Here is a 288,358-nt window from a genome sequence, read left to right as displayed (position 1 = left end):
ATCAAGAAAGGCCCATGGCGGACCTTCTGCTCCTCAGAATGGCCTGCTTTTAATGTAGGATGGCCAGCAGAAGGTACCTTTAATCTATCTGTCATTCTTGCTGTTAAAGAGATTGTTTTTCAGAAGGAATCTGGAGACCATCCGAATCAGCAGCCTTACATCGTGGTCTGGCAGGATCTGGTGCAAAATCCCCTCCCTGGATTCGACCTTGGGTGGCAAACCCAAGCCCCGGCCAGCCGCACAGATCCTAGCCACCCAATCTCTCAGTTCTGGGGGGAAATCCAGTCACTCAGAACCCCCAAGAAGATTTATCCCGAAATCCAGGCTGACCACCTTCTCTTTGACTCACCTCCCCCTACCTCCTGGCCTCGGTCCCCGGAGGGGGGTCAGGAAGAGCCAGAAGAACAGCCGGCCCCTGCAGTCGCCCCCTCTGCTCCCCTTAACGAGTCTCTGCCGGGGCCCACTCAGGGCGCCACGGGGCCTGCACGGGGGTACCAGGAGCCGCCGCGGAGTAAACTCCCGACACCACCGTTGCCCGTTCCCTTAAGGGCTTATGGGCCCCCGCCGGTGGCAACGGATGGTGGGACCGGCTCCTCTTCAGCCCCTCCAGTACTGGCCTTTCTCCTTCGCAGACTTGTATAACTGGAAAACTGATCATCCTCTCTTTTTCAGAGGACCCCAAGCACTTAACCAGGCTGGTGGAGTCTTTAATGTTCTCTCATCAGCCCACATGGGATGATTGCCAGCAGCTACTGCAGACCCTTTTCCACTACTGAGGAGAGGGAGAGGATTTTATTGGAGGCAAGGAAGAATGTTACCAGGAGCAGATGGACGACCCACCCCAGCTCCCCAACATCATAGAGACTGCCTTCCCCCTCTCCAGGCCTGACTGGGATACCAACATGGCAGAAGGTAGGGAGCAACTGACAGTCTCTCGCCAGACTCTAGTGGCTGGCCTCCGGTGGGGCAGCGAGAACGCCCCCACCTAATTTGGCTAAGGTAAGAGAGGTTATCCAGGGGGCCACAGAACCCCGTCAGTATTTCTCGAGCGCCTAATGGAAAGCTTTCAGGCGCTACACCCCCATTTGACCCTACCTCTGAGGGGCAAAGGGCTTTCCATGGCCATGGCTTTTATAGGGCAGTCAGCAATAGATATTAAGAGAAAGTTGCAGAGAATAGAAGGGTTATAAGATTATACCCTACAGGATTTAGTTAAGGAGGCAGAGAAAGTGTATCATAAGAGGGAAACTGAGGAAGAGAAGGAGCAAAGAAAAGAAAAGGAGAGAGAGGAAAGAGAAAACCAAGGATCGTAAGCAGGAGAAGAACCTAACAATGGATTTTTGGCCACAGTAGTAGGTGAGAGAGGGGACAGGAACAAAACACAAGGCAGGGCTAAAAAAAGGGTCAGGCAGCCTGGGCAAACCGCACTCCATTAGACAAGGATCAGTGTGCCTACTGCAAGGAGAGAGGTCACTGGGCTTAGAGAGTGTCCTAAGAAGAAGACCAGGCCCTCCAAGAAAAGTATTAGCCCTAGAAGAAGAAGATTAGCGGGGATGGGGTTCGGAACCCCTCCCCAAGCCTAGGGTAACACTAGAGGTGGAGGGGAAGCCAGTTGAGTTCTTAGTGGATACTGGGGCTCAACACTCGGTCCCCTGCTCGAACCGTCCTGGCCCCATCTCCCACAAAGAAAACCGTGGATCATGGGAGCTACAGGGCACCGGCAGTACTCATGGACTACCCGAAGAACAGTAGACTTAGGAATGGGACGGGTAACCCACTCATTTCTAGTCATCCCCAAGTGCCCTGCGCCTCTACTTGGGAGAGACCTCCTAACCAAAATGGGAGCTCAGATTACCTTCACCCCTGATGGCCCAGAAGTGAACCCGAAGCAAGGAGAATAACTACTGCCCTGGACTATGCGCCTGGATGATGAAACACAGACTTTTTGAGAGACAGGGAGCAAAAATATGTCACATAAATAACTAGTTGAACAGGTATCCAGGGGTGTGGGCCCGAAACGGCTAGAACAGGACTAGCCGCAGAAAGACCACCCATAGTCATAGAGCTTAAGGCCACATCTACTCCTGTGGCTGTACGTCAATACCCTATGACTAAAGAGGCCCGGGAAGGAATTAGGCCCCATATCCAGCGCCTCCTTCAACAAGGTATCCTAGTGAAGTGTCAGTCACCGTGGAACACTCCCTTGTTACCTGTTAAAAAGCCTGGCACGGGAGACTATTGCCCGGTACAGGACTTAAGAGAAGTAAACAAGCGAGTGCAAGACATCCACCCCACTGTACCTAACCCTTACAACTTGCTGAGCTCTCTTCCCCCGGATCATATTTGGTATACTGTGTTGGACTTAAAGGACGCTTTCTTCTGCCTGTGACTACACCCTTCCAGCCAAAACATCTTCGCATTCGAGTGGAGGGACCCTGACTCTGGGACAACAGGGACAATTGACTTGGACCCGACTACCCCAGGTGGTTCAAGAATTCCCCGACCCTCTTCGATGGAGCTCTCCACCAAGATTTAGCCCACTTCCATGCCAGCCATCCCAGGTACACTTCTGCAGTATGTAGATTGACTTACTACTGGGCCAGGGCAACAGAGGATAATGCCACGGGGCACGGGACTACTGCTAGAAGAATTGCCCGCTTAGGATATCGGGCCTCTGCCAAGAAGGCCCAGATCTGCCAAAAGGAGGTAACGTACCTGGGGTACGCCCTCAAGGGGGGCAGAGATGGCTAACGGGGGCCAGAAAACAAACTGTGACTCAGATACCCGTTCCTCGCTCACCTCGCCAGGTGCGAGAATTTTTAGGGACTGGCGGGGTTTTGCCGCCTGTGGATCCCTGGGTTTTGCTACCCTGGCAGCTTCCCCTCTATCCTCTGACTAGAGAAGGTACCTCATTTGAGTGAGTAACGACCAGCAGCAGGCCTTTGATGACATCAAGAAGGCACTACTGTCTGCCCCAGCCCTGGCATTGCCAGATATGTAGCAAAGCCCTTTGTCCTATTTGTGGATGAGAGGAAGGGGGTAGCCGGAGGGGTGCTAACCCAGCCTCTAGGGCCATGGAAGAGGCCGGTAGCCTACCTCTCCAAGAGCTAGACCCTGTTTGCTAGTGTCTGGCCTGCCTGTCTGAGGTCGTGGCAGCAGTGGCAGTATTGGTGAAAGATGCTGACAAATTAAACTATGGGACAAAAGCTAACGGTCATTGCCCCTCACTCCCTGGAGAGCATCATCAGACAGCCCCCTGACCGGTGGCTTGTCCAACGCCCGCATGACGCATTACCAGAGTCTCCTACTGAATGGAGACAGGATCCAGTTCAGGCCGCCTGCCATCCTCAACCCAGCTACCCTACTACCTGACACGTCCACCCAGAGAGTGTTGCTGCATACCTGCCAAGAGATACTGGCAGAAGAAACGGGGACCCGAAGGGACTTCCAAGACCAGCCCTTACCAGACGCTCAGCTGACCTGGTTCACTGATGGAAGCAGCTACATAATAGAAGGTAAAAGGGTAGCCGGGGCGGGCGGTAGTGGATGATGAACAACTATCTGGGCAAGCAGCCTACCCGAGGGGAACGTCGGCTCAGTAGGCCGAGTTACTAGCTCTGACTCAGGATCTGCGGTTGGCAGAAGGGAGAAAAAATTAACATCTACACTGACAGCAGGAATGCCTTCGCTACTGCCCATGTCCACGGGGCCATCCACCGGCAAGCGGGGGGCTACTGACCTCGGCAGGGAAGGAAATCAAAAATAAAGAAGAAATTCTAAGCCGGTTAGAGGCCATTCACCTTCCTAAGAAAGTAGCGATTATTCACTGCCCCGGACACCAAAAAGTGGGGTCAAAAGTTGCCAGAGGGAACCAAAGGGCTGACAGGGAAGCCAAAGCGGGCAGCTCAAGGACTTAATATCCTATCCTTGTTGGGGGAAAAAACTGATGTCTCACCCTAAGAAGGCGGTATACTCCTCTATTAGGAACTTTGAATATTCAGAACTAGACCTTGAGGAAATGGACAGATTAGGATTTCGCCTGGAGACTCCAGAGGGGATCCGGGGAAACTTCAGAAGGAAAAGAATTCTCCCTGAAACACAGGCGATCATATTTTCTCAGACACCTTCACAAGTTAACTCATCTAGGCCCAAAACATTTAAAAACTCTTGTCCAGTCTTCACCGTATTACATCATGAAGCTCGGGGAGCTTGCAGATACAACTGTAAAAGAATGCAAGTCTTGCCATATGGTAAATGCCCAGCCCAGCAAGCTACCTCACGGCAAACGGCTCCGAGGAGACCGTCCTGGGAGTTTCTGGGAAGTGGACTTTACTGAGGTAAAACCAGCCAGGTATGGATATAGATACTTATTAGTATTCATAGATACATTTTCAGGATGGGTTGAAGCCTTTCCTACCAAGAAGGAGACTGCTCAGGTGGTGGCCAAAACAATACTAGAAGACATCTTCCCGAGGTTCGGGGTGCCCAAGGTAATCGGGTCAGACAACGGCCCTGCGTTTGTTGCCCAGGTAAGTCAGGGACTGGCCAAAATCCTGGGGCTTAATTGGAAATTACATTATGCTTATAGGCCCCCAAAGCTCAGGGCAGGTAGAAAGAATGAATAGAACTTTAAAAGAGGTCATGACTAAATTATCCTTAGAGACTGGCATAACAGACTGGACAGTCCTCCTTCCATTTGTTTGTTTCGGGTGCGCAATACCCCTGGCTCCCTCAAGCTAACTCCTTTTGAAATCCTTTATGGAACTCACCCCCCCACTCATTACCATACAACACCTTCCTTCCCCAGAATCTTACCCCTCTCAATCTCTGTACAACCAGATTAAAAGCCCTTGAGACTGTGCAGAGGGAGGTGTGGAATCGGTTGGCTGAGGCCTACAAGCCTGGAGACCTTCAGGTACCTCATCAGTTCCAGGTCGGAGACTCAGTGTACATCTGGCGTCACCGTGTGGCCAGTCTGGAACCAAGGGTGGAAAGGACCATACATAGTGCTGCTTACTACTCCAACTGCAGTAAAGGTCGATGGCATTGCCCCTGGATTCACGCTTCGCATGTCAAGCCTGCACCACCACCAGACCCAACGTGGAAAGTGGAAAAATTGGACAAACCCCTTCAAGCTCCGCATCCACCGTGTTCCTGCTACTATTGACGCACTTCCCGCCGATAAGTAGCCCCAACCCTCATGCCCCCCAACGACTAACATGGCAAGTCCTCTCCCAGACTGGAGATATAATATGGAGCACCACCAGGGAAAAACCCCTTTGGGCTTGGTGACCGTCCCTAACCCCAGACACCTGCGCCTTAGTAGCTGGGTTAGATAATTGGGACATCCCTACCCTGACTTCTGAGGAGGCCTGTAGACATTGGCCAACATCACCCAGGCCTTTCGGGGGAGCAGAATACCGCCTAGTTGAAGGGTACGACCCAGGATGTAGCTACCCACGTTCCCGTGACAATCTAAAACAGACCCCTTTCTATGTCTGCCCCCGGGATGGGAGGTCACGGAATATGGCAAGGACTTGCGGAGGCATAGACCATTATTATTGTGCCGCATGGGGGTGTGAGACTACTGGCAACACTTATTGGCACCCCACCTCCTCCTGGGATTTAATAACCGTACAGCAAAATCTCACAGCAGTCAAATGTTACAACCAAGGGTGGTGTAACCCTCTGAACATCTCCTTCACGGAAAAGGAAGGCTATCGCGTGAATGGATAAAGGGAGAACGTGGGGATTCCGTTTCTATATGTCAGGGTGGGACAATGGATTTACCTTCTCTATCAAGCTTAAGATTGAAACCCCAACTACCGTCCAGGTAGGGCCTAACCTAGTATTATCTGAACAGCGGTCATCACCCGCCCATATCAGGCCGCCTGTTTTCCGAGCCCCAACAAATAAGCCAGTTACAACCCCCTTAGCCCCCAACCTAGCAAATACACCCGAGATACTGAACACAGGGCAGTGACTCCTTAATTTGATACAGGGAGCTTTCAGCGTCCTCAACGCTTCCAACCCCTAATCTGACTGAGTCTTGCTGGTTATGTCTGGTATCAAGTCCTCCGTATTATGAAGACATCGCCTTCTCGGGGACCTTTAATAACACCACCTCCCATGACTCCTGTAGCTGGGGGTCAAACAGAAAGCTCACTCTTACAGAAGTCTCTGGGCAAGGCACTTGCTTAGGTACAGTTCCTGCAAACCGTAGACATCTGTGCAACCGGACAATAGAAAGCCCTCAAACAACTACCAACTACTATCTGGTTCCCCCCGTAGGCGGATGGTGGGCCTGCAGTACAGGACCGACCCCATGTGTATCCTCATCAGTGTTCAACACCACCAAAGACTATTGTGTCCTCGTACAACTGGTACCTAGAGTTATCTACCACGAGGCAGGCTCTTTTGAGGCTGAGTTCGACCTTCAGCCCCGTAGACAGAAGAGGGAACCGGTCTCACTCACTTTAGCTGTCCTGCTGGGCCTAGGAGTAGCGGCCGGAGTAGGGACAGGGACCACTGCACTTGTTCAGACTCCCCAGTACATTGAAGAATTACAGGCAGCTGTAGATGAGGATCTGAAGGCTATAGAGCAATCCATCACAAAACTAGAGGAGTCACTGACCCTCTCTATTCCAGGTGGTACTACAGAATAGGCGAGGCTTAGATCTCCTATTCCTTAAGGATGGTGGATTATGTGCTTCACTAAAAGAAGAATGTTGTTTTTACATAGATCACTCTGGTGTAATAAAAGATTCCATGTCCAAACTTAGAGAAAGACTGGAAACCAAGACAACGAGATGGAGAAGCACATCAAGGGTGGTTTGAAAGTTGGTACAACCAGTCCCCCCTGGTTCACCACCCTCACGTCCACCCTGATGGGTCCCCTTGTTATACTGCTTTTACTCCTCACTTTTGGGCCTTGCATCCTAAATCGCCTAGTTACCTTCATCAGGGAAAGAGTAAGTGCTGTACAGGTACTAATGCTCAGGCAACAATACCAGTCCCCTCCGCCAAGGAAATAGCTTTGGAGAAGAGTATATAGAGACAGAAGTTCCATGATTAGAACTTGCCAGAAAAGAAAATGGGGAAATGAAAGAATGGACATTTTTTAAGCTGTTTTATCTCAACTCCCTAAGGTCTCCCTCCCATTGTCTCACCTCCCTAAGGTCTCCTTCCCAGTAATGGGAACAAAAGCCCCCTAAAGCTGTTCCAAGAAACAGCCCCAAACAGAGAGTAAAAGAGTAAATTGAGCCTGATAGCTAGATAGTGCTCAAACAGTACGATTACCAGAAACTATTGACCAGAATCTACGCCCTGTTGTTAAACATTGTAAAACATGTTGTATGTTATCAGACAACTCAGACCCCCTTTTGGAATTTCCCGGCAGCTTTGTTCCCCCATTTTTTCTTTTTTTTCCCTTTTTCTCCCTTTCATGTGCGACCCCTCCCGATGTGTGGTTTTCTGCCTTTATAAACTTGTAAGATTTTCTGCTAGGGACTCGACTCCTGGACTCCTGCGTGAGTCACGAGTCGGGGTCCCAGCGCGCTGGAAATAAACACCTCTTGCGGTTTGCATCAAGTGACGCCTCCTGCGGTTGATTGGGGTTTGCCGGTCGATCTGAGGGATAGAGTTGGGGTCTCCTTTTTGGGGGCCTTCACTAGAACAGTGAGATGGTTTTATGAAGACTGTTACCATGCCATGCTGGAAGATCTCTGCATCAGTGTCCAAAGTATTGTGCTATTTCTCTCATAGCCAGAGTCGCAGCTGTAGAAATCTAAGGGTGAAAACCAGAAGTGTCACCACGCACAATTACCCGTAGTCACTCACTGGAAAAAAAAAAAATCCTTATTCCTATCCTCACCACCATATATTCTGTTGACCTAAAGGTGTTAGATCAGAGCAAGGAATACTTCCACCAGGAGACAGGACAATGATTCCTTTGAACCGGAAGCCAAAGGTGACACCTACCCCTTCAGGCTCCTCATGCCTCTAGATGAACAGGTAGAAAAGGGAGTTGCTATGCTGACCGAGGCAATTGACCCCCACTACCCAGGGTAAGTTGGGTTGTCGCTGCATAATGGGAGTAAGGAAGAGTGTGTCTGGAATGTAGGAGATTTTGTGAGGTGTCTCTTAATATTACCATGGCTTGTTATTGGTCAGCGGAAGCTGGTGTCTGTGTGGCTCACGCCTGGAGTTCCAGCTTACTCAAGGGACTGAGGCAAGAGAATCCGCTGGTAATAGAGACTCTGTTTCAAAAACAAAGTCAATGGAAAAGATCCTGATCAAGTGGAGCTACAAATGGCTCAAAACCTTCAGGAATGAAGGGTTATTATACCAATTAAAAAATCTATGGCTAGTCAGGTGCAGTGATGCAGTCCTGTAATCCCAGCAACTTGGGAGGCTGAGGAAGGAGGATCAGAAGTTCTGTCTAGCCTCAGCAACTTAGCAAGGACCTGTCTCAAAATGTAAATACACAGGTGCGTGCACACACAAACACACACACATACACACACACACATTTAGTACTGGGATGTAGCTCAGTGATAAAGTCTGCCTGGGTTCAGTTTCCAGTTTAAAAAAAAAAAAAAAAAGCTCTTCTGAGGAAGAAGGAACTACTAAATGTGCAGTAGAAGGTGGTGATATGCACCAGCTACAAACACATAATGAATTACATAAATGAGCACGTCTGCTTGTATGTGTGTGTATCTTGTGTCTATTAAGCAAAAGTCTGCTTTCTTCCTTCTTTTATCCCTTTGCAATGTAACAGGACATATTGACTTTATATCCTAGCATTTAGGTATTGTCAACTTCACTTCAAATATCTATGTTATCAAGAAGATAGCAAAGATATCAAGGAGAAGAGCTAATATCACCCAAGGATTTTACCTACTCTTCCGGGAAGAGGGTCAGTGCACACCATTGTGTCATATTAGGTAGAAATGTGACCTTGTTATGTCTTTATCTGGAAACCAGGCACAGTTTAAGGAGATGTGTATGGGGGCCAAGTTGACAGGGAATGAACGTGTGATGGTTTATTTTATGTGCTAACCTGTCTAGACCAAAGTAACCAGATATTTGATCAAACATTATTCTAGATATTTCTGTGCAGGTATTTTTACAAGTGAGAGTAACAGTTAAATCAGTAGACTGTGTGAATTTGACTCCTCTCCATAATGTGGGTGGGCCTCAGCCATCAGTCAAAGGCAACCTGATTGACCTCTTCAAGAAGAAGGAATTCTGTCAGGCAGCTGCCTTTGAACTCTAACTGAAACTTTTCCTTGCGAGCCTATTTGGCATACTTTGGATGTGCCAAACCTCCACAATTCATGAGTGATTTCCTCGTGAACCAAATCCTATTGGTCTTGTTTCTTTGGAATACCCTGACAACCACAGTTCCCTATATTTCTGTGTAATGAAAACTCTTAGGTTTATTATACGAAAATCATCTTGAACTGGATCATTTACTACCTTTTCTCTTTTATCTGATATGTCTGTCAGATAGGACTACTTTATTAAGCTTTGCAAAATGTTGTATATCTTTAAGTGAGTTAGTGTACTGATTTTTAACTTGTTCCCTATTTCATTAAATTTTGCTTTTATATATATTATCTCCAGGGTTGATATGTAGTATTCTCATGCCTATTAATTTCTCAAGTCATTTATAATTTTCATTTTCTTTCCTCTTGTGCCCAGGAATTATCCTTTTGCTATTAATGGCATTACATTTTAGTTGATTACTGGTCCATAGGAATCTAAATTTTTAGGGATTTCTTGCAATTTTATATGTAGCCTAACTTAGTCTGCTTTTTAGTGTTCTGAAAAGAATATTTCTTCTATATTGACTCTAAATTCTATTTAGATCTAAAAAAGCAATCTTGTTAATTGTTATCCTGTCATTTCTTGAAATAAATGACATTTTCCAATCATAATTGTAGATGTGTCTTTTTTTTATCTATTTTTATTTTACTTCTCTTAGTGATGTCTGGTTAGTTACATATTTATTGTAGCTATGTATGTGGCTGGTTTTCCACCCACTAAAAAAATCAGCTGGCAGGATTTTTGTGTCCCCTAAAAAAAACACTTTACACTGAACCCTGCGTATTACTGCTGTTATTACTGCTACCCTGGCGTTCCTTTTGTTAATGCTTATCTTAAATAGTTTATTCACCCCTTTACTTCCTATCTTTTTTGGTCATTTTTCAGGTCTTTTGTAAACAACCAATAACCAGATTCTAATTATATACCAAACCAGTCTATATTGTATTAGGGAAACGATCAATTAATACTATTGTTATTATTCATATTCTTAGAGTTATTAAAGTCATTTTGTATGTTTTCTTTTTCCATGCTTTCTGGTTGTCTCTTTTTGTTTCCATTTCTATCTTTGCTAGACTGAGAATTATGATTTGTTCTATTTTTTTCTCCTCTTGCTGGGACGTTGTTCATCCTAAATCCCTACATTTCTAGCATTTGTATTTTTCTAATGTAGATCCTGTTTTCTAAATTTACAGTATTTTTGTCATTTCCATATACAGGACAAGAACCTTTGCACGCGTCTACCTCTGTCCAGGTGTGGCTTGTTTTCTGAGTGAAGGGTCCTAGCACTCTCATATGTGGGCATGTTTCTGAGGCCCTGCCTCTGGCGTGAGCTCAGCCCTCAACCCTGAAGCATTAGGCTGTGGGCAAATGACTCTCTTGTCTGTGGTTCAGGAGGGTAAAAGACCCATCAACCTCGATGCTTAAGATGCAGTTGCTCTGAAACCTACCCTGACACGCCTTCCATTTCCTGGGACTTCATGTCTCTGGGGCCACAGCTCTTGAGCCTGTCCTACCTGGACAGCGTGGCTGAAGACCTGTGGTTTCTTCCAGTTACATTTCTTCATAGACTTGATTCTGACCAATTTTATATTGAAGGTTCTTCACAATTTCTGTGCATCGATTAGACTCCTTTTGTTTTCCCACGGTATTGTGGATTTTTGTTCATATTTGACATGATGTTTTCCTTAGGTGACTGTTGTGATAGGAGGAAAGGAGACTGCCATTTTGACAACTATCATTTCTCTCCAGGTTCCCTCTAGGTATAGGTACATATACTTCACTCAACCTCACTAATTCAAGTGAGATTCTTGCTTACATATTTGTTTGATAATTTCTTGGTACATCTTGAGGGCATGCTTTTCCTTAAAGTCTTAATCTTATCCTCATATCCAAATGTGAATATTTTCCTCCAGAATCATTATGGTCCTTAACCTGAATCTCCAATGAATAAATTGTAGCAAAAATCAGAATTTAATGCCTCTGAACTTACTACTCTTTGAGGACAGGGTAGAGTATTTCATTATCTTTGTATTCTCATTGCACCTAAAATGCCTTCCCCATCGTAGACACTAACACTTGTGACCAGAATTGAATTAATCAAATGTGTGACCAGTTCCTGTTAACAGCAGAAAACTCATCTGTAAAGTGTGTTGGGCCTGACAAGTCTATGATAATTGCTTATATACTTCATTATGCAGTTTTTTTCAGAATATCAAATATTCGTTGAGAAGCATAATAAAATAAATTATACTTAGTATTGACTTTTGAAAAAAAGTCTTAACTTTTGTCCTAAAATCAGATTGCAGTCTTTTTCACATCCCACAGTTTTATATTAAGAAAACCAAAGAGAATATTAAAAACATTTCTGACTTGCTCGTCACTTATAGACATCAGCCGATATCAGATATTTTCTTGAACAATGCTATCTACACTACACACACACACACTTAATCTCTTGCAGAGAACGCTGCGCTGACACGCATCCTTATTTATCACAACACTGCCCCTAATCATTCACGCTGCTCAACCTCATCAGAGGTCTTTCCATCAAAGTGTGTCTCCATGGCAACACAAGCCAGATTTGGCCATTTGGTTACTGTTTGGAACACAAAGGTCACTTGAAGGTTTATGACATTTGGATTTTGGAGCACATTTCCAAAACCACAAATTCTGCAAGATTTTTGACATTTGGATGTACTCTTTCTTAATAGCACTTTTCCCTTGGTGTACATACATGTTTCAATTTGGATTATGTTTGTTTATTGGAAATGAAAGCAGTCAATGTAACCAATTTTAATAAGATTCATTTTTTTTCTTCATTACATTTATTTCCAGAAAGCAATATTTTGGGTTCAAAAGAGTGCTACATACGTAAGGAAATCATTATGAAATGTAAATTGCTAAGACTGCTAAAAATATCTCAGTGCCAAAACTAGAAAATTGATTATTGATTATTTTGTAATGTTTTCTTTTACCTCAAAACACAATTACATTTTGAAATTTTACTGAAATGAAATAACAGAAGTATTCAATTTGTCAACCTACATTATCTTTTTATGTCCAAAAATTATTTAACTGGAAAGATAGAAAGAACAAATGTGTTTTCATTGAAATATGATCATTTACAAAAAAAAAAAAAACCCTGAAGATCATTTAAGTAGAGAAGCTTTAAGTCTTTTTGTTTTTTAATTTTTTTTCTCATTTTTGATGAACACAATACCTTTATTTTATTTTTTTATGTGGTGCTGAGGATCAAACCCCAGTGCCTTGCACATGGTAGGTGAGTGCTCTACCACTGAGCCACAACCTAGACCCAGTCTTCTGGTGCTGGGGATTGAACCCAGGGTGTTGTGCTTGGGAGGCAAGCACTCTACCAACTGAGCTATCTCCCCAGCCCCAAAGCTTTAAGTCTTTAAGAAAATGTTTAAAGCTCTAAGGTCTTACAAAGGAAAATTTTTGTAAATTTGATTTTTGGTTTTTTTTTTTTTTTTTTTGCTTTTGTAGTGCCAGGGATCAAATCCAGGGTCCTGTACATGCTAGGCATGTACCACTGAGCTACGTTCACAGACCCCAAAAGGAAGGTTAAATAAAATAAAAAGTGCAGTCAATTGTGGATAGTAAGACCTGGTTTCATGGATTTAACACTTTTTAAATACATCTATTTAAAATAACCATAGCTAATACTTTCTAAGCATTTTCTAAGTGCCTATTCTCTTCTACCCTGTTTTTTGTACACATTAACCATTTAATACTCACAGCAACCCTAAGAAGTAGGTGCACAGGAACTGATGCACGGAATAACTGGCCCAAAAGTATCCAGCTTCCAGGGGGATCCGGTGAGTCCCTGAGCCATCCTACACCGAGGCTCAGATCTCGAGCTTGCCCCTTCATGATTACAAAGACTGTGGCATGTGAAGCATCACTTTTGGATCCAGTGAGCAAGAAGGGGACAAGTAGGAGTAAAAAAGAAACATGGGCCTCTTTCAAGGAGCTTTTTCCAAAACCTCTCACAGTGATTGCAGATATTGCAATTATATGAAACTGTCATATGACCCCATCTAGTTGCAAGGAAGGCTGAGAAAAAAATAAATTTTGACTGAACACATGGTCACCCTGATCAAAATCAACATCTAATAGTAAAGAAGCAAGATGGAGGCAGTTTAGAATAACCTTTACTCTGGAGCTTCCTTGGTCTTACTATTGAGGCATGGACTTCGTGTACAAGCACTGTTCAACAATGTGAGCTGCTCACCCTGGCTTACCAGCACTCAGCCAGTTAGAAATATTCTGTTTTCAGCTCCTTGGTAGCTCTTGGTTTGATCTATAGGGTTTCGCTCACATAGAGATTATTTTTCTATGCAGCTCCCTCTTCTCCAGTACTCTTTCTGGAAAATTCTAGCTGCTTCAGCCTCCAAATCTGCAGGAAACCCTGTGTACTAGAACTGGCCTCAAAAAGTGTAACATGCCAGGAGCGGTGGCGCACGCCTGTAATCCCGGTGGCTCGGGAGGCTGAGGCAGGAGTATTGGGAGTTCAAAGTCAGCCTCAGCAAAAGTGAGGCGCAAAGCAATTCAGTGAGACCCTGTCTCTAAATTAAACATGAAATAGGACTGGAGAAGTGGCTCAGGGGTCGAGTGCCCCTGAGTTAATCTGGTCCCTCCACTCAAAAAAAAATATAACATGCCATGAGACAATAAAAAAAAAAAAAAAAAAAAAAAAGGCTGAAAATTTGGGAATACACAAAAATGTAATTTATTAGGGATGTAAGGACAGAATCATACCTTGAGCAGCAGCAAGACAGGAGGGCCCCGGTGTCCTAAGGCCTGATGAAATGATTTACATGTTAAGCTAGATAAAAGTGACCAGCAGCCAACCAGAATGTACCTGAGTTTTCTTCAAAACTAACATTCCAAGCTTTAGTTAGGTGGCAGTGCTCAGCACAGAACCATCAACTATCCTAATGACTGACGTGCAGGATTTGGAATGTGTGCCAGGGTCACCTAATGGGAAAGATGGCAGTTATAACCAAGGCAGCTGTTACAGACAAGATGGCTAAAGTCATGTTAGGCTGGATCCCTAAACTCTGTGTACTCAATAATTACTCTGATGGCCCAACTCAGGAGACTCTTGGGTCCCTCTTAGCTTTCCCTATTTTAGGATATAGTTCTGGGGCAACTAGGAGCTCTTCTAACTTCTTTCCTCAAACCAAGTATCACGGTTTTCAGCTGTCTGTTAACCGACATCTAAATATATGAGGTCCAGATTTCCAGTTGTTCTCTGAGAGTGAACAAGCTACTCTATCATGTAAGATTCAAAAGCAGAAGTCCTCTCTCATTGTCTTTTTCACTGGGTACGTCTTGCTACATGAAACTAAAAGAAGCAGTTTCCCACTGGCCAGTTATATGTAATACTTTCTTCATAAATCAGTTGTTTGAAAAATGGGACTTTTTTTGTGTTTCTTGGTGGTGCTAAGGATTGAACGACGGCCTCATGCATGCTAAGCAAGGCTCTACCTGTGAACCACACACTCCTAGTCCAAAATATATTCCTTATAGAAAGCTCATTATTATCAAATTTACCAAAGATTTTAATCAGAATTTATGGTATAGAGTTGATAGGGAAATGATCAAAGAATTACAAATAACACCCAATATCATAATGATTTGTATGTCTTTAATCTTTTGGTATAATAGAAATTCATTCCAAATCTTTGGGAAATTATATTAATTACAACTTTAAAGTTACAAATACATGATGGTATAAATTCCATAATAAACATGCTATTGCATATTTGTTTTCAGCTCAAAGGAAGTTTAGTTTACTATTTTTGAGAGCTTTAAAGACAATTTCACAATAGCTCTAAAAGTGGATGCCCTATGACTAGGATTTGCAAATCATGTCATAAGTACTGCTATTTCATGCCAGCTACACTATGGAGACTTTTATAATTATAGTAAATGTATTTTAATAATAGATACAATTACGGAACTTAGGGTAAATTATAATTCAATATTTTGTTGTTTTATATTGTGCTTTTTTTTTTGTTTGTGCTTCATTTGCTTACTGTTCCCTCTAGTTATACCTAGCTCAAGGAACTGAAGATGCTGGCTCTCCTGTAGAAGAAATAACTCCCTGCGTAGAATAATTTGGTCGGTAGCAAAAAGACTGGCCAGCACAACACTCCCTCCTATCTTGGGATCCTAGCTCCAGTCCTCTTACCTTGTCTTATCTTATCCTTCCCTCTTATCTTGGGATTAAAGTTTAGAAAGATGAGTTAACTATAGTGGGTAAACACAGGTTGGAAGGTGCTAATTTCTGGACATGATTTTTTGCACTGGACAAGCATAACAGAAACAGGTTCTAGAAGGGAGGTCACTCAAGCAGAAACAGCCTTTTGAAATACACATGAGGCACCCTGTGTGTAGGTGACATGGTGTCAGAGAAGGGGTTTTCTCAACAGGCACATAAGAAGGAAGCAAATTCTAAAGTGGGTGGCATTCTGAATTGGGTGAGCAAAGAGAGCTAGCATCAAGGAAAGTCTCTCAGAGTATAGCAGGAAACTCACAGGAATGGTAGGATTCAGAGCAATGAGGCTAGACTCTGGAAGCAAGACTAGAAAGAAAAATTCAAAGTTTTTTCTCCCAGAAGGACAACAGGGACTAAGACCAGAGGTAAGGCAGAAAATCTAAGATATGAAATGAACTGGCCACAAAAGAGTCCATTCATTCATTCTGGAGTTTCTTAAGGAAAGCGTCCTCTAATCCATCCAGTCCCCTGCATAGTTTGATCTTGTAGACTCAAGGAGGGAATCAGGAGACAGAGCTTTGAAGGAAAGGATGACATTGGATGAACCCTTGTAGGACCTGAAATCACTGGCTGCCTGCAGGTGTTTAGGTGGCTCATCTTTAAGATCATTGTTTGAGTATGCTAGAGAATTTGGTAAGATGAAAATCATTAACAGGGGTAACACCCGAAGCCCTAAGAGACCAGCCATTAGCATCGTCTATCATATTAACTATTAGTTTCAAACAGAGTGAGTCTAGTCCTGAGGGAATGAAATTCAAAGTTTTAGATTTCAAGGACTTTTGAAGAATATAGAGTTCCAGAGCAAATAATTTTATATATATTGACAATCAGGGAGATGTTTTGTCTTTCATGCCCCTCGTTTGCATTTCCCCCAGCTAACAGGCATTGAGAATTCACATGTACCAGGCACTGCTGAAGCATTTAAAATATATTATTTCATTTAGTACTCCAACCCTACAGGGATGTTTTAACATTTCTATCTTAGAAGTAAGAAAACCAAGGGCCAAGACTACATAGCTGGTTAGTGGCTGATCAGTATTTGAACTCATCTGGGTTTGATCACACAAACATGCCTGGAGGAGGGTCTTTGAAAATCCAAGTGACAAGTTTTTATGGTTTCATTACAGCAGGTGTCGTGGAGGATGGTGGGATGGGGGTTGGGCAAAAATTAAATACCGTGCGGAACGGATTGCTAATTGGTATTTGTTGAATGCCAGTCACCATCAGAGCTTATGCTGGGTCCTAGGGGTACCATAACTAAACCAGATGAAGGAGTTAGGGATTCGCCATCTCAAAATATGGCAAGTTGGAATATTGATTATTTCACACAGAAATCACTTGAGGAACTGTAACTTCAAAAAGAACCATTGAAAGAATGGACATTTTTTTAAGCTGTCTGTTTTATCTCAACTCCCTAAGGTCTCCCTCCCAGTAATGGGAACAAAGCCCTTAAAGCTGTTCCAGGAAACAGCCCCAAACAGAGAGTAAAAGAGTAAATTGAGCCAGATAGCCAGATAGTGCTCAGACAGTAAGATTACCAGAAACTATTGACCAGAATCTACGCCCTGTTGTAAAACATTGTGAAACGTGTTGTATGTTATCAGCCAACTCAGACCCCCTTTGGAATTTCCTGGCAGCTTTGTTCCCCTTTTTTTCCTTTTTTTCCCCCTTTTTTTTCCCTTTCATGTGCAACCCCTCCCGATGTGTGGTTTCTGCCTTTATAAACTTGTAAGATTTTCTGCTAGGGACTCGACTCCTCGACTCCTGCGTGAGTCACGAGTTGGGTCCCAGCGCGCTGGAATAAAAGCCTCTTGCGGTTTGCATCAAGTGACGCCTCCTGCCGTTGATTGGGGTGGCCTTCGATCTGTGGGACAGAGTTGGGGGGTCTCCTTTTTGGGGGTCCTACACCATTTGGCCTGTCCTTTCTGACACGCAGCAAGTCATGAAGATTCTTTTGGGAGAGATGTCCTTCTCATGCCAATGCTAGAAAGGAACTTGTTAATTGGGGCTGCAGTGAACCTAAAAAAATGAACTCCATGTAACCTGTATCTTCCACTCAGTTCCACATCCCCTCCCCATTTATCTCTTAGTTACATCCCTAGAATTTTCTAGCCTGGCTCATAGATACATTTATCCTGTTATCCCTTCAAACTTCACTGTCTTATAAAGATGCCCACATATTTGTAAAATTAATTTAACCTTTATGCCTTTTTCCTGTCAATCAGCTCTTCTATTAATTAGGTTCCTAGTTTCAGCCAAAAATCTCACCTAAGAATGAAGGCAGAACTATGGGGATTTGTCTCTCCCATGCACAGTCATGATTCATACTTTACGGGCTTATAGTCTAGCAGGAAATAGGCCTTTTACTAATAATGGTTTTTTTTAAAAATTGGAAATAAGAACAAACTTAGAAAAATGTTGAAAATATAGGCACCATGTGGGGGCTAACATGAAGGGAACTAACATTTCTGTATGGTTAGCTGTCGTAATTTAAGCCAAAGGAGGCAATCAAACATAATTCTAATGGTGATAGAAAAATCAGGAAGAAAAGCAGTTGGAAGGGGAGTGTGTCTGTGCGCAGGCACCAGCGGTGAGAGGAATTCACAAGAGGAAAAGGAGTTGATTGGAGGAAGAAATGTTAGGAGGGGGTGGGTGTAAGACAAAGGCATTTGCCTGCAGACTGGGCTGGTTTTTTGCTAGAAGCCGATTGTGCTAAAGGAGAAGTGACTGACGACCTGTGCCTTGCCCATGATGCCTATTGCGCATGTGCCGAAAGCCCATTCTGGGTGTTCCTTTTAGATGTCTGACATGACCATAATCTGTCTGAGGTCTTAAGTAGGAGATTCTCCCTTTAGGTTACTATAGGTCAAACTTGGAGGTCTATGTGCATGCTGTTTGGAATGGTTGGACAATCTTTTGTAAAACGGGATCTTGCTGTTCACACTCTGGGGAAGTGAGGTCTTCCAGTAACTGCAACCCTGAGGATGAAAGGTGGTCCTTAAACCAAAGTCAGCTCTGCTGATCCAGGTGAGGTGGGGCGTGGGACAAGGGTCCCTCATCTCTCCTGCCTGGGAGAGGAAAATGTAGTGAGTTTCTGACATGGTGAGTTGAGAATAAGAATTGTCCATTAAACGATTGGAAATATGGTTCAGATGCAATAGTGAGGGTAAGAGACCCTGTCGTGAGCCCTGGAGAACCACTTTGTGCACAACCAATGTGCACACAATGAAGAAAGGGGTTTGGGATTCTCCTACGCTTGATATTCAGTCTGTATTCAAGTCAGTCTGCCTGTGGTGTAGAGGGGAAGGGGTCCTGAGAGGCAAACAAACACAATTGGTAGCAGTATCTGGTGAGTGAAACAAGGATGGCTTGAAAGTTCCCCTTTTTAAATAATAATAGCTAACATCACTTTGGACTGTTATCATTATCATCCTCAGTGAAGACAATGAGGGTCCAGGGACAATAAGGAAATTCCCTGAGTGCCATCACTTCAGAGCTGATTTCCAAGATTTGAACTCAGGCCAGGGCTTTTACCACAAGCACAGATTGAAAGCCAAAGTAACGAAAACCCGGGCAGACCTCAGTGATGCCTTTTGTTAAGTGGCGGAGTTAAGCATTGCAGGGGCACAGTTTCAGGAAAGAAAATGGCAAGTGGTTACAAGAGAAGTCTGATTTTTATAAGTAAGACTTGCATCATAGCAGAATGTGTTGGTTGGAGAGTCAGGGGGAGCAGTTGTGCAAGTTCGAAGTCATTATTGGCCTTCTCCCTGGGGACTCATTGTCCTCCTTTCTCCCTGGGGGTTGTTGTTCTCCTTTGCCCTGGGTCTCATTTTACATATCCATCACAGATCAAGGAAAGAAAGAACCAAAAGAGTGTCCTTTCTTCAAGTCCTGGAGCAAAGCAGAAGGATGAAGTTGTTCATTTTCTCTAGAAAAGACAAAATGTGTAACTTTATACCACAAAGCTATTTGACAGGACGTGATATTAGCCTGTATCTTCCAGGGTTCAAAATATTTAAAATACATTTTGTCAGACCCTGATATCCTGAATTTTATCTTATCTTCTCATCCTTCTGACTAACAAGGGTGCTCTATCTACAAGTTCATATTAAGCTCTTTTTCTCTGATTGCTCTCAGAAGAGGTTTAAAGATGGGAAAGAAATAGGTTAGGACACTGAAGCAGGCATCAGAAGATATCTAATACTGGAAAAATCCTCTTATCATAAAACTCTCCAGAGTGTCCTCTGAAGTTCATGGGAAGCCATGCCAGGATGAACTCTTTAGAAGGAAGAGCTGGTTCTTTCCTTAGCATGTGCTGGAAGTGGAGTGAAGTCATGGGGAAGCTAACTTTAACCTCTGTCCTCTCATCTAGGTGACACAGTCAATCTGAAAAGTCATCCTTGATAGCACTTGTAAGGATTTGGTGAGATGACACTTATGAGCTGTGTGTGCAGAGTGTGATGCTGAACAGACTTCAACAAATTCTTACCTTTTTAAAGAATTTGTTGAGGTAATATATATGAAAGCATTCTTTAAGCCTGAAGTGTTATACAAATGTATTTTGAATGCAGAAAAGAGCAAATAAAGATGGTGTGTTGCACCTACAAAGATCTCTTTTTAACTGAAATGTCAATATGAGTCTTTCCCTCCAAGTGCTTTTCTATTGCCATGCTTAATGTAACAGTATCTAAAAGCCACTTAGTATTTTCTGTGTAATGGTACCATTGCAGAGCTGAATAATAAAAGTTGCACCTTTGAAAACAATATGAAACATTTAAGCATCAATGGCCCAGCATTCTCATCTGGCTTTGTGACTTCTTATCCTCCAACATCAATGTTTCCATTGTCACTCTGCTGTTTCAGAGAACAATGCTTTCTGGACCCTTGCCTGCTGGCCATTTAAGAGATTAGGGGTATTTTTTTTTTTCTCTCTCCCTTAGTCTACCACTGTGTTGATTCCCAGCTATACAGTTACCATTTGTAAATCAGTGGAGCAAGAAATTAAGGACACACTGGCAGCCCTGCCTGTGGAATACCAATAAGAACAAAAGTATAGGATTGCCCAGCTGCCTTGCTACTGCCTACACACATCCACCTAAACCCAAATAAGCATAATTATCTTAATCACCGACAAAACTAAATGAAGCACAGTAATAACCAGATTGGGAAAGATGAAATAAATTTCCTCGATTTTATCATGCAAAAATGAAGACCTGTCTTTAATGCCTTGTTTTCACGCTTTCATTCTTCGGTTAATTTAGATTTTTACTTTTGTACTATTTATGGTGGTCTGCTTTGCTTTGAAGTAAAATATCCTTCTGCCCAATGACACCTGATAATTAGGAAACAAAAGAGAGCGTTAAAATAGTTGTTCATAGCATTGTACCTGTAACTTAGTTTTTCTCTTCATTTGGAAGGACCAACATTTGGCTTCCCTGTTAGTTATTGTTCTGTTTTTGTGGGACTGGGTATCGAACCCAGGGCCTCATACATTTCCATTTCCCAGTTGTTGTACATAGCCCTGTGGATGCTCTGGTGAACTGTCCAGTTGTAAGGAGCCACTGACATGCCTGAATTCTGCCAGTGTATTATAGATGGCACCAATTTTCACCTCTCAGGAATCCAGGGCAAGCGAAGAAAGTAGTTATATGTGGGGACATGACACAAAGTCCTCAAACTCCAAATAGTTCCCTCCGTCTTTTGAGAGTGTTTCTGAATGTTCTGGAAGCAGCAAAATATTAATCATCGAAGTCTAAGATTTCCAGGGTCAGGAAATTGCCCTAACAAACTCTAAAATAGGACCGAAGACTACAACAATGAAAATCAGAGGCTGTGTTCTGTGGGGCTGCCAAGACTCCTACATATTGTTTACTGATCCCAGAGAAAGAACTTGGAGAACTTGATAGAGTTTGGACATTTTATTTCTTACACACTCCTTTGTGGTAGCTGGCAGGGACAGTGTGCAGGACAGCACCGTGCCTAGGAGAGGCGGGCATGCATACGACTCCTTCAGATGTTTGGTGAGTACATTCCTTTCCTCCATAGCCAAGGTCATTCTGCCTCCCTCCCCACCTAGAGACTGGAGACTGGAGCGGTGGTCAGTTTCCTTCCTCCTTATCCACGATAACACTTCCTTTAAGTTTTTCTTGGTTCACTGTCAGGAACTAGCATTTTCAGGCACTGGCAGGTATTTAGCCCCAACTCTATGATGAAAGAATCAACATGCAGAATGAAACCCTCGCATTTGAATTCATTAAAATTCCCTAGTATTAGAATTTATTTGAAGATAGAAGGTAAATGGGAAAGAGTGTTATTCCATAAGTTGGCTTAATTACTGGAAATAACAAGCAAGGATGAATTTCAGCTTATAACATTCTCCATATAAATTCCAAATGAGGAACTAAATATAAAGACACTCTACAGAAAACTCAAGAAAATGTAACGTAATTGGTGACAAGGAGTTTCTAACATAATGCAAAACTCTAAATTTTTAAATAGTCATAGGTTGTAGGAAGATATAAAAACCCTGATGCTTCTAAAATGAAGAAATCATTTTAGAAATAAATACAAATGTAAAGGTGCATGTATGGAAGATTCCCCCGCTATTTCTGTTCACTGAGAGGTCCTGTGAGCACTGGTACCACAAAAGCAACGAGGGCAGCCAGCACCCACATCTGCTTTCCAAATACTGGTCTCCACCAAAGCGACCAGGACTCTGGAGAAATATCTGACTCCAGGATTTAAATGAGAAATTACTAGAAGAACCTGGAACATATTTTTGTGCCAGAAAGTAAGAAAGTACTGAAAGAATATTGGGGATAAGTCAAAAAGACACAGGAACGCCCTGTAGTGTGTTTCGTTTAGTCAGTCTTTTTTTTTTTTTTTTTTTTTTTTTTTTTTTTTTAACTGCGGTGGTCAAAAGACCTGAAGGAATAATTAAAGGAAAAAGTTTTATTTGGGGGCTCAGGGATTTAGAGGTCTGAGTCTATAGAAAGTCAACTCCATTCTTTAGAGCCCAAGGTGTGGCAAAACCTCATGGTGGAAGAGTGTGACAGAAGAAAGCAGCTGGGGACATGGCACCAGGAAGGAGAGAGAGAGAGAGAAAGAGAGCGAGGGAGAGAGAGAGAGAGAGAGAGAGAGAGAGTGCCCTCAACTCAAGGAAAGCAAAATGTAGACCCCAGAGGCATGCCCCCAGGGACCCACCTCCTCCAGCCACACCCTACCTGCCTACTTGAACTTCCAGTTAATCCCTAGGGAGATTAATGCACTGAATAGGTTAAGGCTCTCTAACCCAATCATTTCATCTCTAAATCCTCTTGCATTGTATCACACATGAGTTTTGGGGGGATACCTCATATCTAAACCATAAAATGTCTCAATTTCCTACAATGATTATTTGTATTAATAATATAAAATTGAAATCATAATAGTAATTAATATAAAATGATTGGGGAGAAACAAGATTAAAGAGGAACTCTGAGGATGCAAAACTCCACTGGATATTAAAGAAGTCATAGTGGTAAAAAAGTCCTTAGGGATCCATTAGTCAGGGTTCTCTAGAGGAACAGAATCAATTGGAAGTATGATGATAAAAAGGGAATTTATTAGATTGGCTTATATGACCAGTAACTGGATAGTTTACAATGACAATCTAGAGGCTGGAGAACTGGAGGAACCAGTAGCTGCATAGTCCAAGAGACCGAAGCCTCAGAACAAGAGGGATCATGGTGCTATCCCAGTCTGAAACCAAAGGCTTCTGGAAACTCCCTAGAGAATCACTTGCAGAGTCTGCTTTGGAAGAGTGAAGAAGTGAGAATCTGATGTCCTCAGGCGATTGCAACAGCAATTAAGAACCTGTTCAAGAACAATCAAGCTTTGTATCTGCTACTGCTTCTTTGTTCTTCCAACATTTATTCCATCCAAGTCACCTTAGGAAGGGTCTCCACTTCAGTTCCCTACCCCACATGCCAATCATGCTTAGACACACCCTCACTGACACACTCCATCTCTTAATCCAATCAGGCTGATAATTCAAATTAATCATCACAGGGATAGACTGAAAAACCAAGCATTTTGCCCAAAGAAGAGACCCTCAACTATGATTCTGCCACATTTTTTCATTGGTTCTTTTTATACATAACATTAGAATTCATTTTGACATAATTATAAAAGCTTGAAATATAATTTGTACAAATTCAGTCTCCAAAACATCCCCTTTCTCTCCTCTCCTCCTTCCCTTCTTCCTTCTCCTTCTTCTCTTCTCTCTATTCTATTGATCTTTGTACTATTTGCTTATAGTTTTTTTTTTAATTAATTTAGTGTCTTGTGGATATACATGATGGTGAGATTCATTGTGCTATATTCATTTATGTAAATAGGAAAGTTAGGTCAGATTTATTCCACTGGTTCTCCTTATCCAATTCCTCCTTTCTTCCCTTCATTTCCCTTTGTGTGCTCCACTGATCTTTCTTCTATTTTCTTATCCCCTCCCCCTTATTTTGAATTACCTTCCACATATTAGAGAAAGCATTCAACCTTTGACTTTTGGGGACTGGCCGATTTCACTTAGCATGATAGCCTCCAGTTCCATTCATTTGCCAGCAAATGCCATGTCATGCTTCTTTATGGCTGAGTAATATTTCATTGTGTATATATATCACATTTTCTTAATCCTTTCATCTATTGAAGGGCATCTCAGTTGGCTCTATATCTTGGCTATTGTGAATTGCCCTGCTATAAACATTGATGTGGCTGTATCCCTGTAGTATGCTTGACTTAAAATCTTCTGGATATATCAAGTGGGATAGCTAGGTCATATGGTGGATCCATTCCTACATTTTTGAAGAATCTCCATACTGCTTTCCAGAGTGGTTGCACTAATTTACAGTGCCACCGACAATGTATGAGTGTACCTTTTCCCCCACATCCTCACCAACATTTATCATTGTTTGTATTCTTGATAATTGCCATTCTGACTGGAGGGAGGTGAAATCTCAGTGTAGTTTGAATTTGCATTTCCCTAATTGCTAGAGATGTTGAACATTTTTTCATATATTTGTTGACCACTTGTATTTCTTCTTTTAAGAAGCATCTGTTTAGTTCTTTTGCTGATTTTTCAATTAGGTTATTTGCTATTTTTTGCTCTTAGGTTTTTTGAGTTCTTTGTATATCCCGGATATTAATGCCCTATCTGAGGAGCAGGTGTCTGCCTCATTTTTGCAACTTCGTTGAAGTGCAACTGAATTCCTTGAGTACCCTAAGGATAAAGTCAGAAGAATGGTGGAGCTGGAGTGGGCACTGGTTATGGGCCTGTTTCTTGCTCTGCAGTTTGGTATGGAGTTCAGAGCCCGTATGTGAAGCCCTCAGCACAGTGACTGGTCCGCCTGCTTGTTGACCCACATTCTGAGACCACGCCTCTGTTTGTGCAGGGAACTCTGGGGCCTGGAAGTACCCAAAGAAGCTATAATTGGAAGGTAGTCCCCACCCACTATGCTGATATACACAATAGACCTCCTTCATGACCTTCCCCAGGTGGCCAGAGGCAGACTGGAGTAAACAGGGGTAACAGACATTATCAGTATTTTACCAAATCCAAATAATCAATTTCCTGGTAGACATATAATCTTTCCTGTTTCCAAATCAAAAGGGTCTGTTCACCATCAGAGAAAATCTGTATATCTAACTGCCTGTTAGATGAATAGAAACTGGAAATCTTCTAGAAAAACACTGGATTTGACAATCCATCATGCTCTTTATTTTAGGCTCAGCTTCAGCATACTTGAAATTGAAGCTAGGAAGCTTCAATTGATACAAAATATTTGCAGGCTTTGATCCACTGATGCTAAATTAGACATGTGGCAGATGGTGAAGAAGCATGAATTGAAACTACCATATGACAATATGGAGGAAATACATTTCTCTTTAGAAAAATATTTGAATGTGTCATAAAAACAGTGAAAAAAAATTGGCATCACAAAATGCCTCAATTCAGTGTATAGAAATACTGGGTCAGCTTTGGAGTCGGGTTGCTTGTGCTCAAATCCTAACAAACAGGTAATAGTCAAGTAGATACTGAATGCGACCTCAACTCTGTAGGTTTTAGTTTCTTCATATAAAAAATGAAGTTGGCTTTCTGGAGATATATTGAGGATTCAATAAGATAATGTATATACAACACTTTAGAAGGTTCCGGGTCTCTATGGAAAATGCTTAATAAAAAGGTATCATCATCATTTTTATATTATTAATGCATGTGTTGTGTTACACCTAATTAACATGTATTTGCTATAAAAATATGCATAAGCTGTCTGGAGCCAGCAGGTCACGCGCCCTGCCTTGCCTCAAGGTCACGCACCTTGGCTCATGGTCAGGCGCTTTGACTCATGGTCACGCCCCCTGCTTCACCTCATGCTGAGCTAAGATGGCGCCTGCCAGATGCTGGCAGGGTGTGCCATTACCTGTTTACACACCTGTCAGACTATACCAGGTGCATCAGACTAGATTGTGTGGTGCTTCATGATTGGACAACTACACTTCCTTATTGGAGTTCTGGTGCGAGACTAGTCTTGCCTTCGCGCGCTTTACTCTGATTGGTTTCTGTACTTTATATTAACTGTGTTTATTCCTCTAATAAACGAGACTTGATCAGGCTTTTGTCTTGTCTCCATTTCTCGTGTCTCTTGTCCCTTTCAATCCCAGCACCTCCCTCCAGGTACCCGTTGATGTCCTGCGGGCTGGGGCAATAAGCATGTAGATGAAGAAGGTGAGAAAAAGAGAATCAGAAAATACATACTTGATTCACTCCCTCATCTCTGCTACACTCAATTTGTTCTTTTTTTTTTTTTTAATCCCATCTTCTCCATCTTGGTAAATGGAATACAATTCACCCAGGTAAGGCAAATATTTCAGAGTCCCCCTTGATAGCTCCCTTTCTCTTGCTCACTGGACACCTTCTGTCTGACTCTAGTTATTATAATTCCACCACCACCCCTCCGAGGATGTCAGTAAGAGCTTCCTAAATCTTCTCCCTTCTCTCACTTCGAAACAATCCCCTCTAGTCCATTGTCCACACAAAACCAAGATCATCTTCTTAAAATGTAAATTGGGTCATCTCTCTTCCCATCTGGAATCCTTCAATGACTTCTCATTATACTTCAAATAACATGCAAACCCCCTCGTGAGGATGTCCAAGACCTTGAATGATCTGACTCCTGATATCTCCTCAACTTCACTTCCTCACTACATTTCAGTCTCTTGAAGAAGCCAAACTCCTTTCCACTTCACAAGCTTTACACATATTGTTCTCTCTGCCTGGGACACACTTCCATTTTTACCTGACTCTCTGCTTCCTCCCTGACCTTCACGCCACAACTTCAATGTCATCTCCTCAAAGGCGGTCTCCCAGTACTCCAAATACAGCAGCCTACCCCTTCACCTCAGTTATTTTCTAAATCAACACTCTGACTCCTTAATAACATATAAAATTACTTCTAAGCATTTTAGCTTCTTCCCAAGTTTGTAATTACTAGAAGGCTAAGACCATATTTATCTTTCTCATAGAGATGTTCAGTAGATATTTGTCGAAAAACAGGGGGAATTGAGTAATTTAATACTGTCAAATTCCATGGTTAAGCTATCTTCAAGGTATAATAATTTATTTTCATTCTTTATTGAAAGGTCAGAGAGAAAGACAAGTGAGAGAACATATTTTTCATACATTTGTAGGCATACTTAAAAGGTCAGAAATACATGACTTTATATGAACCCACTGTTTTAAGAATTCTCTGTTATCTAGAAAGAGGTCATGTCAAAGAGGTAAATATAAATTCAGGAATGCTGTTCTTTGCAGTTAATTGGCACTTTCAGAGCCATTGGATCATGAGTCATTTTTTTTTTTTTAAATCTCTTTCCAACTTTGGAGGATATACTGGTTTGAAACTAATATTGCAATCACATGTTTCATAGGATTCATCCCCCCTTTGATCAAGGGCAAAGATTAATTTCTTTTCAAGTGGGCATTTGTCATCTTAGGACTTTTCACCTTCTCATGGAGCCCCAACTGATTTTGGGGGGATGGTTTGTCCACTATATAAAGGTGACTGCATTGAATATTGTACTGTGTCACTTGGGCAAACCCTAACCACCTCCCACCACCACCTTTGGGTCTGAGGCCCTCATCTCCCAGCAGTTAGGATATTGTCAAAGAGAGGTGCCTGACTCAAGGTCATATCTCAGCCCAGGGGACTGTCCCCATGCAGTCACTGAACCTGGGCACATGTGTGGATGAGGGAGATTCAGCCTTCCCGCTTAGTGGGGTGAGGTTGGACAACTTTGAGGAGGTCTTTCAGCTCCAGAGCTTATGGAATAGCCAAGGCCTTCATTGGAGTTACAGTGATTGCACCAAGTTCAGCTCCTCCCTCTGCTCAGTCCTACATTCCTTACTGCCCCACAGTTACTGATCCTGAGAGCATTCCCCAGTAAACTTCCCACACTCAAATCTCAATGTCAAGTTGGGGAGAGGGTTTCTTTAAGACAATGACCAAACTCATTTGATGACTATTATTCTATTTTCTCACTACTCTCCTTTTTCTTTATTTGAAAGAATTCCTCCAGGGAAAGACAATAAATACAATACACTGGACAGCTCTCTCCCTACAATAGGCAGCTTCTGATGGCTGGTTTGGAAATGGTAATGGCACAGACTCCTATTTTTCCATTCCCCAAGCCTAAACTACCAGCCAACTCCTTTCCCCACTCCATGGTGTCTTTCCAGAGAAAAATGTAAAAGGGACCACTTCCTTACTAATTAATTCACAAGAGTATAACTATCAGTGGTGGATATGGAAAATGACAAACCCCAAAATCATGAGGCCAGGGAAGAGGAAGTGAAAAAGAAAGGCATACATTGATAACATTGATCCTCTTCCCATACTTCTTTCCCAGTGACAAAACAAGCCCTAGGGAGGAGATGACCATCAAGCCTAGAATAACAGTCTCTGGGAAGAAACCTAAGCATTGATCTCTCCCAAAATAGATCCTTTCCACATGCTGACCACTGACCCCTGATCCTCCATTGCTCAGTAAAAACAAATCTCAAATTCCTGAGTGACACATTCTGTCATTAATTAAAGTCACCTCCCAAACTGACATGTTCTGACAATGTAACCTATATAAGCAGAGACACCCCTTTGGCAGGTGGCTCATTTTCCACCAGGAGGGGATCCATCGGAGGCATGACTACGTTCCTGAAAAATGGCTTTTGCTGATCTGTGAAGTTTGCGTCCAGCCCGATCCTTTTGTGCTAACAATCAGTATATACTTGGATGTAATCATTTTTAAAACATGAATTATGAGCTGAATTATATGTTCTTCACTCACCAAATTCATATATTCATATAACACCCTGTTTTTGTATTGGACTGTATTTGGAGACAGGGTCTTTAAACAGGTGGTTAAGTTGAAATGAAGTCATCTAAGGAGACCTTCACTGGTGTCTACAAGAAGAGGAGGTTAGGTGATGGACATACACAAAGGGAAACCCACAGGAAGACACAAGGAAAAGACAGTCCTCCACAAGCCAAGGAGAGAGACTCAGAAGAAACTAACTTTCCCAACACCATGACCTTGGATTGCCAGCTCCTGAATTGTGAGAAGATGAATTTCTGTTGTTAAAACTATTTCTGTTGTTAAAATCTGTAGGATTGCTTCATGATCTTCAAACGCCTTGAGCACGCCTAAGATGAGGCAGAGGAAGAGGCAGAGGAGCCTACAGGAAGGCTCCAGAATGTCTCTAGGTTGTGAATTCTTCACTTCTTGCCCTGGTTTCTCTGCCCTGTCTTTGTTTCCTCATCTGTTTTTCGGCTCAGTGTGGGTACCTTGAGTCGATCCTTTGGTTTTAGAGTGTTTGCTCCAGACCCAACCTTGCACTCCTGTACCTGCCTTATTTGGCTTTTATGGCTTTGTTAGGCTGATTCTTTATCCTATACCCTCAGCCCCAAGCTTCCAGGAAGCTATCTCCAAGCCATTCCATTAATCAAGCCCTCCCTGAAAGAGTAGATGGACTGTAAAACGCAAGAGCTGTGTGGTAGTGATACCAGTGATGAGAATCGATCAGGACCGAGTTCCGTTTGTTAGCACAAAAAAAAAAATCTCACAGTCATCTCAGCTCTTTATTCAGAGGAATGAAATGGTGCCTGGGAACCCACTCTCCTGGTGGAAAATGAACCACTGAACAAAGAAAGGGACGGGGTTTATATAGATTATTTTGAGGGGTGGGTGGCCTAGTGAACATATCCGCTTCCTTAGGCACTCAGGAATTGAGCTTTTTTGGTCAAGGTCTGTGGGAAGTGTCTGAAGAGGATTTACTTTGGAGGAGATTAACACCTCCCAGAGACTGTTTCTTTTAGGGGTGATAAAACGCCTCCTCCCTATCTGCAGCTGACTGGCGCCTGGGAAACATTTGTCCTGGGAGATGAAATCTGTCAGTGCATGGCCTTCATTTTTATACCCTTTTTCTCAGGTCTCATTCTCTTGGGATTTTTTATTCTCCATATCCATTTCCATTTCCCAAGATATGAAGATTGAACACCCAAAAAAACGCCGAGGCAAGCCTAGAAAGCAAGTTTTATTTAAAGGATAGAACAGAGATAGACATCTCTGCAGAGAAGAGGCCCAAAACTGGGTGTCAAGGAAGTGAGGGTGTCCTGCCCTTTTATACTTTTTAAATTTCCTCTGTTCTCATGCCCTCTCCTCCCCGCATCCTGCATTTGTGATAAGTGACCATAAGTGACCTTCCAGGGGTGCCAAGTCTGCCCAAACTGGCAGGAAAGGAGCCACCCAGGAGGAACTTCATTAACAGCTTCTACAACTCCCTACAGGGAGGAGCAATGCCCTGGAGGTAGGTAACTTTGGCAACAGGTTGGAGGAGGAGGGGGAAGGTTTTGGAGATATTAGCGTTTTGTTTTCTTTCCTCTTGAATCAGCCCCCAATTTTCTGATTGGACCCAATCATTTATTACCTACATTGACTGTCTCTTTGTCCCTCAGCCTCATTAGCATGGAGGGCCTGAGTTACTTATTAACTGGGGATTAATCAAGTTGATTTTGTTCCAATTCCCCACCTAGAAATAAAATCTAGTAAACAGGTCCTACTGGACAACCTATTTATATAGATAATAAGCATTTGACTAAAATGTATCAAAAATATTTAATATGGGAAATAAAATATTTAAATTGTGACGGGTTGACATATTTCACTCCATAGAACTTATAGGCCAGGCTACATGGGCAATGACTAAACAGGACTACACAGACTCCATTTTACCTTGAGACTCCATGTTATGTAGGAAATGCTTCTCCCATGGGAACACCCTGCCTCTGTACCCATCAATAGTTGCTTAGCATGATTTTTTTGGCAATACGAAATGACAAAATGGCAATTCTTGTATAATGAAAAATTGTTCTCTTTCTGATTCCTAGTTTCCTAAACAATGTACCATGTTAACGGTGATGTCAACAGTGATTGTTCAGATGTTAGTAACCGTTCTTTAGTTTGTACCTAAGTAAGGTCATTTTGACCCACTTCCCCCTCTGCTAATGATTTCGGATGTTAGTTTGTAATTTTGAATCATAGCAACAGACACTTATGATTGATGTACTGATTGATGGTATAAAAACCCCTACCAACCCCTGTGGTCGGGGCTGTTCTCCCAATAGCCATTTTTGGGGCATTGTGTGAGACAGTTGGCTGGCCGGCTTAATAAAGACTCAAATTTGGACTTCTCAGTGGTGATCTGTCTGTTCTTAAGTTGCGCCCCAAAACATTTGGAGGCCCCAGCGAGATCCTTGCTGCCTGGTAGGTAGCCACTGCTCACCACTGACCTGGGAACTCCTGTGGAGGGGAGAGGCCACAGCATTGCTCCTAGGGGAAGACCTCTGAGAGACGTTCCTCAGCCCCAGGCTGCACGGTCTGTGGAGCCCCGCCCCAGGACTGAACTAAATTCTCTGAGAGAGTCACCTGTTGGGCCCCACAACAAAATATACATGTATTTTAAAAATGAATTTAAATATATATATTTAAATAAATGTACATTTTTTTTCCAGGTGAGAAATCACTGTAAATGACAATTCATGTTGTCCCAGGAACCCTTCAAGTGCCATGTACAGCCTCTGTCCTCTCTTCCCCAGGTCCTCTGACAACCAAATCATTTCTGCAGCATTCTGATGCCTCTTGGCACCACCATGCAGCTGCCGTCCCGTACCTGGACCACCACAGATGTTGAAGACCTCCTGAGGCATCCAGGATTGCGTCGTAAGCTGTGGCAGAACAGGCATCTCAGTCTCCTTTCATGAACACAGCGGACAGCTTGAAACCTGTGCTGCCCAGTTGAAAGCACTGAGCTCCTGCTGTGACAGCAATTTACCCGCTTCCCTTACAGTTTCCTCTCCTGTCCTTGGATTCGTCAAGATCCAGGGACGTATCTGAGTGACAAGCTCTGCTCTGTACTCTGCTCTGATGACTAAGGCTTTGTTTCTGGGTCAGGCTCATCACGACTCCTTTTTTCCCTTGAGGAAAGCTCTCTCCCAGTACACTCCTCAGTTCCTCATGCAGAGAATCTTCTGTAGGCTCTCCTGCCAATTCTCCAAATCTGCTCAGAGAACTGGAGAGCAGCTTGAGGACAAGCCAGGGGCTTCCTGCCCCCAGCCCCGTGCCCATCGCCTCCTTCACGGATGTGCATAGAGAATGAGCCACAAATAGAAAGTAAAGAAAATGCAGTACTCCTTCAGGGAGAAGCTGAGAACACTAGCTTTGTCTTCCTTTAGATATTCTATGTTGTTTTTATTCCTGTTGTCAGATCTGATTTAGGATAGCCAACTTCTGCATTATTATTATCACAGATGATGCTGTTGTGTTACTTTACCAAAGAGTGGCCATGATACACCCCAGTTCTGTCACTTAAATGCTGTGTGCTTGGAGATGCCTGCCAGCTGAGTCTGCCTTGGAAAATCTGGATTTCTCTCTTCAGAAGGACTCTTGCATTCACCCCGTGCACCTTGAGGTTGGAGGAGTTTGTAAGCCTCGATGGTAACACCAGTCTCTTCCTGCTCAGAGCCTGAATAAAAGGTGGATGCTGCTGAATGTTTTTATGTCTTATCTCAGGTGGAAATCGATGAAATAAAAATACATAGATAATGATATTTTATTTTGGACTGAAGAGAGAATAATCTCATATAGAGTTATTCATACTCCAAGTATGTTACTTTGGATCATCTACTGTCCAGGGCTACTTGCAAAATAAAATCTTCCTTGCAATAAACAATACTTTCTGTATTTCTATTCTTTACTTGCATGTCAATCAAAAGTGCTGCTGTTATTAAAACAGGAGGTTAGAGCTTAAGTGTAGTGGGAGTTTTGTTTGTTCATTTCTTGGCAATTTTTTTTCTGTATGGAAAAGAATATGTAAACTGAGTTTTCATAAAGATAGGAATAGCAGAAAATAAGAGAACAGGCAGAAAAGAGTTATTTCTTTTATTGATGTAAAGCAAAATCCCTTCACTTTGCATTGTGTCTTCCTCCCACTGAGATGCACATGTGACCTGGTAGAGGCAGTGACAATCTGTGTTTCTTTGGGGTCTATTTTTTCTGTAGTGCACTAATCATGAATACTAACCCCTACAAGGAATCAAAGTTAGATGGGAGGCCCAAAGGTAGAGCCAGAGGACATAGAACCACCAAACCTGACGAAGTACTAGAAGAGTCTCCTATGTGCCCCAAAAAACAACCACTTTGTGACTTCAAAATTTGTATATCAGTAATACTATGAAAAGGACTTTACATACGTGTAAATAACAAACTGGTAGCTCAGAACAATATAACCAACTGGGGAAAAATCCTAGCTCATTCAGTTGAATTGTCTATATTCCTAACTCTGCTTTTATTCTGCTAAGTTCATATTTCTCATTTTAATTCTCCTTTTCATGATTATGATTCTTGTTGCGAGGGCACTTTAAGAAGAAATCACTGTGTGAGAGTGTGTATGGTTGCAATTTACACACTCAAAAAGTTGCCTCAAAAAAAAAGTTGTGCAAGTATATTGAATTTTCAGTAGCCTATGTTGATGAGTCATTTAGATTGAATATTTTCCATGTCCTTGCCCATATAATCTCCTCTGCTTCTTATATGGAGCAAGAATCACATCATTTCCAATTGCCAAGTCTTTCCATTGCAATCTGTTCTGCTAAGGCTGACTCTGTTTCAAAGAAGACTCCCTGTTGTCATGCTGCCCATAAGATTTTTCCCAGCGGAGGAACTGGCCACAATGTGAGAGATGACTTCCATTTTCTGTATAGCAGAAGACTGCAGTCAGGCTCCGAGTTAGATGTCCAGTTCAAATACAAGATAGATGTCCAGACAGTAGCTAGATAGAAAAGAGGGACTGGTGGTAGAGGCTTTGTACAAGCAAATCTCCTGGATACCAAAGGAATTTAAGTTGGACAGAGTGGCAGTTTCAAAACATGCCAAACAATGGAGGCGTGTTTCCAAAAACAGATTGCTTAGCTTCTTATGATTAAAGCTATAGTAAGATGTAAATGAAAACACCTGAGGTTGTAGAAAGTGTGTAGAATACAGGAGACCAATGTTCTTTTGCCCAAAGATTTTTATGGAGAGGAGGCCTAGCCTAATGGTTAAACAAGTTATTCTGTGTTTGAATCCCAGCTCAGCTGTTTGCAAATTGTATAATCTATCAGAGTTTTTAAACATGGTTGAGATGTAAAAGAGATAATTCATGCAAAATACCTAGAATTGTACTTGCTACATAGTAATTATGGAAGGCCCTAATTGAGAGTAACTTGGTATTCAAAAAAACTTTCATGTTTAGCGCACTTAAAATTAGGGCCAAAAACTCTATGAAAAATGATATTTACTACTGGCTGATAAATTGGTGATTGAGACTTTATCTTGAAATATAAAAAACTATTAAAATAACATTTTATAGACAACCAGACTTAGCGTATAATTGCTACCAAGTCCTAACTCTAATCCTCTCTGTAGATGGCTCAGCACTGGGGACAGAAAGCAGATAGAAGCAGCAGATTCCCTGGGGTTAGTAACCAAGGCAAACTCACCCAGGGTGTACCAAGTGGATTTCCACATTTCCCATTCAGTGTGCCTTCAAGCAGGAATTCTAACAAGTAGAACAGGGTATGGATATGCATGAACCTGATTTGACACCTACTCTGACTTAATTCAAAGACCTATGAAAGAGGCAACACTCCAGCATTCCTAGAAACTCCCGCAAATTCTTCCCCCCATGACCTCAGTCTTCACGAATATCACAAATCTGTCTCCAATCACTCCTCAGAGCTTCCTCTAAGATGGAACTGAGCAGATTGTACAAAGCTCTGCCTCCAGTAACTTCTTACTTCCTTTTCATGTGATTTTTCTAATTTTAATGTAATTAGCATTGAGAAGAAGCCCCCTCACCTGAGCAGCTAGGCTGGGGTGTGCACAGCTGAGCCTTGGTTAAACCTTTACCCTTTGGTCAGTCTTCAGTTGTGTTTTTAAAGATCCTGAACTTTCAGTGTCGATCAAGGTGGAATGGATGAACTTATGCGGGAATGGAAGGTAAAACTTGAATAGTGATGCGTAATAGGGCTGTTTTCTTCTTTGTTTTCCCATTCTTTGTATCCCAGCTTTGATCTGAGATGGTGTCAGATGGAGGAAACATGCCACAAAAACTCAAGGAGAAGCCCCCTCAATCTAACCACAGGACTGGAAGAGAGGGGCTCCAGCATGCTAGTATCTGGAGGGAATCTTGAGGATTTTTCCCTTGTTTTTCTCCTCTCCTCTTCTCTCTCCCAGCCCTGCCTTGGGCCAGCCCCAACTGGGGAACAGCTTTTCTGCAGCAACTTTGACATTTAAAACCCAGAGAAAGGAGAGAAAACCTGACTTTCTAGCCAGAGAATGAGGGGAAAAACCAGTTCCTCTGGGAACTGGGTATCAGGCAGACCGAAACAACACAGCAAAGGTAAAAACAGAACTTTTATCAGAACCACTGCTCTGCAAATGAGAGACAACTTATGGCCTGAAGCTGGGTACACAAGTGCCCATGAACACGTACACTTAAATTATTATTACGGCCAAGCAGCAACATCATTATTACAAAGATTCAAACATGCTACTGAGAAAAAAAAAATCTATTGTTCATGGGGGATTTCTTCTGACCATAGTTAAGACTTGTGCCATGGGTAAATGGATACTTCTTAAATATCTGAGATCTGCGGAAAGAAATAATTTGTCAGGTTTTAGCATTAAAAATTAGTGTATAATTGCACTTGACAAAAAAAAGGGTCTGCTGTGTAAAATCAACTTGAGACCAGAAACATCAATAATTTCACAGAATTCTCTATAGGAGGACATAAATGAAAATCTATAATACCTCAGAACAGAAAGATTGCAAGTTCATTGGGGAAAAACACAGAAGATAGTTTCCACTTAAAGATGTGGAGAAGGCATGGACCTATCTCCTTCTCAGGGCATATCTTCTTTTTTTTGGAGGGGGGGATAATAGTTCTTTCTAAATTAATTTTTTTATTTGTTCTTTTTAGATATACATGACAGTAGGATTTTTTTTGATATATTATACATACATGAAAGCATAACTTATTCTAATTAGATCCCATTCTTGTGGTTAAACATGATGTGGTCATGTATTCATATATAAACATAGGCAAATTATGTCCGATTTGTTCTTCTTTCTTTCATATAGGACATATCTTTCGTTATGTACAATTTATAAGTCTTGATTGATAAGAACTTCTCAGCAATTATTGTAGATCAAACTGTTACACTATCCACCTGAAAGAAAATCTAAGTGCTCTATAAGCAGAACCTAATTATAAACTGTTTACATCAATGAAAAATTTAGACAATAATTAATGAGGACTTGTATTTTCAGATGAAAACCGTTTTGCTGATAGTTAACAATGTACCTCTCATTTAAAAGTTCAAGTCACTATTTGGTAAGCTAATATGTGGGGTGGGGTCTTATAAAATATTTTGGAAACTTGGTCCTTAATAAAGCAGAACTGAGACATATAAAGATTCCTATTTCTTCAGAGTAGTTAGAAAATGAATCACTCTGGCTATTTGTATGTAAAAGTAGACTGATATGGTAGAATAATAGTTCTGAAAATTTAAAAGTTTCTAAACATGTGTGGTGTTAATTTTATAGCAAAATAATATGCTTGTAATTATATTTTAAAAAATTATTTACTTCTATTATTTCTTTTGCCTGGTGATATTTCCTCACTAAGGCATTAGTTAAAGTGTTCAGGGCTCTTTCTCATAGAGAAAATGAGGAACCTGAGTGGACAAGGGTGGATAGCAGAAATCCCGCATAGGTTTGGGAATTCAGACGGACAGGTACCTCTCTGTCCTGGATAAATGGGATTTAGGAAGAACAAGGATTACTTGACAACGCCTTAGAATTCCTCCATGCCCTAGGGTCAAGAGAGGCAGCACTGTGAACTCAAGGGAGGCATGGGAGTTAGTTAGAAAATAAGAAAGATTAAAACGTTAAGGTCAGCAATGAGGATCAGCTCAGCAACAGCTGTGTGGTGCAGTGGACACCATTATTAAGCAATGACTGAGGCTGAGTAGCCAAGACCAGGCAAATAGTAAACAGGACAGCCGGGATTTATGCTCAAGTAGATATTGCATTGGCACATGGACAAAGAATAAACTAATGGAACAAAATAGCAAGCCAAGAAATAAATCTATACATTTACAAACTTTATTTATGACATTTTATACCAGTAAGAATAGACTATTTACAAAAGTTAACCTGGGCAATTTTTCATCAAAATGAAAGTGAAACTAGTCACCTTCCCCAAATCATACATACTCATCAATTCTATTCAATTCTAAAATTATAAAGCTTTTAGAGCATGTAGATTATCTTTTTGACTGCAGTATACAGGATTTCTTAAGATATACAAATAATAGCCCATAAGATATTAAATTATTTATTGACAAAACTAAAATTATAATTTCCAACTTAAAAGACTTTATAAATAATGCAGGGGCGGGGGGGGGGGGGCGGTCCACAAACTGGAAGGTCCTTCAAGTTTTTATTTTAATCTTGGTTCTTAAAAAAAAAAAAACAACAACTTTCAGTTTCCCCTCTATATAAAAACAAGAACATTATGGTCTATAATAATGTTTCACATTTATATCATGACTTAGAGACAAGTTTCATAAATGCCATTTTATTGAGTTTTCAAAAATCTCCTGCAAAACAAAAGTTAGGCGTGGGCTTACTGTTCTTGATTTTTAGGTAAAGAAACTAGATTGTTGTGTCCCATCCAAGCCAGTGAGTGTTAAATCCAGAGGAGAAGCTGGGTCTTGAAATTCTTGTAATACAAAGCTGCTCCCACCCTTTCCAATGCATCACAGCCTAGCTTGTCAGTCTGAAAGCTGCTCTCCCACCCTTTCCGGCGCAGCCATTTTCCCTGCCTCCCAACTACTTGTCAGTCTGTGAACATCCTAGCTAGCTATTGGTTCATCAGTCAGCTTGCAAGTATCCTTCTCCGTTATTGGTCTCCTGGAATTCAACTGCTTAAGGGTAGCTACCCGCCATCTTTTCTCATGCTTTCTCTCCCCCTGACTCACTTTCTTTCTCCTCCTCGCTTTTCCACTCTCTCTAGGCGTGAGCCCTTTCTCTTTCTTTTCTCTTTTCCTCTCTTACCCTGCAGGGAGACACTCTGTTTGCTTAATAAACTCTCTTATGTGATTTCCCGTGTCCAGTGTGGTTTTCATGGGTTTTCTTACAGTTCTATCAGTTTGTTTTTAAACAATAAATGCCGTACCAAAAAGATTAAAGGATTTAGAATCCAACTAACTGCATTTGAACCCTCATTCCACCAGGAACCTCTCCACAGGATAGTTAGAAGAAAAAAGATAAGAAAATGTTTAAGAAAACACTTATCTATAAATCACAATAAAGGGCAGCTATTACATTTTTCCATGATGCTGTTGAATTTGACAGATAGATATTTAGCACTTGAAGGTAGTAATCTTATCCACTTCTTTATTCCTCATAGACCCTCACACAGAGCTGAACATATATGGGTAATATTAATAGGGGAAAGTAGATAGATGCTTGCTCGTGGAAAATAATCATGATACTAATGAGATGGCAACACATTTTAAAGAAAAATCTGAATAACAATTAAGAAAAGAAAAAGAAATGAGCCTTTGAAGGTTGTGCAGGGGGAACTGCTAATGGAAAATGTCTGCCTTCAGATCAGATTCACTTTGCCTTTCTCAGAGCTTCTTCACTCTCTGAGTAGTGGCATCAGGCATCCTGGAGACAGGTAGCTGCTGGCACAGTGGTGGTTTTGTAAAGGTGGGCTGTGATATCGATACTGCCTGTTATTGGTGACGAGTTCTTCCTCAAATGTTGAAGCATAGCACCAAACAAGGACACCGAGGCCAGCATATGAAGCAGGTTTCATTTGAAAGTAGTAACACAGACTTCTCCCGGGAGGGAAAAGAGGGCCATGACCGGTGTATTGGTATCCCAAGAAGTAAAAGCACCCTACCCCTTTTATAGACTAAAGTTTCCTTTGTTTTGCTCTCTCCCCACTTATCTCTCTCCTTCCGGCCTATGTGACTAGACCCAGGAGATGCCAGTGAGACGGCAAAAAGGTGAGAAGCAGATGGACAGGGGGAAGGGCCAAATGGAGTGAGTGATTCAGGCAGATAGGAGCCCAGGGGGCATTAGTTAGCAATTCCCTGCCTGCAGCCTTTTGGGAGGGGTAGTATGGTCACATAAACATGGTGACAAAGGCTCTGGACACACTGACATTCCCATCTCCCAGGGGTGGTCTCCAACTTCCAGGATCCAAATCAGACTCCATTTCCTTGATTCAACTGATCACCTATAATTCTGGCTTCAATGTCCTGGATCAAAGTATCAAATGAGGTAGTTTCTTCCACACATTTACTTCCAGAAAGATTCAATTAGATGTTAAATGTGCAAAGTATTTGAGAATTAGGAAAGTAGTAGTGATCACAGACATGGAAGAAATAATATGCCACCCCAGACAAACATTTATTCCATCTTAATGGCAATAGAGGGAGAGATCATTTTGACTTACATTGGATGACCAAGATCTCCCATACTCTCTGCACAGATGTATGGATGCAGTAATGCACGAATGGCAGTTCACACTCCAGTGGGAGCGATAAGAGATTCAGCTGAGCAGTCTTACTTGAACTTTACGTTTGTTATTTTGTGTGTGTCATTCACTCTACAGGGAGGCCAGAAATTTTCTCAATGTAATATTTTCCTAATTCACACAAAAGGAAACCTGGGGATCGCAGATCAATCACAAGAGCAAGGTGACTGTGATTTGATGAGGAGGACAGTGCTTGGCTGCACACATCCTGTGAGTCAGCCTCACTCTTGCTGCTAGATTTGTTCTGTCTCCGTGAGGCCTGTGGTTTGAGTTAAGGACAGCCATTTCTGTGATCAAAGCCAACTCCTTAGGACAAAACACCTCTAAAAATTAATCAGCTAGTGTTTGAGGAAGCTCTGGCCACTTCTAGAAAAGAACACAAGACCAGGAGTTTTATGGTTTAAATATGAGGTGTCCCCCAAAAGCTCAGGAGACAATATAGCAGAGCTCAGAGGTGAAACGATTATATTATGAGATCTGTTACTAATCAACGGACTACGTCATTTGATGGGATAATGATTCAAATGGACCAATTAGGTGAGAACTATAGGCAGGTAGGGTGTGGCTGGAGGAAGTAGGTCATTGGGGTTTATGTTTTGTCCCTTTTGTCTCTCTGCCTCCTGACTGCCATGAAATGAGCAGCTTTCCTCCTCCAGACCCATCTGCCATGATGTTTTGCCTCACCTCAGGCCCAGAACCATGGCAGTGGTCAATTGTGGACTGATTTTCTAAAACTGTGAGCCCAAAATAAACTTTTTCTCCTCTAAGTTGCACTTGTCAGGAATTTTGATCATAGCAATGGCAAATAGATTAACACAGGGTATTAAAAACACACACTACTGCCATGTATATCTAAAAAGAACAACAATAACAAAAAAAAAAAAAAAAAAAACTACGGGAAGATAAGGGTTACTTTAACAAGTTTGCTTCTTCAAGTTAATTTCAGCCCTAATAACCAGTCTTTGATAAACAATTTTATTTTTAAGCTTTGATATGGGAAAGACACACCTTCCAAAAGAATCTTTATGACTTGCTGCATGTAGGAAAAGGAAAAGAGCCCAATTTCCCTTTCTGAAGTTACATTTCAATTCGAATTAACACATCATTTTGGCAAGTTTTGAGATGGTGCCTCCTTTTTTTTTTTTTTTAGCTTATTTTTTTTTAATCGTAAACAAATGGGATACATGTTGTTTCTCTGTTTGTACATGGCGCAAAGGCATATCATTTGCGTAATCATAAATTTACATAGGGTATTGTAGTTTGATTGATTCTGTTATTTTTTCCCTTCCCTCCACCCCTCTTTTCCCTCTATACAGACCTTCCTTCCTCCATTCTTGCCCCCCTCCCTAACCCTAACTCTAACCCTAACACTAACCCCTCCCTCCCGCCATTATGTGTCCTCATCCACTTATTAGTGATATCATGCGACCTTTGGTTTTTTGAGATTGACTTATCTCACTTAGCATGATATTCTCCAATTTCATCCATTTGCCTGCAAATGCCATAATTTTATCATTCTTCATGGCTGAGTAATATTCCATTGTATATATATACCACATTTTTATCCATTCATCAATTGAAGGACATCTAGGTTGGTTCCACAATCTGGCTATTGTGAATTGAGCAGCTATGAACATTGATGTGGCTGTATCTCTGTAGTGTGCTGATTTTAAGTCCTTTGGGTATAGGCCAAGGAGTGGGATAGCTGGGTCAAATGGTGGTTCCATTCCAAGTTTTCTAAGGAATCTCCACACTGCTTTCCAGAGTGGCTGCACTAATTTGCAGCCCCACCAGAAATGTATGAGTGTACCTTTCTCCCCACATCCTCGCCAACACCTGTTGTTGCTTGTGTTCTTGATAATCGCCATTCTAATTGGGGTGAGATGGAATCTTAGGGTGGCTTTGACTTGCATTTCTCTTATTACTAGAGATGTTGAACATTTTTCCATATGTTTGTTGATTGCTTGTAGATCTTCTGTGAAGTGTCTATTCATTTCCTTAGCCATTTGTCGATTGGATTATTTGCATTCTTGGTGTAGAGTTTTTTGAGTTCTTTATAGATTCTGGAGATTAGTGCTCTATCTGAAGTATGAGTGGCAAAAATTTTCTCCCACTCTGTAGGCTCTTTCTTCCCATTGCTGATAGTTTCCTTTGCTGAGAGAAAGCTTTTTAGTTTGAATCTTTCCCAGTTATTGATTCTTGCTTTTATTTCTTGTGCTATGGGAGTCCTGTTGAGGAAGTCTGATCCTAAGCCGACATGTTGAAGATCTGGACCTACTTTTTCTTCTATAAGATGCAGGGTCTCTGGTCTGATTCCGAGGTCCTTAATCCATTTTGAGTTTAGTTTCGTGCATGGTGAGAGATATGGGTTTAGTTTCATTCTGTTGCATATGGATTTCCAATTCTCCCAGCACCATTTGTTGAAGAGGCTATCTTTTCTCCATTGCATATTTTTGGCACCTTTGTCTAGTATAAGAAAATTGTATTTATTTGTGTTTGTGTCTGTGTCCTCTATTCTGTACCATTGATCTACCTTTCTATTTTGGTACCAATACCATGCCATTTTTGTTAATATTGCTTTGTAGTAGAGTTGAAGATCTGGTATTGCGATACCCCCTGCTTCACTCTTCCTGCTAAGGATTGCTTTAGCTATTCTGGGTTTCTTATTCTTCCAGATGAATTTCATAATTGCTTGCTCTATTTCTGTAAGGTACGTCATTGGGATTTTAATTGGAATTGCATTGAATCTGTATAGCACTTTTGGTAGTATGGCCATTTTGACAATATTAATTCTTCCTATCCAAGAACATGGGAGATCTTTCCGTCTTCTAAGGTTTTCTTTAATTTCTTTCTTTAGTGTTCTGTAGTTCTCATTGTAGAGGGCTTTCACCTCTTTTGTGAGATTGATTCCCAAGTATTTTATTTTTTTCGAGGCTATTGTGAATGGGGTAGTTTTCCTGAATGTTCTTTCCAAAGATTCATCACTTATGTATAAAAATGCATTAGATTTATGTGCATTGATCTTATATCCCCCTACTTTACTGAATTCACTTATGAGTTCTAAAAGTTTTCTGGTGGAATTTCCTGGATCCTCTAAGTATATAATCATATCATCAGCAAATAGGGATAGTTTGAGTTCTTCTTTTCCTATTCGTATCCCTTTAATTTCTTTGGTCTGTCTAATTGCTCTGGCTTGAGTTTCAAGGACAATATTGAATAAAAGTGGTGAAAGAGGGCATCCCTGCCTTGTTCCAGTTTTTAGGGGGAATGCTTTCAGTTTTTCACCATTTAGAATGATATTAGCCATGGGCTTAGCATAAATGGCCTTTACAATGTTAAGGAATGTTCCCACTATCCCTATTTTTTTCTAGTGTTTTGAGCATGAAGGGGTGCTGTATTTTATTGAATGCTTTTTCTGCATCTATTGAAATAATCATGTGATTCTTGACTTTAAGTCTATTGATATGGTGAATGACATTTATTGGTTTCCTGATGTTGAACCAACCTTGCATCCCTGGGATGAAACCCACTTGATCATGGTGCACTAATTTTTTAATATGTTTTTGTATGCGATTTGCTAAAATTTTGTTGAGAATTTTTGTGTCAATGTTCATTAAGGATATTGGTCTGAAATTTTCTTTCTTTGATGTGTCTCTGTCTGGTTTAGGTATCAGTGTGATATTGGCTTCATAGAATGAGTTTGGGAGGGTTCCCTCCTCTTCTATTTTATGGAATACTTTGAGAAGTATTGGAATGAGCTCTTCTTTAAAGGTTTTGTAGAACTCGGCTGAGAACACATCTGGTCCCAGACTTTTCTTTGTTGGTAGGCTTTTGATGACCTCTTCTATTTCATTACTTGAAATTGGTCTATTTAAATTGTGTATGTCCTCCTCGTTCAGTTTAGGCAATTCATACGTCTCTAGAAACCTGTTGATGTCTTCGAAATTTTCTATTTTGTTGGAATATAGATTTTCAAAATAGCTTCTAATTATGGTTTGTATTTCACTCGTGTCCATTGTGATATTTCCTTGTTTATTCCGAATTTTAGTGATTTGGGTTTTCTCTCGTCTTCTCTTTGTTAGTGTGGCTAAAGGTTTATCAATTTTGTTTATTTTTTCAAAGAACCAACTATTTATTTTGTCAATTTTTTGTATTGTTTCTTTTGTTTCAATTTCATTGATTTCAGCTCTGAGTTTAACTATTTCTCGTCTTCTACTACTTTTGGTGCTGTTCTGTTCTTCTTTTTCTAGGGCCTTGAGCTGTAGTGTTAGGTCGTTTATTTGTTGAGTTTTACTTCTTTTAGTAAATGCGCTCCATGAAATAAATTTCCCTCTAAGTACTGCTTTCATAGTGTCCCAGAGATTTTGATATGATGTTTCTTTGTTCTCATTTACCTCTAAGAATTTTTTTAATTTCCTTCCTAATATCTTCTGTTATCCATTCATCACATAATAGCATATTGTTTAATCTCCAGGTGTTGGAGTAGTTTCTGTTTTTTACTCTTTCTTTTATTTCTAACTTCAATCCATTATGATCTGATAGAATACAAGGTAGTGTCTCTGTCTTCTTGTATTTGCTAACATTAGCTTTGTGGTATAATATATGGTCTATTTTAGACAAGGATCCATGTGCTGCTAAGAAAGTGTATTCGCTCTTAGTTGGATGGTATATTCTATAAATGTCCATTAAGTCTAAATTATTGATTGTGTTATTGAGATCTACGGTTTCTTTTTTCAATTTTTGTTTGGAAGATCTGTCCAGTGGTGAGAGAGGCGTGTTAAAATCACCTAGTATTATTGTGTTATGGTCTATTTGGTTTCTGAAATTGAGAAGGATTTGTTTGACATACATGGATGAGCCACTGTTTGGGGCATAGATGTTTATGATTGTTATGTCTTGCTGATTTATGCTTCCCTTAAGCAGTATGAAATGTCCTTCTTTATCCCTTCTGACTAGTTGTGGCTTGAAGTCCACATTATCTGAAATGAGGATGGATACTTCAGCTTTTTTGCTGAGTCCATGTGCATGGTATGTTTTTCCCCATCCTTTCACCTTTAGTCTATGAGTATCTTTTTCTTTGAGGTGAGTCTCTTGCAGGTAACATATTATTGGATCTTTCTTTTTAATCCAATCTGCCAGTCTATGTCTTTTGATTGGTGAATTCAGGCCATTAACATTCAGGGTTATTATTGAGATATGATTTGGTTTCCTGGTCATTTGGTTCATTTTTTAAATTTTATTTATTTATTTATTTATTTATTTATTTGACACGACTTGGTTCCTCCTTTATTTGACAATTCCTTTAGGATAATTCCTCCCTTTGCTGATTTGCTTCTTTGTTTTTCATCTCTTCCTCATGGAATATTTGGCTGAGAATGTTCTGTAATGCTGGCTTTATTTTTGTAAATTCTTTTAGCTTTTGTTTATCATGGAAGGATTTTATTTCATCGTCAAATTTGAAGGTAAGTTTTGCTGGGTATAAGATTCTTGGTTGGCATTCATTTTCTTTCAGAGCTTGAAATATGTTGTTCCAGGCCCTTCTAGCTTTTAGTGTCTGGATTGATTAATCTGCTGATATCCGTATTGGTTCCCCTCCCCCTGAGTGTAATTTGGTTCTTTTCTCTCAGAGAGTTTAAAATTCTGTCTTTATTCTGTATGTTAGGTATTTTCATTATAATGTGCCTTGGTGTGGGTCTGTTGTAATTTTGTGTATTTGGAGTCCTATAAGCCTCTTGAACTTGATTTTCCATTTCATTCTTCAGATTTGGGAAATTTTCTGATATTATTTCATTGAACAGATTGTTCATTCCTTTGGCTTGTTTCTCTAGGCCTTCCTCAATCCCAATAATTCTTAAATTTGGCCTTTTCATGATATCCCATAGTTCTTGGAGATTCTGTTCATGATTTCTTACCATCTTCTCTGTTTGTTCAACTTTGTTTTCAAGGTTAAATATTTTGTCTTCAATGTCTGAGGTTCTGTCTTCCAGGTCTTGTATCCTATTGGATATGCTTTCTATGGAGTTCTTAATTTGGTTTATTGTTTCCTTCATTTCAAGGATTTCTGTTTGGTTTTTTTCAATATCTCTACCTCTTTATTGAAATGATCTTTTGCTTCTTGTATTTGCTCTTTTAACTGTCGATTGGTGCGATCATTCAGTGCCTGCATTTGCTCTTTCATCTCATCATTCAGTGCGTGCATTTGCTCTTTCATCTCATCATTTGCTTCCTTGATCATTTTAATTATGTACGTTCTGAACTCCTTTTCTGTCATTTCTTCTGCCATGCTGTCATTGGGTTTTATTGATGTAACGTCTAGATTTGTTTGGGGCATTTTCTTCCCTTGTTTTCTCATGTTGTTCAGGTATCAGTGGACTGCTGAGATATTGCACATTTCCTCTATTGACTTATAATGTCCCTGAAGATTTCTAGTATATCCCCTCTTAGCCTTCAGTAGGCTGAAGTCTTGGAGGAAGTTGATAATGCGGTGCTCCACAAGGAATCTGCCTCTCTAGGAGTGGTGGCCTTCAGGTGGGGTATATTCCCTGCTAGTGGGCAGAGGTGCCTCCACTTGTTGACCAATGGTCATCCAAAGGGGAACTAGGCTGCAGGCTGAGGCAAGGCCTGTTTGGGCCTGTGTCTCTGGTTTTACCGTCCTTGTGGGGAAACCTCACTCGGCAGGGAAGACTCACCTGGTGGGGAGGTCTTGCAGGTCAGTTCCCCTCAATTTACAGCTACTGCCTGGGCTGGGCTGCCTTCCTCTGCAACATTCCCAGGGGCCTGGCCCTACCTCCCGGGCCTGGGAGCCTCACCCTTCGCAGACAAGTGTCCTTAGGCTGCCTCTCCTCAGAGAACCTGCCTGCAGTCCTGGAACCTTTGCTCCGCCCCTAAGCATGTCTCTGTGCGGCTCTTCCACCAGGAAGCCTCCTAGATCCTGGGACCCTGCTCTGCACCTAATCGCCTGGCTATGCGGCCCCTCCTCTGAGCAGCCACCTGGGGCCCCGTACAATCGCTCTGAGTCCCAAAGACCTGCCACAAGCCTCTTCCTCCAGACAGCCACCTGGTATTCCGGTGCAGTCGCTAGGAGTCGAAGCAATTCACTGCGTGCCTCCTCCTCCCGCCAACCGCCCGTAGCCCTGGGCAGTCACTCCCAGTCCAAGAGACCTGCCCCGTTACTCCTCCTCCTCCAGGTAGCCTCAGGGTGTTCAGGAGCGATCACTCTGAGTCGCTCTGAGTTACTCTGAGTCCATGTGACCCGCTGCACTCCTCCTCCGGGCAGCCGCCTGGAGCTCTGGTGTGGCCACTCAAGACCAAGCGACCCTCCACACTCCTCCTCCAGGCAGCCCCCCAGTGTTCGGGAGCAGTTGCTTTGAGTCCAAACCACTCACCACTCGCCTCCTCCTCTGAGCAGCCGCCTGGAGCTCGAAAGCAGTCACTGCGAGTCCAAGCAACCCACCGCGCTACTCCTCCTCCTCCGGGCAGGCCCTGGTGTTCAGGAACAGTCGCTTTGAGTCCAGACAGCTCGCCACGCAGCTCCTCCTCTGGCAACCGCCTGTAGCTCTGGTGCAGTTGCTCCCAGTCCAAGCGCCTCGCCGCGCTGCTCCTCCTCCTCCTCCTCCTCCTCCGGGCAGGCCCTGGTGTTGAGGGGTGGTTGCTCTGAGTCCAAACAGCTCTTCTCACAGTCCCCAGTGGTTGCTCCGAGTCCCAGCGCTGTGCTGAGCAGCCTCCTCTACGTCGCTCCCAATTGTTTGAGTTCACTGCTCCAGCAGGGGGAGGGGTGTCTTGCCGGGCAGCTCTACTTCACAAAGTTCCCTGCGTTCTGGGATGACCGCCCCATCCGGGATGCCTCCCCAACAGGAGAGACTCACCTGGCTGCTTTGAGTTGGTCCCAAGTCTCTCAATATCTCCTTTTTTGAATCCTGAGTCCCTAATGAAAGATGTTGACCTGTCTGGCTGTGGAATCGACCAAAAGCAGAGACTCTTTCTCAGCCATGGATGTTGGACTTGCTGAAGCAATCCGGCCTGGTTCTGAAGAGTTTTCCTGGACACTAGTTCAGTGGTCTCTGTGACTTCCAGATTTGTCAATTTTGTTGGCTTAAAAGTTTCACTGATGAAAATGATCTTTGTCCTGCAGGTACAAACTTATGTCCAGAAGATCCAGGAGTTTGCAAACCACTCTCCCAGGAAGAACCTCTTTTTCTTCCAAAGGTCTTCTCTCTTGAATTTGAAGACCTCAATCCGCCGCGAGAATAAGCATTCGTTGACGATCAAGCAGACCACGAGCACATCCACGACGGACCTCCCGGTAGGTATTCTTCCTCCAAATGAGATGGTGCCTCCTTAACTCCTTCACTGTCAACTAAGAAAAGCTTTGAAATGGATAAGGTACTGTGAGTAAAATATTTATGATTATATCAAATCCTTCTAAAATTTATTTCTATGCTCTTTCTTAAGTTTCCCTTCTGAATTTCATGTATTACTATTTCCTTCTAAATCATTGAATTAACGAAATTGGAGGGCTACTAAGCAGTTGTTCATATTTATTTAAAAGTTTTCATTTTTCAGAGTCAGATCAAGCAAGTAAAATATAGGAAGCATTTTTGTTTGTGACGCTTAGAAAATGTTATAGATCTCTCCTGGGAAGAAGATAGTAATCTCCATTTTTCAGGTGTAAAATCGAGAGGGAAATAGTCTTACCTAGTGTTTACATCAGTTTTCTGTCACTGTAACAAATACCTGATATAAATCAACTTTAAAAAATAAGAAGGTTTCTTTTGGATCCTCATTTTGGAGGTTTCATGGTTTTGGGCCAATGGAGAGTCAGAACATGGAGAAAAAAAGGTGCTCACCTTATGGCATTTAAGAGAGAGAGAGAGAGAGAGAGAGAGAGAGAGAGAGAGAGAGGAGGTGCTGGATGGCAATATCCCCTCAAGGGCTCACCACAGTGACCTAACTTATTCTAAATAGGCCCCACCTCCTTTAGGTTCCACTATAGGTGGGGAACTAAACCTTTTCACACATGGACCTATGGGGAGACATTTCAGATACAAACTGTAACACCCAGTGTATCTAGATTTGTGAGTAGCAAATTCCCAAGAAGGCAAAGGACACGACCAGCAAAATAAGGACCTGGCTCATATTTGTGTCTAATTGTCCCTCACTGCTATTTCTTCTCTTTTGAAATCTTCCAAATGTCTAGATCCAAGGATCTGTCACTTGACTTCAGCTTTATTGCTGGCATTCACATTTCAACCTCTTTTACTCCCAACACTACCATCAAAACTAGGCAGTGCTGTGTCCTGTATTCTCTCAGGATCTACTCTACACTAATCAATCATTTTTAACCAGTAGAAAAAGCTTCCTCTTTTAATATTTTTCCCAACTGCCACTGGTCCCTATGGGACAATCCAGCATTTGGAGCCTGAAGACCTGAATTTGAATAGTCTAATTCTTCAATAATCCAATTTTCAGTTCCCTCGTGTGTAAACATGGGGATAATACTTCTGCTGTAATAGAGATGTTGTGAGGCTTAAGCATATGTGACAAGAATTGCACACATGCTATTAATTACTGGTAATTAATATGCATTTTCTTGAGGACTTTGAATGACTCGTGTTAGAGGGAATTTCAGATTTGGTGATAAGGAAATGGGAAGGTATTTTTAAATATCTACAAAGTTTCCTATGTCTCTATGCAGAAGAAAGCCTGTGTATTAAAAGTCAATCAACCCCTTTGCATATCCATGAGAATGGCTGCTATAAAAATAAAATTAAAAATAACATGTTGAGGTGAGACAAAATCTTAGAATAGTTTTGATTTGCATTTCTCTAATTGCTAAAGATGTTCAACATTTTTTCATACATTTGTTGATTGATTATTTCTTCTTCTGTGAAGTGTCTGTTCAGTTCCTTAGCCCATTTATCGACTAGGTTATTTGTTTTTCTGGTGTTAAGTTCTTTGAGTTCTTTATATATCCTGGAGATTAGTTCTCTATCTGAAGTGCGTGTGGTACAGATTTTCTCCTAATCTGTAGGCTCCCTCTTCATGTTATTGATTGTTTCCTTGGCTGAGAAGAAGCTTTTTAGTTTGAATCCATCCCGTTTACTGATTCTTGATTTTACTTCTTGACTTTAGGGGTCTTTTTAAGGAAGTCAGATCCTAGGCTGATATGGTGAAGATTTGGGCCTACTTTTTCTTCTTTAGGCAGAGTCTCTGGTCTTCTGCCTAAGTCTGATCCACTTTGAGTTGAGTTTTGTGAGAGAGAGGTGTTTACTTTCATTTTGTTATATGTGGATTTCCAATTTTCCCAGCACCATTTATTGAATAGGCTATCTTTTCTCCATTGAATGTTTTTGGCGCCTTTGTCTAGTATGTCAGGATGGCAATCATCAAACAACAATAAATGTTGGCGAGAATGTAGGGAAAAAGGCACACTCATACATTGCTATTGGGACTGCAGATTGGTACAACCACTATGGAAAGCAGTATGGAGATTCCTCAGAAAATTTGGAATGGAGCTATCATTTGACCCAGTTATCCTACTTTTTGGTTTATGCCCAGAGGACTTAAAATCAGCATATTACAGTGATGCAGTCATATCAATGTTTACAGCAGCTCAATTCACAATAGCTGAACTATGGAACCAACCTAGTGCCCTTCAACTGATGAATGGGTAAAGAAACTGTGATATATATACACAATGGAATATTACTCAGCCTTCAGGAAGAATGAAATTATGGCATTTGCTGGTAAATGGATGGAGCTAAAGAATACCATGCTAAGCGAAATAAGCCTATCCCAAAAAAACAAAAGCTGAATATTTTCTCTGATATGTGGATGCTAATTCACAATTGTGGGGGAGGGGGCTAGGGAAGAATAGAGTTACTTTAGATTAGGTAGAGGAGAGTGAATGGAGGGGAGGGGGTACAGGAATAGGAATGATAGTAGGATGAATCAGATGTTATTTCCCCATGTACATATATAACTATATGACTGGTGGCATTCTACATTATGTATGACCAGAAGAATGAGAAATTATACTCTATTATATATGATATATCAAAGTACATTCTACTGTCATGTATAACTAATTAAAACAAATTAAAAAATTTAAAAAATAATGTGTTGGTGAAGATGTGGTGAAATTGGAATCCTTGTGAACTGTTGCTGGGAATGTAAAATAATTCAGTGCTATGGAAAATAGTACAGGGACTAGAAGACTTACTGGTACATCTGGATTTTTAGCAGCATTACTCACAATAGTCAAAATGCGGAAGCCACCCAGGTGTCTATGGATGGGTGAATGCATAAACAAAATGCAGAGCTTGCTTCTGCCTTTGGATGCATACATACAATGAAATGTTACTCAACTTTAAAGAGGAAGAAAGTCTAACATAGGCTACGACATGGATGAACCTTGAGGACATTGTGCTAAATGAAATAAGCCAGTCACAAAAGAACAAATCCAGTATGATTCTACTTGGGGTACATAGAGTGGTCAAATTCATAGACCCAGAAAATAGAATGCGGTTTCCAGGAGTTGGACAAGAGAATGAGAGTTACTCTCTAATGAGTACAGAATTTTAGCTTTGTAAGAGGAAAAGAGTTCTCTGGATGGAGGTTGACGTCGGTGGCACAATAGTTTGATTGTGCTTAATAACCCTGAAGAATAAACTTAAAAATTATTCAAATGGTTTTTTTAAGTTATAGGTATTTTCCCACAATTTTTTAAAGGCAATCAACCAATCTGCTATATCAGCATCTTCCATTTCTTATCTGAATAATCATACATTTAAAAAAGAAGTATCTAAAAAAGCAAAGTAATGCCTTTATAATGTATTACTTTAGGTAACTTTCATAATAAAGCCAGTCTTCCACACATTCCTTACTAGTATACTGCATATAAATTACTGCTTAATACCTTGTGCAACATTGATAAATGGTACTGCCTTTAATTAGTTACTTATCTTAACCTTGTTTTACCCCCTTTGTTAAATAAAAGTGCAAATTTCCACCTAGTAGGGCTCTCATGATTAAATAATGTATGCAAAGAACCTAGTAGGCATATGGCACAGATTCAGTCATTATGTTTGTTTTCTTCTACCGGTAAACTCATTGAAATAGTAATGACTATTTCTGATCTATTTTGAATAGGAATCAAAATGAATCAGAAGTACAGCTATATATGAAATAGAGTAGGGTGCTTCATTACTTTTCTTGAGGATGAGTTTTTTTTTTTTCCAGCTTTGTAGAACATAGATGTAGATTTTGACATCAACTTCTTGTTGGTGCTACAAGAAGCTATGGTTCTCAACACTGACCCCTCAAATCTATCCCCCCTCTATTTGGGTTCTGCCTGAACTAACAATGGGGAAAGCCCTTACAGTGAAGCCCTAAAATTATTTGCTGATTTGCTCTGCTTGAAATATATCTCTGCATATAATTTTAAGCACTGTACTCCAAAAGCTCAAGAGTATAAAACTACATTCTTAATAGGCTTAGGTGGGAAAAAATGTAACTCTGAAAAGATTTTCTAACTTCTCTACCAAAGTGTATGTTGTTCTTCATTTATTAAATTGACTTAGCTGGTTTCCCTGCTTTTCAAAGCTATCTTGTGCAGAATCTACTGCCCCATTACACTAATTAACAATGTAAATATTTTAACAAACTCAGTGGGGTTAGTTTACCTTAGCTTTAGTTAAATGTATAATTTAACACTACCAAGACAACCTACATCACCCCATCATTTGATGCCTCTCAGCATCCAATGAATTAATTACACAGCAAAGAATTTCACAAAATTTTAAAATCAGAAATTCATTGTAATATAGAAGTCAAGGCTTTATCTTCACCTCAATCCCTTGAACCCTCAGATGAATGTGTCCTGGAATTTTTGTCGATATTTGCTTAAATCAAAGGGAATGGAATTATTTCTATAGATATGCATATTCTAACGTCTTGGTCTATTAATTAACTATTATGATCATAGAGAAGGCTAATTATATTACTAATCTGGAGAAGTTCACCCTGACCCTTGTTTGCCCCTAAAAACTCTATTTCATGGTCATTAAGTGACCCTTGTACAAGTTTTCCACACCTTTCCCATGGTAATGAAGGACACTACCTTTGAAGCGGAATATGCAAAAATTGTTTTCTCTGTTGATTTTTCATTTTCTTTTCCTTTCCTTCTCTTCTTCCTCCTATTTCTTCAGCCCCCAAAGTACAGTAGTCATGAAAGTCTCTGAGCAGCAATGAGCTTAACCAGAAAACAAGAAAATGTATGTTTTTGTTTCCAAAAAAATGGTTGCTTTTATGTGTTCTGTGATTCACCAACAACTGGCCAAACATTCCTCAGGAGAACCAATAAATCAGGTTTGAAATATGGACCTGTTTGCGGGTTTCCAGCTGCCTTTGATTTTGATGGTTTCCATTTTAGAAATGTGATGCAAGTGACCCAGATCATGCCCAAATAGAGGTATCCTGACCTCCTGTGCTAGAACTTGAGTCCAAGACACCCTCCAGTGACAGAGAACCAGCCCCCTTGGTTAGCACTGAACAGGAACCAGGCAATTGCTACATTGGTTATGTATTTATTTGGGTATATTTGATCATCTACCCCAGGAAGATAGGATTCATTTACCCAATTCAGAACCTCATTCAAGGAAAGAATACAGTTAGCATAAAACATTAGGTTCTCAGAAACCATAGACATATCTTTATTTTAATTTGTATGGAATACTTAGTATTGGACAATTAAAGCAAGAAACTTTTTATTTTTTTCATTACATATCATTGGCAAAGTTCATTATCAAGAAACTTTGGTAGTAGGTTTTTTAAAAAATGTTTTTCTTTCAGAATACTGAAAGATGACAATCAATATATAAAACAATAATTAAAATACTAATTACTATCTAAATTAAAGGACCATAATTCATATTGCTAATTATCATCTTTGTGTCTTGGTAGAAGAAGTGACTATAGTTCTTCATGAAATTCACCCACCTTCTCAGGAAGACTATAAAGTGTGACCACCAAGTAACTATTTAAAGTAACATAAAATTGTCAGTGCTGAGTTTTTTGCACTTGTAAGTAGGCACTATCACAGAAAACACAAAATCCTATTGACGGATTTTTAGTGCTCTTCATAATGTATCTCGAGCATCTTTTGAATTGCAAGTTACAAATTAGATGTGGTTTTAAGGAAAAAAAAAACTTTTTTTTTGAAATGGCTTTCCAATACTGCCAGGAGTGGCTGTACAACTAACCAAGGGTAAACAGCATTACACTGCTAACCCTGGTTCAGTGTGGCAATCCCCTCCCTGGTACTGAGTTCTTAGCTCTTGTCGTAATAGCAGCTGAACTTGTGCTCACTCTGTTGCTTTGGATGCAAGACTTTAGTTTTTTTTTTTTTTGTATTTGTCAGAAATAATCTGATAGTCATGGGCCTTGTCTGCGATAGTGAGAGGTCCTGTGGTAGAAATCCTAGGATTACTTCCAGTCTGTGCTGGTGTGCCCAAGGTTTTGATTAGTGGTGTGAAGGCTGATGATAGGGATGAGGAGGCACATCTTTCAGGCAAATGCCTGATTAGAAATCCAGGCAAGAACTGGGCATTAATTCCTGGCTTTGGAGACCTGGGTGAATTCAGTATCCTTGGTTCAGATCCCAATGTGGGAGCCTCAAGTTTCCATGCAAAGGCAGCCATCATGGGGACAACAACTACACTTATCTTGGGACCTTCCCAATTTAACATTCCATTTTTAAGTGGTACCTCTGTGAAACACTTTCTATCAGTCTTGGGTTTGGCTGCCCGTGTGTGCAGAAGCACATCATTATAGTATTAGTATTTTCAGAAAAGGGAATAATAACTAAAAACAACTGTTACCATTTATGAAGTCTACAAAATGCCAGGATCTTATATATGATCTTATTTATATCCATAATATCCCTGAATTTGAGTAGTACCAGCTCTATGAAGAGATGAAGAACACCTATCTTGCTGTACAAACAGAGAAAAATTAAAGTTAAGGGAAATTTAAAGAACTGTACAGAAGTTATACTCCATTTATGTATGAGGTATCAAAATGCATTCTACTGTCCTGTATAATTAATCAGAGCAAATAAAAAATTTTTAAAAAAGAACTGTGCAAAATTTATATAGCTAGTAGCAGAATGAATCTTAATGATGATAAAGGTCACTCTCTTCCCACAAGGCTATTGGTTTTCTGGATTGAAATAACTGGCATATTGGAAACAAGGGAAAGAGTTTTGTAATAAGAGCCCTGAAATCCTTTTGTGAGAGAATGATGATAATTATAATAATATAACTTAACAGTAATAATTATAACTAATATATACTAATTATATGCCATGTAATGTCCTGAGCCTTTATAATGATAATTTTAATAAGGATGATAATTTTACTTAATCCTCAAAATAACTCCATGATATAAACAATATTCTTGTTATTCACCATTTTCTGGAGGAATAAATGGAGGCACAGAGTTTTAAACGTATACTCATTGTAACATAGCTAGGAAGTAGTAGAAATGGAAGGTCAACTGACATAAATTAACTATACATAGTTAATCCAATTTTTCTTGTTACTGCATATTTAAATTAAGAGCCGAATTTTTTGTGGTGGTTAGTTTTTAATGTGTTAACTTAATTGGGCTAAGGGATGCCCAGATAGCTGATGTAACTATTTCTAGGTGTGTCCTTGGGGATGTAACTGGAGCAGATTCATACTTAAGTTAGCAGACACAAAAGAATTTTCCCCATCAATATAATCATGCATCATCCAATCCACTGAGGAAACAAATAGAACAAAAAGATGGAGGAGAGGTGAATCCCATCTTTCTGTTTAAGCTGGGACATTCATCTTCTCTTGCCTCCAGACTACAGATCTCCTGGTTCTTGGGCCTTTGGGCTTGGACTGGAACTTATACCATTGACATCTCTTATTCTCAGGTCTTTGTGCTTGGCTGGAACTACCCCAGAGGTTTTCCTGGGCCTCCCGCTTAAAGACGGCAGATTGGAAACTTAGCAGCCTCTGAAACTTCATGCACCAATCCCTCATAATACACACTCTTCTACATATCTCTACACATCCCAATGGTTCTGTGTGTCTGAACAACTGTAAACAAGTTTCATAGGAGAAAAATAAGCCCAACTAAACTAAACTCTATTGACTGTAAATGATGCAGAAGGAACTAAAGAAAATGCAGTGGGCACTGTAGCACAAAGAGCAGTTTTGAAGTATCCTCTTAAATTTGCAGCACTTTCAATCTATTTTTATTCTATCTTACTCTGTCTCAGATTTACTTTCTTCCAAGGTGTACTTTGGCCAGAAAATTCCTCTTACTCTGGTATCTGGTCGTTCCAAGTTTGTGAACGCTTTGTTACTTTTATAATATAAAAGCCATGCATAAGGTTTTTAAAAACTGCTGGTATCTGAATAGAAAATAGGAACTTTACAGTGTGTTGCCAGATCATGCCTTTTCAAAATTGCTCCTATTTTCAACCTCACTTCAACTCTACCATACTGTGCCTCTATCCAGGAGCATCCAAATCAGCACTACTTTAATGAATTTGCCATTAAAATTCCTGAGTGGTAACATTCTACGTGATACTGGTCAATTAAGAATATTCCCAGGGTTGCTACTGGATCAGAGCAGAACCCAGTGGTTGGTTGACATTCTTTCTTCCTTGCCAGTCAACTCCAGGAAGAAAGGACTTCCACTATAGGACTAATTCCCAAGTGACTTCTGGAACTCTCCAGCCATGGAGGGGAGTCATTCCCAGTCATCCACGAGAAGTTACACTACATTTGACTTCTCTCCTCTCCCAACATTGTGCCTGTGCATATGACTGAAAAGTGATTAAAATAAACATTGAAGAGAAATTTTGATTTATAGAACTCAGGAAGTAAACACTAGGAATCTCAGTGTAGAAACAGAGCTTGGAGCAAATATCACAAATAGCCCCAGGGAGTTCTAAAGGGATTCTGTGAGGAGGGGTCATCTAGGCGAACACGTTGGATTCTGATGGTTAACTGGGTTTTACAAGTTTAGAATCACTGTCAGTGAGCTCCCAGCACTTGCCTTCTTGCTCCTAGGCTTCTTACATTTTTTACAATGCTCACATTTTAGACTCCTAAACTCTTGGGACATTTTTGGGCAGAAAATAAACCCGTTCACACTAGTCATACTTTCACTGGCAGAAGTGAAGAAAGGAAGGAATCCCTGGTGATCAGGATGCTACTGGGGAGATTCCTCCAAGGGAGGTTATATCTCCAAGGTGTCAAAGGATCTAGTGCTTGATGTCCTCCAGCCACTAGCTGAAGCCCAAGCCTCTGATCCCCTAATCGTTAGGGCCTAATTGTTACCTCTTAGCTAGCCCTTTCCTTCCTAGCCTACTCAAAACTGTAGATTTCCTTTCTCTCCTTAATCTCCCTTCTCTCTATTTATTTCCATATGTATCACATCTGAAATGCAATATGATTTACTTATTTGTTTACTTAATTATTAATAAGGGCAGGGATTTGGGGTCATTTCTTGGGTTGCTGTTTTCTACTGCATTTAGAACAATACCTGGCACACAGGAATCTCCCAATCCACATGAAAAAAGAAATGAGTTATTTTCTTAATTCTTTTTCTGTGTACTGATATTTTACCAATAGAATTTCATATCATCAACATAAGGATACCTAACAGTCTGGACCTGGTTTTCCAAGGAAACTGAGTTGGGGGCTCCATGAATATGAACTTAACTAGAAAGACTAGAACAATTTGCATCCAAGGGTAAAGTGCCATGGCTAACTTCCTAATTGAGTTCTCAGAAGCCCAAAACTTATCCTAAAATAAAATAAGCAGTGAGTGGAATATCCTGGCAAGGACATGGGCACAAAGAAAGAAGGACAGTGTTCTACCCGTGGCTGCCCAACAGACTTCATATATGACCCCGGGCAAGTGAATTAACTCCAAACATCCTATTCCAGGGAACATGGAGTTGAAATGAATGACGTTTAAACAAACTGCACCTATCACTCTTTCCATCCTTCAACCCATTATGTCCCACTAAGGAAAACATACAATTATAAATGTAGACTGAATACAATACAGAAAAGGCTTAAAAAACAGAAACAAGAAAACCTCACAATATATTTCAAATTTTAAGACAGTTAGATGAGCTGTAAATATTTCAAAGGAAAGATATCAAATACCTTCCTGCACTTTTCTAAAGAGGTTTTACATGCTACTGCATGTTTTCAATTCTTGTCCCTTCTCTCTGTTCCTAAAACATGCATATTTTAAACTTATCTTTGATTGGCTTGATTAAATTTTCTTAGAAAATACAGTTGTTAGAATGAAAATTTTTAGGTCATAGTTTTATTTCCAAACAAGACTCCAAATCAAACATTCTTATTCTGATAGTGATTATTTGAAATGTCATTTTCCAATTATGAGAATTAGTGGAAGTATCTGATGTTAAATGAATTTTAGATCCAGGTAAGAAATAAGTAGTCAATAAAAATCATCCCTCAACAAATAAAACATTTTTCCTTTCTACTCATTCTGTTACTTCCTTAAAAATGAAGGACAGGAGACCCATAAAAGCCTACACTGCAAGTATTATATGAAGCCATTTACATACACTTTGCAGAAAATGTGTGTAAAACTACAGAGCAGATTTATACAGTTCCTTTTTCCTGCACAGTATAAAGGCAAAGGATGATAGAAGTTCAAAATTCAAAGGGAAACATAAAGTGGATAACAACAATGAGATTTTGAATGTAGACTATTTAACAAATAACTGTAAGTCAACTCCTGACTCCCTCTGCCTAAATAGGTATAATTAAGAAATAATTTTGGTGTACTTGAACCATGATGTAAATGTTACAGGTTTGTAGAGCTGGGAAACCCACCTTAAGGAAGGAATCAGAACAAAATGCCCAAAACAATGATCAAGAAAACACTTGGACCACCTGTTTTAACAAGCTGAGAATCCAGACAATAAGTTAGATCATTTAGAAAGGATTAGAGGTTGGTCTCAACTATTTGAGTATCATTTGCATTGATTATTTTTCACCTTGGAGTATCAGCTCATATCAAGAAGGCAAATCTGCATTTTATACTCATATACGTCAAAGATGGTTTTCAAGTTTAAGCAGGGAACAGTTCTAGCATTAAAATAGTAAGTGCTTGTGGTGTGATGAATAAGAGAGGGAGAGATGGAATTCCTAAAAAAAAATGGCTAATATATTCAACCATGCTGATTCTGGCAAATGCTTTTCCTTAGGAAAGGAACAAACAAGTGTATCACAACTGAGAGTATAACAGTTTGGTTAAGTATAGAAGATTCTATAAGTATTCTGTATGGAAGAAGGAAGGAGAAAAAGATCTTAAGCAGGTCCTCTGAGCAGAGCAAAGCCCAAGCCCATTCTTCCTGGGCTTGGGAAACTTGTAAATGGTGTCTAGGCCATTTGAAGCAACACAATTTCATTCTTGATACCTCTGTGAGGATCAAACTATAATCTGGACATTTTTTGAGTTTATTATCTTAAAGACATTGCAAAGATTATGACCTTTGAGAACTAATTTTATTCTGTGCTTCGGTTTCCTTATTAGTAAAGATATCTACCTTACAGATATTTTCTTTAGAGAGGAATAGTTTGCTTATAAAATACGGTAATGCATGAGAAGAAAGTTTGCACATTTAAAATCTTGTGTTCTCACTCATGGAACTTATATCTTTCCAATTAATAAAATCTTATAAATAATTTCTCAATTTTTTTCTCAATAATTTTCTCAATAATTTCTCATTTTCCCTATATTTTTCCTACATTTTTCATTTTTTTATCTTTCTTGGATATTTCATTGTGAATTGAATCAATTTTTTCTACTTGTATTTTGAATTTAGTTTGCCTATGTTAAAACCACTGCTTTATTATGGGTATGGACACTATTGTGTGTATAACTGTTTTCTTGTTAATTCTTAAGTTTTCTTATATACATCCCTAACAGTCAGAAATGTTTAAAGATGTATATGTTGTGATATTTTTCTAAAGAAATAACTTGAAGTTTTGAAGCTGTTGATACATTAGGCCATATTACAAATTCACTGTTCAGTGTCTCAATTTTAAGCTATTTTACAAAATAAGGTAGTGCATGTGCTGAATCACCTTTTGACATCCATGCAAATAATCACATATATATCATACACACACACATACATATGCACATACACACAGTAAATCAGCAGTTTTAAATAGACAAACAATATTCAAAATACAATAGAAAAACTAAGCCCATTCTCCATTGTAACAAAGAACATGAAATATTCAGGAATGATAAAAAGAAATGAAAACTGTAGTAGTTATGTGCGAAAAATAAGAAAATGCAGGCTTATTGAGAAATTTCAAATGGATGTAATATTTATATAGCGAAATTACATATTGATAAATTATATGTAAAGAAATTATATGATATATATGAATATATATAATATATTTAAAGAAATTATGTATGATATATATTTTCCCTCTTTGAGACAGATGCAGACTCCGACTAGATGACCTCTTTTTGGTCTCTTTTATGATTCTCCTTTTGATATAATCCATTTAGATTATTAACAGAATCAAAGAACATTTTTGATTGTGATCTTCACCTTTTGAAAGGAACAAGGCTTAACCCAACGTCCCTTGAGGCTTTTCAAGGAATCTGGCCAGCTTGGACCTCATCCCCTCTCCCCCTCCCACCTGGGATCCCAATGTGGAGACTGTAAGCCCACTGGACTCAGCAGATCAGAGGGGCCTGGCGATTTACAGGCTCCCTCCCCAAGGCCCAAGTTCCTGCCTTGGCCTTCAGTGGAGCCCCAACTTCCTTAGCAGGCTGCTAAAGTGAACTGGTGCCTGGGGCGATCTTATTTACCACTCGCCCTCTCAGGAATGAAACCAGTGCTCTTTATCAGGGTCGGAGCCTGACTGCCAGGAGATCGCATCCCAGTGGTCAGAGTTCCCACGTGTTTGGGGCAAGTTCCTTGGGGTTGGACACTTGCAGCGCGCAGGGAAGAGACTTTGCTCTCAAGGCACAAGGCCTGTCCAGGGAGCATCCTGGGATCCGGGGGGCGCTCCAGGGTCGATGCCTGCCAGGCTCCCTTCGCTCTGAACGCCAAGTCAGACGGGGCCGGGAAGCCCCGAGGTGTCCAGCTCAGAGCCCTGCGAGGAGCCGCGGTTGGGTTGGTTCGGCCTGAGCTCGCGTCTGTTAACCCAAGGCTGGGGCGCGCGCGGCCGGAGGAAGAATCGACCCGGCACGGGATGAGGGCCAAGGGCCAGAGACCTGCCAAGCGCCCTTCGCGTAAGTGACTCGGATCTGCTCTTCCCGCCCATCTCCCGCCCGCCCGCCCCCGGCAGGCGGCCGTGTCCCATCCCAGGCGCGGCCACCGCCCCTCGGGTTACCCCGCCTCCTGCCACCGTGGAGAGCCTGCAGCCAGCGCGCAGGGAGGGGACTAAGGAGTGCCCCGCTTCGTGCCCAGGTAGGGGTCGGGGCAGAGCCTGGAACTCGCTCGGGGCCGCGGCAGGGACAAGGCCCTGGACCTGGGGCGCTGGGGGGCGTGTGGGGCGCACCCTGGTCTCGGAGAGCGCCAGGCGGCCCAGCCGCTCACTCTGCGTAGACGCCGAGAACGTTTTTAGGGTACGGAGGGGCATGAGAGCTGACTTTAAGGAGAGAATAAGAGGGAGCAATTGGAGGGGAGAACTGGAGAGCTAAGGCGCCCCGGGTCTGTCCCCGCGGTGGGCACCTGTGGCACGCACTGCGCGGGCGCCGCCACCTACAGTTCACCCGGAGTCCTCAAACCTGGAACTTGGGGTCCCCGCCCCATCAAAGGCATCCGTAAAGGAGTTTTCCTTTTAAGGATAGAGAAAGCAGAGAAGTGCGATCCTTATTAAGAAACAGAGAAATCTTGCCTGAAAAGGGTACCATCTCCACCTGCTTACTAGCTGCCCTGTTCTCTTCTCCAGTACTTTGTATTTGCACCTTGCTAAAATTCCCCTTTGAGAATTTTTCCAGCAGTTGTTATTGTTATTACGATAGAAATGGGCCTGTAAACCTTGAAATAGCTATTGTAATGGCACTAACTTTAAAGGGTGGGGGGAGGTGGTGTGAAAATCCAAAGTATCTTCATAGATTTTCTTGTGGCTTCTGTAGTCCCTTACTAACTGATTGATTGTCCATGAGTCCAAACTCTCAAGAATTTTTTTAACTCAACATTAGCCCAGTAGCTTTAGAGTTATTTTAGGTGAATTAAGAGCTTTGTGTTCCTTGTAATGTGAAAGTGAGGAATGAGTTAGTCTTGCTATTCTTACCTAAAATATTTAAGTTCAGATCCTGAATATTTATCCTTATAATGACATTTTTGGTTGTTGTTTTTGTTGTTGTTACAGCCCAGGACCTCCAGCTGCAGCCTTAGATGTGTATTCTGTGTCTTGATATCTGAGCATTATATTTTCAAGTTTTGATAAAGGTAGGTTGATAAAGTTAACAGATTTTCTGGATTTGGCAGAGCCTAAGTGCTAAGTTTTCACAGATGAATGAAGGTGTATGTTATTCATGCTATGTTGACTTTTATTACATTATAAAGACAGTTGTTTTAAAATGGGAAGATTAAGTAATGTATAAGCTTTCAAAGATAACATTCTTTATGAATATATTGATGTGATGTCTAGCGTGTGAAAAATTACTCTCATCTCTCTTGGTCCCTTTTTATTATTATTCTTGGGGACAAAAATGCAAAGTAAAAGATTCAATTTGGTGATCTTTAATATGAGCTTAGTACATAGATCTGTTGGAGAGATTTTGGTCAAAACACATAATGTAACAGCCTAATATTTTGGTGCTTACATTCATCTATTAAAACTAAAATATTTGAAGGTCCATAAGTTGCTACTAATAGTTTTATCAAACAAATATTTGCAAGCTCAAATATACTTTAGAATATATAGTCCTTTATGTAACTTATAAAGGTTTGATGTAAAATGTTTGTCATTTTAAGAATTTCTACATTGTCTTTTCTAACTTGTCTGTTTTTTACAGTGATCCCTTAATTAGTTTTTATGAATTGATTATTTGAAAGATGATTCTAGAAAATTCCCTTCCCTGGTAATAGAAAATATTTTTCTATTAGGCTTTTAAACTAAGTCACATAAGACCAGTTACCAATTTGGGGATAGATAGAGAATCAGGAACCTCAGAATGGGAAACATTACTCATTTAAACTAAACTGAAATCATCTATTACTGAACATCTAATATTGACTGTGAACTTTGACCTGGTTTGTTTCTTGACTCATTTACAGTATTACAGCCTTAAGTACCTTCTAATCCTCTCTTCTTTCTGAAATGAAGGGCTACGGTAATAACCTCTTTAAAAAAATTCTTATAAGCATTAACTGGCATAATGAATATAAAAGTATAAGCACACTGGGTCCCTGGAATACAGTAAGCAGACAGAACAATGCTGGCTACTGTTATTATCCATTGTTCCTACATCTGAGGATATAGATAAGTTTATTTATTTATTTTTTTTTTGGATATTATTTGATAAGGACACAAAGCTTCATGTAGAAGTCATAGGTTCACAGTTTAAAAGCTGAATTTGACCTTCAAACATGTTTACTTGGGTTAGCTAAGTACTTTAAAATAATTAATTTACTTATCAACATTTTCAAATTAGTAAAATTTGCATAAATTCCCAGAGTTCAAGCTTTTCCTGAAAAAAAGCAGGATGGGTTGCCCACTTTGCATGGGGCATACTCTCTCCACTTTGCCACAAGGCTGCCACTCCCTGGATTCTTTCATCAAGGCCTATTTCACTCATGTGTTTCACCTCCCTTGTCCCTGCAGGTATTTGCATTTGGATTTTTTTTTTTACTCTGGAAATGTCCCTTACTAAATTGAACAGTTAATTATGTGGTTCAAACTATAAGCCAACTTTCATCCTGTAAAACCAGGAGGAAAGTAATCCTATATTACAATTTACAAAGCATTTCCTCATAAAATCCAGGTGATACTTACACCAATCAACTCTGAAAATTTGTTCTTGGGCATGCCTTATTATCCCATTTTGCAACTGTAAACATTGACTTCTACTTTTATACTAGCACTGAAAATACTGATCTATTTTTGAATTAATAGTGCCATGTTTTAAAGATGGAGAAATTTTCTATGAACTGATAACCTCCTCAGAGAGGAGGAACACAAATTCAAGTCCTGTAGCTCCAGGTCCAGCATCTGGAGCACATGGCTTCATGACGATCTCTCCAAATGGCTTGCGTAGCTTCTCCCCTATGGCTTTTCTGATTGCCTCCCACATGGCCTCTCTCTTGGCTTGTCTCTGCTAGATTCCTGCAGCTTTCCTAGGCAGATGTTCCATGTTACTGACATCTCTTAATCTTGGGGGTCTCTACTGCAGCTTTGGTTTCCATCTCACATCTCCACACATTGCCCTCTCAGGGGTGACACATAGGGACCTTGACCCTGCTGCAATTTGCTGGCCTCTAAGGCCTTCCTTTGACATCCCAGTGGAAGCCTCCACAACCCCTTAACTCGAGCATCCTATGTTCCTGCAGAACCAGTACCACATGGTTGACACCAAGGTCTGCCACCATCTTGAGCATGGCTGCAACATGCCTCTGAGTGCCTGGATGGCTGAGCATGGTGTAACAAATTCCTAGATCCTCCCTGTGTAAGCCAGGTGCTCCCATGGCCTCTTCTCAAAGAACTTTTTACTTTTACCCCTTAAGCATGAGATGCCCTCAAGCCATCTTTCCAGTTGTTTCTGGGTGAAGTAATTAGCATATTTTCAGTGTCTATAATCCCTTTAACAACCACAGTCCCTTTAGCAACCATACCTCCTTAGCTCCAGTTTTACTCTCAGTTTTCTGGCCAAACTGCAAGTTTTTCAAATCTTTCTGCTCTGCTTTCTGCTCCTGATTATTACAATAAACTTGACTAAAAGTTGCCAGCAATATCCATGCCACCACCTGAATGATGTGTTGCCTTGAAAGTTCCTCTGTCAGGTCAATTAGTACATCACCTTTAAATTCACCCTCACATAAAGTCAGGACATGAGCCAAATGTAAACAACTTCGAGCCAGAATATAAAATGAATGGCCTCTATTCCAATTTCCAAGAGTCCTTCTTTTCCCCTGAAACTGCTTGTGACCAGTTTTTACTATCCACATTTTTACTGACATTCTGTTCTTCAGAACTCCCACTAGAATTGCCTATTAAGCTCCACTTACAATAATCTAAAACTTTTCCAGCCTGCATCCCTATGCTTTTCAAAATTTCCCCAACAAATTCCAAAAGGCTCCAAAGTCTTTTGGAACCACGTGGTCACTTTAGTCACAGCAATGGCCCCACTCCTGGTACCAATTTCTGTTTTAGTGAGCTTTTTCACTGCTGTAACCAAAAGACCTGACAAAAACAATTTTAGAAGAGGAAAAGTTTATTTGATGCTCATGGTTTTCTCAGTTGATAGATAGTCCACCTCATTGTTCAGTGTCTGAGGTGAGATAGAACATCAGAGAGAGATGGAGGAAAACTGCTCAGGACGTGACATTCAGAAAGTAGAGAGGGGTCTGGGAGGGAAAGAAGAGGGAGAGAGAGAGTGCTTCACTCACTAGAGGAAAAATATATACCCTAAATGTATGCCCTCAGTAACTTATTTCCTTTTGCCATGCCCTATGCACCTACTGTTAATCCATTCTAATGGATTAATGCACTGATGAGGTTAAGGTTCTCATAAACCAATCATTTCTCCTCTGCACTTCCTTGCATTGTCTAACACATGAGCTTTTGGGGGATGCCTCATATCTAAACCATAACACTTGGTTTTCAGTAAAGCCTTCTGTTTCTTTCTTATATGTCTCAATTAGTGAAGCAACTTGGAATTTTCATTGAGAAATGGTGTTCTCTGCATGTTTTTGGAAAAGTTAACAACTAAGTTGTTTGATATTTGCATTAGATTAAGAAGGAAAATTTGCTTATGTTTATTTATGAAATAATTGTCTCTCAACTGGGTTTCTAGGCCCTTCCATTGATAAAGTTTTGGTCATTATATGGAAAGTATTATGAGATACTTGGAAAAAGTTATTTTGGGGAATTAATTTATATATTCTCCTTAGAGATTATATAGCTATGAATTAATTGATGTTATAGTATCAAAACACATTAATACAAAAATTTCAAGAAAAAAATGCCTTTTATTTTTCTGTTTTTCTCTATAATATTTTATGATATTTTCCACTTATTCTGTTTTTAAGTATTTGTCAGTAAGATATAGAAGTATCTTTTTAGCCTCTGCTCTAATTTTCTGGTCTTTTCCTCCTCAGTATTACTCATCTCTACCCTCTCTCTTAATTATTCTTTTCTCGATTAATCTTTAATGAGATTTGTCTAGAATTTTTTCTTGATTAATCTTTAATGGGATTTGTCTAAAATTTTTTCTTTGAAGAATTTTTGTATTTATCAGTCTTATAATCTTATACTTTCTCTGTGATGTCTTTCTTTAATTTCTATTCTTCCTTTTTTCTACTCTCCTTGACTTTGTCTGGTGGCTATAGAGTGTTTTTCTTTCCTTTCTAATATAAATTTGGAGGCTATATATTTTCCTCTGTGTATTGCTTTGGCTGCATGCCATAAATTTTGATTAGTAGCCTCTTGTTATTATTAAGTTTAAACTCTATTCTTAAATATTCATTGTTTTCTTTCTTCAGTTCTTGAATTGTTTAGTAATGTCTTTTTATAGTATCTGATTTATAGTTTTTAAAAATTTGTCTTTTAGTTCTTGATTTATGATGTAATTGCATTACAGTCATATGTGCTCATAAACAATATCTCTTTTTTAATATAAGGTTCAAAATATATTGCAGTTTATCCATTTATCCATTAAAGCATCTCTGTTAATTATGTAGTTTAAATTCATTTATTTTTTAAAAAACTTTGTCAGTTTAAAAAATAATCACTGAGGAGGTATATTAAAATCATCCAATAAAAGTGAATTTCTCCATTTTACCATTTATTTCTTTCATTTTTTCTTTTACATAGTTTGAAACTCTGTTTTGGACTTTGGATTTTTACATTTTCTTAATGTATTAAGTCATTATTATGTAATAATTCTTTTTACTGCTAATAAGTACTTCTGCTGTAAAATATATCTTGTCCAATATTGATGTAGCACACCACTTTCTTTTGTTAGTATTTAGATGTTACCATTATTTTACTTCCAATATTTCTCTGTAGATTTTATGTGGATCTCTTGCCAATTGCCTCAGCCATTACTGATGGCCGTTCTCCATTTTCTATTCTCTCTCCTCTCAAACTTAGATTAGTTGTGTGTTTGATAGGAAAATAGAGTTAATGCCAGGTAGTTTGACAGAGGGAGTACAATAGAGGGAATTAGTTACAAATGTTTTGGTTCATCTAAAGCCAAACAGGAGATAATGAGGCCATTTAAAATTAGAAATAGCAAAAAACGTTTGTCTTTCCTAGGGCTATAGAAATAACAATAAGAAGATAGCCTTACCAGAACTTAGAAGTGGAGGATATCTAAAAACACCACGTTTCTGTCCTATAGAAGAGATATGATGGAGGAGACACAGCTATTGATGGAGACACTACCACAAAACTCCAAGAAAACAGAAGAGAAATATTCTGGTGTCTCCCTTTCTCCTACCATCTAGTTTCTTGTTTGGGACTCTCATTTGCAGAACTTTGCATAGAAAGACAGTAGGGCAATGAATATGGGAAATATAGTTTTGAGATATCAGCCCCAAAGATTTAGGACATAATCATGACTCATTCTGTGAGCAAGCTGGCCATTTCATTCTCTTCATGTCTTTTAACTTGGCTTCTATGTTTTCTATTGTTTTGTACCCTTTTACTGCCTTCTGGGTAATTTTTGGTTTTGTTAAAATAAATACAATAAAATCTATCCTTTTAACCATTTTGTGTGTGCAGTTCATCCATAATTAAATTCACTGAACCCATAAAACAATAATTTCATCCCCTTCCCCCCAAAAATTTTACTCTCTATCTTTGAATTTGACTATTCTGGACACCTCATTTCTCTTTTGTAACTGGCTTATTTCACTTAGCATGTTTTATAGGCTCATCCATGCTGTAGTATGTATCAAAAATTCCTTTTTTCCCATTTTTTTATTAAAAACAAATTTACATAGGGCAATGTTCTTTGATTCATTCTGTTATTTTTTCCCTTCCCCCCACCCCTCCAACCCCCCCTTTTCCCTCTATACAGTCCTTCCTTCCTCCATTCTTACCACCCTCCTTATCCCTAACCCTAAACCTAACCCTAATCCTAATGCTAACCCCTCCTAACCCCTATTATATGTCCTCATCCGCTTATCAGCGAGATCATTCATTCTTTAGTTTTTTGAGATTGGCTTATCTCACTTAGCATGATATCCTCCAATTTCATCCATTTGCCTGCAAATGCCATAATTTTATCATTCTTCATGGCAGAGTAATATTCCATTGTATATATATGCCACAGTTTCTTTATCCATTCATCAACTGAAGGGCATCTAGGTTGGTTCCACAATCTGGCTATTGTGAATTGAGCAGCTATGAACATTGATGTGGCTGTATCTCTGTAGTATGCTGGTTTTAAGTCCTTTGGGTATAGGCCAAGGAGTGGGATAGCTGGGTCAAATGGTGGTTCCATTCCAAGCTTTCTGAGTAATCTCCATACTGCTTTCCAGAGTGGCTGCACTAATTTGCAACCCCACTGGCAATGGATGAGTGTGCCTTTTTCCCCACATCCTCTCCAACACCTATTGTTGCTTATGTTCTTGATAATCGCCATTCTTATTGGGGTGAGATGGAATCTTAGGGTAGTTTTGATTTGCATTTCTCTTATTACTAGAGATGTTGAACATTTTTTCATGTATCTGTTGATTGCTTGTACATCTTCTTCTGTGAAGTGTCTGTTCATTTCCTTAGCCCATTTGTCGACTGGATTATTTGTATTCTTGGTGTAGAGTTTTTGGAGTTCTTTATAGATTCTGGAAATTAGCGCTCTATCTGAAGTATGAGTGGCAAAGATATTCTCCCACTCTGTAGGCTCTCTCTTCACATTACTGATAGTTTCCTTTGCTGAGAGAAAGCTTTTTAGTTTGAATCTATCCCAGTTGTTGATTCTAGCTTTTATTTCTTGTGCTATGGGAGTCCTGTTAAGGAAGTCTGATCCTAAGCCAACAAGTTGAAGGTTTGGACCTCCTTTTTCTTCTATAAGATGCAGGGTCTCTGGTCTGATTCTGAGGTCCTTGATCCATTTTGAGTTGAGAGTTTTGTGCAGGGTGAGAGATAGGGGTTTAATTTCATTCTGTTGCATATGGTTTTCCAGTTTTCCCAGCACCATTTGTTGAAGAGGCTACCTTTTCTCCATTGCATATTTTTGGCACCTTTGTCTAGTATGAGAAAATTGTATTTATTTGGGTTTGTGTCCGTGTCCTCTATTCTGTACCATTGATCTACTATCTATTTTGGTACCAATACCATGCCGTTTTTGTTACTATTGCTTTGTAATAGAGTTGAAGATCTGGTATTGCGATACCCCCTGCTTCGCTCTTTCTACTGAGGACTTTTTTTTTTTTTTTTTTTTTGCAGTGCTGCGGATTGAACACAGGGCCTTGTGCTTGCAAGACAAGCACTCTACCAACTGAGCTATATCCCCAGCCCCCTTCCTTTTTTAAGGTTGAAGAATATTCCATTGTACACATATAACACATTCTGTTCATCTCTTTATCCATCAGTGGACACATATGTTACTTCACTGCTATAAACATGGAGTACAAGTATCTGTTTGAGCCCTTGCTTTTAATTCTTTGGAGGTATTTTGGAGAAATAGGATTGCTGGGAAATATGATAATTCTGTTTAATTGTTTATGGAACTGCCATGCCAGTTTCCACACATAACCCAAGTATTCTAGTCTCAGTATTTATGCAAAAGAATTAAAATCAGCATACTGTATTGATATAACCACATCAATGTTTATAAAAACACAACTCATGATAGCCAAGTTATGGAAACAGCCCAGGTGCCCACTGACAGATCAATGGATAAAGAAAATGTAGTATATATACACAATGGAGTTTGACTCAGCCATTAACAAGAATGAAATTATGGCATTTGCTGGTAAATGGATGGAACTGAAGAACATAGTACTAAATGAAATAATCCAGACTCAGTAAATCAAGGGTTGGATGTTTTCTCTCACATGCAGAAGCTAGACCAGAATAAGGAAAAAAGAGGGGAGGGGAATTCCATGAAAATAGAAGAGAGATTAGTGGGGTATAGGACGGGAGTAGAGGAAGGGGCTAGAGTGGAGGGAAAAGGGATGAGGAAAGGGAGGAATGGTGGAATGTTTGCTATGCTATGTACATATGTGAATACACCATAGTGAATTTCACCTTTATACATATCTATAAATCATTAATTTAAAAAACTATAAATAAATAGAAAGACAACCAGTAAAGTAAAGAATAAGCAATGGGGGAGGGAGGAGAGGAGGGCAAGAAGTAAGAGGGATGGAAATTACATTCCATTCTCATATGATTATATCAAAACGAATCCCAATATTATGTTTAACTATAATGTACTAATAAAAAATGTTGAAGTGTTGATAGCAATTGCATTGAATTTCTAGATCACTTTGGGTAATATTTACATCTTACCAGTATTAAATCCTTCAAATTATGAACATGGGATATTTTTCCACTTACTTGTGTGTTCTTTAATTTCAATTATATTTTATAGTTTTCAGTGTATAAGTCTCTCTCCTCCCTAATTTACTTAGTTTATAATCCAAGGATTTTGTTCTCTTTGTTGTTATTGTATATAGAATTCTTTTCTTAATTTCTTGTTTTCTTTTAAAGATTGTTCATTGTTAGTGTATAGAAATGCAACTGATTTTTGCATGCTGATTTTATATCCTGTAACTTAGCTGAATTCATTGATTAATTCTGACAGGTTTTTTTTTTTTTTTCCTACGTTTTGGTGGTGGGGATGGAATAGTTATGTGTGTGTGTGTGTGTTTGTGTGTGTGTCCTTTAGGGTTTTCTACATATAAAATCAAGTTATACGTGAACAGTGGTAATTTTACTTCTTTCCAATTGAAAAGCCTTTTGTTTCTTTTTCTTGTCTAATTGCTCTGTCCAGGATTCCCAGTACTATGTTAAATAGAAGTGGTGAAAGCGGTCATCTTTGTCTTCCTCCTTGTGTTAGAGGAGATGTTTTCAGTATTTCCCAAGTATGATGTAAGCTATGGGCTTTTCACATAGCCTTTATTATGTTGATGTAATTTTCATCTGTGTATAGTCTGTTGAGTGTTTTTTTTATCTGAAGACAGCATTGAACTTTGTCAAATACTTTTTCTGCATCAATTTTTAAAATATTAGTTACACATAATAGAAGAGTTCATTTTGACAAATTCACACATACATATAATTGACACCATTTCTATCCTTACTATTTCCCTTTCTTTCCCCTCCTTCCTCTACCAACCCCTTCCTCTACTTTATTGATATTCCTTCTCTTAATTTATTGTTTTTAATTGAAGCATTATAGATGTACATATAATAGAATTAATTATGATATATTCATACATGCATACAACATATTTTGATCAATTTTATTCTACAGTTCCTCCCTTTACCCATCCCTCTTTCCTCCCCCTCAATTTCCTTCCTCTATCCTACTGTTCTCCCTTTTATTTCCATGGGATTCCATTTTCTTTTTTAATTGCTTATTTCACTTTAGCTTCTGCATGTAAGAGAAAACGCATTTGACACTTGACTTTCTGAGTCTGGCTTATTTCATTTCACATGATGTTCTCTGGTTCCATACATTTACCAGCAAATGACTCAATTTCCTTCTTCTTTATGACTTTATGACTGAGTCAAATACCATTGAGTCAAATACCATTAATTTAAGTGATCAAGTAATTTTTTTCTCTTTATTTGGTTAATATGATGTTTTTCATTGGTTGAAAAAACAATTGGTTAAACTATCCTTGAATTCCAGGAGCATATCACTTGGCCATGCATATGATCATTTTAATAAACTATTCAAAATCAGTTTGTTACTATTTCACTGAGGATTTCTGCATCAGTGTCCACAGATATTGGTGTGCAGTTTTCTTCCTTTCTCTTCCTTTCTCTCTCTCTCTTTCTTTCTTTCTCTTTTATTCCTTATTTGATCGTATTTGGCTTTTATATCATGGTAATAGTAATGCAGTCTTCACAAATGAGTTAGTAAGTGCTCCTTCTTGTTAAAAATTTTAGAAGAATTTGAGAAGGATTGGTGTTAATTCTTTAAATTCTTGGTAGTAATTCATCAGTGAAGTGATCTGGTCCAGAAGTTTTTTGTTGAGAGATTTTTGATGACTGATTCACATCCTTACTGTTTTAGGTCTATTCAGATCTTTCTGCTTCTTCATGATTCAGTCTTTTTAATTGGTACATTTCTATATATTTGTCCATTTCACCTAGTTTATCCAATTTGTTGTCTTATGAATGTTTACGGTACTCTTATAAACCACCTTATTTCTCTGAAATCAATAATGATTTCTCATTTTTTTCTTTCTAGTTTTAGTTATTTGTGTTTTCTATCTTTCTCTCAGTAAATTTACCTAAAGATTTGTTAATTTTTTTAATCTATTTTTTCCAAGACTTGACTCTTGGTTACTGATTTCTTTTTCTTTTTTTGTTCTATATTTTATTTATTTCCACTTTCATTTTTTTTCCTTTTGCTGCCTTTGTTTGAATTTATGTTTCTCTTCCAATTCCTTAGGTTCTTCATTTACTATTTTTCTTCCTTTTAAAAATTTGCTGTTTATAGCTACAAGTTTCTCTCAAAACTCTTTTCACTTCATTCTGTAAGTTTTGCTATATTGTACTTTTATTGTCCCAAGACATTTTCTACTTTCTGTTGTGATTTTTTTTGTCTATGATTTACTGGTGGTTAATCGTGTACTATTAATTTCTACATTTTTATAGATTTATAGTATTTTTCTAATGTTGATTCCTAGTTTCATTCCATATTGATCAGGAAAGATACTTTCCATGTTTTCAGTCTTTAATTTTTTTTTTTTTTATTTTGCAACCTAACATATGGTCTTCCCTGGGGAATGTTCCTTATGCAATTAAGAAAAATGTATACTCTGTTTCTTTGGTTATTACTGTATCTTATTGATAGTTTTTTCTTTAAAGTCTGTTTTTTCTGATATTAGTATAGCTATCCTTACTCCATATTTGTTGTTATTTTTGTGGAATATATTTTTCTGTTCTTTCTCTTTAACCTATTCCTGTCCTGCTGGGGGCCCAGCCCTAGCAGCAGTCGGGGGTCCTAGGTGGATGGGAGGTGTCGGCCCGGTGGAGAAACAGCCCACAGAGACACCAAGTGTTCTGAGACTCAATCTGAATCTTTATTGCTCACAGAGTCTTTTGTATGTTTTTTCTTTGGTATTGATTACATCATTTCATGGTTAATACAAGGAAATGGTAAGTAAAAAATCCTCAGGAGTGTAATTAGTGATCTTATTCAAGAAACGTTCTTACTGTAATGATAGCTTAAATAAAAAAAAAAAAAAATCCCAGTTCCCAGCAAGGTGCAGGGCACCATGCTCTGATTAGTTTTAATTTCCCTGAAAGAATACGACATTAAGTTTCTATAGAAGTCACCCCTTCCAAGAACTCCGAATGTTAGTTATTAACAATGGAATGTTTTTGTTATTACTAAAAGAGAATAGAGGAATCAGCTTATAGTTAATATTTATTCTATTTCATGTACTCAAGGGCGGACTAAAACTCTATTTTGATCTTTAAAGAACTAGACATAGGACAAATACAAATTGTACTTATGATTAACCAAATTAGTTTTTATTAAGTGGAGAAAATATCCTTAAACTTAATCATAAACACTAAGAAAGCAATGAAGACCAAACACCACATCAAAGTTCAGAGGAATACACTGCCATATAACTATCTATAACTTTCAGAGAATTTGTATACTAAAAAATCACAGGCTCCTTACAAATTTGAGCAAATCATAATTGCTTATTTATGATTTCATCTAAGTATTAATATTAAACTTTATTGTATGTTATTTTGTGTCCCAGCACCATGAAATGTCCCCAGTATTCTCTATAAATCTAAATCTAAGGATATAATATTTATAAGTATTAAAAGCAATTGCACATGGAGACATGCCACACCTATGACCCCCAAGAGGGAGGATGATCTTTCAACAGAACCATGTCAAGTGTTGAATCCTCTACTCCAACAGAACCGTGTCAAGTGTTGGAGTGATAGGAAATAGATGTGGCACTGTCCTTAAATCTAAAGTATGTCTCACATAGACAGCATACATTTGGATCAAGTTTTTTTCCCCCCATCCTGCCAATCTCTGTCTTTATATTGGAGAATTTAATCCATTTACATTTAAAATATTGATAAGGAAGGACTTATTATTGCCTTTTTAAAAAATGTTCTTTTCTGTTATGACCTTTTTTTAATCACTCTTTTCTTCCACTTCTGCTGTCCTTTGTGGTTAGTGGATTTTTTTTGCAGTGACATGTTTGGGTTCCATTCTTATTTCCTTTTGTGTATATTTTATAGATATTTTCTTTGCAGATACCATGTTATTAAATATACCATTCTTAAAATTGCTAATTATTTTAAACTGGTACCAACTTAATTGCACATAAAACTTGGATTTTCTAGCTTTGTTCCCAAACTTTACATTACAGGTGTCACAAATTACATCTTTATATACCTATTAAGATAGATTTATAACTATTCTAATGCATTTTGTGTTTCAAATCCTGTAGAAGATTTTAAAAAGTGGAGTTACAAACTAAAATAACAAAAATTACTGATTTTTATATTTGTCCATGCAATTACTTTTAGGACAACTTTACATTTTTATTTTAAGTTTATGTATAGAACCCTTTCATTTCTACTTAAAGGGCTTCTTTTATCATTTCTTATAGGAAAGATAAAATGATAATGAATTCCCTCCACTTTTGTATCTCTGTCAATGTCTCAGTTTCTTCTTCATTTTTGAAAGATAGTTTTGCCAGGTACAGAATTCTCAGTTGACAGTTTTTCTTCCTGTACATCAAATATATTATCTCATTGTCTCTGACTTGGAAGATTTCTTATTATTAGAGAAATCCACTGATAAACTTATTAGGATTCCTTTTTATGTTGTGAGTTGCTTTTTTTTTTTTTTTTTTTTGCTCCTTTGGGAATGCCCTCTTTGTCTTTTGACGTTTTGATAATAATGTGTCTTAATATGAGTTTCTTAGGGTTTAACATGCAGTTTACTGAGCCTATTGGATTTATGGGGTCATGTCTTTCCTTAAATTTGTGAAGGTTTTAGCCAATATTTCTTCTTCTTACTGTCTCTTCTTCTCGAATGCTTATAATGCATACAGTAACCTGGTTGATGGTGTTTCATAAGTCCCTTATGCACTCTGTTCAGTTTTTTTCATTCTTTTTTCTTTTTGCTCCTCAGATGATAATATAAAATGACTTTTCTTTAAGTTTGTTGATTCTTCTGCTGCTCAAGTTTGCTCTCAAACCCAATGAAAATTTCAGTTTGGGTATTTAATTATTCGTTTCCTGAAAAAATTACATTAAGATTACATTATTTCTTTCTTAAATATTTTATGGAATGTATTGATGAGACCTTTGAAATTTTTATGTTTACTTTTTTCTGTTAATCTATTCACTATCCAACAATTTTTATGGAGCATGTTCTTTGTGTTAAGGATAGTTTTAAAGTCTTTGGTTTATTAGTGAAGAAACTGGACAAAAATTCCACCATTTATGGTACTTACATTCCAGTAGTGAAGAAAAATAGTAAATAAAACATAGTAACAGGAAGTTAGGTTGTGTTAAGAGATTTAAGTGCTGTCAAAATAAAGCGGTGTTAGGAGGATCAGGAGATGGGAGGCTGGACTGAGTAGAGAAGAAGGGCAGGTGGAGATTGTCAATAGGATGGTCAGGGTAGGACTTATTGAGATGGTGATAACTGATATTAGACTTGAAAGAACTGAAGGAGTGAACTGTGGATATCTGGAGAAAGAGCATACCAGGCAGAGGAAGGAGATAACCCAATGGAGGATCAGCTTGGCCTCATTTTAAAACAAGCAGGAAGGCAATTTGGTTCTTTTATTAAGGAAGAATTAAGTGCTGATTTATAAATGCAAGCAGAACAGTTGTCAAGATGAACGTTAGGATTCTATAATAAGATACTTTTTTGGTTGTTTTATGGTCTTTTTTCTATCTTGGGGAAAAAACTTAATAACAACGTATAATAAATTTAAAAAGATGAATCTCATTTTTAAAATGTGCCTTTTTAAGTAGCTTTTTCAAAATATGGTAAATACATACATCAAAATAAATATATATGTTAAAATAATTCTTTGGCTTACATGATCATATAATTAGTAGTTTAATTATATGTTTTTAATTTTATGGGCAAGAGAATTATTTTTTATTCCACGAGTACTAAATGACTAGACAAAATACATGAACACTCATTGTTATGTAGAATGCAACTTGCTATAGTATTTAAGCAATTAGTTGTTCACCGACTGTGATCTTTTATTTAGAACTTCTAAATTAAAGACTTCTAAATTGAAGAAATTCAATAGTTAGAATTTCTTTAACGTATGATTTGGAAGAAATTTCAAGTGACTTCATTTAACTTACTTGTTGAGAGTTGTTTTAAATGTTATTTGATTGGGTGTATTCTGTTTCCAAAATGCCTGTGTTTTTTGTCATTCTATGATCATTGTTTTATAATATAGAGACACACTGCTTTGAGTATTTGTGTGATTGAACACTTTTGAGATAATTACATTTTAGACATAGTCCTGGCAATTTTTAATGTCCAGAGCTCCATAACTGTTTCTGATCACTGATCACTTCAGAACTAATAACTTCTTTTTTAAAAATACTTCTATTTCATTCATTTATTTTTATGCAGTGCTGAGGATTGAATCACACGTGAAAGGCAAGCTCTCTGCCTTTGAGCTGCAGCCCCAACCCCAGAATTATTTATTTGTTCACCTACCATGGCAGTTTATGCATATTTCTGTGATCACTTTTCATAATATGTTTTACCTACATGTTTATTAGCCTGTCTACGAGTTGCCTATCTTTGTATCCCCACAACTTACTGAAATACTGACCTGGCTCCTGCAGCCTCACAGCAAGGCCTACTGGTTCCTGCCGAGAAGCGGCAGTGGAGCCATGGAGTGGCCAAGGGGCAGCCTGGGTGGGTTCCAATGCTGGTGGCAAGTACGTGGAATCTGCCAAGCAGGCGCAGTAGGCCTGAGGCGCCTCGGTGCCAGCTCCAGGGTGAACTGGGTCAAGGGGATCTGTCACTCCGCAGCAGCTTGGCCTGCATACAATGGGGATCCCCATTGCAGAAGTGCACTCCTGCACTGCAGCGCCAGGCACCAGACTGAGCATGAGCAATTCAATGACTTCAACCTCCCACTTCCTGAACTGGAGAGCAAATGGAAGTAAGGCAAACCTGAATGGGATTCAGGCTAACCAACAGCCTTATTAGTTTTCCAAACACTAGTTATCATAAGTTTGGATCAATAGCAGTGATCCAAGTGCTATATAACCCCCTAGGCTAGCACACTTGAATGGAGAAAAACGTTCTATGGGGTCCCCTCTTGTAGAGTTCTGTTCCTCTTTATATTTTTCAATACATCTTACTCTCACACTTACTCATCCTGGTCTGTGGATTTCATTTTTTAAATTCATGAGAAAAGAACCCTGAAAGGAGAAGAAATTGCTGGTGAGCTGCTGGGCTCTGCTGCAACACTGGAGGACATGGCCTGCCATTAGGAGCTGCGACACTGTGTGCAGACGCCTGCAACTTGTGCAGACCCCACCTGCCAGCCTAAGCAGCAAATCGAGTTTCCATCACAAAACTCCGGTTTCAATACTTTGTGCACATTTGATGTGCAGTCATTTTCTTGTTGAATTTTTATGCCTGGATATTAAAAAGCCAATAGTTAATTCCTAATAGTTAATGTCTCAAAAATGAAAGTTGTGTTCAATGACACTACTCCTTGAAAGGCAGTATTCCATGTAATGAATGTTTCTCCTGGTTGAAAACTTGTATTTCAGAAACTTAACAAGATGATTGATCTCTTGGTCTAAAATTCATATTTTATAGATAGCATAAATGCTTATTTGCATGACTCAAGCAGATAGATGTAAGAAGTAGTTATTTTGTCTCTGATTATGAAATCATTAAAGAGGATGATTATTCCTGATTACCTCTTTGCATTTTGGATCAAAAGCACAAATTTCATAAGGATGAAGTGTTCTGAGAACCATTCAGAAGTGTCTCTTTATGTAGTGATATGATTTTTAGCAGGCATTCATAGCCATTTACTAGATGATGTGCCCTTAAGTATAATTAATCATAATATGATCCTTTTTTTATTTTGGATTTTCATATTCTTTATAGTTGTCCCTAATCCTCATTTTCCCCCTTACTTTAACAAATGCTTTTTGAAGACCAGTATTTATTCATTTATTCAACAGCTATAAATTTATTATCTACTCTCTACCAGGCATAGAGTTAGGCATTATCAGACTTGAAAGTGAACAAGATACATAAGGTCTCTGCTATTAGAATTAATTGATAAATAAACATTTGCTTATTTAACTAATATTTACGGGTTGCCTGCTATGTGCTAGCCATTATTGTGGAGATTGTGGATATATGTCAGCAAAATAATGAAGTTCATGTTCCCATGTAGATTACATTCTAATGGAAGAATACCAGAGTAAGTGTAAGGCTAACTATGAAGGTTGGTCGGAAAAGGTCTTCCTAAGAAAGTCATATTTGAACTGAGAATTAAAAGATGAATGGAATTAAATAAAAAGATGAATTGAGGCCAAACCATTATTAAGGATAGGAATGAACTCAGTATGTTTCGTGGACATTGGTTTATACTTTTTTAGGTGAGAAGATTGAGGAATTTATTACTGCTTCAATTTTTTTTTCCAATTAATAGCGAAGTGAGAATGTCCCTGGTGAAGTTTTGTGGGAGGAGGTAGACAGCAAAGAAGGAACAATTGGAGGAGAGAAAAATTTGAGGACAGATACTGTGAAGTAGTAAACTTCATCTAAAAAGAAATATACAAGCTGGACCAGTGAAGCAGGATTGCGAGGCAGTGTTGTGGGGCTCCATGTAGGGTTGTCAGTCAACAGGGTTGTATGGATCATCTTCATCTACGGGCACAGGGGTGAAGAAGATGCAGGGTTCAACCAGAGGTGTTTTCTGTAATGTTTTTATTAGTACACTCTGGTTATACATAACTATAATGTAATATATCTGTAATGTTTTTATGAGTACTCTATAGTTATACATAAGAATGGGGTTCATTTTGATATAATCATACATACATGGAATATAATTTACTGCATTTCAGGCTCCTGTTCTTGTTCTTTTCATTCTTTCCTCCTGCTTACCTTTACCCTTCCTCTACGATTCTGGTCTTCCTTCTATTTAGTCATTGCTTTTAATTGATGATATATATATTGATGATATAATATATATATATATATATATATATATATATGCAATTCACTGTTGTATAGTTATATATGTAAGTAACATGATTTGGTCAGTTTCAATTACTCTTTCCTCCCCTTCTAACTTCTTCTTCTATTCCACTGATCTCTCTTCTATTTTCATGTGATCCTTCCCACTTCATTATTATTAATTTTTGCTATATTTTTCTCTGGCTTCCAAAAATGAGAAAAATTGACCATTGATTTTCTGGGCCTCTCCTATTTCACTTAGCATGAAGTTATTTAGTTCTCCCATATGTCACCAAATTCCATTCTTTTTTTATTGCTGAGTAAAACTCCATTGTGCTTGCATACCACATTTTCTTTATCCATTTATCTGTTGACAGGCATCTGGACCATTTTCATAACTTGACTCTTGTGAATCACATAGCTATAAACATTGATGTGCCTGTATCACTAGAGTATGCTTATTTTAGTTATTTTGGGTAAGTACCAAGGAATTGGATAGTTGGGATGGTGGTTCTATTCCTATTCTTTTAAGGAATCTCCATACTGCTTTCCAAACTGGTGGTACCCACCAACAATGTATGAATGTATCTTTTTCTCCACATTATCAGCATCATTTATTATTATTTATAGTGAGGATTGCCATCATCACTGGAGTGAGATGAAATCTCAAATGTAGGTTTGATTTGCATGTCCCTGATTGCTACAGATGTTGAACATTTTTTTTCATCGATTTGTTGACTTTTTGTATCCTTTTCTTTGAGAAATGCCTGTTCAGTTCTTTTCCTGTTTTTCTTTGAGAAGTGTCTGTTTCTTTTGCCTATTTATTGATTAGTTCTTTTTTTTTTTTTGGTGTTCTTTTTAAGTTCTTTCCATATTCTGGGTTAATAAAGATAGAAAAATTAATGTTACATTATATAGGGATTAAAAAGGTGAGAACAATGGGCAAAGGGGAAGAAAAGAAAGGGAAAAGATAGGAAAAAATACAAGCTAAGATTTCAATTCTTTTCCTCTGTCAGAAGAGTAGCTGACAAAAAGTATCTCCCATTATGAAGACTCTATATTCAGTCTCTTAATTGTTTCCTTTGCTGTGCCATCCCATTTATTGATTCTTGGTTTTCTTTCTTGAGATTTAGGAGTCGTGTTAAGGAAGTCAGTACTGGCCTGTGCCCATATGTTGGAGTGTTGGACTTGTCTTTTCTTCTGGCAGGTGCAAAGTATCTGGTCTAATTCCTAAGTTTTTGACCCACTTTGAGTAGATTTTATGCTGGGTAAAACATAGGGATCTGGTTTTATTCTTCTACAAATCCAGTTTTCCTAGCACCATTTTGTTAAAAAGCCTATCTTTTCTCCAATGTGGTTTTGGTACCTTTATTGAGTATCAGATGATGTCTCTGTGTGGATTTGTCTCTGCATCCTCTATTCTGTTCCATTGGTCTTCATGTTTATTTTGATGTTAGTACCATGCTGTTTCTTTTACTATAGTTCTGCAGTATGATTTTGAGGTTAGGTATTATGATACCTCAATATCACTCTTTTCCTTAGAATTGCTTTGGCTGTTCTGGATCTTTTGTCCTACCACATGAACTTTAGTAGTTTTTTTTTTTTTTTTTTTTTTCTCTAATTCTGTGAAGAATGTCATTGGTATTTTGATAGGGTAGCATTTAATCTGCATAATACTTTTGGTAGTATGACTATTTTGACAATATTAATTCTGCCTATCCAAGGTCTTCCTTTCATCTAAAGTCATCTTTTATTTTGTTCATCAGTGTTGTGTGATTTTTGTTTATAGAATTTTTTTTTTCACCTCCTTGGTTAGATTATTTCCCAAGGTATTTTTTTTGTTTGTTTTTGAGGTTATAGTGAATGAGATGGTTTTCCTGATTTCTTTTTCTGAAGAATCACTGTTAGTGTATAGGAAAACTATTGATTTGTGAATGTTGATCTTGAATCCTGATACAAGATCATCCTCTATTAGCTTTAGAAGTCTTCTTGTCGAGTTTTTTTTTTGGGGGGGGAGGGGGAGGGGAGTGCCTTTTAGATATAGGATCATGTCATCAGCAAGTGGAGATAGTTCGACTTCTTGTTTTTCTGTTTGTATCCCTTTTAATTTTCTTCTCTTGCTTGATTGCTCTGACTAGAGTTTGAAGAACTATATTGAATAGGAATGATGAGGGAGGACATCCTTGTCTTGTTCCTGATTTTAGAGGAAATACTTTCCATTTTTCTCCATTTAGTATGATTTGGGCCCTGGATTTGTCATGTATAGCCTTTACAGCATTGAGGCAAGTTCCTTCTACCCCTAGTTTCTCCAGCATTTTTAACATGAATGGGGGATGGAGTTTGTCAAAGTCCTTTTCTGCATCTATTGAGAGGATCATGTGATTCTTGTCCTTAGTTCTATTTAAGTGGTGAATTACATTTATTGATTTGCGCATTTTGAACCAACCTGTACTGTCTTCTTAGTGCGTGTTTAAATGTTGTTTTCCACTATTTTATGAAGGATTTTTGCATCTGTATTCATCAGGGATGTTGGTCTTAATTTTATTCTTCCTGGATATACCTTTGATTTTGGTATCATGGTGATATTAGCTTCGCAAGAGGAATTTGGGAGTTTTCCCTCCCTTTTTGTTTCGTGGAATAATTTGAGGAGAACTGGTGTTATGTCTTTTTTAAAAAGGGTCTGGTAGAGCCAGGGGTGGTGGCACACACCTGTAATCCCAGCAGCTGAGGAGACTGAGGCAGGAGGATGGTGAGTTCAAATCCAGCAACACTGAGGCGCTAAGCAACTCAGTGAGACCCTGTCTCTAAATAAAGTAAAAAAAAAAAAAAGGCTGGGAATGTGCTCAGTGGTCAAGTGCCCCTGAGTTCAACCCCAGGTAACCCCCTCCACAAGAAAAAAAGTCTGGTCGAACTCAGTTGAGAATCTGTCTGGTCTTGGGTTTTTCTTTGTTGAAAGGTTCTTAATTGCTGTTTCAATTTCATTACTTAATGTTGGTCTATTTAAGTTTGTGCTCCAATTTGGGCAGGTCATATGTGTCTGAAAATGCATCAGTGTCTTCCAGCTTTTCCAGTTTACTGGAGTATACATTTCAAAATTGTTTATAATGATCTCTGGATTTCAGAATTGTCTATGGTGATAACTCTTTTTTCATCTCTAATTTTGTTGATTTGGGTCTTCTCTTTCTTTTGGTTAGTTTGGCTAAAAGTTTATCCATGTTTATCTTTTCAAAGAATAAAGTCTTTGTTGCCTTGATCCTTTGTATTTTTTTTTTTAATTCTCAGTTTTGCTAACTTCATCCCTGGTCTTATTTTTCTCTTGTCTTCTTCTAATTTTGGAATTCGTTTTTCCTTTCTAAGCCTGTAACACTGGGTTATTTATCTGGCTTTTTTTTTTTTTTTAAATACAAGCATTCAATGCTATAAATTTTCCTCTTAGAACTGTTTTCATCCTGTCTCACAGATTTTGATATATCTGTTTTCATTTGTTTCTAAGAATTTTTTTAATCCTCCCTTATTTATTCTATGATCCATTTCTCATTCAAAAATGTATTAATCTCCAGGTGTTAAAGTGGTTTCTGTTTTTTATCTTGATGATGGTTTCTAATAGATGTCCTATCTATTGGTGAAGAAGTGTGTTGAAATCACCCAGAATTATTGCATTTAAGTCTATTTGAATCTTTATATCAAGTAGAGTTTTTATCATGTACATAGCTACACCAAAATTGAAGCATAAATATTTGTAATTATTCTTTCTTGTTGTTGAATGATTCCCTCAATCAGTATGAAGTGACTTTTCTGGCTCTTCCAGCTAATTTTGACCTGAAGTTTACTTTGTCTAATATAAAAGTAACTACACATGCTTGCTTTCATTCATTTGCATGGTATATCTTTTTTCATCCTTTCACCTTCAGCCTGTGGATATCTTTACCTGTAAGATGAGTCTCTTGCAAACAGCATATGATTGGATCTTGGTTTTCAGTCCATTTTGCCAATCTATGTCATTTGATTGGGGAGTTTAGACCCTTTACATTCATTGTTATTATAGGGAGGTTTTGTTTTCTGCCATTTTGATTTATTTCTAATGCTTTATTCATACTTGATTCTCCTTTAATTAACTATCCTTCTAGTAAGATTCACCCATATGCTGACTCTAATATTTATTTTTAATTTCTTCTCTGTGAAATATTTTGTTGAGTTTGTTTTGTAGTGCTGGCTTAGTGGTTATGAATTCTTTTAGCTTCTTATCATGGAAGGTTTGTTTATTTCATCTTCAATTCCTGAAGGATAGTTTTGCTGAATAAAGCAATCTTGATTGGCGCCTTTTATCTTTCAGGATTTGGTAAATATTACTCCAAGCCCTCCTGACTTTTAGGGTATGGATGGAGAAATCAGTGGAATTGTAATTGACTTACCTCTAAATGTGACTTGCTGTTTTTCTTTTGTGGTTTTTAAAATTCTATCTTTACTCTGTATATTATGCATTTTTTTAAAAAAAATTAAGTTTCTTGGATTTTTTTTTTATGTTGCCTGTTTGGGGTCCTAGATGTGTCTTATATTTGAATTTCCATCTCTTTACTAATGTTTGGAAAATTTTCTGATATTTCATTGAAATTCGTTCATTCCTTCAGCTTGTATTTTGGTGCTTTCTTCTACTTCAGTGATTCTTAGGTTTGGTCTCTTACTATTATCCTAGATTCCTTAAATAATCTGGTCATTGTCTCTTACCATCTTTTCTTTATTGTTGACTTCATTTTCAAGATTATGTACTTTGTCTCTGAGGACTAAAAAATCTGTCTTCTTTGTCATCTAATCTACTGGTGATCCTTTTAACTGAAAATTTAATTTTTTCTATTGAGTCTTTTATTTCCAGGATTTCTGTTTCATTCTTTTTTAGAATCTCTTTTTATTGAAATTATCTTTCACTTACTCTCTTTTTCTCTTAATTCATTTCTTACATCTTCTTTAACTCATTTAACATTTTAACTTGAACTTCCTAAATTTTTTCTCTGACTTTGTCTTCATTGTTGTGTCAACAGGATCAGTTGTTGGAGTATTGTGGGCTTTGGGGAGCTTGTTTCCATAATCTTATCTTTTCTACTTTTATGCAAGGGAGTATTTAGTGAACTTCTTTCTATTAAGTGCTTCAGGATGGATTAATATTCAGGTATCATACTCACTCAACATGTATCCTCTGCTGTTCCCAATATCAGTATCACTGAGAGAAGCTACTATTAGCTGCAATCACTTTAGAGCAAAGCAATGTACTTATAAATCTTAGGGCAAAAAAACATAGTAAAAATATTCTTCCCAGTTCCTCTAATCTAGATATAAAACTGTAGTAATTATCTTGAAGAGGTTGAGAAATTAGTTATTAAAAATAGCAAAATTATTGTTACACTATATGGGGGTTAAAAAGGTGAGAACAATGGACAAAGGGGAAGAAAAGAAAGATAAAAGATAGGAAAAAATACAAACTAAGATTTAAAAAAAAGAAAAACTGGGGTGGGGTTTCAGGCAGGAGCAGGAAATGTAAGATGGAAGAGGAGAGATTATGAAGAACAAGTGTAAACCTGAGGTCAAGAAACAAAGAATGATTCCAGTTAACATTTTAAGACATCAGGAGCAATACAATCAAGTGAATTGAGGGCTTCAGTGTTGAATAAGAGGGGCACATCGATTCAATATGAAAAGTAATATCTGTAAGATCAAAATTGACTTTAGAGCTATTTATATAATGCATGCGGAAGTGGGGAGTGTTATTGAGTCTTCCTGGTTTGAATTTCATCAGTATTTTGGACCTTTAGAAGATGCCCACCATTCCTCAACTCTTCCTCTAAGTTCCCCTAGGTGGAGAGATATCAATCACATCAGCTCACCTTTGATACAATTCTAGGAGGCCTCTTTGATCTTTGGTATGTCCAGGTACCTACTAGCTTTTTTTTACATCAGAGGAAATGGTCCCTAGTTGTCTGTGACTTAGCAGCCAGATTATTTCCTGTTAGTGGATGCAGTCTTGTGTGCCCTCCTATAGAAATGCTTTGTATTTCTAGCACTGTCAAATCCAATATGGGCTCTCCTGGGTATATTTCAGAGCATGGGGGTGTTATGGTCTAAGGTAGAGAGAGGTATTATAATCTCTTGGATGTGGTTCTGGGTGGTCCTGTGAGGGGGTGTAGGGCTGATAACCCCTTTGGAGTATGCAGTTTGTAGATAAATGGGCTTGTGTCTGCAAACACTTACTGGTGGCTGGTGGCTGTAGGGTGTTACTCTGTAAGCCCCTTTGTGGGATTTACTGCCGTTGTGTATGTAGAGTTCTTCATTGACTGCTTGGGGTTATCCTCAGATAATGGCTTCCATGGGTCCATGTGTGTGAATGAGAATTGACACTCTGGGACTCACAACTCTGTACCTTCCTACAGGAAACTGGGGCACAGCAGCTACTTCCCTGGCTGCTGTGGTTTTCTTACTAGCTGGTTCTTCAGCCTAGACACCCAAGTCTGCATGCTTGGTAATGCTGCATCTTCTGGCTGCTTATATTAGGAGTGGGAGTGTAGTGTTCAGGGTTTAGGGCTATCACTGACTGCTGGGGATGCTGAGTACCTTTTCCTTTCCCAGGGACTTCTTTATATAGCAGCACAGAGCTTGGTGGCTGTCTGTAACTGTAGGATCTGTGAATGCAGGCTCTCTGTGGGTGGCCTATGGCATAGAAGCCTCCACTCATGCTGATGTAGATCACCTGGGTACCATTTCATGACTGGAGTAGAGTGTCAGTTAGCCCACCCTTTTCTGAGTTCCTATGACTGATGACTGGTAGTTGTGAACTGCTGGGTGCCAGCTCGCCTCTGCTGGGTGCCAGCTCGCCTCTGCTGGGGCTTCTTTGGAGCATTGCACTTAGTGGCTGTCTGCAACTGTGGGGTCTGTAGGTGCAGGTTCTCTGTAGGCAGTCTGTGGCACACAAACCTCCTCCCTGTCTGCTGGGTTTTACTGGTCCCAGTGATATGCATAGGGTATCAGTTGGCCCATCTTCATCTTTGATGCTGGGGAGGTTATTGGGGAGCACTGGGTTGGGGTTAGCACTTCCAGGAGTGATTAGATATTGGGAAAGATCCTCCCCATTTCCCTGTCCACAGTGAGGGGAGAGGGTTTCGGTGACCTTCAGCTAGCTATGATTCCTCAGCAGGTTCCTTCTAGACAGATTATTAAGATAACACATTTCACAGGTATTTGTTACTATCTAAAGGTGGAGAGAAGCTGTATTGATTAAGTACAGTTAGGGATGCTGGCTAACAGTGACCTCTACAAAATGGCTGCCCTGCTGGGCATGGCTTCCAGCCCACGATTTGAGCTACACTACATGATCTCCTTCGCTGTCTTGGCTGCTTCTGTCCTGTTTTAACCTGGTCTGCTTTTCTCCCCACTCCTGTTAAGGAAGTAAGCTATGGGCTTTCCCCCTCACTCTTTCTTTCTTTGTTATCTTTCTCTCTGACCCCTCCCTGGTCAGCATTCAGAGTCAAGGAGTTCTGTCTTATTCTCCACTTCAGTAATCAAATTCTAAATCCCTCCAAGTCTCAAACAGCCCAGTATTTAGAGTATTACCTGTCACCTACATCTCTGGGCTGCTCTTCTTTTTCTGCTTCTTTTGGTCTGGGCTGTGGAGAAGTAGAGAGTTGTGGCCTGGATCTGCTCTGCAATCATCTTCTCTTCCCATGCCATACTTTTTCCCCCCTGGGAGATTGTGGTAGAGAAAAAAGAGAGTGTTGAGGGCATTTCCAATAGTATAAGCCATAGGCTCTATTCTGGGAGAGGAGAAAATGAGGGAGCGAAGACTTAAGAGGGTCAACAAGGCTGAAGGAAGGGGGAGTCAGTGGAGTGGTGACGTGGATGAAGTCATCACACAAGTGAATATCATGGCTTAATATTATATCAATACATGTCTACCAACAGATGTTTCAATCTACATGCAAATTAATACAGACAACTGTGATCAAATTTCTAACATTGAAAGAGTATGTATGCTTTTGTATAGGTGATGGAGAAAATGTGAGGGTTACCGAAAATGCTAAGAGCACTTTCCTTTTTCTTTAACTGCCCCTTTTCCTGTAGTTTTATAGAAATAGTTGAGTGTAATACAGGAAGAATGGGGAAGGTTAAGAACTTTACTTAGTCAAGAAACTTGGAATCTGGGGGCTGGGGAAGTAGCTCAGTTGGTAGAGTGCTTGCCTTGTAAGTACAAGGCCTGGATTTGATATCCAGCACCCCCCCAAAAAAAGAAAGCTGGGATCTGATCTTAGGTTATCTGTAAAATCTCTTTTACATAATCACTTAACCTCATTGATCATATTTCTTTAATTCATTGACTAATTAATTATTTCAACACTGTACCAGGTGCTAGGCATACAGTGATAGTATCAGATATCATTTATACCAATAATATCTGCTATCCTAAATGGCACATTTTATTTTTGTACATTAAAGTGTACTATATTTATATTCATGATGTACAAATACAGTAAGGATATCAGACGTTGATATTATTGACAATTATGTTAATAAGTGACCTCACTGACCATGTTATTTTACTTAATTAGTTAATTAATTAATGATCATTTTAGCACTCTGCCAGGTGCCAGGCATATGGTAATGATGTCAGCAGTACAGAGTGCTATTGGAATGCAAAGGTAGGGCATGAAGCTCAAGTGGATGGAGAGAGGTTGCATTTGAAGGAAATGATATCTAAGCTGAGACCTTTAAGATAAGTAGGTATTAGAATTTAGCGAAGAAGCCACAGGCAGAGGTGGGAGGGGTTGGTGTATATTAAGACCCTCAGGCAAGAATGAAATGACCTGATGGATCCAGAATAGCTGGATCATGTATGAGAGATAAGGAATCAAGAGATGAGGCTGAAAAATTAAGCAGTGGCCATATTTTAAAGGACCTGATAGGTTATATTAATAAACTTTCATCCTAAAAGCAATGAGAGAACCCATTATTAGGTATTACATAGAAAAGTGACATAAAATGTTATCACTTATAATGTATAGGATTTTCCCAGTGAATTAGATAAAGGGGAATGAAGGGAATGGGGGAGGGGAACAGGAAGGACAGTAGAATTAATCAAACATAACTTTCCTATTGTTATATTCGAATACACGACCTGGGTAACTCCGCATCATGTACAACCGCAAGAATGGGATTCTAAGTAGAATAAGTTATACTCTATGTGTGTATAATTTGCCAAAATACATTCTACTGTCACGTATAACTGAAAAGAACAAATTAAAAAAAAAACATTAAAAATTAAAAAGAGGAAATTGAATTTTATCATCTGTAAAGTTATTTCTGAAGTTCTTTGATTCATTATAATATCTGAATATAAATAAGTAAATCAAAATGATATGTGTCTCTTTAATCTGAAAAGATTTAATAGCAGTTAATATGAGGCCATATTAAATATAGAAATAAAGCTCTGCTTGCAAAGCATTATTAAGCTCATATTAATCTGTTTTCAAAGAAGAAATTAGATTTTTCTTTGTGAAGAACATTTGGTTACTCTTGTATATTTTCTATCACATCAGTAGATTATTAGATAATTTCCCAAGAGCTTATGTGCCATTTAATATATCCAAATACAAATGAAACTGTACTTTTTCTCTCCAGTGATTTAAACCTTTGAGATGTTTCCATTAATTGGAAAAACAATCATCTTTGATAACTTTCCTGATCCTTCTGATACATGGGAAATCACTGAAACTATTGGCAAAGGAACTTATGGGAAAGTTTTTAAAGTACTGAATAAGAAAAATGGCCAAAAAGCAGCAGTCAAAATTCTGGATCCAATTCACGTAAGTAAATTTGGGTTTTTCCCCCTAATTAACTTTAATCTTATCTGTTTTAAACATTTGAAAAGTCTCCAAGTAGCTATTCATCACAATGTCATCCTAAAACAGGTTACAATTTGAAAAAGTATGTGAAAGTTTACTTGTTTGATTTTCCTGATTTATGTGCTTCACCTATATAAGAAACTATAAGTACTTGATAAAGAACAATTGCATAAGCAAGTAAATGCCACTCTCAACAGCTCAGCAGTTAGTTTAATATTGTTTTGGATTTCAAAATCTTATAAAAAGTTGTGTCTAAAAGTAACCCCAAAACATCTTTTAACCAGAGCTTCTTTTCTTTCTGCATTCAATTAGGCTTCAGACAGAATTTCTTCCAAACCAAACTGAAGAGAATTTAAAAAGAAATTAAATATCTTTTAGAGAAGGGAAATAAATTTTCATATTTGCTTAAATATTTCAAGAGTAGAAATGGTGTTGGTCTGTAATCAGGGTGAGGTTTCTGATTCTGAGGAATTGAATTTCCTGTTTAGCCCTGCCATTCTGTGCTGTAAAATTCATCAACGAAGTCCCCTCGTTGTTTTGGGGGCAAAATAGCTGTGATAAGGAAAAAATACCGTCTTTTCCCTGTTGTGAATAGTGCGAGAAGATTGTAGAGGTTCTGTTTTCTGGAAATGAGAGCTGGAGGTTTTGGAGTATCTTTAGGCTGCCCAGAGTTACCTAGTTGTCCCATGGCACAGGTGAACCACAAGGAGCTTAGTAATCACATGCTTCTGAAACTTTTCTTGAGAACAGTTTCTCCAGTTAGGAGATTTGCACACATTGTGGGAGCAAGGCCTGATAGAAATGAGGAAAAAGTATGTGAGAAGAATGGAGTCCTGGGTCCTTGTCACAGCTCATTCGCTAACAGACCTATAACACTGCAAAAGGTCTCTGGTCCTTTATTTGTTTGTCCTAGGGTTTTGTTTTGGTTATTTTTGTTGTTGTTGTTTTGATAGTTTTTTTTTTCCTGCTAAGTCCATTATAACTGGATGCTTCCATATTATTTTAATCTGAGGAAAGGAAAAAGGAGTTTATTATTTTAAAGTAATAAATTAGACACCAGAAGAAAAATGTGGGAAGCACTATGCTCAGGCTTAAATGAACTATCTTCATATTTCTCTGTTGGTCATTTTTGCCATTAAAGAGTAAAGAGAGGCACAAGTTCTGTTGCATCGAAGTGACTTTACCTCTTTAGTTTCTCTGTCCTGTGCTGTCAGGGATTGGATTCTGGCAGCAAGATGTCTGGCCCCATAATTAATTTGTTTCTCTCTTTCCTTTTTGATTAGGAAGAATCAGTGGCTTATAATACATGCAAACTTTGTGATCATCATTTACTCCTGTATACTTACATACCTTTTAAATCATCTTTCTACTAGTTTAATGAAAAGTTAACTAACAACATTATTATACATTAAATGTTAATTACATTGTTCTTTTGTTGCTTTTTAAACATTTTTTTAGTTGTAGATGGACACAATATCTTTATTTTATTTATTTATTTTTATGTGGTGGAACCCAGTGCTTTACAAATGCTAGGCAAGCACTCTACCACTGAGCCACAACCCTCTTTTGCTGCTTTTATTCTTGTCACAGTACCTATATGTTTTCCTAAGAATTATTTACTCTTCATCCATCATGTCACAAGTCAAATAAAAAGATTTATAGCTGAAAGGTCATCATATTAAATACATTTAAATGCATTCATATATTGTATAAAAGTTGGATTTCTTTAAAATAAGGGAGTATTACTACTAGGTATATTTAATTAGTAATTTTCTTTGCAAGAAAACAATTGAATGGGCAGAACTGGAAGTTAGTGGGCTTAGAGTCCAGATCTGGACTTTACAATAACTGGCTGACTGACTTCTCTGAACTTGACTTTCTTCCTTAATTACAGCTCAGGTGTAAGTTTCTTTCTACTTCTACGATTCCATGATTCTGTAGTAAAACAACATAGGTGTTAAATGTCACTGGAAGAGCAATATTAGTGAGGTTTATTCCTATTTATTACTCTGAGGGTTGCTTCATGAATATGTGATTGGCTGTGTTGCATTAAGATAACAAACTGAACCTGGTGGGTTGGCACAAACCTATAATCCCAGTGTCTTGGGAGGCTGAGTGAGGCAGGAGGATCAAGAGTACAAAGCCAACCTCAGCAACTTAGTGAGACTTTGTCTCTAAATAAAATACAGAAAAGTGTTGGGGTTGGGGCTCAGTGGTTAAGCATCCCTAGGTTTAATCCCCATGCCAAAAAAAAAAAAAAAAAAAAAAAAAAGCAAACTGTTCTACTTCTGGCAAATGAACCTTTAGTTAGCTCACAATTATTTCCATCTTTTATAATTTAACTCTATTTCACTATTATGGAAACATAAGAATTTATTGCTTGTATGATTGGTCTTAAATAGCTCATTTTGGGGGGGTGGGGACTGGGGTTGTAGCTCAGTGGTAGAGTGCTTGCCTAGCATGTGTTAGGCACTGGGTTCGATCCTCAGCAACACATGAAAATAAATAGATAAAATAAAGATATTGTGTCCATCTACAACTAAAATATTTTTTAAAAATAGCTCATGTTATTTAAAATTTTTAAAATTTGTTTTAATGAGTTATACATGTAAATATCTTCTAAATATCCTAAATATCCCACATTGCAAAGAAACAAAATAAGCCCACTTTCTGTTCCTAAAAGTTTTTATTTCAAAGTAATGGTTTTGTCATGGTAACCTAGTGACTGATTAAATGAAACCACAACCACCCGGACTAGTCCTTCTACTACATTTAAAAGTAGGCTTTTATTTAATCCTTTTAAAATCAATTAAATTAATATAATTTGAGATGCATTTGATTAGCATAAAAGTCACAATCTTTCCTCTTAATGTAAGAGAAATTTCAACATACACTACTAAGCACAGTATAAACTATTATGATTTTTCATTAACAAAATTAAATTCTGTATCTGGTAGTTTAGTGTGTTTCTTTGACATTATTCATGTTTTTCTCACAGTTCTCTTCTTATCCTTTTTTGAAACTAGGATATTGATGAAGAGATTGAAGCGGAATATAATATTTTAAAATCACTTTCTGACCATCCTAATGTGGTCAAATTCTATGGGATTTATTTTAAGAAGGATAAAATAAATGGAGATAAGCTATGGCTGGTTCTTGAGGTAAGTGTTTCAGCATCACTAATGTGGGTGAGAATTCGAGGTGTGGTCTTGGAGTGACTTCATGTACACATAACATTGACACCATCAAATGCTTCAACTGCTTCTTCTTGTGTTCCTGACTGCTCATGTCCCCAGTTGAATGCTGTTCCCAGGTCTGGCCTTATCATCTTAAGTTACATATCAGGAAATTAAATGTCTACAGAGATTACTAAAGATTAAAAGGAAATGAGCCCACAATAAAAAGGTGAAGAAATCAATCTTATTTTCCTGCAGAAAAACAAGTGAAAAGGGATTTTGTTACAATATACATTGATTCATCTACATTTGTTCAGATAACATATGACTGAGTCTCTGTGTCAGATAGTAGGGCCTAAGAGAAAGTTAGTGTTAAGTGAGACTTCATTTGTCAAAAATAACTGAAATTTTCTTTTTCTGTCTTTATTGAATGCTAATGGCTTATACTACAGTATTTGCATTTATGGGAAAGTAAACTTACTGTCAGTGGTGTTGACATTGAATAAGACTTCCAAAATGTAATATAATATTTTCAACACCCTCGTCACCATCTGAATCTATGTATTGTATTATTTTATAAATTTTAAAAATCTTAAATACCATTCGTGCCCTTTAAAATTTGACTATGATTTCAAAATTATTTTATATTTCTGTAGTTTAAGGTAGCATATTTTTAGTGAAATCACATGTGAAACAAAGCTAAACTTACTCATCTAAATTTATTTATTCAAGTAATAGAACATAAATTATGAACTTAAACCACTTTGCCTTACATTAGTGGAGAATTTTAAAGATTTTATTTCTTGTTTGTGTATTTGAGATGTAATGCTGTGTAAACCCTTAATGTAGTCTTGAATAAAATTTTGTGTATCCTTTCAAAGCATTTTTAATAATGCATTTTTAATTTTTTTCCATGTAGACTAATGAACAGATTAGCATTTAAATAGACTCAGGTACTCGGGCTAATATAGGCCTAATTGGGCAAGGAAATAGGTATGAATCTTTGCCCAGAGCTTAAAAATATTGAATGAGATCAGTCATTGTCTTTTAGCCTATCAAATTCCTGTTTAGTTACATTGGCATTTCTCAGTATTAGCATTTGGAATTAGGTGAGAGTTGAATATTGAACTCAATCATAGTTGAATATTGTTTTGAGAGAGCAGAAAAGATTGATTAAAAAGGTTTTAGAACATTTTGTACAAGAAAAGTGGCATCCTGATACAGTGAATCAGTAGAGACTTAACATAAAGTCTTGGAACTTTGTCCTTACATTTTATTATCAGATGGAAATATCCTTACATGGCTTAAGAAAAAATGATAGATGTAGTTTAATAAGATGATATTTTAGAAATCTGATCTAGCTGAACTTAGGAAATGGGTGGGAGGGCATGAAAAAAGCAAGAAGTTGGCAAACTGTAAATAAGACCATTAATCTGCATATGTAAATTAGAGTAATTACATATACACATAAGTGGCTAGATGTACAATTACCTGATTTATAAACATGAATGGTGCAGGTGCTGTGTTAGAGGCACTTTCAGAAAACTGGCTTGTGGCATCAATAGTTTGTGCTACAAAATGACTGCTAATTATACCTCTTATCATAATAAAGCCCAAATAAATTATTTTGCATGAGTATATCCAAAAAGTGGTCAAAGAGGGGTTGGTGTTAGCCAGAGGGTCATGCTAACAACACTAGACTTCAAATGTGAATCTGCGTATGGAACCCAGTAGAGGGGGTGTATCAGAGCAGTGAATGACATCCCTCATTGTAAGCCTGGCATGTGCAGAAGGCTGTACCAGCCTACGCAAACTCCTGCACAGTGACTTTTCACCAAGAAAAATCATTTCACTTATATTTCAAACCAGAAGTGAAATCCTAGGAATAATGTTGTCCCAGACTTTTCTGGACAGTCTATTTTTAGTTGTGATTTCCAAAATGGTTTTTTAAAACTTTTGGATACAATTTTTCTCTTTCCTTTTTCCTTCATTTTGTTATCCTATAAATATTCAAGCATGACCAGCATACAAAATTCGGTTTAGGAATTATCCCCTTCTTAATTCTCTGTATGTTCATTTTTAGACTAAATATTGTCCAGGTTTAGTAAAGGAGTGTGAATTGCTGACCCTCCATCTACACATTTGAATGGAACTACCTAGTAAGAGAAGGGGTAGAAAGTTTTTTTTTTTTTTTAATTTTTTTAGATGATGATAGACCTTTATTTTATTCATGTATTTATTTGTGGCACAGAGAGTCAAACCCAATGCCTCACACATGCTTTAGGCAATTGCTCTACCACTGAGCCACAATCCCAGCCCAGACAGATTTTTTTGCTGTGTTTTCTCATTTGCTTTTTTACAGAGCATCTGTGGGGATTTTTATTGTTGCATAATATTTGAGATTTTTCTAATGATGGAGGCATAGAGTAAGAGCTCATTTTAGAGATCTCTTTAGCTTATTTAGAGCTCATTTTGAGATCTCTTATATTCCTTTCTGCCTATCGCCACCCTATTGACTGACCTGTTTAGTCAAATGTAGGTACCACTTCTGACTGGTACTTCCTTTACTTCCCAATGTCTACTCTTGGGGGTCCAGATCAAGAAAGGGGTTGGGGGAAGGCTGGGAAGATGAAGATTAAAGTAGGTGTCTGAACCAGGAGACCAAAAAGAGCCCAAATCGAGTTAAGTTACTCTGATAAAGGGAAGAAGAGGTTTAACTGTCATTATTCCCTTCCCGGTTGATAGAACAACCACATTTTAACTACGTAAGGAAATCCAGACTTCTCTCTCAGGAGCTATTTGGCTAGGTTGTCTTCCACCAGAATTCAGAGTTGGGACATCTTTCTGTTAAAAGACCCTTTCCCTCATAATCCAATCTTAGCTTTAATTGCTCCTTTCGCGGTGGTGATACAGAATGCATTCTATTATTCCTCTGAATTGGTCCTGATTTGTTCATTCTTAATAGTGACATTACTTTCTCTCATTGCTTCTCAATTATAGCAATTTTTCTCTTTGAAATTATATCCCTTTCAGAAGATCAAAGACTGGCAATTACAGGTGGTATCTGAAAGCACAAAAATTCAGTAATCAGAAAGCCTCTCAACCACACATTTTAGGACACCAAAGTGGTTTTCACAGACATAAATACTACTTTCGTAGGTCACGTGTTATTGATTATTCTGTTTTTTATGCTTACATCCATAATGTAATAGAAGGATTGTCCTGAGGAAAGGAAACATAAGATGTCAGAAAGATGAATTAGAACGAGTGAGTGGTTTCTGTTTGTTCAGCTGTTAACTCTTGAATGTTATGTACACAGAAGGGATAGAAAGCCATCACCATTTGCGAATGTGCGAAGGGTCAGGGGAAGCAGGCAGGAGTGGGAAGCTAGGCTTTTGCTTCCTCTGATTGCACACCATTGTTCCTTCCTGCCTTTGGCAGTTCACAATTGCAGTGGGGGAGCAGACTGACTGTGGGATTCTTTTCATGTTCTTAGGGCTGGAACGGCCATTCCCTGTTCTCATATAAAAGGCTATTATTTGCTGTGCTTACAACAGAATAGACAGCCAATTAACTAGAGTCATTTCATTTTAGGTTTCGTTAAAGCAAAATATGAGGAAAAGGTCTAAATATGCTTCTTTATACTCTTTATCCTAGAATATAATACATATTTACATATATGTACATTTATATGTATATGTATGTATAATATAAACTCTTATGTGTCTTTCTGCCCTAGCAGTACTCCAGAACTGCAAAAGAATCTACTTCTCTGAATAGAAGTGCAAGTTTATGGTGTTACTTCAAGGGGAAAAGATGTGGGGATGACCAGAGAAGTCTTGCTATTTAAAAAAGTAATAGGTTTTTATTGTACTCATTAAAGTATTTCTTATGATGTTATTGTCTCTTACTATAGATTTCTTGTTGCTAGTATTACCTATGTGTGATGGTGATTTAAAAAACATTTTAGGGTGAGGAAACTGTTCTGTATTTTGACTTAATGGTTACATGTTATATAAACTTACCAAGATATGCCCAATTGCATGTCATATTTTATGTCAAAGTAACTATGAAATAATGCTTCTAGCTTACACATCAGAAGAGTGATGTGAAATTTTTTCACATTGCAAAAGTATACATTAGAAAATGTCTGTAAGGTGAATGGTTCCTGCTTTCACGAATATTTCATCAGAATTTTATTGGACTCTAGAATTAGTTACTTTCGTGTATTTTATTGAACTTAAATCAAACATGCTACACATTGAAGAGGTACCTTTCATATCATACGAAGAGTTGACCTTCTTTATTTTGAATGTGTGTTTCACACATTTGCATTTGAATGTGTTTGATCTGTGAAATAAGCTCACAGAATTTAAATTCAGTCATTTATCTGTTCCATAATAGTGATCTCTTACTTTGAACTAGTCATTTTGATACATCATAGGTGCTTAATAAGGGACAAGATAAATTCCATCATCAATCTAGTAGTTGGGAAAGAATTTAAAAATAAAACAAATTAAGTCATTGTATATTTGTGTTAGTGCTATGGGATCTTAAATGGATATGTTAACAGAGAATAAAAGACAAGACTTAATGAATAGTGGTCAAGGAAGGCCTATCATTTTAATCTGGTGCGAGAAAACAAAAAAAAAGGAGGGCTGGTCTTAGTGCCTTTATTCTTTGACGTACCCTCCAGAGTACTCTGATGGTAAGAATTTGACCTCACCTTGAACCCACTGAATTAAAAACTCCAAGAATGGAGGCTTGAAATGTATTTAAAAAAACAAAAAACATGTACTAATGTGATTCTTATCAAAGGGAAGTATGTAAAACACTACCAGGTCCTCACATTTCAGTATACCTATAAATATTCGGGTGCATCTGCTTCTGGTGATGATAATGTGGGCATTGACATGCTATTGTCCCTATAAACCTGGACAAAACTGGACAGAAACAACATTTTCAAACACTGGAAAAGACAGTTTAGGAGTGTGACATATAGAAAAGGAGACAGATGAGGTGGGCACAGTAATCGCCTCCTCTTCATTATTGGAGGCAATTTCCAGACCCCAGGCCCCAGGAGGATATTCCCAAGGAGATCAGAGCAGTCCTGCTGAACTGAAAAATTGCAAGGGCCCAGTTGGCTGGAATTTTCAGAGAAGAGGGCATTATGCAGAAAAAAGGTTTGTAGAAATCTACACATAGGTCATCTGTTTAATCTAAATGAAGATATGAAAGTCCTTGAAATCTAAGGTGGATATGTGTAGAGCTTGATTTCAGGCATTGTGTAAAGTATAATAACCACAGCAAAAGTTACTCGAGGGCTGTGATCCACGCAGTCAGTGGAGTTTTTGCAGGGTTGAGATATGTTTGAGTTTTGACCAGCCAAACTGGGGAAACTTCATTGAGTACCTTGAGGCCCTTAGTAGACAACCTGGACGGTTTGTCTGTTAGAAGAAGGACTAAAAATGTGAGTTTCTTGAAAGGTTCAGGTTGATCCATAACTGCCTGCCAGAACAAAATTCAACAGGCATTAATGGAAGACAGGAAAATTCAGACATTCCATAATATGACATTACCCAAGTCCAGCTCCAATATTAAATTCCCAGACCTGTGAAGAAGCAGGAAGATGTGAACCAACCTCAGATAAAAATTTGGTCAATAAAAAAAGACCCAGAAAAAAACAGATATTGGAATGAGCAGATTAGGACTTTAAAACAGTTATAAATATGCTCAAGTATTTAAAGGAAGACGTTCACATAATGTTGAAAAAAGTGAAAAGTATAAAATAGAACTGAAGGTAATTTCTAGAACACAAAATATAATATATATGTGAAGAAAACAATAATTAAATTTAATAGCAGATTAGACAAGTAGGAGAAAAGATTATAGACTTGAAGACAGGAACATCAGAGCTGTCCAAACTGAAACAAAGTTATATAAAACTGGATGGAGGATGGAGGGGTGGAGGGGACCCTCTGTGACCCCTGAGACAGTAAATGTGTAATTGCTGTCTTAGAATGGTGGAGGGTGGGAGGTGAAGGATACAAGATTTAAATAAATAATGGGCAAGTTTGTCTAAATATGAAGAACACTAAAAATGCTACTGCAGATGTCAGAAGCTCAAACAATCTCCCAAAGAGACAAAAAAATCACTAAGACATGTCATAATCAAAATGCTAAAAAGTAATAATGAGAAGTATAAGGAACACAAAAAGACATTATTAAGTAATGTAGGGGTCATAGATAAAAGTGACCACTGATTTATAATCAATGGTATTACAATGACATCTTTGAAGTACTGAAAATAAAATGCTCTCAACTTGGAATTCTTTATCTGGTGAAAATATTATTCATCAATGAAACCAAAATCAGGACAGAAATTTTTATTGAGTGAAAAAAATTTTACCACCAGAAACCTGCTCTATAAAAATGTCCAAAGAGAGCTGGGGTTGTGGCTCAGTGGTAAAGTGCTTGCCTAGCATCTGTGAGGCGCTGGGTTTGATTCTCAGCACCATAAATATATAAATAAATGTCCATCAACAACTAAAAAAATATTTTAAGAACATATCAAAGAGCATTTTTCGGGCTAAATGAAAATGATTCCTGACTTAAGGAAGAAATAGAGAATAGCATCAGTGGGAAGCATAAGGATAAATTCAAAATGTTTTATTTATTTATTTATTTTTTTGTCTCTTAAAATATTAGAACTAAGATATATGACAATTATAGCAAAGGTACAGAAGATGTAAATTGGAAATATACATTTTCCAGTGTCTTATGTTAGATGTGAAGTGACACAATTATTAGTTTAGATTGTGGCAAGTTCAAGGTGCATATTATAAGCCCTAATACAATGGATAAAAAATAAAGTGAGGTATAGTGAATAAGCTAGTAGAGGACAAAATTGAGCACTAAAAATATTCAGACAGAAAGAAAAGTAGGAAGATAGGAACAAAGACTAGATAAGCAAATAGTAAATAGCAAGATGGTAGACTTAAACCCAATCATTTATAATTAGATTTATAACACGGTAGAAATTGCCAGACTCAATGAAAAATAAGTATGAACATGCTTTAAATTTACAGACATGGATAGATAAATTGAAATTAAAAAAATGGGAAAAGATATACCATGGAAACATTAAGAAAACTGGAGTGACTATTTTAATTTAAGACAAAGTAACTTCCAGACAAACAGTAGTCAGAAACAAAGGACACGTCATAATAACAAGCAGGTAAATTCATCAAGAGGATACAACACCCCAAAGTTTGTGCCTATTTAATAACAAAGTTTTAAAATATGTAAGGCAAAAACTGACAGAACAAAAAAAAAAAAAAAGAGAGAGAGAGAGAAATATTCACAATATTAAATGGTGTGATAGTTAACTTTTTCTTTCTGTAACCAAATACCTGAAATGAATAACTTATGGAGGAAGGGTTTACTTGGGTTCCTGGTTTCAGTGATTTCAGTCCATGATCAGCTAACTGGTTCCATCACTTTGGTCCTGAGATGAGGCAGAACGCTATGGCAGAAGAATGGTGGAGGAGGAAAGCTGCTCAGTTCATGGCAGCCAGGAAGCAGAAAGGGGGACCAGAGCTAGGGACAAGAAAAACCCTTTCAGAACAGGGATCTCCCAGGGACCTACTCCTCTACTCATGCCCCACTTCGTATAATTTCCACCCCCCCACACACACACCATTGTCCATTCACCTATTCTAATGGGTTAAACATGAAGTGTCCCTCAAAGGCTTATGTATGAAAGAACCCGACAATGTTCAGAGGTGAAATGAGTAGATAATGAGAACTGCAACCTCATTGGTGGACTGATGTGCATTAATTGGGTGTAACTGTTGGCAGGTAGGGTGTAGCTGAAGGAAGTAGCTCATGGGAGGAGTGCTTTTGGTGAGTGGAGCTCTTTCTCTGCTTCCTGGTTGTGATGTCCTGAGCTGTTTTGCTCTGACGTGCCCTTGCTTCATGATCTGCTGCTCACCTCAGGGCCATTGCTGTGGAGTCTGCCAGCCATGGACTGAACCTCTGAAACCAGAAACCAAAATAAACTTTCCCTCTTCTAAATTGTTTTATCAATGCGTTGTTTCACTAGTGAGATAGGGCCCTTATGACCAATTGTTTCCCAAATGTCTTCTTCCTGACATTTGCTGCACTTGGGACCAAGCCTTCAACAGGTGAGACTTTGGGAAACGTTCCAGATTGAAGCCATAACAAATGGCAATTTTGAAATTGTTTCCTTAATAATTTAATAACAATTTCCTTTACTCTTTAATAATTTAAAGAGTAAGTAGAAAGGTACTAGAAATACAGAAGGCTTGAATATTCTAGACCTTAAAACAAGTCTGCTAAGGTGGGTTTGCTAGCAATGAGTTCTTTGAGATTTGTTTACTAAGGGATGTCTTTATTTCCTTTTCCTTTTTGAAAGATAGTTTTGCTGGGTGAAAGAGTCTTAGTGGTTAGTGTCTTTGCTCTTGGCACATCGAACATGCCATCCTTCTATCTTTTGGCCTGCATTGTTTCTGATGAGGAGTCACTGTTAACCTTATTGTATGTGATAATTTATTTTATTCCCATTACCTTAAAGATTTTCCTTTTGTCTTGAGCTGTCAACAGTCTTACTATAATACAACTAACCATGGATTTCTGCTCTTATCCTGCTTGAGTTCATTGAACTTTTTGGATGTTTGGATTAATGTTTCATCAAATTTGTGAAATTTCAGCCATTTTGTGTTCTTAATGGCTGCTCATTTTCTCTCCTTTCTTCTTTCTACCATTGCATGTATGCTAGTATGCTTACATTTCTCTGAGACTTTCATTTATTTTCATTCTTTTGTCTTGTCTTCTTATTTTATAATCTTTGTCAATCTGTCTTCAAATTTGCTAATTCTTTCTTATGCCAGTTCAAAATTACTACTAAGTCCCTCTAATGAACTTTTTATTTCCATTTTTGTACTTTTCAACTCCATAATTGACATTTCTGTCACAGAGGGTTCCAGCCCTGTTGATATTCTCTAAGATATTCCCATCAAACCTTTCTTTACTTCTTTAAGCTTCATTTCCTTTAGTATTTGAATATATTTATAATTCCTGCTTTGAAATCTTAGTTAACTCCAATATCTGGGCCCTTTCACATGCAATTTATTTCATCTACTTTTTATTTTTCCATTTTTATGAATGACATTTTCTTATTTCTTTCTATGTCTCATTTGTCGGTGGGTGAGAACTGGACATTTTAGGTAATCCTCTTGTCAGAATTCTGGATACTAATCCTTTCTGGGGAGTAGATGGAGGACTTGTTTGCTTATTTATTTGTTTAATAATTTGGACTATTTTAGTGAAATTTGTACCTCCTACAGGATGAAACCTCTCATGTCACTCAGAGGACACAACCTAGGGAGTGGAGTATGCATAGTCATCCTGGAACCACAGTGATTTTCACGGGGCTTTCCTTATGTCTTTCCTTGGTCTTTCTATTAAGCTAGTCTGCCTTTGTTGGAATTATAATTAGCAACTAGACTCCACTACATGCTTGCTGGTTCCTTTACTGTGTTCAGCAATGTCCTAGGGCACAAATCATTTCACAATCCGATCCAATTAAGTGCACACCTTCTTTCAAGAGTAATTTTTGTGCCTGGTCTTTGAGGTTGGTTCTGACCTCAGGAGAGTCTTAGCTATTTCTTTCTTTGAGTCAGTCTCCTGATATAGCTGATCTGTGGTTAACTTGTTGCCCCCATAGAGTTATCATCCCCCTTGTAGTTACTAAAATCTCTACTGTTTTCAAGAGTCTTCCCGGGCTTGAACTTTCCCCAATCCCTCTCAAATAAAATCAGGAATGTTGGCGTGTACTTTGGAGTTCTCTGTTGTTATGTCCCTCTCCCCCTAGACAAAATCTCCGAGCCACTGTTCTGGATTGGCAGCATCCCTTGTAGAGATGCCCTACATCATGAGCAGAACTCTGCCCCAGGAAGGTAACTGCTGATCTCTTCAACTTGCCTGTTCTCCCATGGAACCTATGACTAATGAGCAAACTGGGGTACTTGTGATTTGAATTTCATTATTCTCAGACAGGTGCACCTAAGTTAAACCTGTACGCCATAAATGGGGGACTGAGTGCAAGAAGGAAATCCTTGCATTTTCCTGGAATTTAGCCTCTGCAATTTGTCGACATTGTGTGAAAAATGCTCATTTTTTGCTCCTCTGGAGAATACAGTAGACCTTGATGAGAACTGTAGGAAAAGGAAGCCAATCTTCTTGGCAGCATCCATCTAGTGTGGGGGTCACACTGAGCTGGTTGGGGATGTGAGGAGAGGTTGGTTGCTAGTGCTGCAGACTCTTACTATTTTTATTGAGATTGAGTTATGACCTTGAATGTGTCTTCATTTGCTATATGCCCTTTATGATAATTTCCAAAGTCTTGCAGGCCATATAGCTCATCTCATAGTGCCTGCCTTGCATGCTGGAGGCCTGGGTTCGAGTCCCCAGCACTGAGGGATTGTGGAAATAAAATATCTGTGTGAATGGACATTAATTCTATGAAAAAAAAAATTCCAAAGTCTTTAAATAGTTTTTTTTTTTTTTTTTAATTCTCACTGTTTATGATTGTTTGACTGGAGAATGAGTTCTTTACCATTTTGGAAACAAGAAGCCTGTAAAATACTGAAGAAACAAATAATTAGTTTTGTTTCCTCATTTTAAGAGGTCAACATTGCGCTGAAGAAAAGAAGACCAAGATTTTAAAAGAAAATTTGAGTCCATTGGAAGTCAAGGGTCAAATGTTTTCTCTCATATGTGGAAGACAGAAAAAAAAAAAGGATAAAAATGGATCTCATGAAAATAAAAGGGAGACCAATAGTGTACAGTAAAAGAATTGAGAGGGAGGGAGGAAGGAAAGGTGTGGGGAAGCCCTGGGAAATGAAATCTAACAAATTATGTAATGTCCATGTATGACTATACCACAATGAATATGCATAATCATATATACACTTTTAATGCACTAAAAATAACAATAGAAAGGAGATCAGTAGAGTAGAGCAAGTGGATCGGGAGGAGGGAGGAGAAGAGAGAAAGGGAAGGTACTGGGACATTACGTGGTCAAATTATGTTTTGTGCCTGCATGAATATGGCATAATGAATCCCACTGTTATGTGTGATTATGATGCACCAATAAAAAAAGAAAACTTGAGTATAACATTCCGCATCAACATATATGCAAAAATCCTTCAAAAAATTGAAACAAATTAAATCTACAAGTATAGAAAAAATGTTATTGCATCGTGATGAAACAGGGTTTATTCCAGGAATGCAAGTTGTTAAAACACTAGGTTTTTTAGAATATGAAAAATTGACTGCACCATGATTACATTGACATAATCAAAGTGAAAAAAATCTTGGAAAGTATATGCCAAAATTCAACACCCATATGTGATAAACACTTTCAGCACACTTGGAATAGTGGAATTTTCACCTGATAATAAAGTGTAACCACCCAATTTAAAAATAAGTGAGCAAAATATTTAGGCACTTTACAAAGGCATATGCGTGTGTGTGTATGTATAAAAATCTTATGTATATAAGATTTTCATACATATATAAACCTTATATATTATATAATATATTTGATTAAACAATAATACACATTATATATAAAAGTAAATGCATATTATTATATATATAATGCCCAATATCTTCAGTCTTTCTGGAAATTTAAATTAAAACCACAATGAGATACCATCAGACACCTATGACAATGCCTAAAATTAAAAAGTCTAATAATACCAAATGGTGGGGTTGTGGAACAAACTGAACTCTTACACATTACTTCTGGTGGTGTAAAATGGAGCAATTACTTTGGAAATGTACAGCAGTGTCCTACATTACACACACATATACCTAACTTATGGCCATGAAGAGTCACTTGTAGGTTTTTGCTAAATGTTAGTATCTATAAAAAGACTCAAACTTGAATGTTGATAGCACTTTTATAAAACGAACATTATAAAAACTAGAATGAGTATTAGAAAATAAGAGTTTTTGCTTTTGTGACTTCATCCTGAACACAGACTAAGCAAAGGACCTTAGGACATTCTTTGAATAAACAAAACACAGTTGAAAAAATAGCAAAAGTGAAAAACAGCAAAAGTAAGAAATGCTAACTGCGGAAATTAGCTGTTCTGTTTTAGAAATTTGAGTGACATTCTCATAGTTTGTTCTAACACAGTAAAGACAGAATACATTCAGAGAACTTAGTAGAGGCTGGCTTTGGAAGTTAGTTGCAGTGATTTGTTGATGGAACATTATTTTTCTTGACTGCGGGTGAGTTTTTTTTTTTTTTTTTTTTTTTTTTTTTTTTTTTTTTTTAATGCTTGCCTGCTGCCAGAGTAGAGAACTCATTTTTAGTGCTGCTATTATTTAATTAGTACAGCTCCGACTTAGGAAAATTGTACTTCAATTTTGTTTGATTAAAGAACATTATGTGTCTATTTGAGCACTGTATTGCAAAGCTATACTTACGGTTTTGGGTCTCCTATTATAAATTCCCCTTTCAGTCTATCTCAGTGGTTTCGAAATTGCATAGGTTTTGACATAATCCATTCACCTAGATGCCATTATTTTGAAAGGGAAACATCAGATCATTTTTGTCATTGTGATCTATTGCCTAATTAAAGAATATTTGTGTTTTGTTTTATGTATTTTAATCTTTCATGTTCATGAAGAACAAATCTATATTTCGGTTTTAAGGATACCCTAAAACTTTTGTTACTTTTCTTTGTTACACACGGGAAAGGCATTTTATGCTAGTTGAGCACAAGTGAATTTTATCTAAGGTCATATTTTAAATTTTACTAATCCTTAACGAGGAATTGGGGAATTCAGGATAGAATCACAGTTAAAGGTTCTTTAGGAAGATCTTCAGCCACAAAGTAATTTGTAATGTATTGATTTTTGTACTCCTCATCAATTTAATAATCTCCATTTTGCTGTTTTCACCCTCTCCTCCTATTTGTCTTCCATTTTAGTCCAACTGTTGAAGTTTCATTCATAAAACCTCATTGTATTCTGAGTCCTGCTTAGGCAACAGTCAGAAATAAATTCCCTGCAGGGAAAGGGTATAGGAGGGGATGGGCAGGAACCAAAAGGAGGGAATTATTTAGAACTTAGATTTTTGCCAGTCAGGGTCCATGTAAAGCCTGGCCAATTTTTCCCCTAATGGTAAAAATGACGATAGCCAAGCAAACTAATATACAGAAGGAAAAAAATGAAGAAAATAATTGACTTAAAATTTTGTCATTTGTGATTTTCTTTGTCGCTAATCTAAAAAATTAAAACAATTGTGGAGAATTTCTTTTTTCAGTATCTTAACAAATAAAGTGAATGAATGAATGAATGAATGAATGAATGAATGAGTGAATAAAACCCATGAGTCTGAGGCCCTACAAAGTAGGAGTTATGTGCCTTTGAAGGACAAGAGGCTAGGTTTACACTGACTAGCATACGTACAAAGCTATCAATACAAGTGTTAAAAATCCTAGTGTTTGTTCTTTACAAAATAGATGCACAAAAGAGAAAGGAATTTGTTCTTAATTATTTGTTTATTTGTTTATTTATTGTGTGTGTGTGTGAGAGAGAGAGAGAGAGGAGAGAGAGAGAGGAGAGGGGAGAGAGAGAGAGAGAGAGAGAAGAGAAGAGAAGAGAAGAGAAGAGAAGAGAAGAGAAGAGAAGAGAAGAGAAGAGAAGAGAAGAGAAGAGAAGAGAAGAGAAGAGAAGAGAAGGGGAGTGGAGGGGAGGGGAGGGTCTCACCTTCTTGCCCAGGCTGACCTGGAATGCCTGGGCTCTACAAATACACTTTTATATATGAAACTCAGAATATGATTTTGTTTTAAAAGTAACTTTTATTGCAAAAAATATAAGTGATTTTGTTTTTGGGGAATGGGAGTGAGATCATGTAGCTCTTCAGACTGTTCTTTATTATTTATAAGAAATACTTACCTAATGTAAATTAGAATATAAATTTATTATAGATCATATGTATAAAATTATTATCTTAATTGAATTGCTTAGGTAATACATAGGGAATTTATCAGGTGAAATTTAAGGGAAGTTTTAAGGAATTTACCAGGTGAAAGTTAAGAAACAAAATTTAAATTTGAGGAAAGATTGCTCATTTGCTTTAAATTTCTGTATATGTATTTTCAGATAGGTTGGTACATTTATGCTATGGTAAGGAGGTATTTTTGATGTGTGGTTAGTATTTTTAATGTATGCAAACTACTATTGTGGTCTCTTTTTAACTTATTGACTGGAAATGTTTTTAATTTTTTTCCATGTTGCTTACTCAGCTCTAGAAATAGGACATTATGAAATTATTGGTTTTTTTTTTCTTTTTCTATCATCACTGACTTTTCATAGACGCTTTAGAGAATTGGTATTCATGTCTTTCACTTCACATTCTAGGTTGACTTTGACTGCTCTTTCTTCTGAAGAGAGCTACTCACATCTCAGAATTACTGGAAACTGCATTAGTGTGAATTGTGAGGTTCTGTCCCCTGTTCTACAAACTAGCTCAGTATGCTTCTCAGGGTTACAGTGTTCATCATTACAAGGTCTTTTTTCTTTTCTGCCACTGAAAGTTTCTTGTGTTGATTCAAGTATACATAACTTTCTCTTAAAAATTTTGTTTGCTTAAGTAAAGTCATAAGAAAATGATTCCGTTACCACGTTGTTAGGGTCACAAAATATCTGTTTGGAGAAAAGCCTTTCTTTTCAGTATTATCATAAAAGAACCAAGAAAACAGTGAATATAAAATAATAATAATAAAACGGAACCATTCATTCTCCAAAGTATAATTCTATACTCTAGAAAACATAATAAACAAAGTAATTAGGCCAAAATAACCTGGAGGAAACTGTTGGCAACCTATGTGATAGGACATTCCATCTGCTCTTTAAAACCTTTTCTTTTTCCCCTTTTGAAGGAATGTCATCAAGTCTCTTTGACAGTACTTTGCACACAAGTCTTTTATCCACATAACTATAATTCAAGACTGAACATATAATCTTGGTAACTGTTTATCATCCCTTTAATTAAATTTTTTTTTTTTTTTTTTTACTCTGGCACTATTGACATTTTGGTTTGGATGGTTCTTTTTTGTGGAGGGCTGTCCTGTGCATTTGGGGGGATGTTTGGCAGCTTCCCTGGCCTGTGGATGCCAGAAGCATCTCCCCAGCCCTGATGATAAAAAGAACTATCCAAACATTGTGAAATGCCCCTGAGAGCAAAATCTCCTCTGGTTGAAAACCAGTGTTCCGATTATATTTTTAGACTTGAAGCTGAAGCTATATGATCACCTTTGATCTACTCCTACTTCAGGGCCTTGCTTATATTAACAGTTCAACACGTATTTGTTGGGTATATAGAAATAAATTGTGATTCTTCTAAAAATCATTATTAAATGAAAGTACTGTTATGATGAAAATTTATATATGTATAAATATAGACACATATGTGTATGTATGTATATGTGTATGTGTGTGTATATCTCCAAGAATTTTTTCTGAATCAGTACCTTACCTTGCTTCTTTACAAAGGTATTGGATATAAAATTCAACCATGAATAAACAGGATAGTTTCTGAGAAGACACTGTAAGGGGACCTTATTGGTGTAGAACTTGGATTAATTTTGTTTGGTCCTTCATTATTTCAGGTCCCTTTTACATATTCCTGGTGTTAGCAACTAAGGCGCATTTTTTAAAATATGAATGGACTTAATTTTTTCGGCAGTTTTAGGTTCGCAGCAAAATTAAACAGTAACTACAAAGAGCTCCAATAAGCCCCTCCTCACTCCTCCACATTATTAACATCTTGCATTAGTGCAGTAGGTTTGCTAAAATGTAGGAGCCAATATTAATAACTAACTAGACTTCATAGTTTACATTAGGGTTTACTCTGTGTTGTACAGTTTATGGAAACTGATAAACATGTAATGACCTGTATTCACCATTATAACATCACACAAATTCATTTCACTGCCCTAAAAATTCTTTGCTTTGCCTATTCATCCCCCTCTGAACCCCTAACAACCACTGATTTTTGTTATTGTTTTCAGTTTTGTCATTTCCAGAATATAATATACTTGGAATCATACAAAAACTAGTCTTTTCAGATTGCCTTTTTTCACTTAGCAGTATGAATTTAATATTTGCCTTTTCTTGGTGATGGCAACTAGATATTAAACTCAATTTGGAGTTCTATCTTCTGTTTTTTCTTGGACTCTTTAAACTAACATAAAAAATGTACTGTAATAATTGCACATCCGTATACAACCTACCCGTCATACCATATATAAAAATTAAGTTAAAACGAATTCAAGACCTACTTTATGTGAACTAAAAACTGTAAAACGTCCTGAAGAAATTATAGGAGAAAAGTTTTGTGACCTTGAATTAGACCAACATTTCTTAGATATGACTCCAAACGCATATTCCATAAAGTTTTTCCAAATGATAGATTTAGAAATTATGCTCTTCAAAAGGCATTTTAAATACAAGTGACAGACTAGAAAAAAATGTTCAAAAATACCTGCCTGATAAAGGATTTGTATTCAGAATATATAAAGAATTCTAAAAAATCAATAATAAGAAAGCAAATAATGAATAAAATTGAACAAAAAATTTGAATGCTTTCCAAAGAAAATATTTGGACAGCAAATAAATAGAAGAAAAGATGGTCAACATCTTAGTTATTAGGACAGCCCATATTAAAATCACAGAGAAATACTAATATCATTCAAAATGGCTTTAAGAAACCACCTCACAATATCAAGTACTGGTAAGAATGTGGAGCCATTAGAAATCTTGTATACTGCTTGTGGGGATGCTGAATGGTACAACCAGTTTGATAGTTCAGCAATGTAGAGACAATTAAACAAATGACCTTCAGCAATTCCCTCTCAGGTACTTACCCAAGAGAAATGAAACTTTCATACTAACATCAAAACCTATACATGGGGTCTGGGGCTGTAGCTCAGTGGTACAGCGCTTGCCTTGCCCATGTGAGGCACTAGTTTTGATACTCAGCACCACATAAAAAAATAAATAAAGATATTGTGTCCACCTACAACTAAAAAAAGTTTTCTTTAAAAAAAACCTATACATGAATAGTCACAGAAGTTTTACTCATAGTTGCCAAAAACTGGAAACAATTCAGATGTCTTTGATTGAGTAAATGCATGAACAGTGGCTTGCCCAGTCAATGCAACACTCAGCATGGAAAAAAGAATCAGCATTAAAACAGTATTTAAGAAAAAATGCACAACTATATAGATGAATCTGAAATTCATTATGCTAAGTCAAATTAAGCCAAAAAATAGTGTCAACCTAAATAAAACAGTCAGGGAAAGATTTTTTTCCCCCAAAAAATACTGATCTTTATTTAGGAATAGCAGAGCGTTGCAATGGGAATACACATGCCTTAGTAAACTATGTGCATATTCACAGAGCGTGAGGCAAGGGGAAGGTTTTGTTTTTTGTTTTTTGTTTTTTTTTTTTTTTAATACACAAAATGAGGAGGATTACATCAAATATTTTGAAACAATAATCCCTGGCAGTATGATCAATAACAAGAGTGGTGCCAGTCTGAGGTTGAATAAACATCACTTGATAGATGACCTTGTAGAAAGTCTTTTTGTATAGCGTGACCTCTGTGTAAGTTTGTGATCCTGACAGAGTTTTTTGTGATAGTTACTCTCTGGCATCCACGTATAAGAACTCTTTCTTCATAAGCTCCAGGCTTTGTGTATTTGTTTATTTTATTCAGTAGGGTTGGCGTAAGTGACTCCATTTTTTTCTGATAGCTTTCATATTTCTTCCACAAAAATCAACTGCAAGAGATGCAATCAAAGAGAGGCTATGCTTTGGAGAAATGGAACAAAATTTTAGTCTTCCCTCAGTGACTTTTAAGAATTTTTAAACTAGTTCTAAAACATCAGTCCTTTTAAATAAGTGGCTTGCAATTGTAAAGGACTCAATTTCTTTTCACTCAGTTGTAATTTTGTGAACCAGTATCACTGGCCCACAGTGGAAGCAGTCTTACCCTGTACTTTGTTTCCAGGGTAACAATGCTCTTTTACTTATCCAGTTACAACAGTATTCTCCCTCCTGATACAGAACAAAACACAGATCTTGAGATGCTGGGCTGCACATGTTTCTATATTAACTGAAAGAAGTTATTTTTGAGTGTAGAAAGACACTAATTATGAATGTGCTTCCATTTCTTTGTCTTTAGTATGAAGATGATAATACCTGCTTCAGAGAGTTGGTGAGGTTTAGAGATAATTCATGTAAATGACTTAGAAATGTGCTTGGCATCAAGTTAAGTGCTCAGTGCATCTTAGCTATTACTATCTAATCCATAATGTACCAGAAGTTTTGAGGCATCCAGTAAAATTTAATTACCATATTAGAAAAAGGTTTTGAGAAAATGTATTCAGTTATTTCAAATCAGGATGCTAAAAATATTCTTGCTCTCACCTCCTTTCTCTGCCTGCACTTAAATTAGAAGAGAATCAGGGAAATTATTGCTCTTTTAGTTCCCAGGCCCTGGTGGACACCAAAGGCAGTTGAAAAAGGTCCAGTAGATCAGAATGGGAAGCCATGAGACACCCACAGGAGTCCTGAGCAGAGGAGCAAGGTCAAAGACAAAGGCTAAAGAATCAGACATTGAGGATCAAGGACCTGTGGGACCAAAACATCCTTGGGACCTTTTCTTGGTTTGGGACCTTTTGCCAAATTACTTCCCCTCTCCTGTTCACTGCTAATATCAGTGTTAATCTGTTTAGTATAGCTTCTTTGAAAGTTGCCTGTGGGGTTTAATGTTATCTAAGTTTGTAGACCCCAGATGTGAAAATTTCCTCAATCTTGTTTATTCTTCTTGTTTTCTATTTAGATTCTTTCTATTTTTTGTGGGTGGTTGGGTATTTAGGGGATGCCAAATAATATAGGAAATATTATATTTAAATAGTTTTCTAAAATATTATTTTAATCATTGCTTCAATGCACTGTGGAATTTTACCAAAAGGATGCATTTTTTTTTTTAAAATTAAAGCACCTATAAAATAGTATTTAGCTGTGGGTTGAGACCATGGAGTCTATTGCACTACTACTTAAACTATCAGAAATTAATACTGCTTTTAAACTCTGAATCATTAAATCTGGGAATAATTTGTGGAATCAGAATTCTTGCCATTAATTTTAAAAACCATGTCCAGTGCTTCTTTAGCTTCTCTTCTGAAAATTAATTTATATGAAAATAGTGTTCTAAAAATCAGTTGTACACAAGTTCAAGTTTATATGCTCATTTCATTTGTGAGTCCATAAAAATAATGAGAGTAATCATTTAAAACAGAAGATTGGGACAATTTCAAAAAAATGTTTTAGAAAAACTTTTTATAGCATCTTTAAATACTCTTTTTTAGCTGTGCAATGGAGGATCAGTGACTGATCTTGTGAAAGGATTTCTGAAGAGGGGCGAAAGAATGAGTGAGCCTATAATTGCCTATATTTTACATGAAGCACTAATGGTAAGGCAATTTAAATTCTTTGTGCATTAATTATGAAGCAGTTCTAATTAAATAAAAAATGTGGATCCTATTTTTAGAAAAATATCACTACATTAGTATTTATTGATGCAAAAGTGTACGCAAAGTCTGAAATGCTTTGCATAGCTAATTCCTATTTTCCATCAGAAATCTACTTTTCTCGTAGCAACGGGATCTTGAATTCTGATCTCCTGTGTTTCTTAGACCATGAGAGTGATGAATTTTTACTAATAGTTAGGTTTTCATTTGCCATTATCTTAAATCGGTATATAAACTTTTTTCCTCTATTGAAAACACATTTTCTAATCAAATATTTAGTAAAAGTTAAGGGGCATACTCTGGTTTTGTGAATTTTTATGTAATCCAAAGTGGAACTGATGCCCTTTGAATTGACTAACTGAAGGTGAAATGTGGAAAAGTGAATGTTAATTTTTTTCATATTTTCTATTCATTTTGCCCAAATGTATTATCTGAAAAATGTGTTTTGGTTTGATGCTTTTTTTTTTTTTCAAGAATCATTATTATTTCTCACCTCCTAGGGACTTCAGCATTTACATAACAACAAAACTATCCACCGTGATGTAAAAGGAAATAACATTCTGTTGACCACTGAAGGTGGAGTTAAGCTGGTAGATTTTGGTAAGTTTTACTTAAATGCATGAATTCTGGTTGCATTGTGAACTGTATGATATGATTTGATTATTTCCCAACCATCTTGCTTTTCCTATGTGTCGGAATTGGGGAAATATCAGTATCTCTTTGGGGTAGGAAGTACATAAATAATCAGGCAAGTGAGAAATTTCCAGCTCTCCAGTCACCAGGCTTAGCCCCATGTAACACGAATGTAGCAATATGTATAGTTTATCCTACAAAACACACTGTGTCCCACATGATTACTCTAAGCCTATAATGGTAATCTCCTGCCTGTATTATTGCTTGCCTTATAAATGGGCACATGTCCAAACCCAAGATTTTTGAGATGTAAGGGGATATCACTAAGAGTCATCGGGGATATTTCTTCTTCCTAAGAAGGAGACCCAGGGGAAGATGGTCTCTGGCTTCCCTGAGACCCTGTGTGTTCTTCCATAATGCCTGAAACTGGTTTGGTGTCCTTGTGACCTTAAAAAGTGCTCCGTTCTGAGAATGGCAGAGCTGAGAGAGGGAAGAATGGAGATCCTTGATGACAGGTCACTAAGTCAGTCACCTTTGGAGCCTTCCCTTTCTCTGAACTTGTTAGGTGAGATGATGAATGTCCATATTTACTAAGCCAATTTGGGGTTTCCGTGTTACAGCCAAAGGCACCATAGCTGATTCATGTACCTTTCATCTGGGCAGCTGCTTTTCAGCTCTGAAGGTTCATTCCCATACTTCCTCTTGTTTGATCCCTGCAATACAACAATCCCCTGAGAGTGGGTGGCAGTACATTCCAGGACATCTCATTGTCCTGCAGGCTTTCCTCTTCTTCCCATCCTCCGCACTCTGACTGGGTGAGGTGTCCCATCCTGTGCTTCTATACCCTGTATATTTGTCTATTCATAAATTTACCACATTGAATAATTATCTATCTTGTTCTTATGTATAAGGAAAAACAGAAATATGGATGGACAGAGCCTTTGAGAAGCAGGACCATGTCTTATTAGTCTGTTTTGTAGACCTAGTGCTTTGGATATAGCAGTTCATTGACTATAAATTGAATGAACAAACCTCCCTTCATTTTGCATTTTAGAAACTGAAACCCAGGGAATTGAATTAGTTTTACATTAATTTCAAATTGTTTTAATATCCAAGAATCCAGTACTTTAGTATTTTGACTCAGCCCAGGAAAGAATTTCAGAGCAGGTAGAGAAGACTGAATGATAGCATGTCCTTCAAACACAGATCAGATTGTGCATTGTTTTTCTGACCTGAACTATTGCCAATTAGTGGACAGTGGTAAGTTTGACAATGAACACCTGATTTATAACTGGGGCACAGCTAGTCTGTGTTGCTAGTTGAGTTGAGAGTCATATGCTTGAACAATCCGTCTGGGTTGGGGTATTAATAAGGACTTCTATTTGAAATTTTAAAACAGCAACAACAAAACACTCTTCCCTGACACATAGGCATGGCCATTATTCTCCTCAGAGTATAATTTTGGCTCTACTCTAAGACACATTCGAATGGAGACTGTGATAGTTAACTTAAAATCTCATAATTCCCTTGTTTTATAATGATAGAGACTAGATTATAAGAATTGTTCAAACAAGTATAAATAAACAACTTCTCCAGTCACTAAAGAAAATTTTGGTAAACTAATATCTTTGAGAAATTGGCTTCCTGGGATAGCCTATAAAATAAATTAGGTTAAAAACATAAGCCTAGATAATAAATAGGGTGACCTTTCATATGACACTTTAATAAAATCATCATACGTTGAATAGTTAACAAAACGAGAGCATTGGTTTTAGATTGCTTGGTTTGTTGATTTCTTTTCAGCAATAATTAGAAGAGAGGGCTATTTGCCCCCTTAAATGCATGTCTGGTGTCTCATACCAACATTCCGTATAAAACAATACTATTTATATTTCTGTTCTTCATAGTATAAGGCATAAGTTCAGTTCCCCTTAAAAATGATTAGTGGGTTATCATCTGAATTAAAACCTGAGGATGGTAGATGTGTGTGAATTGGGAAACTTTTTGAGGGTAGAAGGAAAACGATGTGGCAAATCACAAACTGCACAATCTAATAATCAATGTCCTCATTTTATGTGCAGATCAAATTTTCAGAGAAGGTGACTACTGGCAGTAAAGAGTTTGGGAATAAATTTTACTCTAATTTCTCATGTCATAAAACAGATCATGAGCTCATATGGGATACTGAAGATCTTAGATGACTTTGAGGCCCCTCATATTCTGAATTTCCAAAATGAAACTCTACCACCTCATCCATCCCAAGAAATCTGTTATAGGTAGAGTTGCCTGTCTGAGAAAAAGTCACCTGCATCTACTCAAAGCTTAAACCGGAACTTGCGCCCATCCTTAAATCTCTGCTTGTCCTCTCCTCCCCCACCCACATATACAGCTAGTCACAAAACTTGTCTCTCTGTTAGGTCTCCCTGCTGTGCTTAATCCTAGCTGTCACCTCTTGCCAGGCCCCTGCAATCGACTTTTCTGAAATCCTCACATCTAGTCTTGCTTCCTTCTCTCCAGTCCATTATCCACACTGCATCAAGGGGGAACCTTTCCACAAAATATCTGGTTCTCTCACTTTTTTTTTTTTTTTTTTTTCACTGTTTCATTCAATGGCTTCCTCTAGTGACATAAAATAAGCTTTTTAATTTTTATTAATTTAAAAAACATTGCATTTTAATTGTACAAAATTTGGAGTACAGTTTTAATTAAATGAACAGTATGTAATGACCAAGTCAAACAGTTAACATTTCCTTCTCTTTAAGCATTTAAAATTTTTTTTGATTAGCACATGATAATAACTGTACACACTGATGTGGAACTGTGTAGTATTTCAATACATACGTACAACATATACTGATTGAATCAAGGGGATTGACGTTTCCATCTCCTTATTATTACTTTGTGTTTGAGCCTTTGATCTCCTCTCTTAATTATTTATAAGAAATACAACAGATTATAGTCCCTACAATGTACTAAATAGAATACCAGAACTTATTTCTACCTTGGTAATCGATATTCAGCCTCTCTGTATCCTATTCGTGCCTTCTCTTCTTAGTCTCCAGTAATCATTATTAAATGCTCTGATTAACTATGAGAGAGAATATTGGATTTTTCTCTTTCTGTGTCTGAGTTATTTCACTTAACATAATGACCTCAAATGCCACCCATCCTGCTGCAAATGATAGAATATGATTTTTGTATAGTATTCCATATACTATGTAAATGGTAGACATACCATATTTTCTTTATTCACTCATCCATTGATGGGCACCTAGGTTGATTCCCACATCTCGGTTATTGTGAATAATGAAAGCACCCAGAAACCACTCTGGATGTGGGAACTCACACAAGAAATTTTATTAGCAGACAAGCAGAGTTTCTGTCCTTAAGGATGAAAAGAGAGAGTGAGAGAGAATGAGAGTGAAAGAAAGAAAAGAGCAAATAGCAGGGAAATTACCCTTCAATCGTGAAAGCCCATGGGCAGACCAATGACTAACAAGAAAGTTAACAATCTAAATTAAAAAATGGTGTGTGGGGAGCGGGCCGTATCAGGGGAGAAATGGCTGCAGCCTTGCTTCTTACAAATAATACTTCAATAAACACGTTTCTTCAGCACACCTTTATCTTCCCTTTTGGATGATATACCCAATGGTGGGATTATTGTATCATATGGTACTTTTGTTTCTTTAAATTTTTCAGGGAACCTCACACTGATTTTCCACAATGGCTGTCGTAATTTATCCTCCCACCCACAGTGTGTGAGCATTTCCTTTTCTCCATATCTTCACCAATATTTGTTAATTTTTGACTTTTTGTGAAAAAAAATTGTAACTGGGGTGGGATGATATCTAATTGCAGTTTTGAGTTGCATTTTTCTGATGGCTCATAATGTTGAGTATTTTTTCATAAACTTGTTGGCCATTTGAATGTCTTCAGAATAAGCTGTTAATGATTAATGCCTTCCTTTATCTTTTGTTGCTCCTCAGGAACCTCTCTTCCTGTTACCTATTAGCCATGTTGGTCTCTTTCAGTACCTTAAGTTGCCATGTTCTTTCTCAGTTAGGGCTCTTATACGTATTACTGAGGAAGTACTTAAAAATTTATTAATAGGCTTTTCTTTTTCACCTATCCAAGAGCACGATCTTAACCTCACCGATGCAACATTTCTAGAGGAAGATTTATTATTGCAGAAGGAATGCAGGAAAATGACTGAGGTAATAATATTCAGCTTTTGACCTTCAAAAACAGGAATTTGTCATAAGGCCCAGGCTGTCTCCTGAAGGCCTGTCCAAATTGCTTTAGCATATGAAAGGAGAATTTCCAGGGTTATACTGTAGGGTTTCCTGTAAAAGGATGGTAAGAGAGAAACCCTTTGCAATTCTAGGGTAATCGTGGAAAGATGAAACAACGTGGCAGGAGAGCAGCATGAGCTTTTCACAAGTGGGAGTGATGGGCAGAAAGAAGCTCCTAAGCCTCACACTGCCATTCCCATTCACCTGTGGAGGAGGCCACTTCGTGGTGAGCTGCAGTATAGAGTGGGGTGAACCATGTCATTGTTACTATGGAGCAGCAGAATGATTAGGTGGAGGAAAGACTCAAGGTTAGCTTCCCAGATCTTTACCCTTAGTTTCCAGAAACCTCAAAGGAACTGATAATCTGGCTGGAGAGTGTCTAAAGGGGTCTTTCAGGGGGTCAGGTGGTTGTGGGAGGCACAGAGCAGATTGCCTGGGCCAGGTCTGAATGTGAGGCATAGCCTGACCTCAGAGTGTTCTCAGCTCTGCGAGAGCCACCCTGAGCCTTAATCTGCCAGGAGGAACTGCAGGAAGTCTGTCTGTGTGAGAAGAACAGTCCACAAGCTCACTGGCTGCAAATGCCTGCACAGGAGCCAGGAGGACAGACGAAAGCACAGGGCCCCAGAGACTAGACACCCACCCTTCCTCTTCTTCCTGCCACAAGGTCTTACAGGAGGAGGGATGCCCTCTGAAAGATGGAGCAAACACTTACCCAACACAAACAACTCTATCGAAAAGGGCTTTCAGATTAATTGGATCTGACTCAGCTTTACTTCCCTTCCAGACAGTTATGAAGCGCCATAATAATTATAGGCAAAATGAAGAGATGGACATTCCTCTGTGTATCAAGAGTAGATATTGAATTTTTGACCAGTTATAGGTATGGTGCTTTCTCTGCATAGAAATCTCCCCAACCCTTGCACGGCACTAACTTCCGTGTGCCTGACCAACACCTGGGCTTCATTTCACCAACCCATTGCCAGACTTTATTGTAACTATATGTTTTATAGGACTGTTGTTCTGCTAAGCTTTAAGCTTCACAATAGCAGGGTCACTTTGTTTCTAGAACCTGTGGTGCTACTGACGAATGGAAAGTGCTTGATAAGTACTGCCAAATGAATGAAAGAATGACAGGAGAATTTTCCATACAATTGTGTGACCATGGGAAAGTCCCTTTAAAATCTCCAGGCACATCAATCTGTCCCTCTATCAGTGTGGAAAAGGGTATTTACTACTTCATAAGGTTGGTGCTGCAGAGTAAATAGGATGCTAGAGGTAAACTCCTAGGCATAATAACTGACACACAATCCCGGAAATCTGAGCTATTATCATTGCCTTAAAATAGTAATCCCACCCAACTTCCTACTAAGTGCTGTCCACATAAGTAGTTACCTGATAAAGACTTGTCAGCTAATAAAAATGTTAGTTCCAGGTGTCTCTATGTTAAAAACAAAACAAAACAAAACAAAACAAAACAAGCAAACAATTTGCTCTATGCTCAAATAAATTCAGCATTACTTTAAATATCAAGCAGATTAATTACACTGAAAATAAGATTCAGTTTGCTAATAGTAGCCATGAATACAACCTTTAAGAAAACCTTTTATTTATTTATTTTTTGTTAGTGGAATACACTTTTACAGAAAACAACCAGACACCTTGGAGAGCAAAAAAGCAAGTGAGTTTGTAAACATTATTAATGAGATGCATTAGCAGTCACTGATATCTGATCAGTCCATAAATAATATGACTTCCCAGGAGATAAACCCCTTTAGGCAAGTCAACTAATGTCTGAAAAAGCAGTCCTTATCTTGAATAGAAGATGAAAGAGAGGCTAAATTTAAAGGGCAGTCCTCAGTTCTCATTTCTATAGATTTCTCTCTGGGGAACTTCATTTCTAATAGGATAGTTAACATTTCAATACAGAAGTACAGAATGTACTTTTTGTGATTTATTTAGACATTGTTCTTATGACAGAATATTTTATGGCTTTAAATCTCTTATTACCCACATGCCCCATTTTAGACCAAATCCCCAATGCATAATGTAGGTCAAAGAGAAGTTGTGATTTATTCATTAATAACCCACTTTACAGCATCAAGGGAAGCAGGTACACCTGAACTTCAAAACTAGGAAGTACCCTTCATTCCTTCCTTTCTTGCTTAATAATTCAGGGAAAGAGTCATTAGGTGGGACAAGCAAGGCTGGGAATAGTGGGTACAGCTCAGCACACAGTTTGGAAACCGATGGAGCGAGGAAGGTGTCCGTGCTGGGAGGGGATTGGTCGTGGTGGCTTGGGATGGAATGTTGGGTCTGCAGGTGGGAAGAGAAGGACATTCATGTGGAGGGATGGCAATGACCCAGTTGGGTTGTGAGAGCCAGAGCAAGGTGAGGGGGGCATGTGCACAGGGATGGAGGTGCAGGTACAAAATTAGGGACGTCATCAGGAAATACTGTAGGACACTGAGAGCAGGGGTTTTTACTTAAGTTCTTAAAGTGTTAATTCTTAAGAGAAAAGAATTATAAATATGAAAAAGGGAAAAAAATGAACCCAATGGTGTTGGGTTGGAATTGAAGATACAATGTGAGCTCATGATTTTCCATATATACAAACAAAAGTATAAAATGTAGATGTGATGAATCTGTGTAGACGGTTTAAGTAGCTGTCACTATTAAGAGGTGTTGGGAGATTTGACACCCCAAGAGAGAGCACATCAAGCACTTACCTGTTTGCTTTTAAATACAGTTCTCCACTACAAGGAATTAAAGATTCTTGGCAAAAGGCTGATTTTAGGATTATATAATGTAGCCTGGAACTAACAGGTATCCAGAAAGTTAAAATAAAAAAATACTCAAAGAATGCTGGAACACTTCAAAGGCACATAGATGGCGACTTGAAGCAATTCTCACTGACCAGATCTTGGACAATTGGAACCTCAAAATAATGATAATAAATGATGGTAATGATGCCAATTCATTGAAGAAAATAGAAACCCATTAATCCATGCAGGCATGTGCACACATACACACACACATGAATAAAAAAAAGAGAAGCAAAAACTGTTCCTTACAGAAGAATGCCAACTAATAAATACAGAAGGAGGAATAATGATAATTTAAAAATCATTTAGCAACTATCGCAGGAATAAGTCATACAAAAATTTCAATAGATGCTAGCACTACTGGGTTAAGTTTTGAAAAGAAAGGATTAGTCTCATAATTTCCAAACAACTCTCCACAAGATATTTATTAATTACAAAAGGTAAACTTCATAGGGGAGAAGCCTGCAGACAACCTTTAAATGATTGACCCAAATGAACATAACCAGTCATGAGACAAATAAAAATCACACCACCTGATAGGATGCAAATAAAAAGACCTCAGCATCCCATCTGTGACATTTCTACCAAAAATAAAGTGATGAGAGGATATCCGCCAAACCCAAACAAGGGAAAAAATTCTTTAAGTAACTGGGCTGAAATCTTAAAAAATGTCAAGGTCATGAAATTCAAGGAGAGACTGAAGAACTACTCCAGATTTAAAGAGATTAGAGTCATGACAACTAAAAGCAACAGCTCATCCTGGATCGATTTTTTTTTTCTTAAAGAACATATTTGGTACAGTTAACAAAATTTAAAAGAGATCTGAAGATTAGATGATAGAAATATATCAGTTTTAAACTTGCTGATTTTGATGGTTGTTTGTAACAATTTAAACTAAAGTATTCTGGGGTGAAAGAACATCATATGGATCACATATTCCCAAATAGTTCAGAAAAAACATACTTTGTATTTCTTTTGCCAACTTTCTCTAAGGTCGAAATTATGTCGAAATTTAAAAAAAAATCCTATGTAGTAGAATTAGAGATTTAGCATATATATGTTATATATTTATATATTTAGCATATATGTGTATATATATTATATGTGCATATGTATACACACATATATAGTAATTCAATGTTATGAATCTTGAGACTCTGAAAGCCAGTGCCTTATAGAATGGAATCATATATTGCAAAAAAATGGAAAACCATTTTTAATAGTTGACAAAACTTTGGAATTTTTCTACGTATATAAAAATGCAATAATTTGGGTAAGATGTATTATTGAACTTTGGGGAGGTGACCTTTACCTTATTTGAAAGGAAAGACCTTTAGAATTATTTGTTATATAAAGCTAAACAATGAATAAGTAGACTCTCTCTTACAGTGTTCTGATTCTGCTGAACCCAGGGCTCAAGTGTTTCAAACTGAACATGTTTCAAAGTTGAGTTAAGCCATTGGGAATTATAATTTAGTTGAGGCTCTTTTAGTCATAAGGACCAGAAATCCAAACTAGCTCAAAAAACGGCAAGAATACAAAAGGCATTCTCATAGATGACAACAGGCTTAAGGTGACTATCAGGGTCAGGAGAGTAGAAGGCAAGAGCCAAGCCAGCTCCCTCTGCCTCTTGCTCTCTTCCTGGGGAAACAGTCTCTCCTCTCTACTTTTTTATGAGTGTGCGCAGACAACCCTCTGGAGTTAGCAAATTGCCCAGATCTACTCAAAAGACAGTACCTCAACTTCCCCGGTTTGTTTGACCTTATGGGTCCAGTGCCAACAGTAACCGACCTGGATTTTTAACCCCTCAAATCAAAAGGAATTTGGAGTAGGAAAACGAGGTCCCGTGTTCCAGGCTGGATCAGATAGCCACTTTTCATTAATTTGTTATGGTCAGAGGGGGTTCTAGCAAGGCTGCCCGGGCCCTCTCATTCTGCAAGAGACTGTGAATGAAGAAAGTTTGTTTGTTTTTCCCAAGAGAGTTATTGAAAGGGTGAGACAAATATTTTCTAAATATTCCAGAGAATATCTTTTTTCTTACTGATGCATGTTACCCTGTGCTCTGATACTTAAAATTTTAGATTTTTTTAGATTTTTACAGACTGCATATTGATTCATTGTACACAAATGGGGTATATCAATTTGTTTCTATGGTTGTGCATGATGTAGATTTATACCATTCGTGTAATCATACATGTACATAGAATAATGATGTCTGCCTCAGTCTACCATCTTTCATACCCCCATCCCCTCCCCGCTTCTCGTTTCCCTCTACATAATCTAAAGTTCCTCCATTCTTCTCTTACCCCCACCTCCCACCCCCATTATGTATCATCATCCACTTATCAGGGAACTAAAAGTTTAGATTTCAGTTGCTAAAATTAAATTACATAACTAAGTTATGTAAAAAAATTCTGTGATATATATGAAGTTAAGAGTGAATTTCAGACATTTTGAAAGAGTTGTGGTTTTGGTTAAAAACAGATAAAAAATTGTATTTAGGGGTTTATGTAATACAGAAACAAAAGACTTCAACATAGCAGTAGAGATTTTAGTAAGAGGTACCAAGTGTCCTTTGCTATGATGAGATAACTGAATGAATCGAAGAGGACTTCCCTATATTTTTAAGAATCACTTCTTTGCCTCTCAGTCTTTCTCACTGTAAAATAAGTGTTTTGAACTAGAACTGCAAATGACATTAATAGGCAACTCTAAAATTTTAAAACCTGAAGAGCTTTCAAGTGAATGAAAGATTCTTATGGGGAGTGATGCAGGAGAGAGGACAATGGGAGAGGTGAATGGGATGGAAAGTGATGAAAAAATGAGACGAGATGCCAGTTATGAGAGCGCACATGAATAACAAGTACAGTATGCACTCGGCTCTGCATAACTGAGGTCCAGGACAGGTACCTAATTCTGCAGAATCGAGTGGTGCAGGACTGGGGAGAGCCCTGATAAGCCCTGGGCCTTAGGTGGTAGAGCCCTGGCCTAGTATGTGCAAGGCCCTGGGGTTTTCCCCTAGCGCTGCAAATTAATTAATTAATTAATTAATTAATTAATTAATTATAAAACAAGAAAGAAAGAAAAGAAAGGAACTGAATGGTGCAGATAGCTCTGGACTCTGGATTCATGTGTCTAAAGCTGAGGAGAAAGCAGCAAGGAGTGAGATTTCGACGTCTTTAGAGAAAGCACCACACTTTCTCCATTATAGGCGTGAACCCAGGCCTTGTGAGTGAGCTCATGTTCTCCCACTAAGTCACATCCCTCGCCTGAACTGCATCCTAAAGAAAGAGGTAGATCTAGAGCCAGGTAGACTGGATAAGGGATGGGTTTTTAGGGGAATTCATGGGGCATTGGCAGGAGAGGAGTTGGAACGAGGCAGCCACCTGGAGTCATCTTATAGACTCACCGAGTGTTAAAGCTGGGAGAACTTTGAATGTCATTTGGTGTATTAAGTACAGGACCATCAGGAGATTTTTCATCCACTTTATATGTAAAAATGTTGTGTGAATATGAGTTTCCTAGTGAGCAAGTGCATAGCCTGCATGAGATTCACTAAGTAGCTTTTGAACCATAAGCAATGAAGGATCACTGGTTTATTCCTATCTTCTGAATTAACAACGGGAAAACAAAAGCTTAGGGAGAGAAAATGATGTGTTGAAAGGTACATTTTAATATTACTATTTTTTTTTTTACTGGAGATGTACATTGATTCTGAAATATATTAACAATGGAGTGGTGCATATGTTTATTAAATACTATTTAAGTAAGATTATCAGACATAGCATTGTATATGTATCAAAGATGATTATTTACGTACTTTAAATCTTTTAAAAACATTTAAGAAGAGAGTTGTATATTTGACGGGGAGGTCTTAGGCCTTTTTACTCCTGGGTCAGCTGTAGAATATTATAATGTTTCTGCCTTTTAAAAAATAACACATTTTTTAGTGTGTATGTGTATGTGTGGTGTGTGTGTGTGTGTGTGTGTGTGCGCTTAAAGCATAAAATTCACTATCTTAACTGTTTCAAGTGTACAACTGAGTGGTATTAAGGACATTCATATTATTGTGTTACCATGGCTACCATCTATCCATGGAACTCTATTTACGTTCCAAAGCTGAAACTCTGTGCCCATTTAGCAATAACTCCCCATTTTCTCCTCCTTCCAAACCCTGAAAACCACCATTGTATTTTGCTTCTATGAATTTTACTACTCAAAGTACCTCATAAGGTGGAATTGTGTATTATTCATCATCTGACTGGTTTATTTCATTTAGAATAATGTCCTCGATATTTATCCATGTAGTGTGGCAAATATAGTATGTGTCAAATTTTACTTCCTTTTTAAGGCTGAATGATATTCCCTCATATCTAAATGACTCCTTCTGTCCATCCATTAATTTGTGGATGGAAACATAGGTTGCATAAATATTTTGGCTATTACGAATAATACTTCTAAAAATGAGAGTGTACAAATAATGTCTCATTGAGTCCTTTCACTCAGTTATTTTGGGTATTGCTGTATCATACGGTAATTCTATTTTTATATTTTGAAGAACTGTGATAACTGTTTTCCATGATTGCTGTACCATTTACATTCCCAGGAGCAGTGTACAAGTGTTCTATTTTATTCTTATTCTCCTTAATTCTAGTTTCTGCTTTTTATAGTAGCTATGCTAATGGTGTGAGGTTTCGGTGTGTATTTTTGTAATGATTAGTAATGTTGAATGTCTCTTCCTCTGATTATTGGCTATTTGTATATTTTCTTTGGCAAAATATCTTTCCAAGTCTTTCCCTCATTTTAAAATCAGGTTGTTTGTTCTGTTGTCATTGAGTTTTAGGAGTTCTCTATATATTCTGAATATTAATTCCTTATCAGGTATATGATTTGGAATATGCTCTCTCATTTTGTGGGTTGCCTTTTACTCTGTTAATTTCACTCTGTTGGTAGTGTATTTTGATGGCCAAAAGCTTTTGAATTTCATGAAGTTCACTTTCTCTACTTTTTCCTTTATTACCTCTGTTTTCAGTGTCATATCTAAGAAACTGCTCTAAAATCCAGTGTCAAGAAGCTTTTCTCCTATGCTTTCTTCAAAGGCGCTTGTAGAGTTAGCTCCTGTATTTGAACCTTTGACCCGTTTTGAGTTCATTTTGGTGTATGGTATTAAGTAAAAGATTCAATTTCATTCTTTTGCATGTGGGTATCCAGTTTTCCCAGCACCATTTCTTGGAAAGACTGCACTTTCCCCATTAAATAATTTTGGTACGCTTAAAAAAATTATCTGACCATAAGTGCAATTGTTTATTTCTTTACTCTTTCTTCTATCCCATTGGTATATATGTCTTTCTTTGTGCCAATACCATACTGTTTGGATTACTGCACCTTTGAAATAAGTTTTGAAATGAGGAAGTACGAATCCTCCAACTTTATGGTTTTTAAGAATTTTGAGACGTTTTAAGTTTCTTTGAACTTCATGCAAACTTTAGGGTAGTTTATCTGTTTCTGCAAAGAAATGTTATTGGAATTTTTGATAGCAATTGCATTTGATTTGTAGATTCCTTTGGGTAATATTGATATATTAACAATATTAAGTCTTCTAATTTACAGAGTGTCTATCCATTTCTTTCAGCAATGATTTGTAATATTCAGTACATGAGTTCTTTTCATATATACAATATCATATTATTTGTGAACAGAGATAATGTTACTTCTTCCCTCCAATTTGGATATAATTTATTTCTTTTTCTTGCCTAATTTCTCTGACCAGAACTTCTAGTACCTGTTAAATAGAACTGGGAGAGGCAGGGATCCCTTCCTGTTCCTGATCTTGAAAGAAAAGCTTTCAGTCTTGTATCATTGAATAGAATGGTAGGATGCTTACTGTGAGTTTTTCAAATATGGATTTTATTGTACTGTGGTTGTTTCCTTCTATCCCTAGTTCATTGATGTGTGTGTGTGTGTGTGTCTGTGTGTGTGTGTGTAATCATGAAAGATTTTGGATTTTGTCAAGTGTTTTTTCTGTATCAGTTAAGATGATTGTGTAGTTTATTTCCTCTTAATTTTGTTAATATGGTGTATTATGTTGATTGATTTTCATATATTGAACCTATTTTTGCATTCCAGGAGTAAATTTCACTTGGTTATGGTATATAATCCTTTTAAGATATATTTGAATTTGATTTCCTGGTATTTTGTTGAGGATTTTATTATCCATGTTCCTATGGGATAATGGTACATAGAATTATTTTTTGGTCGTAACTTTTTCTGCTTTGGTATGAGGACAATGCTGGTCTTATGGAACAAGTTAGGAAATTTTTTTTTCTTCTAGTAAATGTTTAAATGTTTAAATGTTAATTCTTTAAACAAAACACATCAGTCCTGAAATTTTCTTTGTTGGAAGATTTTGTTTTCTGATTTAATCTCCTTATTAATTATTGGTCTTACTCAGACTTTTTCATGATTCAGTCTTGGTAGATTGTGTGTTTCTTTAAGTATGTATATTTCATCTAGAGTATCCAATTTGTTGTCATTCAGTTGTTCATAGTACTCTCATATAATCCTTTTTATTTGTGTAGCATCAATAGTGATGTCTCCATTTTAATTTTGACCTTAACAATTTGAATTTTCTCTTTTTTTCCTTAGTGTGCAAAAGGTTTGTCAATTTTGTTCATATTTTTGAAGAACCAACTCTTGGTTCAATTAATTTTTTTTCTTCTATTTTTCTGTTCTCTATTTCATTTATATCTGCTTTCATCTTTATTGTCTCCTTTTGCTAACTTTGGGTTTAGTTTGTTCTTTTTCTAGTTCCTTAAGTTATAAAGTTAGTTTGTTGATTTGAAAGTCTTTTTTTTTTTTAAATGTGTGTTTAGAACTATAAATTTCTCTATTACTCTTGCTTGTGCTGCATTCCACGAGTTTTGGTATGTTATTTTCATTTTCATTTGGATCAAGATTTTTTTTATTTCTCTTTTGATTTTTTTCTTGGCCCACTAGTTGTTTAAGAATGTGTTCTTTAATTTCCACAAATTTCTGAATTTTCCAGTTTTCCTTCTATAAATTGATTTGTAACTTCATTCTGTGATGGACAGAGAAGCTAATATGTCTGTCTTCTTTGTGTGTGTGTGTGTGTGTGTGTGTGTGTGTGTGTGTGTGTGTGCGTGTGTGTGGTACTGGGAATTGGACCTAGGGACACTCTACCACTAAGCTGCATCCTTAGCCTGTTTTATATTTCTATTTATTTGTTTATTTTATTTTGAGACAGAATCTTGCTAAGCTGCTGAGGCTGGAGTCAAACTTACCCTCCCAAGTACTGGGGTTATAGGTGTGTGCTACTGAACCCTGCTATATCTATGTTTGTAAATTGATTGGGACTTATTTGTGACCAACCATGTAGCTGATTCTGGAAGTGTCTCATGTGCACTTGAGAAGCATGTGTATTCTGTTATTGGGTAATGTGTTTATGTCTGTTATATCTATTTCATTTATTGTAGTTTTCAAGTCCTCTGTTTTCTCATTTATTTTGTGTCTGGTTGTTCTATCTATTATTGAAAGTGGGGTTTTAAATTCTTCAACACTCTTTTAGAATTGTCTACTTCTCTTTTCAATTTTATCAGTTTTTTCTTAAGATACTTTGATGTTCTGTTATTAGGAGTATAAAGTTTTTTTGTTATCTTTTCTATACTGAACCTTTTTATTAATACATAATGTATCTCTGGTCTCTTGTAACTTTTTTTTAAAAAATTAGTCTATTATTTGATATCAGTATAATCACTTCTTTAGTTTCGTCCTTCTTTCCATGGAATACTTTTTCCTTTCCTTTCACTTTCAATTTATTCATGTCCTTAAATCTGAAGTGAACCTCTTGTAGATAGCATAGAGGTGGAACAGAGTTGTTAAACCGATTGTGCCAGGTTTTGTCTTTTAATTAGATAATTTAATTCATGGGCATTTAAAGTAGTTATTGATAAGGAAGACTGACAGTGGCATTCGGCTCTGCTTCCTGTGTGTGTTACAGATAGCTGCATTTGTCCCTTGTTTCTTACGTTGCCCTCTCCTTTTCTATTCAGTTGATTTTGTCTTGTTATAAAGCATTTAAATTCCTTTCTCATTTCCTTTTATTTGTGGTTACCTTGGGATGCCACTTAACACCTTATAGTTGTAATACTCTAACTTGAATTTATACCAGTTTAACTTCAATAACATACCAAAACTCTGTGTCCATATATCTCTGTACATAGCCTTTCAATTATTGATATTATAGAATTACATTTTTATATATTATGTGTACAAAAGCATAAACTAATAGTTACTCTGTATACATTAATCTCTTAAGCTATATAGAAAAGCTATATATTACAGTTATAAACCGAATTATACCAACACTAGCTTTAATAGTAGATTCTTTAAATGTGCATGTGCGTTCATCTCTTTAATCATGTAGAAAACAAAAAATTTAAATTGTAAAACAAATTAAAACAAGAGTCATTTTTATAATTTTCATTTTATTTATCTTTACTAAATTATTTCTTCTTTTTTTTTTTCTTTTTTATTTTTTTATTGTAAACAAATGGGATACATGTTGTTTCTCTGTTTGTACATGGCGTAAAGGCATATCATTTGTGCAATCATAAATTTACATAGAGTAATGTTGTTTGATTCATTCTGTTATTTTTTCCCTTCCCCCCACCCCTCCCACCCCTCTTTACCCTCTATACAGTACTTCCTTCCTCCATACTTGCCCCCCTCCCTAACCCTAACTCTAACCCTAACACTAACCTGTCCCTCCCCCCCATTATGTGTCATCCTCCACTTATTAGTGATATCATTCGTCCTTTGGCTTTTTGAGATTGGCTTATCTCACTTAGCATGATATTCTCCAATTTCATCCATTTGCCTGCAAATGCCATAATTTTATCATTCTTTATGGCTGAGTAATATTCCATTGTATATATATACCACAGTTTCTTTATCCACTCATCAATTGAAGGGCATCTAGGTTGGTTCCACAGTCTGGCTATTGTGAATTGAGCAGCTATGAACATTGATGTGGCTGTATCTCTGTAGTATGCACATTTTAAGTCCTTTGGGTATAGGCCAAGGAGTGGGATAGCTGGGTCAAATGGAGGGTCCATTCCAAGTTTTCTAAGGAATCTCCACACTGCTTTCCAGAGTGGCTGCACTAATTTGCAGCCCCACCAGCAGTGTATGAGTGTACCTTTCTCCCCACATCCTCGCCAACACCTGTTGTTGCTCGTATTCTTGATAATCGCCATTCTAATTGGGGTGAGATGGAATCTTAGGGTGGTTTTGATTTGCATTTCTCTTATTACTAGAGATGTTGAACATTTTTCCATATGTTTGTTGATTGCTTGTAGATCTTCTTCTGTGAAGTGTCTATTCATTTCCTTAGCCCATTTGTTGACTGGACTATTTGAATTCTTGGAGTAGAGTTTCTTGAGTTCTTTATAGATTCTGGAGATTAGTGCTCTATCTGAAGTATGATTGGCAAAGATATTCTCCCACTCTGTAGGCTCTTTCTTCGCATTGCTGATAGTTTCCTTTGCTGAGAGAAAGCTTTTTAGTTTGAATCTATCCCAGTGGTTGATTCTAGCTTTTATTTCTTGTGCTATGGGAGTCCTGTTAAGGAAGTCTGATCCTAGACCAACAAGGTGAAGATTTGGACCTACTTTTTCTTCTATAATCTGCAGGGTCTCTGGTCTGACTCCGAGGTCCTTAATCCATTTTGAGTTTAGTTTCGTGCATGGTGAGAGATATGGGTTTAGTTTCATTCTGTTGCATATGGATTTCCAATTCTCCCAGCACCATTTGTTGAAGAGGCTATCTTTTCTCCATTGCATATTTTTGGCACCTTTGTCTAGTATGAGAAAATTGTATTTATTTGGGTTTGTGTCCGTGTCCTCTATTCTGTACCATTGATCTACCTGTCTATTTTGGTACCAATACCATGCCGTTTTTGTTACTATTGCTTTGTAGTAGAGTTGAAGATCTGGTATTGCAATACCCCCTGTTTCACTCTTCCTGCTAAGGATTGCTTTAGCTATTCTGGGTTTCTTATTCTTCCAGATGAATTTCATAATTGCTTGCTCTATTTCTGTAAGGTACGTCATTGGGATTTTAATTGGAATTGCATTGAATTTGTATAGCACTTTAGGTAGTATGGCCATTTTGACAATATTAATTCTTCCTATCCAAGAACATGGAAGATCTTTCCATCTTCTAAGGTGTTCTTTAATTTCTTTCTTTAGTGTTGTATAGTTCTCATTGTAGAGGTCTTTCACCTCTTTTGTGAGATTGATTCCCAAGTATTTTATTTTTTTCGAGGCTATTGTGAATGGGGTAGTTTTCCTAATTTCTCTTTCTGAAGATTCATCACTTATGTATAAAAATGCGTTGGATTTATGGGCATTGATCTTGTAACCTGCTACTTTACTGAAATCACTTATGAGTTCTAAGAGTTTTCTGGTGGAATTTCCAGGTTCCTCTAAATATATAATCATGTCATCAGCGAACAGGGATAGTTTGAGTTCTTCTTTTCCAATTCGTATCCCTTTAATTTCTTTGGTTTGTCTAATTGCTCTGGCCAGAGTCTCAAGAACGATGTTGAATAGAAGTGGTGAAAGAGGGCATCCCTGCCTTGTTCCAGTTTTTAGGGGGAATGCTTTCAGTTTTTCACCATTTAGTATGATATTAGCCATGGGCTTAGCATAAATGGCCTTTATAATGTTAAGGAATGTTCCCACTATCCCTATTTTTTCTAGTGTTTTGAGCATGAAGGGGTGCTGTATTTTATCAAATGCTTTTTCTGCATCTATTGAAATAATCATGTGATTCTTGACTTTAAGTCTATTAATATGGTGAATTACGTTTATTGATTTCCTGATGTTGAACCAACCTTGCATCCCTGGGATGAAACCCACTTGATCATGGTGCACTATCTTTTTAATATGTTTTTGTATGCGATTTGCTAAAATTTTGTTGAGAATTTTTGCGTCGATGTTCATTAAGGATATTGGTCTGAAATTTTCTTTCCTTGATATGTCTCTGTCTGGTTTAGGTATCAGGGTGATATTGGCTTCATAGAATGAGTTTGGGTGGGTTCCCTTCTCTTCTATTTTATGGAATACTTTGAGAAGTATTGGAATGAGCTCTTCTTTAAAGGTTTTGTAGAACTCAGCTGAGAATCCATCTGGTCCCGGACTTTTCTTTGTTGGTAGGCTTTTGATGACCTCTTCTATTTCATTGCTTGAAATTGATTTATTTAAGTTGTGTATATCCTCCTCGTTCAGTTTAGGTAATTCATATGTCTCTAGAAACTTGTTGATGTCTTCAAGGTTTTCTGTTTTGTTGGAGTATAGATTTTCGAAATAGCTTCTAATTATGTTTTGTATTTCACTTGTGTCTGTTGTGATATTTCCTTGTTCATTCCGAATTTTAGTAATTTGAGTTTTCTCCCTCTTTCTCTTTGTTAGTGTGGCTAAGGTTTATCAATTTTGTTTATTTTTTCAAAGAACCAACTATTTATTTTGTTAATTTTTCCGATTGTTTCTTTTGTTTCAATTTCATTGATTTCGGCTCTGATTTTAACTATTTCCTGTCTTCTACTACTTTTGGTGTTGGTCTGCTCTTCTTTTTCTAGGGCTTTGAGCTGTAATGTTAAGTCGTTTATTTGTTGATTTCACTTCTTTTGTTGAATGCGCCCCATGAAATAAATCTTCCTCTAAGTACTGCTTTCATAGTTTCCCAGAGATTTTGATATGATGTGTCTTTGTTCTCATTTACTTCTAAGAATTTTTTAATTTCCCTCCTGATGTCTTCTGTTATCCATTCATTGTATATTAGTGTATTATTTAATCCCCAGGTATTGGAGAAGTTTCTGTTTTTTATTCTGTCATTTATTTCTAATTTCAATCCATTATGATCTGATAGAGTACAAGGTAGTATCTCTATCTTCTTGTATTTGGTAACAGTAGCTTTGTGGCATAAGACATGGTCTATTTTAACGAAGGATCCATGTGCTGCTGAGAAGAAAGTGTATTCGTTCTTTGTTGGATGGTATATTCTATATAAGTCGGTTAAGTCTAAATTGTTGATTGTTATTGAGATCTATGGTTTCTTTATTCAATTTTTGTTTGGACGATCTATCCAGTGGTGAGAGAGGTGTGTTAAAATCACCTAGTATTATTGTGTTGTGGTCTATTTGATTTCTGGAATTGAGAAGGATTTGTTTGACGTACATGGATGAGCCAATATTCGGGGCATAGATATTTATGATTGTTATGTCCTGCTGATTTATGCTTCCCTTAAGCAGTATGTAATGTCCTTCTTTATCCCTTCTGACTAGTTTTGGCTTGAAGTCCACATTATCTGAAATGAGGATGGATACTCCAGCTTTTTTGCTGTGTCCGTGTGCATGGTATGTTTTTTCCCATCCTTTCACCTTTAGTCTATGGGTATCTCTTTCTATGAGATGAGTCTCTTGCAGGCAGCAAATTGTTGGATTTTTCTTTTTAATCCATTCTGCCAGTCTATGTCTTTTGATTGATGAGTTCAGGTCATTAACATTCAGGGTTATTATTGTGATATGATTTGTATTCCCAGTCATTTGACTCATTTTTGTTTTTTGACATGATTTGGTTTCCCCTTTATTTGGCTGTTCCTTTAGGCTAGTTCCTCCTGTTGCTGATTTGCATCATTGTTTTTCATCTCTTCCTCATGGAATATTTTGCTGGGAATGTTCTGCAATGCTGGCTTTCGTTTTGTAAATTCCTTTAGCTTTTGTTTGTCATGGAAGGATCTTATTTCATAGTCAAATCTGAAAGTAAGTTTTCCTGGGTATAAGATTCTTGGTTGGCATCCGTTTTCTTTCAGGGCTTGGTAAATGTTGTTCCAGGCCCTTCTAGCTTTTAGGGTCTGGATTGAAAAATCTGCTGATATTCTTATTGATTTCCCCCTGAATGTAATTTGATTCTTTTCTCTCGCGGCTTTTAAAATTCTGTCTTTATTTTGTATGTTAGGTATTTTCATTATAATGTGCCTTGGTGTGGGTCTGTTGTAATTTTGTATATTTGGAGTCCTATAAGACTCTTTTACTTGGTTTTCCATTTCATTCTTCAGACTTGGGAAATTTTCTGATATTATTTCATTGAATAGATTGTTCATTCCTTTGGTTTGTGTCTCTAAGCCTTCCTCAATCCCAATAATTCTTAAATTTGGCCTTTGCATGGTATCCCATAATTCTTGTAGATTCTGTTCATGATTTCTTACCATCTTCTCTGTTTGGTCAACTTTGTTTTGAAGATTAAATATTTTGTCTTCAATATCTGAGGTTCTGTCTTCCAGGTGTTCTATCCTATTGGTTATGCTTTCTATGGAGTTTTTAACTTGGTTTATTGTTTCCTTCATTTCAAGGATTTCTGTTTGGTTTTTCTTCAATATCTCTAACTCTTTATTGAAATGATCTCTTGCTTCCCGTATTTCCTCCTTTAACTGTTGATTGGTGCAATTGTTTAATGCCTGCATTTGCTCTTTCATCTCCTCGTTTGCTTCCCTGATTGTTTTAATTATGTACATTCTGAACTCCCTTTCTGACATTTCTTCTGCTGTGCTGTCATTGGGTTTTATTGATATAGTATCTAGGTTTGTTTGGGACATTTTCTTCCCTTGTTTTCTCATATTGGTCAGATGACAGTGGGACTTTGTGATATTGCAGAATTCTTCTATTGGCTTATAGTGTCCTTGTAGATTTGCAGTGTATCACCTTCCTGCCTTCAGTAGCCTGAAATCTTGGAGTAACTTGATAATGCAGTGCTTCCAAGGAAAGCTGCCCCTAGCCCGCTACTGGTTCCAGGGCTTGGAGCTGGCTCTGTGTGGAAAGGCTCTCACTGGGGGGCCTGCTCCGAGAAGCTAGCATGGAAAAGCGCTTCCCGCCGGAGGGAGCTGGGCTGCGGGTTGCTTGGGGAAGTCCCTGGCTGCCCTGTCCTAGTCCCTGAAGCAACCTGCGGGCAGGAACTCGCCACCCTGGTTCAGGGACTTGAAGCTTGGTTCTGTGCAGAAAGGCTCTCACTGGGGGGCCTGCTCCGAGATGCTGGAGAATCTGGCCCTGTAGGAGGAGCCCACCACCAGAGTGGGCAGAGCTGCCTGGGGAGGATTCTAGCTGCCCTACTCTAATAAGCCACCCGAATCCGGGCCTGCCACCCGGGCAGCGCTTCACCGGGTGGGGGAGACTCACCCCGTGGCTCTATTTTAGTCCGAGTCTCTCAGTGCCTCCCCTTCTTGACTCCTGGGTTCTGGAGCAACTGGACATGCAGTCACCCTCTAGTCCGCCGTCTTGGATTACCCCATTTTAGTTTTGAGAGAACAACCCAAAGAGTTGTTAGCAAAAAAAAAAAAAATGGAAAATGTTACTTTTAGATTTCTCCCGAGAAACAAAACCAACAGAATATATGTGTGTGTGCATGAAAATGTGAATGTATGTGTGTGCCCGTGAGTGTAAAATATGTGTATGTGTTCATATTTGTGTGCATGCATGTGTGTGTTTGTGCGGAGAGAGAGATTTAGTCTAAGAAATTGGCTCATGATGGTGGAGCCTGGGTTAGTTCAAAATCTGCAGCATGGGCTATGTGGAGGTATTGTAGTTTGGATCCAAAGGCAGCCTTCCAGGGGTGGTATTCCTTATTGCCAGGAGACATCCATCTTTGTTCTATTAAGGCCTTCAGCTGATTGGATGAGGCCCATCTATCTTATGGACAGTAATTTGTTTTACTTAAAATCCACTAAGTTCATTGTTAATCTGGTCCAAAAAGCACCTTCACAGAAATATCCAGAGTAATATTTGACCAAATAGCTGTGTATTGTGGTCCTGCCAAGTAGATATATACAATTAACCATCATACTATCTTAACCTTAGCAACAAAATGACAATATTAAATGACGTCATAATGCCCTTTTATGTTGACCAAATTTATTATTTTATAAATTAAATTCTTATGCCTGTAGTGTTTTGTTTTTAGTGGTTTTGCTGTATGAATCGGGTTCCCTAAGGTTAGAAACCACGTGTTTGGTATTTCTGCTGTCTCCCTAAGACTCTGAGATACTTCTTGAGTGCAAGTATAAAGCCTGCCCTTTTCTTGCCCTAGAAGTAGCACTTATGCAGTAAGGAACAGGGTTGCTATGAAGCCACCCAACAGCCCAGGAAGGCTTGTTAGGTGGGCCTAAAATGGCAAGAAAATTCCTGAGCAAAGCAAAAGACTGAAGAATCATTAACATAAACCTCTATAATGTCCCTGTGGCTTTGACTTTTAATGGATTATTGCCCTCCCTTCTGGCCTGCTCACTCTTCAGCCCTGATCTCTTTTTGGCTTCCTGTTCCTTTCCATATCCTTTCACTATCCCAACTTTGTGCCTGGAATTTTCCACCATTCAGCATCTTCTCTCTTGAGATGATTATGTAACTATTTACTTGGGTGACTTATTCCATTAGTTACTCTCTGGACAAAATGATTTTCCTAATCTTTTTTACTTCCTGAGGCAACTGAACTCGTACTTTGGATCCCTGTGGTGTTTTAAAGTAATTTATGTCAATCATTTTTAGTAGAGTTTTGCATTTTTCCATCTTCTTTGCTATTTTTCCTGTGGGAATTTATGCTAAGCAAAAATGCTGTTTGTCCTCAAGAAAGTGACTTTTCTCTCAGCTTAATTTTTAACCTGAAAATGAACAAGTCAGACCTTATGACCATCAAGTTGCTTTTTACTTTGAATCTATTTATGTTGGCAAAGTGATCGTGAGGTTTCATATGCATTGTAGAGGAACTTAGAAAATATGGAATTTAGTAAATACCTTCCTCTGTCACTGTATTAGGGTTCTCTAGAGGAACATAATCAACAGGAAGTATGAATATAGAAAGGGGATTTATTAGATTGCCTTACACAACCAGAAGCTGGACAGTTCACAATGCCTGTCTGAAGTTGAATAGCTGGAAGAACCGGCAGCTGCACAGTCCAAGCAGTGGACCAAGGCTTCTGGAAACTACCCAGAGAATCACTGGCAGAGTCTGCTTTGGAAGAGTGAAAAAGGGAGATTCCCATACCCTCAGACACAGCAATCAAAACTCATTCAAGAAGAGCTGAGCTTGCATCTGCTTCTGCTTCCTGTTCTTCCAACTTTTATTCCATCCTATTGGGCCGTGTTGGACACATTCAGGGAGAGTCTCCACTTCAGTTCACTATCCACATGCCAATCATTCCTAGGCATGTCCTCATTGACACACCCAGCAGCCTCTTAATCATTGGCATTTTTTTTTTTTTTTTTTTTTTTTTTTTTTTTGTGGGCCTGGTGCTTACAAGGCAAGCACTCTACCAACTGAGCTATCTCCCCAGCCCTCATCAGCATCTCTTAATCCAATCAAGTTGACAATTCAAATTAACCATTACACTCACCCTCACAGAGTGGGGTGTGTGTCCCGCTTTTAATGTGATAATCATCTAATCTCAACAGTTCTTACTCTACCTACTGTCATTTCTCACTTAATTTGTTAAGTGATTATTAATTTTTTCTTATTCATATTCTGGGATCAATCTTTCCTTTTATCTTTCTATTTACTGCTACAGGAATCATGTTTTACACCAAATGATACGTGAAATGAAAAGGGTGCTGTCATCCATCCCCCCAGCACTTCTTAGGCCAGTGGTCTTTCAAGGGACATCAACACCAGCCTGAGTGTAAAACATTACTGGAGTTTCGGAAGAAATAGTTACACTATCAGATTGTTATTTTAACTGAATCTTTAAAAATTATCATTAATACTTTTATGAATGTATATGTTAATATGTTAGTAAGCATATGGAGAAGAAGCTATCTCTATGTCTGTGTTATGGGGCGCAACTTAAGAACAGACCGATCACCACTGAGAAGTCCAAATTTGAGAGTCTTTATTAAGCCGGCCGGCTGACTATCTCACACAATGCCCCCAAAACTGGCAATTGGGAGAACAGCTCCGACCACAGGGTTGCAGGGGTTCTTATACCAAAAATCACATCCATCATAAGTGTCTGTTGCTATGATTCGAAATTACAAACTAACATCATGATCATCAACAGAGGGGGAAGTGGGTCAAAGTGACCCTTACCTAGGTACAAACTAAAGAATAGTTACTAACATCCACACAATTACCGTTTACATGGTACATTGGTTAAGAGCAATAGAGATCAAAAGAGAGCAATTTTTCATTACATAAGAACTGTCATTTTGTATTGCTAAACATGTCACACTAAGTAACAGAGGATGGGTACAGAGGTGGGGTGTTCCCATGGGAGAAGCTTATTTCCTACATAACATGGAGTCTCAGAGCAAAATGGAGTCTGTTTAGTTATTTCCTTTATAGTCTGGCCTATAACATTCTCATGGAACAAGATCTGTCAGCCCATCACAATCTGCTTACAGTATACTTGCTTGAACTTTTCTTATTATTTGGGATGTATGACTCAAGATCTTGGAGGACAAATATTTTCCTTAGATTTTTTATTTTATTTATTTTTGATACCAGGAATTGAACTCAGGGGGGCTTAACCTCTGAACTACACCCCCAATTTCTTTTTATTTTTTATTTTGAGTTAGTGTCTCACTGAGTTTCTTATGGCCTCACTAAGCTGCTGAGGCTGGCTTTGAACTTTTGATCCTCCTGCATCAGCCTCCTGAGCTGCTGGGTTTGCAGGTGTACACCACCATGCCTGGCCTTAGAAAAATTTTTTATCTCATAGTAATATAAATATACAAATTTACTACAATCTCATATAAACATAAAACCTAATGACTCGTAGGCTTTATTAACTCATGACTGACTATTGCCCTTGTTAATTTACAATCTTAGTTATAAAATCTCTGGAGCTTTGTATTCAGGGTTGCTTGGTTTTAATGGCAGAAACTATCTCTGACCAACAGGGATACTGCAAAAGCATTGTTTGACTCACAAAATCGAGAGAAGCAGGTGATCCGGCTGCTAAGGCCAGAGCTGCAGCAGTATGGGACCTCGGGAGTGGACAGACCCACCCTACATATCCCAAGGACTTGCTTTGATCGACTCAGCTCTAGTTACTTTCCCCTGAGTGTCTCCTCTCAAGATTTACATTTCCAAGAAACAGCTGACAGTCTACCTTCAGTTACATGCCACACCCTAAAAATTGTTTATTGCATTCTTCCTTGCATATTTCCTGTGATGTGTGGAGGAAGTTCCTTCCCAACCATCCATGTCTATAAATCCCAACACTAGGACACCATTACTGGCTCTAAAATGCCAATTCTAGTGATGTAATCTTCATATCCAGAAAAAGAGAGAGAGAGAGAAAAAAAAAACCTATTGGTTGTGAGTTTTTTTTCCACTTAACATCTTCAGGGGTCAAATATAATTGAAAATTTTTTTCAGAAATAACTGAAAACCCTTAGAATAAAGTTTAGAATGTTCAGAAGCAATTTTACATTAATTTTTTCTTTCCTGCTCTATGTCAATGAATTATTATACTTTGATACCCTCATAAAGTCCACATTTAATCATTTTGGCCTTTAGTTCATAGGGGGAATAAAGGTTGAGATTAAAATTTAATTTTTCTGAAATACAAAATGCCTGGATGGCATTTTGGAGAAGAGTGATAATAAGTGCTGATATTCTTTCTTCAGATACTGTTATAAAATGTTTATCAGAGAAACTTCAAGAATTGATTGAGATAATCACTTTTTAAAAATTATTTTAATTGTTCTTTTTAGTTATGCATGACTGTAGAATGTATTTTGACATATCATTCATGCATGGAGTATAAGTTCCCATACTTGCAGTTGTACATGATATGGAATTACATTGGTCATATATTCATATATGAACATAGGAAAGTTATGTCCAATTCATTCTACTGACTTTCCTATTCCCATCCCCTGCTTCCGTTTATTCCCGTTTGTCTAATTCAGTGAACTTCTATTCTTCCCTCCATCGCCTGCTTATGGTGAGTTAGCATCCGCATATCAGAGAGAACATTCAGCCTTTGGTTTTGGGGGATTGGCTTATTTCACTTAGCAAATGCCATAATTTCATTCTTCTTATAGGCTCAGTATATTCCATTATATATGTACCACATTTTCTTTATCTTTCATCTGTTCAAGGGCACCTAACTTGGTTCCATAGCTTACCTATTGTGAATTGAACTTCTATAAATATTGATGGGGCCATGTCATTGTAGTATGCAGATTTTAAGTCCTTTGGATATATGTCGAGAAATGGGATACCTGGGTCAAATGGTGATTCCATTCAAATTTGAAAAATGATACAGCAAAGGTGTTTCATCTTTAATGAAATTTTTAAAAAATCATTGTATTTTTGAAGCTTATCAATTAGGACAGGACTTATGCATGGAAGAAGAAGGTCATTAAGAGATACTTCCAATGTGGAACCAAAACACACCACCCACATGTCTGTTCAAGTATTCCACCATTGAAATATCCATTTGGCCAAATATCCATTTGGCCTTTAAATTTCATGGTGAAAGTCAAATGCCATCTTGGGGGAATCAAATATGACCCCATTCTAAATCTCAATTAGTATCTTTCTCTACTTGGCTTGTCAGATAAGCAGCAAGAGCCTAAAACTAAGGGACACATGTGAGGTACTTGGCAAAGCAAAGAAATCAGAAAGTGACTGTTCATGATTTGGTCCTATCCAATCAAGTCCAGAGCAGGTCAAGGGCAGGAGCACTGGACCATCCCCCTTGCAGGAAGAAAAGGAGAATGAAAATTGAGGGGAGAGACCTTATTCCAAAGACTCTTGAAAATCAGTAGTGATTATGTGTGACTAGGTGGCCCTTCAGTTTGGAACCTCTACAAAGGTAAAAACAAAACACAAAAAACCCCACAGAAACAATTTTAGTGGGACAGGAGTAAGAAGTTCTGGTGTGCTACTGCATGGTAGATTGACTGTAGATAATGTACTGTATATTTCCAAAAGCTAGATGAAATTATTTGAATGTTTTCACCATAAAGAAATCATAAACATTTGAAGAGATAGATATTAGATATGATTAATCTTATTTGAACGTCACACAGTGTATAAATGTATCGAAGCATCACATGATACCTCATAAATATGTATAATTTTTATGATTATAGATATCAGTTTAGAATAAATTTAAATTTAAAATGACTGATTTCTATTACTGATGTTGGTTTAAATATTAGATAGATTTAATTCAAAACTTTCAGTGAGATCACATATAATTTGTCCAAGGTAGATAGATGGAAAATTATTTTATGCACACTTACAGCTTCACTACTATATGTATAATATCATATAAAACATTTTTAAATTCCCCAGATTTGTTAATGAAGAGACAAAGGAAGAAGAACACCATTTGAAAAAAAAATTACATGCCGAAATATATAATTACAGTTCAAATAGTTTAAAAATGTAGAACATCAGAGGAAATAGAGATTAGTATGATCAGAAGCAGATTAGAAGCCAGCATGGGGGAATAAGACTTGTAATGGGACCTGGGATAGGATTTAGATATGGAAATGGGAAATAAGGTAACTACTCTGTATTTTGGTTTTGCAGAAATCCTGATTTAGTCTCCTTTAAAGTGAGTTCAAGTCCAGTGGCTACTTTGAGGGAACTGAATTTCAATATTCATGTGTAAGGAAATTTATAACAATCGGAATCACTTTACAAGGTTAATTAATGCAAGAATTAATCTCTCATCTCTTTTTTCTAGGTGTGTCTGCACAGCTCACCAGCACCCGGCACCGTCGGAACACATCCGTGGGAACACCATTTTGGATGGCTCCTGAGGTCAGATAGAGTTTTGGGAAAGACAGTCTTCTGACTTTTTTTTTCCGTGTGTAATTTATCTCTAAAGTATTTTGGAATACACCAGAAGAAAGTGTCCTATGTGTTATTTTAACGTGGAATTTTTGCATGTATGAGGAGTTATGCTGGAGTTTCCCAGTTGTGAATGAATGCACAAATGAGAAGCAGAATGAATGAGTCAACCGAATGAGGTAGCGAGAAACTACTTGCATTTTTAATTTTTCATTAATTTACCTCTTTGTATAGTGTATATTTGTTATAGATACTTATGTTTTGTGTTTAAATTAGAAATATTATGAGAACCCTTGACTTTGTTAGATTCAGGTCCTCAACCTATGTATCAAGTTCCCATGCTGGTCCCTGGCTTGGGGTCAACTTTAGTAGATTCTTTTGTCATTACACTAGGAAAATTGTAGATAAACTGCTAATATAGTTGAGGGAAAAAGTGTCTAGTCACATCCTCCCTCCACAGCCACTATTTAGTACCTTCTGTCTTTTTCACTATGTGTATCAATAATGAACACTTAATTTTAAAAACTCTTTGCAACCATTGGGAAAAGCTCTGCTATTTATCTATGATTTTCTAGAGAGTGAAGGGAGGAGAAGCAATTCACATACTATATTAATATTGCAAAAGCTTCTCATTAAATTTGTTTGGCCATTGAATCCTGGCATAATCTTTCTATTTAAATACTAATTCAATTATTTCTTATAAAAAGTGAAAACATAAGCTTGATATAAAGTATGGAGAGAGAACTCATTATTTTAAGAAACTTTATGAATTTCCAGTGGATTTAAAAACTTAACAGAGACTAAATCTGAACAGAGAAAGTAGAGTCATTAGCAAAAACAGACTTGAATAAGAATCTCAAACGAGAGTTTCCTTAGCGTTTTCTCTGGTATATCACTAGTGTTTTAAATACTTGTGGAAAATTGAAAATAATGAGAAGTCAATAAAAATGTAGTTTTCTACCAAGTGTTTCATCTTGTTAGCATATATTAATAATTAATATGAATAATGCAGCTTATGATAGTTATGATTAATACACTAGCTATGTTTTATGATAATTTATAGTCACAAAATCATTATCATATATTTAAGTTTGCCTTTTAATAACAGCAGTCCTTAATATGTAATTACTAAACAGTCATTTTTATGTTATTATTTATTATTAATAAGCTTACGATAACTGCAAATAGGTCTTTCTTTCCTCTTCGACAAATTAATGGTTATTACAGAGAAGAAAAAAGGCACATGGATATTCTTTCAAGCTGACATATAGATATGTGCTTGGGATTTTGTGCATATTATATTCATCGCTCTCTGAGTACTTTTTAATCTTGAAGAATGTATTTTGATAACCAGTTTCAAGAAGCCCTATATATATCACTTCTATCTTATTAATGTAAAAAGGTAATATTTATGTTATTAAATAATAAACATTTTGACCTTAAACAACATAGAAATATTTTAGTGTTTTTAGGGCCTCAGAGGCAAGTTTGTTGAAATCAATTTTCAGTTGAAAAGTAAAATCCTTGATTTCTAATTTTTTAAAGATTAGATCTTTTCAGTTATTCGTAGTAGTTGGGTTCATCCTGACAAACTCATACATGCATGGAAATGGATTTCAGCTCACGATCCCCACTTCCCCCTCGGGTCTGCCCTTCCCTCTCCCATTCTCTTTCCTCTACTCTACTTAACTTTCTCTTGTCTATTAATTGATATTTGATTGGTTCTTTATATTATCCTATCCTTCCCCCTCCCCTTTCCTTTATTTTACTCTAGCTTCCACATACAAGAGAAAACAATCAACCTTTGAGTTTCTGAGTTTGGCTTATTTCACTGAGCATGATATTCTCCATTTCTGTCCATTTACTGGCAAAAATGCCATAACTTCATTTTTTTTTTTATGGCTGAGTAGAACTCCATTGTGTGTGTGTATGTGTGTGTGTGTGTGTGTGTGTGTCACCATTTCTTAATCAATTCACCTGGGTTGAGTCCATAATTTAATTATTATGAATTGCGTTGCTATAAACATTGAGGTGGATGTATTGCTCTAGTAGTTTCAGGAATCTTGTGGAATAGCTGGGTCATATGGTGGTTCCATCCCTAGTTTTTTTTTTTTTTTTTAGGAATCTCTACTGCTTTCCAGAGTTTGTGTACTAGTCTGCAGTCCCACTAATAATGTACAAGTGTTTCTCCCCACAACCTCACCAGCATTTATTGTTTGTATTCTTGATCATTTGATTTGGCATTTTTTAAAAAGTCTGCTTCAAAGGTAGTATTTGTTGATTACATAAAGCTATCCTTTCCAAACCGGAATATAGATGTGCCAGGACAAAGGACCAAAGGCAATGCCTACTATGGTAGGTAACCATACAACATTTTGTATGAATTGGGATACTTTGGAGAGTTCAAGGGGTGGTACTGGTAAAGATTCCAGAACAACAAGCACAAACTGGGGTGTCCCTGGCAAACTAGGACATGAGTCCAGCTGAACCTGTGAGGACATGTTCCTAGACCACATTTCTAAAGCCACAGAAGAATGCATTATCCTGAAGGAACAGCTTCACTAGCAAAGAAAAAAAAAAAAACTTGGTATCATCAAAAACATTATTTTTATGCTAAGGCAAAGAAAGAAGAATGGAAATAGCATGTGAGTGTAGTTTTAAATTTGTAATGGCTTTAAAGAACTATAATGCTCAGACTAGACAATTCACCCACTTTCCATGCAGAATGTTACAGTTTTAGTGTATGTTGACAGGATTGGCAGTCATCACCACCATAAAAGTGTAGAACATTTTGTTCCCCCTGTATTGTTAATTTCTCTTTTTCTCTCAAACTTCTCCCACCTTAAACAAACATTAATCTACTTTTGGCTACATGGATTTGCCTATTAAGAGCATTTCATTTAAATGAATCATACAATAAGTAGCCCTTTGTCTGGCTTCTTTCATTTGGTTTAATATTTTTAAGGTCCATCCATATTATAGCTTTTATTAGTATTCCTTTTTATGACTGAATAATATTCCATGATATGTACATACCATTCTGAGTATCTATTCATCAATTGAGGAACATTTGAGTTGTTTCCACATTTGGGCTCTTGGGAATAATACAAATACGAATATTTGCCACATGAATTTTTGGGGGATGGGTACCAAGGATTGAACTCAGGGGTACTCAATTACTGAGTCACATCCCCAGCCCTATTTTGTATTTTATTTAGAGACAGGGTCTCACTGATTTGCTTAGTGCCTCACTATCGCTGAGGTTGACTGATCCTCCTGCCTCAGCGTACCGAGCAGCTGGGATTACAGGTGTGTGCCACCATGCCCAGCTGCCACATGACTTTTTAATGTAAAATTTGGAACTGTTTGTTACCCTTTCTCCTGGTGCTTCAGGCTATCCTCTCTGAGTTTTAGCAGTTCACTCTTGTGCAATAATAAAAATACTTTGGTAGGAAAGATTGAGAACCTTATATAAGATCATATCCCTATTTTACTGACTAAGTTGGGAAACAATTTTGACTCTCTTTCTCTCTTTGTGTGTATATATATATATATATACATATATACTGTATATAAAATATATTTCATATAGTATATATTTATATATTTTAATTATGCATTTTATGTATTTATATGACATTTAATTGCATAAATATATATTTACAAGTAACATTTTTTTTGTTACATGTAATATATATTTTACAAATAAATTGTGCCTATATTTATTATTGGCCTTCAGGTGCCCAGGAGTGGCTCAGTGTGTAGCCTTCTCGTTTATGTGCCCATGAACTTGCCACCCAACACAGAGCCTGAACATGACTGACGACTCTGTCCGTCTCTTCCTCTCCCCCATCTTTTGCCTTCTCTCAGGAACTGCTTGCTGTTTTACACTTGGTACTCATAGTTATCTAACTTTTATTTTCAGATCATGCTAATATGTTCGTATTTAGATAGTTTCTGGCCATTGCTAGTAGTGTTGGGTGTGAAGAAAAGCTTATTCATGAGGGAGTTGCCCTTCCTGAGTGAAGTATGCACTGGGTACCAACTCGAACCCAGCGTGCCGGCACAGGAGGTTGTTAAACTTGTCGCACGAGATGTTCGGTGAAGCCAGAAAGATGGGGGATGCTCCAGACGGGGCCTTTGATTTCTTTCACTTTACATATCATTTTAGAGTACTGTAGTTAAATGATGTAATTCTTATTTTTTATTTTTTTGGTGGTGCTGGGGATTGAACCCAGGGCCTTTTTCATGCTAGGCAAGCACTCTTCTAACTGAGCTATATCCCCAGCCCCTTTAAATGATATAATTCTTATCTGCCATTATCCAAAACCATTTTTTATTTTTCTGGTGGATTGACATCTACAAAAATGTAAAAAAAATTTAAGTGTAAAAAAAATGTTTTTTAGAAATGTAAAGGTGATTTCCTTTTTGTGGTCACTGATGTTAACAAATGTCATTTATAGACCATCTGTATTTGTAGTTACACATTTAGAAATGAACTGTGATGTATTTAATGAATGATTTTTCTATACAACAATACTTATAATATTGAAAAAAAATCCCATTTTTCTTGTCTCTCAATTGTATTCTTTGGTGAGTGGCATGTTTTTAACCTGGTTGCAGTTCAACAATTCAATGTTAGCTCAGATAAGCTGCTGGTAAATCTTTATCGATGTTTATATTTATTCAGTTCACTTTTTTATATTAATGGATTAAACCTTTCTGCATTCCTCCAAACTTATTCCTCCCTTGGATACTCTTGCCTTCTACTTGCCAGTAAGGATCAAGGTCATCTAGCAAGACTGTCCTCAAGTTTATTTTCTTTACTTCTTTCACTTTTAATTCTTTGAAGATGTGTACTTTATCTCTGCCCAGGTGAATGTCTCCATTCTGTCATCAAATGTATATTGAGTGCCAGTCACTGCACAATCTTTAGCTCTGTAGTTGATCCCTTTACATTGCTTTTGGGACTCTTTACACTCTTGTTTTATATTTTCAACAATATTCCTTTTAATAGGCTTCTTCTCTTCAATTTGCAAACCTGCTAAGGTATTCCCTGTTCTCAAAATAAAGATACTATTACATAATAAGTTGAGACTTATTCTTCTATCAAATTACTTCTTTACTTGTAGCTATCAATCTTCATCACTTTAAGCACTTAAACTTTGTTCTAAGTATTTGGGTGCATGCTTGGTAAAGTCACACACTTCACTTCTCTGTTGTTTTCTCCTAGGTGATTGCATGTGAACAACAATTAGATACCACTTACGATGCCAGATGTGACACTTGGTCCTTGGGTATAACTGCCATTGAGCTGGGTGATGGCGATCCTCCACTAGCTGAGCTGCATCCCATGAGAGCACTCTTCAAAATACCAAGGTCAGACAGTTAGCATTAGGTCCAATATCTGCAGCCTGTTAATCTTCCTCCCACTGGCTTCTCATGCTCATCATGGAAATATTCAGACCTCTTCAGCAAATTGGGAGCAGAGTGACCTGGAATATTATTCTGCTTCTACAAAGACAATCTTTGTTCAATAGTTGCATTTCCCTGTTTGAAGTAAAATAGTCACTCTTGATAATCAGTGTGTTTTTCTTTTGCTAGGATTTGAACTCAGAAAATAACACTGCTGCTCCTTATCTTTTCCCCCATGAGTCAGTGAGACTCCCTGGTGCTGGTCAGTGCAATAGTAATTTGCTTCCCCTACCAATCTAGAAATGTTTGTTATTACTTGCTAAGACTTCTCTTTGTTCAGAACTTTAAGATAAGATTGTGAAGAAGTGATAAATAAAATTTTATTGATACAATCATAAGGATTTAAAGTATGTTAATATAAAATAATATAGAATACCCTCTTTAGAGTCATGAAAGCACTTTACTATGTAGACTCCTCTCCTCCAGAGTGTAGAACAAATCTATTGTTTATCCTCTTACTCATCTTTGAACACTGCTTTATGTGTCTGTTGGTTAGTTCTAGGTATTTCAGAAAATGACTGTGAAAAGATTGCTTATCTTAATTACAAATGTGTCATTTTTAAAGATGTTAAGCATTTTGCCTGACACCATAATTCTAATAGAATGCATAAATATAGCCTGTGGTGACAGGGACCAGGACAGAGTGGTATGATAATATGTTACAGTCCATTATTACACTATTATTAAACAAATGTGTGATCTCCACACCTGCAGACACAGAATCATATGTACAAAGTCCTGGGGAGGAGGGTTTAGTCCTAAAAGAATAAATCTGATGTGTTGTATTCACTCCCAAAAGAATCCATTTTAAATTTGACATGCAATTAAATTCTTATAACATCAAAGCATTTAAGGGCAATTTTTTATTGCCCTTGAATTTCCTGTCTATAGGTTCTGAATTATAATATTTTAGGTGGAGGGCAACCTGTACATAATAATCTCAATGTTATGTTATTTCAGTTCTCATTGTTTGTAAAAATACATTACTTAGTTGGGAAGTGGGGAAATAAGATGACAGAAAAGAGAGGAAAACCTTCTGCATATCAGCTTCAAGACATTTTATTAAATTTGAGGAAAACAGGGATCTGTATTGCGTATACCTTATTGTCATCCTTTATGTAAAATGAATCTATATTTTTCCTGTTTCATGTGAACAACAATTAGATACCACTTACGATGCCAGATGTGACACTTGGTCACATTTGGATTGTGGTTGAAACCCCTGTATTTAACCTAGTGTTATTATTCTTGGTGATAATGCCATCTTAGAGGAAGGGTGGTAACTGTTGATATAGATGTACAGTTATACAGTTGTTGGTAGCTCAGTAATATACAGTTTGCCAGGTGGTTATGGAAACTGCATCATGCTATTTCTGGTCATTTCTACTACCAGTATCCCAAAAGGAAAGTCTGAGAATATTGACTGTAGACACATATAAGAAGAGGGATCCCAAAAGTTTCCCAGTTCTGAGTGTTTCGGACTCATCGTGACTTTATTATTCTCAAAGCAAGCCAACAAATCTCATAAAAGGAAATGTTTGAGGGACAAGAAACAAAACAAGATTGCTGGTGAAAAGAACTACTTCTTCTAATGTGCAAATCAGCAATCTCCCAGTCATCCTAAGGGTTATGAAATGAACCCAGGCGTGATCTGGGGCAGACGAGTAGCCGCACTTTTCTTTAATGAGCCTGTACAAACTGTACATTAATTTCATTACAAGCTATTTAAGGAGTAATGCTGAACGGAAGACAAAGTATTTCCATTCCGCTAATGAAAACAAAGAGCTGTTGGAATTAACATAAAGCAGTACTTCAGTCATTCAGTCATCATGGTTGATCAATGTTGCTTGATTACAGAGTTAGATCAGCCTCATTTTTGAGTGAGTTCCTTTGTGCTCATGGATGTGCCAAAAAAGAAAGGATTTGTTCAGCTTGAAAAAACAAAAAGAATTAATAACAGAATCTTTTAAGTGACATTCAGAGCTTTATAGCTAATAATATTTTTCAGTTCCTTGCTTTTGTTACGCTTGGTAACACTTGTTTCCTGAAATGTATGCAGTAACAAAAGAACAACTCCCATTCTGCTGTGTCCCTCTGTGCAGCGCTGCCCTCCCTAGTCCAGAAGGTTCTCCTTTCAGGTCACCTCTGTGCACCCCCAGAGACGTCTGCAAGACTCGTGGGGGAGGGGAGATTTCACTGTAGAATTCATTGCTTCTATTCTGCTAAGTATTGATGTTTTTACCCTAAGGGGCTGTCAGGTAAAAGCAAGAAAATTCTTTAAAAGAAAAAAATTAGCAGTTAGAAAAATTAGGTCATATATTAAATGCTTTCAGAGGGAAAAAAAAAAAAAGGAACCTGTCATTTTATGTCAAGAATGATTAAAACTAATTATCTGTCTTTGAATTGGAAAGCGATGGCATTCTGGGGTTACATGGGCAGTGCGAGTGCCATAATACATTGGTCTGTGTGACTGTGTTCTCCTGTTGCACTGACAGGCCAGTGGACACAATCCGACTTTGATTCTTGTTTTTCTAGGAATCCACCCCCAAAACTAAGGCAGCCTGAGTTGTGGTCAGCAGAATTCAATGACTTCATAAGCAAGTGAGTAACTATACAGTTTGTTTGTTTGTTTGTTTTAAAGAAGAGATAGCATCCCACCTTTGAACTGTGCCTTTTTGCCAACATCACCCGGCTTCTTAATCTCCTCCTGTTGCTCTTTATCTGCTAAATAGCTCCACAGGTTCCCATTATTTTCTTCAAATGAAGCATCTGTAGTGTCTTCTGAATGTTCAGTAAATTCATCGTTGCTCACATAATGCTGTCAGGGTCAAGTCTATTGACTCTCTACCTGTGCTTCTGTGGACACCTGATCATCCATGGACATGGTCCTCTGTTCACCTGCCTTTTGCAGGTATGGCCTCAGCATCTCCTACCTGCTGAACCACATCCATTTGGCCAGTCATTTAACACTTTACTTACCTTCCTAACTAGTTCTCACTACAGTCAGAGATTTTCAGTGTAATCAGTGAATCAAAAAATTGTATCTATAAAAAGCTTATGTGTATGAAAATCAGGGAACATTTTTAACTTGATGAATAGCTCAAGTGCATCACCTCCATACAATTGTCTAGGAACTAGGAGTCAGCCATTTGTAAGAATCTGTCCCATAACCTTTTTCACAATTTTTATTGTCTTCACCTTAAACACATAAGGTAAAGGATGACCCCAGTTCAAATGGGTCATTAAGATTTGGTATGCCAAACTCTTCTCAGAAAATGTAGAAATGACAAAGAAGGCAGAGGAACCAGCCATTTTTTACATACTGCTATTATTGATTTTCCTACCAAGAATATCTGCTTATTCTTCTAAAGGCAAGAGACTTAGATTCGAGAGTTTATAGGAACCCAAGATGGATTGATAATCTTTTTACTTTCAAGTTTTCACTGATCAGATATTACTAAGCATGTGTTAAGCACTACATTATATTTAATGAACTGCAGTAGCATTTCTTGATTCTCTTAGGAGAATCACTGTTAGCTTTAAAGGGCTCCCCATGATTCTCAATGTCTGCCCTCATGTCTTCAAGATCCTTCCATGCAGATCCTCGTGGAACTTAGGTTCTTTGGCATATTTCTCACTGTGTCCCATCTGAGAAACGTGCCTGGTTGCCTCCAGGGAGTTAGAATTCTATCCTGCATAGTGTTGTATTTTGTTCCTCTTCCACTAGTAACATGGCCGGTTTCATGCAGCTTATCTGTTTTTGATGACTTTCTTGCTAACTAGACAGTAAAGCGACTCTAAAGCACTGAATATGTCCTTTGCCACTGTCACTCTATTGCCACTGTGTCCAGTACCTGGTTATACATTGGTTATTGATAAAGTTTTACTCGAATAAAACACCTTCATGTGACTCTTCGAAGTACTTTGATATGTATGCTACAAATGTTAGAAATTGCTGTGAATTTTCTGTTCAAATAAAACCAAGAGGACTTGTTCATATTTCTAGACTCTTTCTAGATGCTTTCTTAGCATGTTTATCTTTTTGGTTAATCCTGATGAAATAAATTGCCAAATTATCATCCCAGGAGGATCAGCAATACTGAATGCCACTTAAGCCAAGGACCGGGCAGCAGTGACTTCTGCTGCTTCTCCTTCTCCTCCTTTTTCTTCTTCTTTTCCTATTTTTATTAGTATCCAGTTTTATCATAACTATAGAACCTCTGTGTCTCAGGGTCAGAATGGTCAAACACATATCCAGAGCTCAAATCCATCTTGAACATGTGCATGGAATGGTCATTTGATCAGTACTCAAATATCCCTGATAAAAATAATCATGATGTCTAATGCAGCTCCTTGCATCCTGACAAACCTCACTTAACAAGTTTTTCTTTACACTGACTTGAAAACTGTTCCTCATTTAATCCCACCAATCAATTATAGATTTTCCCCCCTTATAACCACTGAGAGCTACCAAATGCCTCTCCCAAATATTTGAAGGCAGATGCCATGGCTGATGAGACATCCTGAGTCTGTTCAGGTGCTCCTCCCTCCTGTGGTGTCCTTGCAGATGCTCTCACTGGCCTTCTCCTTGCTCACGGGCGTGCTCTGGTGGAATCTATCAACAGGTGTGATATGCACTGCTACACTACTGCATAACCTCAGAAAACACTTGCTGACCTGGAGGGTAAACATCCTCAGCAGATTAGTCTTCTCAAATGGGTTAGCAGTTTTATCACTTGTGAAAGGAATAAAAGAAATCAATGGAGAAGTTTGTGTTAATTTTAGATAAGCCTTAAGACTGTAATGACTTCGTTGTCATTTTTCTTTAGCTACTGACTTGGAAAGGAGACTTTACAGTAGAGACAGAGTTTAATTATCACTATGCATTACCACCTGCAGGGAGACTAAGGAAGTGGTATGGAGTGGAAAGTTGGTATCATTCCAGCATCGTAACTCCCAGATATGTGCACATTCACATTCATTCATCATTCTGAAGTTTAATATTTTTCAAGATGTGCTTGGACTGAGCATTTGCGAGAAGTATCACTTTCTTAGTAGAGTAGTTTTTTAGAAATACAAGTAATATTTTCAAAACTCTACCTTATCGTGTTCTTTTTTGCCAGTGCAGGTGCTTGACTAAAGATTATGAAAAGCGTCCAACAGTATCCGATCTTTTACAGCATCAATTCATTACTCAAATTGAAGGCAAAGATGTGATGTTACAAAAACAGCTAATGGAATTTATTGACATTCATCACTGCATGGGAGGCACAGAAAAAGCCAGGTAATCAAATGATATCTGGAGTTCCAAAGTTCAGATCGTCTGAACATCCCGGACAGTTTTATAAGCCAATAGTGGCTAAGGTGGAAAAAGAACTCATTGAAGTTCTCTGGTTGTGATTTGAAGGTAATGGATTACTTACATGGAAAGCAAATGTCACATGCCGAATTGCATCCTGATATTGGTAAAGTTGCTGGCAACATTTTTTTTTTTGTTTGTTTGTTTCTTTGGTACTGGGGATTGAATCCACGGGTGCTTAACCACTGAGCCACACCCCCAGCCTTTTTATATTTTTATTTAGAGACAGTCTCATTGAGTTGCTTAGGGCCTCACTAAGTTTCTGAGGCTGGCTTTGAACTCACCATCCTCTTACTTTAGCCTCCCAAGCTGCTGGGATTACAGGCATGCACCACCATGACCAGCTGGCAGCATATTAATGACTTCATGATGATTAGTATTGGTATATATTTCTTTTGTTTGCTGGTCTTTTACAAAGTATAATATCTTAGATTTGAGCTTTAAAAAAAGAAAATTTACTGAATCTTGAAAGACTTTTTAATATTATTATTTGTTGGCATAATTTCCTTTGGTTGAAGGAAATTTATTATTTTTCTTCATACTTCTTATTTAAATTTTAACAATATATTTGTTTTAGAGAATTTAGAAGATATGTCCAACCACACAACATAAAAAATTACTCAAGTACAACATTCTATAAACTTTTAGTATCTTTTATGGATGAATATATATATTTTAAGGCAAAATTAGAATAATGTTTACTTGTGCTCTGGAGTCTGTCTTCGTTCAATGAATAGTGAATATTCATGTCATTAAATATCCTCCTACCACAAAATTTTTAATGGCTGCACAGCATTCCTTGCCTGATTATTCAATGATTGCCTTAAATTATCCTCTCTTATGAGATATATAAGCTGTTACTAATTGTTTTTACCTTTACAAGTAACACTGTAATGAACAGAGATGTAAAGGAATCTCTTATTGTTTATTTAAGATAAATTCCTATGGAAGGTATTGTTAATTACCGAGAATCCTACTGGTTTATGTCAGAAGCATATCATATTCAGGGAGATGGGAGAAGTGGTTAGAAAACTGGACGTAACTTATTTTAATTCCTGTTGTGAGTGTACATATGTAATTACTATTGTTTAATGCCTACTATGTGCTAGATATTATTGTAGAACTTGTTTCATACTCTCTCATATGATTTTACAACAAACCTGAGGAAAATAATTTATAATATCCCATTTCACAGCTGAAAAGAAACGAAGTTTGTTGAAGTTATTTATCTTCTTGTAGGCTACATGGGTAATGAATGATTTGATACCAAAGCCCAAGCTTTATCCATGAGCGAAAGGTCTAACTGTTGTGGATAGCCCCAGGGGATAATGGTCCTTGCCTCCATGAGTTTGTGGTCTGGTGCAGAGACAGAAGGAATATGCCTTCAACAAGCAAACATTAAGGTTGTGACTGGAATTGAGTGACTAAAAGAAAGAGGCAGGCCTGTCTTTACACCTTTGTGTGAATGGAATTCCATAGTCTTCCACAACCCCATCCTTCTCAAAATAAGCAACAAGCAAACAAAATAAATAGAAATTGAGGTGTACCAACTTTGTGTAGGACGTTCAATGTCAAGAACTATGAAGCATCTAAGATTTTACTCTATTTGCAAGCTAAAAGGTTGGCTGCTAGCTTCTTGAATGCTAATAGAAAACTGTAGAGTTTGAGATCTGACAGAGGACTGGATTACTCACAGAAAAGCTGGAAGCATGAGTTTTCTGTTCACATTGGTTTCCCTGCCCCTTAAGTCCAAGGGACAATGCAGAACTCCCTAGGCGGATACTATATATGGCATCCTGCCTAATTTTTGCCATGAAAGAGACATTATCTTTACCATCCTGGAGAGCAAAGAAAACATTAAACAAAACAAACAAACACCTTCCATCTGGAGGGAGACACCTTCCTGGAGGGAGACAATGTGTTTTTAATTTCCAAGTTCTTTGCTATTCAAACATCATTGAAAATGAAATCTTGACAAAAGCTAATACAAGACATGCATTGATGTGAGAGACCCAGGGAGAACTTTCTCCAGCATTCAAGTATAAAAATGGCTAAATTAACTGTACGATATTCGAGTTTTAAAACTCGTGTTTTAGGTTCCAATTATCAACTCTTGAAAAACTACAATGTATTGGACATTATGTTTAGGCTCGGTACTTCTGATTCTGAATCACGTGTGTTCTTATTTATAATGTTAAGAAGAGAACATGCTTACAATATGAGAACTCATGCCTTATTCAATTATGGAAAATTTTCAGCCATTATTCTTTTAAATATTGATCCCCTCTCATTCTTATTATTTTTTTCTCTGAGAAATGAATGGTAGAATTTACAAATTTACCTTATGACATGTCTTGAAATTTTTATTTAATGTTTGTTATCCATTTATCAATTTCTCTTACAGTTTTGGATGTGTTATTTGGAATTGTTTTCCAATTCACTAATTCTCTCTTAGAACTAGGCCTAGACTAGAAGTCATCCTATATATTAATTTTGCCTGCTGATGTCCATATCAACACTTAGATTTTTCATTTCTAGAATTTCTCACAGTTTTACTTTTTTAATCATGAATGCTTTATTCATATCTGACTTTTTATATCTGGCCATTCGTATCTGGCTATTCATATGTGGCTATTTTTTTTTCTTTTTCTGTGTGTGAATAAATATACTTTTTCTTTTTCTCTTTGATTTTAAACATACTTTTGAACAGTCACTTTCAGATTTGCATTTCAGTGATGTGAGTTGTTCTGATTATTGAATTCATTTGTTTACTTACTATTTCACTTTCTTTTGTGCTTTTGAATTTGACTTCACTCCCACATCTTGAGTGGGAGGTTTTGCTTTTTTTTTTTTTTTTTCCTTTCTGAATTTTCTTTACTTTTTGGAGTTTTAGCTTGTGCCACAATATGACTTCAAGATTTCCTCAACCAGAACTTTTCTGTCCCTCATGAGTGGAAGGACATATAGTCACTGGGCTTTCTAGTTTCTAATAAGAGGCAGTCCTACCTTCCAACCATTTGAGAATTTCTCCCCATATTGGATGATCTGCTGAAGCAGTGAACAAATACCCACTATATAGAATATTTAAAGGCTCCTGAAATTCTTTCTTTTATGTATGTTGAACATCTACCTGAAACATTTAAGCCATATGACTTATATTTCCTTGTAAAGGAAAAACTTAGCATCTATTTGAATAAGAAATTCCAAATTAAATTTGCTTTTTGATGGTGGAATGAGATAGACATCATTGTCCCATATATATGTATGATTACATGAATGGTATGAATCTACATTGTGCACAACCATAGAAATGAAAAGTTGTACCCCATTTGTGTACAATGAATCAAAATGCAGCCTGTAAAAATAAAAAATAATAATCTGAAAATTAAATAAATAAATTTGCTTTTTGTCATAATTATGTTATTTTAATCTTTTTCATATTTATATAGAAAGCAAAAATGTCTTTAATAGTTTACTTGAAAACCTCCATATGCTAGTAATGATTAATGTTGATATATACAAATTGTTATGCTTTGCATATAATTTCACTGAAGCAATAAGGAATATTTATAAGATTAATTACTCAAACATAGTTGTCTCTTAGGCAAAAAATATTATTTGTGGCACTGTTGTAATCATCCCTTTTGGCCCATATATATATGGTTTTCAAGGCAGAATGTAAGGCAATTTTGAGACATATCTTAAAGGATTAACAAGTGAAAGAGGAATTGAAAAATTGTTCAACCATTTGGTGTTAAAAGTGCCTGGTTCCGTCAGTTGTTTATTAGATGTGGGACTTTATGCAATGTAAATTCACTCAAGTAGGATTTTGATTTTGCAAAAGAGAACAATGAAAGGAGAAAAATCAATTGAAAATAATAAAAGAATTCTTTTGGTGCAATCCAGTGCATGACTCCATTTTACTTTCCATTTGCTAGGCAAGCTAATTTTTCTTTAATGGCTTCGACTATGTCATGGTGAGAATTATTCACCCTTTGGAACATTTACCCCTTTCCCTCAGCACATGAGACTTTTAAAGTGCTCTCCCGGCTGCTCTTAGAACATCCGTCTTTTCAATTCCCGTCTCCACGTGAATGTTTCAAAGAAACTTCAAGTTCAGCATCTCCAAAATTGAACTTATGATTACTCCACCCCAAATTAATTCATTCCCTTCCTTAATAATGATACCACCATTCATCCCATTTTGCCAGCTAGAAATTTAGGGATTATCTTGACATACTACTCTCTTATACTTCGTATTTTTAGTCCAAAGCAAGATTGACTTTCTTAGGTCTCCATTCAGTGTCATGCCAATTGTAATATAATCTTCGCCACCATAGAACTCGTGATTTGAGGTGACACCCATATTGTCTCAGTATTTATTGAGACCCTTGTGTAAAGCTCCTGATAAAGGTTTGAACACAGAGGTCTGACAGCAAAAGCCTTTATAGAGTCTGTGCTTGCAGGCTTACTTCTTAGTATCTGAGTTAAGACCAGCATGTAAATGACCATTATACAAAGTAGTGAGTTTTAATCTCATAAAAGGGATGCAAACAATGTGAGAATTTTCCTGCTAGAATATTTCTGCTAGCTGTGACAGAAGAGCTTTGAATCAGCACTGCAAGGATAAACTGGAACTAATCGCATGAAAATAGAATTACTGTGAACTGAACATTATTGGTGGAAAGAACTGCCTGAGCAGAATGATGATAGCAAGGAGAGATGCTCACAGAAAGACAAGCATCCCATCAGAGTTGCAAGGGGAAGCTCAGAATAGGATCAGAGAGCCACACGGAGGCCAGACCTTGGAGACCATTGGAAGTCAGAGAGGTTTGCCCTGTATTCTTCACCGCCATAGGAAGTACTGTACTCCAGCTCCTAAGCCACCTGGGTCCTAATGGACACTGGCCTTTCATGGGTTCTAAAGGTAAATTATGGCTACACCAAGACAGACTATAGCAATTTTTTTGGATGTGTTTTTCTTATTCCCAAGAATAAGAAACTGTTTCACTGTATCTTCCTAATTTGAAACTCCTGTAATGTTTGGAGGTGGATGAAGTTGGTCCCCACTATGTTTAAATATCCTCTCTCTCTAAATGTCTCTGGATGGGACTTGTCCTCCTGCCATCTCTCATTAGTCATCATTGATTGATTACACACACTGGAAACCCAGTGTCTGCCTGGAGCCACCAACCAGGGTGGCAACTCCAGTCCTCTACAGTAGCCCAGTCAAGCCAGGGACCCAGGCAGGAGTATTTCTCCTCTCCCAGCTCAGTGTGTATCAGGCATCTGAAATTAGAAGCCAGGAACAGGAAAGCACAGTTTTGGAAGCAAGATAACCTAGAGTTTGCCTTTATTCGAATGGGAATCTCTTGTGAATTCAGAAAATGCAAAATGATAGCTCTGTCTCTAAACAATGTGACTACTCGCTGTGACCAGATCTAGTAGATAGTCTAGGGGGAAAAAAAAAGGAGAAAGGAGCAAAAGTTCACATAATAGCCAAATTCTAATATTAACAGAGGTCAGTGATGGGTCTTGGAGTATGGAAGGATGAGGAATTTGCTTCGGACCTGGTCATATATCTAAGTAAGCTGTGATGGGCAAGACAATTAGTGGCTAGTTTTGGATATTTGGGGATGAGAAATCTATTGATATGTATTTATTTCTGTTTTGCAGAATTTTCTTAAATTCTTTGGGCTTTCACATATATTTGTGCATGTGTACTTACATTTTAGTAATATTTTATTTTAAAAGATTCCAGTTTTGTCTTGGCTAAAATCGAGGGTAAAGAATTGTTCCTGTGAGGTGCTGGAAAGAAAGGTCTCGTAAAGGTACACCCAGTAATATATGGAAGTAGTATGGGGAGGGTTCTAGCAATCAGGGAAATTTAGAAATATTCCTTTGTCTCTTTATTCACTACTTCCCCTTATGGAAAAGGTCCCAGAATACAAGAAGTAGATTTTAAACATGGTATCTAGGAATTTTATATGGGTTAGACAATTGAATAAATACTCCCTGGAGAAGGTCATTATGAGCACCTCTGTTCCTGGAAAGCATTAAGTAAAGAAATTCAAATAAACAGGAAGAAAAATGCTAATATGTACAAAAAGACTGTAAATACTATAATTCCAAGAGTAAGTTATGTCAATGCTTCAAACTTCTGGGGACTTCTAAGCAATTATTGACATAGTATCCCTTAACCTTCCTATGTTGTATATTCATATGTATATTTATTTGTATGTATGTTACGTTGTAAATATATTTTATAGTAGTTTTATGTGTAGAATTTGTCTCCTCATATAGGTTGTAAGCTCTATAGAACCGGATCCATGTCACCCCTTTACTTCTATAAATCACTTCCTCACCATTTCTTCACAGGTGCCTAGTGCTACTCATCATTTGACTGACACTTAAAAATAAGACTTATTTTAGACTTTAAAGGAACAAAAGGCCTTAGAGTCATCTCTCTATAATTCCTACTCTCTTCCATCTATTTACCCTGGGTTATATATTCTTTTCCTTTCCTGACTTTCTCTGGCTTATAGCCTCCATTCTGTGCAGCATACAGTAAGGCTGCTTGCTACCAAGCAATCAGATAACTGGTTGCTTCTCCAGCCCTTCTCCTTTTCAGATCATATAATACTATCCTAGTCATATTTGCCTTTGCTTTGCTCATCATATTTGCCTTCAGTTGCTTTTTTCCTTGATACCTCACTTTCTTCCACAGCACTGAGGTCTCATGAATTTTTATATTTTTTGTGTTGTTAATGAATTGTTTCATTATTAAATATATGCATGTATCCAAAAATAAAAATAAAAAGAGTGAAGAACTATCACATTCATACAATCTGCCATCTATGTTAAATCATATAATTAGAGGACACTGAGACCAACAGAGAAAGTCAAAATCACCCAACAGCGTATCATGCTGCAGAAGAGCTGGCTAGAGCCCCCTTACCTAACTCCTGGGTCAGAACCTGTTGGTAGGCACTATCCTCTTTTTTTCTCCAAAGAATAGTCGCACAATCACAGATTATTATCTCTGGAAAGGAATGCATAACATGGTTCCTTATTTTAGAGATCAAAAAACTAAAGCTTAGAGAAATCGAATGCTGCCTTCTGAGACAATAGTCGGTTAACAACCAGCTCAGGGCCATAATTCAAAAGCCATTTTCAGGCCAGTACTTTCCACAAGTTTCTGTATTCTTCACTAGTAATAGAGGTTAACAATCACAAAATTGATTGATTGTTGTGGAGAATTTTGGTTTTTGTTTGATTTCTTTGAGTTACTCTGTATGGTTTACTTACAATGGGCATTAAGCTTACATTTTAGCCTGTCTCTGATATACTGCGATTGAAATTTGCCTCACTGAGTAGTATGTTCACTGGTCAAAGCATTTTTGCCTATGTTTTCCCTAAGACTTTTTTTTTTTTAATTAATGGTATAGAATGTGGAAACAACTACATTTAAAATGGTAGTTCCTGTAATCCCAGTGCCTTGGAGGGTGAGGCAGAAGGATTGCAAGTTCAAAGCTAGCCTTAGCAACTTAGCAAGGCCCTAAGCAACTTAACCTGTCTCAAAATAAAATATAAAAAGGGCTGGGGATGTGGCTCGGCGGCTAAACACCCCTGGATTCAATCCCTGATACAAAAAAAAAAAAAAAAAAAAGACAACGTATAGCGTACTTTATATGTTTGGGATATAATCATTTAGAACAAGATCTAAATGACCTCTTGACATGGGTGTCAAAGATCATCAATGTGGTGATCATTTTCATATCTTTTGGAAAGAGCCCACCTTCATGGTGAGGGTAGGGGTTTCATGAATTGAATCAAAATGACCTCCTTTGTTTAATTGCTGGTGTTTAAAGGGTTAGATTCATTTTGATTCCGTTCTCGACGGTATCTGTCGTCCACCCTGCTTCTTTACCCCACCCCTGGTACTGTCACACTGTTCTTTTGTACCATCAGGGTTTGATACTCTTAGTTCTTCTAAAACTATAATTTATAGGGTTTTATGTTCTTTTTCTGTATTTTAATCAATTCAGTGCCTACCATAGTATTTTTCACTCTTACCCACCCTGCTTTTCTGACATCTTTAATATTCTCTTGGTTACCTACATTGTATCATCTGGTGTTTATTTCTGCAGTGCTTCAAACCCTGAATGCTTGAACTTGAAGTTCATTTTAGTTGAGTAAAGATTTTCCTAGGTGACCATTGCTTTTCCTCAAACATTACAAACACAGTTCACTATTTCTTTGGTAGTACAGATTGGCCTTGAGAGACCCAAGGCAGTGATATTCTCCCCTTTGCTCATGGCTGGCTTTTTTTAGTGAGGAAGCCCATGAAGTTTTCAGTACCTTTGCCAAGCAGTGTCTCGCTGTGGATTCTTCCATATGAGTTCTGCTTAAACCCGGTGGCAGCTCGCTTTGACTCACAAGATTCAATCTTGGTTCTTGTTTGTTGCTGATTAAACCAGGACCCTTACCCTTCCTCTTGCTGCGATCAGTCATGTTCATTCTACATCTCGATACCTCTTTTTAAAGGATGTGAAGTATCCATTGTTTACTTATATGATGGCATCAGAGCCATTTAAATAAAAATAAACATATATTAGAGCTATAAATTATTATATGGATTTTTGTTTTACAAAGAGAATGGCATATTGTATTTTGCAGTATGTTTATGAATCACTAATACAGTAATACAGAATTACAAATAGTCTTTTTTTTTTCAAAAAAATTACACACTATAGAGAACATTTTTTTGAGATTCACCATCATGATTTGATTTTCTCTATTTTCTGAAATCACCCGGCTCAGTTTTCATCTCTCTCTGTTAGCTTATTTCTTCATTAAAGCTTTGTACTTTCTTTTAAAGAATTTTGCTTTTTAAATGAGAGATGGTGTTGGAGATGTCTTTGAGAGATGGGAAACCTTTAACCTATATGATTTCCATGTTTCTGTCTTGTAGTGCCTGTTCTCCATCTGCTTTTTGGCTTTATGTTCTTAGTTCCTCCTCCTCGTCTTTTTGTTTGTTTGTTTGAGGGGGTGATGGGCAGGGTTCAGGATTTGCGTAATGCTGAGTGTCTTTTCCGTTGGCACTGAGAACAACCATATTCTAACCAAACCAAAACACAACAAAACACGCTGTCTCAGGGGTGAAAGGATGATCCGAGAAGTCTTTAGTTTGGATTAGACGGATCTCGCCCTGGCACATCTACCCTCAGTTTTGAACCGTGAAGACGTCAGAGTACAGAGCCACTGAGCTGTGTGACCCCAGGCAGCACCCTATAGATTGCACTCTCTGTGGCTCACAGCACAAACACACAGTGGGAGTTATCATGCCAGTTTTTTATCATGATGTAGTAACCATCGCTGTCCCTTCTCCTTCCCTTGCCCAGCCCCGCTAAGCCACCGACTACCCCCTCTGCAGAAGTATCGATGGGTCACTGTCACCATGGTTCTCCTCAGCCCCCTGCCCCTTGCTCTCCTGCATGCTAAACTACCACCAGAGCCCCTTACCACACCACCGTGGCCCACCAGTGTCCCTGTATCTGAGAGCTCTGAAGTCCCTCTCTCTCTCTCTCTCTCTCTCTCTCTCTCTCTCTCTCTGCCCTACTCCGCAACCTGCTTTAGTACCAGCAACCTACAGGCAGAGGCCAGGTGATGGTTCAGACCACAGTTTGCTCTGGCACAGGATCCAAAGTGTCTCAGAACGGGCCCTCTCACTCTTAGTCAATAATCAGTTACTAACCGAGGTCTGAGTAGTTTGTGGCTCCCCGGTCTTCTCTCAATTTTGAACACAGGTTTCACAGTATTAATAGTTACGCTTTACCACTGTGATCTGAAAGGTGTGACCATTTCTGTTTTTCATTAATGAAAAGCTTTTTCTGCTTATCATTCTTTTTCTCGTTTGGTGCGTTTCAGGGAAAGAAACGACTTTACCTTGTGATTTAACTTGAAGAAACGCTGGCCCAGCTTCTACATAAATAGACGGGGTCTGGGTGGCTTACAGATGACCATTCTTTTGACGCTTCTTGTCGAATATGTGTCAATGAGTACTTAACATTGGTGTCTGGTTGCCTCTTTTTGAGCCTGGGCATTTTCGGTGACTTCCCGAGCTAAAAGAATACAGATGAAGTAATGCTAGGAGGTCTTGAACCCAAACCTTAATAAACTAAGTGTCCACTTCATCTCTCTTTGGAACATTGAGAGCCCTGAACTGCCATGAAAGTAGGGCCAATCTTGAGGACCACCATGCCAAGATCCCACGTGGAGATTACTCCTGAACCAGTAGGCACCATTCCTTATTTCATATTTCAATGAAGGACTTCACCCAGAGCCACATAAGTAGAAAGTTAATGTTTGCCCCCTGGAATTGTGCAGTAGAGATGTGTGAATCAGGGAAAATTTTTGAAGACATTTGCTTTGCAGCTCAAATAATTACCCTCTTTGTACTAGCTATGTACATGATTTTAGCACAATAGAGAATTAAATAGAGTTAAAAAATCCATCCCTGCTTCATAGTTAAATGATCTGGGTCTTAGCCTGAAAGACTTTGTTCTCCTAAGTAATTTCACATGAGATTGCATTCACATAAAAATGTACTCGGCAAATTGATATAAGCATGTTTCCCTAAAGTTCACATCAAGTAATGTATTAATTCCTTGGTATCTTCAGCATCATTCCATGAAATATTGTTTTGCTTTCATATTCAATATTAAAATATGCTAACTACAAATAGGGAAATTTAAGTTTTATTAAATATTAGGACCACATTTACAAATTCTGAAAGTTTATATCAGATTCCCACATTTCTATAATGTTAGTTTCTGATGATGTTCTAGAAATCATTAAAAATTTTCCTGATGACCTAGGCCATTTTTAGCTACATTAAATTGACTCAGTTCTTACATGTTTTTAAAATATTTGTAGGTTTTCTTGAAATTTTCAATTATTTTATTTAAAGAGGCTCCTGAAAATTATTACATTTGATTTCATGGAATAATATACCATGAATCCAATAAGTAGATATAAGTCAATAGGGAGAAATAAAACACATTTTACTATAAATAGAACAATTTCCTGAAAATTTTTGGATGTACTTTTCTTTTTTTGCCTTTTCTCTTAAAAGAATTAGCCTATTTCAAAAACGTAGAAACACACACACACACACGCACACACACACACGCACACACACAAGAGATTATCAGAACCTTAACCTACATTTTTGAAGGTTGCAAGAAAAATTGCAATATTGCCTCTTTGTTTCTTTTCTTTCAAATCAGCAGTGGCCTAGAATTTGACTGAATCCAATTTTGCTATTGTTTCCATAAGAAAAGACACATTTGCATAGACATACATTTACTACTTAATTCTGCAATATTCCATAGGCGACAGGACACTGAGTATAGATGATAATTATATATATATTTTTTGTTTGTTTGTTTAGCAGTGAAGCAAGATGTATGGGTGGAATGAAGTACAGAACAGCTGTTTTCACTTAGTGTCACCACATTTTTAAATCCTCTAAATACATTTTCCCATCAGATCAACTACTTTAGTCGTAAAAAAAAAAAAAAATCTATTGATAGTAACTTACTGGAAAAATTTATGCTTTAAAGTAGATAAAAATTTTAATCGTTGTTTTTGATAGGGAAGGGGAGAGAAAAAATTTTAAGGACAGTAGTCAATATTTAAAACAACATATTTTATTCTCTGGAATTTGAAATGTCATGCCCTCATTCCTTACTACAGCCACGTTAAATTTTATCTCTGACTGCTCAGATGCCCTAATCTTGTTTGCTTCCCCATTTATTTTTCTCATCTCTGCCAAAAGAGAAAAGAAGAAAAAAGTGCTCAGTTTAACAGAAATTTTGGTTTTGGAAGATTCTAATTCACTTTGAAGTTAGGAATTATATATTTATATAAATACGGCTGGATTTTTTTTTTAGGTGAAAAAAATTTCAAGTCAAAATCACCTGTGTTGTATCCAAAAGAAAGAAAGGGAAGTAATTAAATACCTAACCATGACAATTCTGATCTTGGAAGCAGAATTTAGAATAGAATACCATTATTTCATGGTTAATTCTTACATAAACTTGATATAAATTTTTCCCTTAAAATGTCGTATATGTATAGATATACACACACACTTATATACACGTCTATCTACATCCTATATGTGTATATGCAGTTCTTCTTAAGCACCCATAGAGGGTTGATTCCAGGACTACTCCCACCTATGCAACCACAACTACAGAAATCCACAGTTGCCCAAATCTGTTTATAAAACAGGCAGTATTTACATATGACCTATGCACATTCTCCCATATGCTTTCATTATCTCTAGATTACTTATAGATTACCTGTGATTCTTAATACAAAGTAAATACTATGTAAAACAGGAAGAAACATGTACAAGTTCAGTACAGACACAGTTTTATTTAAGTATTTTTAGTGCATGATTGGTTGAATCCATGAAATCGGAGCCTGTAAATATAGGAAGCCAAATGTATATATGATACATACATGCATAGTATGGATACATATAACATATATATGTATCTGTGTGTACATATATGTATCCACATACACATATATGGAGAAAGAAAACTAGACAGATGTGGATGTGTTTCCTAACTATAGGTGATAATTTAGTCCCTTATATTTATTCAGATAGTATGATGAGTGTCGTGCCTTCTGTTTTGGGGGCATGCTAGCTTTAAAATACCAATTAAAGATCATAATAGCATTATCAAGTAGATAGTTTGATGTACTAGCCTGGACTTCAGGAGAGAAGAGCATGTTGGAGATAGTTTTTCAGTAATTTGCTTACTGAACTATTCAGTGCCACGGCATTGGATGAGGTCACTAAATGTGAGTGTTGAGAAAGAGAAGCGAAGGCCCAGGGTAGACCTCTGGGAGACACCGACATTCAGGAACTAGCAGAGGAGCCAGAATTAGAGATAGAGGGAGCCCAGGGAATGTGGGCTTACTGCAAGCCACATGAACAAAGTATTTCAATAAAGAATAGTCAACTTTGCTAAATCATGCTGAGTATTCCAGAAAAGTAGAGTAACATTGAATTTAGTCACACACAGCTTGACAAGAGTTGTCTTGGCACAATGGGGTAGAGGCAGCCCTACCTGGGAGAGAAGGAGGAGAGAGAGGAGAGGAGATATGGAAGAAGAGGTAGAAAATATGAACTGTCTTTTAGAAGCTCAGCTGTGGCGGAATGAGAATGGAGCAGCAGCTGTGCAGCATGGAGGATCAAGGGAGAAAACTTTTTAAAGGTGGGAGGTTCAGGGTGCCATTGTATACTGGTGGAAGAAAACGGTTGATGATGCATATGGCAGGGGATCCTCACAGCAGTGAGTCCTGGAGAAAGCAAGTGCACAGAAGAATAGTTGGCCTTTGCTCAAAGAAAGAACAGTTCCTCCGCTAGAACTGGGAAGGAGGTAGAATAAGTTAATGCAAATGTGAAATTCTTTCCACTTTGTTTAAAAAATTACTCAATGGAGAATGAGTTATGGTTATCAGCTGAGAGTTCCTGTACAGATTTTTATCTGCTTCCAACCTCATGCTTCCTTCAAACATTGTTGTCATTTTTTGCATACACATTTATCTCTCTATACTCAAGAACATCTCTAAAGATGTACATGTGAAAGAGGAAGGCAAATTAAAACTTGAGTGGGTGCTGGGTGATATGACGTCTGTCATTCCAGTTGTTGCCACAGTGATCCAGTGGTCTGGCTGACCAGACTCATGTGCTTTCTTCTCCACTGTCATTTTTAAACAACACACTGGGCCAAAGGAGTCAAACTGCAGATAGGAAAGGAAAAAAAGAAAAAAGAAACTAGTCTTCCAGGGTACACCAACAAAGGAGCCTGTATTCCCATTGATACTACCAGTTGTCTTTGTTACTGAAATTTAAAGATGGATAAGGAAACTAACACAATAACATTGATGAGATTTATGTTTAACAAAGGATTGCAATTCTACCCTAGTGGCTCCTGAATCACCTTATGTGATAGAGGCTGTTATTTACAAGAGTATTTTTAACCAAAGTAAAAGCAAATAAAGCTGTTCCATTATAATAGTACAACTAAATAGTAAGGATGAACATTTAACACCGGGCAGCAATAGTTGTTTCTTTTTTGAGTGTGTTGAACTGAAACACAAGTGAAGCTATAATAACCACCCCTGAGGGTATTTGTGACCTTTGTCAACACAGAAAGAAAATATTTATAGTCTGAAGCTATGCTTCTGCAGTATTACAGAGTAAATGGAAAATATAATCTGGTTAACAAGCTGTACTTCTCACAAGAGGACAGAAATCTTAGAGAATTCTGACTTTACTTTCTCCAAGCCTTACAGAAGATAAACATTTAATAAACTAACAAGAGTGTTAACCAATTCTGTACAATGAAGACAAAAGGAAAAGACTGAAAGTATAAAATTATCTCAAAACTTATAGATACCTTTTATTTGAGCATCTCAATTGTTTATAACTGGAGCCAATTTTTTCCCCCCTTTGGTCCCACAGTAGAACACTATTTAGTAAAAACAATATATTTACTCTTTTAGCCAAGAAATAGATTTCAGCACTCACCATTTGTAGGAATTTGGTCCAGGGGCATGAGATATATTAGTCAGCAAATTAAAGCAAAACAGAAAACAAAACAAAACAAAAACCTATCCTCATGGGGCTTATATACCTATGGGAAGACTCAGATAATACCTATAAGTGAATGATATATTATTAGTTATTTATATAATAGAAGATAGTAATGCATACAGGCACAGAAAGATGAAAAAAAAAAACTGCTTCTGTCCACAAGTTTCTCACAGACTGGCAGAAATGAAAAACATACATAGACCTAATTAAATGTGAGAACTTCTCTGCTAGTGGTGTACACTCTCTGGAAGGTCCTTCAACAACTCCACAGGGAGGTTGAATTTAAGCCAGACTTGGAAGGATAAGTAAAACTTTGCCAGGCATGGAAGGAAAATAATTCCAGGTAGAGAAAACAGAATGAATGAAATGCAGAGCCTTGAAATTACTTGGCCTATTGGGAGATGTTCTGTGCAGAGATGATGGACAGCCAGTGAGGCTGGAAAGGTTGTGCAGGATGAGAGAGGGCTTGAATTTCACGCCAAGAAAATGTTAAGTTATGCTGTAGAAAATGGAGAGCCATCTGGGGTTTTTAGTCATCATAGTAACCAAATCGTTTTTAAGTTTTTGACAGTACCAGAAGCATCGTGGAGGGGATTTCATAGGAGGGAGGGTACCAGCCAACCAAATATTGATGTCCCTGCTCATCACCATCTGCTTCTTGTCATTCTTCAGTAACAGTCTCAAAATGCCAAATGGGCCCATAAAAGCACAGAAGAAAAATTCAGGGCCCCTCCTTCAGTTAAATGGATAATTGGATTTCTTTTCTCTGTTTTCTTATAAGGTATATATCAAAATGATTGTACTTGCATAACTCTCTCGGGAAATAGGGGAATAAATAAGAGGATACCTGGTACATTCAGCAAATATGGAAATCAACTGTGCAAATCCTGTGCCAGAATTATAGAATATATTCCCTTTTATTCAGCTAACATTTATTGAGGACCTGTTATGTTTTAAATAATCCACTTTTTTATGGTCTACAACAAGGAACTAAAGACTTTGGGGTCTTGGAACTCTCATTTTAATCAGGGATTCAAAAGTTAACTATATTATCTATATAACTATTAGTGCATAATTTCAAATTGTATGTGCTATAAAAATTATGAAGGAATTAAGGATGGCAAATAGGATTAAGACACTATTCCTATCAGTAGACACAAGTCCTTCATCAGGTATGTGACTTGCAGATATTTTTTCCATCTGTATTTTGTTTTCTTAACAGTTCTTTTCCAAAAACAGTAGCTAGGAATTTAGTGAAGTCCAACTTACCAGCTTTTTTCTTCATGGATGGTGGTTGTTGGTTTTGCATCTAAAACTTATTGCTAAACACAAGGTATCTCTTTTCTCCTATGTTGTCTTCTATGAGGTTTTGTATAGATACATATAGATACAAAATTTCTATAAGTTTGACATCTTGCATGTAGGTTTGTGATCCATTTTGATGTTAATATTTGTGAAAGAGTAAGCTCAGCTTCTCATTGTTTCTTTTTTTTCTTATTGTGTATGGTTATCTAAGTGTTTCACCATATGTTGAAATGAACTTCCTGTCAGAGGAGCATTCTAAAAGGGATCATAAATTCTTTTAAAAGGATAATACCAGCAAACACATGGGTGACTGAAAGGACTTAACCAAGGATTCTGAGAGGTTTAAAAAAGAAGGCATTTGAGGTACACTGTGAAAACAGAATGAAATTTCATCACACAGATGAGGCTGAAAAGGGAGTAAAAACAAAGGGATATATAGAGGGAGAGAGCTCAGGAGACATAAAAGAAACAGGGACAAATTCAATTAAGCTCAAGTAAAAAGTGTTTTGCAGCAAATATACCAGGAAGACAGATTGGATGATATTATAGAAGACTTTGAATGCCAAGACAAGGAGTTGCTTACAGCCAGCCGTTCAACACTCACTCATTCATTGAGTGACTACTATATGCCAGGTGCTCTTATAGATGATGGGACACAGCAGGGAATTATGCTGGTACTCCATCTCACCAAGTTTATAGTCTGATGGGAGGAGAAAGACAATAAACACACACACAGAGACATACACATGAGAAAGAGACAGACAGAGAAGCAATATAGAAAGAGAGGAGGAAGAGGCTGATGGGAAGTTCTGGATAGATGGTGTTAATTTGCATGGACTGTCCAGGAAAGGATTTTAATCAATGCAGTATTAAAAGAGGCCTGTAGGAAATGAGGGGAGGCTTGATAGCTATCAGAGGGAATAGCTAGTCCAAGTCTGCACATTAGAAGCGTGCTTAACATATTTAAGCAATGACAAGAAAGACAATGTGGATGGAATGAGTTAGCAGAGGAGACAATGTTAGAGAAAGAAGCGGGTGACGGGAGTCGGGGCTGATGCACAAATCCTCTAGGGCTTTGTAGCCGAGCCTTTGGATGTTGCTTTGTAATGGGAAGGCAGGAGTTCAGAGCCAAAGCAGTAGCATGATGTTTTAAAGCGTCCCTCTGGCTACGTGGTGAGAAGAGTGCAGGAAGGCAGAGGTGACAGCGGGGGAAACTACCTGGAGTCTGTGGTTGTAGTCATGGGATGCAGTGTGGTGGAGGTGACAGAGCTGAGAATCATCTAGTCCTAGATAAAGTGAGGATGGAGCTGGCGGGATTGTGTGTCTGGGTTGCATGAGACAGTGTCAGAAAAAGAAGAACCAAGGGTGTCTCTGAGGTCTTGTCGTGAATGATTAGACGAGCAGGGTTTTCTGGGCGCGTGGGCAGGATGTGTAGCTGGGGGTGCGGTAGGTGTGCCTAGTAGACTTCAGGGGGAAGCACTGAATAAACAAGTGGATGTCTGGGTTAGGGTTAGGGTTACGGTCCTTTAGCAGTGGCTCTTACAGCTATGAAAAAAAAAAAAAAGAAATGAGTGTGGGGGGTGGAACTATTTCCAAGAACTGAAGCTCAGGAGACCCCAAAATGTGACAGACAGAATAAGCTGGGGCAAAGAACACTTAACTGAAGATGCCAATGAAGCAAGGAAGAGAATCAAGAAAAATGTTCAGGACCCCAAGACAACTGTGTTCATAACAGATTGAATCACACCTAGGAACTTAGAGGAAGTTTTTAATTTGTAGCAAATTAAGAACAATTCTGGACAGAAGTTATGGTCCCTCTTGATCATTCATGAATAGAGTTTTATATGGCATTTTTCCAATGGAGATGAGAAAACAAACTGCAAGGATCTAATTATCAGGGTGTTTTCTAGTATGCTATCATTGTATTTAGTAAACAGAATCATGGGAGGCTTTGGTCTCATATATATCTAAAACTTATTTCTGCTCTGATCAGTATTAAGTTTTTAAATCAGAAATGATTTTTCTCCACAGACATGAACGCATCCACACCAAGAAAGGCAACTTAAACAGATCTCTAATTTCTCATCTGAAGGATTGTAGATGATTTAGCGACACTAGAAGTTCTAGATGAGGTAAGAATTCAGTTTAATTAAACTTAGACGTTCCAGATTTTTTAAAAAATTATTGGAATGATGGGGACAGGGAATTCTTTGAATACCATCTGTACGTCTCAGGCTTTGTCTTCTAACTTCCTGATTATCTCTTCCATCTTCAGTTTTAATATATGGAACTCCAATTTTGGATCCTTGCAGCCCAGTGTCATTTTTTTAAATGTTCAAATGAAAAGGTTGTAAGGTTCCCCCAAGCATGAGTTGTTGTGTCACAGATCTTTCTTCATCTGAATTATTTCTAGGAATCTCAATGGTATCATCTACCAAGAGGCAAAAAGCAGTCTGCCTCTTACAGCCACCATGTACAATCCTCTCCAGCTCCAGGCCTCAGTGACAGACTCAAAGACCTCTGTGATACCTCAGGAGCTTCCCGTTACCCTGATCTGACCCTCCTGGCATAGAAAGCCCCTGTTCTCACCCAGCTTACCTTTTAGGGCACTGAATTCTGTTTGGAATTCCTCATCTCCATTATCTCAGGAATATTTCAAGTATCTTGTGTGAAGGGTACAAAATTAAGCCTGTAAATTATAATCTCAGCCTTCTTTCCCCCTCATCCCTCTTTATTCTGGATAATTAGAGAAATATTCCAGGTCATTAGAGAAATAAATGTTCTCATTGCAGTAAAATTTAGGACTTCTATCCAGCTTCATCCATATAGCTTTTTATTTCTTAATCTTTCCAATATATATCTGAACATTTTACTCAGAAGTACAACAAATCAAGAGGCCTGTTCTGAACACAAGTCATCTGCTATATATCAAATTTTCCAATTATGTAAATTCCTAGGCTTGTGGATTATAAAGGTTTTCACTAATCATGTTGCTGACAATATATTAATGTAGTAAGTACTTGAATTTGTTTCTTTCTGTTGTCTAGGTTATATTTTGTTCCTTTTTATCATGTAGTATATAAATGATGATTTCTGACACTATTAAAATCGATCCATTTAATCACATGATTTATCAACTATCAGAGTTATGGTTTTGAATTTTTCACTCTGCTTACACATTTGGGCTTACTGGAAAATTTGATGTATATGTGTGTATATGTATATACACACATATACACACATGTTGTTTCATATTACTTGTACATAATGTGTTATGAGAATGCTTATAACGATATGCAACATTGGTGTTAATGTGTATGTCTATGTTATATTGTTAATACATTACATCCTTGTTATATGACTTTCAAGGTAATAAGAATGAGTAGGTGAAGGGACGAGAAAGAACACTAGCAAGCCATTGAAATATATAGTGAGCATGATTTTATTTCAAATCCAAGTAATTCAACAGCTTGGTGGGATATAATAATATGTATGTGTGTTTCATATTGTATGTGTATAGCATAATATGTTGCATGCAGATATAGTATGTCTTTTGGAAAATGTGGTTTACAATGACATTCTTCTTCAACTCTCAGAAACCAAAGAAAATGCCGTTAAATAGATGGGTACTTGCACATCTGATGTTATGTTGCTTACTATGGAATATGTTTCTTTCTTTCTAATTCTTGGCCCAAATTCCGGGTGTTTTGCATACTGTGTTTACTTTTCAAATTGTAGTTGATCACAAATTATTTTTAGGAGGAAGAAATTATTTTTATTTTATTACAGAATACCGTCCTCAGAGCAGCTGAAAAGTGTTATTCCAGAGATCAGATTTATATCTATGTGGGAGATATACTCATTGCTCTTAACCCTTTTCAGAGTCTGGGTCTTTATTCTACAAAGGTAGGCGATGTGTTTGCATTCTCTTACTTTGTGCAAATAATTAGATTATTTAGATGCTTAATCTAAAAGGATGTCAATAAAAATTTATACAGCATTTAAAAAAAGAAGTTATATAGTTACTGTTAAAACATAAAGACAGGAAAAAATAGATGAAGTCAATCTTAGTGCAGCATGTAGTTTTTCTTGTTCCAAAAGTACCTTTCAGAGTGTTAGTTACAGTTACTAGTAACAGCTCTGTACTACATGGTATCTTGCTAAACTGATGTCTACAATAAAGTATATACTTAATATCTGCCTTCAAACCAATATCGAAAAGTCAAAAGTGCAACTACATTATTTATGTGTATAATATGTACTTAGTGGCTGCAAAATTTGTTGTGGCTTTAAAAATTCCTTTCATTGTATTGATTGGCTTCATTACTATCATACTGGATGTGTTTTATGAATATGAATATATAATTATCTATGATTTAACCCCTAGTGGTTTAAATATAGAATTAAACTTGCGTGTTTTTCATTTTTAATTGGGCCTATTCTTTTCCAGCTGTTTGCATACTCTAGAAAATTATTTAGTATTTTGCCTAAGTTATATTTTGCATGTGAAAAAAATATATATGTTACCTTCTACCAACCTAAAATTTAGAGCCTTGACCTAATTACAGAAGTTGGGCTTTAGAAGAATCCTGCTGCAAATTAATTATGCGATCTTGTACAAATCAAACAAGACAATTTAGAGTAAATGAAATAAAAGCAAATAAAATCATATGCCAGGCATTATTGTATACAAGGAGCAGTCAACAAAATGATACCTGACTCTCTTATTTACAAAGTATTTTAAATTTAAACAAGTAATAGTATTTTGAAGCCTTCAGTTCTGTTTCAGAAGTGATACACATATTTTATTTTACATAATTTGCAATTTGTGCATGCATGCGTATGTGTGTGTAATATTTTCTGGCATGTAATTGTATTTTATTTATATTCTGCTTTAAAAAATTAGTACTCTATCTGTGAATAGTCCAGAGTTTAAACAAAAGCAGAAGCAAAACTAAAATATCCTACAAAACATATTTTTTTAACCTTTAGCATTCCAAACTATATATTGGAGCAAAGAGAAACGCCAACCCTCCTCATGTTTTTGCAATAGCTGACTTAGGATATCAGTCTATGGTCACATATAATTCAGACCAGGTAAGGCTAGTAACATTCCCATCTGAGTTTCTTGTGTGCCAGTTGAATTTTCTGAGGATAATGTCTAACAGTTTCTTTTTTCCCCTCTGCAGTGCATAGTTATTTCTGGAGAAAGTGGTGCTGGGAAAACTGAAAGTGCTCATCTTTTAGTTCAGCAACTGACAGTGCTTGGAAAGGTATGATTTATTTCTTCTCTGTCCTAGCAGAGATATTTGTTATATTTCAGAATTTCATATAATTAATTAGATTAATATTCCCTAACTCCCACATTTAATAATGCACGGAAATTATAAAACACAATTGCTATCATTTGAGTTTAAAATAGAGCAAACAATATAAAAGGCAGATACACTTCTCTCACTTTTCTTAGCCAAGCCTTTATGAATGTGACCTTTTCCCTGTTGAGCCCCAAAGCACTTGCTGAATGACTCTTTCTTTGCTTTTGTCACTAGCAGGTTAAAATAGAGTACTGTACAGAAGTCAATTGTATTTTAATATTATGTGTAAATTAGAAATAAGCAATTACAAATTGAAGCTTTAAAGTACCATTTGCAGTAGCACCCAAACAAAACAGGCACTATGTAAGTTTAAATTTTATAAAATATGTGCAGGATTTGTATGCTGAAAATTAGAAAAAAAATTATACGTCTCGGAAAAACTAGATAAATGTAGAAATATACCACATTGATATATCAAATGGCTCAATATTATTAAGATTGCAGTTCTCCACAAATTGACCTGACATTCAAAGCAATAACAGTAAAAATCCCAGAAGAATTTTTTGGCAGAAATTAATACACTGAATCAAAAATATATAGGGAAAGGCAAAGGACCTAGACTAGCCAAATCATTTTGAAAAAGAAGAAAGCTGGAGTATTGATTCTACCTGTTGAATTTATTAAAGTTGCAATGGCCAAGAGATGTGTCATTTATATATCTATTTTATTATCATTATTGATTCGCAATCATACAAATTGGTGGGTTTGACTATAACATTTTTATACATGCACATATCATTCTTTGGTTGTATTGACCTTCTTTACCACCCTCTCTTGTCCTCTCCTTGTCCCCTTCCCTAATAGACCCTCAAGAAGTATGTTATTAAAGGAAGGATGACATATGATTATTGGAAGAAAATAGAGAACACATGTTTCTTTTTATTTTTGATAACGGTGCATGGTCAATAAATGAAGAATTAATTTTTCAACTAACGGTGCTAGAATAATTGTATATACCCACACCAAAAAAAAAAAAAAATGAACCCCAATCTAGACCTCACAGATTATTGAAAGTTAACTCAAAATGGATAATAACCTTAAATGTAACACCAGAAACTATGAAACTTCTAGAAGATAGTAGTCAAAGCTCTTAGAACTCTTGAGATAATCAGAGTTCTTAGATACAACATGCAATGCATAATCTGTAAAAGGAAGAATCAGATTTGACCAGAATTTAAGAACTTCTAATCTCTGGTGACACTGTTGAAAAAATGAACACACAAACCACATTCTCAGAGAAAATATTTGCAAGTCACATAACTAATAAAGTTGTATCTAGTATCTAGGATATGGAAAAAACTTTTAATACTCAGTATCAACAAATCATTCAAATGACAAGAAATGAACAAAATATTGAACATTCACTTCAGCAAAGATGATACATAAGTGGCAAATAAATCAAAAGTAGTTGGACAAACATTTGGGAAATGCAAATTAAAACCACACTTAAGCACCATTAAGCACCTATTGAACTGGTTACAATTTGTTTTTAAAATCTCATAAGGCAAAGTGCTGACCAGGATGTAGAGCAGCTGGGACTCTCAACCCTTGCTAGTGAGAATGCAACATAGTAAAGCCACTCTGAAAACAGTTTGGATGTTTCTTATGAAGCTAAACTACACTTACCTGCACAGTTCAGCAAGCCTATTTATCCAGAGGAAATGAAAACCCACGTTCACCCAAAAGCCTATACATAAATATTTAGAGAAACTTTGTTAATAAACTCCAGAAAGTGGAAAACCCCAAACTAGAAAATAGAAAAACCATAGTGCATCCATACAATGGAATATAGTCAGCAATAAAAAGAAATAAATACAGATGGAAACGATGAATCTCAGCGGATGAATCTCCAAGGCATGGTGCTAAGTCAAAGAAACCAGATTCCAAAGACTAATATACTATATGACTCAATTTACTCAATGACTCAATGTGCCATTCTTGTGAATTTTAAAAGACAGGGATGGTGATTGACAGGAGCAGAAAGTAGAGGGAGGGACTGACTACTGAGCGGGGGGGGGGGGGGGGGGGGGGGGGGGGGACATAATTGTGAAGGGGGAAGGGATTGTTCTAGATGTAGATTGCCATGGAGATTAAGTAATTGTATATGTTTGTAAAACCTGTCAGACTTGTACACTGTGAAGGGTGATTCTTTATATAAATTACACCTTTTTTTTTTAAAGTAATTGAAGATGTAAACTTTGATTTTTCTAATAGAGCCCTTAAAATAAGCCAAGAATTGTGTTTTCTCATTAGACTAATAGCAAAAAAAAAAAAAAAAAAAAAAAAAAAAAAAAAAAGGCATTGAATACAACTTACCTTGTGAAAATGTTTATTGCGCTCTACCTTGTTATAACTAGAGCCAGGTGGAAAATATTGCCAGCATTGTGATTTTAGGAATTTTGTGTTATGAAGTACCAGTGAACACGAACCTATGAAATTGTTGAGGCCACATAGTATAAAATAGCTGCTTCAGTCTAATTCATTTGCAGAATGATGAGTAGAAGGAATCCCATGTCCCTGTTAGACACCAACTGACTGATTTTTGCATTTTCTCTTGGGCATGTTGGTGTGGAGCAGAAGTGTGCTCTGCTGAGTGGTTAGTCTGCCCTCTGCCCTCCAGGGCTGTGGCCCTTAGGGCTAGAAGAGCTGCTAGAGACTAGGAAGGTGGACCTGCTGCAGGCCCCTCATGTCAGGCCCTTCCCATCCCCTTGCCCAGCCTCTCCCCTCTCCCAGGATAAACATCATTCTAAAGATTTTAAGGAGAGTGGAATAAGATGGGGGATGGGCAGGGGACCAATGAGACCAGCATGGTACCCTGGCGTAGAAGAGCTGAACACCTGAATTAATGTACTCAAGGGTCACCTTCCTCTTCTGTCTTGATTTGCAGACCAAGAGGTTCTCATCAATAATGGATTGACCGTGTGTGAATGCTGTTTTGTAGATGTCAGTAAAGTTGTTCATCTAATCTCTTCATCTTGTTCTAGATCTAAATATGTGATTTAATGTTGTGTGTGTGTGTGTGTGCACGCACGCGTGCACCCTCATCAGGTCTTATCTTGTTTTTACTTATCTCTGATAAAGACTTAATAGATGCAAACAAAATGGGATGTCTTGTGGATACAGGAATAGTGTTCCTCTAATCCTTACTTAGCAGGTGGGTGGAGATATTATCTCATCTTTTTCATGGGTTCACACCAGCCAAAAAAAATTTTTTAAAGCGTCAACTTTGTCCCAATACTCCCTACTCCCTTCTCTCACCCCTTATTGCATCTTTTAAAAGACTCCTAGGATCCTTATACAGCCTCAAAACCTTACTGATTGTCCTCTGTGGAGTCCACTCAAATTCTAGTGTAGCCTCTGTCCCAGAATTATCTACCACTCCTTTCCTGCAACTTGAAATATACCTATGACTTTAACACAGCTGATTGCAGCCAGGTATTAAGGTCTAACCCCGACAATAATGTCCTTGAGCCGAATTCTGCCAAAATGTGGAGAATTAAGGGGACAGGAGGACACACATGCCTTTCTAAAAGTGGTTGGCTCTTAGCCCAAATAAATGTTTATTTGGTAGAATTACAGGTAAAATGGTAAAGAAGGAAAACAAACCTAACATTTGCTTGAAGAGATAGAGATGGGGTAGGAGAAGATAGAGGGACCCCACACTGGCTCCCATCCAGACTTCTGAGCTGCTCTTAATGTTCACAATTCCCTGCCTTCCACTTCTGAATTCTCGAGTTAACTTTACTCTCTTAGTTTCAAGGTTGGCAGCTTCTGTGGAAGAAAGGGAAGTGGTTCTAGCTTTGGGAAAGACTGAGATAAGGGCCCAGGACAGTAGAATAAGAATAACAAAATGAAACGTGTACTTCAGTTTGCATAGGCTGCTCATAAGTTGAGTTTGTCAGTCAGGCACTGCACAGAACTGTATTCGAACAGAAAAGTGTAGAATATCTTTTCATCCACTTTTAAGAAAGCCAGTGGGCGAACACATATCCTAGAGGGGGAGTATAGACCAGGTTGTAACATCTGATGACTTATCAAGAATAGGCTCCCAGATACATAAATTGCTTATCAAGAAAAGACATCTTATTATTGACAAAATTAATATTTCACACTTTTTTGTATCTTGACATTTTCTCCCTAGGCTAATAACAGAACCCTGCAAGAGAAGATTTTACAAGTGAATAATTTGGTAGAAGCCTTTGGCAATGCCTGTACTATTATAAATGACAATTCCAGCCGATTTGGGAAATACTTGGAAATGAAATTTACCACTTCTGGAGCTGTAGTGGGAGCACAGATTTCTGAATACCTTCTGGAGAAATCCCGAGTTATCCACCAAGCCATGTAAGTCCATGTCGGATGTCTTCTATTTTCTGGGGAACGTAAGCAAAGACAATGAATGCTTCTATCTGAATAGTAAAAGGTCTTTCTCATTCAACAAACTGATGTTGATAATCTACTATGAGTGAGACAATATTGGAAACAAAGACCCATGCAGCACTGTCTTAGGTTCACATATGTTGCATCCAGTAGAGGAATAAACAGATAACCCAAAAAACATGTTATCAGGCAGCAAGCCAAAAGCCCAGCAGAGAGGTACTAACAGTAAATGAAAGTTTTTAAGTATGAAAGAAAATATTTCTCTATACAAAGAAATTTGAAATTTAACAAAGAAATTTGAAGTTTAGTGAGAAATAATTTAAAATTTTAATGATTATATATATATGCAAATCTTTATATTAATTCTGTTCTTCCTTTGTTTTCATATAAGGGACCAGGTAAAAGATTTAGAAATAAGCTCTATTGTTTTGCCTTTTTTATTGCTAACATACTGAAAGCATTACTATCTAGATTCTTTTGATATTAGATTGAATGAGTCCCTTTTGGCAATTTATAGCTGAATGGCAAAATTTCCCCTTTCATCTAATGATTCCAAAAGATTTGTGTTGTTCTTATAGGAAACCATAGTCACACATTGGATTTGTATCCTGGTAGTCATATTATTTTTAAAGAAAGTGTGATAAATTAGAATCTTACTTTTTTCTTCACGTGGGTTTCATGCTAAACATACTCTATTGTAGTAATATGTCATGTTAAATTCACAAGAACATGATATCTTGTTATGCATTAGTACATTATTATTTAATATAAGTGTTTTAAAATTTGTTATCACTCAGTTTATAAATAAATCATGAATATGGATGGGGATGTACCTATGTGGTAAAGTGTACCATTAGCATACACAGGGTCCTGGTTTTGATCCCCAGAACAGAGAGAGACAGGGAAAGAAAGAAAGAGAGAGAGAAGAAGGAAGGAAGGAAGGAAGGAAAGGAGGGAGGGAGGGAGGGAGGGAGGGAGGAAGGAAGGAAGGAAGGAAGGAAGGAAGGAAGGAAGGAAGGAAGGAAGGAAGGAAGGAAGGAAGGATCATGAATAAAATTGCCTGAAGTCCAACTCCTAAGCACAACCCTCAATGTGTGTAGTTACCCTTGGGTCCTTAATTCAAAATATGTAAAAAATGATTATTAGACAAATTTGATTTTGAATTATGTTTCCAGGATTCATTAGTCCACCTTGGGTAAGATATTTAAATCTTGAAGACCCTTACAGGATCTTAAAGACACTTGTGGGAGTCTGACAGGACCTTAAAGACTGCACTTGTTGTTTGTGTCTGTGATTTGAAGTTTACTGAACCTCTCTGCACCTCAATTTTTCATCTTTAAAATGGACATAGCATTAGAACTTACCTGTCAATTAGGATAATGTGGGTAGTATAGTATTTATTACAATGAATAGCACACAGTAAGAACACAGAGTTTAAGCCCTTGGTAGTAGTGGTCATGGTGTTGATAGCTATGAAGATTAGAAATAACATCTAGCATAGACCTGGAGCATTGAAGATGTTTAATAAATGATAACTGCTACTACTGATGTGTGTCCAGCACCCAGATTCTAGTAAACATGTAGAACCTCCCCCACTCAATACCTAGAGGGACATTGGGATCTACTTATGGAGATGTAGAGCTTAACTGGTTCTCAAAGCTGTTTGTTCTACTCTCACAGTTGTATAAACCTCTCAGGCCTTGGGGACAGAACCACACAGTAACCTGGTGATATTTAGATGGAGCCACCATGCTGTGCAATGCCAAGCAGTTTTGTCCCCAGTGTGTTCTATGGAGTTATATGTCAGAACATCACTCACATAGACTACCGTGTGCCCACTACCCTCTAGTTCTAAAAGATAGTGTGCAGGGTACAGGGGTGCAGGGGTGCAAGCCTGTAATCCCAACAACCCAGGAAGCTGAGTCAGGAGGATCACAAGTTCAAAACCAGCCTCAGCAACTTGGCAAGGCCATAAGAAACTTAGCAAGACCCTGTCTCAAAATTAAAAATAAAAATGACTGGAAATGTGCCTCAGTGGTTAAATGCCCTTGGGTTCAATCCCTGGTACCAAATATAAATAAATAAGTTAATTAATTAATTAATTAAAGTAATTCGTATTATATTTAAGCCATGCTATAAATTAAGTCATACTAGATACCTAAGAACTATTTTAGTTTTACTATATTGTTTATCGGGGAAAGCATTCCAATTCCCAAATTGCAAGTGAAGTTAAAATATAACTCAGATATCATTTGCGCACAGCTACCTTATAATTGATAATAAAACATCTTCCCATTTTTACTTTTTTTTTCTTTAGTGTGATTTGCATTTTTTACATTCTAGAGAAGTTTATTGTGACCTTTGAAAATGAAAATATCAGACAGACAATAGAAGCATTATTCATAGGTACTTTTTTAAATTATAAATTTAAAGGGATTAGTATATCCATCAGGGTTACAGGAAGGAAAGAACAAGTTCAAAGAGTTTAACTGCAAAACCTATTTTCCAAGTCAGAAAGGACATCAAAGAATCATGAAGGAATGGCCAGATGCCCAGCACTAACAAGTGTGAGAAACCATTTGTACCCAGAGGGCTTTAGGGCAGAGAGAGGGAACAAGCCTCTGAGCCTAGGAAATGCAGTTGCTGGGCAGGGACTGTCCTGTAGGTCTTTTGCTTTGAAGGAGGCAGCCTCTGTCAAGGGGAAGGCAAGGGTTAGGGCACTCTTCTCCAGTACCTTCTTGCACATCCTAGTGAGTGAACCCAAATGGAACCCCCAGTGCCCCAGAACCCCAGACTCGGGTGCTGCCGTGGCAGAGGTGAGTCTGAGGGCCACAGATCAAGGCAGAGAAGATTGGAGAATGGACCTGAAGGGCAGGGAAGAACCAGAACAGACTCATATATTTTAAACTGAACTTACCTTTTCTTTTAAGAGAATTGTCTTCTATTCTCTTTCACCTCTACATATCTCACCCCACCCCAGTCTCTGACCACATTTGTTTTTAGGTTACATTTCTCATGATGACACTCTTATAATTGTCACTCAATTTTTTTTTCTAAATGTTGATGATTTTAAAGAAATTTTTTAAGGAGTCTACTTAATTTCAAGGAGAAAATGAACATATTGAAGGCAGTGCTGGGTAATTCTCACAACCATAAATCATAGCAGTTTCTACTGCCATTTCCTCCTGTTACAACAGTGTAGTTCAGCAAGCATTGATTGCACTTCTGTCCCTTGCCAGCCCTTTACTAGGTTCCCTAAGAGTCATAAACGAAGTGGCAGACATGGTGCTTTCTGCTGTGGAGGGAGGGAAAATATATTTATGGAGCAATTACTCCTGTCAAGCACTGTACTAAGCACCCTAAAGCCATTATGCCATTTAATTCTTACAGCTGGATGACAGGGTGTTATTGTCTCTTTTATACATGAAGAAACTGGAACTAAGAGAATTTTAATAAGTTGCCTTAATATCAAAAGACTGGTACATAACTGAGTTGGAGTTGGATCCCTCATCTCTCTCTGACTCCAAAGCTCAGCATTTATCCATTTGTTCATCCATTCATTCATCCATTTGACAAATATTTACTGACTACTTACTATTTGCTAAGCACAGGAGATATAAGCCAAATAAGAGATGATTCCTTGGTAAAGCAGCTTCCAGTCTCCTAAGAACCCTGCATACCTTGGTGCAAAGCTCACTACTTTCTCAGCAGAGTGGGAAATGGAATTGGGCTGCTAAGAATGACCAGGAAAATGGCAAAGAGGGGGACTGAGGAGACCGGATGTGTAGGAGGAGGGACCTTAGAAATAGAAATAAAAACAGAAAGCACTGTTATATGTATATCTATGGAGACTTAAGAAGGTAAAACTTCATCATTAGCTTTCCAAACCTTGTTGCTGGCCATTCTTTCAAAAGTTCAAAGGTTGCTCAGATGAATTAAGCTATCCCCTTGAGAAGACTTTGCCAGTTTGAAGGATAGTAGAGGCCTGGGGTGCAAAGATGATCCTCAGGATCCAAGGCAGGTGAACACACCCGAGGCAACTCTAAGGGTACTTCTGCAAGTTACTGAGTGGAACTCCAGAATAATATTAGAGAACCCACAAAGTAAATGGGGCCAGAGTCAGAGAAATGCTATTTGTTAGTTTGCTGAGATCCTGCTTTTGCCCCAGGCAGTCCTGACCTGGGACCCTCTGGTCACATTGGCATCTGTGATGTGCTATGGGGCCCTGTCTTTTTAAGTGAAACTTCCATGGGGCTTGGGGGAGGATCTGAGATGGGTAATCTTTGGAGGTGACTTCTTTTCTCACTGTTTTAACTCTCTGGTTGTTTATCCACTGAAGGTCAGTATATCTCCCACAGTATTTCCAGGTCTTGTCCAACTACAATTCTCGTTAAATGTAAACTGATAATTAAAGAGAAATCCACTAATTTTGTGTCTACATTTATGAGTCACTTCACTAATTGTACATTGCATCACTTTAGTGTTAAAGATGTGACACACAGAGCCATCAGTGTGACTTCATTGGAACAAAGCAAACTAAATTATATGCTGTGCTAGGCTTAGAGAATTTCATTATCTTGTGGTGAGAAAAGAGGACTAAACTAAACTGAGTTTTGTTCTAAGCCTGCTTGTGTGTGTGTGTTTGTGTTTGTTGAGCTCTTACTTGTGACGGCGGCAAACCACAGAGAGGGGCTGGGAGGATGCTCATTGGACGGATTCTGCACAGAGTTCTGCAGGTCCTCCTGGAAGCATCTGACCTGTGAAGCATACCCGCTGGAAACCCTCACGTCCTAGCTCTGCAACTGGTTTCTCCTGATTTTTCTTCTGCCTCTCGGAACTTTTCTTCTCTGACTTAGATTCATCCATCCACTCTTAAAATGTGTGTTTCCCAAGCTTTGTCCTTGAGGCCTTGGTCTCTGTTCTCTCTCTTCTTCCTCAATTTGTCAAATGCTTCTGACATTACAGTCTCAACAGCTAGCTCTGCATAATCAACACCCAAACGTATACGTCCTCCTCTCTTCTAAGTTTACCTTTGCATTGCCTGTTCTGTGTCCCCATACCGGTGTCTTTTCCCTTTGTCCTTCTCCTTTGGAACTGTCCTCGCTGACTGTGGAAATCTGATTCTCCCTTCATTCTCACCTCTAAGGAGGTGTATTGAGTTTGTCTCTGTGATCACTGTAATTACTCTTTCACTTTTCTTCTGCATTCTCTTCCCCTGTTGCAATTTTACCTCAAGTCTTTGTTCCCTGGTGACCCAACATTTGAAAGATTTGGATTTCCTGGACACTTGAACTCTCTTCCCAAGGCTTAGTGATATTGTTCCCTCCCAGACCCAGGGCAGAGTTTCAATCCAGAATATGTATTAATCAATTCAGCATTGTTACTTTTCTCTCTTTGAAAACTCCTTCCTTCCTTTTCAAATCCTAACAAGAAAGAATAGTGATCTGTATTATTCACTTTATCAAGTTCTACATGTTCATATAAAGTATTTTTATTTGTTAATTTTCAGGAAAAACAAAAGGGAGTTATTGGTATGATGAAGATATCAAACCTTTAACTCTGTTCTTATGTGTTAAAGCCCCAAATGAACTGCTACAAAAATCATTCTTGCAATGATTTGTGGTAAAATCTTGAACCAAAACTAGAGATTATAAAATAAAGCCACAGATGTTCCAAAACTCCAAACTTCTTTTACTGCATCATTGGAAAAGGAAATCTATACGTGTATGTTTGAGTTAACATTGAAAACTTCTGTGTTCAGAAAGAATAAATAATTTCTAACAAGAAAAAGTTAAAATGTTCTTGTCCACTGAGGTTATATTGCATATCATACATAGGAGGGGAAGACCTCAGAAGTGGTAAACTCCATTATTATCTTTTAAGTAAAACAATTTGTGCAGGCTTATGCGTAGTATCAAGTACACTGTTTTCCTATTCCATGGACACATGTGGAAAAACCTTTAAGGGCTCCCTTGTTCAAGGAAAATATCACCATGATAATAGTAATTCCTCATCTGAAAATATTTCATTAGCTTCTGACTTCATTGACACTGGCTACGAAGGAGGTGAGGGAAAGGAACAGCGTCTCAAAAGAGGAAAGACAGGCTGCCCTGGAGTAGGGAGTGTGTTATCTTTTGTCACTGAGACCAAAACACCTGACAAGAACAACTATTTTGGCTTGTGGTTTCAGAGACTTCAGTCCATAATTGGCCAACTCCATTGTTGAGGCAGAACATCATGGTGGAAGGGCATGGTAGAAAAGCACTGCTCCACTCATGGTAACCAGAGAGGTGGTAGGTGGGAGGGGGCCCACAGGGAGGATGAACGCTTCCAGGGCACACCCCCAGTGACCCACGTCCTCCAGCCATGCCCCATTTGCCCATAGTTAACACCTAGTTAGTGCTTTCAAAGTAGGATGAACTAATTAGATCACAGCTCTCAAAATCTAATCATTTTACCTCTGAATATTCCCGAAATTAACACAGAAACTTTTGCGGAACACCTAATATCCAGACAGTAACAGGGCATGATGAGAGAGGCCTAGGGCAGGCAAGGAGGATCAATAGTGTAGGATCTTAAAACCTGTCCCCTGTGGTCACATCCAGAGATTTGTGATGGATGTGAGTTTCATACTAACTGAAAAGGAGGAATAATAGAAAGAAGCAAGGATAACGAAGTCTTGACAGTTGAGGCCTTATAATTAATTTAACCCTCTTAAGAAGAACCCTCCCCTGACCCAACTCCATTTGTGAGCCTGGTCATAGTAGAATGTGTAGTCAAGGGAGGATTTAGGACCACACGTAAGAGGAGGGTGTAGTGGAGGATAAGAAGGAGGATTCCACAAGAGAGATGCAAACCTGGAGGTCTCCCAGATGGCCACCAGGGTGCAAAGAAGGGACAGTGGAGATGCACCAACTTCAGGAAAGGCCTTCTTCTTCATTTCAATGAGAACCTGCAAGCATGGTCTGTTCTAAGAGCCCATCAGAGTGAAAGGAGGACCCAAGGGAAAGAGGATAAGGGGATGAACCCTGGAGTCCCAGCAAATAAGCCATGGGACATCCTGAGCCAGACTTACCTTCTTGTGATCCCTATTCCCCTCATTGTATGATTCTAGCATCTGGGAAATGGTCTTTATACCTAGAGCCACAGGGTCGTGGAATTTGAGAGAATTACAAGAAAGAGACCCCCTCGCACGGTTGAGAAAACTGAGCCTCAGAAAGTGTAAATAGATGGTTACAGACATGAACTTTGGAGTCAAATAGACCTGGTTTGAACCCAACATAGTCATCAACTGTTTCTTTGGGGGAATTTGGTAGCTCTTAGTCTGATTTTCCTGATCCGTAAAATGGGGAAACCATACCTACCTCAGGGAGTTGTGGTGGTAGGTTAGAGAATGCAACACGTATCACCGCCAGCTGGCATGCTATATATTTTATTTGTTTCTTTTCCTGTCTGTTCCCTGACAAGTAAGCTCCAAGAAGTTGGGGATTCTTGACTACTTTGTTCCTGCTGTATTCCCAGTGTCTAGAACAATGCCTGGAAGTCATCCACCAACAGACATTGAATGATTCGCATCAAGTGTTTATTATGGTGGGTGGAATTTACTGAGAGTGGTTATTGAAAATAATGCAACAATAACAACCCCAGAAAGCCAGATGGAATATTCAGGCTCTTTCAGTTCTTTTGTTCTAATAAGTTGCATTGTCAAGTATTTTAACAATTCATAAATGTTCTTACTAACCACCTTACTGAAAATGTTTTTTTCCCCCCCCAGTGGAGAAAAAAATTTTCATATTTTTTACTACATTTATGCTGGGTTAGCTGAAAAGAAGAAACTGGCCCTTTACAAATTGCCTGAAAATAAGCCTCCCAGGTAATCTATCAGGTTGTACTTTCCTAAGAAATGTCCTCATATCCATTTAATTTTAGATTTTTACTTGTCCTTTAATACTTTATTTCAGGTACCTACACAATGACCAACTCAGAACGGTACAGGACATGATGAATAATAGTTTCTATAAAGCCCAGTATGAATTAATTGAGCAGTGTTTCAAAGTCATAGGTTTTACAATGGAGGTAAGTAAGAAAGACATCTGAACTTAAAGTATCTTTCTGTCATCACTAATGGCAGAAGTGAGCATTTATTGAGTAATTAATACATGCCAGGCTAAGTGTTTTACATAGCATCTGTTCCTGGGGCCTTTTTCATATTGAATCTTTCTATAATGTTTCTGATTCTTTTACAGTAATTATTCATTCATTCTTCTTTGCTTTGGAGGTTATTTGAAATTTGTCAAGTAATAATAATCAAATTTGATGCCATAAATGTGCTCACTGAATTTTCTTATAACTCTTTAAATTTATCTGTATCTCTAGCTTTGGTTCCTTTCTCATTCTAACCATCTATAATTTTTGGCCTTGATCTTTAATCTTTCACCGGGCTTACAAAGAGTTTTCAATCTTTACTTTTAAAAATGTGAAAACCAAAAATGGTTGAATGTATTTACATATATTACACATTTTTCATTATCAGTATTATTGATATCAATTTTTTTTTTACATTTTTATTTAGTCATTAGGTTTCTTTTTATTTTTTCCTTAAGACTTGTTTCCTCTATTTCATCATTTTTTCTAACTTAATAATGAAGTCCTTTAAGGCTGTAAATGTATCTTTGCATAATAAAAATTTCCTTCTGTCTCATGGGCTATTTTTTTTTTTTTTTACACCAAAGCATCTCATTTACTAGGCATTCCCGAGGGCTTCCAGAGCAGCCTTCAAACCTTCTCTTTGCAGTTTCCTGTTTGCTGTGTTGATTCAGACCCTGTGACCCTGTAATAAAAGCAAACTTCACTCTGAATGTGAGTCTTTTAGATGAACCATTTCAGGAAAATACTATGCTATTCATGGAATTTTTATAAATTACTCTCCACTCCCCTGCAGCTTTAAACAGGTAATGTGTCCACTTGAGAAGTTTACTGAGATTCCTTGGGTTATCAGATCTCTAAGAACTTAAACTTAAAAAAAAAAAAAAGGCCTAATTTTCTCAAAGATTTAGAAAATGTTATCAGCAGGATATAAAATGTGGAGATACTGACAGAAGTGAAACTTTAGAAAATTTTTTCAAAATATGTACAGTGAAGTTATGTAATATCATCATTTTATAGTCTACTTTTAGGGTACTATTGACTCCTGTGTTAGTCAGCATTCCACCACTATAATGAAATACCTGAGATAATTAATTACAAAGAGAAAAGGTATGCTTTGGTTCAAGTGTTGATGATCTAGTCAATGAATCATCAAACTGCGATGCCTCATTGCTTTGGACCTGCAGTGAGACAGCAATCATGGCAGAAATGTTTGGTGGAGCAAAACCACTTATATCACAAAACATGGAGTTAAAAGAGAGTGGAAGAAGCTAGGGTTCCACAATTCCCTTCAAGGACTCACCTCCAGTGACCTAAAGACCTCCCACTAGGTCTCATCTCCAGAAGGTTCTATGACCTCCCAGTAGTGCCACACTAGTGTTCAAGTCCTTAACAGGGAGGCCCTTTGCAGAGATACAAGGTCCAGACTATAGCAGTTACCTTCTGAAATATAAGGCTGTCTACAATAATATTTAGTCCCATGATCCATCTACTTGTTAGAAAGTAATATTTCTAAAGACATAATTGTTCTTGGCATACAACAAAGTGTGCTGCCAAGAGGATTTTGTCCAAATATGGAACTTTTGCCATTTCTGCTCCAGTGACAGGTGGCCTCCAGTCCTGCCTTGTCTTTGAATGCTGTTGCCCCCATCTTGGGTATCTCTGAAAAAGGCCTGAGAAACAATATTCTCAAGGCTTTGCCCCCAGGGAATGAAGTGTGATCTGTGATCTCTACCAACTGGTTGAGGCTGAAGAAGAACAGATAAATATTTTTTTCTTTTTTATTCGGAATTAGGGCTCTGCCTAACAGGGGAGGGTTAGGTCTATCCAGGGTACTCTTTGTCCGTAATGTTCCCAGAGATCTCCAGCAATTCAACTCCCCAAGCCTAATATTACAACTCAGAGACATTCCAAGCAGATCTTTGATAAAATAAAAATATATAGATTCAAATGGAGTCCCAGTTATTTTTAAGAGCTCTCTTAATAGGGGCTTTTAGAAAGATTTTGTTTTGTAAGAGCCCCGAAAATTGGAAAAAGTAAAATAATTATATGAGACACTGGCTTCTCTAACTTAAGAGAATGAGAAATCAAAACACATATGAAATGAACTTTGTTGGACTTGACCAAGGAACCAGACAATATCTATAACAGTGAATATTCAGTGTAATCTGATTTGTCATAGGCAAAGAAATGGCTATGGTGTAACCATCGGATTTTGGGGTAAATTTTTCTAATGTGATCTTTTTCTAGAGCCAGGAGGAACTCAGATTTGAGGGGGAGACTTATTCCTACTTGACTGCTTTTTCAGCCTCAGGACTTAAGAGTTCCTGGCCTGAGTTTGGAACAAACATGACTAACTGTTTCTAGATAAATCACTTGTTCATAGGGACAAGTTGACTGAGGAGCTAGTAGAGACCTGGAAGGATGTTTCTAGAACCAATCAAGGAGAACCAATCAAGGAGTCTGTTGGGACCAAAGACTTCCCAATGACTTCCCCCAAAGAGTTCTCAGGGTTTTTTGCCAGAACATTATGAATCATAAGGACAAGAAGGAAATTGTTCTCTACTCAGTGATAAATCAAGGTTGAACCCATATTTAGTCTGATACTTTACTCATAGGAATTCTTGAGTTGAAGTTGAATAACTTTTTCATTCTAAAGTAGAAGCTGCAACTTAACCACCTTCACTTCTAAATGATGCATTTTCTTCATTGATTGATAGACCCTACCTGGAGCTTTGGCAACTACTAAACCTAAGCTGTAATCTGAGAACTCAATAGATCCATGGTCTGTAGGCAGAATAGAGATGTCTGGAGCCCTTCTCTCCTTGATGCATTAAATAGCTTTTAGGCTTTAAAACAGAACAAAAATCTATTGTTTACATAAGGCCTCTGAGAGCTTTTGAAGAAGTTTTGCAGACTCTGTTCTTAGCTGTAATATGTCACTGTGAAGAACTCTCTCCTAGAGAGAGTGCCTGTTTCTTAAAATGACCAGTTTGTGAATTTCATTCTACTGTCCCTCCCGCTCCTACCCAAATAAAAGAAACAGCAAAGGTGCAAGATGACTGGGTTAATGCCCAAGGACGGGAGAATTTGCTTGACAAATAGCATCCTTTGCTTGAGAGTTCAGATAAAAATGAGGAGGACTGAATAAGAGTTGAACAACTGAGAGATCACTAAGCATATTGTGGATATCTCATCTGTGGGGTAGGGTGGTGTATACCCCTCTACATGGCAGGAGGTCTGGAGGGTGGACATCATATCATGCTCAACTCTGTGCTGTTGGCCTTACCTGAGTGCCTTTGGGGCACAAGGTCTGAATTGTAGTATCTAGAGTCAGAGATGAGTCTGACACACTTGAGAAAAACAGATATTTGTATTATCAGTGAAATAAATGTGTCTGTAATGACTTTAGCTCTGGAAGAAGAACTCCCTGATGCAGAGGACATGAACGTCAGTCATGTGACACGCCATGTGACCCTCCACCCAGAGAATGCAGACAAGCCCCAGGAGACACCACATGGCTTTCCGTGTGCTGCTCTCTTCCAATCTTTGTCCCATTTTTGTGCTCTGATCCGTGCCCCAGAATTCAAGGGGACCCCTTGAATCTCTGTTCTTACTCTGGCTCCAGGGACCAAAGTCTTATCTTCCCCGAAGTGTTTCAACACAGTATAATCCCTAGGTCAGCTGCACTGATGTAAAAGCCCTTCATTGGCTGCTCTGGCTGGCAGGGTGTTGGTTAGTGTGCCCCTCACTCCACCCCTACCCCGACCCTATCCTGGGCTTGGCAACTTCCCAGTTGCATGCTTGTCACTCCCTCCAGCAAAAATTCATATTCAATCTGCCTTCCCTTTTCCTTTGATACTGTCCAACCCTAGCCTCTTCCTAAGCTGGTCCTTGCCCCTCCCTTAGCCCATACCTGTGAAGACAAACTGATTTAAGCACCCAGAGCACCCTGGCTCTTAAAGCAGAGCTGATTTATTTGGGGTGCATTGATTAAAGAAAAAGGCAGCATATTCATTTTCCCTACTCCCTGCTTATCAGATCAGTATTGCTTAGAATAGATGCTCCTTTTGACTCTGTTGGGAGCCTGGTTAGCGGAAAGCAGGAGAAGCAAATTGAATCTCAGGGCATCCTCGAAATCGCAAGATGCAGCATGTCAATCATGGCAGCCAGCCCCTGCTTGGGACCAGGGGATGGACCTGTTTGTAGTTCTTTTCCTTGTTTTTGTCATCAGAAGAGCTGATTTGCTTCTTACCAATCCACTCCCCCAGAGGTTGCTATCTTAGAAGCAAGGAATCACTTTTAATTGGTTTGTTTACTTCTAAGTTCCACTCATTAGAGGCAATGTTTCACTTATATTTGGTTCAACTACTTTCTCTTGCTTAGTAGAGCAATGTTTAGCAACATTAAAATTAAACCAGTTTTGCAGTTAGCATCTCCTGACAAATCTAATTCATTTCAAACTCTGTGTTCCAAATTTAAATATACTCAGGGTTTATTAAACATCCCAACCTGTCTTTTAGGATAAAGGATACTGTAACATCTGTTTCTGGTTCAGGAGCAGCATCGCTGCTAGATAATATAAGAAGATTTTTAATATAGTTCAGGGTGACCCTCCTAGGATGTGGTGATCTCCCATCTCAAGCAGAGACTGGGAGTGAGCAGGGCAGACTGGCCTAGTTCCAAAACCCTATAATCAAACTGAGTGGGTGTTTGTTTCTCTTTTATTCCCTTCCTTATTTTTTAAATGGTATCTTTTTGGTTTTTTAGATCTGTTCTTTGTCAGTAGCTGCTTCAAATCCATTTCGGAAAGAGGCAGCTTTGAACATCAAGTGGGAGAGCACGGGTGTCATGTGCTGCAAGCAGAGCACGCTGCTGTCTCTACTCACTGCTGCACAATTTCGGTGACTCTCCAGGACAGAGTCCGTCTCTCTCTTCCTCTCCCACTTTCTCTCAGGGGTGTTGACAGCACCTAGAGTGTGTCTGTCTCTTTAAACAATCCCAGGGTTTACTTTCCACCTGTCATTTGTGATTCAGGGTGATCCAGAGGAATGACAGGCAAATCAGAATGAGAAGTTCTCGAAAAATAACACAAACTGGAAACCTTGAAAATCTTTAAACCACATGATTTCCTTCCAGAGTTTTAAAATAAGTGATTAGTTGTTCAACTCATTTGGAGACCATTTTCACCAGGCCATTGAGACCATTTCATAATAGGAATTTTTGTTTTTCTTTGCATCCACAGTCATCTGTCTTATGAGAATGCACTTCATTTCTGCTTTAATTTTACTTATATTTCTTATGATAGTCTAAAATCACAAACTGGCATTTTTTTTTTCCTTTGGTTTAATCCATTCGGATTTTAGTTAGGATCAAATAATATTTGTGAAAGAGCCTGGGATCAAAATTAAATATTTTGAAGCATCATACAAAGCATTGACTTTCCATAAAGTACAATCACTTCATTTTTAAAAAATTGTTTTTGACTCGGATGGGCGGGTTATGTATTTCCCTTTTAGTTGTTCATTTAAAAATTTAAAAATAATTTGATACATAGTTGTTTTCACTCAAAAAGGACACAACTAGTTACAATTCTAGAACGTCATGATTCAGACAACATTGACAACTTGAACTGAGTAAGAGGACCAAGAAGGCAGTTTGGTGTAATAAAAGTATTTGTGCCAGAGGTTCAAGATCCCTGGGTTAATGTCATTGGCACTGTTTGTTTCTGGCTGTGTATCTTTAGACCAATAGCTAAACCCCTTTGATCTAAGTGACTTTATCAGTAAAAGGAGAGAAGAGGGATGGTTAATTTCTGAGTCATTTCGAACTCTCATTAACTATGATCTTATGACTAAAATTAAAGGCCATTTAATTTCATTCTAGTCTTTGCAGATTGCTCATGTCATTTTATTGCTTCAAGTACAGAATTCAACCTAAGAATAGAGAACATAATATCTCGTATGTACTAACAGCTGCAAATGCTATTTGCAGAGTTTCGCCTTCTCTCCCATCAGTTCCAATTTGCCTGATATGTGAGCTCTGATAACATCCGGACCCCAGCCCCTCCTCTCCAGCTTGCCTCCCCTCCTCCCCAGCCTGCCTCCTCTGTCTTTTCTCACTGGAATTATCAATATGTCCTAGGACTAGACTGGGTGGTACCATGTTCCCCAAGGAGGGGACCACCTTGTCTTGGTCCCCTGCTTTCAGGTCCGGCATGATTCCCTCCGCTGCCTCTCCCTTACATGCCTTTCAATTAGGCATCACGTGTGGATTCAAGTTCTAAAAAGGGATTAGTAGATTTCACCGAAAAGACCATGCACACCAGCCTCCATCTACCCAGCCCGCTGCAGCACAAGACAAAGGGCCTCAGGCCATGGAGCTCTGCCGCTTAGAGGGTGGATTGACTTTGGGAAGAAAAGAGCTCATCTACAGATAAGGTTCTCAAGGTTTTGGTTGTTCTCCAAAAATCTATGAACTCAGGGTGCAGTGTTTGAGACCAAAAGAAGGGGACATTTAGATGAAAAGAAAATTCTGAGGAAGATAATATAAACTGTGAGGCACAGATTAAGATATTTATAAACTAGTCTTATGTTCAGTGAGACCAGTAAAAGAGAGATTCTGTACGAAAAGTGGAGAAAATTGTACTGTCACTCGACTGACACAAAGCAAAATAGTTTGACAAGCATTTAGTAAGTGCCAGCTGTCTACTAGGCTCTGGTCCAGAGATTAGAGACCAATTAGTCAGTCTCTTCTCAATAAGTTTATATAGTCTGATAGAAGATTAATACATGAAGCATCATTGCATAATTTCAGTAAGGTATAGGCAAATCTATGATCTCAAATAGAGAATTTTACAGAAACATGAATTAGGAAAAGATTTAAAGACATTATGTGAAGGGAGTAGGAAAAAAGAAAACAGCATAACCAGAAACTGAGGTATGGAAAGAAGGCGGAATTCTCAGGAAACTCTGTGGAGTTTGGCTGGCTGAAAATGCGAGATAACAGTAGCTGGAAGTGAGAACAGAGAGACACAGAAGATGCAGAATTCTCCTCTGCATGCCTTTGTGAGGAGCTGGAACTTTATCCCTAAGGGAAGAGGGCCCATGGAAGGATTTTAATTGGAGAACTAAGATGACCTGATTTGCCTGCTAGAAAAGAAATCTCTCTGAGAGCCACGTGGAAGCTGGATTGGAGAAGGGCAAGACCAGAGGCAAGGAAACTGGTTAGGAACGTGATTCCAGAGGCGAGTGTGTGCACTGATCATGTCTGTGAATCTAAACATGACCTTGTCCCTCATGGATAAGTGTAGGCTGTTCTCCTGGTCATTTTAAAAAATGTTTTTATTAATTAACTGTAGTTGTACAGTGATGGTTTTTTTGATGTTCAAAGAAGTCACATTTGTGCTCAAAAAGGACTATTTACAGTCACTTGTATTTACTTAATTCAGTATATTAATGACTTTAAACCAAGTACCTAGTTTCTTCCTTGAGCTTGAAAGTTCTGCTTATATACCTTTTTTATTCACTCTAACCAAGCTGGCTTATAAGACAAACACTTCCTAAACTTTCTAATCATTTAGCTAAATCTCCTTAAGCACTTAAACTTATTAACCCTGAAAATCTAATAATTCAAAAGTATTAATGTAGTAAATCAAGTCACCTTACACATTTGAAGGTAATTTCTGATCAAGTTATATTTTTCAAATTAAAACCATAAGTGTCATATCAAATAAGCATTTAAGTCACAAAAATTGTCAGATTATTTACTATGTCTCTGATATTTTTAAAGGTCTCAAACATTTTGAAATAAACAAATGATCCACAATTATATATCTTCTTCATATATTTAACAAAAAAACATCCATACTGTATTAGTTTACTAGGGATGACATAACAAAGTACCACAGTCTGAGTGGCTTTAACAATAGGAATTTATTGTTTGAAGCACAGGAGATTAGAAGTCTCAAATCAAGATGGCAGTGGGTTGGCTCCTGAGGACTGTAATGGACAATCTGTTCTTTGCCTCTAGAACCTAATGGTTCTCTGATGACCCTTGGCATTCTTCATACTGCATATGCATCACTCAGCTCTCTGCCTTCAGTCATCTTCACATAGTATTCTCCTTGTGCGTGTGTGTCTTCATGGGGTATTCTTCTAAATGGACAGCAGTCCTGTTGGAATAGGGACCCAACCTATTCCAGTATGACCTTATCTTAACTGATTGCATCTGTAGTGATCCTGTTTCCAAATAAGGTCACATTCTAAGATACTGTATCTTAGGACTTTAACGTAGGAAATTTGGGGAACGCAGGTCAACCCAGAATGGGTGCTATGAATTTGATTTCCCTCAACACCTCTTCTTCCTTTTGTGTTTTCCTACGGTTAGGAGCTGAGGTTGAAAGTTCAGAACCATTCTTTGGGACAGGGAGTTTGAGACTTTGTCTAGCATCTAGATCCTGCTTATTCATATGGGTTTACCAACTTCAGAATGTTTAGGACCGGATAATTCTTTGTTGTGAGGTCTCTCTTGTGCAATGTAGATGGTTCAGAAGCATCCTTGACCTTCACCTTCTAGAGGTCAATAGCTTATAATAGCCTAAAATTTTAACTATCTCCAGACATTGCCAAATGTCCCCTGGGGGCAAAATCATTTCTCCCTCCCCACAACCTCTAGTTTAAAATCACTGTTGTAGAGGACTTTATTTTTTAATTTTTTAATTTTTTTTATTTTTATTAAAATCTTTTTTTATTTTTACAGACTGCATTTTGATTCATTGTACACAAATGGGGTACAACTTTTCATCTCTATGGTTGTACACCTTGTAGATTGACACCATTCATGTAATCATACATATACATAGGGTAATACTGTCTGTTTCATTCTACCATCTTTCTGTCCTCCACTCCCTTCCACTCCATTTTCCTCTATGCCTGCCAAAGTTCCCTCATTCAAGACCTTCAAAGAAAAAAAAAAAAAGACCTTCAAAGAAGAGCTCATTCCAATACTTCTCAAAGTATTCCAGGAAATAAAAAAGGAGGGAACCCTACCAAACTCATTCTATGAAGCTAATATCACCCTCATACCCAAACCAGACAAAGACACATCAAGGAAAGAAAATTTTAGACCAATATCCTTGATGAATATAGATGCAAAAATCCTTACCAAAATCCTGGCAAACTGTATCCAAAAACATATTAAGAAGATAGTACACCACGATTAAGTGGGGTTCTTTCTGAGAATGCGAGGTTGGTTCAACATTCATAAATCAATAAATGTAATCCATCATATCAATAGACTTAAGGATAAGAATCATATGGTTATTTCAATTGATGTAGAGGATTTTAATCCAAGTCACAGGTTTGGACCATTTCTCACAGTTGTGCTCTGTCCTGTCTGTCAATGGGCCATAGCAAGCTCTGCATTTCAGCTGGTATTTAGCTGTGTGACCCAGTGCATCACACACTCCTCTGGGCATCTTTCAGGTATCATTCCTATCCAGTTTTCATCAGAGCCTCTTTGAAAAATCTATGAAAATTTGGGTAGGTAACATTTAAAATTCCATATACAAACAAACCTCTCCACTCTTTGACAGTATTTAGCCTTTCCTCCTTATGCTTTTTGATGAAATGCCACCTTGTTATCTGTACTCAGGTTCATAGACAATAGTTTTATATTCATTATATTAATCACATCTTTATCAGAAAAAAAGCACATTTTGAAATTAGACATGAAATAAAATCAGATCATAATATTAAAAAAACTAGAAATCAACAGTAAGAAAAATAACAGAAATAAACAAAATTAGAAGTGAAAAAAGAGATAGCACTGGAGACACTTCTGAAACCCAGAGGACCACTATTTTGAAAATTTATACTCTAATAAACTGGAAAATCTAGAAGACATTGACAATTTTCTGGACACATAGGATCTACCCAAATTGAACCAGGAAGAGATAGAAAACCTAAGCAGATCAATAACAAGTAATGAAATTGAAATAGAAATGAGAAGTCTTCCAACAAAGAAAAACCCAGGACCAGATAGATTCTCAGCTAAGTTCTATCAGACTCTTAAAGAAGAACTACTACCAGTCTTTCTCAAATTATTTCATGAAATTGAAAGGGAGGAAGCATTCTGAAATACATTCTATGAAGCCAGTATTACCCTGATACCAACATCAGACAAAGACCCATCTAGGAAAGAAAAGTATAGATCAATATCCCTGCTACACATAGATGCAAAAATTCTTAATAAAATATTATCAAACTGTATTAAAAACATATTAAGAAAACAATACAGCATGATCAAGTGGCTTTCATCCCATTGATGCAGGGTTGATTCAACATATGCAAATTAATGAATGTAATTCACCACATAAATAGAATTCAGGACCAGAATCACACAGTCATCTCAATAAATGCAGAAAAAGTATTTGATAAAAATCCAACACCCATTGGAGAAACTAGGGATAGAAGAAATTTATCTCAACATTATAAATGCTATATGTGATAAATCCAAAGCCACCATTATACTGAGTGGAGAGAAACTAAAAGCATTTCCTCTAAAATCAGGAACAAGACAAGGCTTTCCACTCTCACCTACCACCTTTGTTCAATGTAGTTCTCCAAACTCTATCTAGAACAATCATTCAAGAGAAAAAAAGTAAAGAAATACAGGAAAAGAAGACGTCAAACTATCTCTATTTGCTGATGACACGATCCTATATCTAGAAGACTCAGAAAACTCCACCAGACTTCTAGATATGATAAATGAATTCAGCAAAGTAGTAGGAGAGATCAACATTCATAAATCAATAGCATTCCTATACTCCAATAGCAATTTCATCTGAGAAAGAAATCAGGAAAACCATCCCATTGACATAACCCTAAAAAACAAAAACAAACCTTGGGAATTAATGACCAAGGAGGTAAGAAAAAAAAAAATCTCTACAATGAAAACTGTAGAAAACTGCAGAAAGAAGTTGAAGAAGACCTTAGAAGATGGAAAGACCTCCCATGTTCTTGGACAGGCAGAATTAATATTGTCCAAGTGGTCATACTACCAAAAGCAATATACAAATTCAATGCCATCTCCATAAAAATACTAATGGCATTCTTCATAGAACTAGAAAAAAAAACAGCCTTTAAATTCATTTGGAAGAATAAAAGACCCAGAATAGTCAAAGCAATACGGAGCAAGAAAAGCAAAGCAGGAAGCATCACAATACTTAATCTCAAATTATACAACACACTCTAGTAACAAAAACAGCATAGGATTGGCATAAAAATACACATGAAGACCAATGGAAAAGAATATAAGACACAGACAAACCCATATACATGCTCACGGTCATCTAATAAACTTGACTAAGAATCCAAAAACACACGTTGGGGAAAAGGTAGTTTTTGGTGCTAGAAACACTGTGTATCCATATGTAAAAGAATAAAACTAGATCCCTCTCACACTGCACAAAAACCAAATCAAAGTGGATCCAAGACTTAGGAATTAGACCAGAAACTTTGTGTACTAGAAGAATCAAACAGGGCCTGCTCTCATGCCATCATATCATTGCAGAAACCAACTTCCTCAACAAGACCCGTAAAGCTCAAAAAATAAACCAAGAATCAATTAATGGGATGCCATCAAATTAAAAAGCTTCTGAACAGCAAATGAAACAATTAAGAGCATGAAGAGAGGGCTTAGAGAATGGGAGAACATCTTTGCCAGTTACTCCTCAGAAAAAGGATTAATAACCAGAATATACAAAGAACTCAAAGACCTTAACATCAAGAAGAACAACACAGTCAAGAAATGGGCAAAGGAACTAAACAAATACTTCTCAAAAGAGAAACACAAATAACCAACAAATATTTTTAAAAATGTTCAACATTTGTAACAATCAAGGAAATGCAAGTCAAAGCTACACTAATGTTTCATTTCACACTAGTCAGAATAGAAATTATCAAAAATACAAATAATAAATGTCAGTGAGGATGTAGAAAAAAGGTACATTCATATATTGTTAGTGAGACCACAAATTAATACAACCACTCTGGGAAGCAGAATGGAGATTCCTCAAAAAAGTAGGCATGGAGTTACCATATGACCCAACTATCCTACTACTTGGTATTTACCCAAAAAACTAAAATCAACATACTATAATGATACAGCCACATTAATGTTTATAGCAGTACAATTCACAATAACCAAATTATGGAACCAGACCAGATGCTCATTTGTAGATGAATGGATTAAGAAAACGAGGTATATATACACAATGGAGTTTTACTCAGTCATAAAAAATGAAAGTATGGCATTTGCTGGTAAATGGATGGAAATGGAGAATAGCATACTGAGTGAAATAAGTCAGACTCAAAAAATAAAGGGTCACGCTGGGCATGGTGGCGCCATGCCTGGGATCCTGGCAGCTCAGGAGGCTGAGGCAGGAGGATCAAGAGTTCAGAGTCAGCCTCAGCAATGGTGAGGTGCTGAGCAACTCAGTGAGACCCTGGCTCTAAATAAAATACAAAATAGGGCTGGGGATATGGCTCAGTGATCAAGTGCCCCTGAGTTCAATCCCTGCTACCCTCAAAATTAAAAATAATTTTTAAAAAGGGTCAAATGGTTTCTCTCACATGAAGAAGTCAGAGAAAAATAAGAGAAAAAGTAGGTGGGGGATCAGATATCATAAAGATATAAAGGAGTTCAGTGAAGTAGAAGAAGGAGATTGAGAGGCAGGGAGGAGGGACTGGAAAGGGGAAAAAATGCAGAATGAATTTAACAAAATCACACTATGTGTGTATATAAATATACCACAGTGACTTTCAATTGTATGTAAATGTATAAAGCATCAATCAAAAATAAATAAGAAAAAGGAAGATCAATGGAATAGAGGTAGGAAAATAGAGGGAGGGAGGAGGGGGAAGGAAAGCAGGGACACCTGGGACTGAAGTGGAGCAAAGCAAATTCCATGCACCTATGAGTTTATCAAAATGAACCCAACTCCTGTGTGTAACTGTAATCCTCTAATAAAAATAATTACTTGAGTCTCTTTGGTGATGGTCAGCCACAGAGATGATGAGTTGTCGGGTCACAGATGACTCAACTGGTCCCTTGGTCAAGACCATGCCTGTCACTGAGGCCAGGCTCCTTTGCTGCCCAGCCACCTACCTGCAAGCCACACTGAGCCATGGCCTTGTTTTCTGTCATTTGAACCTACAACTTCAGTCCAATTCAGTGCTATTACAGAACAGCAGGGAGAGCTGCACAGTTCAGAAAAATTTTGCAGTCGTGCTCACAAACAATTGATAGGAATTAAGTACCTTGATTCAGCATGTACTTTCCTATAGTGAATCTCTAAATGCTGTCAAAAATACAACTTTGGGAGTGTGTACACCTTGACTTTCTAATCTGTAACAAACACACGCAAAGTTTTGAAACAACAGTCTTCCACAACCTGTTGAAAGGAATATTCCTATTATGGATTATCCATGAGGCCCAAAGTTTCCTCGAGCTAAAAAACAATACAGCAAATGTCAAATTTGTATTAATTTCTCCATCTGAAAACCATTAAAGCCCATGCCAGCCACTTCATTAGAAGAGATGCATATTGCAGATGACATTTCCTTACCAGGAGAATTTTCTTGGAAAAGTGATTCACATCCTGTCTCTTGGCATATCTAAAATATACCCCAATCCATTTGCTTCCTTCCATCTTCTCTTTCCAGTCAAAATCACCATCATCTCTCACCCAGACTAGTAGCCTCCTGACTCTCCATCTTGCCCCTGTCCATTAACTCCACACAGTGGCCATACTCACCAATGTAAAATAGGAGAGCTGAAGGTGCCGTCTGCTTTGAAATCCCCAGTGGCTTTGCTGCTGCAGTAATTAGAATAAAATCCAAACCCCAGGGAGCCTGGGTGATCTGGCCTGTGCTCATGTCTCCTCGTACCACTCTTCCCCTTCACTCTCCCTCCTCCAGTCCCTCACTGATCTTCCTTCTTTTCTCAAGGAAGGGCTTAGCTCTTGTTCCCTCTGCCTGGAGTGGTCTGATTCCACTTCCCTTTGTGGCAGGCTCCTTCCTGTCATTCAGGCTCCAGTTTCAGTGTGACCTGGGCTGAGGGCAGCCTTCCCTGACCTCCAACTGGAAAGCCTCTCCCCCAAGTCACTCTTCATTGCGCCTTTCTGTTTTATTTTCTTCATCAGCTCTTTCAAGCATTTCTGAAGGTGTCATGTTTATCTATTTGCTTACTTTTATTGTCTCTCTTCTTGTACAGTTTCCTCTTTTGAACTTGCAACTTCAAATCAGTGTTTTATTACAGAACAGCAGAGAGAGGGAAGTGAAAATCTTTGGTCTTCCTTCTGCTGAATTCTCTGTAACTAGAACATGCCTGGCATAAAATATAGGCTTATTGGACAAGTGAATGGAGATCAACAAAGTATGCTCAACAAATATATTTATTTAAAAATTTACATATTCATTAAATATATTTATGTGTATACTATTTATGAATGAATAAATAACCCTAAAGATATTTTTTTCATAGCCAACTTTCATCTTGACTTGGAATGTCAGAGTGAGTGAAATATCAGTTTTTTAAGTGTAGGAACTGGGCTAGAATCAATGCATCAACTTGAAAAAACAATAAAGGATTTTGTCTCTTCACCTGACTTCACCAGGAACACAGTTGGAATAAGACCTAGAATTATCATAGGTTCCTAATCAAAATTCCTCCAGTACCTTCAAAAAGAGTCATACATATGTGCCTCTCTGAATGTTTTCAATATACATTATTTAGAATTTATGTTAAAGAGTGCATTTATGTTAAATTTTTGAATTTATGTTAAAGAAGTGATAACAACTATAAAATGTAAACTATGGTCCAAAGTTTTCAGGTCTATCCTGAAGCCACGTATATCTATTGACTTGGGTGACAGGATCTTTAGATTTTTCTTAACTTACTCTTCTTCATTCGTACACATAGCCTCATTGTTAAATGATGTCATGAAAATGTCCATAGGTAACAACCACACTAAGTTCTGAGGTTTCATGTGGATAGATTTATCTATAACCTAATAAATATTTGTTTCCTCTGAGAGTTTATTTCTATTTTTTATTCACATTTTCATTCATGAAATATTTGGGGTACTTCCTAGGTAAAGGACCCTGTTGTCCCCTCTGAATTCAGAATAGGGAATAAGGCCAAACCTACATGGATCTTGCCTACTTGCATCTCTTAGTCTGACGCTGTAGTCTGTGGGAGGACCTGTCAAGTTGGAACCTGAGTTGAGGCTTTTTTCTCCAGCTGTCCCTAGCCACAGACACCGCCTTGCTGCAGTCAGGAGAAGAATGATGCTCACTTAAATTTCTGTGGTGTGTTTCAGCAACTCGGAAGTGTATACAGTATACTCGCTGCCATCTTGAACATTGGAAACATTGAATTTTCTTCTGTGGCAACTGAACACCAGATTGACAAAAGCTACATTTGCAATCATGCAGCTCTGGAGAACTGTGAGTTTTATTATCTTCTATTCAAAACTGAACTTTCTCAATTCTTATATGGTGTCACATAAGGGTAATTTCAAGCAATTGTGCTTATATGGAATCCTTAAGAGGATACTCAGATTTAATTTGTGTAAAATGAAATTTTAAAAGTCCATTACTTTAAATCAGATCTTTATGCATGTGAACTGATTACTATAGAAAACACTTCTGAACATAAAGCTTTTTTTTATACTCGACTGTTAGGAGCTATTTATATTTTAATGTGAAAACATAGAAAATATAGATAAAATTTAGTTAATTGATATGAAAAAGAATTAAAGTTGTCATTTAAAACATTATCATTTTAAAAGTAATAAAACTTTTGTTTTATTCCTGGATGAATTTTGTATACCCATTTATCCTGGGTTAATTAATTTTTCAGTTATTTAGCACACAAAAGCACATCATGGTACTTGCTTCAAATCAAGTTTTAATAGCAGAGGTTGATGAATTTTTCCCAATAATATAAGTTAGCCCACTGATACCTCCAGTGGCATAGCTTTTTCCTACTTGGAAGATACTCTATTCTTTATTTATGATATTGGCATATGTCCCCATAATTTCTTATTTAAGTTCCAGTCATAACCTGATGTATCATGATACAGATTTTCATGTATGTATTTTTTTCCTGAATTATACTTATTGTGGAACAGAATCAGATGTTTCAGGATAATTTCAGAGGACTGAATGTGAAACTCTCCTGATCAAAACCTGTCCTTAACATTGTCATTTGTGTCCTATTGTGCATTTGGAACAAATTGATAATACAGCAGATCAAGGGTTTGAGGTTTGCATGTAGTGATTGGCATCTACCTGGAAACCTTGAGGAAACCTCTTCTGATCTTCCATATATAAACAAATTTCACTGGAGCATGAGATAAGAAGTTATCAGAAGTGAAAAAAAATTACCAGACAACTCCACTGATAAAATTAAATTATCACCGAATGCTCAAAATTGGAAGCATTGTCAGCATCCAACAGAAATGAGATGCAATAACGTTAGGTGGTTGGGTTAGCTTTCTGCTGCTGTGACAAAGATTTGAGAAAAATCAGCTTAAAGGGAAGAATGTTGTGTTTGGGCTCATGGTTTTGGAGGTTTTAATCCATGGTTGACTGACCCATTATTTTGGGGGCTGTGGCAAGGTAGGACATCATGGCAGGGAGCATGTGATGAAGCAAAGCTTCTGGTCATGGTGACCAGAAAGGAAAAAGAGACAGAGGAAGAGACTGGGGTCCCAAAATCCTCTCCAGTAGCCCATTCCTATGGTATAACTTGCTTCTACTAGGCCCCACCTCTGAAGGTTCCTCCTCCTCTTAATAGCACTGCAGACTGACCACTAATCCTTTAGTACATGGGCTTTTGGGGGACATATAAGACATTTAAGATCCAAACAAAAATAGTTGTAGATAAGAATACACTTACAAGGAACCAAACTAAAAAATGATTCTGACGATTGAGAATCTGGTTCTATATAGCAGGAGAGTCGTAGCTCATAGATCAAAAATGGTTAATATTAATAAGAATAGAACTAAAATTAATTGAGTCACTTTATGAAGAGCCACTTAGGGAATAGAGAAATTTTGCTAATTCACATTAAAATTGTTTATAGTTAAAGATAATTGTCTCCAAATGAAAGCCACATTCCCAAATGGTGTCACAAATGCACTGTTTCAATCAACCAGTGGCTGGTTCTGTCTGTACTACTCTCCTATAAATGTCTATCAAATTTGACTACTTCTCTTGATCTTCACCGTTCTCATCAAGACAACATCCAAGCTTCAACTGTCACCTCTTACCTGAACTAAGTGGCCTTCCAACTGTTTGCTCTATGTCAAGAACCGATCTTCTCCAGGTCATTTGCCACAGTTCATTAAAACACCACTTAACTGATGTGTTGGTGGGTTCTCCATCTCCCTCTTCTCCTCCTTCCACCTACCTCCTTCCCCTGTCTCCCTTTCCTTCTCTACCTCTCTCTTCCCCTCCCCTTTCCTCTCTTTCTCTTCCTTTTTCTCCCTCCCTCTTCCCATTTAAACTGCTTGATTAACCTCCCATTTCTTCTGGATAAAGATCATCGAGATTGGAACTGTGTTTTCAAAATATTGTACTTAGCAATGTGTCCCCAGGTGAGATGCCTGGCCAGTAGCAGACACTAGATAAATATGTCAGCCGAATGGGCAATATGGAAATAGAAGTAGACAGACAGATTGGTGGGAGACTGTGTTCAGAAAAAGATCCTACTAAAATTACCAAAAATGGCATTACAAATCAGTGGGGAATCAGTAGGGACAACCAACTGACTACCATTTGGGAGAGGAGGTATTTGAATCCTTCTCAAACATCACATATCAAAATGAATTCTAAATGTACATCAATTTAAACACAAAAATCATCAGCATACCAGATGAAATGCATTCATATAATCCTGATGTGAGAGACCTCCATGAAGAAGTTTATGTTCAGATAACCAAAAGCAGAAATGATTTTCTTAAAAAATGGCTATTTGACTCCCTAAAAATTGAAACTATTTTATAGTAAATAAAGCAAAAAAGGAAATTGTCATGCAAATGAAAATGAGAGAAAATATTTGCAACAAATATATCAAAACATTACTCTCTTTTAAGTTATAAAGAACTCTTATAACTTGGGAAAGACTGAACATGTCAATGCAAGAAGGCAGTTTACAAAATAATAACCACAAATAATGAATAAAAATGAAAGAAAAAGTGTTCAGCTTCACTAGGAATCAATTAAAACCAAATATTAAGAAGTTGATTTTTTTTTTTTTCCTCTCGAATTGGCTGTTTTTAAAATCCATGGTATCCAAGCAATTGTGTTGAAATTCTTGGTCTTTCATTTGAGTGATGAGTGTAATTGATCCAGTTTTTGAAAAACACTTAAGTAATAAATGTCAGAAAGCTTAGAGATGTTCAGATAGTTTGAATAGATGCAAATGTTCATGCCCAAAATATTTATCCCAGTATTTTTATCATTATGAACATATAAAAACAACCTAAACATCCAACAACTTAAAAATAATTTATATATTATAATACATGTCAGAATATTATGCAGCACATTAAAATCATATTTTAACAATATTCATCAAAATTAGCAATGTTTAAGATGTTTTATCAAGATGAGGTGTACAGAATAATGGCAGTAAACATGTCACAAAGGAAAGAAATGAAGAATGTTAACTTTGATGGTAAAATTTCTTCAGTGATCCTATATTACTTCTACAATGTAAAAAAAATATTTCATTTAAGATAGAGTTTCATAATCTTAGCCACATAACCCAGTAATATCAAGGTTACTAAAGTAAATTCAAAATGCTCAAAATATTTTAAAAAGAAAGCAACTGACTTGAAAACTTATCCTGTCATGTAGTAATTTTGGTTAAAATTATGTACATTCACTGGGTTTTAAGCATTACTAATTTTAAATGATATTTATTTATCATTAAATGTTTTTAAAAATGCTAGTTCAGGCAACAAGTTTTTTGTTTTGTTTTTGTTTTTTTGCCGGTGCTGGGGATTGAACTCAGGACCTTGTGCACACTTGGCAAGCACTCTACCACTGAGCCATATCCCCAGTCCAGGCATCAAGTTTTAACAAAATTTACTAATTTTGAAATATGAAGCTAAGAAGAATCCTAGTAAGAGATACATGATTGTCAACATTTAAGTGTATGCTCTTTCAGTTGTAAACTGCAGAAAGTAGTTCTTACCTGCTTGTTTGGGTATACCATCCCCCAAGACTAAGTAACCTTTCAATTAATTTCTACATTTCAAAAATAATTATATAATAATAGTATCAAATATATGAAAAAGTGTTCAACATCTGTAGTAATTAGAGAAATGCAAATTAAAACCACTGTAAGATTTCATCCCACTCCAATTAGAATGGTTGTTATAAAGAATGCAAGCAATAATAGATGCTGTCATGGATGTGGGGGAAAAGGCACACTTGTACATTGCTGGTGGAGTTACAAATTGGTGCAGCCACTCTGGAAAGCAGTATGGAGATTCCTCAGAAACTTGGAAAGGGCCCACCTTTTGACCCAGTTATCCTCCTTGGTTTATACCCAAAGGACTTAAAATCAGCATACTACAGTAACACAGCCACATCAATGTTTATAGCAGCTCAATTCACAATAGTGAGATTGTGGAACCAACCTAGATGTCCTTCAAGAGATGAATGGATAAAGAAATTGTGGTATACATATACAATGGAATATTATTTAGCCTTAAAGAAGAATAAAATTGTGGCATTTGCAGGTAAATGAATGGAATTGGAGAATTTCATGCTAAGTGAAACAAGCCAATCCCAAAAAACTAAAGTCAGAATGTTTTCTCTGATAAGTGGATGATAACACATAATGGGGCCAGTAAGAGAAGAATGGAGGAACTTTGGATTGTGTAGAGGGAAATGAGAGTGAGGAGGGAGAGGGGGAAGGAAAGATAGTGGAGTGAGACAGACATCATTACCCTATGTACATGTACGATTACAGGAATGGTATGAATCTACATCGTGCACAACCATAGAAACAAAATGATGTACCTCATTTGTGCACAATGAATCAAATTGCAGTCTGTAAAAATAAAAATAAATAAAACTTTAAAAAAATACAAAAAGAAATTACACCAAATCTACTTACTGTGCTTTGAGATTAGTTAGCATAATTGATGAAGTTAGGTTTGACCACACATCAGTAAGCACTTCCTAGTGCAGCCACTTCACTCTGTCAGCCTGTTTGGTTTAGGGTATGTCAGAGTATACGGCAGCCACAGTCGGACCAGTGGAGAAGAAGAGAGAAAAATGATCCTGAAGAGACACAGGACTAGCGTTGAAGAGTAATTTAGTTGTATGCTATAAACTGTCCACATATTTATTTCATATCATCTGAAGAAGATGAATTAAGACATTTTCATATTTTGGAAGTGATCTCATTGACATGATTTCTACATCTATTTATCTTACAGCTGCCTCTTTGCTTTGCATTCAGGCAGATGAGTTACAAGAAGCTCTCACCTCCCACTGTGTGATCACAAGAGGAGAAACAATTATCCGACCCAACACTGTAGAAAAAGCTTCTGATGTCAGAGATGCCATGGCTAAAACTTTATATGGACGTCTCTTTAGTTGGATAGTCAATCGCATTAACAGTTTGTTGAAGCGTGACCCGTTGCCAAGGTAAAAATTTCTGTGCAAACTTTTTTTCCCCAAATATGGTCAGGTGATGCATCTATTTTGTAATTTTCAGATTTGTGTAAGTCCCTTTGAAGAGGTTTCTAATTGATATAATTTAATTATCAAAGTTTTATTTCAAGATACGCTTCATTTCCTAATAGTACCTCCTTATTTTGCCATGACTGTAAAAGTTTTTAGCTGCTGCAACATAAAAACTATAGCAACATGAATGATCACCAGTAGAATGTTATCTCTGGAAATGCAACATTACTATCAGTCAATGTTTTCCTTTAATCAGAATGTATACCATGAAGAATATACCATGTTATACTTACATAAAATGCCAATTCAGCAGTTCTCTGTTTTTGAGATTGAAATTAAATCTTAAAGGTAAAGGAAAACTTTTTTTCATTTTAATTCTCACTATAACACTGCAAGAGTAGGTATTATGACCTCTTATGACATTTGCTTCAGAAATGCACTAGAGAATGGCGGAGTGAGAATATGGTATCTCTGACCCTAGGTTTACAACCTTCCTAGTACATCATCTTAAAAATAATCTGTGGCATATACCTGTAATCCCAGCTACCTGGAGACTGAGGCAAGGGATCTCAAGTTTGAAGCCAACCCTGGCAACTCAGAAAGACCCTGTTTCAAAATAAAATACAAATTAAAGGTAATTGTAGCCATCATTGAGTGGATCATACATAGATGGAAGTCCCTCGCATCTACATCTAAAGCTCTGTTCTGGCATAAGTTACACAAATTTTAGAAATTTTGTGTGCTTTTAGAAAAGCCCAATGAATGCCTGCTTCAAGGCAACCTCATTCACATCTACTAGTTAAGCATTAAAGATCATTTTATACACTTTGCAAATATGCACTTTATTATTTTTCCACTAAAATATACCCCATAGTGTAGTATCCAAATTCTCTAAAAGATAATCTATTATTCCCTCCATGTTTTTAATCCCTTAAAATTACTTCTGTTAACTGCCTACTGAACTCTACCTCACCACAGCTGAGTTCACAAAGCACAACCCAGCTTGTCCCTGAGTTAATGATCACATTGGTTTGTAGGTTCATATGTAACCACCTTTATTATGTTAGGCACTCACATAAAAGTGTGAAAGTTCAGGAATTTTTTTCAATGTATATATACTCTACATAACGTAACTGAAATATTTAGAGACTTAACTTCACCTTGTTAGTTACCCTCTATCTGCATGTTTAGTACTAGATGGTACCCAGCAGAGTGATCTGCCAAAAATCCTACCATAGCCATCTGCTAACTGGTAACTTTCCTCTCCATACTCTAATGAAAACTATCCAAGGCTTAGACTTTTTAATAGAAAGTTTAATAAACTAAAGTAAATCTAATTGAAATTGTGTAGTTCAGTTCTGTCAAGATTTACACTGAAATTTCGGAGAACCCATTGTTCTATGCAAGGTCTTGCCATTAACTTGGGTGACTCTGAGCACATGACTGCATTTTTCTGGGTCTCTTCCTCATTTGCTATTATATAAGGGCACTGAATGACAAGACTTTGTGTTTTGTAGTACTGGTGATTGAACCCAGGGTACTCTACAACACTGTGCTATGACCCCAGCCATTTTAATATTTTGTTGTTGTTGTTGTTTGAGACAGAGTCTCACTAAATTGCCCAAATTGACCTTGAACTTGTGATCTTCCTTGCCTCAGCCTCCTAAGTAGTTGGAATTGCAGGTATGTACCACTGCCCCACCCCCAGCTAAGTTTTAATAGTTGATGGGCATCTTGGAGCCTTTTAAGAATCTCCTGAAAAATGTCTCTTGTTCTTCATTCCAAAATAAAAGATGTATTCATTTGTACATACCCACCAAAATATTTCACACAGTTGTGATTACATACCCCTTGAAGTCCAGTAGTAGATTCCATTTTAAGAATCCCTCAACTAGATTATCTCTAAAGTCCAGCTTGGCTTTAACACATTACAATGCAGTGAACTAAATACTTACCTCAGTGGTACCCTATCTGGCAAAAAGATTATAAAATAATAATGTTTTACTAAGCCAACATAAATATTAATGATGTGTATCTTACATTGACATATAATCACATAGAACAATACTTACTGTTCAAAACAGAAACTTTCAGAAATATGTGGCTCTCCTTCTCTCCAACCCGTCATACCTTTAAAGCACTCCTCACTCAGTGCACTCTCTCGCCAAATGTAGAAGTGCTCTCCAGTTACTAGCTGTCATTTCCAAATCACGTCCTCACAGCACTGATTGTGACTTATGCTAATAAATGGTGAACAGGAAGAGGAGCTTTTGTACTTCCTTTTTAAATGCACGTGGAAATAACTGTCAATGCATATATTTTTTGGTAGAGGAGCAAACTTTCTGACCAAGAAGCTCACCTCTAGTGAACTGAAGCAGACACATGGTATAGCAGAAAGAAAATGCATTTGAAATACTTAACTGTGAAATAGTATTTTAAAGCACTACAAGATCCTGTTCCCCCCCCCCAGGTTAGCATTTGTCCTGTATTAAAAAATTATAAGCAAATAATGCAAAATTAGATAGCAATTCTTCAACATAACTAAGATCATTTTAGTAAGATTTTAAAAATTGTTCTCCTAAAAATGAAAAACTAAATATAATCCTTAGCAGAAGTTTTGCTTTTCTGATATAGTTCAATAGAATATGTTTGCTGTGTTCTGAGTGCCTGCCAGGTTGTCCCTATGACTTATGATTCACTCAGGGCTGTGACTTTGTACTTACAACCCATAGATAAAACAATTTTTTTCTTTTGTTCATATAAGAGCATAGGAGTAGTTTCAGAAGTGCAAGGAAAATATTGTTCTATCTATATATTAAAATTAACGTTGCCTTCATTATCTTTATGTTCTATGGAGAGAAACTCTTCCAGTTAAGAAACTTTATGTCCTGAAGGTAGTTTCTTAGCTCAATCACAAATGAAAACTCTACTCTGCTTTGCTTTACCTTCTGAGGAAATAAGTAATAAGTCAAAATAACACCACTTTAATTTTTCAGTGGGAATGGTGATGAACTGAGCATTGGTATTCTTGATATATTTGGCTTTGAAAATTTCAAAAAAAATTCCTTCGAGCAGCTGTGCATTAACATTGCAAATGAACAAATTCAGTATTATTTTAATCAGCATGTGTTCGCATGGGAACAGGTAAGTTCAGGTACTTACACTAAAGATTCATGCATGTGTGTTATATGCATAATTGTATGGATGAAGCAGGGCCTAAACCACAGATTTAAAATCTGTCCTTAAAAAGACAAAGGAGGGCTGGGGCTGTAGCTCAGTGGTAGAGCGCTTAACCTCACCTGCATGAGGCACTGGGTTCAATCCTCAGCATCACATAAACATAAACACATAAAAAGATATTGTGTCCATTTACAACTAAAAAAAATTTTTTAAAGACAAAGGAAAGATTTTCTTTTCTCTATGTCCATAGTAAAAACAACAAAAACTAGTATGAATTCAGTGTGACTTCTTATATAATCTTAAAAGTCCTTCACTGAAAGTCATAACTCTTCTCCAGAACTTAGGAAGTTTGACCCTTGCAAACAAAGAAATTTCCTTGAAAATTTAAGTAAACAGGTGTGTCTAACCCTTTCTATTTCTGTAGAATGCATAGTTGAAATTCTGTCTGAAATTTCAATATCCATCTAAAATGGATTAAACTTCAGAATTTCCGTAGCTAGGCAACAGCACACAAGATAATGGATTTAATGCAAATGCCATGAAACGGTAATTTTGTCAGGGTACAATGTGTAATTTATGATTCAGCTTCAAAAATATTCTTTCTTAGAGAAAAAGCAGTGACTTATTTATATTGCATTTGGCAAAACTGTCCTATTAAGATTTTAAAATTATTTTATTAAGTCAAAAAGCATCATATTTAATATTCTTCAGTATGTCGTTGGACTCTGTCCAATTTCATTATTTTATGTTTACTGATCAGAATGATGTTTTGATTTAAGTTCAAGATAAATCAGAGGTACATGAGTCATTTTTATTTAAAATACTTAGACTTATTGAGAATTTATTTGGAAGGTACATTTTGAAAACAATTCTTTTTAAATTTTGTTTTGTTTTATTTGGGGGGTGCTGGGGTTTGAATGAAGAGCATCTTGATTGCTCCATGCACTCTACCACTGAGCCCCAAATCCTGGCATATCTAAATCCAAATATGGAGCATAAATGTAAGACGAAGATTTTATCTGTGTCTTTCAGCTCGCTCTCTCTCATCTACACGGGGATCTGGTTGCACCAAATATTCATTTCCTCATTCTTCCTATGCCACTTCTTGTCTCCTCTGCCCCTCCCCATAGCAGAGGTACATGATGAAATCTCTTTAAAAGCAGAAAAAAAAAAAAAAAAACAACGATTCACAAATGCTTCTCCACTCTGCTTATCTGTATAGGCCTGGCCTCCGTTCCTCCATAGCTAAGTTCCTTGACATTACACTGCACTGACTTCTTCCCCTTCTGGGAACACTTTAGTATGCAGCATCTGGCTCTAACCACACCACTGGAATGGCCTCCGTCTCATCAGTCCTTAGTACATTTTGCCTCTTCTAGTAGGGCATAAACTCCTTTAGGTCTGATATCATGTCCGAGATTAATTCTTTTTGTATTTTCTTTGTTTGCACTTGCTGACATTTAGCAAGTTCTCAATAAATATTAATTAAGTTAACATCTTGCTTTCATGCCTCACGAAACTCACAGAACCCATTCAGATTGGAGAATGAAACAAGTAAATGTCTTTTAGTTTGGTCTTTTTAATATGGATCTATTAGGATTAACTACTTTTTGGAACCAGAGGCATCCTCGTGTATCTCCCATTTAATTAATTAATGATTTGCATTATACCTGTGATGTTATACCTTTCATGTTCTTCTTTCTTGGGGGTTTGGGTCAGAATTAGATTTTATTGGAACTAGTCCTAAACCAATATACAGATATTTCAATAATCATTGCTATTTACATTTTATAGAATGTTAGAGTTTACAAATGACTTGGACCCATAGCCTTGAGTTTCATTCATGATTCTAATGCACTTCATTTGTCTTTTGGCTTGCTACGGGAACCATTCTATAAGGCCCTTTAAAATATCCTTGGGATAAATAAATGGAAGGAAGAGCAGTAGAGTAGAGGAAGGGTGATAAGGAGAGAGAGGAGAGGAGGAAAAGAGAAAGCACTGGGGACTGAAATAGAGCAGATTATATCCCATGCATGTATGATTATCTCATAATGAACCCCACTGTTAGGTATAGCTACAATGCACTGATAAAAACATTTTTTAAAACATTCTTGAGAAGGCTTCAAAACAAAACAACTCAAAATTTTCCCCAAACAAAAGTAAAATTTGAAACAGAATCCAGAATTGCACAAAGCATCTTGAGGAACTAAAGCCATTCCCAGTTCTTCTCAGTGCCTTTCTAGGATGACATTGTAGGAATCCCTGCTTTATAATCATGGGCCAGACACTGGTGGCTGAGTAAGATCCAGGTTGATGAATGTCTGCTCTGATGAATGCAGCAACCCTGCCTTAGTCGATGATTCTCTGTTCTTTTAACATGTGGGTGCACTTTTTTTTTTTTCTTTCATTCTGCCAACTTCCCTCTGAAGGTCAAAATGTAAATAAAAACTGCTAACTCTCACTGTATGTAGTTATCATAGTTAGAGTACTCATAGTAATTTCTATAAATGAGAAATAAATATTGCAACAATGTATTAGTTTAAGTCACGATCACACTTTTCTTGGTCAAATGGAGTCACAGGTTTGAATTGAGAGCGCCTTAGTTTAACAAAGCCACTACTGCACATCAGTAGGATGTTGTGTTCTCTATTTCATGTGACAGACTGGCTAAATACCTGGCAGGACACATGCCTGGACAGCACATTTGCAGGTGAAACACTGTAGTCCTGTTGTTCTGCCACACTGGACCATCTGCTGAAAATTTCCCTTGTTTATCCCAGTTTTAACTTAGCTGCGATATACACTGGCACACTCCAGCAAAGGTCATAACCAAGGTATTTTGAATGTTATTTTCCCATTGCCATCTGTTATAAAAAAAAACTAATCAGAAGACTGTAGTAAAACATTTTTAGTGAAAGAATTGATGTCGGTGACCTAATCTCCAACTTGCCAAGTAGAGAGTTTTATATTTGGTTGAGAACTAACCATTAGTGTGACTTTCCAAATATTTTCCTAGACATTTTCTAAGCCTGGAAATCCCTGCTGTCCATTCACCAGCAGCTATGCCTCTTTTCTCTTTACAGTCTCCTTTTCTGTGGACATAGTGCCTCAGAATCTCTTAACAACCAACCTACAGCATCCAGAACTTGTATACCTTTCTCATTATCTAGAAGAGAAATGATCTTTATTATTTACATTATCCCTCTAGAGTGTATAATATATAGGCCTGAAAATTTCCTGATGCATGATATTTCACAGCATTTGAAGTTTCCATACACTCTCAGTCCTGGAAGAATTATGTATATTGATTTTAAAAACATTTAAATCACCTTGTATCTGAAAATAATAGTGTGAAAAATTAAATGATAATCTTGGTACCCACCCCTGCAAATGAAAGATGAGGAGAATATTTGTATTCTTTTTAAAATCTGAGACTCAATCAAACTTTTCTGAATGAACTACACCTGAAAGTATATCATTTTCTCTCAATTGTATTAACTCCCCTAAAGTGGTACTCATATTTTAGCTTTCCATGTAACATTTGTCTGGCATGAATGTGGACTTCCACGTGAGCTCAAAGGGCAGCAGGTTATCCCATTTCCAACAGGGAGACTTTCTTTTTTTTTTCAACAGTCTTCACTCTGCATTTCCACTGTAAAAAGATAATCAAGGTCTGGGCTGTGTTTTGTTCTTGTTTGTGTGTTTTCTGACTGTCTTTATGTGAAAGAGAGCTTAAGTGTAATAAAGTGCAATAGAAAGTTTGAAGTTATGTGGAGTTACGTATCCCATATTAAAATCCCATGTTAGAGATGTACCTCCTTTTTCAAAGGCATCCTTGTGCTGGGGCTGCAGCATGGATTTTATCCTTTGTTTTAGCTTTGCACCATTGTTTGGTTTTTACTGTTGTTGTTTGTTTGGTGGTGCTGGGGATTGAACCCAGGGCCTTGTGCATGCAAGGCAGGCACTCTACCAACTGAGCTCTCTCCCCAGCCCAACTTTGCACCATTGTAAAATAGAAGAAATGAACAAAAGAAATGAACTATGTTCCCTAATAGTTTTTATTTAAAATAAGGGGAGCACATGCCAACCATAGGTTGGTCAATCTTGGTCAAGAATTCAAACTGGAACAAATGCCAGTTGTCCTTTAGTGCCGTTGGGCACTCAGAACACGTATGGGGGTACAAAACATTGTTCTAGAACCCTGTAGATTCACTGTGCTTCCTTACGTGCCCATTTTTACTTTGAATAAGTTTCTTTCATACATTGAAGCAGCACATTTGACTAGTTATTAACTGGACTAACATTTGTTTTTAAAAGTGAGCTATTAATGTTTGTTTCTGTACAAAGATGTGCTTTTACATATATCGTTTATATAGGCGCCTGTGTGGGTTTGGAACTGAAAGCCAGGAGTAATTTTATAAGCAGGAAACTGTTTACAGCACATATTGGAAACAATAACTGTAATTATGACCGCGGTTGCTCCTACAGAAAGTGATGAGCATGGCTTTCGTCTCCAGCTGTTCACATCCTGAGGTTTAAAGCTCTTGAGGTTTTGGACATGGACTCATAACACATAATTTGAGGCACTTACAAAGAATAAAAATCCATCCAATAATAATACCTAGATTTTCAACTTTTTTAACACTACAACATAAACAGAATCAGTCAGCTGATAAAAACTGCACGGGCAATTTAAAACCAACCTCTTATAAATGTCTTCAAATTGTTTTGCTTTAAAGTGTGGATTTTTTATTTCCTGTCTTAATTTCTTCCCTATTAAGCCATCTGCGTGAGACCTTGGTAATGTTTGTCTTATTTCAGCTCTCCAAATCATGGAGACCATTTTATAGGCATTTTCTTTGAACATTATGACGGTCATACATTTAGGAGCCCTTGATACAGTAAATCTCCCTTTTTAAATGCTGGGGCAAAGTCTGGGCTATGGTTTGGAATCACAGCCACATATTCCTTATGTTCTCACACAATGAATATGAAAGCTGATATCTTAATAGTTAGTTATATCCAGACACCCCTGCAGCAGCCCCTGGTGGGACCACACCACTGCCTTCCTCAGCCTCCATGTCCCACATTTCTTAGCAGCCACACTGAGTAGGAGTCTTTCTTTTTCAATGACGAAGCTGGGCCAACACCCTCAATGTGATGTGGAGATTTGTGTTACTTGTTTTGATCATTTATTCAGATTTTAAGCATTTTTAAATTTTTTGATAAAAATTGTTTTCATCAAATATACCATATAGTTCCAAATAGTTACTCTCCATATAGTTACTCTCATTTTCTGCATGTGAACCTACAGCACACTGTTGACAGACTGAAATTTTTGCTAAAGATTTAAATAGAACCATAAAGAAGAAATGATTGAAGGTAAAAGAGATTCTACATTTCTGAATTCCTAATCCAAATGTCTCCTTATGGTAAGCCAATACCTGTCAAGAAAACATAGATTTGTAAAATCTTTTATGAATTTTAAGGCATTTCCAAGGATGTCATACATTAAAATTGGGATTTTTATCTCAACATGTGTAGCACACATCTTTCTCTGAGTAAGAAGGTTGTTCTGGAGAGCACAGTTCTGAAACTGCTTCCTCCAAAGTTCAACAAAATGTGCATAAAATAAAACATGGGCAATTTCCTAGGAATTACCCAAAATGTTTCTTATTAGGTTATTTGTCAAATTCTAAGTTAATGACCATTGTCATCTCAAGTTAATGATGAACAACTTTCCCTATGACTCACCATTAACATTAACATAATCATCAGTATCAGCTTTGATACAGGAAGAAAGAGATTTTAAATAATAAATATTATTTTACATCAAGAGTTTGGATTTTTCAAACACATGGATTATTACCACTTTGATTTCTTCATTTTTATTTTTAGAGGCTTAGTTATTTCATTCAGGTGTCAGTATTAAAAATAATGTGCATATGTATATACACGTATATTTATATATACACACATTTACATATTTGCAGAGAGAGAGAGGGAGAGAGAGAGAAAGTGAAAAACAAATATAACATGTTCATAGTTCGGGAATTTAAATGGATTATCTCTATTTCACAAGTAAAAATTACCCCGTGATTTAGACAAGTTACAAGCTATTGAAACAAAACCAGTAACAGAATCCAGTTCTTCTGAGAGCTCTCCAGGGTTGTTCTCATGAAAAAATGAGCAAAGTAGAAAAGAATCAAGGATCCAATAATAACTGGTAGGCAGTAAGTGTAATAATGTGTGCTAAGCATATATCTTTTTTCCCAAAACTCTCATTTTAGGTAAAATTATAATCAAAGTAATGCAGATACAATAATAGATTATCATTTTGCCTATCTAAAATACCAGATAAGACATTGCTAATGAGAACATTTATTGCTGCTGAAGGTGCAACCAGTTGTACTGATTAGAGTACACAGTGCTGCAGGTTTTCAAAAAATCAACCTTCGAATGCATATCAGGATCTGTAACGTGTCCACACCTTGCAGTCAACTAATCTGTCCTAAGACACAAAATACAGAAAAGCTGGGTGCTCACAGATGAGCCTCAGAGCACTGCTTAAATAAAACAGTACTCTAAAATGGCCCCGTGTGGAAAGAACGGAATTGAAAACTACAGGATACCCTCTCATGTCACTCTTCAAAGAATGTTTATAGGTGCATTCTTATAGCATAATGCTATTTTCCTTTTTTCAAAGGAAGTAAAGTAAAATTAATGTTGAACTAATAGTAGAATTTCTATTTTATTTTAAAAATTTGCATAAAAAACTAAATGTTAATAAGCATTAACTATAGGAGATGGATTTTATTTGAATTTTAAAGCGTCAATGATTTCTCTGTGTTTTAAATGTTTAATGTACATGTGTTACATTTACAATTAGAAATAAAAGATTACACACACACACACACACACACACACACACATGCACACATCATTTGTTGTTTTCACCCAATCTTCCTCTCTCTGGAAAACTGCTTTTCTAAACAACTTTTACAAGAGGAATCCAGAAAGCTCAGTGTATTTATTTGCTAGGGATGCCATAACAAAATACCACAGACTTCAAGAAAGTCTGCTTTAACCAACAGAAATTCATTTTCTCACAGTTCTGGAATCTGAAAGTCTGAGATCAGGGTGTTGTCAGAGTTGGTTCCTCCTGCGTCCTCTCTCCAAGGTGGCCACAGAGGGCCTTTCATCTTTATGCTGAAATCTTTGGTGCCTCCTTGGGCCCCAGTCCCATTGGATGGGGGCCCCACACTAGTGAGTCCATTCAACTTTACCTCTTGAAACTCTACATCTCCAAATACAATCACATTGGGACATTGGGCTTTAGCATATGAATTTGGGGATGGGGTGTGTGATACATTCAATGTATGAGACTCACCATTTATTTAACATGCCCAATGTTGAATAGAGAGGTGAGTAACACAGAGTTCCTGCTTCCAGAGAGTATTCATTCTTATGGGAGAGATGGAGAATAATAGACACATAAAAAAGGCAGAAATACTGTGAAATTTTTAAAGAATGGTAGGATGCTGAAGAGTGGCCAGTTGAGGAAAGACAGGTTGCTAAATTAGTCTGAGAGATGGAGGGAGGGTCTCTCTGAGGAGGTGAGACCAAAATGATGACAGCTAACATTTAACTGTGCTACCAACTGCTGAGGAATCTGTGCTTAAATTTGCATGTGGCTGAGGAGGCAGGTAGAATTTTGAAGCCTCTCTGAGTGCGGAACGACACTTCCATGATGCTGTGTGAGTCTGAGAACCCAGTGTAGAAATCTTGAATGTCTCCTGGGGAGACACGTTAGCCCTAAGTACTTAATCTTGTTGTTTAGGCCCTGGCCACAGAGGTGCACCTTTCATGGACTCCATGGCCACAGAGATGCACCTGCTGTGGACCCCGCAGCTATGGAAGTGTGTCTCCTGTGGAAGCCATGGCCACAGAGATGTACCTGCTATGAGCTCTCTTGTAACCATGTCTTTTCATTGCTCATAATCAAACCTCAGTGAAAAACACAAGAACTTGACTGAGTTATGGAAATGGTTAACCTCCAAGTCTTCTGGCTTCCTTTGCCTCTCTGATATACATTTAAAATGGTTATTCACCCACCCATTTTCTCAAAAGGGAATTCAGGCCATCTGAACAGAGTGGAAATTATGTAGACTAAATACTTCAGCAGAAATGCAGATAACAACTCTGTTCATCTTCTGCTTTAAGTGTAATTTTAATGTGCAGGACAGAACAATGACCTTTTGAGGAGATATGAGCTTTGCTTTTCTATGTGTGTTAGAAAATAATTAGGCATTTTGCTATCGTAACTGCTGTAAAAATATGTAACATTCTTTTAGGCATGATTATTTTACTAGAAGTACTTTTTAAGTCCTGAGTACAGTAATAGTATTTTTTCTTCTCCTTTGATTGCCTGGAATCCATAATACTAACCAGCATCTGTAAGGGGAGCCCATTGCTTGCCAAGTTACTCATCTCTTCTCTGTATCACCTGCCATAAATGCATTCCAGGGATTTTGACACTGGCAAATAGAAATGACAAATGCATCAGTTTAGACCTTAACCTCATGTGCTTTCTGTTTAAAACACACAAAACTTCTCTTGAACTTTGCAGTTGTGATTTAAGCTATTATATGCTGTCAGCATAATGTGTCTAACAGTAAAATAATTCTAGGTCTACAGACTTTTTCCAAGGTTACCTTCAACTGGAAAGGCATGAAACTCCAAGACATTGTTTTCATTTTCTTGTACTGAATAAACTAAATGTCTTTCCAGTTCTTCACCTTCGATGCCATGGGTTCGCCTTTTTATGTATTAGGTTTTGTTTTGTTTAAAATATATATGCATTGGCCTGAGGATATAACTCAGCATGTACAAGTCCCTGGGTTTAACCCTCCCAGCACAAAAAATTAAAATAAAAAAAATACATTTTTGTATGGTACCCTTGAAATAATGTTTCAGCTTCATAAGTCTCATATCATGGTGTTTAAAAGTTTCAGCTTATCATTGACTCAATTCCAAAGTTGTCAGAAATAAATTTTCTTCCTCTAGCTTCTCGTAGATGATGAATATATTTCATGAATTTAAAACTATCTTAAAACAATCACAAAAATAGCCTGTAACTTAAACATGTGCAAGACCTTCTGCCCAAGTCAACAGTGATTTCATACATACCTGGCAGGAATGTTTGCTTTATCCCTGAAAAACAGTGATCCTCCTACTCACAAGCATCACTTTACTATGAAAGGCCAGAGGCCACCCATGTCTCTTCTCTTTCACAGACTTCAGCACTGGGACAGGGGTATGGTGAGAGGGAAGTCCTAGAAACCCAGCTTGTGTTCCACAGCTTTTATCCCTTTCCTAAATTAGAACCTGGGCACCTGTGTGCTGTCATCACGGTCCTACAGTCATTGTCTGTGGTCCATTGCTTTTATTTCACACATCTTGCACTTGTCTGCCACTAACGTACCATGTATTTTTGCTTTGTGAGATAGGGATCATTACCCCCACTTAATAAGTGAGAGGAGGGAAGCTAATAGAGTAAGAAAATTCGAAAGGATGATTCAAACAATTAAGTGACAGAGTCCAGATGTTAATCAGTGTACCCTTGGCTCTAAACCCCTTGGTTGATCCCACAACCAACTGATGTCCACCATATTCAATGTGAATGTTCAAATCATGACTGAAAAGTTATGGAAATGTTCTTGAGAGATTCACTAGGGAAAGGAACTCCAACATATACCTTACTCATATTCTGTAAATTTTGGAACATATTCTTACTACTATATTATCCTACATTGAAAATGAGCGATGTCTGTAGTTCTAGAATAGAGACTGGAGATCCTTTTGTCACTATCCTGAGAATAATCAGTGCTGATTTTAATGAACTAGCGATTATGTGGAGGGAAAGTTAGAATGATACCCTCGGTTTAAGGGCAGTATCATAGACAGCAACTTACTATAATGTATGTAAAGTGGAATTTTATGTTACCACTGTTGAGCTACATCCTGTTCACAGAGTTTTAAGTGAATTTTTCTGTTTGTATCATCACCAATGATAGAATGAATACCTCAATGAAGATGTTGATGCTAGAGTTATTGAGTATGAAGATAACCGGCCCCTCTTAGATATGTTTCTGCAGAAGCCAATGGGTTTACTTTCCTTACTTGATGAAGAAAGTAGATTTCCCAAGGCCACCGACCAGACCCTGATAGGTGAGTTTCAAATCCAGTATGACTGTTTGACTTTATGAATACAGTGGTGTAATCCTGAATGATTTTTTAAATGATTTTAATTTATCTGGGAGAAAATAGCTGTCACAAACTCTGCACAGCTGACTTTAAAGAAGAGAATTTGGACCAGTGAATGTTTATCATACAGTGATAGATATGGGATTTCTCTTTACTTTATGGTAGAGTCCCCATCACAGAATCTAAGGTTAGAAGTGATCTTAGAAATTATCTAGCCCAAAATTAGAAATTGGTGGGCAGAGCAGAAAGAATTCTAGAATTTGAAAAGATAGCTAGCAGGCAGGAAACAAATTTATCTGTGATGTTCCAGCCATTTATTTAATAGAGACAAATAGTCTCAAGTTCTTAATAACCTCTAAGTTACAGTACATTAATAAATGCTCATGATAATAATCCTGAGTCATCAAAGGAAGACTTAATGTATTCATTTTTTTCTATTTGAAAAGGCAGAGATGGGTATAGTATACTTAAGATGATCATCCAAACAGCTAAAATGGAAATGTCATTTAAGTTTTAAAAAGAAAATACTTTAGAGTTTTCTGGTAACTGAAAAAGTCATTTTTTAAATGTGGAAAACCATATTCCCTGATTATAAAAAATATTTATTATGTATAACAAGTACTTGCAAAAAATAAAGATTCATATTTTTTCTTATTTACTTATGATGATATGCAGAGCCTGTTCCTTAAAATTAAGTTCATGATATTGCGTCTTCTTGACCCCCTGATTGGCATATTCTCTCCTCTAATTGGGCAATACTAGAGGGAAAGAAAAATAACCCCAATGTTGTGGGAAAATGAATTCATAGCAGTCTTTAGATATCAAAATGTTCCTCTGTCAATATCATCAAGATGATCATATTAACCAAAAGCAATCTACAAATTCAGTGCAGTCCCCATCAAAATACCAATGAAATTCTTCACCAAAATAGAAAAAAAGTTCTAAAATTTGTATAAAAGAATAAAAAAAACCAAAATTGCCAAAGCAATCCTGAGCAACAAGAGTGAGACTGGAGGCATCACAACACCTGATCTCAAATTATATGACAGAGCCACAGTCACAAAATCAGCATGGTACTGGCATAAAAACAGACACGAAGACCAGTGGAGTAGACTAGAAGACACAGACACAAATCCTCTTCGATATAGTCATCTGATCCTTGACAAAGGTGCCAAAGCATACGTTGGAGAAAAAATGCCCCCTTTAACAAATGGGACTGGGGAAACTGGATAGCCATGTGTACAAAAATCACCCTGCACAAAAATCAGTTCAAAGTGGATCAAAAACCCAGGAATTAGATCAGAAACAGTGCTAGAAGAAAATAACAAGGTAGTGCTCCAACACATCCGTGCAAGCACTGACTTCCTTAATAAGACTCCTAATGCTCAAGAAATAAAACCAAGAATCAATAAGTAGAATAGAATTAAATAAAAAAGCTTCTGCACAGCAAAAGAAACAATTAAGAGCAGGAAGAGAGAACCTACAGAGTAAGAAAGAATCTTTGCCAGCTACTCTTCCAATAGGGAATTGATAACCAAAATATATAAAGAACTCAATACCAAAAAAAAAGAAAAGAAAAACTAATCACCCACTCAATAAATGGGTGAAATATCCAAAGAGACAAAAAAAAAGTGAAATACAGATGGCCAACAAAAATATGAAACAATGTTAATACCCATAGCAATCAGGGAGATACAAATCAAAACTACATTGAAATTCCATCTCACCCCAGACAGAATACCAATCATCAAGAATATAAATAGTGATAATTGTTGACAAGGTGTGGGGGGAACATTGTTCAAGGAACTATAAGTTAGTTTAACCACGTTGGAAAGCAGTATGGAGATTCCTCAAAAGACTTGGAATGACCCAAGATTCCCACTACTTGATATTTATCTTAAGGCACTGAAATCAGTATACCATTGTGACACATTCATACCAATGTTTATTGCAACACATTTCACAATAGCCAAATTAATGGAACAAGCCTAGGTGCCCATCGACAAACAAGTGGATTAAGAAAATGTGGTCTGTATACTCAATGGAGTTCTGCTCTACTCAGTCATAGAGAAGAATGAAATTGTGTCCTTTGCTAATAAATGGATGGAACTAGAGAACAGCTCACTAAGTAAAATAAGTCAAACTCAGAAAGTTAAGGGTCAAATATTTTCTCTCCTATGCAGAAGCTAGTGAGAAAAAAGGAATAAAACAGGGAATCTCATGAAAATACAAAGGAGGGCAGTAAAGTAGAAGTGGAGTAGGGGAAAGGAGAGGGAGGAGGGGAGGCCAAAGGAGAAGAACTGGGGAATAAAGTTGAGCAAATTGTTATGTGCATGGATGAATATATCACAGTGCACTCCAATTTTAAATATAACACACCAATTAAAACATGAATACATGAATAGAAGGAAGACCAAGAGGATAGAGGAAGGGGATCAGGGGAGAGGAGAGAGGGAAGAGGATAGTACTGGGGATAGCAATGAAGAAAACTATGTTATATGCATTTGTGAGTATGTCAAAATGAGCCTGTTAGGCATAACTACAGTGCACTAAAAAAATTTTTTAAAGTTCCTTCTAGAACTTGGAATGGAAAGTTCTCTGAATGCATTAAAAAGTTATAGAAATTTCACTGCCTTTATGATTCTATTGTGTTCCTTACATAACCTATAGCTCCTCAAATACAAAGGACGGCCAAACCACCCACATTTTGGGTTCGTGGCTTGGCACGAAAACTCTTTCTCACAAACCTCTTTGGCCAGTCTCAAGTAGTTTCCTTCCTCTGGACCAGTGGTTCTCAAAATGTAGTCCCCAAACCTGGAACATCAGCAGCACCAGGGGCTTATTAGAAATGTGAATTCTTGGCTCCCTCCCCAGACCCACTGAATCAGAAACTCTGAAGATGGGACCCAGCAGCCTGTATTTCAGCAGACCTTCAAGGTGACTCTGATGAGTGCTAAATTTTAAGAACGGCTCTAAATCATAATGCACTGGTAAAAATTCATTATCACAAGTTTTGCTTTATTACTTATAATTATATTCTAAATCTACACATATGAGCTATATAAAATCTTCTGTCTTTGTTCACTGTACATTGTGGTTGAAATAAATGATTCTGACTATCAGCATTCTTCGAGGATTTCCTACATGGTTGATATTGGAGTTCAATTCTTTTTTCTACAGAAAAATTTGAGGGTAACCTGAAATCACAGTACTTCTGGAGACCCAAAAGAATGGAACTTAGTTTTGGAATTCACCATTATGCAGGAAAGGTAAGGACTCTTAAGCATTATGACTGAGTTTATCTTTAGGCTTTTATCAAATAAGAAGAATAGACATGAAAATTATGGTCCAAAATATTCAAATGTGATTATGATGAAGTGGCTGTTTCTGCACCTGCCAGGTCCTAATTCTGCTCTCCACCTTCCTACAATCTGTCCTGATCTTTGCCACTTTGCCCACCAGTCAGGATGGAGGCCATGACCACTAAAGGGGAAAAAAAAAAAAAAAAAAAACCTCCTCTGATGTTATAATTTTTGTAGAGGAATTTTTTATTAAGAAGCTAAGGGGGAAAAAAAGTTGATATTTTGAGTCTATCTTCCTGCTCATATTATCTGCCATGGGTGATTAGCTGTCAATGGTGACCCTCTCCCTCCTTTTTATTTTTTATTTTTAAATGGAAGTTGAGGATCTTTTATATAAACTTCCCTTTTCAGACTTTAGATCTTTCTCCCCGCACTATAGCCATTGTCTTTCCTCCCTTTCAGCAAGAGAAGGTGCCAGGCTGGAGACACGTTAGATAGCTGAGATGGCGTAGAGTTGCTTAATGGACTGTTTTGCAGTTGAAGGAAGAGACGTTCATGCATTGATAGAGACGCATTCACACACCAGAGCCAGGCTCAAATGTGTTGTCCTACACCCAGAGATGTCCATTTCCCTTTGTGGAGAATAATGGGCCATTCCCTCACAATGATGTCATACATCAAGAAAGAATGTATAAAGTGAGAAATGCATTTTAAAAAAAATTAAATAACATACAACTACTACCAGTCTAGTCTAGCAATTTCTCTGTTAGTCCATGTTCCACAGACTTGTGTTGTTAGAAACATTTAACTATCAAAATCATAACCTCTCTCATGATTTTTAGCATGATTTTCTAAATAAAACCTCTTTTTAAGAATGAACATCCATGAAGACTCGCCTACGACCATTTTTGTCCAGTGTATTTTAACAACTCTATTATTCTATTCAGGCTGCTTACAAGAATACCACAGGCTGGGGAGGCTGAAACAACAGAAATTTATTGTCTTACTGTTCTGGAGACTGCAAGTTCAAGATCAGGGTGCTCCTAGCAGGTTAGCATCTGATGAGGCCTCTCCCCCTGGCCTTCAGACAGATGCCATCTCACTATGTCCCCACAAGACCTTTTCTCTGTACCCAGGCAGAGAATTTTGATATGAATTATGAAGGAACATAATTCAATTCATAACAACAACCACAGTGAATTATCCTTCAGAAATCTTTGAAATACATCCCCCTCTTAAAAGTCTAACATTATTTAGAAGTTCCAGTAGCACAAACACCCACAGCGTGTTTAGATGCCATTGCTGCAAAGATAAAAAAAATCTACCATGGCCACCAGTTCAATACGGGTGGATCAATTATCACAGAAATAAGAATGCCTGCTAGACTCAGTGTGTTTCCTTTATGCTGCTCTTGCCTCCAAACAGAGAAAAGAAACATACCAAATTCCCAGTATAATGGGAACAACCAAACCTCTTTGGTCATTTCAACCCACGTAAAATCAGTAAGCTCATCTTTTTCTCTTAGATACACTGTAAACCTGGTGAGGGTCGTTTTCCAACCAAACCATAAGGGATTACTTTTGTCATCTTTGCACCCCGGCTGCTCGGTACAGAGTAAGCTCCTTACATATTTACTGATGATGATGTCAACGTGGGTGGTGCTAATTGTGATAATTGCAACAGCATCCTTTATCCACAGGTCCTCTATAGTGCAAGCGGGTTCTTAGCCAAAAATCGAGACACTCTTCCCACTGATATCGTGCTACTTTTGAGGTCATCAGAAAACAGCGTCATTCGACAACTCGTTCATCACCCTCTCACAAAAACGGGTAAGGCAATTTCAATTCACTGAGAGGGGTCCTCAGGGACGCGCCAAGTAGTTTCCGTCTCTGTGACTTTTGAGACTTTAATCCTCAACTTTGCATGTTACCATATTTCACCTCATAATTATCACAAATTTCATGCCTTTTTCTTTTGCAAAAAGTGGGGTGTAACCATTATATGAAGCTTTTTGTTAAAATTATGCTGATATTAAACATTTACTACCGAACTGTGTGGGGTGCAAGATTAGAGTGCATGGAAAACTTGTGAATCACACGTGAATGCGGCGGCAGTGATTCTGAAGTAAGATGCAGTAGTTTGTTTTCACCTCACTAAATATCATCTGTTAAAATCTTCTGCCCCAGATCCTCTGAGGAAAACATAAATATGAATCTAAAAAAGCTAGTGTTTGAGTAAAGAAAAGTTTGAGGCACTCATCAGAAAATATAGTGGTGTTCTCTCTGCTCATTAGGAAAGTTTACTCTGCTCAGAATAATTCAGATTTACCTGCCTTTTACAGGAGGGGGGCAACTTTATAATGGTTCCTGGAGTCTCTTCAAGTCGCCTGAACTCTCTTACTGATTAAAATGTCACATGACTTTCTTCCATCCAATCACACACATCCTTACATTTGTGTTTACACATGAAAAAATATAGTTTGGGATGCTTTTTTTTTCTGGAGTTCAAAATTATTCTCTGAATTTTTTTATAGTTTTATTGAGGTATAAAAGAAATGTTTAACCAGTAAAATAGGATGAGTTTTTACATATATAAACACCTATGCAAGTATCACCATGATGAACCCATGAAGTCCCAAGTTTTCAATTCTGCAAATATTTCAACAACATTGATAAAAGTACATTAAATAGGTTGGAAATCATAATCGAGAGCATATGTGTGTGTACATATATATATTTTATATATGCATACTTATAAATTATATTGTATATTATGTACTTTATTTAAATTTATACAGGTGCCCCACATCTGGGACAATGGGACAAAATTTTAACAGTTCATCGTCACAAATGATGCTTCTGCACAGACCTTTTTAATCCTTCCCTCTGCTCCTCCCTGCCTCTTCCCAAGTGTTGCAGCACCATTTCTTGAAAAAAAATCATTCTTTTCCCTCTTGAATTGCTTTGATCCTTTTTTAAAAATTTTTATTTATTTATATTTTCACAGACTGCATTTTGATTCATTGTACACAAATGGGGTACAACTTTTCATTTCTATGGTTGTGCATGATGTAGGTTCACACCATTCATGTAATCATACATATACATAGGGTAACGATGTCTGTATCATTCCACAATTTTTCCTTCCTCTGCCCTTCCCCTCCTCTCATTTCCCTCTACACAATCCAATGTTCCTCCATTCTTCTCTTACCTTCACCCCATCCCATCACCTGTTATGTATAATCAGCCACTTATCAGAGAAAACATTTGGCTTTGGTTTTGGGGGATTGGCTTATTTTGCTTAGCATGATATTCTCCAACTCCATCCATTTACCTGCAAATGCCATAATTTTATTCTTCTTTATGGCTGAATAATATTCCAGTATATATATATATACATATATATATACACACACATATATACCACTGTTTGATCCTTTTCAAATGGTGTGTGTGTGTGTGTGTGTGTGTGTGTGTGTATCAGTCTATTTCTGCTCTTTCTTATCTTAGTGTCATTGGTATTTGTCTTTATACCAATTCCACACTTCTTGATGACTGTAGCTTTATAAAAAGTCTTGAAATAGACTAATTTCGTTACCCAGTCTTGTTCTCTTTCAGAGTTGCTTAGTTAATGATGATTTGTTTGCTTTTCCAGATAAATTTTAAAATGAGTTTGACAATTTCAACCAAAACTCCTGGTGAGATTTTGATTGGGATGCACTGAAGCTATAGACTAATTTTGTGAGAATCAAGACCTTCCTAGTATTAAATCTTCCAGCCAATGAGCACCATGTACTTCTCTGTTTATTTATGTTTTCCTTCATTTCTCAGCATTGTTCTGTACTCATCCATATACAATATTACACATCTTTCATTGAATTGTCAGTTAACATATCACATTTATAATGCTATTAGGAATATATTTTTAATTCAAAGTGTTCCCCTTAAAAAAAAAGTTTATTTTTGTATACTGATCTTTTTTGCCCTAACACCTATTAACCTCCTTTATTAGAAAAGTGTTTCTGGTTTTGGTTTTGGATCTTGGGGGTGTATGTGTGCATGTGAATTCCATCTGATTTTCTTTTTCCTTTTTGTGCTTGACTTAAATTTCTTTTTTTTTTTTTTACGATTTTTAAAATTTGTTGTTCTAGATACACCCTGACAGCAGGTGTATTTTAACATACTATACTTACATGGAGAGCAACCTATTACAGTTCTGAGACCATCTTCGTGGTTGAACATGATGTGGTTATGCTGGCTGCGTATTCACATATGAACATGGGAAACTTGTGTCTGATTCAATCTATTGTCTTTCCTGTTCCCATTCCCCCGCTCCCTTTCATTCCCCTTTGTCTAATCCAATGAACTTCTATACTTCTCCTCTCTGCCTTCCCTTGTTATGGGTTTGCATCCACATATCAGAGAAAACATTCAGCCTTTGGTTTGCAGGGATTGGCTTATTTCATTTAGCATGATAGCCTACAATTCCATCCGTTTACCAGCAAATGCCATCGTTTCAGTCTTCTTTATGGCCAAGTAATATTCCATTTCATATATTTACCAAATTTTCTTTATCCATTCATCTGTTGAGGGGCACCTAGGTTGGTTTCATAGCTTGGCTATTTTGATTTGAGCTGCTATAAACATTGATGTGACTGCGTCACTGAAGTATGCTGACTTTAAATCCTTTGGGTATAAGCTGAGGAGTGAGATAACTGGGTCAAATGGTGGTTCCATTCCAAATTTTCTAAGGAATCTCCTTACTCCTTTCTAGAGTAACTGCACCAATTTGCAGTCCCACCAGCAGTGTATGAGTGAACCTTTTCCTCCACATTGTCACCAACATTTATGTTACTTGTATTCTTGATAATTGCCATTCTGACTGGAGTGAGATGGAATCTCAGTGTAGTTTTAATTTGCATTTCTCTTATTCTTAGTGATATTAAACAGTTTTTCATATATTTTTTTGACGATTTGTATTTCTTCTTCAAAATCCATTGGGAAAAATAAGAAGCTCAGAATACCTACAGCAATTCATAGACAGAAAAGTAATGTAGGAGGCATCACAATGCCGGACTTCAAATTATACGACAGAGCTATAGCCACAAAAATGGCACAGTATTGGCACAAAAATAGAATTGAAGACCAATGGAACAGAATAGAAGACACAGAGACAAACCCACTTAAATACATTTATCTCATACTAGACAAAGGCACCATAAAAATACATTGGAGAAGAGATTGCCTCTTCAAATAAATGCTGCTGGGAAAACTGGAAATCCATATTAGTAGATTGAAATTAAACTCCTGTGTCTCACCCTGCACCAAACTCGATTCAAAGTGGATCAAAGATCTAGGCATTCAACCAGAGACACTGTACCTACTAGAAGAAACAGTAGGCCCAACTCTCCATCATGGGATGGAGATATAAATGGGATGGCATCAAACTGAAAAGCTGCTTCTCCGCAAAGGAAATAATCAAGAGCATGAACAGAGCACCTACAGAATAGGAGAAAATCCCTCCCATACACACCTCAGATACAGCACTAATCTCTATGATATATGAAGAACTCAAAAAACTTAACACCAAGAAAACAAACATCTGTACAATTTTCTTTTTTTTTTTTTTTTTTGTGGTTCTCTTTTTTTTCCATTTTTTTTATTAAAAATCATAAATTTACATAGGGCAATGTTGTTTGATTCATTCTGTTATTTTTCCCTTCCCCCCACCCTTCCCACCCCTCTTTTCCCTCTATACAGTCCTTCCTTCCTCCATTCTGACCACCTTCCTTATCCCTAACCCTAAACCTAACCCTAGCCTTAACGCTAACCCCTCCTAACCCCCATTATATATCCTCAACCACTTATCAGCAAGATCATTCGTCCTTTAGTTTTTTGAGATTGGCTTATCTCACTTAGCATGATATCCTCCAATTTCATCCATTTGCCTGCAAATGCCATAATTTTATCATTCTTCATGGTGGACTAATATTCCATTGTGTATATATGCCATAGTTTCTTTATCCATTCATCAATTGAAGGACATCTAGGTTGGTTCCACACTCTGGCTATGGTGAAGTGAGCAGCTATGAACATTGATGTGGCTGTATCTCTGTAGTATGCTGCTTTTAAGTCCTTTGGGTAGAGGCCAAGGAGTGGGATAGCTGGGTTAAATGGTGGTTCCATTCCAAGCTTTCTGAGGAATCTCCATACTGCTTTCCAGAGTGGCTGCACTAATTTGCAACCCCATCAGCAATGTATGAGTGTACCTTTCTCCCCACATCCTCACCAACACCTGTTGTTGCTTATATTCTTGATAATCGCCATTCTAATTGGGGTGAGATGAAATCTTAGGGTAGTTTTGATTTGCATTTCTCTTATTACTAGAGATGTTGAACATTTTTTCATATATCTGTTGATTGCTTGTACATCTTCTTCTGTGAAGTATCCATTTCCTTAGCCCATTTCTTGATTGGATTATTTGTATTCTTGGTGTAGAGTTTTTTGAGTTCTTTATAGATTCTGGATATTAGTGCTCTATCTGAAGTATGAGTGGCAAAGATTTTCTCCCACTCTGTAGGCTCTCTCTTCACATTACTGATAGTTTCCTTTTCTGAGAGAAAGCTTTTTAGTTTGAATCTATCCCAGTTGTTGATTCTTGCTTTTATTTCTTGTGCTATGGGAGTCCTGTTAAGGAAGTCTGATCCTAAGCCAACAAGTTGAAGGTTTGGACCTCCTTTTTCTTCTATAAGATGCAGGGTCTCTGGTCTGATTCCGAGGTCCTTGATCCATTTTGAGTTGAGTTTTGTGCAGGGTGAGAGATAGGGATTTAGTTTCATTCTGCTGCATATGGATTTCCAGTTTTCCCAGCACCATTTGTTGAAGAGGCTATCATTTCTCCATTGCATATTTTTGGCACCTTTGTCTAGTAATAGAAAATTGTATTTATTTGGGTTTGTGTCCGTGTCCTCTATTCTGTACCATTGATCTACCTTTCTATTTTGGTACCAATACCATGCCATTTTTGTTACTATTGCTTTGTAATAGAGTTGAAGATCTGCTATTGCGATACCCCCTGCTTCACTCTTCCTACTGAGGATTGCTTTAGCTATTCTGGGTTTCTTATTCTTCCAGATGAATTTCATAATTGCTTGCTCTATTTCTGTAAGGTACATTATGGGGATTTTAATTGGAATTGCATTGAATCTATATAGCACTTTTGGTAGTATGGCCATTTTGACAATATTAATTCTTCCTATCCATGAACATGGGAGATCTTTCCATCTTCTACGGTTTTCCTTAATTTCTTTCTTTAGTGTTCTGTAGTTCTCATTGAAGAGGTCTTTCACCTCTTTTGTGACATTGATTCCCAAGTATTTTATTTTTTTTGATGCTATTGTGAATGGAGTAGTTTTCCTAATTTCTCTTTCTGAAGATTCATCACTTACGTATAAAAATGCGTTGGATTTATGGGCATTGATCTTGTAACCTGCTACTTTACTGAATTCACTTATGAGTTCTAAGAGTTTTCTGGTGGAATTTCCAGGTTCCTCTAAATATATAATCATGTCATCAGCAAACAGGGATAGTTTGAGTTCTTCTTTTCCAATTCGTATCCCTTTAATTTCTTTGGTTTGTCTAATTGCTCTGGCTAGAGTCTCAAGAACAATGTTGAATAGAAGTGGTGAAAGAGGGCATCCCTGCCTTGTTCCAGTTTTTAGGGGGAATGCTTTCAGTTTTTCACCATTTAGAATGATATTGGCCATGGGCTTAGCATAGATGGCCTTCACAATGTTAAGGAATGATCCCACTACCCCAATTTTCTCTAGTGTTTTGAGCATGAAGGGATGCTGTATTTTATCGAATGCTTTTTCTGCATCTATTAAAAATAATCATGTGATTCTTAACTTTTAGTCTGTTGATATGGTGAATGACATTTATTGATTTCCAGGTGTTGAACCAACCTTGCATCCCTGGGATAAAACCCACTTGATTCTGGTGCACTATCTTTTAATATATTTTTCTATGCGATTTGTTAAAATTTTGTTGATAATTTTTGCGTCTGTGTTCATTGAGGATATTGGTCTGAAATTTTCTTTCCTCGATGTATATCTGCCTGGTTTAGGTATCAGGGTGATATTGGCTTCATAGAATGAGTTTGGGAGGGTTCCCTCCTCTTCTATTTTATGGAATACTTTAATAAGTATTGGAATGAGCTCTTCTTTAAAGGTTTTGTAGAACTCGGCTGAGACCCATCTGGTCCTAGACTTTTCTTTGTTGGTAGGCTTTTGATGACCTCTTCTATTTCATTGCATGAAATTGATTTATTTAAGTTGCGTATGTCCTCCTCGTTCAGTTTAGGTAATTCATGTGTCTCTAGAAACTTGTTGATGTCTTCGAGGCTTTCTATTTTGTTGGAGTATAGATTTTCAAAATAGCTTCTAATTATGTTTTGTATTTCACTCGTGTCTGTTGTGATATTTCCTTGTTCATTCCAAATTTTAGTAATTTGAGTTTTCTCCCTCTTTCTCTTTATTAGTGTGGCTAAGGGTTTATCAATTTTGTTTATTTTTTCAAAGAACCAACTATTTATTTTGTTAATTTTTCCGATTGTTTCTTTTGTTTCAATTTCGTTGATTTTGGCTCTGATTTTAACTATTTCCTGTCTTCTATTACTTTTGGTGTTGGTCTGCTCTTCTTTTTCTAGGGCTTTGAGCTGTAATGTTAAGTCGTTTATTTGTTGATTTGTACTTCTTTTGTTGAATGCGCCCCATGAAATAAATCTTCCTCTAAGTACTGCTTTCATAGTGTCCCAGAGATTTTGATATGATGTGTCTTTGTTCTCATTTACTTCTAAGAATTTTTTAATTTCCCTCCTGATGTCTTCTGTTATCCATTCATCGTATATTAGTGTATTATTTAATCTCCAGGTATTGGAGAAGTTTCTGTTTTTTATTTTGTCATTTATTTCTATTTTCAGTCCATTATGATGTGATAGAGTACAAGGTAGTATCTCTATCTTCTTGTATTTGCTAACAGTAGCTTTGTGGCATAAAACATGGTCTATTTTAGAGAAGGATCCATGTGCTGCTGAGAAGAAAGCGTATTCGTTCTTTGTTGGATGGTATATTCTATATAAGTTGGTTAAGTCTAAATTGTTGATTGTGTTATTGAGATCTATGGTTTCTTTATTCAATTTTTGTTTGGACGATCTACCCAGCGGTGAGAGAGGTGTGTTAAAATCAGTTAGTATTATTGTGTTGTGGTCTATTTGATTTCTGGAACTGAGAAGGATTTGTTTGACATACATGGATGAGCCAATGTTCGGGGCATAGATATTTATGATTGTTATGTCTTGCTGATTTATGCTTCCCTTAAGCAGTATATAATGTCCTTCTTTATCCCTTCTGACTAGTTTTGGCTTAAGTCCACATTATCTAAAATGAGGATGGATACTTCAGCTTTTTTGCTGTGTCCGTGTGCATGGTATGTTTTTTCCCATCCTTTCACCTTTAGTCTATGGGTATCTCTTTCTATGAGATGAGTCTCTTGCAGGCAGCATATTGTTGGATTCTTCTTTTTAATCCAATCTGCCAGTCTTTGTCTTTTGATTGATGAGTTCAGGCCATTCACATTCATGGTTATTATTGTGATATGATTTGTATTCCTAGTCATTGTACTCATTTTTGTTTTTTGACATGATTTGGTTTCTCCTTTTTTTTTTCTATACCTTTACGCTAGTTCCTCCTGTTGCTGATTTACATCATTGTTTTTCATCTCTTCCCCATGGAATATGTTGCTGAGAATGTTCTATAATTCTGGCTTTCTTTTTGTAAATTCCTTTAGCTTTTGTTTATCATGGAAGGATCTTATCTCATCGTCAAATCTGAAAGTAAGTTTTGCTGGGTATAAGATTCTTGGTTGGCATCCATTTTCTCTCAGGGCTTGGTAAATGTTGTTCCAGGCCCTTCTAGCTTTTAGGGTCTGGATTGAAAAATCTGCTGATATTATTATTGGTTTCCCCCTGAATGTAATCTGATTCTTTTCTCACTCGGCCTTTAAAATTCTGTCTTTATTTTGTATGTTAGGTATTTTCATAATAATGTGCCTTGGTGTAGGTCTGTTGTAATTTTGTATATTTGGAGTCCTATAAGCCTCTTGTACTTGGATTTCCATTTCATTCTTCAGATTTGGGAAATTTTCTGATATTATTTCATTGAATAGATTGCTCATTCCTTTGGTTTGTTTCTCTAAGCCTTCTTCAATCCCAGTAATTCTTAAATTTGGCCTCTTCATGATATCCCATAATTCTTGTAGATTCTGTTCATGATTTCTTACCAACTTTTCTGTTTGGTCAACCTTGTTTTCAAGATTAAATATTTTGTCTTCAATATCTGAGGTTCTGTCTTCCAGGTGATCTATCCTATTGTTATGCTTTCTATGGAGTTTTTAACTTGGTTTATTGTTTCCTTCATTTCAAGGATTTCTGTTTGTTTTTTTTTTTTCATTATCTCTAACTCTTTATTGAAATGCTCTTTTGCTTCCCGTATTTGCTCTTCTAATTGTTGATTGGTGCGATCATTTAATGCCTGCATTTGTTCTTTCATCTCCTCATTTGCTTCCCTGATTGTTTTAATTATGTACATTCTGAACTCCCTTTCTGACATTTCTTCTGCTGTGCTGTCATTGGGTTTTATTGATATAGTATCTAGGTTTGTTCGGGACATTTTCTTCCCTTGTTTTCTCATATTGGTCAGATATCAGTGGGACTCTGTGATATTGTAGATTTCCTCTATTGGCTTATAGTGTCCCTGTAGATTTCCAGTGTATCACCTCCCAGCCTTCAGTAGCCTGAAGTCTTGGATTAACTTGATAATGTAGTGCTTCCGAAGAACGCTGCCCCTAGCCTGCTACTGGTTCCAGGGAGAGAGACCTGGAGAGGTCTCTTGCTGCCCATCCCTGGTCCCAGAGGCTGCTTGCAGGTCGGAGGTCTCCACTGGCTTGGGGACTTGTAGCTGGCTCTGTGTAGACAGGCTCTCACTGGGCGGTCTGCCCTGAGAAGCTAGTCTAGAATGACGCTTCCCGCCGGAGGGGGCTGGGCTGCTTGGGGAAGTCCCTGGCTGCCCTGTACTGGTCTCTGAAACAACCTGTGGGGTGGGCTGGAGCTGGCAGCGGGGTGGGCCGGAGCTGGCCCCATGCTGCTTCTGTGCAGAAAGGCTCTCACTGGGGGTCTGCTCTGTGAGGCTGGAGAATCTGGCCCTGTGGGAGGAACCCACCGCCAGAGTGCTCAGAGCTGCCTGGGGGAAACTCTATCTGCCCTGTCCTATTCTAATAAGCCGCCCGAATCTGGGCCTGCCACCCAGCTGAGCTTCACTGGGTGGGGGAGACTCACCCTGTGGTTCTATTTTAGTCCGAGTCTCTCAATGCCTCCCCTTCTTGAATCCTGGGTTCTGGAGGGACTGGAGATGCAGTCACCCTCTAGTCCGCCATCTTGGATCGCCCTGTGGAAAAAGCCTGCAGCTGGAGGGGGGCAAGGCTGCCTGGAGAGGTCTCTGGCTGCCCAGCCCTGGTCCCAGAAGCTGCTTGCGTGTCAGAGGTCTCTGCTGGCTTGGGAACTTGTGGCTGGCTCTGAGTCGAAAGGCTCTCACTGGGCGGTCTGCCCCAAGAAGCTAGCCTGGAAAGGCGCTTCCTGCCGGAGGGGGCTGGGCTGCTTGGGGAAGTCCCTGGCGCCCTGTGCTGGTCTCTGAAGCAACCTGCAGGTGGGCCGGAGCTGGCAGCGGGGCGGGCCAGAGATGGCCGCGCTGCTTCTGTGCAGAAAGGCTCTCACTGGGGGGCCTGCTCCGCGAGGCTGGAGAATCTGGCCCCCGTGGTTCTATTTTAGTCCGAGTCTCTCAATGCCTCCCCTTCTTGAATCCTGGGATCTGGAGCGACTGGAGATGCAGTCACCCTCTAGTCCGCCATCTTGGATCGCCCCCCCGTACAATTTTCTACACAGACAATCATGTCATCTACAGAGACTGTTGCTCTTCCTTTAGTCTGTCTCCTTCTTATCCCTTCTTCCTCATTGGTTGTGCTGACTAGGATCACAAGGGATGAGAGTGAGGGTTCTTGCCTTTTTCCTGATCTTAGTCTTTCACCATTCAGTATGATGTTAGCTATGGATTTTTTGTGGATGCTCTTTATCAGGGGAAGAAGAAAATCCAATACTTCTACTTCTGTTTTCCAAGCTGGAGGGGTTTGATGTTTGTTTTTTGATATTTTTTTTCTTCTGAATATAAGGTTTGTTGTCAATTTTCATATAACATTATTTTGTCTTTGTCTCAATAAATAGTTAACCAAGCATCTGATTCTAAATATTGTAGAATCAGCAGGCTTATTTTAACCAAATGGGAAAAACCATCTAGCCATTAGGGATTCTAAAAGGTTAATTAATTTTATCTACATTCCCATAGGTAACCTGCCACTCTCTAAAACTAAAAATAAAATAAACTATAAAATAAGGACTTCAGAAAAATCAATTACCCTGACAAAGGTAAGGAAACGCATTTGTTTCTCATGATAGTGATTCTAAAATCTGATCTTTGGCAATATTTGGGTGCTCTTAAAAAACAGCTTTTCCTTAGTTTTACTTGTTACCACTAATGACTAAAATAATCTAGTATTTCTGATACATTCCTAACTCTTCTCTTATAGGTAATTTTAAATGTTATATTGAGATCAACTAAAAATGTTTGCATCAGCTACGGTTGATAATATTCACATTGTACACAAGACTAATCAAAATGCCAATGCAATTAACAAAACAATTACCTTAAAGCATGAATGTCAATGTTTTGTGGGTTGATGTATTTAAATACATGGGCTAAGAGAACCTTCAGGGAAAATGCCACATGGTCCTGAGACCTCACTGTCTTTCTTGATTCTCCTAGGGTGAAACTGGAGAAGCCATACCGCATGCCTGTGAAACAACCAATATGAAAACACAAACGGTTGCATCATATTTTCGAGTAAGCTATTAAATTGCAGTGTGTTGTACTTTGGAGTTGTGTTAGTCAGCTTTCATTGCTGTGACCAAATTACCAACTTGGAGGAGGAAAAGTTTATTTGGGGCTCACAGTTTCAGAGGTTCAGTCCATGGTGGGCCAACTCCATTACTTTAGGCCTGAGATGAGGTCGAACATCTTGTCAGAAGAAGGTAGCAGAGGAGAGTGACTCAGGACATGGAAGCAAGGAAGAAGAGAGAAGGGGAAGGGACCACAGAGAATATTCACCCTTCCAAGGCCTGCCTTCTGTGACGCTTCCTCCAGCCTTGCCCCACCTGCCTCCAGTTACCACCCATTTAGTCCATTAAACTAGGATGGACTGATTAGGTAACAGCTCTTACAATCTACTCATTTCATCTCTTTCATTAACACAGGAGCTTTTAGGGGACCACACCTCAGGGCCAAACCATGATATGGTTATTATTCCAAATGAGTTACAGATCAAAAACTGGTAACAAATATTCGAGTGCTTTTAGCAGGAAGAGAATATTCCATTTACTATTTACTAACTATTTGTTGGATATGAGCTATGTTAGAATATACCATCAAAAACCTGTGGCTTGATTTACTTCAATATTTTGTCTGTAAAGATATGGTATGTCGGGTTGGGGATATAGCTCAGTTGGTAGAGTGCCTGCCTCGCAAGCACAAGGCCCTGGGTTCAATCCCCAGCACCGCAAAAAAAAAAAAAAAAAAAGATACGGTATGTCATGACAATCTTAATGGAAGTCTCTACCTTGATTAAAATTTGCCCAAAGAACCCAATGCATTTCCACTGGGTAGAAACCAGTGCCATGGTACCTACCAGTTTTGTCCCCCTTCTCAGTTCTCTTAGGATGGGAGCAAGGTTGAGCATCATCTTCAGCTCAGGTCTTCACACACATACCTGACACTCTCAGCAGGCAAACAGAACCCAGCATAAGGAAGGATCAGGAAGAAGAGTCATCTGAGAGACACAGTGATCTGCCAGGAGAGTTGCTCAGAATAGGACCAAAGTGAACTTCCTTCCTTGGGCAATATGGGAGAAGGAAAAAAAAAAAAAAAAAGAAGCAGCACTTATATTTTCTCTGTGCTTTTGACAACCTTAGATAACCTGCCCTTATTTTTTGGTTCTGGTTATTTTTTTTTTTTTAATCACATCTGGTAAAACAGATTTGCCAACCAATGAAAATAAAGAAAATGCCACCAAAAACTTGGAAATGATTAATATAATTTAATGTGGTGGAGGAGATAGAGAAAATCAGATTCAATCTACTATAAATGTTCAGTGACTATATCCAGTTCTCTAACAAAATCATGAAGAACTTTATGAACTGTTTGAATACTACTTTCAAATATTCTTCGAGCCCTGAGCTCATAGCAGACAGCGTGTGCTTAATCATCCTTGAGTGGTGCCTAGGACATTTATATGCTTAGCATCTTACACTGGCTGCTGAAATAGTCTCTTTACATCAGGAAAGCAGCACAGGTAAATCACTGAAAGTGTTTATGGCCAGATTATTTTCTTTCCATTAAGTGGGTTATTCAGACCATTATCATCATCCCTGTTGGCATCAAACACTGTATGTTTAAACCAGATTAGTTCATGAAATTATTTTAATCTTCAGGCCAATGTGGAAAACTATGGAAGATAATTCCACACCGCATGTAACGTGTTTTTAAAGCTATTTTTCATTCTGCAGGCAAGAATGAACATAGTGTAACACTATGTCATAGTCCCTAAGAAAAACTAGTGCCTAAATTGCAGAAAGCTCCTGCTCAGAAATCCAACAGATAAATCACCTTTGAATCACCAGCACCTGGCAGATGTTTGTGTGGCTTAAGGAATGATGACTCACAGATAAATATCGTGAGAGGGAGACCCAGCTGTTTGGAAAGATCACATCTGAGTCTCAGTGCCCAGGAGGGAGGCATGCAAATTTAATGCTTGTCCGTTGCTCAGTTTCAGTGTTTGCTTTGCACTAGCTTTGTATTTCCAACACTAAAGGAGATCCAGGGATCAACAGTTATCTGTCTTTACATCAACTTGCCAATAAATTAAGATCCTAGTCCTCGAGATACTAGTTAGCCTAGATTCTACTTTTAGCAAACCATGATTATCATAACATGTTTTTCGTAGGTGTCCGGTGACTGACTGTTTTAATAAGGTATTGGTGCAGTGCACAATTTTAATATCAGTATTAGTAAAAACATAAAATAAATAAGATAATGAACAAGCAGGAGCAGAACTTTCAAATAGTTACCAGTGTGCTTATTTTTATACTATGCCCTGTGTATTAAACTATTTTAACTTCTCTGTCCTTGTTTTAAACTAGGAGAGGATTTTTGACAGGGATTAAAGTGTTTACCTTTTACCCTTTTTTATATTTTATATTTTTGTATTTTCTGTGTAGAGAGAGTTGGACAAGGAAATGAGCATATTAGCTGGAATAACCAGATTGTGTGTCTAAGTATTGTAACTTTGGCAAGTTTACTTCACAATATATACTTCCTTATAAACTATATAAAAATAATTTTGCCTACTAATTAAAGTTGTCTTAAGAGTTTATATGCAAACTTTTAACAACCAAGTTCCTACTTATTTCCTCTACATTTTATATCTGTAATTTTCCTTAAGTCGGATCTTCCACTTACTGTGATTAGCATGGCATTTATAACCTTCATTTTTCACATTTTATCCTCGTAGTAAAAAGAGAGAACTGCAATCTCATAAGTTTTGTACACTACACTGGGGATTTGGTTTTTGTTGCCTATTACAGTACTCCCTGATGGATTTGCTATCTAAAATGGTGGTGGGCCAGCCTCATTTTGTCCGTTGCATCAAACCAAATAATGAGCGCCAGGCAAGAAAATATGACAGAGAGAAAGTTCTGCTACAGCTTCGCTACACAGGAATTCTGGAAACAGCAAGAATTCGAAGACTGGGATACTCACATCGGATACTTTTTGCAAACTTTATAAAGAGGTATGTGGATTTCTTTTTAAGTTTCCATGATACTATTGATATAAAAATTCTCTCTATGAATTCTAGGAAACCATATAGGAAAGAGTTACTTAGGTGGTCTAGGAAGAAGATATTTGTTCGTGCAGACGATCATGCTTTCGAAAGAGCAGGTAGCTGTCGACTGAGGCTGGGAGATTCTCTTGTCAGCTTGGAGGTCCTCTGTGGTAGCAGAAAACACAAGGCAGAGGCAAGAAGGTCAAAAGTCCTGAAGTTCTGTCCTGTGAATTTGGAAGATCCAGGTTTTCCCCCCAGCTCAGGTGTGATCTCTGGGCTATAGGAGCAGTTCTCAACTAGGAGAAGTTTTGCCCCTTAAAAGACACTTGGCAATGTCTGGAGTTGTTTTTGTCTGTCACACCTGGAGTGGGGAGGTTCTACTGGCATCTAGTGGGTAGAGTCCCAGGATGCTGCTGAACACCCATTCTACAACAGGGCGCCCCCCAACCCCACAACAAAGAATTATCCAACCCCAATGTCAGCAGTACTGAGTGGAGAAACCTCAGCCCATATGGAAGCTCATTTTCCCCACCTACTGTATCTACCAGGACTACCTGAGAGGATGATCATAGTTATCAAAGCAGACACTGTCTCTAACGGTGATTTAGCCAGCTTATATGTCAATTAAAACTTTTAATTAAAAAATTATCAATTAAGTAAAAGGAGTCCTTTTTACCATTAAATTAATTAAGCTACATAGTAGCTTTATTAAGTAATTCACTAATGGTAATGTAAAGGTTAACTATCTTATTTAATAACAGATTTTGAAAGCCTAAGTTTCTGATAGTTATCAATTCTTTGATTTCTCACGTTCATTAAATTTAGAGAGACTTTTATTTCCAAAGTTGAATTCTATTACAATTTTCAGGTAAAACCGAGTGTTTAAAGAAGTCTCTATTTATAACATTCCAGCCTTTTTCAAAGTGTATGTATGAATACGAGGAGCAAAGCAAAACTTTGTTTTGTGATTGTACAACAAGCAGTGATTTCTGATTTCTTCCCCCACTTTAAAAAAAAAAAAAAGTAAGTCATCTTGTATCAGGCATTATTAAGAAACTAAAGGTAATGAGATTTTTTTTTTTTTGGTACCAGGGAGCCACATCTCCAGCCCTTTTTTATTTTCTAGTTTGAGGCGAGGTCTTGCTAAGTTAAGGCTGACTTTGAGCTTGTGATCCTCCTTCCTCAGCTTCCCAAGCCAGTGGGATTACAGGCATGCTCCACTGCACCCACTGAGAATTCTAATTCTTTCTATTGACTTATATTTTTGGTAATTCATGGTAATTTGTGATTTTTTTTTCTTTAGAGACCTGGAAAAGGAAAGAAAGGTAGTCATTTGAAATACTTTGAAATCAAGAAAACCCTACCATATTTTTCATGGTGGATATCAAGATGATATCAATATGGTAGTTTTTATATTAAGAATGTTTATAGTACTTTAAAACCAACTTTAAAACTTTAAGTTTTAGAATTCATACATATAGCCAAATCTAATAGTTGACTACTCCCTTCAGACTAGACCCAATTCTGTATCCACAGTAGGAAATAAAATGCACTGAAATTTCTTATTGTCCCATACGCAAATTCTCCATTCTGTCCTTGAAAGCAACTAGCCCCCAAAATACTAGATGCCAAAGAGTTTCAGATTTCAAATTCAAATTAAAGTTTGAACCTATTATCATGCATGACATGTTTTGGAAGAGCAGACCTGTGCCTTGCTTAATTATTAATATAAATATTGGTAAAATAATATAATCCCCCTTAAATGTCAGTGATTTTGTTTGTGTATATGTATAAATAAGTCACTGTGCTAAAACTGTGGGAGGCACAGAATTTTAAAACTGGCATCATCTTCAAGAATTGACAATTCAATTGGGATCATCAGAGATATCAACACCAAAAGTTAATGAGACAATGCAAGGTAATAAATGTGAAGTCCAAGAAGATGGTACACTCAGGAGGAGAGGGGAGGGGAAGAGTAATCTCTGGGTTATTAAGAAAAGGACTCGAACTAGGATTTGACGTGGAGAAAACAAGAAGGTCTTGGTGTTCAAGCTGGTGTGCCGAAAGCTAACGTGGCCTGGATTGGACTGGATTGCCAGAGTGGGTATTAGGAAGTGCCAGAAAATAAAATGAGGAAAACAATGGAATTAAAATGATGGAGAGAGAGCCTTCACTGCCAGGCTAACTTTATACTTCCTGAAATAACCATGGTTTTAGAATGTGGACCATAAGGAGAACTAAATCTATTATGCTGACAATGTTGTCATTCCAAGGAACTTATTTATTAGATCAGAAATGAGAATAAATTCTTTAAAATATTCCAAAGCCCTATGTGATTATGCAATAGCAAATTATTCCATGATAAATAAGGAAGAGGGGGGAAAAAAATCTCAGTATATAGAAAACACATGAATAGCTGTTCTGAATAACAGGAAGTTCCAGAAACAAAGAGCTAAACCTTTTCTCTGTCACTGAGTTGAAAGCTGTCATCCAAATTGGCGTGCACTCTTAGGAAAGCAGAACAATTTGCAAAGATCTTGTGAGGGTGTAAATAGAACTTCATTAGCTTTCCTCTGCCCTGCCTTAGTTTTGACTAACCCTCCTTACAGGGTGCAGAATTCCTCAGGCTTTTTATCTGATCCATTGTAGATAAACTCTTCTGTTTTGTGACAAGAAAATAGTCTTAAGGGAAGATACACACCTGAACTTACTTTGCACTAGACACCAGGCTAAGGGATACCTGAGATAATCAATTTTTAAAGGGAAAGAGTTCCTTCTGGCTCACAGTTTTGGAGTTTCAGTCCAAGATCAACTGACCCCATTGCTTTGGGCCTGTGGCAGTACACCACACTCATGAGCTGGAGCAAAACCATTTACCTCATGGCAGCCAGGGAACAAAGGACAGAAGAAATGGAAGACTCTTTCAGTTCTTTCCTGCATTAACCCCTTCCTTCCTTCCTCCCTCAACTGTTGACGGATTAATTCAACAGCAAAAACCTCCAGCAGGAGAGACAGTATAACTCAAGGGAAAACAAAGATGGAAGCTGTGTATTTAGTGGTGGGAAGGTAAGGTAGAATTTAACCCCTTCACCCAATTTTAAGATCAGCTTCCTGTGTTGTTATGAAGGTAACTAAAGAATAAAAGCTTCCCCTCTGCAATCCTTCTGCTCTTAGTGCCCAGAGAGTTTCCTCTACATGATGCACAACCATAGAAACGAAAAGATGCACCCCATTTGTGTACAATGAATCAAAACGCAGTCTGTAAAAATAAGAAAAATTAAAAGAATTTTAAAAATAAATAAATACTAAAAAAAATTTTTTTGTTGTCTTGCATGACAAGAGTTTTCATTGAAAACCAATCACAACAATGAAAACCAACACTCACATTTATACTAATAGTTTGGTTTCGGCTTATATTGTCTGGAATTTATGTGTGTGGGATTCTGTTCCCCTCCCCAGGACAAAGGTTAAGTGGCCACCAGGCTGCTGAGATGTTGGACCATGGAAAGGTGCTAACCCTCCCTTTTTCCTGTTTTCAGGTACTATGTTCTCTGCTTCAAGTCCAGTGAAGAGCCTCCCATGAGCCCTGACACCTGTGCCACCATCTTGGAAAAAGCTGGCCTTGATAACTGGGCTCTGGGAAAAACAAAAGTAACACGTCATGTAATTCTCTTGGGAAACAATGATTTATTGAGAATTATAACATTTTACAGTTATTGAAAGTATTATAGGGATAGATGTAGCTTCTTGGTAGAACACTTGTCTGGCATGCTTGAAACCCTGGATTTGATCCCCAGAACTGCAAAAAAAAAAAAAAAAAAAAAAAAAAGGAAAATATTATGACTTTTTATGAATCCCTGTTTTAAAGGAGTTAGAAATTTACAAATTCATAAAGATTTCCTTTATCAAAATTAAATACTTGTGTTCTTCAAAAGGTTTCTTTAAAGAAATGCAAGAAAAATTTTCCTCAGAGATTTATCCAAAGCAAATGAAACTTATCATGAATACACTTTACTTCAAATAGTACTGAAAACAGACAATGATTTCCTATTGTAATCACCAACAAATAGAGTCAAAAAGCGGTAGAGAATCAAAGTAATCAAAATAGAAGTTCTATTTTTCTTTTTTCTTTTTTCTTGATTCTCAAGTTTTCTTCTATTATATACTTTGAAATTTATCTGGAGTAAACTATTCACCATTATTACTGGACTTGTTCCATGTGTTTTGGTATTGGTGTGTTAACTCTGAGAACCTGTGAGATCTTATCCTATGTAATCCCTTAGAGAATAAAGTAGAAAATTATAACTAATCTTGAAGATAGAAATAAGATGGTAGCTGTCTGGAGAAAAGATTCATTGGGATTTTCAGATATCCTCATAGCGTCACAAGATAAGGATAAGGAAATAAACAGGTACCAGTGCACACTAAAAGTATCTGAGGGCATGCTAAATGCCTCACTGGGGAGGATAACAAAATGGGCTGACCATAAGTGAAGAGATACTCATAGATTGGCCATTTAAAATAATTATTATCAGACACACCACAGCAGTGCCAGGACAAACTTCCACATTTGCAGAGAAACTTGTTTCTTTTCTTGCCGGTAGGAAGATTGGGAGAGAATTTTCATAATGTTCAGGTGAGGTGTTAGTCCTGTAACAATGTAAGAGATTTTAAAAACATGTCTATCTTAGACTCAATGCCCTACATATTCAGTAATCCATATTTACTTTAATACGTAGACAGGGGAGATTCTGGCATTGAAAAGATACGTATTTTTATTCACTGTTTTCTTTTAGATATTCACAAAAATGAATTCCATCAGGCTGAAATCTCATCATTTATGGTCTGAAACACATGCTTAACTTCAAATGGAGTTTTAACTTGTAAAAAGGCCCTTTGCCATCCCAGTTCTGCATGATATTTAAGTAGCATTTTAAAGCTATTTGTATTTTTCCACTTCACCTTTTCCAATTCATTAACATGGATAAAAGTATTTAATATGAGGACATTTCTAATGCTATGCAAAAAAATGATGACCTTTTCAAACAGATTGAATTTTAAATGAATTGTCAACAGCAGAATGGATGCAATATATTAACACGTAGAGTCCCGTAGCAATTAAAACTAAATTCAAGCAAAATCTACAATACCAAACTATTTGTATGTGGGTGCCAAGCTTTCAAGTTCAATTGAACGACAAGCAGGGTTACCAGGTGTCATGACTCAGGCATAAAATTTGAATTTAAGTGCCTTTCTTGATAGATTCAATAAACTCTTTGAAGTGACCTTTATTAGTAAATTTATCCATCAGAAAAAAAAAATCCTTTTTATTTCATTAGGGAGAATGGGGAAACTAGAAATTCTTAGATGAGAAGAACACTCAGGCCTTCATGCCCCTTCCCTGTTCCCAGTGATCCAAAGTCAGCCCTCCTTTCCACAAGGTGGCTTCGGATCTAGTGAGAACATTGTTAATATGTAAGTCCCATCCTCCCAGATGTGAGATACAAATAAAAACTTAAATTGAGCAACAAATATACCACTTATGTTAACTTTTGAAGTAAAAAGTATGTTTTTAGAGTTCTATTCTTTTGAGAAAAGCAAGTGAATGATTCAAGCATTTCAAAATGTATATATATATATATTTCCACATATACAAAATATATGTAAAGTATATATAAGCTCTAGATTATGATTCCCAACATATTTTAATGCATCTATGTCAATTTCTTTGAAATAGTCACAGAATTGAAACCTCAGGATTTACTGGGCTAATTAAACCAGCCTGGGTCCCTGTCTCTGCCTTACACCCTCCACTAACAATCCTATGCGCCTCTAAAGGACAGAGCCCCTGCTTTATTCATCTTTGTACCCCCACCAAATAACTACACATAAGAGGTCTAAATAAACAGCTGATGAACAAATAACTGTATTGTCCTTGGGAAGTATCTTTCTCTTTTTTTTTTTAAAGCATAAAAATTAGCTTACCCAGGATATGTGATGCTAAAATTTTGCTAAAAGAGCTCAGTATCCTCACTCTTACTATTGCATTCAACAGAACCTAAAATTTCCTGTTGTAAATCAGCGCTATCATTGCCATCTTCTGCTTCTTTCTCAGAGCATGGTTTTCTTCGAGTGTAAAAATCTATGCTGTCTGAGCAACGCCCAGGCCAAAGAAGCAAAAGATAGTGGTTTCCAGAATCTAAAGAGATTGAGCATACAGCCTATTTGTTCTTCGAAGCATAGCACATGACTGCTTTACATCTGTGTGCCATGGTTTTATTTAAATTTTATTTTAATTCTTTTAAGGTGTTCCTTAAATATTATCATGTGGAACAGTTAAATCTAATGCGGAAAGAAGCCATTGACAAGCTCATTTTGATTCAAGCCTGTATCAGAGCATTCTTGTGTTCTAGAAGATACCAAAAACTACAACAGAAAAGGAAAGAAAGTGCTATAATAATACAGTCAGGTAATTACTCAGAACACTTCACAGTATAACAAAGAATAATGTTATGTTTTGATATGGGCATGGAATTAGATCTCCTAGTACTTCTTATATACAAACTTCCAATTCTCAAGGAGCTTTTATGTTTATTTCCAATCTGGGTTGTCTTGATATTTTCTCTATGTTAAATCTAAATCAGATTGTTTTAGTGACTGACACTTTTAATATTTTTGCTTTAAATAAAATAACTTTTAAATTTTCTGTCAAGGATTAGTGAAATGCAATTGACCTATTGCACAAGACATGGCAAATGACTGAATTAATTATGGCTCTCAAGAATCATATTCCAGTATTATAAGTTATCAGACAATAAGATTTTTCCTAGTCTATTCCAAAGGTTACACTTGCCATAATTTTTGACAACTTAATTAAATTTTATTTTGTTAAAGGGCATTCATTTCTTTTTATTAGCTCTAGGAAAATAATATTTAGAATCATACTTCACAAATTCATCATAAAATGTATTAATAGACTTAGTATGGTTTGGCAAAATGTCTTTCAAAAATTTTCAGATGGATACCCATAGTAAAATATATTTTATTTGATAATCCAATACACACACAGACTACAGGCAATACACTCTGATATTTTCTATTCTAATGTATTTTCTTTCATTTTTAGATGCTAGATTTTGACCATTAAGTCGATTTTAGGATCCTCTAAATGGTGTGTATTCTGCAGAACATTGATGCAGTGAGGGGAATAACTGACATTCAAGATAGTCACATTCCAGTCCCAGTTCTGTCAATCAGTTACAGGTCATCATTATCTCTTTTGGAATTTTAAGTTGTTAACTTCTCACTAAGACATCAAAATGCAGTCCATGTAATTTGTTCCAAAATGCACAAAGCTCTCAAAAAAAGTCTTTCATAAATCATTTGGCAGTGGAACATGTCCTAATATAAAGTGAGGTTATTTGCAGTCCTATATGCATTCCATTTAGTTAAAATATTCTGTTTTTTTCTGAAGTATTCATTCGTTTGATTATGGGATGCTGCCCTAACATGAAGACTATTGCAGAACAGGTGATCACTCAATGTTACCTTTCTAAAATAAAATCATCTTTTTTTTTTTTTTTTTTTGGTGGGGGGCTCACTATGTTGCCCAGGCTGGTCTCAAACTCCTGGACTTGGGTAGTCCTCCCATGTCAGCCTCCTGAGTAACTGGGACTACAGGTACATCTGCACTCACTGCACTAGGCTAAAACAAAATTTTGTAATCTGAATTTTGAAAAGTTATCAGGCCCCCAGGATAATTGGCAAAATGTCCAAAATATACAGTTAGATAATAAGATAATGAAAACTTTCACCATGAAGAGTTGAACATAACAAAAAAAGGAAAATAATTATTAGCAAATTTTCAATAATTTTGTCATTGATTTGGCTCATTTCTATCATTCTAGTGTGATTTTAGTCCTCCCCTGGGTATGAAAGACACTTCAGTGATTCTGTTGCTGTACTTGCATCTAGAAGCATCTTGTTACTGACCTTCATTTAAAAAATAAAAAAGTTTTAAAAATACCTGTTCTATATGGCATCTTTAATTTCATTTTCCCTTTGACATCGATGGTCAAAACCTCTTGTTTTGTTCATTTAGGTGACCTTCTTGTATTTCCTATGATTAATGCTGCTTTGGGCCTTGCATGTTTCAGCTGCAAGAGGACATCTAGCAAGGAAACAAAGAAAAGAAATGGTTAACATGAAAAACACAGCAGGAGCAACTATCCAGATGTGTGATCAAGAACTTGACTACAAGAAAAACTCTGAAAATAAGAGGTAGGATGATGTTCTTTCTTGTATGGTTTTGAAATAAAGGTTTTTCAAACCTGTAAGGTCATAGAACAACGTTCACAGTCTCTCTCATACTAACCAGCTACTGACCCATAAAATGTCAGTGAGCACCCAGGGGCCACCCTTGTGCTCTTATCTTAGCTGGGAGTTCATCAGTATCTCACACTTTCCTTCCCAGAGTGTTGTGGCTCCCCCTGGCCTCTACCAGACTGCTCTCTGGAAGTAGTTCTGTTGCAAAAACTGAATATCCTTTGATAATCACTCTTCCTCTCCCCACATTCAAATATCCCTCCTCATCTAAACTATGTCCCTGGGCCCACACATTTATTCCTGTGGTCTTAAGAATCAATATACCAGTGGCCACTGAATCATAATCACCAGCTGCCCTTCTACTTCTGAGACTTCTTATGAATATTTCCAAGTGCACCTGAGCAGATCCACCTGAACTTATTTATTCAGCAGGCTTTATGTTAGGCAGTGGACACACACAGATAAATGAAACAAAATCCTTATCAAATTGCTCCCAGCCGGGGGCTGAAGAAATAGCTCGTTTTGGAGAGTGCTCCCTAGCATGCGCAAGGGCCACAGTTCGAATCCCCCGAGCCTCAGAGAGAGAAAAAAAAAAAAAAATTGCTGCCAGCATCACGGTAAAGAAATATGACCCTTAAATACATTTCTACTGAATTGAGTTAAAATATGCAAGGAGTTTGGAGAGAGTAAGGAGGGTTCCTGCCTTCATGATAAGGATTAAGGAGGGGAAAAATACCTAGATTTTGCCCATGTGGTAAAACTTGAATTGATCAAAAGATAAGCAACTGATTCTCCAGGGAAGTAAAGATCATTCCAGCCCCAACTTTAACATCAGAACTGGCCACAGAAAGGGTGAAAGAATGGGATAGAAGAAGAGATGTGTTCTCTCCCTGCTCAGCCACACCTGGTCTTCTCTCACCCAAGACTCTGATGCCAAGAGTGATCTCATAGATGGTTTTCCTACCATCCCCCCCCTCACCTTCACTCACACTCTCTCTACCTCACACAGACCAGCCTTCTTTCCTTGTTTGACAAACACAAATGTTTATCTGACATGCAAAGGCATTTGGTGTCCTCAGTTCTTTGTGTATTCAGAGACCTACCTAGATGCTCTCTGTCCTTGCCTGTAACATCCAAGTCATTTGTTTCTCCTTGTTCCTGGTTGTAAAACAGTCCAGCAAACTTCAAAGTGACTGCATGCATGCCTCAGGGACAGGCGGATGGATGTTATCTGTGACACCCAGACCTCAGGAGTCCAGAGAAATGTAAACTGATTACAGATGGAAAAAAGAAACACCAATTTTACTACTAGAAATGGCTACTTGCAGAATTTAAATTATACTTGTAGATATTTCATTTAATGAGGAAGTCTGATGTTCAGTTAGATCGTATCTGCTTCCATCTTCTGAGGACATGAGGGATTAGCTTTCCATTTAGCAGATACTTATTAAGCATCTACTACATATAAGATCCATGTTAGGGGACATGAATGTGAATAAGAAACCTTCCCACATGGACTGGCATGGGAATTTGACATTTATTTGACTGTCAGAACGCAAAGCCAGACATAAAAGAAGTACAAGGATTTTGAATGATAATGTAGGAGAAAATGAAAATATTTTACCTGACTACACAGTGTCTACATGTATTGATACATCAGCTGGTACCCCATTAATGTGCATCAGTTCAAATAAATTTAATTTCTAAGAAAAAGTACAAGCAAAGAGTCGAAGGAAGCCAGAGGAAGGCAAGAGAAATGTCAGAGAAAGTGAGGCAGAGCACCTGGCACACACCCAGTGACTCAGGTCTGCTCTCTAGCACACTCAGTCCTCCAGGACTTGTGGCTTTCCTTTCCTGAAGTACCTGAAGCCCTGTTTTCCTTTACCCTTCATTGAGCAGCCCCCGACCGATGACCTAGAAAAGCATACTTGAGATTTAGAAAAGGGTTGAGCCCTCCCAACCTCTCTGGCCGGTGTCAGAAGAGACCATCACCAGTCCTTCCCCTGCTGGAGCTGTGAAGGGTTCTCCTGGGAAGCATCTTTGCACATCTGTAGGTCCTCCAGGGACTTGCTAGCCTCGGGTGCATAGTGGCATGTCCTGTAGCATGAATTCAGACATGTCACTGACATGGGATGGACCTGGGAATTTGAGCAGTGCATACAGGGTCTTACCAGTAAGACACACTTGAAGTCTCAATACTAATTTTTGGATTTTTTTTCTTTTCTTTTTTTTTTTTTTTTTTTTGGACTGTCAACATTTAGAGATTGCATGCTTATCTTCTCTCATTCATTGCATATTTTGATTAAATATAAATATGCTGGCAAGATTAATTAAGATGAAATATTCAAGATAATAGCATGACCACTCATTGAAAGGATGGGGATTTGTGGTTCCCTACGTAGTTTTCTGTTTCTTCCAAGATTCTGATGTACCTCCAGAGTAAACCTGGGGAAGCCAGAGTAGGCCTAACAAATGATCAATGGTATTAGGAAAATGGAGTCCCAGGAGATGTTTCCACCTTTGACTCAAAGAAGAGTCCTTCTTCACAACCAGATTGCAAAAAACCAAAACTCACATAGGGTCCTGGGCTGATTTGAAAGTGTTGGGCAAAAGCCCCCCCAAAGAGCAGGAAGAGGTATAGAAGGTCAAGTTATGACTTTTTAACTCCACCTAATGCCTTTTTCCTGGCTGCATTGCTCTTGTGAGGGTTTTGACCTTGGCTTGGGGGTGGGGGAGAAAAAAAATATATGAAAAAGACCTTATCTCCTTATCTTCAAGTTAAGGTGAAATCAGTTTTAAAGGATATTGGCAAAGCAACAACTGGAAACTACATGATCATGAGCTGTATCGAGGACACTGCTGTAGCTTTAATTTTGCAAGCTAATTCCTGTGATCAAGATACTTAGTGGTTATTAAACTAGAGTACATGAGCCTCAGGTACATATTCTGCTTACTGGTCTCAAAACTAGGCATGTTTTCCACAACCTCTCAGTACTGTGGGCACTTTGTTCTAAAAATAATACATTTGGAGGCGATTAACTTCCTATAATGTTGATACCTCATGAAATGAAGATGGAGTTCTTCCCAGGTCCATCTGTATCTGCCTTTGAGTCGAAACTGGTTTTCTCGTTATTTGAATAGGAACCGTAGTTGTCAGAAGAGAGTAGAGAGAACATTTTGGGAAGCATTTGATTAATGTGACTTGATAAACTATTTTTGAGCTCTTTTTGCTCCTTTGTTTTTTTCCCATCCTTATCCAGCTTGTAGCTATTGCCAAAAGAAGTAATAAACTCCAGTTTAGTATCATCACGCATTCTCATTATAATATGTTTTGCACAGGGAAGCTTTTGCAAAGAAATGGACAGAAAACTCAGTATCTACTAATGAAATGGTGATTCCAGCTCCAAATAATAGAGGGAGTCCCTTGGTAGGGAAGACTTCTACTTTCCAAATCAAAAGGGAAGCCACTAATGCTCTTGAGAGTAACAACAGAGGACATCAAACTCAGAAAAAAGTGTATAATGCCTACGGGAAAGAGGCTAATCAAGAACAGTACCTCGTGGGCGACACTTGGGCAGAAGTAAGCCCCAAAGAGAAGTATATAAAAGACCAAGAAGAAAACAAAATAAAGACAAAGGAGGAAAACACGGTGATTCAGAGTCACTATCAGAGGTACACTGAGGAAAGGAATCTTAAAGAATCAAAAGCGTCTTATCTGGGAAAGGGAGCCACATCAGAGAGGCCAAGCTACCCAGGACTTTGGTCAGCTGAGAATGAGAATTCCTTTAAAAAGACTTTGGAACCTAGCCTTAGCCAAAGGTCAGTTTCTCAAAATGCAAATAACAAGGACAGAGAAAAGACGTCTGTAGTTACCCAGAGTTCATCCATGGGCAGCCAGGAGAGAGGCCATCAGAGACACAAGGAACCAGTGATTCAGGACCAGGACGAAAACAAAGCCGCCGTGTTCATTCAGAGCAAATACCGGGGATTTAAGCAAAGGCAACAACTAAGGAAGGGCAGGATGTCTCCTTCCTCTGAGAATCAAGAGATTATCACAACACCATCCGAAATAGCAAGAGATACCTACAGTGTGCATTCCTGTCCCACAAAACTTGGGGAAACCCCCAATATCAAGATGAAAGATGACAGACACTCAAAAGCATCTTCACAAAAAGCAGCCTGTGATTTGGCAATATTTTCAAAACAGGTATGTAAATAAACAAATTTATTTACTAGTATAAACCTCTGGGAATGACCCAATAGCTTAATTAAACAAATAACTAATAGCTGGTGCATTGTTTCATCTGTGTGTGAGGCCTTTTCAATGAAATCTCAAGGATTATACTAAATAAATAGCCATAAACTTATAAAACAATTTACTAAGATAAAAACAGCACCAAATGGGATAGAAACCTCATGTAGTAAGGATACTGGACATTGACATAGAGCTTTTAAAAGGCTGGGATTAGACAGTGCAAAATTTCATGTTTCTGGGAGAACTTTTGTTACTGCTAAAGAAAAAAAATAAGTTTTGTAAACCTCCTAGTCTATTCTTTCTCCCTGCCTCAATTTTTGGTTGAAAAGACATAATTAGGTGTTAAAATGAGATATGTAACCATACTAAGGTATATATTTGATGAAACTGTCCTGACAATAAGCAAATCACAGACAATGAAGTTCATAAAGAAAAAAAACGGAGAAATTCTCTCTTGGAGACTGGTTCATGCCACCCAGAGGCATGTCTCCACTGACCTAGAGAGGAGCATAGGAAACAGTAGGTTTGGGGGCTTCTAGAAGGCGTTTGTAGATTTCCGATAAATTAGCACTATGGAGAGATACAGGAACCAGTTCTATCAATGTCTATTCCAGTTCCTGCTCTTTCTAGGAATTAACCTGAAGGAAATGACTTTTTGTTAGCACTTTTATTTTATCCTGCTTAAAGTGAAAGATTACAACTCGATGACCTCTAAAATACATGAATTCCCAGGGTAGTCCATGGTGTATAAAATAAGAAGAAATATCATAATAGGGCAGTTCAAGGAAGGATTATCTAATATCCCTGAGTCCCTAAAATTTGCCTTTGTCTCTGGTGGCAGCTGAGCCCATGAAAAATGCACTAATTGTCCCTGGTCCCCACCTTAGTGTTACAGGTATGGCCTCACATCTCCAACCTCTGATTGTTAATGGAGATGTGCCACTGATTAATCTACCTAGTCCCTATTTTATTTTTTTAAGCACCTGGAAATAGTGAATTTACATCTTACATGCAATCCTTCCTTTCTTTGGTACCTAAATTTGCTGACTCCAAAATTCAAATCAAGGGTTAAAACCCAGACCTGCTGTGCTACTGAGACACTGAAAAGAATTAGCATTACCAACTCATCCACCAGAGGCTGGCTAATGACATCACGGGAATGGATTCAATGTTCCACCCAGGCAGAGAAGCAGGAGTCCACACTCACCCTAGCGGGACAGCCCGGTTAACAGAGCTGGAATACAGATGAGACAGAAGCAAAATGGGTGGGTGGGAAAAAAGAAGATCTAGAAGAAGAGAGTTGCCCTGAAGAGAGTCAGGCTAAGAAGACTGGAAAGAAAAGGAGGGTGGTTTAGCATCATGAGAGACAGCAGAGGGCTTCCTCAGGATAGAAGCAGAAAGGCAATCCCAGCAGAATGCTAAGGGCAGATGCCAGATCTCAGGAATCCCACGAAGGACTTGATCAAGATGCCGTGTGGCACTGTAGCATGACGTGTTTGGCAGTTTTTTCATGAGAAATGTGAGATGAGTAAGTAGAACAAAGGGGGAGTTATGTTAAGTGAGGACATTATCAGACCTTGGTGCAAGAGTCAGGGTGGGTTCTAGAGAAAGAGGAGCATGGGAGAGGCAGGGAATGTTAATAAGGAATTGAGCAGACCCCCATGTTCCTGTGATGTTCTAAGAATTCTTTCTCTTGATTTGCTCTGGCACAACACCCTTTTAGATATCGAAGTTATCTGAAGAATATTTCATTCTGCAGAAAAAAATGAATGAAATGATTTTGTCACAGCAACTGAAGCCACTTTATCTGGGCGTTGGTCCCTGTAAGCCAATCAACGGACGGGTGTCTTCACCTCAGCAGGGTCTCTCAGGTAAAAAAATCAATAAAGCCAGAACTTCCTAAAGGGGAAGAAAATGTCAGATACTTTATTAGTTTTCCACCTGTATTATATAGCAGATTTGAGATGACTGTGTTCTGTCTCCAGGGGAACCTTTGTTCATTCCATTTCTTATAAGCATATGCACATTTTCCAGAATGGTCTACACACCTCCTACCTTCTCATACATCTTTCACCTCCTGTTTCCTTCTTTTTCTTTTTCTTTTTTTTTTTTTTCTTTTTCTCTTTCACAACGCTTTAACTAGAACTTATCCTGTGACACCATAAGGAAACAAAAAGCAATGGTTTAGAGAAAGTAGGTCAGGATTCAGGATCAATAAGAGAAAACAAACACATGAAATATTTCTATTTCTTTGATCGACATCAGCAAACTTGAATGTAGGGTGGAAAGTGCAAATCTCTGTTCAGGTGTGCAAACCCAGATGTATAAGAAATACCATTATTCAATTTTCTTCTGATCAGCCTCAGTCACACACTGCCCCCATTGCACCAAACTAAACTGATGAAGAATTCAATCTCATTAATTATCCACCCCCACCACAGGGCTGTACAAAGGCCTACGGAGGCCACTGAAAGATCAGATAGAGTCTGCATTCACTTTTTGTCTATGAAGTTACTTTTGGGATACCCATCGTCCAAGCTGGCCTCCATGACCCCTTCAAATTGAGAATCTCTGCTATTCCCATACCTGCAGGCTGCACCTGGGAATGGAGGTCTGAAGTCTCACTGTGTCTGCCATGTTCCAGGTAGTCCCCCTCTGAGGCCTGATCACCTCCATATCAACTGCCACTCAAAGCTTCAGAATTTCTAATGTGGACCCTGCTGACCTCTAGGAGATTCTTCTGGAAGAATTTGCATTTATTTACCCTCACTTTCTTTTAGGCCTTCTGCTTTCTTGACACCATCTTTGGAATGAGTTTGACTCGTAGGAAAGACAGGAAGACCATCAGGCCTCATTCAGCTTCTGATTTCTTCCCAGCAAAAATCTCTAAGGCAAAAAACACTAAGATGAGCTTGGCTATTTTCCTGGCATGGGAGGAAGGGAAATAGCTTTAATATTTCTATCAGTTAGCCTGCCTATTGTGGCGAAGCTTTAAAAATAACCAAACAACAAAAACTGTGTACCCAGTGGCACTTGGGTGCTTGCCCTTGCAGCTCTTCTACTCTCTGGTTCTGGCCAGAACCTTTCACTCTAAAGAATAGAATGTAGCAAAAAAAATGGATGGAATTGGAGAATATCATGCTAAGTGAAATAAGCCAATCCCAAAAAACCAAAGGCTGAATGTTTTCCCTGATAAGTGAAGAATGATATATAATGGGGTTGGGGGTGTGGGGAGTGAAAGAAGAATGGGGGAACTTTAGATTATGTAGAAGGAAATGAGAGGGAGTGGTGGGTATGAAAAATGGTGGAATGAGACAGGCATCATTATTCTATGTACATGTATGATTACATGAATGGTATGAATCTACATCGTGCACAACCATAGAAATGAAATGATGTACCCCATTTGTGTACAATGAATCAAATGTAGTCTGTAAAAAGTTTTTTTAGAAAGAGGCACAAAAAAAAAAAAAAAATAGAATATAGCAAGTCAGATCACAGAGGTCCTTAGGTTGGCTGCTTCCCTTGAGCTGTGCCCCAAGGCACATGACCTGTGACTAGGAAGAGGAGGAGGGCATCAGCTGCAGGTTCCCACTTGGTTGCCTGTTTGCCTGTGCAGGTAAGTATGGGCAGAGAGATGCAGAGGTGTGGGGATGCGGGAAAGCCAGGAAGACCCCTGCAAAGCAGCTCAGCTCATACAGTCCACTTTCATCCCAGTCCATGACTGGAAAGGGGAGGTGGAAGTGAGAAGCACCGTCCTGGGAGGTTGTGGAGGCTGCTGGCATGTGACCTGGCTATCGCTTTCGAACTTCCCAGGGACTTTGAATAGGCCTGAGAAGCAGCAGAACAGCACTAGAAATTCACTTTCCTCTTCAATCTCACATTTTTTTTTTAATGGACTTAAGAAGAATATCAAAAATCCATTATTGGCTTAAATGAAGGAGATCATAACTCAGAAACATTTCTTTAGCCCTTCAGATTCAGAAGGAGAATCTTTTTGTCCCCCATTTATGTAGAGAGGTTATGTGTTCTACTGTAATTGTTGAAGGTTAAATTGGCAAACATCTAATTGTCCTGAGTGCTCAAGAATAACAAATAAAGTGCCTCAGAGACAGTCTAAAGTAGCCAGAAGACACAGAAGGACCTGGTAGACCTGACATCCCCAAACCTACAAGTAAGGGAAGATGCCATTGATGTCAGTGACCAGAGACTAGATTGGACAAGCCATTCAGCAGATGCTGGTGAGCAGCCCCAAATGGCTACAGAGCAGGTGACTATGCCTCACTAATGCCTTAGAGCTGCTGAAATCATCCACCCCACCCACAGCTTTGATGTGGCCCTGGGCTGAAAAATGGGAAGGTCAGAAACCAAAAATGACTAAGTTCACTCAGACACTAAGACAATTGAAAGCAACTGAGTTGAACTAGGATTTGTTAACAATAATTCTAGAAAGTAGAGATGAGCCCTAAGAAGTAGGGATTAAGTCCAGTTTTAGTAAAATTAAGTGACATTTTTGTGAATCTGAATCGTAGTGGTGAAAAAATGTAACTTGGCTATATGTAGACAACTGCATTTTTTAAAAAGATCATTCTGATCACATCACATGAATAGAATTTGACCATGATGAAGGGAAATGTGGAAGGCCAGCATGAGAGGATGGCAGTCTGGACGAGGTCATGGCCAAGAAGGTAGTTTCAAGCTGATCAGTCAATAGATGGCAAAGGATTTGGAGACAGGTTGCATGAGATGGGGGCAAGTCAAGGTGATCAGCTGAGGTGAGCATACTTGAGGTGGGTAGGATAAGATGAAGAGCAGGGTTAGGGGCTGGGTTCAAAGTATGTCAAGCTGTTGATTCATTCAAACCTCTCAGGTAGGCAGGTGGACACTGACCTGGTAACTGAAGCCAAGGAGTAGATAGGATTTGTAGGAAATTTTACAATGAGAAGAGAAAAGAGGGGGAAAGGGAAGAGGAAGGAGAAGGGGACCTAACACAGGAGCTCAGACAGTTTGGTTCATTTGATCATTTATTAATTGGGTTGTTGTTTTTTTGTTTTCCGAGTTCTTTATATATTCTGAATATTAATCTTCAGTCAGAAGAGTAGCTAGTGAAGATTTTCTCTACCTGGGCAGGACAGGTAGAGAAGAGCCATCAAAGAACATGGAGGATGGCCAGGGAGCCTGGAACCTCAATGCCAGGCAAGATGGAGTCTAATAGGAAACTGGGCAGAAAGATGCTGAGAGAGTAAGAAAAGAAAAGAATCATGTCCATGGAATTTTCTACTCGGTAACAGTTACTAATTGAATTCTCCAAGATGTTATTTAAATATTAGAAAAGACACAGAAGGAAAGGGGGATATAACCATTGGGTTCCTTTTGAGACTTGTCCCCAACATTTGTGATTACCATCTATATTCATCTATTTTAATGATATGTTTATTTTTAAAATCTTGACTAGCTTATAAACATTCACTATAAAATATAGGCCAGAGAATTTAAGCCAAGGTCACACTGATACCGCCGTTTACCGGTGACGAGTTCTGCTCCTTCTAATGTTGAAGATTGAACACTAGAGAAGCACGCCAAGGCAAGCATATTAAGCAGGTTTTATTTAAAGCTAATAATACAGACTTCTTCCAGCAGGGAGAAGGGGGCCATGGCTGATGTTCTAAAGTCCCCAGAAGTGAGCGCACCCTACATCTTTTATAGGTTAAATTCTTTTATTCTCCAGTTCTCTCCCCTCTTATCTCTCCTTCCTGCCTAAGTGACTAGGCCTGGTTTTGCATTAAGTGAAAAGCCATGGGCAGGGGGAGGGCCAAGGTGATTCAGGCAGGCAAGGGCCCAGGGGGCATTAATTAGCAGCTTCTTGCTTGCAGTTCTTGATAAAGGCAGGTAAATTTGGTAATCAATGGGCTCCGGAGATCCTTGACATTCCATTCTTCCAGGGGCAGTCTCCAACTTCCAGAGGCAGATGATTTTATGGCCTCTATTTCCTCGATTTGACCCGATCCCCTATTTCTACACTAACTATCTGTTCCCAATTCTGGCTTCAACACATTGGGCCAGATATTGCTTGGTTAATATTTTATCCTTACAAAGGAATCAAATTCATGATTGTACCTTTGGTTGTATAGTTTTATCTCAGGATAGGAAAATTCCATCCTAAGTTTTAGATTTTTCTGATGTTTTTTAAAGAACAGCCTATGTTTGCTAATCTTCTGTCAACATTTTTTTATCCCATGTTTCTATTGGTGCATGATAGTTGTACATAATGGTGGGATTTGTTGTTACATAATTGTACATGCACAGAATATAACAATATAATTTGACCAGTACCATTTGCCAGTATTTCCCCTTTTCCTCCTTCTCCTAGTCCCTTTCCTCTACTCTATTGATCTCCCTTCCATTTTCATAAGATTCCCCACCACCACTGTTCTTTTCCTTTGTTCTCTCTAGAGCTTCCATATATGAAAGAAAATATACAACTTTTGAGTTTGACTTATTTTTGACTAATTTTACTTACCATAATGTTCTCAAGTTGCATTCATTTTCTGCAATGACATAATTTCATTTTCTTTATGGTTGAATAAAACTTCATTGTGTATATCTATATATATACATTTTCTTTAGCCATTCATCTGTTGAGAGACACCTCAGCTGATTCCATAGTTTGGCTATTGTGAATTGTGCTGCTATAACATGGGTATGCATGCATTACTGTAGTATGATAACTTTAACTCTTAAAGATACATACCAAGGAGTGGTATATTTGTGTCATATGGTGGTTCCATTCCTACTCTTTTAAGGGATCTCCATACTAATTTCCATAGTGGTTGTTCTAATTTACAATTCCACCAACAGTATAAAAATGTTCCTTTTACTCCATATTCTCTCCAGCATTTATTATTGTTCGTATTCTTGATTACTGTCATTCTGACTGGAGTGAGATGTAATCTTACAGTTTTTATTTGCATTTTCCTAATTGCTAATGATGTTGAACATTTTTTTCATGAATTTGTTGGCCATTTGTGTTTATTCTTTTAAGGGGTATGTGTTTGGTTCATTTGACCATTTATTAATTGGGTTGTTGGTTTTTTGTTTTCTGAGTTCTTTATATATTCTAAATATTAATCTTCAGTCAGAAGAGTAGCTGGTGAAGATTTTCTCCCATTCTGCAGGTTCTAGTTTCACATTCTTAACTGTTTACTTTGCTGTGCAGAAGCTTTTTAATTTTATTTCCTGAGCTTGGGGGGTCCTATTGAAAAAGTAAAACTGTGCCTTTCTATTGGAGTGTTGACCCTATGTTTTCTTCCAGAAGTTGCATAGTTTCTGGTCTAATTCCTAGGTCTTTGATCCATTTTGAGTTGATTTTTGTGCAGGGTGAGAAGAGTCCAGTCTCATTCTTCTACATATGGATGACCAGTTTTCCCAGCACCATTTGTTTAAAAGGTTGTCTTTACTGTATGTTTGTGGTACCTTTGTCAAGGATCAGATGACCGTATCTGTGTGTGTTTGTTTCTGTGTCTTCTATTCTGCACCATTGGTCTATGTATCTGTTTTTATGCCAGCACCATGCAATTTTTGTTACTATAGCTCTGTAGTATAATTTGAAGTCAGGTATTGTGATGCTTCCAGCACTGCTTTTTTGGCTTAGAATTCCTTTGGCTATTCTAGGTCTTTCATTCTTCCAAATAAATTTTGGGGCTGTTATTGGTATTTTGGTAGGGATTGCATCAAATTTGTATATTGCTTTTGTTAGTATGGACATTTGAAAAACATTCATTCTACCTATCCATGAACATGGGAGGTCTTTCCAGCTTCTGTGTCTTCTATTTCTTTTTTCAGTGTTCTGTAGTTCACATTGTAAAGTTCTTTCCCCTTCTTGGTTAGATTTATTTCCTTTCAACATTTAAACTAAGAATTCCCATGACCCATTCCAGATTCTTGCAGTTCTAGTGCTTTTCCCACAGTTATCTTTACACACCTCACAGGCATCACAAACTTCCCAGAAGTTATTCAGATGCACAATTGTTGGAGGGAACAGATTATCAGTACCAAAATCTGCATGTACTTACCCTCAGAGATTTTTTCATATATACTAGCTTTGTCTTCTTCAAGTAGATTTTCAGTCTTTTACAAGCAGGATCATGTCAGGTACTATATACTCATTCTTTTTCATTGCACAGTAACATTAAATAACTGCTATTAGTTGACTGGAAAACTGCTTAATCCTTGAAACACTATTTTGGAGCAAAGTTTAGCGGCCAGTGGAGTAAGGTTTTGTAAATCTGATTTTATCAAAGAATGTAACATTTTATTCTTTAAATGCTCATTCATTTTCTTATATTATCTGCTTTTAAACTCCTCTAGTCAGAAAAGCAGTCTTATACAGATACCCTATCTCCTTAGTTAATCATAAGCGCTAGTCACAGAATTGGGAACCTTGCAGTGCAAGCAGCTGCCGTCACCTTCAGAGGAAGGATGCAGGGAGATGGCTGATGTGTAGGCACAAGTTCAACAGGCCATGCTAGCAGTACCATACTTCCTGGAAAACCATACCTCCCTAGGAAATATTTAATTTCAGAAGCCAACATCAAGTTCACTTACAAATAACTCTGTCATTAAAATAGCCTACAAGCCACCTAAACTTACCTCATGCCTCTCAAAAAGCTGCAGGCATCTTTGATAATTGCTATAACCAACTCTGTTTTGAAGAACTCAGTAAACCTTGGCTGAATTATGTAAAAAAAAACCTGGAAAATCTTATCACTTATTTAAAAAAAAAAAAAAAAAAACAAAAAAAAAAGCCCTAGGAAATCATGGATAATACATGAGGATTAATTAAAATTTTCAAATGAAGTTTAACAACCTTGTTTTATAAGGTGCTCTTTCGGTGAGATATATGTTTAAATGTGTTAAAGTGTCAGGTAAAATTATATCCAAATGAAAGCCAAGGACTAATGAAGTTTTAAAATAAAATTAAGTAAATATATGAACTTATTTTTATCTGTTTGGAAATAATTTTTATAAATCGAAAGCGATAAGAGCCAACTGCACCTGCACTTCCATTGAGAGAAATAAGTATGAGAGGGTGATAATTAGGGCATGGGCATGTGATCACAGACCCTAACAAATGCTGTTCTGTTTGTCTGTATTGGCATCACCTGTATTGCATGATTTCTCCCTGCAGAGTTCTCCTTTGTAGGATGTTTTTCTTCTTAATTATGGTACACCTGGCAATTTGTGTTGGCCATTGTGAAGAAAGAAAAAAAAAAAAAGATTAATTACAGGATAAATAAACCCTGGTATCACAAAAGTACATTCTCTCTCTTTTTGATTATCCAACAGGCTGAAAGTTCATAACGGGTTGCAAGGTGAATAAATAAGGATGCTGTTATAATTTCCGTGCTTCATTTACACACTATCATCAGTAAGTTCAATACCACATCAGAGCAGTCCCATTCCATGTACACATATAGTTGATCCTATGGAAATAGTTTTACGTTGCTTTCAAATAAATGTCAAGGGGGGAAACTAGCAATTTTCTATTTATTTTGAAATGATTACATCATTTAGATTCAAAAAATAACCCTGGCATTTTCAGTTATTATGTTACATATTGGATCTGCTTTAAAGTATACCTATCATTCTACTGTAATTCTGGCATCTAGAAATGTTTTTTAAACTGTACAAGAATGCATCTTCACACATATCAACAAACTCCACATGTGCAAGCCAGGGAGTCCAACTAATGGTGAACTACATATTTTCTAGGAATATCTTTTCATGAAGAGTAGAAAGTAAAGAGATTTCAGAAGTCATTGCTTCCTGCATCAATATGCCTCTGGTGAACACCTATCTTCTTAAAGTTTATTTGCTACCTCTCTTCCTATATAAGTAGTATTACTAATTCCCCAAAACTCTCTTTAAAAAGGAAATACTCAGACTTCATAATTTTATTGAGAATCTTTTTTTATCATAATTTTATTAATTACTAATTACATAAAGGCAGTTTGCCTTACGTAAAGTTACACTCTATAAACTATGGATTTCTGACACACTGACTGAATTAGTTCAGACAAAATACTTAAACTTGGGTGGAAACAACCTAATTTTTTAAACCCAAATTATCTTTCACCATTCCATAACTTTTATCTCTTCTAAACTACAAAGGACATGGAATTAACATAGAAGCAGGAAAACAAAAAAACATATTGATACCATATGTCTTAGCTAATCAATTCAAAGAGAAATTGCATAGCAAATTTAAAATAATAATAGAGCCAATAAGGCAAATTCATCTACAGAATATTTATAATTTTGTTACTAGAGGAAAATGCCTTATTTTAAAATGTCTAGTGTATTTTAGAAATTGTCCTTATAACTAGACATACTGGGCCAATCCATAAACTCCCAAGAAGTAGAATTAAACCAGGCTACTTTTTCTGACCATATTACAATACAGAAGTGGAAAAACAAATCTGCAAATTATAAATCAAAGTAAATAAATTATAATTAGAATTATAATTCATTTCAAAATAAAAAAAGAATAGCCACATATTAAAACTATGAATGAGAAGTAGCCAGATCCTAATTTAAATGGGAAGTAACCAGAATTTTCCTAATTTGATAGGAAAATCCAATTTATTACATATTTTTATTGTTGATCGAGAGCAAAGAAATGTGAATAAAAATATGTAAGCTAAGAAATTATGGACAAATTTGAAAAGAAAAAAATGATGATGATACACAAATACAATTATCTAAACTAAGATAAAATAATGTTTTGAAAAATAAAAGAATAGACAAAGTCCTGGCAAATCATTTTTAAAAGAATCCAAAAATATTAGAAATTAGAATAAGATTATAACACTGATGGTTGAAAACACTAAAATATCGCATGCTATAAATACAGTTTAACAAAAGCAATGTGAGGATGCAAGGTAAATTTCAAAGAAGAAACAGCAAATATGAGAATCTGTCAAAAAATTACCTCCAAAAAGTCTCCAAGGATTTGTAGTATTTAGGCAAATGCATGTGAGCATTCACAGAACAGATAATTTCCATACTATGTAATCTGTTTAAGAAAAATATAGAAAGTTACCCATCTTTTAAAGTTCATACATCTTAGAACAAAAGTCTGAGAAACAACATTGTTTTAAAAAGTTAGATTAATATCAGTTATGGATTTAGAAAAAAACTCCTTAAATACAGTATTAGCTAGAGGAAAGCAATAGTAATTTAAAGGACTATCCAAATAATCCAGCATGTGTGCCTGTAATCCCAGTCAATTGGGAGGCTGAGGCAGGAGGATCACAAACTCAAGGCCTGTCTCACCAATTTAGCAAGACCCTGTCTCAAAATGAAAAATAAGAAGGACTGGAGATTGTACTCCATTCAATCCCTAGTACCACTAAGTAAATAAATAAGCAAAAGCAAACAAAGGGACTATCTAAATAATACATGTGAATATAACATTATATTAAAGGGCAAAAGAAAAAAGTCATCTTGATAAATGCAGGTGAAATTTTCAATAAAATCCAATGCCTGGTACTGATGAAACACACAAAACTCTTACTAAACTAGAAATAGAAGGATATTCTTTAGCAATATGAAAGGTATATTTCCTAAATTAAACATCAGCATCATAATTAACTGTAAAACACCAGAAGCAGTTCCATTAAATGCAGCATTAAGATAAAAATGGTAGAAATAAGCTGGGTGTGGTGGTGTACACCTGTAATCCCAGCAGCCAGGGAGGCTGAGGCAAGAGGATCTTGAGTTCAAAGCCAGCCTCAGCAAAAACAAGGCACTAAGCAACTAAGTGAGACCCTGTCTCTAAATAAAATATGAAATAGGTCTTGTTGATATGGCTCAGTGATTGGGTGCCCCTGAGTTCAATCCCTGATACCAAAATAAATAAATAATAAATAAGCTAGAGACATGACTTTTCTTATTTTGGGGAATTTCTAGTTGATGCAGTAATTCAGCAAAGAGGAGTTTCTGAGTATCATATTTAACAAAAAGGAAAAGATAGAATTATAGAAGTATTACAAGACAATGTGAATTTTGTCTTAAAAATGCAAAGAATGAACCAAAGTAATGATTTGGACTACCAATAGAATTCATTAAGGATAGAAATCTACATAGATATTTGTTCCAAAAGAAAATTTATCCTGGTAAAAGAATTCATTGCAAAAATTAATTTTTTTAATAAAACTTTCAAGAAAATCACCAAAAAGAGACAAAAAAGAGGTGCATGGTGGAATGAGACATTGTGTTTCCTGATTGGAAGGTAACATACTGTAAACATGACCACTCCAAAATTAATTTCTAGGTTTAAAAGAAATTGCACTCAAAAATCTCTGTGAAATTTTCTTCAAACTTGAAAAAGTCTTCCCCAAAATCATTTGTAAATTTCAGGGAGGGGAAGAATAATTGTAAATAATTAGTAAAATGAGTAAAGTAATGCAATAATAATTAAAAACATAGACCTTTGTTATAAAAATTTGTCACAGATTAATGAAAGAGAGGAACCCTAAATTTGAAAGGTGTATTTACAAAAACAAAACAAAACAAAACAAAAAAAAACCTATCCCTTACAGAAAGATCCCTCACAAACCTATAAGAAATGAATGGATAATGCTTAAAATTTTCTCTGATTTAAGAAGAAATAAGATACATCCTTACATTAAGCTAAATACCTGAATATTTTCCAGATGCATTAAATCATTTAAAGATAAGACATGACCCAAGAGAGACCAGTTCTATAAACTAAATATTTTGTGATCTCTGCTTAGAAAAAGACAAAACATAAGAAATAATAAAAAGAATTACAGGGCAAAACAGTGAAAGATTTAGATTGCACAACCATTAAAACCTAGAGATTCAAAAGCATCATCAAATGTTAAAAGAGCTGAAGACAAACTGGTTAAAATGTTTAGAATAAACATACAAAAGGTTAGCATGTATAACAGAAAAAAAGAGTTCTTACAGATTATTAGGAAAAGCATTAGTAGTTCTAATGGGAAATGGGCGCAGTACATTAATGTGCTTATACAAGAAGAAATGCAGATGACAATACTCTAAAAAAAAGATATGCAGATTAAAACAAGTTGCTATTTTTTTACTTGTCAAAATGGCAAGTGCAAAAAAAAGCATTTTAACGATGAGAGTGTGCTTGTTTATTTTTTCCAAACATAATGGTAAGACTGTAAAGAGTCAACATCTTAAAAAGTGATTTGACAACGTAAAAACTAATAAAAATAATATGAAAGTGTACATCATTGACCCAGGAAACCCACTATGAGACCGTAGCCTAAGGAAATAAGCTGAAAAAGAAAAATTCATGTGCATGTCAAGAAGCAGAATTGGACAATAAGAGAATGATTAATAAGCAATGACACACTCATATAGGGAATATTAACAGCCCTTAAAATTAATTTTTCAAAGGATAACCTTAGCAAACCGCTAGCTAATCTAACTACAGGATAAAATATTGCAGGACGGGAATTGGAATACTGTAAATAAGTCAGCTCAATCTTCCCACATGCAAGATGGTTCATTAACAAGAGTTCTAGAAAAGTTGAATGGCTGAGTGGAAACAGAGTGCTCACTCTGCAGCCGGTGGACACTCTCCACCCCTCGCTGACTTGGCTTCATGTAAAATTAAGAATCTGATGAATGTCATCGCAACCTGGTACAGAGCTTCTGCAGCTCTGTGTGATAAGATTAGAGCATCATCTCCGATTATGTCATCTTTGCTACCAAGCTGTCTCACACCACTAGAAGTTTGCTTGACATCTCTTCCAGCGTCTCTTCTAAGCCAGCTTAGAGCATGTGACCAGGCATGCTCTCATTAGGAATAATGGCTTTTTTAAAATACTGGTGTGTGTCACCTCACCTTGATGAGAGTCAGAAACTCATGTGTGTGTGATAAGGGATGAGCAGAGGGAAGCAAAAACTAAATGTCACATATTTAAAAATCAAAGAATGTTATTCCATTCTGTGTTTTCAAAAGACCAATCTAAGAAAATAATTGTGAATAGTCATAAATAATTTTTAACATCTGGCTCTTCAGGAAAAAGAATGTAAGCGTTCATCTCAGGCTGTATATCCAAATATTTTTTCAGAGAACTGAAGATCAACGTTAGTTTGAAAGAGAGCCAAGATGTAGTTAGGGGTCTTAAATACCACTCCTGAGTTCCCTTTGTTCTCCGAGCAGGTAAACGTGATTAGTATGTGTGAGTGTGTGTGACTATATCCTCAGTCCCATGGATGGTCAGAGATGCATTCACAAGTGCTCAGCATGATGGCTCACTGTCCCCAGCAAAGATGGCTCTCTCAAGACCCTTGGTGTGCATTCCCGTGTGCTTCCGCTGTGCTGCCCTCTTTTGATGACTCTGCACATATGTGAAAATCAGAGTGGGGTCTAACCCCAGGGCCTAGAATGAGCCTAACTAGTCTCTGAGGTCTCTGGTGCCTGACCTCAACCCAATGGAGATGACAGAATTAGATGATGGATATGTAGTGATCATCTCCAAGAGACCAATGATCTTCCAGAGGGTGTGTCTATTCCCACCCTACAGGCAAGGCTGCCCTCTCCTCTCTCTTCTGTATCTGCACTCAAAGAGAGGTGAGGGGGAGGCAGAGGGCAGCCCCTTATGTAAACCTAAGAGTGTAATTATCAAACCTAAAGCTGTTTTCGAGGTTTTGAATATTAGTGCAAAGTACCCAAATCATAAAGTAGCAAAAAGCTGAAAGTTCATGGATAAGTACAGGTACAGTTGGGTGCTGGGGCACTGGTGTTCAGTTGGTAGAAAAAGAAGAGACAAAGCAATGGGTAGTACCGTTCAGAATGGGGTGGGAGCTGGGAGCTGCCCTTTGAGAAGGTGAGAGAAAACTCTGAGTCACATCCAGGAAACAGCAGAGCATCCCCCCGGGCTAAGGACATTGGGCAGGGCAAGACCCTACCCTTAACCCTTCACTCGACTAACTCAGGAAAAAGGTACCACACAGGAGAAGCAAGAAGTCAAATCCAAGGCAACCATGGGAACTGAAGACATGTCCAGAAGGCAAAGGAATGAGGCCACGCAGGACAGATAGAAGCACTTTGGAACTGCAGTGTCCACTATGAGCCCAGAACCTGTATACAGATGCTCGCTTGGCTGAAGGGCAGCTGAGGTGAATGGTAGAAGCTGCAGCTTCTCAAAGGCAGGTCATAATCAGGACTGGCTGCCTTTAACATGCAGTAATGAAAACTCCTCCCTTTCAAGATTTCCTGTAGGTCACTATATTGCTTGAAGGTCATGGACTGTCGGGAGGAAATGGAAATTTACACAGACTAAAGAATTGACATCTTAAAGAAAAAACTACAGCAACATAAGGGCTCTTCTGTTAATATCTGATTTAGATGTAGGATATTTATGCAAATTATACTCTGCATTTATACTTAAGCAAAAGTACAATTATCATTAAAAAGAGAATAATACTGAAATTTCATTTTCTAAAGCAAATGTTGGCTTTAGAACATGAGTTTTAAATCTATCTCCTGTCTTCAAATGAAAAATATTGATATGTTTATCAATTCATTATAAAAAAAGAGGCACATTTCTGATAAATTAAAACACTTAAGGAAATTATTACCAGAACTACAATATAAATAGATGTCTTACCTTCTGGCTATAACCTTTGCAAGCTAATATTTATCATGCACATCACACAAAATAACCACAAACCTAATTTTGCCAGTGCCAACATTGATATGCTACTGATAATTTGTGATTATAAATGTTTATGTCACTTTTATAATTAAGGGGTTAGAATGATGTTAGTAGATGGGGTGTGTACTCTCCTGATGGAACAAAATTTCAGAGAGCCATTCTAGGGCAAAATAAACTAATGCCTCTCTGAAACATTTGTATGCTGATAAATTCATGGAAAATTTGCTCTTAAAAATTTAAACAGTCCAAGGAAATGTTAGCAGAGCAATCAGACCCTGCTGGATATATTCATCAATAATTTTTATTTACTGGCCACCCACCCACCTGGCATGGTAATATCTTAAGTGAAACACCCTATAATAATATTCATTTCCCCACTTTAGATTATCCTAGCAAAGGGAAAATAGTTAATAATAAACACTACTGCAGATTCTGCAAGACACAAGAATTAATCAGAAATTCTGAAAATCCATGCATTTTGACTTTTTTATTCCTGTAACATTTACTCTCCCATATGCATATTTATAATTTTACATAAATGTGACCTTGCTGTACATTTAAGGGTTTATTTTGATAAAATTATGTATTTTCCTATTTTCTATAGATGTATATTCATGCACTTACACATCCAACATTAAAGTTTTACCATTATTTTATGTAAATGGGATCATAATATAAACACTTCAGCAGCTTGATTTTCTCACTCAGCAACTTGGCAGGAATCCCTACACATCGACTAGTACAACTATAATTCATTCTTCTTAATGGCTGCATAATATTCCATTTGGGGATTACAACAATTATATAAAATTTTTTCTCCATTGTTAGAGATTTGCTTTGCCTCACATTATTTTGCCACTCTGAAAAATGTCGCAGTAAATATCATTGAAAATGTTCTTGTATACTGAGATTTTAATTTTACAGGACAAATCCTCAGTGGTAGGATTATTGAGTTGGGAGGTATTTTGGGTTTTTGATAGCTTGCTTTCCTAAAAGATTCTAACAGCCAACATTTCTTTCAACAATTAGTGAGAATACACTTGTCCTGATGTCCTGTCCAAAAGTGTAATCCATCTTTTTAATCTTTGCTAATGTGTCTAGAGTAAAATGATATCTCATTATTATTTTAATTTATATTTCCTTGTCTGCTTGTTAACTCGAGTGCTTTCCCATACTTACTTGCTTCTTAAATTAGCTCATCTTGAACCTTCCTATTTGTATCTTTTACCCATTTTTCAGTCTCTACATTTGTAGTTGTTTGCGCTCTTTGTATATTAAAAACACCAACCCTTTTATCTGTCATCTGTACTATAAATAGTGTTTTCCAAGTTTATTGTGTGTCCCCTGAATTCATTGCCATAAAAGGTTTTCTTCTCTCTCTCTCCTTTGTGTGTGTGTGTGTGTGTGTGTGTGTGTGTGTTGCTGAGGACTGAACCCAGGGCCTCAGCATGCTAGTTGAGTGCTTTACCACTGAGCCACACTCTGGTTCCCCATCTATTGAAGAATTTTATTGGTTTTCTAATTTCTGTTTGTCTTTAAAGACTCAGGAATTTATTTTTCTATGTGTGACAGTTTGGTGATCTAGTTTACAAAAGTATATTCAGTATCTACTCTTCACTTAGCACTGCACCTCTAAGCCGACAGGGAAGCAAAACACCTAAGTGTGGCCCACCCACCAGAGGGCAGGGGGGCATGAAAACCTGGGTCATGGGCTGGGGTGGTGGCTCAGTGGCAGAGCGCTTGCTTCACACATGTGGGACACTGGGTTCCATCTTCAGCACCACATAAAAACAAATAAATAAAATAAACGTATTGTGTCCATCTACAACTAAAAATTTTTTTTAAAACAACCCTGAGTCATCGTCCCCTGCATCCAGAAATTTCTATGCCAACCAACCGTTTTTACAAAATCATAGATAAAAATAGTACATGGCAAGAAGCGTGAGATTAGGTTTTATATTAGTTTTCCAGGTATAACAAAGTACTACCGACTGGGTGCCTTAAACCCCATAAATGTATTTTCTCACAGTGCTGGGGGGCTCCAACAAAGTCCAGGTGTCAGCAGGGGCCATTTCCTTGGGGGTCTGCATTACTTGCATCGCTCCCTGTGGCCTCAATGGCCCTCCTTCTGTACATGTATGGAGCTCTTCACTTCTCTTGATAAAGACGCCAGGCCTGTAGGATTAGCTCTAATGACCCCATCTTAACTTGATTTCCTGTTTGAAAACCCTGTCTCCAAAGATGTTCACATTCTGAGGTAACTGGGGGTTGCGGCTTCGACCTGCAGATTTTAAGGGGACACAGTTCATCCCATGATAGGTTCCCGGGGCTTTGTAGGATCAGCCAGTGCCTAGCCCTCGGTGAGAGGGAGATGGCCACGCGTGGGTGACAGCTTCATGGAAGGAAGAGCAAGGGCTGATGGGCAGGAGGGACACTTAAGGGTCCAGGGAGGGGGCGAAACGCTCTTCTACGAGAGGACCAGAAAGTTACAGCTGGCGAGTCGGGATTCTAATGAGATCATTGGACTAACAACAGGAGATAGTTCATTTTGGGGAGAAATAAGAGATAAGATCAGAACTGCTAAGATTGTACATAACCTGGATTTAGGAGAAGTCTAGCCTGAAAAAAAAAAAAAGAGCCATCATCCTATTTTTTTAAAAAATGAAATTTTATCATTCAAATGGTATTTAAGGCAGAAAAACTCTGTTTTACGTTTGTGAACTAAAGCATGGAGACAAGATGAAGACTGACACAATTATTATATGGGTGATTGGGCCCAGAATGGTGGCAGTGGTAACTAAACAGAAATGGGAGATAACTATTAGACATTGCAAAGAATGTGTCAAAAAATGGCAGAAGTTATTGACTGTAGTAAAGCAAGGAGGTTGAGGCAAAGGTGACAAAATATTATGAACCAAGACAACAAACAATGGTGCCACTGAGATTGTAGGGAACAGAATTTTGGAGAAAAAGAGGACTGCCGGTTCATTTGAGTCTGGAGTTCCAGATGGAAGTATTCGTTTGGGAACTAGAACTGAGGGCAGGGGCTCTTGTGGGGGGAAAGGTTAAATCTGAGGTGTGCAGTAGTAATTCACCGGCATGGAGTAGCTGGTGGAAACCTCAGGAAGACAGGCTGGACTTTTATTGAGCACTTACTATATGTCAGACATTTCCGTAAGTGCTGGGAATACAAAAATAAATAAGGCATCTGCCTTCAGAAACCTCGTCCTCTGTTCTGAACACAACGGTGGTCGATAATGCTCAGTGAGGAGGAAGTCAGAGATAATAAGGACAGATAAAGGGCCTGCGGATTTGTCAATGAAGTGTATCCTTGACCTTCAAGAAGGTATTTTTCAATAGTCTTTGTAACAGAAATCAGATTGAATGGGGATCATTTGATGAGAAAATGGAGACCAGATCAAGAATTCCTTTATTACCAGGATCGTGTGCTCTGGTTTTTCACTGTCCTGGTGTTTAATAAGATTCTTTACTGGCTTCAATTTCGTTTGTGTTACGATAGGAAGGTTCTGATATTTTAATCCAGGTTTGAAATGGTACTAAAGTCAGGTTAAAATTTAGTCACAGGCCACTTCGAAATGTTTCTGAAAGTAGTAAGAATATACAGTAACTGGATACTATATTTTCATGTTTCTTGCCATTCTGATTCAAATGAGATAAGCGGATATGAACAGTACACTTTAAAAATGATTTTAAAAATTTGCAAGAGCCAATAAAAGCTGCTTAAGGATCAGCACTGGGATAATGAAAAGAAGGAATAATATAAAACACTACTATTTGGGGCATCAGCAAGAATTCAAGCTTTACCATCTTTTGCCTATGACAATCCAGGACAGGATCTAGACATGGTACAGATATTTTTTTCTCCCTCCACCTCCTTTTTCTATTCCTATGGAGAAGGGAGAGAGAATGGGAGAAAAATCCCAGGTGCTGATTAGAAAAGTGTCCAGGCTATTATTAATATCTCTTAACATAGTTTCCTTAACAACTAACTCATTTTCTTTTATTCAAAAAAGGGCAGCGGAGTCTGGTGGTTGTGATTGTCTCTGCTTCGCCTGGGTCCATGCCATACACCTTTATAAAGACCGCCTACTTACTTGATCTTCTTTATCATCCAATAATTCCCCACACATTTTGAAATGAGTGAACTGGATAATGTTAGGCTAAGAGTGCTGTTGTGATAAATATACTCACCCCGTGGGCTGGGTAGGGGACTAGAAAGTTGGACACCTGAGTCTTTCATTCTACTCGGGGCTGATTGACCCTGCCACCCTCTGTCATTTACATGTACCAAGTATTAAGTATTCATTGAGTAGAATTGACTTGAGTTGATTAGTATGTTTGGGGACAGTTCCGTTTCTCTCTGTATTTCTGCATCTGGAGATCAGGAACCATTGCTGTCCCTTTATTATTTACAATAATGATCTATTGCTACCCTTAAAGTCCTGCTAAGCACATGCTCAGGTATATGTTGAAGGCAGCCATTCTCCAACAGCACCCAGACCCACCTCTCACCCTGATCCTGATGTAGTAGTCAAGCAGCTGTTCTATACAATTGCAATTGGTAGATGGGGTGCGCGAGAGTCATGAAAAATTGAAATATTTAGTGACAGGCCTATTCCTTTTCTGTAAATGTAAAGCCATTTGTCAAGAACACAAGCAACCAAGCATGTAGATCATCAGAAGCTCTATTGCTCCAGGTTTAAGAAGTTAGGCAGGGCACGGTGGTACACACCTGTAATCCCAGCAGCTCAGGAGGCTGAGGCAGGAGGATCACGAGTTCAAAACCAGCCTCAGCAATTTAGTGAGGCCCTAAACAACTCAGTGAGACCCTATCTCTAAATAAAATATAAAAAAGGGCTGGGTTGTAGCTCAGTGGTTAACTGCCCCTGAGTTCAATCTGTGGTACAAAAAAAAAAAAAAAAAAAAAATAGAAGTTAGCTGTATTAACAGAAAGGGCAGGAAAAAAGTGACCAAATGTATTCTTTCATGGTCAGTATTTTAAAATTGCATCCAAAAATTCTAATGGTTTGTGGTTTTCAATTTTGGTGAAAGATAGATTAGGCATCTAAAAAAAAAATGTCAATCCTATAAATGAGCAGTCTCCTCCTTTGGGCCAAAACGTAGCAGACGGTGCTTTAAAATGAAGATCACCCAGTGCTAGAATGGTTTGGCCATTCTCACCAGGGTCATGGGCAAGGACAGGAAGGAATAGCTGATGTTCTACGAATATAATTACCCGTTTAAAAATGTTTTTTGGGACTGAGTAGCCACTGGTAGAGCACTTGCCTGGTATGTGCAAGGTCCTGGGTTCAGTCCCCAGCATCACAAAAAATTAATAAATATGAATAGTTTTTCTGCAGTCTTGACTCTCCCCCATCCATCCCGTGAGTTGGTACAGCCCACTCCACATTACTGTGCATTCCTTTTGTTTCTCCCCCTTTCTTCCCCTTACCTCTCAACACGCTCGACCACCAGACAGTCAGTGGGAAGCATGAGGCGTGGCCTATGGTAAGGGTTGGGGGGGACGTAGTTCCTCTTCCCCCCATTTTTCACCTCAGTTATTGGATATAAATCCTTATTTACCCCAAAAGGAAAACATTGCATGATAAAAATCTTCGGAGTGAAATATTTGTTCATCATCTCCTTTCTTTAGGTATCTCTAAAGGAAAAGAACCAAAAATATTGCGACCCCCAAGACGACCCCGAAAACCCAAAACATTGAATAACCCTGAAGATTCCACATACTATTATCTACTGCATGTAAGTGGCTCAGGGTGACCTGGTGGGAGCCAGAGTGTGTTCTGAAGGCCAGTGTGCCACACCCGCCGGTCACGGGGAAGGCCTGGCAGACAGAGACGCCTCTCAGTTTCCTCTCCACTGACTTTCCCCCAGCTGAGTCTCTGGGCACTTTCCCGTCCTCTGACCCTTCTTCCTCATGGTCAGACCTCTCCTGTGGTCCTGAACCCGCTATGTTCTTCCAGAAGCCTTCTTTGCTGGTCATTAATCTGAGCTTATGTGCAAATATCAACCCAGAAAGGGAAACCCTTCCTGACGGGAGCTGTCTACAGCGGGCCTCTGTTAAGGAATGCACATCCGTGGGTTAGGAGGAAAGCGGAAGAAAGGGAAGGAAGGGGAGAAGTGGACATTTATTTAGCATCTTAAATTCCAGGTCTAAAACTGTGCTTGCTCACATTCACTGTGATACCTAATGCTAGAAACAGCCTTTAATGTCATATCCACATCTCATGGTTCAGGATTCCAGGACACAGGTAAGCATGTCTTAGCCTCATTTTATGAGGTCTTCTGACTCCACTCACACTTTGCAGAATGGAAACTCACTGGCATCACCCCTGCCAGGCTGCCCTTCCTCTCACGTTCCTCTTCTCCGTAAACCCCACAGGCGTCCACTCGGTTTTCTAAACCAAGAACCTGGAAGTTGTCCTGCCTCTTCCTCCTCTCTTCCATACCTGATTCATTGCTCTCAACTGACTTCTGCTGACAAAGCCTCACTCCAATTCATCTTCCTTCTGTAACCTCCCAGAAACTACCCTTTTTCAGACCACCATCGTTTCTCACCTGGAGTATTACTGAACCCAGCTTACTGCTTCTACTCGCACCCCGACCCCCTACACAGGCTGCATTAGAAAAAAAATTTTTAAACCATAATTTTGATTTTGTTCCTCCCTTGAAAGGCCCTTGAATGGCTCAGCAGCTCCATTAGCATACAGTCCAGATTCCTTCCAAGACCTTCTTTGTTGGACCTGGGACTACTCTCCAGCCTCATGTCCTGGTCTCTCTGTGTCCACTGGCCATAGTTAACTACTTGAAACTCTGCCAGGGAGTAGCATCCTCTAGTGGTCCCAGGCCCCTGTGGGCCTTCCGTTTGCAATACTTAGTCACCCACTCCCAATTGCCACAGAGAGGAGCAACTAACTCTTCTCTACACCATAGAGAACCCAGAAAAATGTGCTGGAGACCAGAGAATTTGTTAGGAACAAATTTCCAACCTCCCAAGATATAATGAAGCTCAAACTTGACTCCACCTTAGTCAGGCTCCTTCCCCTTTTCTCTGGTGATTTCAGTTTCCTTAGAAGGCTTCTCATCCCCCTTGTTGTTGCCCAGAATTCAACCATATAAGTTTTTCTCCTTTTATTTCCCTTGAACAATCTCATGGGCTGTCATGATCTCACTTACTGCTGATCTCTGAATGCTTGTCACTAGCTTAGATCTCTCTCTAGCTCCAAAATTAAATATCGAACTGCCTAATTTTTAAAACATATTCTGTATGAAGATGCACACAGACATGTCCATTGGTGAGTGCACACACTCACACAGCTTTGTTGGGCTATAAGTCACATACCATATAAGTCACCCACTTAAAATAGACAACTAGTGGATTTTAGCACCACCATGACCATAATCAATTTTACCAGATTTTTGCCACCCCTAAAAGAGACCCTACCCATTAGCAGTCACTCCCTTACCCACAAGCCGTAGGTCATCACTAGTTCAGTTTCTGTCTGTATGGGTTTGCCTCTTCTGAACATTCTTTATAATGAGAATCACATGGTATGTGGTCTTTGATGAATGCCCAAGTCATTTTACAAACCAATAATCTATTAACTTGACTCCTCCCTCTTTCCTACCTTCCTGTAATACCATAATATTATAGATTATGGTGACATATTATTATGTATTAAAACTTTTTAATTCTTCTATTTCCTTTAGAAGTCAATCCAAGAAGACAAACGAAGACCAAGGAAAGACAGGTAATGATTGCTTCTAGATTTCAACAAGTCCTCTTGTTCAAACAAAGATACAAATCCACATGTCAAATTATGGTTAAAAATCCTGAGTATTATGTGGATACATTTGGAAGTAATGGGCTCTCAACATATTTTTAAATGTGTTATTTACATGTAATTTACAAGATCTTGCCTACTGGAAACATATTGAGCCAGCATCATAGGAATCACTTGCTGAGAACTCAAACATGCTCTGAATGAACCGTACTATCCCAATACAGAATTTGCTTTTTTCGTCCCATTGAATAGTTTTAATTGGACAATTTGAACATACCCATATTCACAGACTTTCTTTCCCTAAATTCCTTTTGCTTTTTTTTCCTTCAACATGTGCTAAATCTCATGTTTCATCATTTTCGTGAGTTTGTTAGGATTAGCAAGGTTTGTACTTACAAATGTGGCCCATTTAGCTTCATTTGATTATCCTTTTTCCTATATTTCAGTCAATCAATACTTCACTATTTTAATGTTATACCACTGTTTTTTAAAATATTTTTATTTGTAGATGGACACAATACCTTATTTATTTATCGTTATGTGGTGCTGAGGATCAAACACAGTGCCTCACACATGCTAGGCAAGTGCTCTACCACTGAACCACAACCCCAGCCCTATACCCCTGTTTTAAGCAATGCCAACTACTTTCAGACAGTGCTAATAACAAAAGAGGGGTTTTCTACTAAGCATGAATGAACAAAGTTCTCTATTTATGAATTGATGGCATCCTGAAAGTCCATTTATAAACTGGTATCCATAAATTTTAAAATATCTCCCAGAATCCCTGTGACACCTGGTGAATTTTTATGCCTACTAGTTTACATCCTGTGAAGTACCCTCAGACCATAGGGTTCAGCACCACAGGAACCAGACTGCGGCCTGAGTAGATCCAAGAATTCAAATGATCCAGACACAGCCCTGTGTGTGTATTTTATTCAGGAATTAAAATCTAGGGCAGAAATAAATTCCCTAAAAACAAACAGGTAGGAGGAGGCCAGAGGTAAATGAGATCATAAAACCTTGGGTGTATCAATGTACTGATGGCTGATATATTCTAAAAATGCTTAGTGTTTGTGCATAAAAACCAGCTTTTCTGATGGCAGCCCAGGTCAGTTGTGAATACTGATATACTAGAGCAGCGTTATCCCTAGCTGTTCTAGTAACTACTAGTTTTGTGCCAGGTTAAACTAAGATACCCAAGAAAAGCTGCTCCGGCAGCTAATGCTGTCTGTATTCCAGGTAAGAGATGACGAGTCTTTTTTTCTTTTTAATTTATGAGTCATACTGTTTTTTGCACATTTCAAGACTCATTTATATTGACATGTATGTGCTACTCTTAAATTACAGTAAATACTTTAAATAAGGAAAACAAAGATCCTATAACTTTAGGTGAATAGAGAATTGCACTGATGTCATGGCATGTGTTCATTTACAGTCAGGGGAAATTATTAGATTTGGAAGATTTCTATTACAAGGAATTTTTGCCCAGTCATTCTGGGCCGAAGTACCAGAAGACGAATTTAAGAGAACCAAGACAACAGCAAGAACTCCAGAATCAATGCTTTAAGGCTAATGAAAGGTAATAAACTACACTTTAAAATACAGGATGTTCAACTTTATACCCCCAATTCTGTTTTCAAGTAATTTCACTTTATTTATGGGCTAATGACAAAGTAGTCTTACTTCACATTGCTTCTTACAAGGGATACAATGTTTAAAGGTAAAAATCATAAATGTTGCAGTGGCATAATCAAACACCTTCATTTGCTTAGCAAAATTCCAGTTTATACCTGTTCATATACCTGTTTTCTTGATGTCATTATTAATAGCACCCCTTTTAAAAGCGTGTCAGTTGGGATAAACTATAAGCAATATACCATATCTAAAAATCTATGTTGAACTCTAAACAGTAATTTAATCCCTTATTGGTTTTTTAATTCTGCTTTATATTTTCTCAGGATCAGGATATCAAATCAGAAATATTTTGGAGTAAGATTCATAGAAAAATATTTTTGGACTTGAGATTTTCTCCTTACTGACTAACAACTTTGTGACATTAAGTAACTTCTTTTGCAGCTTATTTCCAATTCGGGGATTTTTTTTTTTTTCCTGTGTCCAAAAATTCTTGGTGAAGTTTTGAGATTGAGGATAATAAGACAGAAACATGATAGATGAGAAATGAGAGCAAGGACAGGCCACCAGGAGCTGTTCATCCAGAGTCCTGAGCCAGCACCCTAGCAGCCCAGGGTATTCAGACCCCTTCACTCTTCTCATGACAGTGTGACATGGGGGTTAAGAGCAGAGGTTTTGGAGTCAGAATATCTTAGATTGGGGTCCTGATAAGGCCAGTTGGTGGTTAAGTGATCTTGCTCATGTTTCCGACTTCTTTCAGCCCCAGCTTCCACATCTGCAAAAGGATTTGCTAATAACTGCCTCACTACATTGCCACAGAGATTAAATGTAATGATGCAGCACTTAACACCATAGGCAGCACAGGAGAGGGGGTCCATACATGGTGACTGTTCTCCTCCTTATTTGCTTTTCCAGAATCTACCTGAACTATGATTTTTAACCCTTGCCTCCAAAAAGAAGATGTATTCTTCCATTTTGAAATCAAGAACTGTAACGTGTCGGAGCTTAGAGATGTTCTAGTCTAACCACGGGGTTCAAGTGCCACAAAGGTCACATGACTTGTCTGAGGTCACATGAGAGTTAGTGAGTGAATTAAAGTCCAAGGTTTATACACTCTGCTCCAGGGCTTTTCATTGACTCTCTGCTTCACATTTTGACAGTCAACTCTGCCCCCTCTCCAACATATTCATCTTTCCCCATCCACAGAAACACATCTTCTATAAAAGCATTATGTCCCTGAAATGCTGCCTGTTGTCGAGTGATGTTTATTGATGTGTATTTAGTAACCACTCCAGCAAGGATACCAGCAGCTAGCATTGGTTGAATGCTTAATTCCTTCGGAGCACTGTGCTGTTATCTCATCTAATCCCCACAGCAAGCTGGGGAGGCAATCACTATTATTTGCCCCATTTTATAGATAAAGAGACTAAGTCTACAAAGTTAGAGACTGCAAATAGTAACCTGTATAGTAAGTGATGAACCTGAAATTTTGAATGTGGGACTGTCCAATTTTAGATTCAGTGACTTTAACTGCTATTTGATATTGCCACTTTATGCAAAGCACCATGCTGGGCATTTAAGGAAGGGATGGATACAAGGGAGCATAAGGTATGGTCCTTTTATGCAAGGCACTTGATGGCTGAGGGAAAGTATATTGATATAACAAAGCTAAGGGTAGGGATACGATGCATTGGTAGATCACTTGCCTAGTATGTGTAAGGCCCTGGCTTCAATCCTCAGCACTGCAAAAACTAAAGATAAACAAAGCTGAACAAGGTAACTCCAAGAAGTAAATTTTTTTAAACTAAAGGAGATTATAGACACAAATCAGCCAAAGGCAGTAAGTGAACCTTGAAAAGACTACTTTTAATCTAGATGCCTGTCAACAGATGAACGGATAAAGAAACTGTGTTATGTATACACAATGGAATATTATTCAGCCATAAAGAAGAATAATATTATGGCATTTGCAGATAAGTGGATGGAATTGGAGAATATCATGCTAAGTGAAATAAGCCAGTCCCATAAAACCAAAGGCCCAATTTTTCCCTGATAAGTGAATGATGACATATAATGGGGGTGGAGAGTTGGGGTAAGAGAAGAATGGAGGGAAATGAGATGGAGGGGGGTTATGAAAAATGGTGGAATGAGACAGACATCATTACCCTATGTACATGTATGATTACACAAATGGTATGAATCTACATCGTGCACAACCACAGAAACAAAATGATGTACCCCATTTTTGTACAATGCATCAAAATGTGTATATAAAAATAAAGAAATAAAAAAATAAAAATAAAATTTAAAAATAGGAAACAAAAACAAAACTTTTTTTAATGGCCCTAAAAGACATCTTGGGGCAAGTGAAGAGATGTGAGATTATTATATGTGGGACAATATTGCAGAAAGAATGTGTTGGTATGTGTGTGTGAATACAGTCACACACACACACCAAGTTCTGACATCACCCAGGAAGATGTGAGAAGGCCAAAGAATCAGGGACCACAGCAATAATGAATTGAATGCCTCATGGGTTATTTAAATTGATGAATGAAAATTATATATATTTATGGTGTAGAACATGATGTTTTGAAATATATATACCTTATGGGTGGCTGAATGGAGCTAATTAACATATACACCATCTCACATGCTTATCTTTTGTGATGAGAACACTTAAAATCTACTTTTTTTTGGCAGTTGTTATTAACTATAGTCACCATGCTGTAAAATACATCTACTGAACTTATTCATGCTAAGATTTTGTAGCCTTTGATCAGCATGTCCTCAGTCCTCTGCCCTGCCCCTGCCCTGGTGGCCACACCATTTTATTCTCTGCTTCTGTGAGCTTGATTGTTTTAGATTTCACATATAAGCAAGATAATGTGTTATTTGTCTTTCTGTTCTTGGCTTATTTCACTTAGCATAATGTCCTCTAAGTTTATCTGTATTGACACAAATAACAGAATTTCCTTCTTTTTATGACTGGGTAACATTCCACTGTGTATATAAAACACATTTTTTTATCCATTTGTCCATTGATAACCCTTAGGTTGATTCGATATCTTGGTTATTGTGAATAGTACTGCCATGAGCATAGAAATTGCACATCTGTCTTCAAGACACCCATTTCATTTCCTATGCATATAAACCTACTGGTAGGATTTGGAGATAATTTCATAGGTACCCATTTTATATTCTGAGGAACCTCCACACTGCTTTTCAAAAAGGTGAACTAACTGACATTCCCACTGACTATGCTGGGGTTTCCTTTTATCCATCTCTTCACCAACAATTGCTATCTTTTTTTCTTTTGTGAGACAAGTTCTCATTAAGTTGCTTAGGCTGGACTTGCAATCCTCCTGCCTCAGTTTCCCAAGCTGCTGGGATTATAGGCATGTGCCACAGCACCCAGCTTAACACTTTCTGTCCTTTGACTTTTAGACAATAGCCATCTTTACAAGTGTGAGGGCAGGACTCATTGGGGTTTGATGGTTAATGATGTTGAACTTTGTTTTCCACATACCATTTGGCCATTTGCAGGTCTTCTTTTGAGAAACGCCTCTTCAAGCCCTTTGCTCATTTTTTTAATGGGGTTATTGGTTTCCTTGCTATGGAGTTGTTTGAGTTCTGCATATATTTTGAATTTAACCCCTTGTTGTACGTATGGCTCACAGATATTTACTCCCATTCCATTGGTTATATCTTCACTCTTTTCATAGTTTTCTTCGCTCTACAGAATTCCTTTGATTAGCTGTAATCCCAGGTGTCTAGTTTGGCTCCTGTTGCCCCTGCTTTTGGTGCCAGATCCAAAGTATCAGTGCCCACACCGTGTCTGGAGCTTTTCTCCCAGGTTTTCTTCCAGTAGGTTGACAGTTTCAGGTCTTATGTTTAAATTTTTAATTCATTTGCTTATATGATATGAGATAAGGGTGTAATATCATTTTTTGCCTATCAATACACAATTTTCCCAATACCATTTATGGAAGAAATCGTCCTTGTCCTAGTGTGTTCTTGGCATCTTTATTCAAAAATCAAGTGACTATAAATGCGTCAGTTTATTAATGAGCCCTCTATTCTGTTACATTGCTTTATGTGTCTTTTTCCACTCTCTGTTTTTATTGCAGTAGCTTTGTAGCAGGTCTTGAAATGCAGTGGTCCCTCCAGCTTTGTTCTTTTTGCTCATGATTGCTTTGACTGTACAGGGTCTTTTGTGGTTCCATCCAAATCATATGGATTGTTTTTCAATTCTGTTTTAAAAAGTTGGAATTTTGATAAGGATTGCACTGATTTGTAGCTTGTGTGGGGTGTCAGAGACATTTTTAACATGATTAACTCTTACAATTCATGAAAATGGGATATAGTCCCATTTATTTGCATCTTCCTCAGTTTCCTTCATCGATGTCTCATACTTTTTAGTGTTCAGATCTTTTGCATCCTTGGTTAAATTTAGGGTTTTATTTTTTGCAGCTATTGAAATTGTTTCCTTGATTTCTTTTTCAATAAGTTTTCATGAATTCTAAATAAAAACTGATAGCAGGTAATTAGCGGTTAGAGGGCAACAGGAGATGACCATTTCTTATGTCCTCCTACAATGGAATCTTGTGGGGTTTCTGTTGAGCAGTATTGAGAGATGGGGGTTATTAAGGATATATCCAGATTTTAATTATGGCAAGGAGGTATGGAGAAAATGGAAGGAGAACAAAGTAAGATGGAACAAGAGTACATCAGTTAAGACTAAGAAAATCATGAAAGAAGCATGGGCAGAAAAGAGGTAGGGATACAAGGCGAGAAGCATATTTGGGCCCCATAGACCTCATTCCACTCCTTACTAGCTCTGTCACCTAGAATCTGTTTTCTCATCTGCAGATCAAGGATAGGAAGAATCTCAAGACCCTGCACTACCATTCTTAGAATTAGAGATAATGTGTGCAATGTATCTGGCAAATGGTCACTACTCAATATTCTTGAATTCTCATATAGGAAAATTCAAATCAGGAACTCAAAGGAGAATGCTCCATGATACCTAGTATAAGACCGTGATATTCATTGTAAGACAAAAGACCTCCTGTCAACTCTTCACTGAGCTCAAGATGCCCTGAAAGACCTCGCCTAAAGTTGGTTTTTCTTATAATTCCTTATTCAGAAAAGACATGACCTATTCCACCAGCAGGCAATGTTCTCGCCCTCTTCTTTTATCATTCTTTTCATCCATTTGTTTACACCATCAGTGACCCTGCCTCATTCTACCTCCATCATGTTCAGCTGGCAAACCCTAATGCTGGGTTCATACTGGTTAAACCTATTTTCTACCAGTCTGTACCTGCACCCATGTAGCTGAACATGGCTAAAGATAAGCTAAATCTAATCTCACTTGAAATATATGGACATTCCATTATCCCACCTTCCCAGTCCACTCCATAAGACTTGCTTCTCTTTCCTCAAACCCTCAAAATGTTCACACTCTCAGCCGACAGTCTTCTTTCCATTTTTATCTAGAAAGCAGTAGCAGAGTACAGACACAAGCTTCCACTACCACATCTATCAGCTTCTTACCACTTAGGCATGTGCATCCCTGAACATTCAATGGATGACCCGACCAGCCTGCTAGCTAAAGCCACACCTTCCCATTGTGCACTCAATCCACGTCCTTCCACCCACTCGAGAATATATGCCACGGTTGTCCCCTCTCTCTTCTGCATCTTGGATGTGTGTTCTTTCTATCAAACCATTTCTGGCCATTTGTGAACATAATGCAATCAGAGCCCTAAAAAACACCCTTAATCTTCCTTCAAGACTACCCATTTTTCTGCTCTTTCTTATCATAAAAGAGTAATACGCAAAAGATTTTGCCTCTTCCATGTCCTCTTTTCCCATTCTCTCCTGAATCTCTTGACTTGGGTTTCCATTGCCACCAGTCCACTGAAACTGCTCCTGCCAGAGTCACCAGTGACCTCCATTTGGCCATAAACCATGATCTACTCCCAATCCTTATCCCTCCCTATTAGCAGCATTTAATATTATGATCACTCAGGTTGTCTTTAAACACTTTCTTTGTTGGCCTCCAAGATAGTACTTCTCTTGGTTTGTCTCTTGCCTCACTGGCTGCTTGCCTTTATTCTCCTTTGCTGACCAATCCTCATCTTAAAATATTGGAACGTTCCAGATATAGATAGATAGATAGATAGATAGATAGATAGATAGATAGATAGATAGATAGATGTAAGTATCATGATGTAAATATCATCTATGTACTTGAGATTCCTAAACTGGAGTCTCTGGCCTTCACCAAGATTCATATATCCAATTGCCTACTCAGTCTCTCCTCTTAAATGTCTAGTAAGTATCTCAAACATAGAATAAGCAGAACTAAAATCTTTATACTCTCCTGCTCTCTGCAGCCTTCCCCATCTCATTAAATAACTCCATCTTCCCATTGTTAAAGCCAGAAACCTTGGGGACATTCTTGATTTCTGGTCTTTCACACCCCAGACCATCAGCAAACTCTCACTTCCACCTTGCAAGCATGACAGAGTCCAGCCCATCCTCACCTCTTCCTCTATAACCCTAGTCCAAGCCATTGTGAGTTTTGCTTGAACTACTGCAGTATCTTTTAACAGGCCGACCTACCTCCATTCTGGCAGCCAGCTTCCTCTGTATGTCATTGCTCTACTCAGAACCCCTTACTACTTCTCTTCACTCTTAAGTAAATCCAAGTCCTTGTCATGGTCTCAAAGCACCAAGTTATCCTCCATATTTCATCCTAATTCCTGTGGTCATCTCTTGCTCTCCTTCCCCTTGCTTATTCTATTCAAGCCACGGTGATCTCCTTACTGTTCCTTGAACACAATATGTACACTGTAGTCTTGGGACTTTCCCACTGTTGGCTCAGAATGATTGCCCTTCTGCAAGAGATCTGCAAGACTCAGTCACTCTTTTCCTTCAGGCCTCTCTTTAAATCTCATCTTAATCGAGAGGCCTTTCCTGACCACCATCTAAGACATGAATGGCATTATAGCACACACAAGCACGCTCCCCTTTACCCTGCTTTGCTTTTCTGTATAGCACCTCTCAGACACCTGATATGTTTAAATTGTCTATGTTCCTCTTCCACCCTAGATTTAAAACTCCAGGAAAACAGGGACTTTTGTTCACCCATTGCCTTCAGTGGTGCTCAGCACTTAGAAGGTGCTGAATGAATCAGTTCGCATAGTTAACATTTTCAGGAGCACACCACTTCTCCAGGCAAACTGCAGAACCTAAAGGGAAACATTGGCAGTGTCCCAGCAGTGATCCAGGAAAGCTGGCTGAACAACCCCATTTAAAATATTAAAACATTGAAAAACTAACAGGGCAGAGAGATCCTGTGCAACTAACAGAATGGTCAGAATTAGGGGAGTTATTTTAAAGAAATATTAGGGCAGTTTTACAACTCGAAAGGTGAGTATCTGTTTAGGCATCTCGAGGTTTTCCGTTTGACCAAAGTGTCTTAAAAATCGGGGTACTAAAATAAATTGGTTGTGAATTATTTTTATCCAAGAGGAAGTTCGCCTTTCTGATCTATGCCTTCTGATGCTTTGCTTAGCTCTCACCTAAACGTGGAGTCAACAGATTCCATTTTGAAAACCTGCTGAGAGAATTATGGCAGATGCATTTGGCCATCAGCCGGACATGTTGATGGTGTCTTTCTTAAATGAAAGCGGTTGGTGGGAAGTGCCAGGAAGAGGAACCGCCTTAGTAGGGGTGGGTGGGGATGCACCGCGCTGCGTGGCGCCGCTGACACTCGGGTATCTCGCTCGCAGGTGCTGGGCAGCAGAGAGCCCTGAGGAGGAGAAGGAGGAGCCCGAGAACGGGCCAACAGCCAACCCCTACGATTACAGGAGGCTCCTGCGCAAAACCTCCCAGCGCCGGCGCCTGGTACAGCAGTTGTAGCGCAGCTAGTGACGGGCCACCGCCGTCGGAAAGAGCTCAAGCCTGAGGGACTACGGGGACCAAAGCGCGGAAGTCTGGGGCGCTGGCACCTCCAGGGGCTGAAGCGCGGTCCTTGCGCAGTCGCTGCTCGAGCCCCTCAAATGCTAGGGCCAGCCTTCAGTGCTCAGGACGAGCCCAGGCGCTGCGCCCTGAGAGCGCCCTCACTCCCCTCTCCCGACAGTTCTTCGCTTGGAGCGGCCCTGTCCCAATTCCCCTAATGTATCTCTATTCAGACTCTTTCTGTGAATCCAACTGCATCTGAGCTGTCACCATCCCCTCTCTCATTTGGGGTGACATCAAAGGTTTTTTTTCTTTATTGCAAACAGGCCTACCGGACAATTTCAGTGGGCTGAGTCTTCAAGAACAAAGCCCGGATGGGAACGAGGAAGATGAACTTCAACTCAAACTTGAGCTTTCCTTTCTCGTGGTCGTTAAGATTGCTAAATAAAGAAAGCGTCTTGAAAAATCCGTGGTTTGCAGGGCAGGCTCACCAAGTTCCCTTTGGACCCGGTTTCTGCTGTGCAGATGTACTGGTGGCAGCGACCAGAGAGGAGAGCTAGGCGCCTCAGGTCTCCATTAGCAAATGCCCTTCCCCAGCCACCTCAAACACACACACAATCTAAATCACACACCCCCAACTTGTCATGCAAATGCGGCCTCCAAACAAATCTCCAAACACCACACACAAACGTCCTGCCTTCCTAATCACTGTGGCTTACTTTGGTCTCGCCTAGAAAAATTGCAACTCCACCACTGAGGGGAACTGTCAGGCTTTAGATTCACCTACTCAGAGATTTGGAGCAAGCTCCCCTGCTCCGAATTGGGGTGTGCTTAAGATGAGGGGGAAGAGTAGTGCCCGAGCAGAGGTTGCATTCGTCGGTTGACTGCAACTTAATTTAAAAACCGGGTTAAGACATCCTTCAGGTCTCCGCAGCCTGGAAAAGGCGGGGAGTGGGGGGCGGCATGGCGAAGTGATTCCATGAACTACTGAATCGGAAGAAGTGTTCTGGTGGGACTGGGTTTGTCCTTTCCCCGTGTGCCCTCGGCTCCTGCATCCAGGGGCCAGAGCCAGAGGACGCTGGGGAAATATTGGGAGCGCGAGAGAAGGAGGGTGCGGCGGGCCGAGAATGTTTGTTGCGCCGCTTCTCCAAGGCTTGTAATATTCTCTCCTGAGAGTTAGCTCTGAAAGCTCCCCAGAGATTGGACTTGGGCAACCTCTCCTTTTTACAGAAGCCCAGCCCAGGGGAAACCTCCCGCTGGAACTGGGACAAACCCTGAGTTGAAATGCACTGTGTAGGCCCTGCTCCTTTCCTGGGTTAGCGCCCTGACCTCGCTAGGGCTCCAGGAGATGAATCACCCCTGGTTGTGTGGACCCACGAAGTTGTCTGACCTGGTCCTGGCACCGGCGCAGCGGGGCACATAGCTGGGTCTAGGGGTAGTTGCAAGTGTCTACCTTGAGGTTGCCCGGTCCCATCTACCCCTACCCACCTATCCATCCACCGCAGGGAGACCCTCTGCAGGTGCATTGGGGAGGATTGAGTTCGTTGCAAGGCCCACTCTTAAATCCAAGCATCCCAGGTGGCCCCTGCAGAACAGAGAGCCCCGGAATCAACTCTTTCTTGGAGAGGGAGGTAGCAACTCCTAACCCTAAATTCCCTGCTTTTCCCTTCGCCCTTCCCCCACAGGTTTTTGTTTTGTTTTGTCTGTTTGTTTGTTTTAAGTGAGACTGGAAAAGAGAATGGCCAATGCTTGGGTGAAAGGTTGCCAATTTTGTTTTCTCTTATATTCGTTCCCTTTTTCTGTCCTCCCTCTTTTTTAGCACCCTTCCTCCTCCTTCCCTCCACATTTAAGCACTGAAAGGACGCAGGGGAAAACTTGCGCCAGATAGTCTTTCTTTGACCCGGACTGCGACGTGACCTCTAGGTAAACTACGGACAAGGAATAGGTCATAGCAAGCAAACCATGCCCGCATGCTGCCCTTGGAGTGCTGGGTCTCTCCCCTTGTTCGGGGAAGGGCCTTCTTTCCAAAGCTTCTCCCGGGCGCTGGCCCGCCTTCTCTTCCCATTTGTTGGCTGTCTCCTTTGTGAACTAATGACTGTAATTATTACCTCCCTTCACTCTTTTGTTATCTCCAACCCTGAGCCTAAGAGAGGGGGCAATGGGCTCTTTTGCAAAATGAAAGTCTTTACAGAGCAAATTGCTGTCTAGGGAGGGATGGGGTTAAGGAAGGGCAAACCAGATCCCCCTCTGCATCTGAAGAAGGGTGTTTTAGTAAAATTAAAAAATTTTTAAATACCACCATCAGATACAGAGTACTCCGGGGCTGGATGATGGCGCTTAAACAGTAGCAATTTTAAGTCATTGTATTTTTAAAAAATCAGTTAATTTCGGGTGTTGAGATTTCTACCGTCATCTTTCGAAATACCCGTTTCTTCCTTGGGGTTTTTGTGCAAACACGAGCATTAAACGTTTGTTTTCTTAAGGACCTTTTTATTTTCGAGCACTCATCCATAGTAGAAAAGTTCTGCAGTCCCAGCCTGCTGTTTTGGAGAGAAATATGTGCAGGACTTAGTGTGGATTTAAATAAAGAACTAGGTTCACTGATTCATATGTGAGGGGCGCACAAGAGAACTGCGGAGCTGATCTTCCCACAGCCCAGATGACCAAATCAAGAAGTCTCTTCTTTTCTTGGAGTTGTAACCTTTGTTAAGTCGAAAGTCAGAAACCCGAGCGCCTGACAGGGGCGGAGTTAAGACCTGGGTTCAAGACCACTGCGCTCTCCCTGCCTCGCCCTGGCTTCTTCATAGAGCCAACTCAGCACCACTGGTAGGTTAGGACCCCAGCAATGACCACCTACCCCACCCCTGGGTCCCACATCAACAGCGTGGATCCTATAGTTCCTCCAGGACCTGATGGACTCGGGCTCGTGGAAAGAAGACAAAGTTTAGTGGAGAGCATCAGCATCGACAGAGGCTAAAATACCCAGGGAAACAAGATTTGGGCCTGTACTCAGCCATCACGGGCCCCAAGACACCTCTCCTAAAAGAGGATCCAGCGGTGGTAGCCAAGACAAAGAATCCAAGAGTCTCTGCTTTGGCAACAGCTTTGGTGACTGCCTCTAAAAGCAGAGAAAGAATGCTCTGTGTGAACACAATGGATCAGCGATGGAACAAGACTTGGGGAATGCAGACACCAGGCGAGGCTGAACACATCTTTCTCGCCATTTATACATATATTCTCTTTCGTTCATATTCTCTCTCTCTCTCTCTCTCTCTCTCTCTCTCTCTCTCTCTCTCTCTCTCTCTCTCTCTCTCTCTCTCTCTCCAGACTCAGAGCTGCGAGTTGTAAAAGTTGATATCCACTCCCCACTGCCAAAAGAAGACCATGGGAAATCCTTGGAGCAGCTTCCCTGTTTAACCATTTTTAGATAAAGAAAATCATCAGACAAGAAAAGATTCCGGCCTTCTCACATTTATTAGAAAA

The 288,358-nt window shown here is 37.9% G+C and overlaps 1 protein-coding gene across 1 annotated transcript; it reads left to right on the top strand.

The window, feature by feature from the left end:
- Positions 1 to 60,967: 60,967 nt before the first annotated feature.
- Positions 60,968 to 285,335, top strand: MYO3A (myosin IIIA). The gene is given in 36 exon segments (XM_079107812.1): positions 60,968 to 61,227; positions 62,313 to 62,392; positions 89,194 to 89,378; positions 92,444 to 92,578; positions 112,075 to 112,179; positions 112,737 to 112,836; positions 140,753 to 140,829; positions 146,093 to 146,238; positions 148,870 to 148,935; positions 151,463 to 151,618; positions 169,713 to 169,776; positions 169,778 to 169,813; positions 171,471 to 171,587; positions 172,674 to 172,778; positions 172,871 to 172,954; positions 177,198 to 177,400; positions 185,211 to 185,309; positions 185,398 to 185,512; positions 200,967 to 201,093; positions 206,110 to 206,320; positions 209,356 to 209,503; positions 219,616 to 219,769; positions 222,986 to 223,074; positions 224,807 to 224,936; positions 235,559 to 235,638; positions 236,036 to 236,113; positions 238,909 to 239,114; positions 242,687 to 242,798; positions 245,454 to 245,616; positions 247,304 to 247,427; positions 250,812 to 251,679; positions 253,451 to 253,598; positions 273,121 to 273,227; positions 275,196 to 275,236; positions 276,705 to 276,848; positions 284,707 to 285,335. Coding segments are annotated over 34 exon segments (4,836 nt in total). The 5' UTR covers positions 60,968 to 61,227; positions 62,313 to 62,392; positions 89,194 to 89,210; the 3' UTR covers positions 284,837 to 285,335.
- The last annotated feature ends 3,023 nt before the right edge of the window (positions 285,336 to 288,358 follow it).

Source organism: Sciurus vulgaris (assembly GCF_902686455.1).
Source record: "Sciurus vulgaris genome assembly, chromosome: 12".
NCBI classification, from domain to species: Eukaryota; Metazoa; Chordata; class Mammalia; order Rodentia; family Sciuridae; genus Sciurus; species Sciurus vulgaris.
This window is presented reverse-complemented; position numbering and strand designations above follow the sequence as displayed.